The 243,793-nt window shown below is 41.5% G+C and overlaps 1 protein-coding gene across 5 annotated transcripts; it reads right to left on the bottom strand.

Moving 5' to 3' along the window:
* Nucleotides 1-2,080: 2,080 nt before the first annotated feature.
* mapk10 (mitogen-activated protein kinase 10) lies at nt 2,081-127,178 on the bottom strand. Of its 5 annotated transcripts, none has more exons than XM_060832071.1 (12): nt 127,095-127,178; nt 99,543-99,712; nt 86,145-86,274; nt 73,569-73,627; nt 69,154-69,292; nt 65,643-65,808; nt 63,785-63,856; nt 31,752-31,934; nt 29,739-29,863; nt 22,271-22,334; nt 16,370-16,447; nt 2,081-2,220 (listed from the first exon to the last, which is right to left on the bottom strand). In XM_060832071.1, the coding sequence occupies exons 1-12, from the start codon at nt 127,158-127,160 to the stop codon at nt 2,081-2,083; spliced, it is 1,392 nt and encodes a 463-aa protein (XP_060688054.1). In that variant the 5' UTR covers nt 127,161-127,178. The 5 variants fall into 5 exon arrangements, with proteins under 5 accessions (XP_060688054.1, XP_060688020.1, XP_060688027.1 ...); XM_060832037.1 differs by lacking the exon at nt 63,785-63,856 and adding an exon at nt 48,624-48,695 and having other exon boundaries at nt 127,095-127,160; XM_060832044.1 differs by lacking the exons at nt 63,785-63,856; nt 127,095-127,178 and adding an exon at nt 48,624-48,695 and having other exon boundaries at nt 2,081-2,214; nt 16,361-16,447; nt 99,543-99,664.
* Between the last annotated feature and the right edge of the window lie 116,615 nt (nt 127,179-243,793).

Here is a 243,793-nt window from a genome sequence, read left to right as displayed (position 1 = left end):
GTGCATTGCAGGGTTTAGGTTGGGAAACCTGGGGTGAAATTTGGAAAAGCCAATTATACTTAACTGAGGCTCAGAATTTTCTCAAAAGTTTGGGTGCAATACAATTCAATGTAAGAATCAGAGATTTGAGTTTTCTGACCTGCCCTGGCCACCAGCAGGATTTTACACCAATAAGACAGCTTCTAGAAAACTGAGCAATGATCTCAATGCAACAAGTCAGAGAATAAGGAGGCTCATCGTGTTAGAATTATTACTCTATCTGAATTCATGTCAACATTACACATATTCTCTCAAATACATTTATTGATGTACTGTTGTGTGCTTGTTTTTCAGTTATTCATAACTTTGATCTCAAAACAAACGGAGCTTTGCTCAAGCCTAATTGCTATTTTGAAAGTACCCTTCCATAATAGTTCATTGAAATGTTTTAAGGGTTTTAGATATCTAGCCAGCCAATCAAATCTGATATGCTTTTCAGTATCAATCATTTTATCCCCAGAAACTGCTTGTTCACAAATATGATTAAAATTGCATAAGTTCCTACTGTTTCATTTTATTTCAGATCTTAACCTAAATTTGAATCTTCTAATCTAAAATGAACTCACTGTGGTTATAAATCCTATGCTTTTCTTTATAGTTCATGTTAGTAATGTCTTGAATATGGATCTCTAATGTTCTAATTTAATGTTCCCATCAGTTCAAGCCTTATTTTAATTTCAAATGGACAGTTAATAAATATGATTCTAGTTAATGCAATTTATAACAGTTCAAAATACTCTATTTGCTGGGGAACAGAGTAAACACATTACAAGTCCATGCAGGTTCAGCATAAAGGAGTTTAAGAATGCAGCAATGTTGCTCAGGTCCTTGGTGGCATACATAATGTACCACATAACAGCCTACAGTACCTATTAGTATATTTTACCTTCCATTCTAAAGGAATATATTTGGAAGTTTGATCATGCACAACTGCAGGCAAGTGCAACTAAAGACTGCAGCCAACTATGTCAAGGTGTGCAATTGTTTTACATGTATATGTTTTTTACTTTACTGGCCAAAAGTTCCCGCCACCTCAATCACAGCATACAATTGCATGTGTGAGCAGGAATTCCAGGATTTTTCGATACAGATCACAGGTCTAGCTGAGTTTGCTTTTCTTAATCAAATGTATTTTTTTTAATTGATAATGTCAAAATATCATGTCCAAATATCATGTACTTCCTTGCATAATTTATGTAAGGGTTTTCAATTCAGTTTAGAGTAAATGACAAAAAAGTATAACAGAACATAGCTACCACTTTGCCATTTTAACCCAAAATCAATCTACAGACATTGGATCCTTTTATGAAAATTGTACACTAAGGATTTTAAAACATGAGGTGGATTGGAATATTTGGACTGCAACCTCATTTAAAAAGTTACGAAGAATACGGACTCTAACCATTCAAGGATACAGTCAGAATCAAAACAAAGTAGTTAACATTACAGTGGACAGTCTTTGCATGATCAGAAACGGTTTTGGTTTCTGAATGTCCCTTTAATTACACTCGCAGAAATTAATTTGGTGGTTTGAACTGCAATGAAATTAATTGCTCAAAGGAATAACATAATTGCGTTTTCTGTCATATTTATAGTTATTATCATGTAGCATAAATTTAAGAAGAGTTTGGTAGGTAATATACATGTGGCCATTTACAGGAATATATTTTGCCAAGATGTTTATAGTCAGCAAATACATAATAAGTGAAAGAAGGGACACATACTGCAACTTTGAGAAGACAAAAGTGCATTTAGTTTTAACTATAATGCTGTGCCTTTCCTGCTCACCTTGCATTGCGAAAGCAAGTACCACAGGGAGCCAGTTTATAATCACATATTTGCATGTGAAATGACGCTCCCTAATGCTCTTGATGAACGTCAGTTTCATTGGAATGAGATAAGCAAAGCATTTTGACATAATATTTTAGCATCAGTACTTCCACGTTCCTTTTTAAATAGCTCAGTTCCAGAAAGCTGTGCTGAGTATTTAGTACTTGCGTCATTTTCGAAAGAAGAAGGGGTCCCGCAGGCAGACGGTTAGTCACCTGCAACAAAGCGGTCCTGCTGAAGTTTCCAGGCTGCTGTCAGTGTCTGAAGCAAGGGTCTGATCGGTTGACATGGATGAGATGTCGTTTACTGATGAGGATGGAGGAAGACTTTCGCTGCTATTCACTGCTGCACCTGTGCTGAGAAATTAACAGTAGAGCCATAAAATCCGGGAACACAATTCAATAAGGACTACACGCTTTAATCAATTATTGAAGGGTACATTCATAGAGTCAACTTGGAAAAAAAAAGTTTCTGGATGCGTTCCCAGTAATAACATTATCTCTAACTATTAGGAAAGAAAGTTTATGCAGTTTCATCTCAACTTGACACCAACCCTTTGAGTTTAGACCATATTCCATAACGTAGCAATGTGAGACGCCCTTGTTTAGTTAGTTAAGGCCCATGTTCAGAAAAGAAAGGTAGGGACATTGCTCAATTTTTGCAAAATTTGCATTGTGCAGAGTGGATGGCTCTCACTTCAGGGGAATCTATGAAAAAAAACCCAGCATCAAACACCAATATGATCCACTTGTGTAGGAGCACACTTGACCTTGCGAAACTAACCAATTCCATTAACTCTCCTGTGTGATAATCTTCTGCTAACAGATGAGTACATGCTCAACTTCTCCACAGTTGAAGGCTCAATTGTCAGTAACTAGTGACAGCCCAGCTGACAAACATGATGTCCCTGCAAGAAAGCTGTTCATTCTCAGTATATGTCCTTTGTGCTCTCTCAATAGTTAAAAGAATGCCACTCCACCATCGTAAAGCTTACCTTCTGAGCTTTGCTAGAGGGTTCACAGCAGCAATTTTATTGTTTATCAACTTACAGGATATTGGGATTTGAACATTTATTTCTTATCTCTAATTGGCTGTGAGGTGACAGCTGCAGGCCTTGGGGGATAATAACCCATAGTGCTGTTAGATGGACAACTCCAATATATTGACATAGTGACTGCGAGAAAACCCATTATTTGCAAGTCAGGTTAGGGAGAAGTTGCAGGTACTGGTGATCCAATGCTGTTATCCTTGTCTTTCCAGATGTTGTATGTCTGAGATGAAAAATCCAACAATGTCAATTTGGAATTCTCAGAATTCCTTTATCTAATGTGAGCAGAATTTCCAAAATGTAAGCCAATTCAAAGGGATGGCTTAGTTTTTGAGTTTTACCGGCCAATTCATTTCTAATGCAAAAACTACTCACTACTTTAACAAAATCTCAATTGCGGTTTGACAGCTCAAGCAAATAAATTATACACAAGGCATACTAAACAAAATAAAAGCTCAGGAAATGTTTATCAGTTCCCCTCGAATGCAGCAGCTCAGAGTGGAAGACAATCAGCCCACACTCTGTAAGGAAAATATTCAGCACTGATGCAAATAGATGGTCTTGATGGAGTATTTATCATTAAAGTAACCTATTTAGATTCTATAGTAAACCTATTTAGATTCTTCGGCTAAAGGAACAAGAGCTGTAAAACTGCTTTCCTCCCAACTCACAAAACCACAGAATTATTACGCCTTAGAAGGAACCACTCAGTCCATCTGTACTGGTTCTATTACCTTGTGCCAATTTCTTGTCCTTTCCCTCTATATCTGCACACCATCTCTATCCAAATAATTATCCAATACTCTCTTGAATGCCTCCATTGAACCTCCCTCCGTCACATTTCCAGGCAGTACATTTCATATTGCTACTTACTCTAATTACTCACTATGTGAAAAAGGCTTTTCTCACATCATCTTTGCTTCATTTGCACATGACTTTAAATCACTGCTATCTTGTTCTTTCTTCTTTTATGATTATGAAGAGATTCGCCTCTACCTAGCCCATTCAGGATTTTGAAAACCTCCTCTCAGCCTTCTTCTCTCCAAGGAGTGTGAGTCTCAAACTCTTCAATCTATCCTCATGGCTGAGGTTTCCTGGAACCATTCTTGTAAATAGCTTCGGAACTCTCTCCATTACATTCACAACTGAGGATGACATACCTGTATTTCTGTCAGCTTCACTCTATAAGGGATTGTTTCTCCAGGAGGCAGTGATCAGAGATGTGTCACGTCCTGCAGGAAAGCATGTAGCCAACTGCTTCAATGAGATGGTTTGTTTTCTGAAGCAAAGACAAATGTTCCCATGGATTCACAGAAACTTTATCCTTCATTGATCACCATGTGAATTGGTTGATGAGGGGGCAGCTGGGGAATGATCATAGTGGATTGCCATGCAGATTCAAACCCACTTTCCTGGCAATTACCACGATGCTTTACCATTACATAAAGATCAGTTCATCCACCACACAGCAAGTGGAAGCCTGGCTGCTTAGAGACCAGAGCTTATGGCTGCACAATCAGCTCATTATATCTCTTAGGAAGCCATTCTCAGCAGCAAGGCTTTGCTGGGATCAGATTCATGGGTCAACTACAGCAGATCATTGGAGTCACCACAAAGAAATTTTGATGCCAGAGAATTAAAAGTGGCTTCCTTCAACATGGCCCAGAGCCAAACTCTCTTTTGATCAACTTGCTGCTTCGCAATATATAGACAACATGAAACCACCATTGGAGAAGGAGCTTTTGCATGGTGAGAAAGAAGGCAATGCTGGGATAGAGATTAAAAAGGAGCAGAAAGTGCCCATATAGTGATGCACCCAGGGTTGGATGTCAGCACGATGATGAAAATTATTCCCACTTTGCAATCATACCCCACAACTGTCTTAAAAAGCCTCATAGTGTCATGATGCAAATGTCAATGTTGCTTTTTCTGTTACCTAATAACGCAAGGTTACCTGCCACTGGAGGAACAGTTTCTGCACGTAAATATTACATGCAGCATTTCAATGTTGAAGCAGTTTGTTCAAACTCCCATACACAACATGGTACCCCAACCGGCAAAGTGTTCTTTCAAATATTTAAGATATTCCCCAGTGACCACACCATTTGAGGATGAGTTCTGCCAAGTTCTCCTAATGGCTTCTCACCTGCAACCTTTAGTAGTACAGGCCTGAAAAGGCCCAAGTGCAGCCAGCTGCTGCCTTTTCAGCCAAACTGTTCCATCTTATTGCAAACATCAGGGAGGGGGGGCATTTTATCAGAGGCTTGGAAAAGTACAGAAAATCAGTCATTATGAGAGACCTTTTTCCACTCCCACTGTAAAACCGACCCTAATTTACACTCAATATTCCTACTGGTGTACCGGGAAGCAAATTCTAGGAGATCTGCATGAGAAACCAATGCATTTGAATTCCAGTCTGCAAAAAAGACAAAATTAAAGGTTAAACCAGAACCTGTATGGCTTTGATATAAGCATCCCTCACATGTGGTATCACTGGCCTGTGTCACATGAGATGGGGGCCCGGCGTGGGGGGGTTGTTGTGGGTTGGTGTGCTCTGTTGCAGCAAGTACTCAGGTTAACTACGTGTTGGGTTGTTGACTGCAGAATGTTGAAGCACTACATGAGAACCATATGTCTGGATGTTTTGCTAAACCAAAACATATTTCGGAATTTTTCTGTTTTCAATGATTTCAACAACTGGTGGTACAGAGAAATGACATGTTGTTGGTCAGAATTTGGGGTCTTTGCTGTTATTGGCCTGTCCAAGACATGTAGTGGCCAATAATAAGCATTTTCTTGCTACTTGCAATTGCTCCTTATCCTTTGTGCTTGACATGGTGAATCCACCATTGCAGTACTCTCACACTCACAATAAGTCAACTCTGCTAACTTGACAGCTCCTTCTCTATTTAGGCTAACGGATCTGATAGCATTTTCTTTTTGTTTTAGATTTTTGGCATCTGTGGGATGCTGATTTACTCTCTAGATCACAAAGGATGTCAAACCCTAGTGCAGTGCTTGACATGGTAGTAGGACGTAGTGGTGCATTGTTCGCCAAGTGCCTCTATACATTCTGTTTGACACTTCTAGCAAAGTCTTCTGCTTTGATATATATTGACTTGCACATTGTCATTTAAACTAGAAAAAGTAAACATGCTGAAGCAATTACGCTTCTCCTCAAATTGCTATGCTGATTACCTTTTTGCAGAGATATTGCTAGAATCTGAAATAAATACAACTTTTATATTGCCGCAAGCTTGAAAATTAATTTGGACAAAACACAATTGTCCTAGAAATAGAAATGAGTAACAATGATTAGGTTCACTTCAATGGAGAGCAAACATGTCACAACAAGTTGAGCTCCAAAGATTGATGAGAGTGTAACTAAAACAGTTAAGTAGAAAAACAAGGGGAAAGGAAAGTACCAACAAATCCCAGTGTGACAATGTTTAGCCTTGTCATTTTCAAATGCCGATGGCTGTGCCTCTTTAAAGGTGAACTTGCAGCTGCTACTGTAAGAGGGTGTGCAGTCTCCTAGATTGCTGACTGTCTGTGCTTGTTGTGGGCCAGAAGGTTGGAATAAAATATGTGCTTGGGCAAGTGATTGAAATACTTGGCATGTCTCAGTCAGTTTAGAAAGCTTGATGACTGGAAGAAACAATAAACGTGGCCAAGAGGGAGAAGCAGTTTTTGAGGAGAAACTATGAAATATTCCTTGCGAACCTACAGGGCTACCATGGTGAATTAGTTCGGGAAGGATTGATTCTACAAAGACAGAAATAGCATTGGTAGTGGTTTTATTGAATGACATTCTTAGGAAAACATAGGGGCTTACTAATGACAGGCAGCATGGCTTTGTGTGGGGTAGGTTGCGTCTCACAGACTTGATTGAGTCTTTTTAGGAAATTACAGTGATGATTATTGAGGATAGGGTGGTCAATGTTAACTCCAGGAACTTTAGCAAGACCTTTAACAAGGTCCCTCATGGCAGGCTGATATACTAAAAGTGAAGTCATGTGGGATTTACTGTGAGTTGGTAAGATGGATACAGGACTGGCTTGGTCATAAAAGACAGAGATTAGTGCTGGAAGTGTGTTTTCGAACTGGAGATCTGTGTCCAGTAGGGTTCCATGGGGATCAGTACTGGGACCCCAGTTGTTGTGTATGTATATATATATATATACATATATATATATAAAAAAAAAGAAAAGAATGAACAAGGAATGTAATAAGGAGTTTTTTTTAATCCTTGATGATATAATTCCATTTCTCTCTGCACTGCAGTTGGATTCTGGAGATAAAACTGATCCCATTTACCTGGGCCTCACTTGCTTTTCCCCAACTCACCACATAAGAGAAAGAAGACCACCTTCCTGACCACCCCAAACCCTCTCCAAAAATATTGGCCTTGTCGTTGCATCAACATATTATTTCCTACCTCTAGCTATGAAAGAAGTTGAAGGCCCTTAAAGATAAGCAATCGCATCCTGTGAGGGGTCATTTTCTGTCAGAGTCTCTGAGAGGATGTTGCCTTTGCCTCACTTATTTCCATCTGGATTTCACATTGGAAAACTAAAACCAATCCCATCATGTTCAGTAATAACCATATTCATACACCTGGAAAATGACAATGTGAACCTGTTTTTCGAGGAACCATGTCATTTCCAGACTTATTTCAAAATAGCAGGCAGGACCCAATTCTGGGATTCCTGTTCACATTCCCAATGTTGGCAATTTCCCATGGTCTTTAATACCTTCCATGTCAATTCATGCTTCCCAATCACTTCAAAGTGGGGAAATAGGAATCAGAGCACACTGTATAATCTCCACAGGATCAGCATTTGATACAACTGTCTAAAAGTACCAGAGTGGAAGTGTTCATGATATAAATGCAGTAACAACTGAAAAACCTGTCATCATCCATTTCAAACACTGGAATGCTAAGTGGATTAAAATAATTGTCTTCTTTACTTTACCTTCTTTTCCAAACCTTTTCAACATTTCTGCAACTGGCCAGGTAGTGATGGTGATCTGAAGCACAATCCTAAAATTTCAACCCAGCTTTTTAGATTAATGATTATTAGATTTATATTTGATTGCTCGGCTTAAAATAAATTCCACTCAGGCATGTGGTCACCCTCTTGCCTCAGAGTTAGAAAACCACTCACTCAAGTATTTCCAACACTTAGGCACACAATACAGGCATAAACTCCACTGCAGTACTGAAGGGGTGCTATACTGTCTGACGTGATATCTTTCAGATGAGAAGCTGCCATTAATCTGTCCACTCTAACAACTTGTTAATGTCCTTTCACAGCTCCACTCTGTCCTTGAATTTATCCCTTGCATTCCAAATCCAAATCACTAACATAAATCAGGAAAAGTAAGGGCCTCGATACTGACCCCTGTGGAACACCAACACAACCCTCCCTCCGATCCAACAAAAATGACCATTAACCATTACTCTGTTTCCTATCACTCAGCAAATTTGGAACTGTGTTGGTATTGCCCCTTTTATTTCGCAGGCTGTAACTTTCCTCACAAGTCTGTTACATGACATTATATCAAATGCCTTCTAGAAATCCATCTATATAACATCAACAGTGTTACCCTCTTAAAGAATCTTTGTTACCTCTTCAAAAAAGATTTTATTTTTCTCAGTTAGGGAAACAATGTCATTTAGTATAACTAAGTGATTCAAAATCTGACTCTTGAGAACATTACAATCCTATTCTACGGTCGGGCACAAATTTATAATATTAACTAATACCAAAGATCGCCTTGCAAACTGGTAGTGAAGCTACAAATCATTATTAGAAAAAACAAAATATTAAAAATTCCCATCACTGCTGTTATTACCTGAGGGGAAACCAAAGCTATTATTCGAAAGACCAAGAGTATCTGAAAGTGGAGCTGGGGACTTACCTCCACAAGTAGAAACAAGCAATGAAATTCATCCATTTTTGAAATTATAAATCATCAATTTCTTGAAAAACAAAGAGAAAACAAGAAAGGTATATAGTCTCTCTCATAACTGCAGAACATCCCAAAATAATTTGTGGTCAGTGAATTATTCTTAAAGTAATGAAGAAAATAAAGCAGCTAATGCATACATAGCAAGCTGCCATCAGCAGGTAATGAACTGATTATTGGAGGTTTTTTTTCAGTAGGGATATATGTTGGCCAGGCTCAGGGAAGAGCTGTCCTGGTCTTCTTCAAATCATGGCATGGGATCTTTTGCCTCCAGTGAAGAGCAAATGGGACCAACAATGTAACACTCTCTCAATATTAAAGGGTCAACCTCAATTTCAACTTCGAGTCTCTGATGTGGTGGGAATTGAAGCCACAGTCTTCGGATTCAGAGGCAAGAGCGCAACCACTGGATCACAGCAGACAGAGTAACACTAGGAAATTTGTTCTAAATTGGACATCGCAATACACTGGAAATGCCTGATAGAAATTAAATACACACTGTTGAAAATATCAAATGTTGAATGGTTAAATCAGGTGTACAGTTATACATTTTATTTACGTCAGTCGGAGAGCCAATGTACAGCTAAGTGGACTGGAAATCTGATTAATCTGATTCTCAAGAACATAATCAACCTATATTACAGGTCAGGCCATAAATTTATAATATTAACTAACACCATAGGTCATCTCGCAAACTGTTAGTGGAGCTAGAAACAACTATTAGAAAAACTCCCATTACTGCAGTTCTTACCTGAGGGGAAACCAAATCAAGACCAACCAAAAATGGAGCTGGGGTATTCCCTCATAAACAATAGGCTCTTTCTTGCATCTCCTACTTTGGAACCTTGAGGATTATATTGACTTTGTGGGTGTAAGTGTAAAGCAGGCAACAGCAAATCAGCAATCTGCTCTTTCTTTATTTCTCCCGATTTGCATTTTCAGTGCAGTGACCTTAAACAAGTGGAACCACTGATAACAGTACCTCCTTGTTTCTGGAACAAACTGGTCTCCAGGGATCAGGACCAAACTACTTTCATCCTTAACTAGCATTGGTCCAAGCACAAGCTCAACCATCGTAAAAATAGTGGTGCATTGTCTTTGACCACAGGAGGGATAAAAATTTACAATCGCATCAGAAAATACATCTGTCAATTAATCCCTGTGGATACAATTAAAAAAAAGGATTATAAATTCAGACAACATTCCCCCTTCATTAATTATGCATTCACTTCATTTTAGAAAGTTAGTGTGCAATTTGCTTTCATCACCAGATTATCCAGATAATACACTGTAGTTTACAATAACCCAGAGTAAAAATATTTTCCCAACATTTTTTTTGCCATAACCTTAAATATATGTTGCTTGCTTAGTGAGTCTCTTATGAGTAGAAACAGTTTCTTTTTTAATTAGCTAGATTAAAAACCCAATAATTTTGCATATGGCTGAAAAAATACACAATTTGTCAAAATGTTCTTTCCTGCACCGTTTGCAAGAATTTAAAAGTTACACAAAGTCTGGCTGTTAATTGTCAATCAGCATTAATGGGTGCATTTTTCGTGGCAATATCTCAACCAAGCAGAGTCCATTTACCAATCAGCACTCCCCTTTCCTGGACTATAAATGTTGTTTTTCCCTTTGAAATTGTAATCTTGTGAAATATCCTGATGAGTGTGAAAGATGACAAAATATGTCTTTTTTTCAGCAAGGTTCAAGTTCATATAATTTTCATCAATTTTACTAGATTACTCTTTAACCAATAAATCAATTTTAAAATCTTGACATCATTCCTAAAGTGCGATGCCCAGATTGCATACAGTACTGTAGCTGGCATCTAATCAGTGATTCATAAAGATTTAACACAACCTTTCCTTGCTTTTATGTCCTATATGTCTGTTTATAAAATCCACGATCACTTATAATTTTAATAATTTATCAATTTGTCCCCGTGACCTTCAAAGATTTATCCAGAATCCTTATTAATATAAATTAAATGGTATAACTTTGACTCATCATTTTTTCTGAAAAAATGCATCATCTCACAATTCTCTTCATTCAATTGCACCTGGTATACATGTGCCCATTTTAGCAGTCAATGTTATTCAAAAAGAGAGTGAAAATCTTCAAGGGGTATAGTCGTTCAACACTCCACCATGCAAGGTTCTGGTAGAGAGGGAAAAAAATCTCCTTATTGACCACCTGATCTCAACATCACCACTGCGAAATATGGCAAACTGAGCTCAGAAAGGATTCATCAGGACAAAAGCAGCAAACATGGTGACTAGGTCAATTCCTGGGCTGGGAGCACTGGTCTAAGAGAAGTGACCAAGTAGTATGAGCTTGAACTTCTGAATAAGAGGTAAGCTCATTGAAAACTATCACTTTTCATTGCAATTATACATTTGCAGTATAGAAATGTAACATGCTTTTACTGCAATAACATTAAATAAAAAATACAAAAAAAAAGCCTCCTAAGTCCCTTTATATTGCAGCTTTTCTCCATTAAATTAGATTAGATTCCCTACAGTGTGGAAACAGGCCCTTTGACCTAACCAATCCACACCGACCCTCCGAAGAGTAACAGACCCACTTCCCCGCTGACAAATGCACCTAACACTATGGGCAATTTAGCATGGCCAATTCACCTGACCTGCACATCTTTGGACTGTGGGAGGAAACCAGAGCACCCAGAGGAAGCCCATGCAGAGAATGTGCAAACTCCACACAGACAGTCGCCCGAAGCTGGAATCGAACCTGGGGCTATGAGGTAGCAGTGCTAACCACTGAGCCACCGTGCTACCCCAATTAATATCCTGTTCTATTGCTCTCCCATCCAAAATGAATAACTTCATGTTTTCCCAAATTGTACTCCATTTGCCAACTTCTTACCCACTTACCTATCACTATTTCACTGTAAACCATTTGTGTCCCTCTGAATACCTGCCTTTCTACCTTTTTTTTCATTCATTTGTGTTTTATTTTATTCGTTCAGATTTCAGCAGCCACAGAGCTTGAGCATTTCCATTCAATACATGGCAAATTCAATGACATATTCCATTCAATACCAAAGAGCAAACTCGTCCAGATTTAATTTCCATTGACTTCAATGTAAATAAAGGTCATACGCAATATAATCTGCTAGTTCAATAGCATCTATTAAATATTATCTCAGAGTCAAAGCCTACCCCATTCTTCACATAAGGAGTTTCTGTCAACTGTTACAATAGAGGTAGAACTGGAGAGTCACTACCAGCAACACTCAAACTTCTGCTGTCAACTGAGGGCAGGGCATTTGCACGTGTAGAATAGGCTCCTTGAATATTGGAAATGATAAAAACACATAGTTTATACCGTGGGGTGGCATGGTGGCTCAGTCGTTAGCACTGTTGCCTCAGTACCAGGGACACAGTATTGATTCCAGCCTCAGGCTTCTGTCTGTGTGGAGTTTGCACATTGCCCCTGTGTCTGCGTGGGTTTCCTCCGGGTGCTCCGGTTTCCTCCCACAGTCCAAAGACATGCAGGTTAGGTGGATTGGCCATGCTAAATTGCCCACAGTGTTCAGGGATGTGTAGGCTCAGTGGAATTAGCCATGGGAAATGCAGGGTTACAGGGACAGGGTGGGTGTGGATGGGATGCTCTTTGGAGGATTGGTGTAGACTCAATGGGCAGAATGGCCTGCTCCCACACTGTAGGGATTATGTGCTATTAAATTCAGTCACCCCACCTTCTCAGGCATGAATCAAAAAAAAATTAATAGGGCAATAGAGTTTTAGATCTGACGGTGTTAGTAAAATGTTTGAGCAAAGAGCATCTTAAGAAGATAGCTCAATAATTAATCTTCATATAAACTGTAATCAATTTTAAAGTAAGTTTTTAAAGGCAAGGTAAAAATGTATTCCATATCAAATATGATTGTGTAAAGTATATTTGTAGAATGTTTTGAAAGGCAAGAAGGCATTTCAGAGCAAAGGGCTGAAAATATTCCTCACGTGACAAAGTCCCAAATCAGAAAAGCCATTAGGAATGATATTTTCCTTCATCCTGTAACTTTAGACAAAAAGCCGATAGGAATGTGTCAATATATTCTCAAAGATTAGTGACTAACTCCATCTCTAAAGTATAATTGGCCAGCATTCCAAATGATGCCCAAACAGGAAGAAAGTCAAAATGTTGATGAGGAAGCAGTCACCACGTTAGTGACAACAACCAGAAAATGCCACTTCTCTAAAAATGTTTAGAACACATTGGCAAAAGCATATTGTCAGGAATCAGTCACACCGGATTATCCTGCTCTCTGTCCCAATTTCAATCCTTCAAATTCACTTCATTTTATATTATTTACTGCCCCCTAGTGACCAGGAAAGGAAGAGCAAAACTTAAAGAACCATGATCCAGAGAGGAGACTTTTACCAAAGTAAAAGAGAGGTGTATTTTTAACAATCTCACCTCATCAACTTGTCCCTGTGGTGTCCTTCTTGTCCAATTCTAGCCTTATCTTACCATCAGCCATTCCCAGAACAATTCACCACTTACCAGATATCCTGAAATTGACCGCATCCCTGGTGCATTGCCCGTTGGGCACCTGGAAAAGCTGTTGGTTCTTAGCAGTCCTGTGCAGTTCATGACATTTACCCCAGATGTGGCAGACAAGGGGAAATTGACATTCCTCTTTGTGGGCTGAAACTGGATGCCCTACTGGATGGGGTGGTGCCAATGCAGGGTGTCTGCTTACCCCAGGACCAACACCCAATACACCACACCATACCAGCCTGTTTCCAGATTACTCAGTCTGGTCCGAGATTGATGACCGGATCACTGCTTCTAGCCGTCTGGAGGAATCCACAATGATGAAGGAAGAAGGTCAAATAACTTTGCTCACTCTGCCGGGGTAAGTGATACCTAATACTCACTCTAACTCTGCTACTGTACCCAGCTGCCACCAAGGCTCACTATTGCCTATGACATTTTCCTTCATTCATTGTCATCCACAACCCTCGACAGCACTAACGTCAGCTCTGATGAAGAATCATCCAGACTCAAAATGTTTGCTTGCTGTCTCGCCATGGATGCTGCCTGACCTGCTGTGATCTCCAGCATTTTTTGTTTTTAGTACAGTTTCTAGCATCTGCTGTAATTTGCTCCTTGACAGCACTAACCCTGCATGCCCTCTGTGCTGCCCAGTCACTTGCTTAGGGCACCTCACTACCTGCACCAACAACAACAGCACATGCCACCCACTTTTGACTCCCTTATTTCATGCCTCCTCCCCCCCCCCCCACCCCACCGCCAACCATTCCAGGATGAAAACAGCCCACAATGGGCCAGAAAATGTCACAATGAGTGGTGAGCTGCCTGACATTCAGCTCCTCGCCATCACGTGGAGGGACTGCTGACTCTGGCCATGCCCAAGGGGCTGACTGACCATGGACAACCCCCTGGACTCGTTTCAGAGAATGCTCCTGACTTACTATGCTCACACCTGAAGGCTATCTCCCTCGATTTGACAGAGATCTGCTCACAACCATGAGAAGCTTTCAGCCTGTATCTGTGCTGAACAGAAAGGCAATACAGCCTGGTATCCATGGCTGAGGGGGCAAAAGGCAAAGCAAGCCAAGACAAGTGATGCTCTGAGTAGACTCAGAGTGAGTGTACACTGTGACAGGAAATGGCCAGACTGGAGAGAGAGCCTGGTCCAGTCCATGAACTGGATGTGCATCCCTGAGTGCACAGTGTCCCTGCTACACCGTTACAATGAGAGTTGCTAGTAAAACCCGAGGTGTAGTGTTAAAGTGCAGAAATATCCTGTAAGTGGGCGGCATGGTGGCTCAGTGGTTAGCACTGCTGTCTCACAGCACCACTGTCACAAGTTCGATTCCAGCCTCAGGCGACTGTCTGTGTGGAGTTTGCACATTCTCCTTGTGTCTGCGTGGATTTCCTCTGGGTCCTCTGGTTTCCTCCCACAGTCCAAAGATGTGCAGATCAGGTGAATTGGCCCTGCTAAATTGCTCATGGTGTTAGGTGCATTAACCAGAGAGAAATGGGTCTGGGTGGGATACTCTTTGGAGGGTCATTGTGGATTTGTTGGGCCGAATGGCCTGTTTCCACACTGTAGGGAGTCTATTCTAAAAAAAAGTCTAATCAGACATATGCCACAAGGATTCCCAGAAGGTTATACATGTCAGATACCAATATCTGTGAATATGGGGCTCATGTAGCCAGTATCCTGAGATGTTGATGCCCAGTGTCTAATATGGAGGTCCTTTAGTGCTGAATTCTTCAGGTGCCCATTCTGAAGTCCATGATGACACTACTCCACATCAAGATTGTTCTGCACATTTGGCAAAACAGAAAAGTGAATATTAATGAGACAAACGGCAGTATTACCTTAAGTGTTTAGCAAACAATAATCCTCTGAATTGGCAACTCCCCATTGCCGAATGAGAAACCTTGTCTTGCTGCCCAGCAAACAGATAAAAGATAGAGCAAGGTGACATTGGAACATGCCTGCCCAGACATCTCATGTAGTTCTGCCTTAAATCTCAGCATAGCATACATCATTCAGGCTTCTGCACAACCCTACTCAATAAATCCAATACTGTTTTCTGTTAATGTATTGACCAACAAAACGATTTAGACTTTTCGGAACACTTACAATAAAATATATAAACTTTCAGCTGGAGAATATATTCAAATGATGGGTTAAACACATTTCTGGAATGGATTAGGAATAACGGAATAAAACTGAACAAGATAAAATAAGATTGATTGTCAGACGTTGTTATTATCTCTGTACAGGGTTACTGGATTCACCTGAGGGAGAGGGTTGTGATTATCACTGTACAGGGTTACTGGATTTACCTGAGGGAGAATGTTGTGATTCTGTCTGTACAGGGTTACTGGATTTACCTGAGGGAGAGGGTTGTGAATATCTCTGTGCAGGGTTACTGGATTTACCTGACGGAGAAGGTTGTGATTATCTCTGTACAGGGTTACTGGATTTACCTGAGGGAGAGGGTTGTGATTATCTCTGTACAGGGTTACTGGATTTACCTGAGGGAGAAGGTTGTGATTATCTCTGTACAGGGTTACTGGATTTACCTGAGGGAGAATGTTGTGATTCTGTCTGTACAGGGTTACTGGATTTACCTGAGGGAGAGGGTTGTGAATATCTCTGTGCAGGGTTACTGGATTTACCTGACGGAGAAGGTTGTGATTATCTCTGTACAGGGTTACTGGATTTACCTGAGGGAGAGGGTTGTGACAATCTCTGTACAGGTTTACTGGATTTACCTGAGGGAGAAGGTTGTGACAATCTCTGTACAGGGTTACTGGATTTACCTGAGGGAGAAGGTTGTGACAATCTCTGTACAGGGTTACTGGATTTACCTGAGGGAGAGGGTTGTGATTATCTCTGTACAGGGTTACTGGATTTACCTGAGGGAGAGGGTTGTGACAATCTCTGTACAGGGTTACTGGATTTACCTGAGGGAGAGGGTTGTCCCTTCACAACACCGTTTTTAGTTTTCTCTTCAAAATCCATTACCTCCTTGTAGATTAATTCTGTAACATGAAAGCAAAAATCAAGTCAATGTCTATTCCATGTTTGTAAGTTCATTCTCACAGTGATGGCTCTTGCAGTATTCACAGAAACAAAATTACCAGAAAAGTATCTGCACGGACTGTATCTACATTGAACAGCAGCATCTTCGTGGTACACATTGGCACCAACGACATAGGTAGGAAGAGGGGTGGGGAGGTCATTCAAGAGCTCAGGGAGTTAGGCTGGAAAGTAAAAGCTAGGACAGACAGAGTCGTCATCTCTGGGTTGTTGCCGGTGCCACGTGACAGTGAGGCAAGGAATAGGGAGAGAGTGCAGTTGAACACGTGGCTGCAAGGATGGTGTAGGAGGGAGGGCTTCAGGTATTTGGACAATTGGACTGCATTCTGGGGAAGGTGGGACCTGTACAAACAGGACGGGTTGCACCTGAACCAGAAGGGCACCAATATCCTGGGGGGTAGGTTTGCTAGCACTCTTCGGGTGGCGGTTTAAACTAATTTGGTAGGGAGATGGGATCCGGACTTGTAGTCCAGCAAGTAAGCTAGCTGTTTGTCAGGATGTCCAAGAATGTAGGGAGGCTGTGGAGAAGGTAGCACTGACAGGGAATACTTGCGGACACAGAGATAGGCTCAAGTGCGTATACTTCAACGCAAGGAGTATCAGAAATAAGGTGGGTGAACTTAAGGCGTGGATCGGTACCTGGGACTACGATGTTGTGGCCATCACGGAAACGTGGATAGATGAGGAACAGGAATGGTTGTTGGAGGTTCCTGGTTACAGATGTTTCAGTAAGATTAGGGAGGGTGGTAAAAAAGGAGGGGGGGTGGCATTGCTAATTAGAAATGGTATAACGGCTGCAGAAAGGAAGTTTGAGGGGGATCTGCCTTTGGAGGTAGTATGGGCTGAAGTCAGAAATAGGAAAGGTGCAGTCACCTTGTTGGGTGCTTACTATAGGCTCCCCAATAGCAGCAGAGATGTGGAGAAACAGATTGGGAAACAGATTTTGGAAAGGTGCAGAAGCCACAGGGTCGTAATCATGGGCGACTTCAATTCCCAAATATTGATTGGAAGCTCTTTAGATCAAGTAGATTGGATGGGGCGGTGTTTGTGCAGTGTGTCCAGGAAGCTTATCTAACTCAGTATGTAGATTGTCCAACCAGAGGGGATGCCATATTGGATTTGGTACTCGGTAATGAACTGGGACAAGTGATGGGCTTGTTACTGGGTGAACATTTTGGTGATGGTGACCACAATTCTGTGACTTTCACCTTGGTTATGGAGAGAGATAGGTGCGCACAACAGGGTAGATTTTACAATTGGGGGAAGGGAAATTACGATGCTGTAAGACAGGATTTGAGGAGCATAAGTTGGGAGCATAGGCTGTCAGGGATGGATGTGGTGGAAATGTGGAACTTTTTCAAGGAGCATTTACGACGTGTCCTTGATATGTATGTACCTATCAGGCAGGAAAGAAATGGTCGTGTGAGGGAGCCTTGGTTGACAAGGGAGGTTGAACGTCTAGTAAAGAGGAAGAAGGAGGCTTACATAAGGTTGAGGAAACAGGGTTCAGACAGAGCAGTAGAGGGATACAGGATAGCCAGAAGGGACCTGAAGTAAGGGATTAGGAGAGCTAAGAGATGGCATGAAAAATCCTTGGCGGATAGGATCAAGGATAACCCCAAGGCATTTTATGCGTATGTGAGAAACATGAGAATGACGAGAACGAGGGTAGGTCCGATCAAGGACAGTAGTGGGAGATTGTGTATTGAGTCGGAAGAGATAGGAGAGGTCTTGAATGAGTACTTTTCTTCAGTATTTACGAACGAGAGGGACCGTATTGTTGAAGAGGAGAGTGTGAAACGGACTGGTAAGCTAGAAGAGATACTTGTTAGGAAGGAAGATGTGTTGAACATTTTGAACAACTTGAGGATAGACAAGTCCCCCCGGGCCTGACGGGATATATCCTAGGATTATGTGGGAAGCAAGAGAGGAAATTGCAGTACCGTTGGCAATGATCTTTTCGTCTTCACTGTCAACGGGGGTGGTACCAGGGGACTGGAGAGTAGCGAATGTTGTGCCCCTGTTCAAAAAAGGGAATAGGGATAACCCCGGGAATTACAGGCCAGTTAGTCTTACTTCTGTGGTAGGCAAAGTAATGGAAAGGGTACTGAGGGATAGGATTTATGAGTATCTGGAAAGACACTGCTTGGTTAGGGACAGCCAGCACGGATTTGTGATGGGTAGGTCTTGCCTTACAAGTCTTATTGAATTCTTTGAGGAGGTGACCAAGCATGTGGATGAGGGTAGAGCAGTGGATGTAGTGTACATGGATTTTAGTAAGGCATTTGGTAAGGTTCCCCATGGTAGGCTTATGCGGAAAGTCAGGAGGCATGGGATAGAGGGAAATTTGGCCAATTGGATTGAAAACTGGCTAACCGGTCGAAGTCAGAGAGTGGTGGTAGATGGTAAATATTCAGCCGGGAGCCCAGTTGCAGGTGGAGTTCCGCAGGGATCAGTTCTGGGTCCTCTGCTGTTTGTAATTTTTATTAATGACTTGGATGAGGGAGTCGAAGGGTGGGTCAGTAAATTTGCAGATGATACGAAGATTGGTGGAGTTGTGGACAGTGAGGAGGGCTGTTGTCGGCTGCAAAGGGACTTAGATATGATGCAGACCTGGACTGAGGAGTGGCAGATGGAGTTCAACCCTGCCAAATGTGAGGTTGTCCATTTTGGAAGAACAAATAAGAATGCGGAATACAGGGTTAACGGTAGGGTTCTTAGTCAGGTGGAGGAACAGAGGGATCTTGGGGTCCATGTACATAGATCTTTGAAAGTTGCCACTCAGGTGGATAGAGCTTGTAAGAAGGCCTATGGTGTATTAGCGTTCATTAGCAGAGGGATTGAATTCAAGAGTCGTGAAGTGATGTTGCAGCTGTACAGGACTTTGGTTAGGCCACATTTGGAGTACTGTGTGCAGTTCTGGTCGCCTCACTATAGGAAAGATGTGGAAGCTTTGGAGAGGTTGCAGAGAAGATTTACCAGGATGTTGTCTGGAATGGAGAATAGGTTGTACGAGGATAGGTTGAGAGTTCTCGGCCTTTTCTCATTGGAACGGCAAAGGATGAGGGGTGACTTGATAGAGGTTTATAAGATGATCAGAGGAATAGATAGAGTAGACAGTCATAAACTTTTACCCTGGGTACAACAGAGTGTTACAAGAGGACATAAATTTAAGGTGAAGGGTGGAAGGTATGGGGAAACGTCAGGGGTGGGTTCTTTACCCAGAGAGTGGTGGGGGCATGGAATGCGCTGCCCGTGGGAGTGGTAGAATCAGAATCATTGGCGACCTTTAAGCGGCAATTGGATAGGTACATGGATGGGTGCTTAACCTAGATTAGATGTTCGGCATAACATCGTAGGCCGAAGGGCCTGTTCTGTGCTGTATTGTTCTATGTTCTATGTTCTATCTATCTTTTTCCCTGCAGTGTCGTTGGCTAAGAGGTGACCTTATCGACGTTTATAGAATCATGACTGGCATGGATAGGATGATTAGCCAAGGTCTTTTTCCTAGGGTTGGTGAATCCAAAACTAATGAGCTTTGGTATGGGGTGAGAGGGGAAATAATTAAAAGGAACCTGAGGGGAAATGTTATCACACAGAGAGTGGTATGTGTATGGAATGAACTGCCAGAGGATGTGGTGGAGGCTGGCACAATTACAACATTTAAAAGGAATCTGGATGGGTATATGAATATGAAGGGTTTGGAGGGATATGGGCCAAATGCTGGCAAATGGGACTAGGTCAGATTGGGATGCCTGGTTGGCAGGGACAAGTCAGACCAAAGGGTCCACTTTCATGCTGTAAGATACTATGACTCTATCAACTAAGTCTCAGACCTGCTCAATCATATACACTTTGATGTGGAGGTGCCGGTGTTGGTCTAGGATGGACGGAGTCAGAAGTCACACAACACCAGGTTATAGGCCAACACATCTTTCATCAGGTGAAACAGCGCTCTAAAAGCTTGCGATTTCAAATAAAACGGTTGAACTATAACTTCGTGTCATGTGACATGTATCTTTGAGCAGGCACTCTGTACTCACTGAAGTCACATTTACTGGTATCCAAGACACTCAATCTCTTTGACATATATATTTCTCTTGGCAGGTTGTAACACATTATCTCTGGAATGTGGATTGCCTTATTATGAATCAGGTCATTTGATGCTGCTTTAAGGTTTAACAGTAACTCACTGCTGTTTAGGGCAAAGTTACTCTGGAGACAAAAGGGTTTTAATTCCATTTGGTTCAGTACAGGGAACTGACTTGTTACAAGGAAAATCTGATGAGAAACGGTGGGTGCTATATATCAGGAGACACAATTTCAGCAAGAGGCCTGCTGTTTGGGATGGGAAGATCAGCCAAGTTTAGACCCCATTGCATTAAATGTTTTGAAGCAAATGAACTCCAAGTGTGAGCAAATCTGGGATTGCAGCTTGGATTCTTTCCAGTTAATCCCAGGAAGTTCAGCTGGCACAGGGTCTGTACAGAGGCAGCATCGACTCAGTAGTCAGTCTATTAAAGGTCCCATTAATGCAGAATGCAAATTACTTACTCTTGAAGAAAATTGCTCCTTTCTTCCTTGAGGACAAAATTCTATCCAACATACTTTGTCCAATCTGGCCCTTAGCCATCACCTCTCAGAATGATCTGGTATTTATCTCCTCCCTGAGATAGCTGATACTATTGTGCCAGATACAAGAGTACTTGGGTTTGAGATTGGAATTACAGTGAGAAGGCTTAGAATGGCAGGCATAACCCATGTGACCCATCATAATGGGACTACTTCTCTCACTATTTCTGTAGAATTTCAATTCCATCTTTGTCCCCAGATGTTTATGCCTTGTTCCCCATCTATAATTGTGTTTGAATGGAGGGTAGGGCTTTAGTTGTCTAAAGATGTAGGTGCATTTATTTTAAATTGATTTGAATAAGCATTCTGATATTAAAAATCTGAAATCATGGGATTCTTCAGTAATCTTAACAACTTATTCATATTTACTCTAATGTGCTCCTTTAAGAGAAATTCAATGTAGGCAATTGTAAAGTTGTTTCAATTATTAGTGGCTGCTATCACTAACTGGAATATTGGGTACTGACAGAAATATCCTTTATTTCTTGCTTTATGTTTACAAATATTGATTTTTAAGTTTGGATGGAATCAGTTTTGAGATGAAATGTTAATTGTTTCTCTCTCTTACATGCTGACAGAGCTGCTGGGTTTCTCCAGTAATAAAAGTTAAAGTGCTGCAGTGTCATTTCTGAAAAACGTCACGTTGAACACAAAACATTAACTCTGTTTCTCTCTCCCCAAGGATGCTGCCACACCTGATGTGTTTCTCCAGCACATTCTGTTTTTATTTCAGATTTCCAGCATTTGCAGTATTTTGCTTTGATTTGAAATTCTTCAGCTCTATTCATTGTTTAAATACAGCAGGGTAGATTTTCAATGTTCTGCTCAGGAGTTACAGATCACTTGACTACTCTAGAATCTGCTGACCGAGGCCTCTTGTGGTTCAGTGGTAGTGCCTCTACTTCGGAGCCAGGAGGTCCAAGTTCAAGGCGAGTAATAACATCTCAAAAGTATCTAGAATTGATTTATATTCAATTCAATCAATTTATATGCTGAACGCCATTTGAAGATCTGTCTGTCATTTCTCACAATTTAGTGAATATGGCAATAACCATCATACTTGGAAAAATGTTATGTAAGATTATCAAACTTATATGATCATAATTGAAACCCGACTGCTTGATTTGCATTACCTTTCCATTCATCTATACTGTGTTCTCTCTCATCAAGCTGCTTGTCATAGATTTGGGGAGGAGGCTATAAAACAAAGGTCATATATATTACATAGAATGGCATGGAAATTTACATTTCAGCCCATCTCTCTATTCCTCATTTAAAGTTAGAATCATATACTTTTCACAATTATCCCACTATTGCATTATTAATTAACATACGTCCAAACTCACTGATTCAGTATTATCAATGATTTAACTGTGAGTTACTACATGTCAACAAACTTGGAAAATGTGACAAATAACTCCAAAAGTGTCTGTGTGGCTCCAGAGAAATTCAGCCAGTTCAAAAGGCAATATACAACTGAAAATGTTTGATTTGCACCTCGGTTTTATTTTTTTCCCATCAATGATATTCTCTCCTGTACTATATGCATTGAGTTCAGAGTAGTGTCCTCTGCATGATTTTTTCGATAAGGCGAATTGGTTTCCTGTCCCTGATCTATAACAAGTCACTAAGATCTACAAACTGGTTGTTGGGTGCAGCGATACGCAGTCAGCTATTGGTGGAAGACAATGGTGTAACTCAGGAATTCCACTCTAACATGGAAGTCTCTGCGACCCTTGTTGCAGGAGTGCCCAGAGAATGTGGCCAGTTTGCTGGCCTCTCTATTGTCTGGGCTGCCTTTTTCGACAGCTGAACGTTTAATTTCAGCTCACCCTTCAATTCCTTTCCAAATGGTCAGCCTCCAATTGTCACAGTTATCAGGGACTGTCACCCAGTTGTTCTTATCAATGTATGGCATCTTGATATGTCACTTGCTGGTGTACCTGTCGTTGAGGTATGGACTGCTAGGAGGTTGGGACCCAATGCCCAGTTTTCCATACAGAAGGTCATTGGGAATATGGGCACCATCGTTCTGATGAATGTGTCGGAGTCAGCAGAGGAATTGTTAGCTTAGCAGTCAATAAGCATGCCCTAGGACCTCAGAGACAATGACCCTTGTTCTGCTAAGATATGTTGAGAATGCGTCTAAGACATTGAAATGGAAATAATTCATTTTTTTCTCCTGCTTGTGCAGTGATCAGCTCTCAGTGAGTCTGCACTGCTGTGGGGAAGTTGTACCAGTGTTCAGCAGATCAAGTTTCATGTCAATCACAGCTGTCTTCATACACTATCAATCAGTTACAAGTTATCTACTAATCCCATGAACAACTTGTCAATTGAAGAGTTAGCATCTTCTTCCTTTTAATTTATTTTATTCCTGGTGATACTTAGAGAAAGGTCACATTGAGACATCTGAGATCAGTATTTACATTTGAGATCAGTGTTATTGGAAACAGCAAACAAGTTCAATGGTAAGTTGCAAGAATAAAGTGAGTGAATTATCTTTCTTGTACAACTTCAGAAGTGCTACAAAATAGTAAAGCTGTGACATTTTTTATAAAGGGAGTGAAATGTATAGCCAATGCATCATTCCTCCTTGCTACATTGGTGGTAACATTGTTAAAGTTTTAGTCATTTTATTAAGACTTTGTCATTCTGATCATCAAGCTCTGTAAGAACATAACAAATAGAAGGGGGTGTAGACCATATCGTCCCCTGAACCTGCTCTGCTGTTCGACAGAGCTGAGTTGATCTTTTGCCTCAACTCCGCTTACTCATCTAATTTCCATATGCGTCAATTCCCCGAGACCTGATCCAGCCATAAATAGAGTTAATGATGGAGAATCCACAAACCCCAGGAGAAACGAACTACAAAGATTCACAACTCGTTAGAGAAGGAAGTTCTCAACTCAGTACAAAATGACCAACTTTGTATAAGGAAGGTATGCCCGTGTCTAGATTCTCCAGACATGGGAAAACACTCCTCAGGGCCAACCTGGTTAAGTTCCTTCAGAATCCTTTTTGTTTCAATCAGATTTACAAGCCAACTCTTTTATCAAAGGAACCAATCTAGCGAACCTTAAATTATACTATCGCCAATACATATATATCCTTCTATAAAAGGGTGACACTGTGGCACAGTGAGGACAGCATACTGGCACAATAAAGCATTGCTGCTTCACAGTGCCAGGGACCTAGGTTCGATTGCAGCCTTGGCTGACTGTCTGCGTGGAGTTTGCACAATCATCCTGTGCTTATGTGGGTTTCCTCTGAGTGTTCTAGTTTCATCTCACAGTCCAAAGATGTGCAGATTAGATGGATTGACCATGCTCAATTGACCTGTAGCATATAGGGAAGTGTTGGCTAGGTGGATTAGCCATGGAAAATGTGGGGTTACAAGGAGAGGTGGGATGCCCTTCAGAGGGTTGGGACAAAAGGCCTCTTTCTGCACTGTGTGGTTTCTGTATAGACAAAACTATGCACTGTACTCCAGCTGTGGTCTCACCAAAGCCAACTGTAGTAAGGATTCCTTCTGCTTCCATGCACTTGCCAGAAAGTGCAACACACCACTTGCTTTCACTGTTGTACCTGCCCTGATTAATTAATTCCTTATCACAGCATATCAAAGTCTCTCTGCATATCAATGTTTACAAGATTCACGCCTTTCAAAAGTGACGCTGTTTTCTTATGAATGTCAAAGTTAATGACCCATTAATTTTCCACATTATAGGCTCAGTTAGGGTGAGAAACATTGTGGTCAAGCCTACATAATTGTGGAGGCTCTCACATCAGCTGCTTTATTAAATGACCACACATTGAGCTTCCAGACCATGATCCCATTTTAGGGATCCAGGAATACTCTTCGGCAGACTGCTCTTCGCTGGATGTGCTGATTGCTAATGCTATCCTTATCTGGTCCTAAGTCACAACACCAAATCCCCTGATGTAGGACTCTGCGTGCCCTCTCTGGCAGTGACCCTTATTGGAACTGACAAAGGACTCGAGAGCTCCTGGAAAGCAATTTCCAGATTGACTTATGAATCACACTTGCTGTTCCAGTTTTTTGAGTTGAGATTGAAGTGCATGGGAAAGTATGTGTATTTTTAGATACCTGCACACACTCCCCCACAAGTCTGAGTGGTACAGTCGCTCAGTGGTTAACACTGCTGTCTCATATGCACCAGGGATTTTGGTTCAATTCCAGCTTTGGGAGACTGTTGCTGTGGGGTTTGCACATTGTCTGTGTGGGTTTCCACCAGGTGTTCCAGTTTTTCTCCCAGACTCCAAAGATGTACAGGCTAGGTGGATTAGCCATGGTAAATGCAAGGGTTATAGGGATAGGATGGGATGCTCTTCAGAGAATCGATGCAGCCTCTTTCTGCACTGTAGGGATTCTATGATTCTGTTATTAATCTTGAAACAACCTAATGTATGAAAATTGAGGCCACATCAACAGTTAAATGTCATTGACATGCTATTCATTATGCAGTAATCTTTCTGAAAGAGATTGAAGCCTTCTTTGAAATACATCTGCTGTCATTACCAGGCTGTGTGCCCTCATGTAGTGGAGCAGCAGGGTTTGAGATTATGTGTATGCCACTTGACCCCACTGCCAGCCCATTTCCAATTTCGATGAGTCTCCCATGCCACGACCAGTACTAGAGTTTCGCTGACTGTAATTCTAATCATGTCAAACGATGTGCAAGAAAATAAGAAACAACTGATCTGTCAATGACAATGGCAGCTTAGTTACTGCAACCACTCTCTCAGAGCCATGTGAACCCATGACATTATCAACAGCAGCAAAAGTGACTACATCTTTCTCAACTGCTTGGTTTTGACAGTTTTATTGCAGAAACACACAGAATCAGAACAGTAATGCTGACAGAATTTTAATAATGTTGAGAAACGCAGCAGGTATTGGATATTGAAATGCGTCATTGTTATTCAGTAGGAAAGATGATGAAAGTGAATAATGCTTCAGTCACTCATCTTATATGTTAAAATATACCAAATTGATTGGGACGGTAGGTGATCCATATTTACTGTGCAAGGATACAGAGGCTTAATTGAAGGTTTACTCATGGGCTCTTGTAGCACAATGACAGTGCTCCTACTTCTGGGGTCAAGTCCCATCTGCCAAGGACATTTGCCATAATATATTTGAATGTCTTGATTAAAAATATCTAAGAGGCATAATATGTGAGAAAGAAGATGCCTTTGCCTGCTGTTAGCACTATACTGTGTATAACAGTCATAAATAACTGGTGCATTGTCCACAGTAACACCTCTATCAATCAGAGTTCATTTGCCAATCAATCAGCACAGTCTCCTCACATTCTACTGATGTTGTTTTCCCTTTACTTCGGTATTTCTTGGGAATTGTTCTGATGAGTACAAGATGAAAAGCTTGGACAAAATATGTGTTTTTTCAACAATATTCCACTTGACCTTGTGCCCTGACAAAAGTAGCCATTAACACTTTAAATGAACAGACCGAACCTACACAAGAATCTTGAAAACTTTCTGATATTCCCTCATGTCACTTAAGAGCAATTTAGATGAACACCTGAAATGCAACAGCATAGGCCAAGAACTGGAAAATGGAATTAGAATACATGGATGTTTGGTGACAGGCACCAACATTCTGTGCTGTGAAAACTCTATGACTATATGAAAGAAGTTCACTCTCATTCTTCTCTTGAGAAGGGATTGCCTTCTTTTGGGACATGGTTTCTAAGCAACACTTTGTCCAAATGACCAAACGTTTGGACGTGTAAGCATCAGTGCTCCAAATGAGGCAACAATTCCCAGGCTGAATCGTATCCTCACTTGACTTGCTGAAATATGACTGACTGGAGACAGAGAGAGAGAGAGAGAGAGAACAGGTGCACATCCTTGAGTGCTGCAATGACTAACTTTCACACAAGTGCATTGTGTAGCAGGTTCCACAGGAGAAGCAACTGAGCACAAACAGTGGAGAGTCCAAGGGGCTCTGTGGCTACATGAGAGTATCCCAACTGCAGCGAAGATTGGCTAACTCAATCTGAAATTGACTCAGCTCCATTTGACTCTCAGCTACCTGCTTGATTTATAAGATTGAACTTTATGCCATTGTTTTTAAGGATTTCTTGAAAAACTGCATTTTGATAAGGCAAACCAGGTCAGGACAGTTAATGATAGGGCCCTGGGGAGTGCTCCCACACAAAGAAACCTAGTGTTGGTTCATAGTTACTAGAAAGTGGAGTCACAGGAAGACAGGATAGTGAAGAAGGTGTTTGGCATGCTTGCCTTCATTGATCAATGCATTGAGTATAAGAGTTGGGAGGTCATGTTGCACCTGTATGGGACATGGGTGAGGCTACTTTTAGAGTACTGTGTACAATTCTGGTCGCCCTGCGATAGGAAGGATGCTATTAACTTTGAAGGGGTTCAAAAAAAGGTTTTCAAGATTGTTGCCGGGATTGGAGGTTGAGCTATTGGGAGAGGCTGAACAGGCTGGGGCTGGAGAGTCAGAGGCTGAGGGGGTGACCTTATAGAGATTTATAAAATCATGAGGGGCATGGATATGGTGAAAGCCAAGGTCTTTATCCCAGGGTATGGGAGTCTGAAACTAGACGGCGTATGTTTAAGATGCCATGGTAAAGATTTAAAAGGGATCCGAGTGGTAACGCTTGCATGCATGGGTTGATTCGTGTATGACATGAGCTACCAGAGGAAGTGGTGGAGGCTGGTACAATTACAAAATTTAAAAAGGCATCTGGATGGGTAAATGAATAGGAAGGATTTAAAGGGATATGGGCTAAATGCTGGTGAATGGGACTAGATTAATATAGGATACCTGGTCAGAGCAGATGAGTAGTTCTGAAGGGTCTGTTTCTGTGCTGTATCCCTATGACTGATTTTACTTTAAAGCCTCACTTAACAAAACGTCTTCCATTTTCTTAAAATCTCTACTACTGCTCTGAAAGCTAAGCAATGATAAAAGGAAGAAATTGACAGTTTGCAAGTTCTGATACACAGTGAATGGGGAGAATAATTCATCTGAAAGTTCCTTGAACATTTATTTAATGTCCACACAATGTCTAGGTTATCAAAGGCAAATTTAGCAATCAAACTTAGTCCCCAGGGAAAAGAAAAAATGCTGGATTTAGGTTTGTCGTATGAGACTAGGAAAGTGTTAGGAAGCCGAAGAATGAAGCTCAATGAGTATATGAAGCCACTTGGATTGTCATTTCATTCTGGCTCTATAATAGATTATCTTCATTCATTTTTTACAGTATACCCAACTTTTCTGTATTGTAACTGTATTCTTCCTGATGTGATTCTGTTTTGTGAGCAAGGTGAGTTTTTACTAATGCTACCAATGTGTTCCCACTATTAAGTTTTATATTTCCCATTGTTACCACAGGTTGGGCCTATCTTGAGAGCTGATTGCCCAGTCTCTCACTGGTAGGCCAATTCTAATCAGCGAAACTGGCTCTCCCAAATCTGATTTGGCCCCCTTTATTTGGCATCATTTGACTTATGATTTGGAGGTGCCATTGTTGGACTGTGGTGTACAAAGTCAGGTTATAGTCCAACATGTTTACTTGGAAGCACTAGCTTTCAGAACACTGCTCCTTCATCAGGTGGTTGTGGAGTATAAGATTGTAAGACATGCAAATTTATAGCAAAAGTTTGCAGTGTGATGTAATTAAAATTATATATTGAAAAAGCCTTGGATTTTTTGTTAAGTCTCTCATCTTTAAGAATGGGCAATTTGGTCTCAGTTCTTTCATATGTAAATTCCAGAACTTTCTTAAAGTTGCATTCTCAAGTGAACTTTGACAATAGGCACTCCCAAAGCTAGTGCTTCCAAATAAATCTGTTGGGCTATAACCTGGTGTTGTGTGATTTTTCATTTGACATAAAAAGTCATGTTGACAAACCTACTCAAAATGGGTACCATTTCTTGGTGCAGCTGGGGCTTTCATTGTGAGTTCCTGGATGACAATCATAAAATGATTAGTTGATGTTAGGAAACAGATAGCAGCCCATTTGATCAGCTATATGAAAATGCTTGCTTCTGACTGTCCCTACCCCTCCTCCATTCATCAACCCCATGGAGGAGAGAAAATCCAAGATTTCCCCAACCTATAAAGGACAAAGTGATGTGTTTGTTCAACACCAAGCTGCTATCCCTTTGCTGATTTTATCTGAGGTTGACTGTACTGTACCAGGAAGGTAACTTTGTCTACCTCATCTTCCCTACTATTTCATGTAGGAAAGATTCACGGGGCACATGCAGGGCTGGGCTCACAGCTGAGTGCACAAATAGTAGCATTGAAGAGAGATTGAGTGGGATTTGGGAGGGGGTGAGGAGTGGAAAAGCTTTCCCATCTGTTTTCCCTTCTCTTCTACCACAATACTCCCATATTATGCTCAGGAGGGCTGAGGAAAATCAAGCCCATGGTGTCAGTGAACAGACAACTGGAGTTTATCTCTCAGCATGTTTAGGATATGATGAGTTAAGTTCCTTGGTTGCATTTATTATGATCTTCACTGTCACTTTACTGTGAATATAATGTCAAGTATTGAAGAAAAACAAGCAGGACTTACCGCCTCAACTTCAGCTGGATCATACCAGACATTTATGTATGGGTGCTGTAAGGCTTCATCCACAGATATTCGTTTGGCAGGGTCAATAACCAACATTTTGGATAGAAGATCTCTGGCTTGGCTGGCTGCAAAACACATTCATGTTTTTTTACCAAAACCTGGATCAATTTCCATTGTGTGCACAATTTGTTTCAAGTGCTGTTTGCCTTCCTATGATTTGGAATGTAAGTTCCAGTGTGAAACCCCCGGAACCGAAAATCCTTTCATGCTTCATTTATTGCTGGCTGCCTCTGCAATGGCCTCAATGCCTCAAGCGTCTGGTAGTTTCAGCAGATATAACAGCTGGAAATCCTCCATCCCAATGAAATGCAAGGGAACGGCTCAGGGAGCGTGAACTCTGCCCCTGACTCTGCTGGAGTCACCCAACTACCACACTAGTGTTGACCCCAACTTAACCCATTCCTTTTAGGGTGCATCTTGGGGACCTGAAAGGGAAGGTGTGGTGGTAAGGAGATATTGTCAAAAAAAAGGTATTAAATGGTTTGAGATTCTATAATTGGTGCCATTGGCTATGACTGTTTTTAAACATTGGCCCCATGGCCCCTTTTGTCGGGGGAGGCTCCAATGGGCAGACATTTGGCTGGAGTCTAGCTCATGACTCAGGCCTCAGAGGTGAGTGCCAAATTTACCAAACAATAATAGAGGGCTGAACTCTGGCTAGGTTTTCCCACTGGTAACAATCTTATAAACAGAGGCTTCAGTGGTCCCTGTAATTCACCATCATGAAGTTGAAATACCCTTTCATCTGTCCTCACTCATGGCTGCTGCAGCATCACAGACCACTTTTAGAGTGACCAGAACATCCATCCAAATGAGACCCCAGCGAAACTTATGGTTTGGGGGAAAAATGTTGTATCTGGGTTGGGTCTGCTTGCTCCAATGGCCAGGCCACACTGCTGTCGGACTTTCAACAGATTTGCAACTTTAGCCCCCTGGAAATTAGGACTTCCCTGACACAAAACCACATTGCTGCACTTTAATGCTACTGCCCCTATTTTCAGCATTTTCTATATAGTTTTAGTTTTCACATCAATAATAAATGTAACAGTATGTAGTCTGTGTAGAGCTTGCACATTCTCCCTGTGTCTGTGTGGGTTTCCTCCGGGTGCTCCAGTTTCCTCCCACAGTCCAAAGATGTGCAGGTTAGGTGAATTGGCCATGCTAAATTGCCCATAGTGTTAGGTGCATCATTCAGAGAGAAATGGGTCTGGGTGGGTTACTCTTCGGAGGGTCGGTGTGGACTGGTTGGGCTGAAGGGCCTGTTTCCACACTGTAGGGAATCTAATCTAATCTAATGTAAACTTATCAAACAATTTTATAAACAAATATTTAAAAAGTAGTGCATCACAAAAAGTGACGGGAAAGGCACCGGTTTAGCTCAGTAGTTTCTTCGATTTTTCCTTGAAATTCGTCTGGTTGCATGTTCACGTCCAGTTAACTATGGGCACTGCCCGGTGCTTCATTCCTTCAGTTACTTTGGAGTGGCATGGTGGCTCAGTGGTTAGCACTACTGCCTCACAGCACCAGGGTCCCAGGCTCGATTCCAGCCTTGGGTGACTGTCTGTGTGGAGTTTGCACATTCTCCCCGTGTCTGCGTGGGTTACCTCCGGGTGTTCTGGTTTCCTCCCACAGTCCAAAGATGTGCAGGTTAGGTGAATTGGCCATGCTAAATTGCCTGTAGTGTTAGGTACATTAGTCAGCAGGTAAATGTTGGGGTGGGTTGCTTTTCAGAGGGTCGGTGTGGAATTGTTGGGCCAAAGGGCCTGTTTCCATGCTGTAGGGAATCTAATCTAAAACTAGTGACTACAGGAGACCAAATTTTAAAAGATGCTGGTTGCATTTCAAAATTTTAATTCTGCAATATATATAGCTTTCATTCAAGTATTTCTATGGTTTATAAACAAAATTGTTCTTACAAATGAATGAAGCCTGAACCTGAGTCTGGTTCCTTACCTTTTAGTTTATTGTGCTCCGAGTCTGCTGGGAAGAGACAGTCTGGGAAGAGCTTGGGGAAAGTGTGTCCTGTGTACTTAGGCCTATTCTCCACATAGTTACGAACAGTGGGCTGCAACTTCTTCATGAACTCTGGGGAAGGCGTTCCCAACTGCTCAATGACTTTATTCCATTGATCAATATCTGAATTGAAGTTGAGGAAAATCTGCCACCATTACCAGAGGACAAACTACATTTACAGTTGAAGGACATGACCAAAGAAAAATTAAAGCACACAAAATGTATTAAAGTAACAACATTCATGTCATGTTTCTGTTTTACAATTCCCTTTAAAGCAAATGTCTTTACCCTTTAAGTCAATAAAACATGGAGCTTATGTTTAGGAATTTCATTTTGTTTCCATAAAAAAACTTGGCAGTTATTGTAATAAAGTGTATATATAAACATTGGCCAGGATTGTTTCGGTGGGGTTGTCTCCTTCATTATCTGAAGTGGTGAACACATCTCCTTCGGGGAGACATATTTGTAAGGTTCAATATAACTCCCTTCCCCCCAACAAGAGCTGGTCTTGATATTTTCTCTAGGACAAGAGGACCATATGATGTTGGAACAGAAGTAGGCCATTCAGCCCATCGCTCCTGTTCTGCCATTCAATATGAAAATGACCGATTTAATAATCCTCAACTCTACTTTGATGCCTTTTCAACATAACCTTTGATTGCCTTACTCATTAAAAATCTGTCTATCTCAGCCTTCAGTATAGTTAATGACCCAGCCTTGAAAGCCCTCTGTGGAAAAGAATTCCAAATATTCATTACTGTCTGAAAGAAGAAATTCTTCCTCATCTCTGTTTTAAATAGGTGACTCCTTACTCTGAGATTATGTCCTCGGGTCCAAGACCCTCCCACAAGGGAAGCAACCTCATAGCATCTACCATACTGAGCTCTACCCCAAACATTATAAATGCATCAGTAAGTTCTCCTCTCATTCTACTAAACTCCAATGAGTACAAGCTCAACCTACACAACCTCTCTCCATCAGAAAATCTCCACAAACCCAGGATAAAAGAGCCAATGGCAGCATATATGTCCTTAGATAAGAGGACAAAACTGTTCACAGTATTCTAGCTATGGTCTACCTATTGCCTTGTACACTTTTAGTAAGAACTATCTATTTTTATACTCCATTCCCTTTGACATAAGGCCAAAAGTGCCTTTGTCTTCTCTATTACGCAGTGAAGTTGGATGCTGACCTTTTGTCATTCTTGCATGAGGATCCCCAAATCCCCATGATGTTACTTTCTGCAGTCTTATATCATTTAAATAATATCCTCTATTCCTTCTGCCAAAGTGCAACTTCACAGATTTTCCCACATTATATCCCATCTGTCGAGTTTTTGTCCACTCGTTTAAACTGTCTATACTCTCTGTAAACTCTTCATGTCAGCATTGTTATTTGCCTTCCAACCTATTTTTGGAACATCTCTAAGCTTGCTGACAGTACATTCACTTCTGTCATCCAAGTCACTACTATGTATTGTAAATAATTGTGGCCCTTGCACTGATCTCTATAGCACTCCATTCATAACAGATTGTCATCCTAAGAATGTCCCTTTTATCCTAGTTTTATGTTTGATACCTTATCAAATGTCTTTTGGAAAATTGCATGTTTGTCTCCAAAACAGTCACTGCACATCAAGTAATTCTTAGCATGTGAGATACTTTTGATGTGATAACACATAAATTCAAATTTCTGTTTAATAAAACTCATCAGTATTAAGTTATTGAATACAGCGTGATTATTGTAGTAGTATCCACTACTTTATTTCCACATTTGTTCCCAAAACTCGCTAGCCTTAAGCTAGAGACTCCACATTCATTTTCAATTTTTCTGATTCCCACTTACATACAAACAAGGAGATCATTCTGCTCCATGCACCTGCTCCACCATTTGATCAGATCATGGGTTATCTGATTGCAAACTCAAATCCACATTCCCATCTATTCTAATAGCTTTTCACACCTTTACTTTCCGATAATTTATCCCCCTCAACCTTGAGAATACTCAAATGCTCTGTTTCCACCTTTTTTGAGGAAGACAGTTCCAAAAGCTCAGGACTTTGAAAAAAAATTGTCTCATCTGTTTGAAATGGGTGTCTTTACTTTTAAACAGTGACCATTAGTTCTAGATTCCCCCATAAGAGGAAACATTCTCACCACGTCAACTCTGTCAAGATCCCTCAGGTTCTCATGCTTCAATGAATTCACCTTTTGCTTTGCTAAACTGTTACAAGCCCAGCTTCTCTAACCTCCCCATGCAAGACAATCCATCAACTTAACATAAATGAGTATTCCTTTGTTGAAACATTTAAACCTCCTCAGAGAGAGATTAGATTACTTACAGTTTGGAAACAAGCCCTTCGGCCCAACAAGTCCACACCGACCCGACGAAGCGCAACCCACCCATACCCCTACATTTACCCCTTACCTAACACTACGGGCAATTTAGCATGGCCAATTCACCTAACCCACACATCTTTGGACTGTGGGAGGAAACCGGAGCACCCGGAGGAAACCCACGCAGACACGGGGAGAACGTGCAAACTCCACACAGTCGCCTGAGTCAGGAATTGAACCCGGGTCTCAGGCGCTGTGAGACAGCAGTGCTAACCACTGACCCCTTTGTACACACATTATCCCTCTTACAGACCCTCTTCCATCCCCTGCCTTTTCAGTTTCTCTTTCATAATCCCAATTCCGAATTGCAGATCCTATCCCTCACAATTTCATCCCCACCAGCTTTGATTCTCCAGTGTGGCTTCAATTCGTGTTCCCTGCCCTCCACCACCTTCAGTTGACTGGTAGCATCATCTTCTCACTGTTGCCCCAATCATAGGCTGCTTCTTTCCCATGGTTTCTGCTGACATATGCCTATCAGCAACAAATCTGACAGAAAACTGGCCTGTAATCAGAGGAGCAGCTATTCTCAGATTCTGACAGCTCAACTTGTGGAAACAACGTCCCATCAGCAAATGTTCCTGCAGGATTTTGGGGTGAATTTGCTTGCTATCCCAGTCCATTTTGAGTGTTTGTTAACTGGCTAGAGAGGGGACTTCAGTACCTCGCTCAGAGAGGTGAGGTCATAGAAATCGCCCTTACATCAAGGCAGCATTCAAGTGAGTGTAGCATCAAGGAGCCCTAGCACAACTGGAGTCAATTAGTGGGCAAATTCTCCATTTTTGGAGTCACATAGCTAGCTTTCATCATCCTAGATTACCTATGGATATACAGAGCTTTTAACTACAATGTTTTCCTTTATTGGTCAGAGTATTGAGTACAGGAGTTGGGAGGTCATGTTGTGGCTGTACAGGACATTGATTAGACCACTGTTGGAAAATTGCATGCAATTCTGGTCTCCTTCCTATTGGAAAGATGTTGTGAAACTTGAAAGGGTTCAGAAAAGATTTATATGATATTGCCAGGGTTGGAGGATTTGAGCTATAGGGAGAGGCTGAACAGGCTGGGGCTGTTTTCGTTGGAGCATCGGAGGCTGAGGGGTGACCTTATAAAGATTTACAAAATTATGAGGGACATGGATAGGATAAATAGACAAAGTCTTTTCCCTGGGGTCAGGGAGTCCAGAACCAGAGGGCATAGGTTTAGGGTGAGAGTGGAAAGATATAAAAGAGACCTAAGGGGTGACTTTTTCACACAGAGGGTGGTACATGTATGGAATGAGCTGCCAGAGGAAGTGGTGGAGGCTGGTACAATTGCAACATTTAAGAGGCATTTGGATGGGTATATGAATAGGAAGGGTTTGGAGGGATATGGGCTGGGTGCTGACAGGTGGGACTAGATTGGTTGGGATATCTGGTCGGCATGGAGGGGTTGGACGGAAGGGTCTGTTTCCGTGCTGTACATTTCTATGACTCTATGACTCTAACTTTGTTTCCTTTTAATAATGGAGATACAACCAAAAAAATGACTGTGGATGTAAATCCAGCAGCACTCTGTAGAGGAATTCTCGAAAACTATACTTGACGGTGTCAAAGAAGCTTCAAAGGGGGGAATGTGTTTCAACCTAATCTGTACTCTCCTGCTGTTATTGAGACCATGAACACAATGGGAGAAAAAACAACAGTCTGGGTGAGAGGTCATTGTATTTTCACTCTTAAAGAGTGTTCAGACACGGGAAATAAAAACAAGATTTGACCCTAATCTGTGTGTGCTAGTGGACTGATGTACTCGAGGCTGCTGGTGAGTTGAGGAATTCATGTTTTCATGTGAGCACTAGTGTGCTGTGAAAGGCACTATTGAAGATTCTGCATGCAAGAAAATGGCTATTTTTCTAACTAGCTTCTAGCAATCTGAGCAAATCCAAATCCAATCAGGGCAGAATGTTGAGCTGAAAAGTGGCAAGTAACATTCATGTCGACACATATGACAGGCAATGCTCATCTCCAACAAGACAAAATCTAACCATTGTCCCTTGACATTCAGTGAGAGTAACATCTCTGAATCCCCAACTGTCAACATCTGAGATCCATGAGAGACCGGAACTAATAGACCAGGACTATCCATAAATACTGTGGCTAGGCATTCTGCAGTGAGTAACTTACTTCTTGTCTACTCAATGCTTTTCTATCATCTACAATGTGTAAGTCAAGGATGTAATGGAATACTGACCATTTGTTTGGATGAAAATATCTCTTATACTACTCCAGATATTTGACACAATCCAGGAGAAAGCAACCCCCTTGTACGGCACCACATCCGCCATCTTCAACATTCGATACCTTCACCATTGGCACAGTATCAGCAATGAGTACCATCTACAAGATACACCACAGTAACTCACTCAATCTTCTTTGACAACACTTTCTAAACCTATGACCGCTAGAAAGATGAGTACAGCAGGTATATGGGAGTCTAGATGACTCTCCCTCAGGTCTGATTACTGTGCCTCTGTGGATACCATGTGATCTGCTGTGATCTCCAGCATTGGTTGTCTTCAGTACAGATGTACAGATTCAGCATCTGCAGTAACTTGCTCCTATAGAACCTCCAGCAATCAGATTGGCTGGCAGCTGTCCAGTCTAGCAGTGCCAGACGCTGCAGCGAACAGGAATGGGACTAAGTCTACAGGCAGTTGCAGGTGGTAGGTTCTGGATTCTATGGCCAAGTAAGTGTAGGAGGGAGGTCTTGCAGATAGAAGGGGAGGTGAGGCGTGAGGAATGTACTGAGGGGGTGAAATCCAGCAATACACTCATCCCAAGAAAAAAATAAAGAAAATATGTAAGGGCCTCAATCTAGCAAGTACAGCTGGAGAAGGATTCACTCCTTCCTCTGCAATACCACAGAGTGGTCAGGGCAGACCTCTCCATCCTGCCAGCAAGCCCACTGGTTAGGGAAAGGAAAATTCTGTCCCTTCAGTAACAGCAAGAGAGAATTTTCACTACACTGTATTTGACATGTACGGCTACAGCATAGGCCACTGGACATCGGACATAATTGCCTAACTCCTGCAGAAAGGCCGAGCTTTCTATTATCATTGAATCTTCTTGCTGTTATGCTAGGGCAGAACATTTCCCAGAATTAAATATTAAGAAGGTATAATATTTGAATTTTTCTGATGTGTTTTATGGGACTGTTTGTATGATTAAAAGAATCCTTTCTAAAACTGAAAGAGATAAACAATACAATGCCGGCTGTCATGTTAGATGTTAGAACAGAAGTCAATACATGAGGAAAATGTCCAAATCTCACGGACCTACTTTGCAGTTATCTGCATAATACTGCCTGAAGTACAGTGGGTTCAAAAATGTAAGCATCACTTTCATGAAAAGGTGAATCTAATTGAAACTTCCAGAATCCTGAATGGCCTGGACAGAGTGGACGTTGGGAAGATGTTTCCCTTGTTGGGAGAGACCAGGACCCAAGGACACAGCTTTAGAGTGAAGGGAAGACCTTTTAGAATAGAGATAAGGAGAAACTTCTTCAGCCAGAGAGCAGTGAATCTTTGGAATTCACTGCAACAGAAGGCTGTGGAGGCCAGGTCACTGAGTATATTGAAGATTGAGATAGGTTCTTGAGTATCAAGGGTGACGGGGAAAAAGCAAGAGAATTAGGTTGTGGACCTTATCAGCCATGAATGAATGGCAGAGCAAACTCAATGGGCCTCACCATTTGGAACAAAGCAAAGGATAAAGCCAGCAATTTACAAAGGCTAAAATTACAACACCATATTAATAGAACAGAGTACATACCTACTATCTGAGGGAAAAGCCCGCTTGGCTCTGTGAATATGTACTACCTCTGCAGTATCAGAAATTCAGTGGGTGCTGGAAACTTGTGTCATGTGTATTGTATCTTACAGACTCAACCAATAAAACCTCCCCCTTGCTTTTAACAAATACAGCCTGGCTGTAAGAGATCAGCCAGCTAGAAGCCCCAGGCTCCCCAATGTGGGCTACAATCGGTTCTGCTACAATGTGTGTTTCTTCAATGTGAATTGGCTTTAATGCGATTGAAGAATTCAGACCGTTATTTGTAGAACATGAACTTTCCTTCCCTGTATTGACTGTGACATGATTCTGACCCCATTAGTTTAAATGGTGCAGCTATTACATGATTTTCTTATCACATGAGATGACCTGAGGATGGAACTATCGCGTTCTATCAGAACTGACTGTATTTATAAATGCTGCAATTATCGCTGATGGTTCATACTCACCATCAATATTGATTGAGCCTCATATCAACATCATTGGGCAGACAGAGCAGGCAGCTTTCTCAATGTCCAAATGACAAAAGCATAAATGATCTATCTCCATGGTGTCAGACAGGTGAAAAGAATTGAGTGCCTGGGTCTGTGAAGTCACAAGCAGGCACAGGTCTCTGTAAACCCAGTACATCCACTTCTTATTTTCAGGTTGCTAGTTAGCAAGGATGGTCAGGGTAATCCACAATGCAGGGAAGCAAGCAATGTTGTAGATTCAAGGCTTTAAACATTGAGGTGGAGTGTGGAAGTTGCAAAATGCATGGGAATTAGAGTAAATCAGATTAATGGTCATTAAACGATTGGGGTTAGCTGACGGTGTTCAGTCTCAGCAGTGAGTGAGTTCAAAAGCTCTTCACTCAAGTTTTATCTTGATTAGCTGTCTCATCTTTAAGCTTATCCTCATTAGCTTTGCCAACTGGGAAATTGAAAATAGTCACTAGTTAGAGTTCAGAAATTACATGAGACTATAGGAAGGACCCCTAGCGCTCCATGATTCTCTAAGTGAAAAAGTTCCAAATCGTGTGGTACCCGTTGAGGACTGACTTCCCTGTGATTCTTCTCCACATTTACCCACTGTCATTTAATGTACCGATAGCAAGTTACATCTTGTGCTAGCAAACATCGCTGATGTGCATCTTTTTAATTTACAAATATCACAACTCACATACTACTGGCATGGGTGTGATATCAAGGTGCAAGATGTGAAAGCAATATTTAAACCCAAATGGTTTGGTAAAATCTTGAAATCTAATTTAGGAAATATGCGCATAACTTACAAAAGGAGAACTAATGAAAAAAGGAAATCAATAGCAACCAGTCGATTTTTGTCGAGTTGAAATTCAGTGCATCAGTGAAATTCAATGCTATCTCAGAAATAAATAATTACTACAGTAAAAAAACTTTTTGTGCATGTAGATGAACAAATTGTCGTTTTTAGCTCTTGAGTTCCAAATGCAGCATTTAGTTGTCATACGGTATTAGGTGACACTGAATAGTTGTCTCATTTCTCATTCGCATCTCTAATCAGTGAAATAACTAGGTGATAAGTGGTAGCACATTCTGCACAACAGCTAAACACTGCATTTGGAACAATTTACACAGACTAAAATGACAACATTAAAACCAAATTCAAACTGTTTCTATTCAGGATTTAAGAACAACCATGATATTAAGACCCGCAGTAAACTGGCAGATGGCTGAAACAACTGAAGAACAGTGGAGGATGGTTACGGTAACATTTAGTGCGATACTAAACCAAATTATACCCCTGAGACGGAAAAGCTGCACTACACAGAAAAACTATCTATGGACAATTAAAGAGTTAAGGGGCAGCATAAAACTAAAAAGCTTTTAACAATGCAAAGAAAAAGGACAGATTCTGCTGAATGGGAAATATACAAAGGCTACCTAAGGACCATTAAACGACCACAGAGCAATTTATAAGAGCTCCTGAAAGTGATTATGAAAGGAAACTGGCCAGGGACATCAAAAAGAATAAAAAGGAATTTCATACAGTAAGAGAAAGCAGCTTGTCAACACTGGGAAGATGATGGCCTGGTGGCATTATCGCTGGACTGCTGTACCAGAGACACAAGTAATGACCTGGGCACTTGGGTTTAAATCCTGCCATGGCAGATAATGGAACGTGAATTGGAAAACAAAACCTAGAATTAGGAGTCTAATGATGACCATGAATCCATTGTTGAGTGTTGGAAAAACTCATCTGGTTCACTATTGTCCTTCAGGAAAGGAAACTGGTCTCCTTACATGTGACTCCTGAACAGAATATTGTTGGCCTAGCCAGTGACACCCTTGGCCCGATAAAGGGCTGAAAGTGATGACATCGGGAAATGGTACACACGTTGTATAATTACTTTGTCTCAGTATTTACAAAGGAAAAGGATAACTTGCTGGAAGTCCCAGGAAATTAATAGTGGATCAGGAATAGGGGTTGTTTTAAATAAATGTTAGTCATAGAGTCATAGTGATGTACAGCACGGAAACAGCCCCTTTGGTCCAACTCATCCACGTCGACCAGATATGCTAAATTAATATAGCCCCATTTGCCAGCACTTGGCCCACATTCCTCTAAACCCTTCCTATTCATATACCCATCCAGATGCCTTTTAAGTACTGTAATTGTACCAGCCTCCACCACTTCCTCTGGCAGCTCATTCCATACACTCACCACTCTCTGCGTGAACAGGTTGCCCTTTGGGTCCCTTTGTATCTTTCCCCTCTCACCCTAAACCTATACCCTCTAGTTCTGGACTTCCCCACCCCACGGAAGATGCTTTGTCCCTATCAAAGCTCCTCATGATTTTATAAACCTCTACAAGGTCACCCCTCACACCAGAGAAAACAGCCCCAGCCTGTTCAGCCTCTCCCTATAGCTCAAATCCTCCAACCTTGCAACATCCTTTTCTGAACCCTTTCAAGTTCCACACCATCTTTCCGATAGAAAGGAGACCAGAATTGCACGCAATATTCTAACAGTGGCCTACCCAAAGTCCTGTACAGCCACAACATGACCTCCCAACTCCTGTACTCAATGCTATGACCAATAAAGAAAAGCATACCAAATGGCTTCTTCACTATCCTACCTACCTATGACTCTACTTGCAAGGAGCTATGAACATGCACTCTTTGCTCAGCAACACCCCCCAGGACCTTTTTATTAAGTGTATAAGTCCTGCTTTGATTTGCTTTTCGAAAATGCAGCATCTTGTATTTATCTAATTTATCTAAATCCATTTGCTACTCCTCAGCCCAAAGACAAGGACTGATCAGGGATAGTTAGCATGGCTTTGTGCATGGGAAATCATGTCTCACAAACTTGATTGAGTTTTTTGAAGAAACAACAAAGAGGATTGATGAGGGAAGAGCAGTGGACGTGATCAAACAGGACTTCAGTAAGGCATTCGACAAGGTTCCTAATGGGAGACTGGTTAGCAAGGTTAGATCTATGGAAAACAGGGACAACTAGCCATCTGGATGCAGCACTGGCTCTATGGTAGCAGAAAGAGGGTGGTCATGGAGGGTTGCTTTTCAGACTGGAGGCCCGTGACAAATGGGGTGCCACAAGGATCGGTGCTGGGTCCACTACTTTTCATCATTTATATAAATGATTTGGATGTGAACGTAGGAGGTATAGTTAATAAGTTTGCAGATGACATCTAATTAAAACATCAGTAATGTGGAAATTAATGGAATTAAAGAATGACAAATTCCCAAGACATGATGCTTTCCATCCGAGAGTGTTAAAGGAAGTAGAGGAGCACACCGTAAATGCCCTAACTGTAATCTTTCAGAGTTCCCTAAATACATGAATCATTTCCTTGGACTGGAAAATTACATGTCACTCTGCTTTTTAAGAAGAGCAAAAGAGGAAAGCCAGGGAATTATAGACTAGTTAGCCTAACATTTATGGTGTGGAACTTGTTGGAATCTAGTCAAGGATGATGTAATGGAACACATTGAATATTTCCAGCCAATTAAGGAGACTCAGCATGAATTCATAACAGGTCAGTCATGCCTGACAAATCTCATTGAATGTTTTGAAGAGGTAACTAACGTCAATGGATGTTGTTTCTGTGGATTTCCAGAGGTACTTAATAAAGTCCCACACGAGAGAATCTTAACAAAGGTAGATGCCCACAGAATTGAGGCTAATTTACTGACATGGCTAGGAACTTAGTTGTGTGGCAGGGCACAGAAAGTTGGAATAATGGGTAGGTACTCAAATTGGCAGATATGAACAATGGTGTCCCACAAGAATCGGTGTTAGGGCCTCAATTATTCACATTATTTATGAACAACTTAGCACTGAAAGTTATATTTGCTGATGCCACAAAGTTAGAGGGCATTGAAGACCATGTAGATGGTAGCATATAGCTACAAAGGGAAATTAATAGACAAAGTGAATGGAGAAAACTCTGGCAGATGGAGTTCAATGTAAGCAAGTGAGAGGTTATGGATTTTGGAACAAAACAACAAGGTACATTCTAAAGGTATGAAGGGAAATACAGTGGATGGCCAAAGAGACTTAGGCATTTAGGTGCACAGACCTTTACAATACTTAGGTAGGAGCAGGTACTGCAGATGCTGGAGATTAGAATCAAGATTAGTGTGGTGCTGGAAAAGCACAGCAGGTCAGGCAGCATCTGAACACCAGGAAAATCAACGTTTCGGGCAAAAGCCCTTCTCAGGAATGAAGCCTTTAAAATACCAAGTATGGTGACGGAACGTCTGAAAACAAACCTTCCAGCTCAGTGAGCAAACTTACATCCAGAACCTCAACCTGAGCTATAAATCTTCTCAAAACTTGCTAAGGCCTTTAAAATATCACAAACAGGTGCAGAAAACAGTCAAGAAAGCTAATGGAATATTGGCCTTTACATCCAGAAATCTGGAGTACAAGGATGCAGAAGTTCTGCTGCTGTTATACAAAACACTGTTTAGACCCCATTTGGAGTACAGTGAGTAGATGTGGGCACTACATCTTTGGAAGTTTATATTGGCTCTGGAGGGAGTACAATGTAGGTTTACAAAGAAGATTTCGGAGATTAGTCATGAGGAGAAATTATGAAAATTGTATATTTTCACTAGAATGTAGAAAGTTAAGGGGTGATTTTATTAAAATCTTCAACAAAGTAACAGAAAATGAGAAGCTATTTCCACTGATTTGGGGTTCTGGATATAGGGGTCATAGTCTGAGAATTAGGGTAAGATAACTGAGGAGAGATGTTAAGAAGTACTTCTATACACAAAGAGTGGTAGATATTTGGGACTCTCTTCTAGAAAAAGCAGTGGATGCAGAATCAGTTGTTAATTTTATGAAAAGGTTTTAAGGGTTAGGGACCAAAGACAGATATATGGAGTCAGGTTACAGATCAACAGGATCTCATTGAATGGTGGAGCAGGCCCGAGGGGCTGAATGGCCTATTCCTATTCCTAATTTCATATTATCGGGCAAAGATGTGCAGGTTAGGTGGATTGGCCATGATAAATTGACCCATAGTGTCCAGGGATGTGCAGGCTGGGTGGATTAGCCATGGGCGAATAAGGGTAACAGGAACAGGGTAGGGGGTTGGTAGAGAATGGGATGTTCTTCAGAGGGTCAGATTAGAATTGATGGGCCGAATGCCCTGCTTCCACACTGGGGGGATTCTACAATGATCATGTGTACCAAACCTCAGAAAAACTTGCAACAAATTTTCCTTGAGGAGTTACAGAATTCTAGAGTTGAAAGTAAAACTCAATGGCTGACAAAGTTATTATGATAAGAATAGGAAAGCTGAAAAGTTAAAAGTTCTTCTTAGCTGTCAAATTATTCTGCAATTAAATTCTCCAATGACTGTTGTGAGGTTTGTAATGAATGCAACAAAAAGAGCTTGCAAAGAAGACCAAAAACCGAGTTGAGGCACTGCATAGCAGCATTATCAGACAAAAATGCAACTAAAACTCATCAGGGGACATAGCAGGTGACCAGAAGCTTGCTCAAAGGTATGTTTTAAGGAATGTATTCAAAGAGGAAAGAGAGACTGATTTGGAGATTAAGGGTTGAAATGTGGAATTCAGGGTATAAATAACTGGACGCATAGCTAATAACTTGTGAAAGGAATGGATCCAGAGTTGGAGTAATGTAGAGCATTGTGGTATTGAAAGACGATACCAAGATAATGAGGGGCAAGGATATGGAGGGATTTGAACAACTTTGAAATTCGAAACGCTTCTGGAGCCGATATAGATTGGTAGTGGTGGTAAGATAGATCTGGGTAAGGGCAGCATAAAGGCAAGAAATTGTAGTGGCCAAAGTCAGATTGTTGGGTCACAACAGAGGTAGTGGTGTGATAATGATGAAAAAAGCAATTGCAGGTGGTTCTCTGATTATGACTGGATCAGTTAGTATGTATCTGAAATAAATTATAATTAAAACTTCAAATTTTTGTGGCTTACTTTACTCAGATTGAAATAAACATTGCAAAGAATAAACTTGAGGTTTTGGATATGATGTGTGCATGAATTGTGCACAGGAGCAAGAAAACATGTGATGAAGCACAAAGTTTATGCCAGTCTGACAAAGGAATCTGGTCAGCCTGGGAGGAAATGCTTGATAACTGAGTCTAGAGTTTCAAGTCAGCAGTATTTTATTTTAATATATATCATCAAAAGTGTATTGAAAACTATGAGCACAGATGGCTGTCTGAATGCCGACACAATAATCCATAAATTGAATTGGGCAAACAATCTCCTTGCACTGTATTTGTTCCAGCATCTATGTTTTGATAAATCATTCCATTCTGAGAACAGAATTCAAAGCATTCACACCCAGCACCTACTATATCCTACAAAGATTGACCATAAGCTTATATATACTTCTGAGCTACATCTAAAGTAAAATTTCTGGAAGCCACATGTTCTCCAATTCCTGATGTTTAAAAAAAAACAAACTCTATAGCTGTATATTTGTTTGGAAAGTAGGAACTGATGGAGGTCATACAGGTTCTCCATCTTTCAAGTATTCTCAAATATTCTCTTAAATATTCTCAATCAACCTGATGATATCATACGACCTGGGACTTGAAAAAGGTTGCCTGGGACCACAGATAGGGACACTTTCACTACACTACAACATTGTTGATTAGCTTAGGTATTTTCCAACAAGATTAGATTCATCAGGATGAAGGGCTTTTGCCCGAAACATCGATTTTCCTGCTCCTCGGATGCTGCCTGACCTGTTGTGCGTTTCCAGCACCACTCTAACCTTGACTCTAATCTCCAGCATCTGCAGTACCCACTTTTGCCTTAGGTATTTTCTAGTCAACCTGTGATAACACACCTCTGGAGCAGGTGGAACTTGAATCCAGCACCCATAGCCTGGGTAGGAACAGTACACTGAGCCACAACAGCCTGATTGATTAGCATATGGCGGAACGCTGCATTAATTACTGCTATTTGAATCCCATGTTTAGGTATCATATGACTCGACATGGACATTCTAAGCAGATAGCTTTCCTATCATCTTTATAGGATATCATGTCCCTTTTAAATCTCCACACTTCTGACCCATTTACATTTACAGCCAAAAAGCAGTAGAAAACTGAGCAAATATGGTTTATTTCTTATTCAATGTATTTATTTTGTTGCAGTCATGCTACTGTGTTTCAGACCAGTTCTGACTTGAGTTGATGGCTACAAGGATAATACAAATGATTTCAGTTGAGAAAGCAAGCTCAGGTCCTCTAGTTCATCTGTCTAGAAAGACTCTAAAGTTTTCCATCCCAACAATAACTGATTTTGAAATGATTTGTAGTTTTTGCCTCCACTATTCTATCTAAGGGTTTGTCTAATTTTTTCTGATAATAATCCTACATTTGTTCTTCAGTCATTTGAGTGTGGCCCCATGCTCTACTCTCACATTTTGGAGGGGGTCAGTTAGATTAGTTAGCTGGATGGGTGGGTTGTGATAGAGACTGACACCAATAGCACAGATTCAACTCCTGTACGACAAGGAATTCTCCTTCTCAAACTTTCTCCTCATCTGAGGCAGTGGGGACCCTCAGATTAAACTACTACCTATTCCTGATGAAGGGCTTTTGCCCGAAACACGATTTTCCTGCTCCTTGGATGCTGCCTGAACTGCTGTGCTTTTCCAGCACCACTCTAATCTAGAATCTGGTTTCCAGCATCTGCAGCCTTTGTTTTTACCTAGTTGATTTAAACTACTATCAGTCATCTCTCTCTAACAATAAATGAAATGATTCTCTCAATGTACCATTTCTGCAGCATTTACTGTTTAAAAACCGCTAAGATTACCATTAGTTGTCACTTTTCAAGCTAAAATTGCCAAACTTTTGCAAGTATCATTTCTAACTTCAACCTCTATCATTAAGAACCATCTTTGTAACTCTTCCCTACACATTCCTGATGAAGGGTTTATGCCCAAAATATTGACTCTCCTGCTCCTCAGATGCTGCCCGACCTGCTGTGCTTTTCCAGCTCCACACTTTTTGATTCTGATCTCCTGCATCTGCAGTCCTCACTTTCTCTAAGTCTTACTGTTTGAACATCTACATGCAACTGGATGTGGTGCTCAGTAATGCGAGCTGGCGAGCATGCCAAACAGTTTGGCCAAATTATTTTTGCTTGTTCTCTATTGTTTAGGCCATATATTTCAGTTGTCTATTTGTTCTGTTGATTGCTGTTGAATGTCAACTCTTAATTTGATTACAGCTTTAACTATTTGAGTTGCCATCCTGAAGCATACAAGGCAGCAAGTTTCCCTTACTGTTGTCTTTCATTGACACATGCTTGTATTAGCACGCATTAAGCGTTGCTCTACTGCCTTGGATCTTTTGTCTAATGCATGTTGTAGTTTTGGAGTTGCCTATTTCTGTCCCATCACGTAGTTTAATATCAATTGCAAAGTTTGACTTGGAACAGGAGTGGTCCTAACAAGCATTTGCTGGGCACGGCACCCACCTCTTTTCCCACTCTGACGTGACTGCTGTAACAATATGTTGGAGGTTAGACACCACTCTGTCAGTAGCAAGGACCATGCCACGCAGCAAGCCTGGGAGCTTTAGCTATGCTGATTAGTGTCAGACAATGGACGCTCTCAGGTGCTACCTGCCATGTCACTACCCACTTTATTCCTTCCCTTGGCCTCTTGCACATGGACCCAAACCCCTCACCAAGACTCCAGACTGGACCAGATCTTCCATTTGGCATGATTGTTTGTAATTGGTAGCTACTACACCCCTTTGGCAGCACTGGTACTGCACAGCTGCCAGATATTTGATGGGGCTGTCACTTTCTAAGGTAGAGCGGAGGGAGGAGGGAATGGGGCTTGGGGAGGGTAAGTAAAGGGAGAACAAAGAAGTCTCACCTTAAGGCAGTTAATATTGCTCTCATCTTTAAATCACTGTAATCATGGCCACGCTCACTCACTTACTGTTTTACAGGGTCAGGGGGACAATGGCACCTCATAAAATTCAAACTAAAGATGCACTATGTTCAAGCAATTTATTTTCAATATGGTCTCAAAATGTACTTTAAATCTCTACTTTTTAACAAAACAAGTATCTCTCTTTGCTTGGGAACTTTGCGAAAATGTTTTTTTAATGGAAGTCCAGTGATTACAATTGGCCTTGGATGATAATACAAAGCATTTAATAGAGAATCAACTGCCTGTCTTACAACAGTCTCTTTTAAACTGAAAAGCAAACAGAGAGTAAAGTGTTTTCTGATTTATTAACACTTATTTTGTGCTGTTGCCCAGACAAATGTTAAGTTGTACTCTTAACAATTTACAGGACTTCCTAGTTTTCCACAGACACTTTGCTATCACTTCCTTAAAAAAAGCCTAAGCGGGTTAAACTTGCAGAATCTGTTCTTCCTGAATTTGCATTGGCACCCGTTGACTGGATTATTATTTTACAAACTATCCTCAACTTTTTGGCTGAGAATTAGTTTCATTATTTTACCTGAAGTAAGATGTGCCTGTCTGTGGTATGGCCGTTTCTGCTTTGTTGCCCTTTATAACAGATGGCATTGTTTCTGTTCCTGATCAATTGGCACTACAATAACAGTGTATCACGATGCCTGAGTGAAAATTCATCAAATAACCAAAGAATGAACATTTTATAAGTATTTAGTTGAGCAATAATTATTATTGTTGAAAATGTGTTGCTGGTTAAAGCACAGCCGGTCAGGCAACATCCAAGGAATAGGAAATTCGACGTTTCGGGCATAAGCCCTTCATCAGTGCTTATGCCCGAAATGTCGAATTTCCTATTCCTTGGATGCTGCCTGACTGGCTGTGCTTTAACCAGCAACACATTTTCAACTGTGGTCTCCAGCATCTGCAGACCTCATTTTTTACCCAATAATTATTATTGGTGATTTAATTTTAAACAAGTGTGGCTTCCACTAATACACTTGTAAAGTAAATACACAACAAGAGGGCAGATTCTCGGAAAATGCAAGGAGTTGAAAATAATTGCATTTTAAAGTACCATTCTTGTGGAACATTCAACTGTTACTGTCAGGAAACTATGGCTTGAGGTCAAAGGTTGCTAGGAAGGATACGATCAGTGCCAGGGAACAACACAGCGCCTCTGATCATTTCTCCCATGATGCACCCCACTGACCAGTTATCAACTGAAAATAAAATGGAAGGAAGGATAATTAACCAAAGCAGATCAACCAACAAACATGGTGACTACAGCTACCACAATACAGAAAACCAATGAAAACTATCACTTTTTTTTAAGAAGCTCTGCATATTTATGACATATCTTAAGAACTCACAGTGGAAACAGAAATGAATGATCATTTCCCCTGAAATAAAACCACTTTGCAGTTTCAATGTATTATGAACAACCAGTGGAGTTAGTCATTCTTCAGGAGGGAGTTTGAGGTAATTCAACTAATTGCTTTTGTGGTATCCTACAAATATTCTGTGAAACAAATAACCATTTGAAAAGAGGATTCCAAAGGTCTTCACAGGCAATCAATTATTTTGTTTACTGACCAGACACATGCTGCATGCAGTGCTCTCTAGAGAGTGCACATTTGGATTGAAGTGAAGGTCTTGGTCCAATCAGCCAGAAAATCTCTGCTGCTAGTGCATTTAGTTCATCAATTATTCCTGCTTTTCACACCAAGTATACAAAGATTGAAAGTGTTCCATTTGAATATAGCCCAGTGTCAGAAATTTGTAGCTTTCAAGTCCAGATCATCTAATTTATGATAATTTCTAATCGAGAAATTGGTGCCTGAATCTGATTTTATGACTTTTGCATTTACAGTCCATTGTTTAATAAAGGTTTTAAAATGGCTAGACTTCAGTTTGGAGCTTTTATTTAAATGCCATCCTGCCTTTGTATGTTTTTGTTAATAATATTATATATCCCAATTGTGATCGTAGGCAGATCAGAAAATAGGAAGAGGCCCCTTGAATTTGTTGCTTAATTGATCACTGTTGAGCAATACCTTAATTCCATCCAATCACTTTGGCTTGTTACTTGACAGAGAAAAAAACAGTTTTGAAGTTGGCAATTGAACTGACCAGCATTTTGCAGGTTAGAATTCTAAACTATCATTACCATTTGTATGGAGACAAGCTTCCTGCCAGCATCTCTGAATGATCTAGCTCAAATTTTAATATATGCCCATTTCCTTGTCTCTGCTGCAAAATGAATAGTTTACTTACACCATTTTAGCTTTTCATCTATTGAAACAGTTCATCTGAATCACCCCTTCATCTTCTACATTTCAGTGATTACAATATAACCCTTATGGCCAATATCATTTGGTGAATCTTTACTGCACTCCCTCAAACCTAATTTATCCTATCAGAAATGGGGCAACCAGAACTGAACACAATACTCCAGATGGTGCTTTAACCAGAATTCTGTGCAGCTGTAACATGATTTTCACTCCACTGTATTCCAATCCCTTTGAAATAAAGGTCAACTTTTCATTAGCCTTTGAAATTATTTTTGTTTGTTCGCTAGCTTTTAAGGATTTCTATACTTGAACTCCTTATTCTTTCTGCTTATTTACAATTCAAATGTTTAGAAAATATGACCATCTGTCTTGCTTAGGTCCAAAGTAAATGAACTCTCTCTGAGTGAACAGTTCTGGATTGAACACATTTGCCACAATATTTTCCAACTTATTTACTCCAAAAGTGGATCTTTACATAAGGCTGTACCTGTCTACACTATTTACTGTATCATCCAAATTAGTGTTGTCACCAAAGTTAGAAATATGGCTTTTTTCCCTCAGCTGAGTGATTTGTATGTGTAGGGAACAGGAGTGGACATATCACTGAGGAAAACCACCCCTCCCACACATCCTACCTTTTTCAGTAAATATCCATAACCCCATCTCTTCATATCAATGTAATCAGCAACAATGCCATAGAGGAGAAATTCCTGGGGTGTGTTCAAGATGGTTTTCTGGCTCAATACACTGAAGAACTAACAAGACTGGGTACTGTGTAATGAGAAAGGAATAATTGCAATCTAGCTGTGCATACCCCATGAGAGACCACGTTATCATAGAAAGATGGAGAGTAGCAACATTAATTCTGAGATTCAGGTTCTGAATCTAAATAAAGGAAACTACAATGGTATGGGGCACCATTTGGCTATGATAAATTGGGAAATTAATCTTACAGATATGATAGTGAATAAGTAATCACAAACATTTAAAGAACACATAGAACAACTACAACAATTGTTCATTCCTGTCAAGCATAAAAGTAAAATAGGAAAGGTGACCTGACCATGGCTATCAAAGGAAATTAAGAACAGTATTAGATCAAAGGAAGGCCCATACAAATCAGCCAAAAATACCCAGCAGACCTGAAAACTGGGAACAGTTTAGATTTCAACAAAGGGATTGATTAAGATGGGAAAATAGAACATGAGAGCAAGTTTGTGAGGAACATAAAAACTGATTGTAAAAGCTTCTATACATATGTGAAGGGGAAAAGATTAGAGAAGACAAAGGTAGCTCCCTTATAATCAGAAGCCCAGAAGTTATAATGAGGAACAAAGAGATGGCAGCTATCACCTTAAGTCTTGATAAATAATTAAAGCTGTTACAAGGTTCAACCACATTTCATTTTAATTAATCGAATTACGTAATTCTAGAAAAAAATCGAAAGCATGTTTCTCTCACAAATTTTAAACTCTGTTTTAATCTTTGGCCAAATTCTTAAAAACAACTTTTTCACTTCAAATGTTTACAAACGTTTTTGCCAAATTGGTCCCAAATAGTCAACTACATGGAACCAAAAGGTGTACCTTAATTTATGTTTAGTGACATTAAAGTATCTCAGGCGTGCGAAGCAGAGTTGAAAGTATATAATGAAACTTTATGATTAGGAGCAGATAGCAAGAACTCACAGGGGCAGCCCCATGATTTTCCGTTCACTGACCCAGCAATGGTTATGTTTTTAATGAGCCTTTACAATAGAGACTTTGGTCCTGCATAAAAAATTCAATTCAACTTTTCATTTCTTTGTCAATTTTCCAAATGCTACGACAAATAGAATGATATGTTAATTTGGATTAGAATGTATTCACCTACAATATTCGAACTTTCAGAATCTAAAATGGAACAAACAGCAAGCAGCAACAACCTACTTTGTCCCTGAGCTTTCAGGGTCTGCAGACTAGTTTGGGGACCCATGCATTAATAGAAAGAAAATCATGGGTAGTGCACATCCAAATATCTAAATATCTGGGTTCTGATAAAAAGATATCAACCTGAAATATTAATTCTGTTTCTCTTTCCACAGATGCTGCTCAGCTTGCTAAGTGTTTCCAGCAATTACAATTTTCACTTTAAGTTTATATTGGTTTGTCCCAATATACACTACTGGCAGACATGTGTCCTGTGTTGGGACAACAAAAATGACCCCATGCGATTCTAAAATTAATAACATATGTGACTTTAGGCACTTGAGTTCTGCATCTTTGAGAAGACATCACTATAGAATGTGACTTGTTGTGATCAGCTTTTAACAACTTTATTCCCAGTAATTCACAGGCAGAACTAAGATATAGAAGAAAGGCAGAGCAGTGTCTAAATTGAAATGCTACAAATTTACAGAATATTTGCTTCACAGACCAGAGGTTATTACAGCTTTTAACCACTTCTAACTTTTCCATGCTCTTTCAAATGCGTAATAGTGATATTTGAAGTTAAATGCTGAGATTATATACAGTATTCACTTTCATAATGAATCATCAAATTAAATCATTTTCAATAACAAAAATGATTATAATGTACAGTTTAACTTTTGAGGATTAATTATCTTTATCTTGTTTTTATTTCAGTTAATGCACAAGCTTGAGCAACAAAACCTGACATTGCAAACACTGAACAATAATTGAAATGTTACATTACAGTTTTAATATCTAAAAAGATGAAAGATTGCTCTGCTGCAGAAAAGTGGGGGTAATGGCTCTTGCAGCTAACCATACATCTGATGCCGTATTTTCTAAAACATCATTCTAGAATAGTTTAAATTAGTTTTACTGGAAATAGTAGGCATGTCTGCAAATTGCTGTAATAATGGGATCATATTGAGAATCAGTTTGAATACTTCAACTATATTGCCTTTTAACTGAAGCAATCTTTTATTTGTCTCCATGAGCAAGTTCAAGAACTGTTCCCATGAGCAAGGATGTATGTTATACAGAAACAGTTTGCTAGTCACTCCACTGTTCAGAGAATTAGCTAGACATGTTAGCAATCAAAATTAAGTTGATGAAAGAAACCTCTCATTCACCTGCTGCTGTAATGCACTTTGCCAACTGAAGGTTTCAAATGATATCGGTGAGAAGTGAGGAATGCAGTAAGGGAAGGACCAGAATTATTCATTTTAAAAACAAACACCTTTTGTGTCTTAAACTTTAACGTATTTTAAAAGGTGAAAGGTAATCCAGGTTATAGACTTCCATAAACAACTAAAGATGGATAGATCGATAAATAGACAGATATTGAAGAACACTATTGTATAATCTCGACCAATTCTACAAACACCTGACACACAAGACAAAATTGTTAGAATTAATTTGTAGCCACATTGTTCAAGCAGTCTTTCCCACTGAAATATTGACAGAAATTATGGACAGTGAACATTAACCGTTTGTGAATAAAATCTGAGCAGAGACAGAGACTGTATATTCCTTGACTGGCTGCAGCTGCCCTCTGCTGTTCAAAAAAGGTAAGTTAAAAGATTTACTTGTGTGATTGTACAAAAAAGGGTCAGAAATTAATTTGTTTTCTCTATTGAATAACTCAAGATTTTTAACAGCCAAAATGTTATTTTAAGGCATATGCAATAATGAAATTATGTTACCAGTGGAAATACTTAAACCTTTACAGTAGAAAAGGTTAATAATTGTTATGAAAGAAATATGGCAATAAATATACATTTTGCAATAACACATTTTTATTTTCATGTGTTAACTATAAATGCATAGATGAATCTTCATTTGCTTGAAAACTACTTTGGTTAATTAATGTAACTCAAATGGCTACAGATGCTATCCAGATCTCACTATTCTATTTAACACATTATATTTATATGTGTATTTGATGGTTCTACTGTTAATGCAAGCAATCGTTGAAGAGGACGTGCTGAGGTTGTCATCTGTTATATTGCTTTACTAGGTCCTTTGCAGTTTATCATAATTACAGTAACTATAAATCATCAGTTATGATAAATATCCAGGCAGCAATATTTTTTTCAGGCTATAACATAGCTGGAGTGGTCAAACTTGAACAATTGGTATGCAAGGTTACCAATAATTTCTGAAGGACTGTTCAGAAAGGAGGATGGGAGTACAGCTGATGTAATAAATGACAGATATTACTTATGGAAGAGACATCTCAGTTAAAAAATAATTCCAGACCCTTTTTGGAGTAAACTTTCTTTGTCACTTGCCTAATCTGACAGAGCAGTTCTGTGCTAGAACACAGCAGATTTTCATTGCATTGCAAGCAGTGAAATCAGGATCAGATGGGTTTTGTAATAAGTGGAAGCTTCACACTGTGAGATTATTGCCCAGGTGCTAAAAACAAAGTGGTAGATCTAATTTGTCAAATCGAATCACGTGGTGAGGTCTTTCTGAGAAAGCTTCTTCTAAACTAAACAAACTCCTCTTAATATTGTCAATAGAGTTTGTTTTACAAGTATCAATCTCTAAAATATTTCTGAAATAAAAAAAATCCACCTTTTTGGTTGATATATATTTCAAACAAAACATAACACAGTGTCTGCAGAACTATTGACATCCAAAAACACTCAAGCAAGTAATTTTGAACTACAGCCACTGTTTTAATGTAGGAAATGCAACTGCTAATTTATTCATGACAAATTCCCCTCAAAGAACAATATTACAATCTGTTTTTAGTGATGTTGATTGAATGACAAATATGAGCAAGACCACTGAGAATAACTTCTTTGAAAAAAGGTGTCAGAAATCTCTCACAAACCACTTAAGAGGAGAGGTGAGGCCTCATATTTAACATTTCATCTAAGATACAACACAACGCCCCTCAGTAATGCAATGGTTTGCTAATCTAAATTGCATGCTTCAATCCCAGGTGGCCAACTTGAACCTATCATCTTTTAACTACAAAGCAAAAGTGCTATCAACTGAATCATAGCTGAGATGGCCTCCTAACTTGAAAGGGGAAAAAAAAACAGAAAAGAGAAATCAATGTTACTGACCATTACACCCCATTGTCTAGTAAAGCAAGTAAAACAATGACTGAGTTGATAGATTAAGGTGTTAGCTTTGCTTCTGTGCTAGTACTCTCACCTCTTAAGAGGATTGAGGGTTCGTATCCCACTGAATACGCTTAACATAATGCTAACTGACATTTCACTTCAACCCCACAAGAGAACATGGAATATCTGAAGACAGAGTTAAAAATCACACAACACCAGGTTATAGTCCAACACGTTTACTTGGAAACACTATCTTTTGGAGCACTGCTCCTTCATCAGGTTCAACAGGTCAGCCACCTGATAAAGGAGCAGCGTTCCGAAAGCTAATGCTTCCAATTAAACCTCTTCGGCTATAACCTGGTGTTGTGTGATCTTTTACTTTGTTCACCCCAGTCCAACACCAGCATCCCCAAATCATATCTGAAGACAAATGGGAAAGCTCTCCTTAGAATCCTGGTCAATATTTATCTCTTAACCAGCATCATTAAGATGGATTATCTGGTCACTATTGTTTGTGGCATGGTGCTACGTGATGATTGGCTGTTTCCAATGTTGCAGCAGTGATGACACTTTGAAATGATTAATGGGCTTTAAAGCACTTTGTGTATATTTAGTTAAAAATCACACAACACCAGGTGTGTATATCTAGGTTTATGAAAGATCACACATAAATGCAAGTTCCATGTTTTAAGAAAGAGTTGTGCTCAAATCCATGCTCAGTTGATATTTGGCATGTATTCATGAATGCTTGCAAATTGATAGTGTACACAAATTGTGGAACAAGCAGAAAGATAAAAATGCCCAGAAATGCTATCAAGCATGCAAGTTCACAATTTGTTAGATAAGCAATAGTTTCTTTTCTCATCACTGCATTAATGAAATGGCAAAATATTCAGGAGATTCCAGGCCATTATAACATAGTGCAAGCTGCTATACCACACTCAAATCTGGGATATCCAAGTAGCAATGTTGATACATGGCTTTTGTAGCCATTTCTATCATTGACACATTGGTGCACAACATGGTCTAAAATTTTATAGCGGGTTCCAGAAAACTGTGAAGGTGAAGTTTTCACAAACCAACCCAACCAATGAGTATTTCCTGCTTCTTAACAAAACAGCCACAAAATCCTTGGCAAAGTAACAAATGAAAGGCTTAAAGCAGTGCTGACTGAAAGTAAAGGATGGGAATGTAGGAACGAATGTATAACAGACGGGTAGCAGGTACTAAGTAAGAGAATTATGGCACAGTAAAAGACAAGACAGTTCCGCTGATCTATGCCACACAATATCCATAGAACAGTACAGCCCAGGAATGGGCCCTTTTGCCCAAGGTGTTGTGCCAAACATGATGCCAAATGAAGTTAATCCCTTCTGCCTGCCCTTGAACTATATCCCTTTATTCTTTCCATAATCACGTGCTTATCTAAAATTCCCTTAAATACCTCGATCACCACCGCCTCAACAGTGTGATTCAGACTCCTACTACTCTCTGTGTAAAATACCCACCCCTCATGTCTCCTTTGAACTTTCCCCCTCTCACCTTTAATGCATACCCCTAGTATTAGACATCTCAACTCTGGGAAAAAGATTCAATTGACAATAATACCATGGCTCAGTGAAACTGTCAAATTCATAAAATTGCCTAATTACAGGCCGGCGAAAGCAGATTGTCATACTTGAAAATGTTATTTGAGGGTCTCCAGAATGAATTAGATAACATACTTGCTAGGGAAAGCATTTTCTGAATAAACTAGATGTGGTCAACAGTAAAACATTGCAGACAAGTAAAAGGAATTGAGTGACATAACCTCCAAGAATAGTAATGAAATTTACAGGTGATTTTCAACAAAACCCAGGAATAGTACTGAGCTCTGTATTCAACACGTTCACAATCAACAAGGAACAAATCAAATAGGGAAGGTGAAGACCACCTGGACTTTTTGGTCTCCAAAGAAGAAACTTGACAGGAGACTCCACACAGCAGGATAAAATGATGAACTATACAGAACAGCTCAATTCAAGACATTCACTTTGAAGATAAATCATGAAAATAGGATGAAGACAGCAATGAATGGGTTCCAGCTCATAAAAGCTGAATCACTGACTGATATTAGCCATTCTCTTACATAAGAAGGGTATGGAAAAAATAAAACATTTTGTCTAAGATTTAACATTTTTTAAAAAATTGTCATTCAATATGAGTTACTGAAAACTAAAGGCCCTGTTATAATTTGATACAATAATTTTAATCACAAATAATTCACTCAACCAGGAGTAACTGAAGTGGGGGAGGACAGGGGCAGGCCATTTAATTCCAATACAAACACCTTATAGTTAGAAATACACTCAACAGCAGGGAATTTAGTATAACAAAATTATTCAAACTTTCTTTCTGGTTTTTTCTAGGAATATTTGTTTGGTTATTGATTGTTCAAGTTATAAAAAATAGTGAACCACATTAGGGTTAGTGTTTTGAGTTGAGAATCAAGATTGACAATTTTCTGGTGCCTTTTCACCTTAAGGCAGACAACAGTCTAATGATTCGCTGCCTCCTCATATTCATGATGTCTGACTGCAGCCCAGCATGACCCATGGTGGTTGTATACACAACAGGGGACCCAACAGCTTGAGACCTTAGCTTCTAACTATCTTCCTGCTCTTAAAGGCAGTATGTTCCTCTTAAAGGGAATCTATGCTGAATCACAGGAGGCAGCTACTTGGTACCAACATTGCAAATGGAGAGAAAAAGCATTGTGGCACTAAAAGCCTTAGCAATCAAAGTCCACAGGGAAAAATACACCATTTGTCCATGGAACCAGGACATAAGGACACACTAAAAGGAAGTGGAAGTAAATAATCACAGAATTCAATAACTGGAGTCTGGTCTCAAGGTCTTAACAGGGCTCATGCCCGAAACATCGATTCTCCTGCTCCTTGGATGCTGCCTGACCTGCTGCACTTTTCCAGCAACACATTTTCAGCTCAAGGTCTTAATAGTCATGCCAGAAGTAATTGAATGATCTTCCAGAGATCATCAGTGAATGAATCTTCAAAGGACCCACTAAATTGTCATGCTGCTCAATGCACCAACCTCTGCCACTCACCCAGGGGCGCTCCCTAGCATTCAGAACTTGTGCCTAATATTCACATCCTTAGTCTCCCAAGGGTGTCAGCTTTTGCAGCCTCCAATTGCATCCAGCTGCTCATTCATGGCACACATATCACTCAACCCAACAGAACAGAATGATGGAGGGTCCTCACTTTCTCCTGCAGGACTAGATGGCATGAAATGCATGGAAGCAGCAGGCAATTGGCAAGGTCTTGGCACACCTTTAACCCCTGAGCCCAAATGACGTCATGCTGCTCCACATCATGGAACTAGTTTGAACAGAAGCCATACAAATGCATCAGTGAGACTTCAACATCACAGCTTGCTCCTGCCTCACACCCCAATTCAACACACCTCATCCTATTCATACCATATGGAATGAGCATGGGGAATGAATATTGTTCATGGTATCAACATGGTGACATGGCATCAGCATATATTCTTGACTTCCACCCCATGCCCCTAACCATCCAACCTCATATATCTGATATTGTACTTTCAGACTTCCAAGGGCAGATGTATGATTAGTCACAGCCACACTAGGAGGAAGAAATTTTCACTAAGCCTCCGAGGAAGAAGGACTCAGACACTGACTCTGTGCAAATGTTAGACATTCCTATAGAGTCAGCACTGGCTGTCATGGGTCATACAGTCATAGTCATAGAGATATACAGCACAGAAACAGACCCTTTACTCCAACTTATCCAAGTCGACCAGCTATCATATATAAATTTAGTCCCATTTGGCCCATTTCCCTCTAAACCCTTCTTATCCATATACCCGTCCAGATGCCTTCTAAATGTTGCAATTGTACCAGCCTCCATCACTTTCTCTGGCAGTTCATTCCATTCATACACCACCCTCTGCATGAAAAAGTTGCCCCGTAGGTCTCTTTTAAAACTTTCCCCTCTCACCCTAAACCTATACCCTCCAGTTCTGGACTCTCCCCACCCTGGGGAAAAGACCTTGCCTATTTACCCTGTCCATGCCCCTCATGGTTTTATCCACTGGGTACAAGTGGACTATAGCCAGGTCAGTGGTAAGGTCAGTTCACCTACCAGCTCCTGTGAGGGTCAGGTCACAGATGAGTTTGATGAGGACTTCAGTGAGGCGACCCACTGAATAATGTGGTTAAACAGACTCAGTAAGTTGTTTGATACATTGGCAAGCCTACTAGACACCATCCTGTTACTGTCAAAAATCACGGAGAGGTCCAACTCTAACATGGCACAGGGCATCACTCTGAATTTCCAGCCCATCCTTTCCACGGTGGCAATGGTGCCTAACTCCATGCCAGCAGCAGACCTGCTTGGTTGCCTACTGTTTCATCTTTCCATTACAGTAAAAACTAAAGCCACACATACATCAGAGTGCAGCAATGCAGCTCAGGGTCTATCCAATCCAAGCTGGTTCCCATGCAGGTTTAGTCTCCTCCTCTCAAGGCTGTGAAATTCAATACTCAAGGCTGTTTGCTGGCACTCCTGCCTGTGCACTTTTTATCTTGCAATAGATTATTGTGGTTGCTAAGAGACACTGCCCTGGGGAAGAGACAGTGGCTCCTTGGAGTATGAAACAATCTGTCTTCACTCAAAATAGCAGCCTTATGCTACCATCACAACAACTCTGCCAGAGCCTGTGGTGTTGACTCTCAGCCTGCCAACTCCGACTGCTGCTAAACATAGACGTGCAGTCCAATGCCAATGCCAGAGTTGCTTAAAGTCATCCTACAAGACTATCTGCAGTGTCCCCCAGTGGAAGTCTTCCCCCCACCCCCCTAGTAATGCTCTAATCAATGAAGGCACCATTGCGGAGGAGCACTGGGACAGGCAAAGACATCCACACGATTGTGGTTGGCAGAAACCACAACGGCCAGCATTCTATCAATGTGCAGGCAGTGTGTGAAAATGCACAATATTCCATATTGAGGAATGTCTATTATCTCGGCAGCAGCCACTGCATCCCCATTGTTGGGGCAGACAACATACAAAGGGTTGCTAGAAGTGTTGCCCAGTCCTACCTGGAAAGATCCAAACATGCAGTAAATTAGTGCCACTATGACCTTTACAGTCACTGGCTGTGCCATCCTTGACTTGATGCCAGGGTGAAAGAAGTGGCACAGTTCTGTAACAGCTTCCTTAGTTGCCTCAGACATTGAACTTTGGTGAAATGTTGGTAGGACATGTGCTCTCTAAAATCCCTTAGATAGCAGGACTTCGTGTAATTTATTAATTTGGTCTAATGCTAATCATGTAAGTGCTATTGATTGGTATTTGGTTCACTAAGGTCTCTTCTGGAGGGAAAACCACCATCCTTACCTGGACTGGCTTTCCAGAACACCTCTGACCAGACCACAAGCATGACCCAGAGCCATGATCTGTCATTCTAACTTGCTGCTTCACTCCCAGTCTGACTTCCAATATTGTTCCAATGAAATTTGAGGAATAGAATCTCATCTTTCCATGATACACTTTCAGCCTTTTCGATTCAGTACAAAGTTCAACAACGTCAGGCCATAATCTCTGTCCCATTTTGTTTCCTTTCTTCTTCCAGTTTATCTTTTCCATTTGTTTGTTTCCAGTTGAAAGCTGTTTCTGATTTTGTCACTCACACCTCCAACCCATATTCTATCTCTTTCCTTGTCCCACCACTCTGCTGCGCCTCGTCTCTTCTGCCATTTAATCCCTTTTGTCTCCCACCCTGCACAGATCTTTTGTTTTCTTTCCCTCCTTCACCTACTTAGCTGACTCCACACTTGCTCAAAACCTGTTACATCCTTAACCTTTCCCAATTTTGATAATTTCCCAGTGAAGTTGGGAATCCTGCCTGAACGGTCCAATGGAAGCCAGTAGCTCACACAGTTATGTGGTTATGGTTTTCCCCAAATTAATGAATTTGTGGCAAGAAGGAATCCACATTGTCCAAATAAAGGCAGCTCACAAGCTGGAGGATCAATGCAAAATCCTCAAGCATCAAAATAGACTACATGCCGCCTTTTTAGTCAAATAGAGGCGCTGTCCTGCCAATGTTCCTTATATATAAATGCAGCAAATGGCTTCAGCAACTGGACCAAAAATGTAATGGTGGAACCTCTCAGTAGGATAACCTATGGCTGCTATCAGAGGGGAAAAGTCGCACAACCTGGAAATGACCGGATGCAGTAAAAATGTCAGAACTATTCTTGTCTGCCTGCAAAAGGAACTCCAGAGAAAGCGGTCCTGGCTAGCAGTACTGCTTTTGAACTCTTTTTGTTCCCTCTGCCTGTCCAAAGTGTAGGCCCCACCCAGGTCTGCTGCTGGGAAGCAGCCTCCATGGCACTGACCCCCAGGGACCCAGAGGCTAACTGCAGAATTTACAGCACTAGGCCAAAGTCGGCCTTTGATGAGGTTAATTGGCTACCTCTTGCTAGAGAGAGTCTAATCCAACCACTCCTCCATTCCATTTCCAGGAATATGGGATTCCTTACTATTGCACAAATGCCTGGCTTCACACAGAAGCTTTGAAGTCTTTCAGCATCTGCTATATCATTCTTTTGCATCTTGGAACATCCTAGATAGAACCAAGTAAAAGCAAAATATTGCAAATGCTGGAAATCTGAAATAACAGAAAGTGCCGGAGAAACCCTGGATCTGACAACATCTGTGGAGAGAGAAACAGAGTTAATACTTCGAGGATGACTTTTCTTTAGAATACTGATTCCTCAGTCCTAAGGAAGATCATATTGAACTCAAAATAACTCTCTCCACAGATGCTATTATGTCTGTTGAGTTTCTCCAGCACTTCCTATTTTCATTATAGATAGTAGCAAACCAGGAATCATAGCAACAATCAGATCGCAGATGGTGGTGGATTGTTTGGAGGGGAGGGCAGGTGGGGTAGTGTGTGTAGTCCTTCATACTGCTGCAAATGAGTGAAGCAGCGTTGTGCCCAAAATTGCTATTCATTGGGGTAGCACTGCATTGGAAAACTAGGACAAGGCAGACCGTCATTAAGGAAAGGTACTTCTGCATGCAATTGCATACGGATGGACACCATAAGCTGTCACCTTGGTTTACCTCTGTGTACATTCACACTGTGTATGCTAACATCTGAATTGGCATGGCGTTTAGTGCAATTCATCTCAAAAGCATGCGCTATGGATGCCATTTTGGTCAAGGGCACTTATCATACACCAGTGCTAAAGGGCTACTATCTCACTTGATAGAAGCCTAGTTTTCTTAAAAGTTTCATAACTTCTAGTTCCAAAATGTAATTTTTGAAAGAGGCCTGATACAGCCAAAAATGGCTACAGATGTAAGTTAAGTGGCTAAAGGGAGAGACCCACGTCATTCCTATGGATACAAAGAGAGCTTCAAATAGCAGCCCTTCAAAGAGGGAAGAGGCAAGTCAAAACAGATTAGATGGTGATCACTTGTGACTACAAAGATAACATGGAGCTGATGACTCCATGCTCAACAGCAAGCCTGTAGCGTATGTCCCAAACTGGAGACACACTCTGTGATTTTCCCTTTGAAGGAAAGACATGGACAGAGCCAGCTTTAATCTAGAATGGTTCTTTGGGTGTGACTTTCACAGCACATGAATATTTGAAGTCACAGCCAAAGAACCATTCTCAAGTGACCCCTGTGTTGCAGGTAAAGACTGTCTTCCACTCTGAGTATTAAAAGTCAGCTACCTGGCAGCTAGACAAATGGGAAGAGGTCGACAAATGAGTTCTCTCTAAATGTGAGTGCTGCAACTTAATAATGTTTCAAAGGCATCTGAACGACAGAACCTCAATCAATCTGCTAAACAAAAGATTGTGAAAAACTGTTCAACTATCAATATCAGTGTGAACAGTATTCTCTAATGTATTGGCTGCAATGTTCAACTACCTGATCTTTGCAAACAATTCAGAGATTGTTTTTGTCTTTTGTCTTTGTGGAGTCATTTCTTTGTTTATAATATGTATGTATATGTGTAATGTTCCTAACTCTTCTTGCATTGAGTAATGATTAACATTTTTCTTTGTCAACTCACGAAACATGAACAACCTGAAATAGATGGATTTTCAATCAGTAAGGGTATCAGGAGTTAAAGGGAAAAGGTGGGAAAGTATTGAGAATTATCAGATAGATCAGGATCTCACTGATTGTCTGGACAGACTTGATGGGCAAATGGCTTGTTTCTGCTCCTTTGCATTATGGTCTTGCAACTCCTTTTCAACATAAGTCTTTCTGGATCTGGGAGAAAGGTGTCCAAAGTTAAATTAATGTGTTGCAATCAACCAAGAGGCGGTTGCATGATAAAAGGGAGCTTAATAAGGAACCAAGTGGTTTACGTGTAACAAGTTAAACAGCCATTTTGTTTTTTAAAAAGCCTTTGTTAGAAACTCTCCAAAAGCATTTCAACTCAAATGGTGTAGAATGGCAGAAATTGCCTAAACTTTCCTAACCGGGAGTATTTGGTGGTTATGAATATCAGACAATATAAAAAATAACTGAACTTAGATGAAAGTCAAAGACTGCAATACAGAACTATCAATATCTTGTGAGAATTCTAAGATGCTTTCTCTACTGGGACGCTAGTGAGTAGCTTAAAGTTTACAGGGCAGCATTCGTTCACATTTTCAGAGTGTTAGCAATTCTGAAGGTAGAATAATTAAACATATGTTAAGAACAAGCATGTAATATATCTTGCCACATTTCTGCACCAAATGCTAAGTGTTTTTGTGAAAGAAACGTTTCTGATATCAATTTGTCACATGACAAATGGACTACAAGGTGGCTGTGCAATTAAAAAAAAAGAACCACAGTTGCTTACAATTTATTTTTCATTCATCTGACCTTAAAGATAGGCATCAAAAAGCAATGATTAGCTGCTGCAAGCAGCGCAAGGATACAGTCCCTTCCTGGAAAGAGGATTTTGTGGCGGACCATTTCTCCCATAATGCATCCCACAGACCAAATATCCACTATACGGGTTTAGAGAATGGGTGATAACAAGAAGTTATAATTAGAATCATGAATATCATATTTGAAGTGAACATTATTATGGAAGAAAAAATATATAACAATTGAAGGCCACAGGAAGTATCTACCCAAAATCCTGAAAGTTAAACAAACTTACAAGAGGATTAATCAAGATAATGCACCAATACTAGATGTTTTTTTCATGTCTTGATTTAAAATAAGAATAAACAAGTTTAGAGTAAATATTTCAAATCACTAGCTGGCCATTCTAAGCTAAGTGCCAACAAGGTCTGGGGAAGTTGTAGTCTAAATTCTGCACTAAAATTAATATTCATCCATATTTGTTTATGACAATGCAGCCAAAAACACAAAATGAACAAGTAAATTATAACTTCTGCAGAACATAATATAATAAAACATTGGTTGGTAACAGGAAATAGGAGTACGCAGCACCATTGGTGGTTTATTAGCAGAGAATGCCCTGTGTATTGCAATGTAAATACATCTCATATCTGAAATAATTGCTTTCACTCTGACAACAGAGGGTAAAGAAGATAGTCAATTATCATTTATCTCCACTTTACCATGTCAGAATCTGTCAAATATTATTCTAAAGTGTTATGAATCATTTATTAATATTTTATGTGTATTTTCAATCATAGTGCAAGTTTTAACTGAGTCAAAATGCTGACATAGTCAGTCTCCCATAATGTTAGAGAAATTGCTTATTTTTCTTTCGATCCCAAATTCAGTGTATACTGAATATATCTTTATTTATTTGTAAGGATTTTATTTCTAAAAATGTTTTCTAGATTTAGGCTGAGAAAACAACATTTACTGACCCATCCTCATTTCTCTTTGAAGGTGGTGGTAGGTCTTCTGTTTGAATTTTTGCTGTCTTTTGTGGTGATGGTGTTAACTCATAATAACCACACAACCTCCAACTAATGCAGTTAAGTGGGCTGCTTTTCTAACTGCTGCACTTACCAACATCTGCTCTTTGACAGGTAATTTCTTCCATTACTCAATACTCTACAGTACCATGCAGTCACCAGACAGAGTTGACTGAAGATTCTGATGAAAGGTCACAGAGCAGAAATGTTCTCTCTCTGCACAGTTGCTTCTTAACCCGTTGAGTGTTTTTATTTCCAGCATCTTCAGTTTTTTATTTGAAAGTTGGTAAGTTCATCTCACCAAGCCAAGACTTTATGGCCACCAATTGCAGTATTTAGCTGGGATGTCCAGTCTTTTGAATCAGAGCCCTCCTCTCTGACCTATCAGCTCCCCCCCCAAACCATTCACCTATTGTACTCTTTGTTACCTTCTCCCCAGCCCCAAACTGCATCCTCTCCCCCCTCCCCGTCCAATTTATCTCTCCACCCTGGAGGCTTCCTGCCTCTATTCCTGATGAAGGACTTTTGCCCGAAGCATCAATTTTCCTGCTCCTTGGATGCTGCCTGACCTGCTGTGCTTTGCCAGCACCACTCTGATCTAAACTTGGGTTTCCAGCATCTGCAGTCCTCACTTTTGCCTTGCTTAATTGCCAAAAACCTTTTTGTCAGTTCTCAGGCAGGTGGCTAGATGGTACTGCAGATCATTACCTTGAATTAAGCTACCACATTTGGATAAAGCAATTACTTTATATCAAATCATTTGGTAAGAAAAAGGTTTAAAATACCTATTTTTTTAAAGTCAATGGAATGTTCAAAGTATGTATGACATGATGGTATGTTCTGTGCATTACAAAACTGAACAATGTAAAATATGATTGTTCAGTAAAGATCTCACCATTTTCTTTGTACCCCATCCCCAGAATTACTTCTGGTGCTCTATAATAACGGGTTACTACATAGGGAGTCATCATGAAGCTTGTTCCGGCAGTCCTTGCCAGGCCAAAGTCAAGGATTTTCAGTGTGCAGTCTGACTTTACCACAATGTTGCTGGGTTTTAGATCCTGTGAATATAGAATAATAAATCAAAGTACAAAATAATTTATCAGCTTTCTGACACTTATATCACTAGCAGTTATTTATTTCCAAAGTACTAAAACTGAATTCCAGTTCTCGGACTACCTGAAAGAGATTTGTGTTCACATTCTCTGGATTGTCATTCCAGCCCTATTACTGCTCCAGTTACTAGTCCAGTAACATAACCATGACCAGAGAAGCATTGGGGCTGAAACTTAAGGGCCCTGTTGTGGTACAGTCGTGAATTCCTATCCATGAACCGGGAGGTCTGGGTTCAAGCGCCCCTGCTCCAGAGGTGTGTGTACTAACATCTCTGAACAGGTTGATGAGAAAAATAGGTTAGTGCTGAAATTTAACTTACCAGTTGGTGGGGACAGGGGAGAGATGTATGCAGGACTGTATGCTCCATTTCATAGTCTAAAAGGAACAAGGGGCTATGTAGGGTATTATCATTAGCCTAGTAATCCAAAGATACAGGCCAATGCTTTGGGGGGCAGATCCAGGACAGATGGTGAAATCCTATTCTAAATCCTTTTCAATGAAAGTCAATGTACCATTTGCCTTGCTAATTTCTTGCTGCATCTGCCTGTCTATTTTCAATGACTGGTGTACAAGGTCACAGAGATCTCTTTGTATACCTACATTATCCACTATATCACTACTTAAATAACACTCTTCCTTTCTCTGTTTCACACCAAAGTGTATAACTTTACATTTGGCCATGTTTTATTGTATATGCCAAGTGTTTGCCCACTCTCTCTCCACTAGTCTGAATCGCCTCAAAGCCTCCTTGCATCCTCCTCACAACTCACAATCACACGCAGTTTTATGTTATCAGCAAACTTCAAAATGTTGCATTTGGTTTCTTCATCCAAGCCAATTATATATATCGTCAATAGCTGGAGCCCAAGCACTGCTCCTTGCAGTACCTCATTAGTCACTGCCTGCCACTCAGGAAAAGATTCATTTAGTCCTCCACTCAGTTTCCTGTCTGTCAATCAATTCTAAATCCATGCCAACATATTAACCCCTATCTCACGTGCTTTCATTTTGCGTACTAACTTCCCATTAGTGACCTTGTCAAAAGACTTCTGAAAGTCCAAACACACCACATCCACTGATTATCCCTGATCTATTCCAAAAGTTGCATCATCAAAAACCTCCAGTAGCATTGTCAAGCATGATTTGCCTTTCACAAACCCACGCTATCTTTGTATAATTCCATTGATGCTTTCCAAATGCACATTCTCATGGCTTTTATAACAGACTCTTGCGCTTTATAATGATGTTAGGCTAAATGATCTATAATTATGTTTTGTTCTTTCCCTCCCGTTTTAAATAATGCAGCTACATTTTCAACCCTTTAATTTATAGGAACTGCTCCAGAGCCCATAGAACTTTTACCACCAATAATTGCAGGCCACTTCCTTTAGTGCTCTGAGCTGCAGATTTTAAGGCCTGAGTAATTTGTCAGCCTTTGACACCATTAATTTCCCTAGCACCATCTTCTTACTATTACTCATTTCCTTCAATTATGCTCTCATACTAGGCCCTTGGTTTCCCCAACATTTCTGGAAAATTACGTGTACCTTATTTTTTGAAGACAGAACTAAAATATGTGTTCATTTCTTCTGACATTTCTTTGTTCCCCATTATAATGTCCCTGGCTTCTGACTGACGGATTTGGCTTGATATTATTATAGAAGATTTTATAGTCAGTTTATATGCTGTCTTGAATTTTATTCTCATATTCTATTTTCTCTCTCTTGATCCATGTTTTTGTCCTCTTTTGTTGAATTCTAAAATGCTCCGAATCATCAAGCTTGCTGCTTTTTCTAACGATTTTATACATATCATCTTTGGATCTAATACCATTTCTAACTTCTTTTGTAAGCCACGGATAAGCTACCCTTGGGATCTAACGTTTAAAATTTACTTCTAACTCCTTGTATTGTGCTTGGAGGACATCACCGTTCCTTTTCCATAGATCATCGGCACCGATATGTATGACGACCACTCTCTGTTCATTCACCCCCTTCAGAAGTCCTGCAGCCAATCCGAGACATCCTGGATCCTGCCATCAGGGAGGCAATATACTAGCCTAGAGTCTGTTTGTGACCACAGAAATGTCTGAAGTGTTCCCCTTGCTACTGAGTAGTTTAGCCCTGTCATTCTTCTTCACCCATCTTGTGTGTCAGAGCCAACCATGAACTTGGCTTCTGCATTCACTTCCTTAGATGTGGAAGGAGTTCATGTCCAAATGCAGCAAGATCTGGACAACAACCTCAAAGCCTATCCCCCATTTACAAGGCTCGTGTCAGAAGTGTGATGGAATGTTCTTCACTTGCCTGCAGAAGTGCAGCTCTAACAGCACTCAAGAAGCTTGACAAAACAGCTCCCTTGATTGGTATTCCATTTGACACCTTCAATATTTACTCTCTACCACTGAAACATATTGGCCACAGTTTATGTACCAATTCCAAAATACACTGCAACAACCCATCAAGGCTTCTTAGGCAGCACCTTCCAAATTATGAGTCGAGTTACAGCGTAAAGACTGCAGTGGTTCAAGAAGGCAGGTCATCACCATCTTTTCAAGGGCCAGAATGGATGGGCAATACATGCTGGCCAAGTCAGCGATATCCTGTGAATGATTTTTTAAAAATGGTGTTGCATTTTCTTGGCTCCATGATAAATACCATAACTTGCTGTTGGTCCTTCTACAGCCTTACCCTTTGATTGCATTCCATTCATATTATTAGGACATTTCTTTCAGTTTTACCTTTACAGGGAACTACTAGACTTTCAGTTTCTTTCCCCCTTGCTGTCAGCTCACTGTGATTATTCAAATTAAACCTGGAAATGAGATTGTTCGTGGTCATGTGGCAATTCTATTGGATGTTAGGCAGCTCAAACTAGCCTGATGGAATGGAAGCCATGAAAATCTGCTCGATAGAGTGTCAATATGTCCCAAGCCATACACGTGATAGAGTAAATTTACACTCAATACTTACTCTGAAACTACAGGCATGAAATCATAGGGCACAGCAGTTTTAAAGACTACTCTTATGAACAATGGTCCTTCATTTTACTGCAGCCCTCTCTAAAATAAAACCTGAAATTGCTAACTGGAGCAGTTATATTGTAATAAATCAATAATAACGTGTTCTCATGTCCCTAAAGATGTTTTTATTGACCAGAAACTTTCTAAGAATTAATGTCCTGTACAAAACCAGCTTTAAAGCATGGTCTTGCAAGTTTTCTCTCGTGTGAAGCTCTCCCACTCAAGTAAATTAAAAGCCTGAGATTGTGTGCTTTTGCAGAATACCTACCCTGTGAATAATGCCAGCAGAATGGAGGTGTTTGATGCCACACAGCATCTGGTACAGTAGGTAGGACATTCGCTCATGATCCAGTTCCATTTGGATTACCTGGCATAGGTTGGCATCCATCAGTTCCATAACCAAATAGCTATTATCATATGAAGGGAGAAAGAAAGCTGTTAGAATGATCATTGTCATTAATTACCAATTAACAAAAACCTCAATGCTTATTCCAACTGTGAGCAAAAGCTTTTTACTCCTATCTTCAATGTCCCTTCACGAAATGTTTGCTACTCAGCACCTACCCCGAAGCTGGAAGAACAAAATGGAATAGGTCATAAACTTTCATCAACTGAGATGAATGTGCAACTTGATCACCTCGATACAGATGGAGCATGAGCTGTTATCTTAAGGCTGTGCCCCTCAGTAAGAAAGAATGTCACTGTAACCACATCAGTTCACTTTACAGCAGGAAATGGTAAGACATTTATGGAACTGAAGGAAATGATCGTTAGCTTTTGCATTTTAGGCAAAAGCACTCTCTTGGAGCAAGTTCTAACCTGAGCCAAGAGGGATTTTCCAGATAAGTGCAACATTAGGACAATTGCAAACTGGACTTCTGAAACACCCAGGTGTTAGGGTGTAAGGATTTATAAATCTAACTGCAGTTAATTCAACTGCTGGGAAAATCTAGGTACTTCTATCCGTGTCCACAAAGCTCTCTCAGTCAGATTTCTAGCCATGCAGTACAAATTGGAAAGTGCCAAATGGGCTGGAAATCAAACTATAGCATTTGGTAGCTGCAGTGAAAATATGGTATCAGTGTTATTTTGTTAATTTTTAACTGAGCAATGGCACATTTCACCGATAATGCGCATACACACACACACACACACACACACACACACACACACACACAGTTACTGTAGTCTAATGTGGCACTGCAGACATTACATTATTTCCAGATAAGCAATTATTTCTAATTGCAAATAGGAACTGTTGTTTGCAGTGATATCATTTGTACATAATGAACCACCAATCAGGTGCTGTTGCTACTGGAAACAACATTTAAAAAGTTGCAAACAATGGATTGAACAGATGCTGTTAGACTACTATCTCTTTTGTTATCCAATAACTGCATTTCTGTCTAATGCCCTACAAAGGATTAGAATTACATTTCATGGGGATGTTTTGCAAATGACTCATTAACAATCATTGATCAAGTCTAACTAACTTCACAGTAAGCTGTATTCAGCACAGTGATGCAAATATGTTTCTATTATGTTTAGTCCTTTCTAACTCTTCAATCTCTTTGCCTGATAATATACTTGTTTCGTTCCTAAACACAGATCTCAGATAATCTCAATTGGAGACAATTCTCAAAGCTGTGGTTGTCTAAATTCAAGTATATTATTCAAAATGTTCATATTCTCCAGCAACCATAGTCCTTTACTATGGAAATGAGAATGCCTTGGCATGACATAAACATGACCTAAATTAAAATTTCAGAGGATAAGCCAGTAGATGAGTAAAGTACCAGCTGTGGCAGAATGAAGCATGTAAATGGCCCTTAATTGGCCATTTATATGCTTCAATTAGCCAATCGGTAGGCTCCGCCTACTTTACCACTGGTAAAATGTGTCTGCCATCCCACTGGAAGTTTAATTTACAATTCCCAACCTCCCCCTTGTCATCCCAGTCTCATAAAATCATGGATAGGAATGTGAGGCAAATGGATTGCCATTTTGACACCAAAACTGTGTTGAGGTTGATGCAGAGTATGTAAAGAGAATAGGTACAGTGGGATTAATATTTGATTTCTCCAGAAAGAACTAGCACATATTCAACCAGGCGAAAGACCCCCTTCGCAGCTGCAGGCATTCTGGTTCTGTTTAATTCATAGAATTGCCACAATGTAGGAACAGGCCTTTCAGCCCAACACATCCACACTAACACTCCAAACAGCATGCCACCCAGACCCACCCCTGTAACCCTGCATTTCCCATGCTGATGCACCTAAGCTACACATTCCTGAATACTATGGGTAATCTAGCATAGACAATCTACCTAACCTGCACGTATTTGGACTGTGGGAGGAAACTGGAGCGCCCAGAGAAAACCCACACAGAGACAGGGGGAATGTGCAAACTCCACACAGACAGTCACTCCATGGTGGAATTGAACCTGGCTTCCTGGTGCTGTGAGGCAACAGTGCTAACCACTGAGCCACCATGCTATTTCCTTCTACCCTTTAGCCAATTTTCTATTAATCCTGAATTCACTTCCTATTGCCTTAGACAATAAATAATAACCATTAAGTTTAAGATTTTGCCAAAAGTTTTTGGAAGTCAAGCCACATTCCATCACTCAAACGGGGATGTCAACTTTCTTTAAACAACACACATAAATGTTGGTCAGGAAGGTTCTTCTCCAGTAATCTTGTCTTCTAGCTTGTTTTATTTTGTAATCTGGACTGTTGAAAAGGGCTCAATTCATTTCCAAAATAACAAGTGGGATTATTAAGACTTGGGGACCTATAAAAAGAAAAAAGTCAGTGATAATAAGTACAGGGTCTAAAAATTGGCAATCATGGGACTAGACTCAGGCCAGAGTTTGGACCTTTCTGTGTTGGGTCAGACAGTTGAGACTGGCACAATAAAGTCAAAGGTTTCTCAGACCATCGAATAATGTTAATTATTTAGATATTTAGTCCACACAGTGCATCATCTAGCCAAGCAAATCAATAAGTTGTTTTACTTATTTAATAAGAATTAAGATTTATTCAGTGTAGCTTATAGAAGTCCACAGTTTTCAGGCATCTCTGGCTTCTGATGGCCAGTGATGTAATTGTACAACCTTACTGCATTAATAAGTTTTCATCCAATCTTCAAATAAAGTTGCCTTTCACTCGAGTGGGAAAATCAATAGTAGCAGATGGTCATATCCCTGTTATTGTGGAGCTCTCTGGTGTCCACAAACACATTTGTGTCAAACCTAAAGCACAGAAACAGTCCAACTGGTCCAGCGAATGTTTATGCTCCACAACAGCCTTTGTCCACACTATTTATCTCTCCCCTAGCAGCACAGTCCTTTCTCCCTCATGTACTTATTTCACTTTTCCTTACATCATATTTATAGCACAGAGACAGGCTATTTCTCTCAGGAGGATGAAGATGGTATTTATTTATTTTTATGCGTTCATACATGTGAGCATCACTGGAAAGTCTAGCATTTATTGCCCCTCCCCAGTTGCTCTGGAAAATGCAGTGGTGAGCCATTTCATGTCCCACATGAGTGTGTTCATTGTTTGTGAAAAACATTGGGATGTCTCAATGAATGAGATACGGTGCAACATTCTCCTTTGATCGTTTCTGCACTCCTCCCTATTTCAAATCTAGGATTCTCATACACAATTTTACTTTCCAGGTCAGTTTTGTGGCTTATAAATAACAGGTTCAACCAGTCAGACCCTCCATTCAATCTCTTGCCTTCACTTATTTTATAATCAACATATCAAATCACATTTTTACTAGGAATTTCCATCACCCTCAGTTTAATGTATCTTTCATTGATATAGCCCTGTATGTACAATCTATTGCCTGACTAGTCAGTGGGATAAGCCTTCCTAATTATGTACAAATAGTTATGAAGAAGATTTGAAAGACATTGATTGGGCTGAGCTTACTTGTATGGTGATTGCCAGTGTCTGTCTGATTTCATAGACAAGCATATTAAATAGTTGAAGGAGTGATAAAGATGAATCTAGATATGACTTGAATTCAATTATGAATATAGAACAATGGAACATGGAAACAAGCAAGATAAGTTCAGGGGTTTAAATGGATCCATTGTGAAACAACATGATTCTGTCCTTAGCAGCACTCTGCTGTGTGTTATTGTTTATGTTTATTAACAACAGAAAATCTTCAACACTGGGAAGATTGGGAGAGAAGGAGAGGGGCACAGGGGAACAGAGATGAATGAAAGAGTGAGATACAGACTAACTATACAACAACAATGGGCAAGCAACCTGGCTACAATGGCACAAAGCTGACTTTGTTATAACTCTAATTGTCAATATTACTGTGGTAAATGAAACAAAATTCAAGTCACGTGCAAGAGGACTTTGGGCAGACACTGAACATCAGAGGTTCGGCAGAGATGAGAGGTTAGGGTTGGAATTTCCCAGCATCCTCCTATCTCTGGTCTATTTTTAAAGAGACACATGAACTGATGGACTGGTCGTCCACCACAACTTCTGTATATTTGTTCACATAATTAGGAGGCCTATTAAAGCCAATGATCAGAGGCCAACTGGATATATTCCTGGCAGAGTCCTGGTAGCACATCATAGAGCAGGAAAACAGTTCCCAGTCGAATAAATACATAAAATACTGAGGAGGGGAACATGTTTGATTACTTACACATCCTGGAATTCTTCTAGTGATTTTTGAGGTGTAAACACATTTAATAAACTGATGATCTGTGGAACAAAACATATATTACTGTTATAACTTGCTTTGTGACTGCATCTAATCACAAATCAAATGATTATGTCATAAATGTTACCATTGAATCAAATCTAAGGGTTAGCTATTAGCCATATTTAGACCTTTCTTCTGTATGTACATGGGCAGTACTTCTAAGTAATCATAAACATTTATTGCAATTCTCCAGATGATGAGCTTGATTAGCTATTATCTTTATTACATAAAATATTGATAATTAATTTCAAATATATACTTTATTACAGTGGTGAATTTTATTCCATCATACCCTCTGGTCATAAAAAGAAAACACCTAAAAAATGTAGAGTTGTGTGCATGTTTGCTTAAGTTTCAACTAATTATGGCTGAGCTGAATGTAATTTTCATTTGATAAGAATTAATTTTGCAGTTCAACTTCAATTAGGCTATGAGAATCAGAAATAGCAAAATTGAATTATTATTCCTGTACATTTACAATTGCATGTTGGTTATTAGTTCACAGATTTTACAATATTGACAGTATAAAATAACAATAGTTTGATAAATCCCAATTACATGATGGAAGATGTAACCCTGCACATCATAGAACCTGCCTACATGCTGCAAGATGTAACTTTGTACATCAAGGAACTCAAAATTGCTTGGCAATTTATTGTTCTGCATAGAGCAATACAACTGATTCCTGAAAAACAAAGAATGAGTCTGCCTTGAAGACTTACACAAACATAGACATCTCTTTAAAATATACAGATCGAAAGCTGAAAATATGACAGTATGACCACATAACTAAATATTCCATCATGAGTCAAGATTACAATAGAAACCCCATCATGATTATGAATATAAATTAGTTCTTAGCCATTCACAAGAACGGATAATACACTGAACGTGGGAGTCTTGGATGAGAGGAAACAGGTAAATCATTTGGTGTATTAAACTTCTCTATTTGATCAAGATTATATTTCATGAAAATGTAAAATGAAGGCCATTTCAATTCATCTGATTTAATCCTTGCAGTATGTCAAAGCTGCAATCTTCCCTGTGAGCATACCGAAAATGTGCTCAGCATTCTGGCAAGATTCTAATAGCTTTAATCTATGGATACAATTACATTTAGCAAAAACTATATAGTTGTATTGGGAGATTTTAATTAGAAGTGGTGGAATAGCTCAAAAAGCAAAGACAATAAATCCCAAGCATGTACTCAGGGATTTCTTTCCTTAACATTTCAAACTAACATGGTCGTTGAATGTTAGTTATTGAATGATCATTCCCATGTATATTTTCATATTGTTTATCATGTCAGACTATTGAATCCATTAGTGACTTACAAAAAGAAACTCATTCAAAATTCAATTACATTTTTTAAAACAGCATTTGATTTATGCACCAGAAAATTTCATTCGCATTCTGCATACTTAGAGTCATAGAGTCATAGAGATGTACAGTACGGAAACAGACCCTTCGGTCCAACCTGTCTGTGCCGACCAGATATCCCAACCCAATCTAGTCCAACCTACCAGCACCCAGCCCACATCCCTCCAAACCCTTCCTATTCATATACCCATCCAAATGCCTCTTAAATGTTGCAATTGTACAAGCCTCCACCACTTCCTCTGGCAGCTCATTCCATACACATACCACCTTCAGCGTGAAAAAGTTGCCCCTTAGATCTCTTTTATATCTTTCCCCTCTCACCATAAACCTATGCCCTCTTGTTCTGGACTCCTCCACCCCAGGGAAAAGACTTTGTCTATTTATCCTATCCACGCCCCTCATAATTTTGTAAACCTCTATAAGGTCACCCCTCAGCCTCCGACAGCTCCAGGGAAAACAGCCCCAGCCTGTTCAGCCTCTCCCCACAGCTCAAATCCTCCAACCCTGGCAACATCCTTGTAAATCTTTTCTGAATCCTTTCAAGTTTCACAACATCTTTCTGATAGGAATGAGACCAGAACTGCATGCAATATTCCAACAGTGGCCTAACCAATGTCCTGTACAGATGCAAAATGACCTCCCAACTCCGGTACTCAATACTCTGACCAATAAAGGAAAGCATACCGAATGCCTTCTTCACTATCCTATCTACCTGCGACTCCACTTTCAGGGAGCTATGAACCTGCACTCCAAGGTCTCTTTGTTCAGCAACACTCCCTAGGACCTTACCATTAACTGTATTAGTCCTGCTAAGATTTGATTTCCCAAAATGCAGCACCTCACATTTATCTGAATTAAACTCTATCTGCCACTTCTCAGCCCATTGGCCCAACTGGTCCAGATCCTGTTGTAATCTGAGGTAACTCTCATCGCTGTCCACTACACCTCTAATTTTGGTATCATCTGCAAACTTATTAACTGTACCTCTTATGCTCGCATCCAAATGAGTTATGTAAGTGACAAAAAGTAGAGGACCCAGCACCGATCCTTGTGGCACTCCACTGGTCACAAACCTCCAGCCTGAAAAACAACCCTCCACCACCACCCTCTGTCTTCTATCTTTGAGCCAGTTCTGTATCCAAATGGCTAGTTCTCCCTGTATTCCATGAGATCTAACCTTGCTAATCAGTCTCCTGTGGAAAACCTTGTTGAACGCCTTACTGAAGTCCATATAGATCACATCTATCGCTCTGCCCTCATCAATCTTCTTTGTTACTTCTTCAAAAAACTCAATCAAGTTTGTGAGACATGATTTCCACAAAGCCATGTTGACTATCCCGAATCAGTCCTTGCCTTTCCAAATACATGGATATCCTGTCCCTCAGGATTCCCTCCAACAACTTGGCCACCACCGAGGTCAGGCTCACCGATCTACAGTTCCCTGGCTTGTCTTTACTGCCCTTCTTAAACAGTGGCACCACGTTTGCCAACCTCCAGTCTTCCGGCACCTCACCTGTGACTATCGATGATACAAATATCTCAGCAAGAGGCCCAGCAATCACTTCTCTAGCTTCCCACAGAGTTCTCGGGTACACCTGGTCAGGTCCTGGGGATTTATCTGCCTTTAAGCATTTCAAGACATCCAGCACTTCCTCCTCTGTAATCTGGACATTTTGCAAGATGTCACCATCTATTTCCCTATATCTATATCTTCCATATCCTTTTCCACAGTAAATACTGATGCAATATATTCATTTAGTATCTCCCCCATTTTCTGCGGCTTCACACAAAGGCCACCTTGCAGATCTTTGAGGGGCCCTATTCTCTCCCTCGTTACCCTTTTGTCCTTAATATATTTGTAAAAACCTTTTGGATTCTCCTTAATTCTATTTGCCAAAACTATCTCATGTCCTCTTTTTGCCCTTCTGATTTCCCTCTTCAGTATACTCCTACTTCCTTTATACTCTTCTAAGGATTCACTCAATCTATCCTGTCTATACCTGACATATGATTCCTTCTTTTTCTTAACCAAACCCTCAATTTCTTTAGTCATAACTGGAAATTCAGGAGGCAGAGTGGAACATATTATATCTATACATCACACATACTGGCTTCCTAATCTCGAGTGTGATGCTGGAAAAGCACAGCAGGTCAGGCAACATCCGAGGAGCAGGGGAATCGACATTTCAGGAAGGGCTTAAGGCCGAAATGTCGATTCTTCTGCTCCTCGGATGCTGTCTGAACTGCTGTGCTTTTCCAGCACCAAACTCTCGACTCTGACCTCCAGCATTTGCAGTCCTCACTTTCTGCTGGCTTTATAATCTGTCAAGATGACAGGAAATGATATGAATAATTTTTAAAAAAATCTTAATATTCTCTTGCTCTGGGAAAATCACGGGGTTTAACTCAAGTTATCACAAAAAAGGTTGCACAACAGCAATTTTATATACCAAGAGAAATTTGGTAAAACGAAGGCCATTTGAGGGTGGCACATTGGCTCAGTGGCACACTGCTGCCTTACAGTGTCAGAGACCAAGGTTTAATTCCAGCCTCAGGTGACAGTGTGGAGTTTGCACATTTTCTCTGTATCTGCATGGGTTTCCTCCAGGTGCTCTGGTTTCCTCCCACAATCCAAAGATGCGCAGGTTAGGCAAATTGGCCATGCTAAATTGCCCATAGTGTTCAGGGATGTGTGGGCTAGGTGCATTAGTCAGAGCTAAATGTAGAGCAATAGGTTCACAAAGTGGGTCTGGGTGGGTTACTCTTCAGAAGGTCGGTGTGGACTTGTTGGGTTGAAGGGCCTGTTTCCACACTGTAGAGATTCTATTGAAAAAAATAAAGGTGACTTGATAGTTAACACTCTGCAACCAACAATCTTTCTTCAAGAAAATGTGAAGTAAGCAGCATGGATTGTAAAGACTGAAATGATAATGTAAGAGTATGCAGGTCAACAAAGTCTCTGAGTTGCTCCTGTTTTGGTGAAAATGCTTCACTGGAAGTGTGGTGAAAACCAAGTTTCTATGTATAAATGGAGTCCCTGCTGTACATCCAGCTGCTTGGCCTTAGAATTTATAACCAATTACCAATTCGGAAAATAATAGATTGCCATCAGTGAAATTAAGTTGTGCACTATCAGCACTTTCTCAAAGCACATGATTTGATTGCAGAAGACTGTTGATCGGATTATGAGATCACTGTTAGTGAGAATAGTAAATTAATACTTTTTAAATCACAAATTTATCAGATTTGCAACTTCTCCACCAGATAATACTTCACTGGAGGTTCAAAAAAATGGATGTTTACATGTGTATACTACATTTCTGCCTCAGTTCTGACGTACTACCACTAGCAGAGGAGGAACTTCCCTGCTTAAAGTTTAATATATGAATGGATTTGTGCATTTTTCAAAACAGCACCATGGCGACTTTCTGTGGTTGACAACTCTAGTTGAAGGTAATCCTAGAGGATTAATTCTGATCACACGGCTTCTGACCACAGAAAGCTTTACCATCTCATGTCCAGTTGCAAAATATCTGATCACATGCCATTTGATCTTCAGTTTCAAAACGTGTTTTCACTTTGTAAATGTTGGACCCTAGGAATTACAAAAAGACATTGAAAATAGGAGCAGCCATTTGGCCTTTTCAGCTTGCTTGGCCATTCAACATAATCATCGCTGATCATCGAGCTCAATATCTCATTGCTACTTTCTCCCTGTACCCTTTGATGCATTTAGCCCTTTTTATCCCTTAGAATGATATCTAACTCCTTCTTGAAAACATGGAATCTTTTGGCATTGATCATTTTCTGTGGCAGTGAATTCGACAAACTCACACTCTCTGGGTGAAGAAATATCTCCTTATTTCAGTCCTAAATCACTGACCCAGTATCCTTAGAATCATAAGATTCTGGACTCCGAGATCATCAGAAACATCATTCCTGTGTTTACTCTGTCTAGTTCTTTTAGAGTTTTATAAGTTTCGATGAGATTGCCCCCCCCCCCACCATTCTACTAAACTACAGTGAATATATCCTAATTAATCATGTATCTCTTCATATGTCAGTCCTAATATACCAGGATTCAATCTGATAAACCTTTGCTGCACTCCAGCCATAGCCAGAACATTCTTCCTCAGAAAAAGAAATCAAAATGGCACACAATACTCCAAGTTTCACCAGGTCCTATATAATTGCAGCAAGACTGCTCCGGTACCCAAATCCTCTTGCTATGAACGCCAACATGCCATTTGCTTTCTTCACCACCTGCTCCACCAGCAACTTACCTTCAGTGACTGGTGTACAAGGACGCCCAGGTCTCATTGCACTTCCCCCTTTCCCATTTGATCACCTTTCAGATAATAATCACAGAATCCCTACAGTGTGGAAAAAGGCCCTTCAGCCCAACGGACCCACACTGACCCCCTGAAGAGTAACCCACTCAGACCCTTTTCCTTACCCCATTATCCTATATTTACCCCTGACTAATGCACCTAACCTACACATTCGTGAATATTATGGGCAATTTAGTATGGCCAATTCACCTAACCTGCACATCTTTGGATTATAGTAGGAAACCGGAGCACCCGGAGGAAACGCAGACATGGGGAGAATGTGTAAAGTCCACACAGACAGTCGTTTGAGGCTGGAATTGAACCCAGGTCCCTGGCGCTGTGAGGCAGCAGTGCTAACCATTGAGTCACCACGCCACCCTGATCAATTTTCCTGTTTTTGCTACCAAACTGGTTAACCTCACATATATCCACATTTTAATGTATCTGCCATGACTTTGCTCAATCAACTTGTCCAAATCACACCAAAGCAGCTCTGCATCCTCCTCACATTTCATCCACCTAGCTTTGTGTTATCTGCAAGCTTAGAGATATTACATTTCATTCCCTCACCTAAATCCTTAATATATATTGTGAATAGTTGGGTCCAAGCACTGACCCTGCGGTACACTACTTGTCACTGCCTAACACTCAGAGATGCTGGAATTGAATATTCTTGCTCAATTTGCCTCCAGCAGCTTTGATGTGTCAAGTTCCAATAGCTAGGAGGCCACTTATGAGCAGGTAAAGAGCTGGAGAAATAAAGGATGGAGACAGAGAAGAGAAATGAAGGACAGAGCAAGAGGAAAAGCAAACGCACCCCTACATTTCAGATCTCTGCATTTCAGACTACCCTGTCCCAGAAATTATTCTCATTTGAGAGACTTTCCATTTGTTCCTGATTCTCTAGACCCCTCATGACCATGATCTGTGAATGGTATTAGTCAGCTGGAGATTTCTCCTGTGATATCGCAAGGTGCTTGCTGGTGTGGGGCATTCAAAACTTCTGGATTGTTGGAAGCAATGTTTGTGGGGGCAAGTCTCTGATTTTGGAAAACTTGTGATCACCCCAGAAGGTGGAGGAATCCTATGAACTGTTGTGTACTTTATGCTGTCAACAGAAATTAGACTTGTAGATTATGAGCTCATATATAAAGAAAAGAACTTAATCCTAAATATTTCTTCCACTAAAGTGGTGATTCCACGGCCATACACTCCTTTGAAATTAATAAACTTGGTGGCACAGTGGCTCAGTGGTTAGCACTGCTGCCTCACAGAAGCCAGGGACCCAGGTTCAGTTCCAGCCTCGGGTGACTGTCTGTGTGGAGTTTACACATTCTCCCCGTGTCTGCCTGGGTTTCCTCCCACACTCTAAAGATGTGCACGCTAGGAGGATTGGCCATGATAAATTGCCCTGTACCATCCAAGGATGTGCAGGTTAAGTGAATTAACCATGACAAATGTGGGAATATTAGGGATGTGGTGGTGATGGAGGGCGGGAGTTGAGTCTGAATGAGATGCTTTTCGGAGGGTAGGTGCAGATCCAATGGGCTGAATGGCTTCATGCCACACTGTAGGGATTCTATACTTCTATCCTACAATCACTGGCTACAATTTCCTAACTGGAGTCTTATGCAAGAGCTGCTCCTCTAGGGAACAACCCCCCCAGAAAGATCTCATAAGCGTGCTTAATGTGAAGTAGTCTGGAAGTGTATCTTGTTAATTAAATAATGTCTCAGCAGATTGTTGCTGACATTATCTCTGTGACATGGCATACAGTGGGTTTTCAGCTTTGGTTGGGTTGTCAGCGAGATATCAACTTGATTTCCCATACAAAGGAAGAGGCAGAATAAAGATCAATTGAGTCCACTCCTAGTTACATTTGTTCATTGTTAGATCAAATCAGCACTGACAGATTCAGTAGAAGCTATCAATATATCATCAGCCTCTCATCACTTTTGGAGAATGACATATGGTAAAATGAGAACTGATCGAGGCTAAGTAAAGTTTTGGCAAGGAAAATACATCAACAAAGTAAAGTTGTCACAAGCATGTAAGTTTTGAGCATGGTTTTCAAGTTTAGTAGCATCCCACCACTTTCCAGGAATTAAAGTTAATTCTCCATGTAAAACAGCACGTCACAGAAGACCATCCTGAGTCTGTGCTGGATATTTTGAAGAAGATACTAGCTACTGCCACTCTGCTGCTCTTTCTCTATATTCCTGCATCTCTTTCTCCCCAGGCATTCATCAATCCCCTTTTCAAAATTATAATATAACCTATATCCATCATCTGATCAGACATTGTATTCAAGGGAAAGAAGATGTTTTATGTAATAGTGAGAGAGTAGAGAATGAACCTTCTTGAGAGGTGGGCGCAGTAAAAGAAAAAGACTGAGAGTGGGATAGCCTGGGAATGGAGAAGGCTATTGACCTTCTTCCTATGGACAGCAGAAACTGCACTTCCTCATGGGCCAACCTTGGACCAGATGGCATTGTCTGGTGTTGTGGCCTCCAATGTCAGGCCTGGGCAGTATATGATAATATTCAATTCAACATTCCAAATCAACTTGTCTGCAGAATGTGTGATCATGAAGTTTCAAAGTTAAGATTTTCTCTCTACACTTTAATCTTTCCTGCATTTCTGTTTCTGTGCAGAGTAGTTGAGTCCTGGCCTAGTTCTGTAACATACTGTCATATTCTCAGCAAATTTACAATGATAATATTATGTTATCCTGTTGCTGGTTCTTTTCAGAGATGAGAACAAAGTTGGAAGTTAAGTATTCAGTGGGCATGTGACTTTGAAAGGGCACGTAGAAAGGAAATACTAGTGAGGTAGCATTGTTAGTATAAGACTGAATAACTATGCTGGAAAGAAATTATCTTGGATTGGAAGATGTAGAAACCATATTGCTGGAGGTAAGAATAGAAAGGGGAAGCAGACACTGTTCCAAGTAATGTATGGGCCCTCAACAGAAGCTATATAGTGTGACAGAGAACTAGAGAATGAGGCCACGTGACATAACAGTCCAATCATCATGGGTAACTTCAATCTTCATGTAGATTGAAGAGTCAGATTAGCAGGAAAAGCCATGAGGTACAATTTATAGAATGTATTCAGGTCAGTTACCTCGAACAATATGCTGTGAATCCACCAGGAATTAAACTATTTTGGATCTGGTGATGTGCAAATGAGACAGGTTTAATAGATGGTGTCAGAATATAAGATTCCCTTGGGAACAGTGACCATAACATGATAGAAATTAGCATTCAGATTGAGAGGAAGGAACTTGTGTCAGAAGCAACAGTGCTCAGCTTCAATCTGGGTGGTTAACAGGAATGAGGGCAAAGCCATCTGGAATGGACTGGGAAAGGAGTTTAGCAATGATGATGATTGGGAAACAATGGTACATGTGTCATAGAGTAAGTACAAACTTACAATAAAAACTTAGCAGTAACAACATAATTTCACCTAATTTTCTTTCATTCTGCTTTACTATGTTGTTTTGAGTTGATTTAACTTTCCTTCCTTTGAGGTGATGTTCCTTCATGAAATCCAAGTAGCTATTAATTCCTTAAAATAATACCTTTTGAAGTTTTAAACTAATTAAGCTAGTTTTCCAGGGCCTTCTAACAGCACCTTCTCACTAACCAATGTACTACAGTTTACTATTATGTTACACTTGGATTTTTCATCACATTCACCCTGGCTACTGAGTAGCCCAAGTCCAGTTATCTCTGCTGAGTAGCCCCAGGTGGACCCTCACAGGTCTAACTGTTTCCTCTACTGGGTGGTTCCCAGTCTCTGGATCCTTCTCCCTGCTGTGCATTTCCAATTGTTTTCATATTGCTTTCTTCTCACATAATCAATTTTCTCACTCTTAACCAATTTCACAGTCATTCTTTGTTGACTTCTAACATCCTCTGTACCCCCACACCTCCACCAAACATTTGGTCCATTATTCTAATTGGAAATCTTATGAGTTTAATCTTATCCTCAATTTGTTTAGTCAGCCATAACAGTCTCACTTTTACAGTGCGGTTTATATTTCTCAAGGAAATACAGATTAAATTAGATTTTCAATTTTAAAAGAATGCTTGCAATTGTTTACTTACACTTATCTGTATAAATTCCTTTCTATATCAACCTCAGTCAATTTGCCTCTCACATGCCCGCAATTGGCTTCATTTATTTAAGGTTGTCACATTGGACTTAAGCACATTTCAAGTTTAATATAAAATTCAAGTACTTTGGAATATTTAGTTTCCAACTTTTGTAACTCTATTAAATCAAACCTATTCACCTCTACTTGAACAACCAATTAATCTGTCTTGTTATGAAATGCAGAAGTGGGAAGTAAGAAAGTGGGGGGGGGGGGGGCGGGGGTGGAATGGCCCCTGACAATGCTAGGAACATAAAGCACCACCAGCCATGCATTCATTGCTGACTGGCAGAGGGGCACTGTGACAACACACCTGGGCTGCTATTGAGAAAATGACCTTCAATCTGGTAGGGTGGTTGTGGACAAAGCCTGCTCTCTCTCCAGGACCGTGGATGTAACTATGGAAGAGAAGCAGGCAGTCAGGTCTGACGGTCTCCTCCATAGCCCACTGCCTGGTCCTATTCATGGCCATCTTGGCCAGGTAGGGACATAACTTCTACCAAACAGGAGTGGGTGAAGTTAACAGGATGGAACAAACATGCCAGAGATTGGAGTAAATTTTGCCACTCTGTTTTTGCACTGCTTGGGGATGGCTGCAATGATGCAAGTGGGAGCCAGTGGTGTCTGGGTCTGAATGCTGAACTGCATGCCCTGGAAAATGGTGCCTCCATTGGTCATACCAACCTCAGAAATGGAACAGGCTCAATGATATAGAAAAGGTTTCTTAGCAAGCAGCTGCTGGTTCTCCTCCACTGACTCAACCCAGTTGGCAGGTAGCCATTGTAACTGGAGCACCTGCTGGTTGGATTTAGATTAGATTAGATTACTTACAGTGTGGAAACAGGCCCTTCGGCCCAACAAGTCCACACCGACCCGCCAAAGTGCTACCCACCCATTCCCCTACATTTACCTCTTCACCTAACACTACGGGCAATTTAGCATGGCCAATTCACCTGACCTGCACATCTTTGGACTGTGGGAGGAAACCAGAGCATCTGGAGAAAACCCACGCAGACACGGGGAGAATGTGCAAACTCCACACAGTCAGTCGCCAGAGTCCGGAAGATACTAGATACTAGATACCTTTTCAGCTTGACATGGAAGAGGATACCAGTGGGCTCAAAACATTTCAGCCCCATTGCTGAGAAAGGGCACAGGAATGTTTTATCATCTGACCTCCAACATGTTTAACTTAGCAGTTCTTGATGCTGCCATTGTGTATGTTAAGTGCAAAAGGACATAGATCCTTTAGCTGGGTGAACTCAAAAACCCAAAATTATTTAAGACCGGATATAAAACAATTTACATAAAAGTTAATGGGAGACTGTAACTTGACTGTTAAGAGTGTAGACGAAAAGGGAGACCAAGTTTAAATTCTTACTCAGCCGGAGCAAGAATTGGAAAGGGCGTATACATCAGTATGTCAGTTCACCTCACTTGGTTTGCAAATGAACACAGTTACTAGACCATGAATAGACTGACTCCATGCCCAATTCTCCATTTTATGTTGCCTTTAAGTGAGTTTCATCCTGGGTGTAGAACCTTGCAAGATTTAATGTGAAACACATATTTCATCATTTGAACAGACTGTAGACTAATAGGAATAGAATATTTCAGTCCAGTTCAATCTTTGTAATCTTGGATGAACATCCCTCTATGTAAAATATAACAAATTAACTTAGGAAGGAAGGGAGTTCATTGTCATAATTTGGGAAATATTCTGACACACTATTTTGTTTGGCTGTTTTGATTGGTGGATTTATTGTTGGGACATGTACTGAGATACAGTGAGAAGTGTTGTTTTGTGTGCTATACAGACAGATTGTGCCAAGCAAAATGTTTCAGGGTAGCAGAGCAGAGTGCAGAATACAGTGTTACAGCAGCAATGAAGGTACAGAGAGCGAGATCAGAATTAACCTTTCAAAGGTCCATCGAAAAATCTGATAACAGTGGGCAAGAAGCTGTTCCTGAATCTATTTGTACATCTAATCAAATTTTTATACCTCCTGCCTGATGGAAGAGAGTGGAAGAGAATATAAGCGGGGTGGGAGGGGCTTTTGATTATGTTGGTTGCTTTCCCGAGGCAGTGGGAAGTATAGATGCAGTGAATGGATGGAAGGCTGGTTTATGTGATAGACTCGATTTTATTCTGTACTCTATAGTTTCTTGCTGTCTTGGGAGGAGCAGTTGCCAAACCATGCTGTGACGCATCCAGCTTGATGCTTTCTAACTGACCAGATTCTACAACAGACAGGCAAACCAGCCTGTCAAATTACTATCCAGGTGGTGACGTAAAGATTTACTCTAAGGAACCTACAATCTGCTAAAATCTTTAATCCAGGATCCAATATAACTGCTGCTGAGGCATGATTTAACTGAGCAAAGTATTTTCTGAAAGGCAAGAATCAATCATGTTATTCCCAGTGTCCTATGCCTGGGACAAATGATACTTAGGAATCTGATTGTGCTAAATGGTACAAACATTCTTTCCAACAAGAGAGAAGATCAGCTCAATAGAATAGACATGTACTTCGGTAACTGTCAAGTACATTAACAGTTTCTCAAATAATGAATGCCACCTTTATGTCATTCCTGCCAGTGCATTGTCTAGGATTAGTCAGAATATATTAAAAATGATAAACTTACGTTTTTGTGGTTGACACATTTCATGAGTACGAGTTCTCGATAAGCCCGTTTGGCATGCGTCTGGTTCTGAAATGGTCTGCTGAGTTTCTTAATGGCCACATTTCTATCAAGTACAGCATCATATGAAGCACTACATCAAGGAATATAATTATAAGCAAAGTTAGTCAAACTACTTGTGATTGTGGTGTGAATATAGTTATCAACACTTGCTCCAAAATCATTCTGTCCAACATTAGAGTGGAAATGCTGAGCAACTCCTCCTGAAATCCTTCTGTATTATTTTTGTACAGGATTTCATCCATTCAATCTAAAAAGGTTAATGTCTCTACGTAAATGGTAGCAGTAGAAACAATACATGAACCATTTCTGTTCGTGGTCCTCAGATTAATTTCAGAGTTAGTATGGTATGTTAATAGTATGTGAGGGCGATAGGCAAAGGGTTACACTTTGAGATTCTAGTAGGGTGCAGAATGCAGAGCTAAGGGCTCCATAATCTTCTAAACGCAGTTTCCCTTCTCTGTAGCTACAGGTAGAGGTCATAGTCTGTGCTGCACTTTTCTTGTGAAAACCAAATGATTTGAATAAAATATCACATTGCAAATACTAAAGTGATTCCACAGAACTTCAGGATGGACTCATGGTAAACTCAGTCCACATTTAGGTAACTCGATAAATGCGTTCAATGATTACATTACAATCATTAAAAATGACACCAGAATAAATCACCTAAAATTTACTCCTTTCCTTTTATTTTCTTTCCACGTTGTGAATTGCTTTTCAGCATTTCTCTGTAAAGTAGCATAGCAGGCAAACTTCATGAAACCTTTCCCAATGGTGCTCCACAACCACTGAACATAAAATTTTGTGTGACTATGTGTCGAAATTCTCACAGTTTCTAAATATCCCCAGCCCAACTGACCTTGCCTGTGGAATAGTGCTGAGTTTTGACACATTGGTTCTGTCCAAGGATCCAACAGAGAAGATAAGCCTTTGAGGAATAATGCACTTTACTCAACGCATTCTATTATTTTGGGAGGTAAAACATTTGCCGTGAAATATTCATCTTACTGTCCTAACTTCATAGGCACTGCCACCTGAGGAGACTGCGAGAACCCAGAGCATCCCACCCATCCACTTCATCAAACACCACCCACCCCTCCCGTGGTATTGCCTGCAGCTCCAGGATTGAAATGTTCAGGCACACCAGAACCCTCTACCCAGAGCGAGGACACTGAGGGACTGCCAAGGAAGAAGGAGAAAGGTTAGCATGAATGCTAACAGCACAGACACTTCTTCCACAGACACAGTCCCTTATCAAGAGGTAAGAGATCTGATTTTGGAGATAATTTACATTGATGAAAAATTTACCACCCTAATGAAATATTACCTTTGTAACCTGCGACCATATTAGGTTACCTTCATAAAACAGCACTGTCTGTCATCATTTCTGTAATTGCTATTATCAACAAACTCGATGCTCCAGAACTTTATGTTTGGAATCGGCTGATAATTTTCAAGGAAACTGTGCTGCAAAGTTTGCCAGTCACTGTTTTCCACATTTACATTCCTTACTCATATTATTATGGGTAGAATGAGGAAGAGTTTCAGGTCTGCGTAATGAGGCAAAATGTGGTCAATTTTTACAAATTGATACAATGCATCTCTCTTCGCTTGATAGAAACTGGCAGGCAATTTGTTGTTCTGCTATATTGAAATAAAATGTTTGAAACTATGGATAAGTAGGACACCTAGATCAGAAGATACTAAGTTTTTCATTAAATTGCTCTGAAATAACTGATTAGAATCCCTTGTAGTGTGGAAACAGGTCCTTCGGCCCAACAAGTCCACATTGACCCTCCAAAGAGTAACCCACCCAGACCCCCCTACCTATATTTACCCCTGACTAATAACCTACACAATGGGCAATTTAGCATGACCAGTTCACCTAACCTGCATATCTTTGGACTGCGGGAGGAAACACACGCAGACACAGGGAGAATGTGCAAACTCCACACAGACAGTCACCCTAGGCTAGTATCGAAGCTGGGTCCCTGGCACTGTGAGGTAGCAGTGCTAACCACTGTGCCACCCATCCAATGGATACAAAGGTGCTATAACTCTGCTTTGGTGACCCTAATTTGGAAAGAGAAATGTTTAACTTTTAGCAAGATTGCAAATGCCTACATAATACACAAAGTTAAGATTAAGAAAGTGTTTTCTCCTGTAGTTGTGGGTTTTGACCACCTAGTGTCACTAAAGAGCAAACTGGTTCTCAGAATCTATTGCCTGCAGGTCATATTGTTTCATCTATCGAGAAATAAGCAGGTTTACATGTAATTATTGGACATTAATAGGTTTTCCTAACTTTCTTGCCTTCAATTCCATTGTTTCTTGTTTAATTTATTCTTTCACAGGATGTGGGTACCACTGGCTATACCAGAATCTATCCCCAAAAAGCCTGGAGAATGTGGCCCTTTCCTGAGTCTCTGCAGTTCTAACCATTAATAAGAAGGGTCTAGGATCTTGACTGATGGACAGTGGAGGAACAGTAAGACCATTTCACATCTGGATAGGGTGTTAGGACTTAGAGGCAATTTGCAAATGGTCTGCTTTCATGATCTGTTGCTCTTGTCCTGTTTAGTGGCAGAGGTTGTGCGTTTGGAGAGAGTTTTAAAGGAGTCTTGGTCAGTTGCTACAGTGCATCGTATGAATGGTATATACTGATGCACAATGGCGGAGAGAGTGAATATTGAGACGGTGGCTGAGGTGGCAAACAAGTGGGCTGCTCTGTCATGAATGGTGTCAAAGTTTCTTGATTGCAGATGAAGTTGACCTCCTGCAGGCAAGTGGAGAGTATTTCATCAAAGTCTTAACTAGTGCTGAGTAGATGGGGTCTCTGCTCCCCATCTCTGCAGAACTCTCACGCTCTGACTTTGTTCATATCTACAGTATTTATATGACTGGTCCAGTTCAGTTTCTAGCTGATGGTGGCCCTCAGGGTTCAGTGACAGAAATACCATTAAACATTAAGGGGATATAGTTCAATTCTTTTTCCTTGGAGAGCTTTCATGCCTAGCACTTCTATGGTGTGAATGTTATTTGTTACAATGGTTAAATATGGTATCAGGTTAAACACGAGTAAAAAGTGAGGTCTGCAGATGCTGGAGATCAGAGCTGAAAATGTGTTGATGGTTAAAGCACAGCAGGTCAGGCAGCATCCAAGGAACAGGAAATTCGACATTTCGGGCCAGAGCCTGATGAAGGGCTCTGGCCCGAAACATTGAATTTCCTGTTCCTTGGATGCTGCCTGACCTGCTGTGCTTTAACCAGCAACACATTTTCAGATCAGGTTAAACATGGGCAAGGAAACTTCCTGCTGATTACTATGTACCAGCCTCCCTTGGATGATGAATTAAAGCGGTTCCATGTTGAACAACAATTGGAACATATACTAGTGTAGCACAAAACAAACTCTGGGTTGGCGATTTCAATGGGGATTCACCGCGAGTGGCTTGGGTAGCAGCATTACTGATTGAGCTGATTGGGTCTTAAAGAACACAGTTGCCAGACTGGGTCTGGAAGAGATGATGAGGGAACCAACAAGGGGAAAGAACATAATGGACCTCATCCTCACCCATCCACCTGCCACAGATGCGCCTGTCAATGATACATTTGGTAAGAGTGACTATTACACTTGTTCTTGTGGAGACCAAATCTGTCTTCACATTAAGAATATCACACACCAAGTAGCATTATTACTGAGCGAAATGGTAAAGACTTTAAACAGATCTAGTAAACCAACATTGGGCATCCATGAGGTGCTGTGGCCCATCAGTATTGTGTTCTATACGATTTGCAAACTCATGGCCCAGCATATCCCCGAATCTACCATTCCAGTCAAGCCAAGGGACCAACCCTGGTTCAATGGCAAGTGAAGCTGGAAGGAATGCCAGGAGCAAAAAAGGTACAACTAAAAATGAGGTGTCAGTCTGGTGAAACTACCAAACAGCATAAATGACAAGTAATAGATATGACTTAGAGATCCCACAATCAATGGATCAGACCTAAGCTCTGCATATCTAGCCGCATCCAGCTGTTGAAGATGATAGACAATTAAACAACTCACTGGAGGAGCAGTATTCACAACAGGCTCCAGTCAGATGTGCTAAGTGAACGACCTGTCTCAGCCTCCTCCAGTAGTCCCCCAGCATCACAGATTCCAGGTGTCAGTAAATTCGATACTGGATACTTAGTAGCCACACACGCAGATGACAAGCAACAGGAGTTCGACTGGGACAACACTACTATTATAGGACAAGCCAAACAGAGAACAGCCAGGGAATTCCTAGAGGCATGGCATTCATCCACAGATTCAATCAATAAGCACATCGACCTGGACCCAATATACCGACCACTGCAACAGACAGCTGGAACTGACAACCGAAGTGGCAGAGACAAACCACTATAAATGCCGGAGGAGATATCACAGAAGTGCTTCACAGGAGGCTCCCAAGCACTGAGGATGTCACCACGACAGGGGACAAAACGTCTGCAACACAAATTCCCAGCTCAACGAACAGAACCACAACTGGATACTGTAGAGGCTATGGGACCTGACAACGTTCCGACAATAGTACTGAACACTAGTACTTCAGAACTTGCCGTACCCTAGCCAAGCTGTTCTGAAAGCTTGTGATTTCAGATAAACCTGTTGGACTATAACCTGGTGTTGTGTGACTCCTGACTTTGTCCACTGCACCCAACACTGGCACCTCCACATCCAGCTGCTCCCATACTGCTGAAACACTGTCATCTACCAGACAATGTGGAAAAGTGCCCAGACTGTCCTGTACATAAAAAGCAGGAGAAATCCAACACAGCCAATCTATTCTTGATCATTAGTAAAGTGATGGAAGGTGTCATTAACAACACTGTTAAGCAGAACCTGCTCAGCAATAACCTGTTCAGTGATGTCCAGTTTGGGTTCCACCAGGGCCACTCAGATCCTGACCTCATTACAGCCTTGATCCAAACATTGACAAGAGAGCTGAATTCCACAGGTGTAGAGAGATTGACAGCACCTGACATCTTTATTCCTGATGAAGGGCTTTTGCCCGAAACGTCGATTTCGCTGCTCGTTGGATGCTGCCTGAACTGCTGTTCTCTTCCAGCACCACTGATCCAGAATCAATGTCACATTTGACTAATTAACTCCAGCAAAACCGGTATCAATGGGGACAAACTCTCCATTTTTGGAGTCAGACCTGGCCTACTGGAAGAGGTCAGTCATCTCAGTTTCAGGACATCTCTGCATGAGTTCCTCAGGATAGTATCCCAGGCTCAACCATCCTCAGCTGCTTCATCAATGACCTGCCCTTCATCATGAAGTCAGAAGGGGGGATGTTTACTGATGATTGCACAATGTTTAGCACCATTTGTAATTCCTCAGATACTGAAGCAGTCCATGTCCAAATATAACAAGATCTGAACAATATCCAGGCTTGGGCTGACAAGTGGCAGGTAACATTCATGCCACACAAATGCCAGGCTATAATTATCTCCAATATGAGACCATCCCTTGATATTCCACTGTGTTACCTTTACAGAATTCCCCAATATCAACATCTTGCAGCTACCATTGACTAGAAACTCAATTGGACTCATCACATAAACACAGTGACTACAAGAGCAAGTCAGAGACTAGGAACACTGTGGCAAGTAACTCACCTCCTGACTCCCCTCAGCCTGTCCATCATCTACAGATCACAAGTCAGGAGAGTGATGGAATACTGCCCATTACCAAGATGAGTGCAGCTTCCACAACACTCAAGACGCAAGACAAAGTCAAAACATAGCATTGCCCTTGCCTGGCACCACATACATGAGCATCCATTCCCCCCAACACTGATGCTCCGTAGCAGCACTGAGTACCACCTACTAGATATGCTGCAGAAATTCACCAAAGATTGTTCGACAGCACCTTCCAAACCCACAATCACTTCCATCTAGATATCAAAAGCAACAGATACTTGGGAACACTACCACCTGCAAGTTCTCCTCCAAGCCACTCACCTTCCTGAGGTGGAAACATATCACCGTTCCTTCACTGTTGCTGAATCAAAATCATTGCATTGTGGGTATTGTGGGTCAACCCACAGCACGTGGACTGCTGTGGCTCAAGATGACAGTTCTCAACATATTCTCAAGGGCAACTAGGGACAGGCAATAAATGTTGACCCAGCCAGTGATACCCTTGTCCAACGAATGAATAAAAAAACAGAAGTCCTACCATCCTTTTGTCTACTATTTATGATGCCATTGTTATCTACCAGCCGACTTGTTGCTCCCTGGGGCCTATCTTCCAACTGAATTGCCACCTACCAGAAGTGAAAAGTGAATATTGGGATTCACAGAAAGAGAGACTGTGGGGAAAGATAATGACATTTAAGGAGCAGAGAGACAAACGGAACAGATGTAGAATAAGAAGTGGAGAATTTAAACATAATGTCACATAACAGTTTGTCAATAGCTAACCACTGGGAAGTCCAAATCTGTTCCAGTTGTTGGCATCATTAAAACTTGCTCAATGTGCACTAACAGCCTGCCTGCCAACCTTGACATGGGAAATCCAGCAAAGTGAGCTGGACGTCAGACTAAAAGTGATAGAGATTGGGTTGTCACTTCAAACCAGCTGCTAGCCAAATTTCTTTTACAGCCAGAGAGGGGTCTGATAGGATTCTTCTCCCTGAGTATTACAGTGTCCCATCCAGGTCTCTGCTTGAATTCCTAACACTGGGAGATCCCAGGCTGGCGTGGCTATCCAAATAAGTGGACGCTGGAGGTTCTGTCTCTCATCAGTTCCCACAGGAGCTCAGGAAAATAGCAGAGGTCTGGCCAAGCCTCTGTTGTATTTCAGGGTATACTGGCCTCTCAGCAGAATCACTGTAGAGTTAAGTAATCAGACAGCACTAAGGGGGAGATCTTAGAGCTCATTGTAGCAAAGATATCTTTCTGAGCCAGAAGCTACCACAAGACCTGACAGCCAAGGCAACTGCATTCATCGTGCAGCCACAGAGGGTGAGTATCAACCTGCAAGCCCTTGCAACTCTGCCAATGTCAGATGGTAAGCCATGTGATGAAAGAATATTGGAATATTATTATTGTCCGAAGCTCCAGACCACAATGTGAATGTAAAAATACACTTTTCCATCTCAACTCAGACTCTCTGAATAAAATGTCACACACCATCATCACGACCACACTAAAAGACATTTTTCGTCCCAGATAATCCCACGCTCTTAATGGTTTTTCCCTTTTGCTCTGCAAAAAATAAGTGCATTTCCCATTTGAAAGTAACGATTGAATGAACTTCAACCCCTTTTCCAGATCTTAATAATACATGTTACTAAAAGCATTCTCGTTTCTCCTTTGATTATTTTGTTGATTACTGTAAATCTGCATACTCTGGTACTGATCCTCTTGCCTTTGGAAGTAATTATTTCCTTATTTTCACAATTTAGAAACATTCATCATTTTGAACTTAGATTTCTCCTGACCATCACTGTTTTAAAGAATACAACTCTCCACATTGCTGAATCGTTTCATATCTGCTCCCAATCGATTACATCTCCTCCACACCCTCTTTAACACCTTGATATCCATTTAATGTCCCATCCCCTGAAGTGGACACAATACTCCAGCTGAGCTACCTTCAGTGATCTATTACTTTTTCAGAATTATGGCACTGAACAGGTAGGAATTAAAGCCACAAAACTGGTGTCACCCTCAGCACACTTTGCCAAACATTTCAATGACATTAAATTATCTTTAGTCCTAAAAATGCTGCTGGGTTCAGAAGAAATCTTTAACGTGGCCTGATATTCTGTAACTCTGAAATAAAACAACAAATGAAACACTTCAAACACAATTTAACTTTAAACTATAAATACTGAATCACCTGACCTTGCCCACCAGGCCTGTTGTCCTTTTGCTCACTTATCTTTCTCAATGACCTTGTATCTGAACTTCAATTCTCGTTTTGCACCTCATGTACCCATATTGAAATGTTTAACCACCTTTACTTTTCTGCTTTCACACATTTGCTATGTGTCCTATCAATGAGATTATTTTTTAAAAAAACATTGCTATTGACTGGGAAGAAACTTTTCAAGGGAGAAAGTGAGAACGGCAGATGCTGGAGTACCAGAGTTGAAAAATGTGGTGCTGGAAAAACACAGCAGGAATTCCTGAAGAAGGGCTCATGCCCGAAACGTCAATTCTCCTGCTCCTCGGATGCTGCCTGGCCTGCTGTGTTTTTCCAGCACCACATTTTCCAACTCAGAAACTTTTAAAGGTCAATTTTCAAATCAAAGACAAATCCAGTTTCTGATGATTAGCATATTCATGTCACTAACAGACTCACTACTCATTCTAACTGTTATATGTTCTGATAGTATGGGTTAGTTGATTTAATGCCAAGTTCAACTTGTTACGAAGAAGCTCCATGGATTCAAGAAGCTACATGTTGTGGCAGAATGGGACTAATAGAATCAGAATCCTTCCTTCAGGGTCAATCCTTTTAAAGCAGTTAAGGAAAGACTTCCCTAAGGCGATTGATAGAAGGCTGGATTGTATGCTTTTTAACAGGATGAGACAGTTGGAGTAGTCAATGCATTCCACGCACTCCTGTGCTTATGTGATCAAGTGATGGAGGGCCACATAGAGACTGGTTGGAAAGAAGGAAGCTAAGGAGGGTTGTGATGGAGGTGTTTTGTGACCAATCAGGATTATTAGCCAAGGTATCTATAATTGACCTGGATGACTTCATTGACCAAGTGGTTCTTGACTGGAGTTGTTAACATGGACCATTCAGAAAAGCCTTGGCTGATCAATATAACCAGGAGATTAGAGTCTCTTCAGTTGAGGACTGACCCACAGCCAGTGTAGTGTGCACTAGGAAATAAAGGGTGAAGAGAGCCGGCCTCTGTGCAGTTATTTCAGTGGCTACGGGAGAGAACAGGGCATACCTGAATAACATTCGCTTGCAATTGTCATCTTGGAGTTGGGGTAAGCATTTCTGGTGTGAGTGTGGTGCTGGAAAAGCACAGTAGGTCAGGCAACATCCAAGGAGCAAACAAATCGACGTTTCGGGCAAAAGCCCTTTATAGGATTGCATTTTTGGCATCATGCCAATATTTTGGAAGCTTGACTCACTCGATCCTGCTGTCGATGAGTGGGCCCACTTTGTGGAAAGAATGAGATATTTTTTTCCAGGCAAATGGCATTGGGGCAGACGAAAAGCAACGAGTAATCCTTCTGACCGCATGCGGACCTGCAGAGTTCTCAGTTATGAGGGGCTTAACTTTCCCAGAGGCACTAAACACTAAAACCTTCCAAGAGTTGACAGAGTTCTTTCATTATGACCCCGAACTTTCACGCACCTTAGAATGCTATCAGTTTTACTCAATTGTTACAGAACCGGAGAATTCTGTATTGGGATTTTTCATGAGGTGATGATGACTGGTAGAGGCATGTGATTTGGGTTAACCCTGAATGAGATGCTGAGAGACTGCTTAATATGTGTGATTAATGATATACCATGCAGTAGTGCCTACTAGCTGAAGCCCAAATGGACTTCAAAGAGCTACTGCAGCTGGCCTAGTCATTAGAAAATGTGGCAAGTGGAGCTTGGAAACTACAGGGCATCCCAATGAAAGTGGATACCCTCACCTGTCTTACTGTGCTTGGGGAACAGCATATGAGAGTAGACAATCACAGAGCCTCACATAGGGCATGTCCTGAGCACAGTGACCCTAAGCCAGTCCACAGCCAAACTCCAGAAAAAAGTCAAGCCTCAGCCAAGTGATCAAACAGTTCTTCAGGGTCTGGCCCATACCAGTTGCAGCCAGTACATAGGCTCAAGACATCAAATGAGTTCCACAAGGCCTGACTAGAATAAGAAAATTCAGAGACTGGTACCTAGGAGAGTGCACACCCTGGAATGTCCCACTACACATGGTTTGGAACAATTAAATTCCTTAGTAACACCCAAATTGGAGCCAATTAAAATTAATATTTGGATAAATTGTCTCCCAGTTTCCATGGAAGTCGATACCTGTATCTGTGGTTGCAGAATCTGTCTTTAATAAGCTTCAATCGGAATTGCAAGGTTTAAGTTTGCACAAAACCTCAGCCAGATTGAGAACATACACTGGGAAACAATTCCAAATTAAGGCTCTGGCTTTGGTTCTGCTCTCCTATGAGAAGGAGTTGGTGGAGTTACCACTGATATTTTTCCCTTTTCAGCTGTGCTCAGGTGCACAGGCAGTCACCATCTCTGCTGTTGCTGCTGCCTGGACCCTGCCTACACCTGGACCTGTAGCAACTACTGCCTGGGCCCTACCCACACCTGGGCCTGTTGCTGCTGCAAAAAAAAAATAACCAAGAGACAGGAAATCAGAATTCAAAGTTTGGGAGAAGATTTGTAGCTCGGGTGCTCATTGTGATTCTGTTCGCTCATCCACTGATTCTATCAACAAACACATCGACCTGGACCGAATATACCAGCCACTGCAGCGGACAGCAACTGACAACCGGAAGCGGCAGAGATAAGCCACTATAAATGCTGGAGGAAACATCACAGAAGCGCTCCACAGGAGGCTCCCAAGCACTGAGGATGTCACCTAGAAAGGGGACGAAACGTTTGCAACAAAAACTCCCAGCTCGGCGAACAGAACCACAACAAAGAGATCAGAATCTCCCCAGTTGCAAAGTGACTCTGAGCTGGCCTGCCACAGCCAGTGTGCAGTTCATTAGTCAATAATGGGTGCTTTGGTGATGGGAGCCACCCCCTGTGCAGTTATTTCAGCATCATATGACAGAGAGAACACCACAAGCAGGAAATCTGTCATGGATATAAGTTTAAAGTTTGTCTGTTTTTCTGAATGATTTGTTATTTATTGAAAATGCAAAAAGCTCAAAATGTCACCTTTCCCTACAGAACCTGCTGCTGCATTCAACCATGGTCCCAGTGACAGACCTTTTCATCTGCCCTTGTGCCATCTCATCATAACTACCAGCAAACATGAACTCATGGTCAACAGCTGGAGAATGCAGGGGTTCAAGCAAATTCAGGCAATTGGGTCATTAATAAGCTTAATGGCTTGTTAACAATCCCAAATGGCAGGAGGACTGTGCCTATTTCTGTGGCAGGTCAGTTTGGGCCATTTTGGAGATAGGTGTGCTGATGTTATATTGCCAAACCCATGCCATTATACTCCATTTCATATTTGTGTTCTGCCAATCTGACATCCAGTACTGGATGAGCAGAAATGTCCCCTTGTTATATACAGAACAACCTTGGTTAGCTGAACATCAATTATCCGAATTTCGGATTATCCGAACAAGATCTCAAGTTCTCGTAAATACGTTACATCAAAGAGGTGATACCGACACTTCCTCCAGTCCCCATTAACGAAGCTATCGATGGTTTGTGACTTTTCATGGAGTGGTATGAGGCAGGCGGTAAGAGCAGTTTGGGGCTGAGAGGAGGGACAGGTATGTAATATTACTAATCATATTCACCTCGGTTGCTGTTGTTCTGAGCACTTGTTGGTGGGTAACAGTGGCCAGGACTTCGGAGCTTTATTCATAATAAGGCAACAGTTGCTATAACTGAAGACACCACTGCTGTTGCCCTCCTGCACATGCACACCCTCCCTCCTGCACTCTGTCCATGAGATCTCCAATCAGCTTTTGATCCTTGTACGATTTAAGGAGGCCTTGTGTGTGAATCCTGCCTGGTGCCTGCTTTTTGTTTTGTTCCTGGCATTAATTATCCTGATCTGTGTGCAGCATGGACCTCTCTCTTCTCAACCTTTCTCTGTCCTCTATCTCTACCCTTGCAGCACAATCAGTTATCCAAACAAAATACTCCCATCCTGTCTAATTCAGAAAATCGAGTTTGTTCTGTACTGTGAAGACTGAAGCCATTGTTTTCAGTTCCCTCTACAAACACTGTCCCCTAGCTACTGACTCTATCCTTTTCCCTGACAACTGTTTGAAGTTAAAGCAGTATGATCACAAGCTTGGTGTCACATTCACTTGAGATGAACTTCTGACCTCACTTTTGCATTATCATCAACTCTGCTTATTTCTACCTTGGGATATGGTCCTGCCTTAGAGCAGGTGTTGCTGAAATCCCATTCATGCCTTCATTACCTCCAGACCTGCCGAACCCAATGCTCACCTGGCTGTGCTCCACATTGTACCTGCCATAAGATTGAGATCATCCAATAATCTGCTGTCAATGTCTTAACTTGTGCCAAATCCAATTGTCCTATCACCCATTCTCCCTGATTTACATTGGCTACCAGTGAAGCAACATCCTGATTTTAAAATCTTCTTGTTCCTCACTGTTTCAGAAAGTTTCTCCAGCCTCACAATTGTGGCCTCTTGTGCATCCCTAATTTTAATCATTCTACCAGTGATAACGAAACTGTCACGCTGAAACTATCGACTTCCTCTGTTGTCCTTCTCTACTTGTTTTCCTCCTTTAAGACAATCCCCAAGCTCTACTTTCTTGACCAAAAATGTGATTATTTGACCCAAAATCACCTTATATGGCAAGGTGTCAAATTTTGTTCTTTAATGGTCCCGTAAACCACCTTAGTACATTGTTTTATGTTAAAGGATCTGTATAAATACATTGTTGTTTTTGTTGAATCTCAAATTCATAATTGCACTCCATTGTTAACTGAGCAATTTATATATTCCACAGCCTTTCATGAGGTATCTTCCATGTACTACAAGAATATTTTTGTAAAAGAATTGGAATATTTACATATTGCTCGTTCAGAAAACTTCAGGATATGATCCTCCATTTAGATACTAGTTCTAACTGTCTTAAAATACAAATGCAAATCTAAACATTCCTTAGTTTTTTTCTTATAGGTTTGTCATACATGTTGCAAATTTAGAAAGTATTTCTAGTTTATAATTAGTTAATAACTGAAGAGGATCAGGGTATTTTGTGGTCTGTACAGTATTGAAAAACAATATTACTCAAATAGTTTGATTTTAATTTCTAGTTTACATTTATAAGTGGGATTTGCCAAGCATACACATCAAAAAAGCTTGTAGATAGATAGTAATTAGATAGGTACAGACAGTTGCTTGGAGGGGAGGAGATTTCACAAGCAGATTCCTAACTTCCTTTACTTTAATGCTGACTCAAGCAAGGAGTAATTTTCTGCGACCAGAGAAATTATTACATTGAATAATGCCAGCCAGGAAAGAGTTACAACATATGAATGTTTACTGTCCATTTTCTGTGCATGCTTCTTAGCTCAAGACAGAAGGGTGATATTCATCTTTGAAGCAATTATAATATATACTCACCATACAATTCCCTGAGCCCCAGATCCAATGGGCTTTAGATTCTGGTAGCGTTTGAGAACTGTGAAGGTAGAATCACCTACTTCTACGCTGTAGAACTGGTTGTCCACTTTGCTTTTACTCATGTTGTAGTGTTTAGCAATATATGAAACATCCACTTGTTTGCCAAATCCCTGAAATTAAAGAGGAGTTATTAAATTATTGTATTTCTGAGATTAGGACAGCACGGTACAATTAGCAAAGTAGTCCTGAAATAACCTATTATCGATTCATTATCAGAGTATCCCCTTAGAATTGTGAAAATGTATTCTCTTAAATAATTGGCAATAATTAAATAAAATTATCTCCAAGCATGCATCTTCCAAGTCCACTATATATTTTTATCTTGACAATTCTGAATTGTCCAAAAATATATAATAGTCCCAACACTCACTGGTTAACATGCAGTGAATTATACATTTTACAAAACGGACATGTATTGTTAAAGACAGTGACTGGATTAATGGCAAAGCAAAAGTTGAACTTAATCATGGGGGTGGATGTGAGGCCAGTTAATTTGTTATACAGCAAGGCAAAACATGGATTAGAGCTTTCTTTACCATTCAAATGCCTTCTCTAATTATTTATGTTATAAAATTGGATGATGGTATTACTTAAAAATGTGTTGCTGGAAAAGCACAGCAGGTCAGGCAGCATCCAAGGAGCAGGAGAATCGACGTTTCGGGCATAAGCCCTTCTTCAGGAATAAGGAGGGTGTGACAAGCAGGTTAAGATAAAAGGTCGGAGGAGGGACTTAGGGGAGGGGCGTTGGGAATACGATAGGTGGAAGGAGGTTAAGGTGAGTGTGATAGGCCGGAGAGGGGGTGGGGGCGAAGAGGTCGGGAAGAAGATTGGAGGTCAAGAAGGCGGTGTTGAGTCTGAGGGTTGGTACTGAGAAAGGGTGGGGGGAGGGGAAATGAGAAAGCTGGAGAAATCTGCATTCATCCCTTGTGGTTGGAGGGTTCCTAGGCGGAAGATGAGGCGCTCTTCCTCCAGGCGTCGTGTTGCTATGGTCTGGCGATGGAGGAGGCCAAGGACCTGCATGTCCTTGACGGATTGGTGGGGTGGGGGAGTTAAAGTGTTCAGCCACAGGGCGGTTGGGTTGGTTGGTGCAGGTGTCCCAGAGGTGTTCTCTGAAACATTCCGCAAGTAGGCGGCCTGTCTCCCCAATATATATAAGAGGCCACATCGGGTGCAGCGGATGCAGTAAATGATGTGTGTGGAGGTGCAGGTGAATTTCTGACGGATGTGGAAGGGTCCCTTGGGGCCTTGGAGGGAAGTGAGGGGGGAGGTGTGGGCACAAGTTTTGCATTTCTTGCGGTTGCAGGGGAAGGTGCCGGGAGTGGAGGTTGGGTTGGTGGGGGGTGTGGATCTGACGAGGGAGTCGCAGAGGGAGTGGTCTTTCTGGAACACTGATGGGGGAGGGGAGGGAAATATATCCTTGGTGGTGGGGTCCGTTTGGAGGTGGCGGAAATGACGAAGGATGATACGATGTATCTGGAGGTTGGTGGGGTGGTATGTGAGGACCAGTAGGGTTCTGTCCTGGTGGCAATTTGAGGGACGGGGTTCAAAGGCAGATGAGCAGGAAGTGGAGGAGATGCGGTAGAGAGCATCGTCAACTGAGGGGAAATTGTGGTCTTTGAAGAAGGCGGCCATCTGGGTTGTTCGGTATTGGAATTGGTCCTCCTGGGAGTAGATGCAGTGGAGGCGAAGGAATTGGGAATATAGGATGGCGTTTTTACAGGGGGCAGGGTGGGAGGAGGTGTAGTCTAGGTAGCTATGGGAGTCAGTCGGTTTATAGTAAACGTCCGTGTTGAGTCGGTCGGCCGAGATAGAAATGGAGAGGTCTAGGAAGGGGAGGAGTCTGAGACGGTCCAGGTAAATTTGAGGTTGGAGTGGAAGGTGTTAGTAAAGTGGATGAACTGTTCAACCTCCTCGTGGGAGCACGAGGTAGCGCAGATACAGTCATCGATGTAGTGGAAGAAAAGGTGGGGGGTGGTGCCAGTGTAGCTGCGGAAGATGGACTGTTCCACAGGTACTACTGGGCACATTAGATCTTCAGATATAATCTGGCTTGATTGATCATATGTTTATTTATTTTTGTATCCTTAATTAACATGGTGCTTAGTCACTGAGACATATTAACATAAGGCCGCAGATTTTCTTTAACAACAAAGCAGAAGTTTCTTACAGAAGAGAAGAAATAATAAAAGAGCTATGTAAATACTGAAGATAATTAAAATGATCTGTAACACATGACAAAACAAAAGTTCAACCTGTTTTCTGTTATTATCCATTGCAGAGGCTTAAGTCCAGTGAAATCATACCCTTCAATGTCTTAACTTTAAGTGTTAGCTTAATTGCCACGTTTCAGCTTCTTTGTCATGGATGAGGGAGTCAATTTGTTATGTCCTCTCCAGATCTATGACATGAACATTTCACGAATCTGATAGCTTAAGCTTTCTCGGTTCTAGTAGCTTTCAGATTTCTAACCAAACTTTCCTGATTTGCAAATTTTACAAGCTAAACCATTCGGCGATGGTAATTAGTTCTCTGAACTGCCCTGAATTAATTTTATGAGAGAAACTAAATTTTCCTCATGTCAATTCTGGGGTGTCTCTTCTGAACTAAACTAAAACCTTGCTCAAACTAAGATTCTTCTGAACTGAAAGCATTGTTAATGGTCATCAATGTTTATACTACTTATCATAAAAACAACAGCATAAACATGTTTCTATTAATACTTAAGAGTCTGTAGCCATCTGCTTTCTGTTTGGATGAATTCTTAACCTTTGGTTTTTGTTAAAACAAAATATCCTTCACAGAAGTAACCAACATCCACCTGTCTCTACTTTGAAATCAAAATTCCAAAAATTATATAAATATATGTAAATTACACACTTTTCATCACATGTCTATTGTACCTCTCAAAGTGAAAATAAAAATGTTGCTCTATTGGTATCAGTAGGAATTCATTTTATATGCAGTTACCATTTGTCATAGCATAAATATTTAAGAATTATCTGAGGTTAATGTAATTTGAGTGACAGCTGGCTTATATGTTAACTGTGAGTAGTTAGGGTTAACTGTGAGTAGTTAGTTGTGAATTAGTTGAATGTAACCAACTAGCTGATTTAGTTAAAAATTACACAGATATAACATTTAAATAATTACAACATAAAAATGGCATATCAAATGCTTTCATTACAATGTACTCAGTGGAGGTTAGTCAAAACTATTATCAAACTCTGTCAGAAGCTTTAGCTTGAGAACTAAATAGCACTTTACGTTGCCATTAAAAAGAAGAGCATGAGGGATTCGTAATTTTAAATAGCATTTTCTCAATGCACCTTAATTTTATTAGTACTTCAGAATTTGATGATTTTGTTGATGATGAGGGTCAAGGTTAGAATCACAACCACCTTTATTGTTCTCCACGGTGCCACCAAGTCTTCCCATTTCAAAAATATCCACTATTTTCTTTGTTTGTCCTTTAACCAGAAACTCTGAAAATGTGGGGGCCTTAATGTGAACCGTACGTGCCTTAAAGAAAACTATTCACCAGTTCATACATGTTTGTAATCATTTTTTTTGGAAAACTGTTTTGAAAAGCATTATATAAATGATAATACATTATTGTTTAAAGTCTATGACATGATGGATCTGAAAATCTATGGCCCTTCTAGCACTGCCCCACTGTAAGTCTGTCAAATGTGCCGTGGAAGGTTTGAAATGTACAAGTGCCAAGCTTTGCCAGATCCTGAGCTGCTTAGTTTAGACAGGAGCCAATATCAGGGAGGAGTGGCAGTACAAGAGGCACCTGCCAGGGTGGAAAGGCACTTTTCCCTAGACTGGCAGAAGAGTAACATGGTGGAACACTGGGGGATGGGAGATACCCTGGGCTCCTGCCTTGTGCAGGTGATGGCCTGTGCTCTACACAAGAGACTGTTAAAACATAAAAATGGCACATCGAAAGCCTGGGTTCCAATGTGCTCAGATGGAGATTCTTTGAAACCATTACCAAAGTCTATCTATCGAAAACCTAAACCAATTGAAACCAAATAACACCTTATATCTGAAAAAAAAAGAAATTGCTGGAAAAACTCAACAGACTGAATAGACTGGGACTGTTTTCACTGGAGTGTCAGAGGCTGAGGGGTGAATCTTTCATGGTTTATAAGATCATGAGGGGGTGAACAGACAATGTCTTTTTCACCAGGGCGAGGGAGTGCAAAACTAGAGGACATAGATTTAAGGTGAGAGGGAAAAGAGTTAAAAGGGACCTGAGGGGCAACTCTCTCATGCAGAGGGTGGTGCGTGCATGGAATGAGCTGCCAGAGAAACTGGTGGAGGATGGTACATTTGCAGCATTTAAAAGGCATCTGAATGGTTACATGATTAGGAAGGATTTAGAGGGATATGGGCCAAATACTGGCAAATGAGACTAGATTAATTTAGGATATCTGGTCGGCATGGACACGTGGACCGAAGGGTCTGTTTCCATGCTGTGCATCTGTATGATGCTCTATGATGCAAGGTCTGGCAGCATCTGTGGAGAGAGACCAGAGTAAATGTTTTGGGTTGAGTAAGCCTTCCTCAGAATTCCCTTCTGAGGAATGGTCACTCGACCTGAAATGTGAACTTGGATTCCTCTCCACAGATGCTGCCAGACCTGCTGAGCTTTTTCAGCAATTTCTGTTTTGGTTTCTGAATTACAGCATCTGCCTGAGTCTTCCTCTGTGATTGGGATGATTTCTAAATACTTTTGGATATCTACCTCAAAATAAGCAGACCCTTCCAGCAGAGGCAGCATTCCCTCATTTATTGGGCATCTGCCACACAGTAAACATGTGGAAATGCAAGAAAGCACAATCACTTAGACCTTGAGCTGGACTTGACACTCCCCCACTGGCTGCTTCCAACATGATTTCAAAACCACATGATATTAAGACTGCCTTTCACATCGTCTTCCTACCTGTCCCTTAGCTGTCTGAAATTTTACAGGGAGTACTGAAGGCATCAGGCAGCCTGTCTATTCTTGGGTTTATTGAGGTCCTTGAGTAGCCAATTAATGACCACATAAGTACCTCACGCTGTCCTGCTATTTCACTCATGGCAAAGTGAGGCCCATTCCAAGGGTGACCTGGCATCTTTACCTGAGGGGGCTGGTGTCTTCCTTTTTGGTTCACTAGGTCCTTCGTCCTTAGTACCCTGCCTCAAGTCATCCCTTTTCCCCCCCACCCCCATCCCAAAGTTCTCTTAAACTCAGACTGCCAACTTTCATATTCCCCACACAGTGATTGGCAGGAAGATCCTGGCAATATCTGGATCAAACCTCTGCGACCAGCCTCCAATTCTTTGGGGCTGGCTGTTGTCTCTGTATTGACCATCCTTCCCACTTCGTGGTCCTGGGACCTCAGGGCTGCCAGCCATCCAACTGCAGAATGGACCTCTTCATGAAATAGGGATGGAAGTCTAGCCTTAAAGAATCCACACTGCTCCAAGAGGTCATTTGCTGCTGGACAGCCACACTGTGGTGTGTGGACTTGTTACTGGCTTGTTTAAGCATGGCTCTTGTGACATCCTGCTTGTATCAGAACATCCCTTCTTCATTTGATTTCAGATAAACTGGACTTTCTGCATGGACTATGTTTACAACATGCCTCCATCTCTGTCCTTTGTAAAGAATAGCCTTCACACCCAACAGGATCTTACTTTGTGAAACTTACTGCATCAGGACCTCCAATTCTTCAGTATTGAGAAGCGGTTATCCATTTTCTATGCTGTTCCATTTTGAAGGATTAGTCATTCCCCTCCTATAACTTGTCTTTTTAAAGGAATTTATTAGAACTTTGAAAGCTGACAATTTGGAGCATCTGATCTCTCGTTAAGTATACAACAAGCCAAGCTCTTCCTTTATCTGTATCCTATTCCGCTTAGCAGGCAGGTTTTATGTCTCAGAGATTTTATGTGCTATAGGTCCAAGTTTATACACTCCAAGTTCAATTTTGCTGGTTGAGGGCCATAGAATATCTGGTACAGATCTGCTGAGACCATCGTTAAGGATTGATTTTCATTTGAGGACTGGTGTTGATGAATCTATGATAGTAACAGGTTCCCATTCCATCTCCTCTTCAGCCTGTGTTCAGGCTGTACGACGCTACTCTGCCAAAGATTTACAAAAGGTGACAGAGTTGGTACCGATGTGGAGAGATGGTGGCCTCATAGGTCATCTCAAGTTTCCAAAACCTCCAGGACATTTTCAAATTGTGAAAGGATCAGTCAGGATGAGGCAGCGGGGAGTACTGTCCCCACCAATTAATGGTCCTTTAAGCTCCTTTAAAAGCTTATTAAGTGGTCTGTGCAGCACAGTACAGCACTGGCACAGTGGCTCAGTGGTTAGCACTGCTGCCTTGCAGCGCCAGGGACACAGGTTTGATTCCAGCCTCGGGTTACCATCTGTGTCTGCGTGGGTTTCCTACTACAGTCCAAGGATGTGCAGGTTAGGTGAATTAACCATTCAAAATTGCCCACAATGTTCAGGGATGTGTAGGTCAGTTGCATTAGTCAGAGGTTAAATGTAGAGTAGGGGAATGGGTTTGGGTGGTGTGGTGGGTTGGCGTGGATGTGTTGGTCCAAATGGCCTGTTTCCACACTGTAGGGGTTCTATGATTTTCAAATTGTTTTAATAATGAGTCATTGAGCCCGACCAGTCTTAGCTGGTCGTATTCATTGTAAGCCCAAATAAGATTCTTTGAAGATATTTCTGAGAGGTACCTGCGGAGCCAACTACAAGCAGAATGAATGCTGGCCCCTACCTAGCCATGCGAGGCCATGCCCACCTTGTTTGACTGCCTGGGTTTCGGAGGAGCTACCTTGAGATTTGTAAAAGAGCAGCAGCAGCAGCACCTCATGGTTGGACATGGCTGCTGTCTGTCTTTACCACAGCTGGGAGGCAGGCAGTTTCTGATACCAGGCAGCACTCAGAACATTCTTTATTCCCCATATTATCTATTGGTCCAAGAGGCCCAATTACTCGTCCGCATCCATTCAATTTCTTAGCATTATGATATTTCAGGAAATAAACTCATTGAGTCCTTGAGCCTGTCGAGTGATGTTACAATCCTCATGCTGTACAGAATACAGCATAGGAGGTTCAACTCTCGCTACTTGCACATATGCCATAGCTTACAAACTTCACTTCCAGTCTGCGTGAAATCTCGGGTTGGAAATTCCAAATCTAAGATCCTAATTTATTTAAATGGTCATGCTAATCTCCACACTTTAAAGACATGAGTAGAACTTTCCTTTAATGCGTGCATAATTGCATTCTGACTCAATAGGGTACAATTTAATTTTCTATGGTAGACGGATCAATGGAAATAAAAGTCCGGAGAGCTATAAAGCAGGCATAATGGCTTGATAGCACTCATTTTGCACTACTGCACTAAGTTAAGATTTAACTTGTGTTAGGAATCCCAAAAGAGATAATGCACAAACAAAAAGAGAAGCTGCTGGAAAAACTCAGCAGGTCTGGCAGCATCTGTGGAGAGAAAGCAGAGGTAATGTTTTAGGTCCAGTAACGCTTCTTTAGAACTGTATTCTCTCCACAGATGCTGCTAGACCTGCTGAGTTTTTCCAGTAGTTTCTGTTTTTGCTTCTGATTTCAAGTATCCGCAGTTCTTCTAGTTTTGTGCTTAGAGATCATTCACACTTTGACTCAGTAATGAGGCGTCCCAAGATAACAGACCTAGAAACAACTGTTACATCTGAGAAACATTAATAGTGACTCAGATTTTGATGTCAGCGACAAAATGATGATGCTTGTCACTGATGTTGAAGATGGCTGCCTCAGTCATCTCTGTGCCATGGATGGTCCTTTTTCCAGTTAAGTTGATTCTGTCGCCAAGCCAAAGCCATCTCCAGGGATCCTGTTATTGTCATGTGATCAAACAGAGAGAGCACACTGACTCATTCTCATAGACAGGAAATCAGGAAACTCGATGCACTGATTGTCCATTAGAAAATGAAATAAATGGTTGGGACATACACATGGGATGAAAGTTAAAGTTGAAAGATCAATGACAATCTTCAAAAGGTAGTTTAGCATTGTGCACTTTGAAGAAATAATTTGATTTTGACATTCCACAAGTGAAAAATTAGTTTATCGTGGCCAGATGAGTTTTTCAACCGAAACTATGAATTTAATATGTTGTTCAAAGTCCAGTTACACCGAACTAAATTAGGTATAACGCTTTCAAGGATTTTACAGTGAGACTAACAATATAAAAGGTTCTCATCAGTTAACTGATCTCTACATGAGGGATTTCAACAGTGCCTATAGAGAGAAGCATAAAAACACTGACAGCAACTTCTAGATTTCCACATTTAACAAACAATATTTCACTCACAAAGTTGCTGTCAACTTCAAAGGAGTACTGATGGTAAACGTTACTATTTCTCCATCATGAAGAGTACAAAATCCAGAAAAATCAAGCAATTATATCTTGTATTGGGGAGAATAAACTCAAATACAAATTAAAGATTGAATTTCAAATGATCGAATCAATAGGTGAGGTTATAGTACTTAAACAAATCTTTAAGGATATTCCAGCATTTGTTTTGTTCCACAGTTTCAAAACTCATGACCTCCAAGACCCAGAAGGAACAGGACAGCAGACACATGGGAATATCACCATCTATATGTTCCCCTCTACACCACATACAACTCAAGCATGGAAGTATACCCCTGTACTTTCACAGTCAGGGGGTTAAACTCTGAACTCCTTTCCAAACAGCACTTTGGATGTAGCTGGGTCACATATTCTGCAGTAGTTCAAGAAGGTGGATCACCACCACTTTTTCAAGGACAATTAGGGATGTGAAAGAAACTTTGGACTTGCTGACTATCCTACAACCTACCAGTGAATTTTAAAAAAAATGTGGGGAGGTTAAAGGCATACCAAGGTGTGGAGGTGCTGGTGATGGAACGGGGTAGGCAGGGTCAGAAATCATACCACATCAGGTTATAGTTCAACAGATTTATTTAAAATCATAAGCTTTCAGAGCGCTGCTCCATCATCAGGTGAAGTCATGCAAAGGGCTAATAAGTGCACAGTTAACAATGTGATGCAAAATGGAATGAGACAGTACCAAGTTAAACAAGTAATGAAAACAAATTCCACAATGCCAAAATAAGATGTTATTACTAAAACCTTCAAAAAGTAGGAAGTTATCGAAAGACCAAGGATATAAGCATAGGATTTTAGTTGTCAATCGTTCCAATCATTCCCCTCTGATACAGAATAAATATTGGTTTCCCTTGATTTCTGCATTTCTTGTGATTTTTCCTGATAAGCGCAAGGCAAAAAGCTTTGACAAGATGTGTCCTTTTTAGAAATACTGAGGTTTCATGCTACACAACCACACTTAAGGATTTCTTTCAGCATTGTAGCAGCAAGGGGATTAACAAAGAAAAGCTGAAATCCCATAAGCATACCAAAGGGTGGCAACTGCTGATGAATCAGAAATAGGTAATGCTTTAAATGGTTACTTCCTAGAGGTTTTCACGAGGGAAGTTGCCGGGAATGTAGCAATCATCATAGGAGCTTCTGTAACTAAATTGATTAACATCACTTGCAAGAAAATTGCTAATAGGCTCAAATGAATCCCTGCAGATACAGATTATGATGCTAAATTAGGCAATATACATAACAGTGATAATCACCATGAATGACTCAGTGAGTACAGGGTAGTTTCCTAAGGAAAAGACTTGAAACATTAACTTTTTCTCATTCTATAGAGGCTCCCAGACTTATGAGTTCCTCCAGGTTTTCTGTTTTTTGTATCAGCTTTCCAACATGCACCATATTTTGCTTTTCTTAGTAGTTTCCATGAGATGGGAAGTAAGCAAATAAATCATGGAATCCCTGCAGTGTTGGCAGCAGACCATTCAGCCCACACAGACCCTCTGAAGAGTATCCCAGCCAGACCCTCACCCTAACCTATCCCTGTATTCTCCATAGCCAATCAACTCAACCTGCACATATTTGACTGTAGGAGGAAGCCCACACAGACATAGGGAGAACATGCAAACTCCACACAGACAGTTTCTTGAGGGTGGAAGTGTACCGAGGTCCCTGGTGCTGTGAGTTTGCAGTGCTAACCGCTGAGCCACAGTGTCACCCTTTAAAAACCTTAAATATTTGATTTTTCTTAAAATAGTGTATTTCTTTGGCACATCATTCGTATCTTTAATGCATGTTTCTACTTCTATCCTGAGATGATATGTGACACTATCTAGCATTGATTGGCTTTATTATCTGTTGTGTTATATTTATTCCACCCTTCCTTAATCTGATCCTAATATACCCTTCTGAACCTTGTAATTCTTCAATTATAAATCAGGCTTTGCACCAAAAATATTGACTTCCTGCTCTGTCCATCGATTTGATTTCTTATTTGCTCATACATGGCATATGGATGTCAGTGGCTAGGCCAACTTTAATGCCTATCCCTATTTTCCCTTGAACAGGAGGTGGCGAGTTGCCTTCTTAACTTGCTACAGTCTGCAATACATTCCCAAGTCAGCACAGTGTGTAGTTCAGAGGAAACCCTTGGAGATGGCCACCTTCCCAAGTACTCGATGCTTTTCCTTATAAAGCCTGCAAGTTTGAACATTTCTATGAAAGACGTCTTTGTGAACTGCTGTACTACATCTTGAATATGGTGCACACTACTGCTATTGGTGGAGGCAGTGAACGTTTAAGGTGAAGACTAGGGTGACAATCAAGTACTTTGGGAGATCCAAGATGGCGGCAATCCTGTAGGTCACCCTGCTGAGCTCTGCACCAGAACCCAGACAAAGTGGTGCATCCACTCTCCCTTTCTTCCTCATTGTGGTAAAAATTGGTAGTTTTTGATCCCCAGAGTTGCTGTATGTCAGTTTAACTGAGTAACGAAAATGACTAAGGGAAAATGACTACGAGGATCGCAACCAGCAGGGCATACCCTGCAGCAACGGACATGCCCCGGAGGACTTAGCTGTGGAGCAGAGCTTAGTCTCGGAGCTCGTGAAACTCCGAGAGAAGATTGATTCAGCAGTGGAGGAAACCCTGACCAGGCTGAAACTGATCTTGGCCATACTGCAGAAGCATGACCAGGAGATCCAGCGTCTCGGACAGTACATCATGGAGGTGGAGCAACAGGCTATGGCTTCCGAAACCGCGGCCGAACCCTCGGTGGGTCAGGTCCAGACCCTGGAACGGCAGTTATGAGTCTTGATATTGTAGGTCAATGACCTTGAAAATCGAGGCCATTGGAAGAACATCTGCCTGGTCGGGCTGCTGGAACAGGAAGAGGGAGGCCAGCTCGTCAGCTTCTTGGAGCAATGGCTCCTGCAGTTTTTGAAGCTGGAAGTCAGGGCAGGTTGGGTGTGGGTTGAGCAGGCCCACCAGGTCGCAGTGCACAGGCTGGGTCGGACCAGCACCCACCCACCCCCCCTCCCCCCCAGTCCTAGTGAGACTCCAGCACTATAGAGATAAGCAAATGGTGCTGGAAGCTTCTAGAATACTGAGGAAGGGTCCACAGGCTCTGATATACAAAAGATCACAAATTATGTTTTTCTAAGACTTTTCTGCCGTCATGATCTGCAAGAGGAAGGCCTTTTATGAGGTAAAAAGGAGGCTGAGGGATTTGAATATTCAATACTCCACAAGATATCCAGCAATATTACATTTCAACTACGGAGTGTCCATGTTTAATTTTGATTCATTGGAACAGGCAAAGGACTTTCTGGACATCTTAAAATAGACTGACTGGCTTAAATAATATGGACAATAGTGTTCACTTTGTTTTCAAGGTAGTTGACCTGGTTTACCTGGTTTTGAGGTTTTTTTTAGGTATGTGGAGGCTCCTTTTTTTTCTCTTTCTTTCTCTTCTCCCTTCTTCCTTCCCTCCCATTATATTGTGTTTTTCTATCATTTCCTCTTCATTTCTCTCTCTTAGTACAGAGTAGGGGGGAGGGGGTTGGGGAGGTGAAGGAGGGAGGTTTTTTTTTTAACCAGGATTGCCTAGTGTCAAAGTATGGTTGGGATGGGTTAAATGTTGTAAGATGTGTGTAACTTTTTCTTTGTTTTGCCTGGGTTTGGGGCACGGCTTCAGCTGGAAGGAGCCATGGAGGAGTCTGCGGGTAAAATGAGCGCCCCCTGTGGGCAAGGGGGAAGGTCTCTTCTTATTTTTGTTATATGTTGGTTTATTGTAGAAGTAGTTGTTAGAAGTTTTGATTTGGTGGCTGTATTTTCATCTTTATACGAACTGTGTACTGTTTTCACTCGGCACGCTATGAGTGGGATTCTTCCTCCAAGGGTGTGGGGGGCGAGGGGGGTGGGGGTGGGGGGGATGGTTATGGACTGTTTTGGACGGCTATAGCCAACTCTTCGTTTATATGGTGCACCTGGCATGTTAAGGGGAGTCATTCACTGCTTAAGAGAAGAAAGATACTTTCAAGCCTTAAAAAAGAAAGGGTCAATGCAGCCTGGCTACAAGAAACACATCTAACTGGTAAGGAGCACTTAAAATTACAGCAGGGAGGGTTTGAACAGGGCTTTTCCTCATCCTTTAATTCAAAAAGTAGAGGAGTTGCTCTACTCATCCAGAAGAATCTCCCATTTCAACTGTTAGTCCAAATTAAGGACGAGTATGGATGGTTTATGATCTTAAAGCTTTAATATATGGAGAGGAGTATAGGATCTTGAATGAATATTACCCCCGGTACACCCCCTCAAATCTTTAATGGACGCACTTTCCAGGTTGATGGTCCTTGGGGAGCGTCATACATTTACAGGGGGAGACTTTAATATTAGAAGAATACTAAATATGGTTCAAGCGTGCCTGCAAGGTTCGATTCCAGGCTTGGTAGTCCCCCTGGATGCAGAGAAAGCATTTGACTAGGTAGAGTGGCTATACTTCTTTTATGTTCTGGAATGGTTTGGTCTTGGTTGGGTCTTTGCCAGGTGGGTGCCAGTATTACATAGTGACCCAAAAGCCCCAGTTCTCACTAATGGTGTAAGGTCTGACAATTTAAGCATCTGCAGAGGCAGCCACAAAGGTGGCCCCTTTCAGCCCTTTACCATTTAGATTAGTGATTGAGCCATTAGCAGAGGCCACCCAGAGGGACCCCAATATAACTGCCCCAGAGGTAGGATCAGGAGGGCATAAGATCACCCTTTATGCGGATGATGTTCTTCTCTTTTTAACTGATCCGATGATATCTGTGCCCCGTTTAATACAAGTGATTAATCTATTTGGTTCTTTCTCAGAGTATAAAATCAATTTTATGAAGTTGGAGGCCATGCCTGTGGGGGGGTCTAATTAGAGTACCCGATCTTGGGGGTTCCCATTCAGGTAGCCACAGGGAGGTTTCCTGTATTTGGGCATTTTTATCACCATGACCTTATATAAAGCTAACTGTGCAATTGCTAGGGAAGGCAGGACCTTCAGCATTGGGAGGATCTTCCAATATCCTGGTTGGGTAGCATAGCTCTGGTCAAAATGAATGTTCTTCCTTGTTTATTATATCCCATGGGAATGCTCCCATTGATGCCGCCTAGGCAAGCACCGCGGAGGCTTTACAGGTAGCTCGGATCTTTCATCTGGTATCATAGGCAGCCTCTTATTAAGCTTGCTAAATTGCAGCTTCCGCAGGGGATGGGAGGTGTGGATTTCCCAGACTTTAAGAAATATCAATTAAGTTCCCTATTATCCTATATGGCTGATTGGGCTTACCAGGACCCACGGTCAATCTGGCTGGACATTGAAGCCTCCCTCATTAATTTGTTATTTATGGACAAGATGCTGTTATGGACCATTTCAGAAATCGGATTGTCCTTAACATGGTTAAAGCATGGAGAATGATGTGACAAGGTGAGGGCAACTTACAAAAAAAACTTCCCCTTTAACTCCCATAATAGGAATGTTCGAGTTCTGGCTGGGATTGGTGGATTCTGACTTTCGGCTCTGGGAGTCTACAGGAGTCTCCTGTTTGGGAGATTTATTTGATAGAGAAGTCATGATGTCTTTCAAGCAGCTGAGCCAGAAATATGAACTATCAAGGAGGGACCTCTTTTGTTACTTTCAGGTCACAGAGAGTGGGAACTCGGCCCAGACAATCACAAAAGCCAACCTCCCATCTGCCAGGCTACCAGCATTCTCAAAGATCCATCCCACCCTGGCAATGTTTATCTACAATCTCTACCATCGAGAAGAAGGCATAGAAGCCTGAACACATGCACCAGCCGGTTGTTAGAATACAGAATGGACTCACAAACTCTCAATATTCACCTGTACCTATGTTTTTGTTTTTGCTGCTGTTTACCTGTCATTTACTTATCTATGCTACTTAACTCCGTGATCGACCTTTATTACTCACAAGACAAAGCTTTTCACTGTGCCTTGGTACATGTGGCAACAAATTCAATTCAATTAAGGACTTTATACAGAAAAAGACTACATTGATGGTTAGTCTCTATAAGTCGGATGTGGAGATCAGAGTACTTCGGTCCACGCATACTATCTCGGTCAACACCCCCTATCACTTGTTAGGGGATTGTGTCTCAAAGGATATTGAGCAGCTGTGCAGAATCTGGACTCAAGCATTGGGAGTGGAAATCTCGTCAAAGGTGTGGGGGAATATTTGAGAGAATTTAAGGAAAATTTCAATTTGTAACAGGACGCATGCTATGCAGCTGAAGGTACTCCACAGGGCTTAATTGGCACCGAAGCGGCTTGCGAAATTTAAGACAGGAGCGTCCCCTGTATGCCCCAAATGTAAAACTGATGTTGATACTCTTCCTCTTTGTTTGCGGTCATGCCACAAGCTTTGTAGGTATTGGGGCGCTATAGCGAGTGTTTTAGAAGGGGTCTTGGGATCAGAGGTCGAGGTGGATCCAGTGTCCCTCCTCTTGGGTTTGTGAATCTCCCCTCTTTGGATGTACATGGGAAGAAACTGTTTAATATTCTTTCATTTTGTGCGAGGAAGAGCCTTCTGATGAGCTGGGGACTGTCAGAGAATCCCCCCAGGACTCTTGTGGTGGCATAGGTTAGTTATGGAGCACATCCCCCTGGACTTCCTCACGAGTGTGATGCACCAGAAAGTGGAACTCTTTTATAGGATGTGGAGGCCCTTTTTGAAGTATATAGATGCAGACCTAATGGCTATGTTGGTTAGGGCCTTTGTGTAGCTGGCAGGGCGGGGGCCACTGGGAGGAAGAATATTGAACAAATACAGGTTTGCTTACTATATGCTTCCTGTGATGGGGAGCTTTGGTAGAATTGCGCTGAGTGTAGCAGCTTAACTTGGTTCAACTCGATTCAATTTAATTTTTTTTAATTTAGTTATTTATTGAATTGTAGTTTGCATGAGTATTATTTTCTCTTTGTTCTTTTTTTCTTATCAGTTGTTTGTGCAGTGGAGTAGTATTTGCTTACTGTTATTGCTGTTGGATTATAAGATTGCTATATTATTTTGTCATTATGCCATAATTTTGTAAAAATTTCAAAATAATTTCTCAATAAAAATATTGACAAAGAAGAGTACATTGCTTTGCCCTAGGTTGTGCCAGAGAATTGTTGAGGATGTACTCATGCCAGTAAGTGGAGAGTATCCCATCATACTCCTGACTTTCATCCCAGCAGGATGAAGGTGGAATATGACTTCCTCCAATTTGGCACTTGGATGGAATGGCTACAGTGCCAATTGTTTGGTAAGAAGTGATTGCCGGCATCTATTGGTAGCTCTGTTGATGCACTGTGCGTCCTTTCCTGGGCAAAACCATCTGTGGAACATCCTTTGCTGTGGAATCCTTTGGTCAAGTTGGGGCTGCTTCTGTCACACTCTCTGGTGTTTGCTGTCAGGATCTTCTGCTCACTGTGAGAGTGTTTCTGCCTCAATCTCCTGAGGGAGCAAGTCATCTGAATCAGCTGAGGCTTGATCTCTTGGGTAGTCCATTTGAAGTCTACCCCTGAAGAAGGTTGTGGGGAGCTTCCATCCTTGTAGTCTGTTGGCAGCTGCAGGAGCTCTGCAGAAATCCCTATCTTTTGTCAGTCTCTTCCCTTGCAGTGTCTGAGTTGAGGCTGGGGCAGTCTGCCATTCTGCAATGCCTCTGAGGTGCCTTTTCAGGCTTTCTGCTTGCATGTGGTGCTCGAGGCTGCATTTTGCATTTGGTATATTTTTCAAGGCTTCAGTCAAACTCGTTCTGTTCTCTAAAAGCAGTTTCTCTTGGGCCTCTGCTTCAGGCTCATCATCCACTTTGTTCCTTGCTTCCTGTGAGCCCTGGAATTCCCAGGACCTCTGCCACTACCTGGAGTGGAATTGGATGCATCCCCTGGCAGTTTGTCATTACTGTATGGGCAGATTTGTTCCACCAGGGAGTATTCTCAATGTTGGCCTGTATCAGGTCGTGCCACACCTATGGCAATTTTTCATCACCATCCATTTGTTTGAGTGTTATTCTTTATGACATGCAGACATTTCTGCTGCTCTTTGTCTCCACTACAGGACACAAATTCTCAGATTTAGACCTTCACCTATGTGGGAAATATTTTTGAGCCCATATTACCCGTAACGTCAGCATCGTACACGCTCTCATTGTGTCTTAACTTTCCACAAGCAAAACCATGGACAATCCACGTGGACAATAGCTTCTGGCCTGAAGTAAATGGAAGTAAACATTTGGAAAGATGTAAAACAGCCTGGAGATTCATAATCACCCAGACTACATGACCACACAAAGCCCAAATGATCCCAATCGTTGTTTTTTTCACGTAAAGATCTAGTAACTGCATTGAAATGTCACACCAGCACACACAGTGGAATCTCACTTGAATGTGGTCTTTATTATATCATACCTTACCATTAGTATCTAGTTAGAGATTTGCTCAGTAATCCATAATGGCTTATCACATTTTCAGTTGACACAAAGCTCTATTACTCTTCCCCAGTCAAGAACTTGGCCTTATTAATGTTCAGTAAATTTGAATTAGCACTGTAAAATGACACCTTGATCCATAAGCTAACTACTTATTACGTGAACTATTTTTAATCAGATTGTCGTCAAGACCATTCTGAAGATTGATTATTCCATTTAAATTAGAATGGGTTTTTAGCAAAATAAAGTTAAGTTAAACACATCTCAGTTAAAGTTAATAGGCATTAACTAATGAAGCAATAAGGAGCACCTTATATTTTCTTATGGATTCTTTCAGTCTCCTGCTGTAACTCTGTGGGTGACTGGTACAGCCCTCAGGGAAACACTATGATTCACTTGCACTGGATCTTCGTTATTTGAGTTTCCTTGTGCTTCATAAAGTGTGAAATCTCTGTTCAACAACAACACCCACAACTTGCATTTGTATAGTGTCTTTGACATAGTAAAATATCCTGAGGTGCTTCAAAGGAGTGTTATACAAAGGAAAATTGACACTGCACCACTCTCTCTGAGGAGATATTGGGACAGAGGGCAACAAGCTTGCTCAAAGAGTTAAGAAGGACCTTTAATGGAAAGAGACAAATGGAAAGGTGGGAAGGCTTAGGAAGGGAATTCCAGCAGTTAAGGAAAGCAGATTACCAGAGGTAAAGCAGATACAATAGGGGATGCACAAGAGATGAGAATTAGAAGAATACAGAGATCTCAAAGGATTGGAAGGGCTGCAGGAAGCTTCAGAGACAAGAAGGGGTGAGGCAATAGAAAGATTTAAAAACCAGAATTTTTAAATCGGGAAACACTGACCTGGAAGTCAATGTCAGAGAGCAACTGTTTTCAAAAAGCAAATGTTTACCAAGGTGCAATTTCATGTGCAAGAATTCCCGATGCTAGGGATGGCTAAATGTTTTGACTCATTTAAGAGTCAAATAACCTCGGGACAATGAAATGGCCAATGAGGTCAGATGCACCAACAGGCTCTGGATTGCACCTGAGGTGGACAGGGCAGTAAAACAGCCAGAACCCTCAAAGAACTCTGAAATCAATAGATTTTTTTTAGATTAGACTTACAGTGTGGAAACAGGCCCTTCGGCCCAACAAGTCCACACCGACCCGCCGAAGCGCAACCCACCCATACCCCTACATTTACCCTTTACCTAACACTACGGGCAATTTAGCTTGGCCAATTCACCTGACCCGCACATCTTTGTGACTGTGGGAGGAAACCGGAGCACCCGGAGGAAACCCACGCAGACACGGGGAGAACGTGCAAACTCCACACAGTCAGTCACCTGAGTCGGGAATTGAACCCGGGTCTACAGGCGCTGTGAGGCAGCAGTGCTAACAAGTGATTCTTGATCTGCCCATCAATGACCTGGGAAAACTATTCCCAGAATTGCTGTCAAAAGTTTTCTTGGTATCTCCTGCCAGGCTATGCAAAGCACCACAATGTCCTACAGTCATGCACAGGTAGGTGCTAGAGTTCTGTTTGCACTTACTGCACTCAATTATCACCCTCATGAGATATCTTCCTTACAACCTTATAAACTCCAACAGGGTGATTAGGAGGGCACCGGTGTGCACAAACATGGTGTTATTTTTAGCATCATAACTAAGGAAGTTTGGTGCCTGTATCTGACTCATTTGTCAGTCTTAATAAACTGCAAGAGGATCCATGTGGCTGTTGCATCATGTTCTAGAAAAATGACAAACTTTAGTTTCATGTCCAAGTAAAGATTTAATCACTGTGTAACTATTGCAATATCTTTCAAAGTTAAATCACTGAATATTACATTTTATTTTGTGTGATTCTTAAGTGATTTTCCCCTTCATATAGGCTTCATTTTTTAAACAGATATTTTAAAGCATGAGAGGAGATAAACTGCCTTCTCTGAAGCGTGTGCCAAAACTGCTTTTTTCCATTTTTCTGTTTGCTTTAAATGGTGCTGAAGCAGATTTTTCTTGGATACCTTTGGAGATAAGGAGCCTGGATGGTAGCTAAGGTAGGGTATTGTGCTCAAATTCGTATTTGGAGCACGCCACCCTTTTAATTAAAGCAGTTGCAAATCATAATGGCATTGATTTGTTTTTAATTCACTCATGGGACATGGGCATCACTGATGTATTGTCTATCCCTAGTTGCCCTTGAGAAGGAGCTAGTAAGCTGCCTTCTTGAGCCACTGCCTTAGGGAGACCCACAATGCTGTTAGGGAGGGAAATCCAGGAATGGTGAGCCAACAACAGTGAAGGACTGATGATGTATGTCCAAGTCAGGGTAGTGAATGTTTTGGAGGGGAACTTGCAGGTGGTGGTGCTTCCATGTATCTGTTACCCTTGCCCTTCCAGATGGGAGTGGTTGTGGGTTTGGAATGTGCTGCCTAAGAACACTTGATGAATTTCTGCAAGGCATCTTGATTGCTATGTAAATTCCTGCTTGCATTCATTGACGATGTCCACTGTATTTTAAGATTAGCTCTTTATATAATTGTCTGCTCTAACAGTGTCCAGCTGGCTGACAGCAAAAAAAGAGTCATTTCAATTTCAAAACTTTAGAGATATATCTGATGTCATCATAGTCATGAAAATGGATAATAAATATTTGATTTTCACCATGTGACGTTAACCAGAGATTGACAGGGATTGCAAACTGGTTTTAAGGAGGATGCTGAAGACCCTAACTGGCTGCTGTGATCACCTGACGAGCCCAGACAACCCACATGGAGTTTGTCACTGCACCTCCTCAATATATCATTTCAGTTACATCACACTGTAAACTTTTGCTATATATTCTGTGACTTACAATCTGATACTCCATAACCTGATGAAGGAGCGACGCTCCAAAAGCTAGTGCTTCCAATTAAACTTGTTGGACTATAGCCTGGTGTTGTGTGATTTTTAACTTTGTCCACCCCAGTCCAACACCGGCATCTCCAAATCATTTACAAAAACCAGCAGGTACAGGGCCACAACTTTTATAAAAAAAGAATTGAAAGCGAGGTGTCAAGAAATTCACATCACTTGTTTTACTGACACTTGCATGATAACTTCACATCTTGAAGATGAATGGTTATCCGTTTACTTCAGTTTGGGAGAAAAACGATTGAGCTAGACCAGGAATATGCAAAGGAATCACCTCCTTAAGTAACTGGCAGGAAGAAAGCGGGATGGACTGGAAACAGCAAGGAGGTGGAAAGCTATAATTTTCTCTCTGTCTCAACCTCATGGGAAAAACAAATCACTCGTGTGAGAAATCAAGGGTAACTACAGGCCTTGCCACTCCCGAGGAAGCAAGAAAGTAGTCATGCAGTTAGGGCTCACATTTCGCACTCACAAAAAGACTGCACACTGCATTGTCTTTATCTTCCTGTCTGTAGTAGAAACCCAGTTCCCCTATGTGTTTTTAAAGTGTGATTTTGCGCAAAATGAGGAACCTTGATTATCTGAACAAGATGGGCTGGCACTATTTCATTCTGATAATTGATTATTCGGTTAATTCATTCATGCCGCTCCTCTGGGACTTGGAGTTTTCTATTAAGTCTGCTCCCTGTTCAGGAGACAAGCAACAGCTCAGTGCGCACGAGCTCTCGCTCACCCCCAACACTGTCCCCAAACCCCACCCCCAACCCCATCCAACATCTCCCACCACCCCACTCCCAGCCCCGTCCAACCCTGCACCTCGCCCACACCCCAACCCTGTCCAACGACTCCCACCATCCGCCCCGCAACCCCATCCAACACTGTACCCCGCCCACACTCCAACCCCGTCCGACACTGCACCCCGCCCACACCACAACCCCGTCCGACTCTGCACCGCACCCACACCCCAACCCCGTCCAACACTGCACCCCGCCCACACCACAACCCCGTCCAACACTGCACCCCGCCCACACCCCAACCCCGTCCGACTCTGCACCGCACCCACACCCCAACCCCGTCCAACACTGCACCCCGCCCACACCACAACCCCGTCCAACACTGCACCCGGCCCACACCCCAACCCCGTCCGACACTGCACCCCACCCACACCCCAACCCCGTCCGACACTGCACCGCACCCACACCCCAACCCCGTCCGACTCTGCACCGCACCCACACTCCAACCCCGTCCGACACTGTACCCCGCCCACACTCCAACCCCGTCCGACTCTGCACCGCACCCACACTCCAACCCCGTCCGACACTGTACCCCGCCCACACCCCAACCCCGTCCGACTCTGCACCCCGCCCACACCCCAACCCCGTCCGACACTGTACCCCGCCCACACTCCAACCCCGTCCAACACTGCACCCCGCCCACACCCCAACCCCGTCCGACACTGCACCCCGCCCACACTCCAACCCCGTCCGACTCTGCACCGCACCCACACTCCAACCCCGTCCGACACTGCACCCCGCCCACACCCCAACCCCGTCCGACTCTGCACCCCGCCCACACCCCAACCCCGTCCGACTCTGCACCCCGCCCACACCCCAACCCCGTCCGACACTGCACCCCGCCCACACCCCAACCCCGTCCGACACTGCACCCCGCCCACACTCCAACCCCGTCCGACTCTGCACCGCACCCACACTCCAACCCCGTCCGACACTGCACCCCGCCCACACCCCAACCCCGTCCGACTCTGCACCCCGCCCACACCCCAACCCCGTCCGACTCTGCACCCCGCCCACACCCCAACCCCGTCCGACACTGCGCCCCGCCCACACCCCAACCCCGTCCGACACTGCACCCCACCCACACCCCAACCCCGTCCAACACTGCACCCCGCCCACACCCCAACCCTGTCCAACACTGCACCCCGCCCACACCCCAACCCCGTCCGACACTGCACCCCACCCACACCCCAACCCCGTCCAACACTGCACCCCGCCCACACCCCAACCCCGTCCGACACTGCACCCCGCCCACACTCCAACCCCGTCCGACACTGTACCCCGCCCACACTCCAACCCCGTCCGACACTGTACCCCGCCCACACTCCAACCCCGTCCAACACTGTACCCCGCCCACACTCCAACCCCGTCCGACACTTCACCCCGCCCACACCCCAACCCCGTCCGACACTGCGCCCCGCCCACACCACAACCCCGTACAACACTGCACCCCGCCCACACCCCAACCCTGTCCAACACTGTACCCCGCCCACACTCCAACCCCGTCCGACACTGCACCCCGCCCACACCCCAACCCCATCCAACACTGCACCCCGCCCACACCCCAACACCGTCCGACACTGCACCCCACCCACACCCCAACCCCGTCCGACACTGCACCCCGCCCACACCACAACCCTGTCCGACACTGCACCCCGCCCACACCACAACCCCATCCAACACTGCACCCCGCCCACACCCCAACACCGTCCGACACTGCACCCCACCCACACCCCAACCCCGTCCGACACTGCACCCCGCCCACACCCCAACCCCGTCCGACACTGCACCCCGCCCACACCCCAACCCCGTCCGACACTGCACCCCGCCCACACTCCAACCCCGTCCGACACTGCACCCCACCCACACCCCAACCCCGTCCGACACTGCACCCCGCCCACACTCCAACCCCGTCCGACACTGCACCCCACCCACACCCCAACCCCGTCCGACACTGCACCCCACCCACACCCCAACCCCGTCCGACACTGCACCCCGCCCACACCACAACCCCGTCCGACACTGCACCCCGCCCACACTCCAACCCTGTCTGACACTGCGCCCCGCCCACACCCCAACCCCGTCCGACACTGCACCCCGCCCACACCCCAACCCCGTCTGACACTGCACCCCGCCCACACCCCAACCCCGTCCGACACTGTACCCCGCCCACACTCCAACCCCGTCCGACACTGCACCCCGCCCACACCCCAACCCCGTCCGACACTGCACCCCGCCCACACTCCAACCCCGTCCGACACTGCACCCCACCCACACCCCAACCCCGTCCGACACTGCACCCCGCCCACACTCCAACCCCGTCCGACACTGCACCCCACCCACACCCCAACCCCGTCCGACACTGCACCCCACCCACACCCCAACCCCGTCCGACACTGCACCCCGCCCACACCACAACCCCGTCCGACACTGCACCCCGCCCACACTCCAACCCTGTCTGACACTGCGCCCCGCCCACACCCCAACCCCGTCCGACACTGCACCCCGCCCACACCCCAACCCCGTCTGACACTGCACCCCACCCACACTCCAACCCCGTCCAACACTGCGCCCCGCCCACACTCCAACCCCGTCCGACACTGCACCCCGCCCACACCCCAACCCCGTCCGACACTGCACCCCGCCCACACTCCAACCCCGTCCGACTCTGCACCCCGCCCACACCCCAACCCTGTCTGACACTGCACATCACCCACACCCCAACCCTGTCCGACACTGCGCCCCACCCACACACCAACCCCGTCCAACACTGCACCCCGCCCACACCCCAACCCTGTCCAACACTGCACCCCGCCCACACCCCAACCCCGTTCAACACTGCACCCCGCCCACACTCCAACCCCGTCCGACACTGCACCCCACCCACACCCCAACTCCGTCTAACACTGTACCCCGCCCACACCACAACCCCGTCCAACACTGCACCTCACCCACACCCCAACCCCACCCAACACTGCACACTGCCCACACCCCAACCCTGTCCAACACTGCACCCCGCCCACACCTCAACCCTGTCCAACGGCTCCCACCACTCGCCTCCAACCCTGTCCAACACTGCACCCCGCCCGCATCCCAATCTCGTCCAACACCACCCCCACCCGATCCAAACTCCATTCAAACCTGCCCCCAGCCTGACCCTAAAACTCCATCCAACCCCACCCCTTCCCGACCTCAAACCCTATCCAACCCCGCCCCCAGCCTGACCCTAAACCCTCGTCCAACCCCACCCCCAGCCTGACCCCAAACCCCATTCAAACCTGCCCCCAGCCTGACCCCAAACCCCATCCACACCTGCCCCCAGCCTAACCCTAAACTGTCCAACACCACCACACCACCCGCTCCTCAAAGCCTATCCAACACTGCCCCCCACCTGATCCCAAACCCTCATCCAATACTGCACACCCCCGCCCCCAACACCGCCCCCATCTGCCCCCCAGGCCCTGTCCAACTCCTTCCCTGCTAGACTCTCCTTCAGCCCCCAACACGCCCCCCCATCTACCTCCAACACCACCCCCATTCCCATCCCTCAAACTCTATCCAACACTGCTCCCTGCCTGCCCCCATCCGCCGGCAATAATGCTCCCGCCCATGCCCAACATTGCCTCCCGCCTGCCCAAACTTCCCTGATCTGCACCCAACCTTCCTCTGTCCACCCCCAACACCTCACACCACCCACTCCCCAAGCCCCATCCAACACCACCACCTGCCTGCCCCCCCATCTGCCTCCCCGCCTGCACCCCATCTGCCCCCAGCACCGCCCCCGCCCGCCCCCCCCAAACCCTGTCCAACATCACCCCCCACTCACACCATCCCTCTGTGAGGGGTGGTGAGTCTCCAAATAGCGCGGCACGCACACACATACACACAAACATACACACACACACACACACACACACACACACTCACACACACTCACACACACACACTCACACACACACACATATACACACTCACACACACACACGCACAACCTTTTTGTGTAACTTTTTGACAGGTTCCACTTTTGCCCTGCACAGGACAATGTTAGAGAGATTATCTGGGAAAGGCGGGTTTAGGGTACCCGCCTGTGTAGAACTCCAGGGAAACTATAGGAAGAGAGAGAGAGAAAGTGAGAGAGAGAGAGAGGGGGGTGGGGTGGGAGGTCCGTCATATAGAGACAGTGCCTGTGCTCTAGTCAGTCCAGGACTGTTCTTGGCAGCACGTTTAATCACTGTCAACAAAAGACGCAATCAGTGTTGGACACACCTCGTTGATGTAATGTTTCTGTTGAGACCTCGAGATCTCCTTCGGGTAATCCAATTTTCAGATAATTGTTATTTGGATAATCGAGGTTCCCCTGTATAAAGTGTGTGTGTGTGTGTGTGTGTGTGTGTGTGTTTGGAGTGGGAGTGTGTTTGTGTGTATCTATGTCAGTGTGTGTTTGTGCATATATATGTATATGTTTGTGAGATTGTGTGTGTGTGTATATATGTGTGTGTGAGAGAGAGGGAGTATGCGTGTGTTTGTGTACGTGTGTGTATGTAAAGTTGTGTGTATGAGAGAGTGTGTGCATGTGTGTGAGAGAGAGAGAGTGTGTGTTCTTTTCTTGAATCAAAAAACTCCATTCTTTTTCACAGAATGAAACCTTGGAATTGGCACTCCTTCATTTTTGACCTCATTATCTCAGTTTAATGTGATAGCTACATGTTAAAATGGAAAGGTTAAAAAAGACATTTGTTGCCCTGAGGCTGGACATGGAAACTGAGAGCCCTTTGCAAAGTTAAGACCTGCTATGACTGGGCTTACATTTCACTGAGAGGTGGGTGCAGGAGGGTACACAGAGCATCAGTGCTGAGTCGTGTATCCACTACATGGATGGGAATCTCTGATGCATGTCTTAAGCCAGTAACGCAGGTGACTGCTAAATGTCAATGTCCCTGGTGTCAAGTTGAAGAGACCTCCATTGAGATATCGAAAGAGCCAGTCTGGGTATGGCTATAGAGTTCACAACAGTGATCAGGTGACAGAGACCCAGTGCTGGGAAAGGTTCAAAAGCATGATAAGGTCTGGAAGCAAGGGTAACAAGCGACACTGAGACACACTCTGGCTGCCAGATGGAGTGCCTGTAGTTCTCCCTCACAATGTCAAAATCAGTGATCTGTTGAATCTCTGTGAGGTCAGCTCTCCTCTCACATTTGAGCAAGGGTCATCCCTGAGCAATGCACTGGCTCATACTGGAATGGGGGAGGGAAGCCAGACATCTGATAGATCTTAACAAGAGCTAAACACTGCTTATGCTGGAGACCTGAAATAAAACAACCTGTGCTAGAGAAATTCACCAAGTCTGGCAAGATCTGTGGGGAGAAAAACTGAGTTAACGTTTTGAGTCCAATGTTACACTTGCTCAGTCAGAATATATGCAGTCCCCTGCCTTCTGGAATAGGACAGCTACAGCTTGCGCAGTGACATGATGAGTAGCCAGATGAATAGAGTAAGCTGCAGCTGGGTAACTGCTATGGCAGCAATGATCAATCAGGTCATTATGGTCCAGAATACAAACATCCGAGACCATCGCTTTGAGATGCACTATTTCCTGCATCATTGGCCCTCTGCTACTTGAGGTAGTTGGCTCTTAGGCTGTATATCCAATGTCCAATGCCCTCTTTCCCATTCTGTTGTCCTCTTGCAGAGGAGGTTGCCTCTTTTTAAGTAAAGCTTCTGGAGCCCACAACTCTTTGTTTTGAGCTCTGAACCTGAAGACAGGTCTGACCCACAGCACCACGATCTCCACCACAGGTAAGGCAAGGAGGCAGGTTGATCACAGCCATGTTGTTGGTGTGAGCCACACCAATTATGGCAACCGAGCCAACTTGCCTCCCAAAGCTGAAAGCATGGTCTTTATATTTCCTCACTCTTACTTACCTGCTTTATGTTGGAAAGATATGGAAGGTGATACCCAGCCTACTATATTACAAGCACACCTTCTTTGACCAGCAAGTGCTGGTGTGGGACTTGAACTCAGATCTTCTGGCTCAAAGGGAGGGATCCCACTGCATCACAAAACCTCCTTCCCAACAGTTACTGTTCACAAATCCAAGGGTCTCAACACTCGTGATAGTAACTCTGTGCCATTGAATGGAGTAGCTAAGCTTTATTCCCGAAATTTTAACCACATCGACCAGTGCATCCATTGACCCTCATATCTCCCCACTGTATTCAGGACTGCTTCACCCTGACATATCCCAGCCAGAGAGTTTCCTGGTTCTCCTGAATGAACATCTAAAACTGTTCCTAGGAATGCTTTCGAAGGACTCAACAATGAATTCACCTAGCAGGTAATTGGAAATAGCAAGTTCTTGACTCCACCTTTCTACCCACTTCACATCATCTCTGGAGCATAGGGATTTGACAAAATCACGTTCTTCACTGTGTGCTCACACCCATTCCCACCCCATTTCTCACCTCCCAAATAAATGTTCAGTAGCTTTGTCATTTTCTCATTTCCCATGATAATTTTTCTTATCTCTGTCTCTCTCATCTATGCCATTATTGTTACTATCCTTAGTTGTATATTTATAAAAGCTTTTACAATCAGCATCATATTTCTGGCCAGTTTCACCTCCTATTTTCTTTCCCCTGTCTATCAGATTTTTTTGTTGCTCTTTATCGCTTTCTAAGACACTTTCAAGCTCAAGATTACCAGGTTTCTTTGCAACCTTTTAAGTTTCTTCTGCCTAGAGATGGTAAAACAGAAGAACAAAACTATGCTTGATCTTTGAGATGGCACCAGACATCTGTCTGAATCATGCATTGCACAAGAGACATAAATGAAATGGAAAAATGATACAAAGACTGTACCTTGTTTACCTGTAAGGAACACACACCTGACAAAACGCTATTTTCACATCCAAGATAGGTTCACTGCAGTAATACAAGAAATGTCGGCTCATAAATACCTGCAGGGAAATCAAAATGCAAATTTTTTTTAAGTTCAATTTTCATTTTCAATCGTCATCTTTGAATTAAACAACGTAATTTACATCTGAAGCGCATAAAAAATTAGATACTGGTTTATGCAACATTTGACATTTGAAATATTTGTTTTGAACTTTTAAGATACTCATCATTCTAGATTCTTTCCAATTCATTACAGTGCAGTCAGTTCTACTTAAGTCAAAACCCAACAAGGGAGTAGTGTTCCTAATTGGAAAAATATTGAAAAACCCAAAACAATTTATTTTACACCTACCACAATCATTCTGCTAAATGTGCAGTATCCATTTTCTTATACTCATCCATCAATTTCAGGTTAGCTTTCCAATTTAATGAAAACCAGCCAGCAATTTCTGTTGATTGAGTCCAGTTTAGAAAAAAATCAGTTTATCGCATGGAAATGTTTACAAGGATAGAGTTTTACATATCAGTTGGTGACCTGGGTGATGCTGTCACATGAACATTTGCTCGATAAATTGGGACCTGAGCTTTAGCCATCATATAATCCTGACTTTCTCGTTTGTGGGTTGACAATAAGCCCTATTTTCATGGACTTTGGCAGCATCAGAAAGACTTAAACAAATATGGGTTTTAAGTACATATTTAAAAGCATATGATATAACGAAAGCAGTTACCTTTCTCTGGTAAAGAGGCAGACAGAGTGCTAAAATGGACTTCTGTCTATGCTGAATATTTATTCTACCTTGTGTTCTTGTGATGTTCAACTCAGTTTATAACTTGCTATCTCAGGACTGAACACAGTCTTTCTAATAGAAAGCAATTTGTATTATCACCATGTAAGTTTCTTCAGGCACATTCTCTAATGGTTTCAAGTGATTAGTTATTTGAAATCCTAATAAATCTCAAGATTCTGCGAAAGATGGTTCAATTGTGAAGTTTGTCTGGATTCTCTAAAATGTTGTTCAACAGTATTTGGAAGAGAGAGGGGGCATGTAGACCAAGTTTCCAACGGGCACTTCAAAAAGTATACTCAATCAAAGGGCGAGGCCTTTGACAGAAATGTGAGCTATTTTTAAAAGAGGAACACGTCTCAAATAATTTGAAACCTCAGTGATTGGTAATAATATTGAACAGTTTTTTTCATCTTACAACACGAAGTCGTAGTTTTGGAAGAGATACACAGAGCGATAAAGCAGACCATATGCTGATATGGCACACTAAACAGCTGTGAAACTAAATGGTTTTAAGTTGTCTTTCAATCTGACAAAAGGATAGGTTTGAGGTAATAACATTGTTAGAGGATTGAATATTGGGTTGAATTGTGAGGAACTCAGTTTGTTCCATTTGGGGAGGAAGATGCTTGTTGATTTCATTTATTGAGAGGCTGTAGGGAAAAAAGATTGCTGTGTTAAATGGACACTGCTCATTCATATTTCTAATGTTCTTAATTCACCTACTGATTCAAAGCCAGTGTCAGTACTCAATAGGCTGTTTATTCAGGTAGGTAAAAACAATGACTGCAGATGCTGGAAATCAGATTCTGGATTAGTGGTGCTGGAAGAGCACAGCAGTTCAGGCAGCATCCGAGGAGCAGCAAAATTGACGTTTCGGGCAAAAGTCCTTCATCCTCGGATGCTGCCTGAACTGCTGTGCTCTTCCAGCACCAGTAATCCAGGCTGTTTATTCAGCCTGATATCAGAGACAAAATTTCTGTGTCATCATGGAATACCCTGCAGTAACCAGAGTACAGGGTAAAGGTACTCTGCTACAATCACTGGAGCATGTCCTCACTTGTCCAGATATTGGGCAGCAGTGGGTCTGGCCCAATTATAGGGGTTGCAAGAACTGTGAGTGGGAGTGGATAGAATACCAAGACTGTAAAAATATCCAGCTTAAAAACTCAAAATATGAGATTAAAATTTTTTCCCAATGATGGAAAGAAACAAAATCCTTTTGGGATTGAGACTTGAATTCTATGATGCAACTGATTTTAGTTACAAATGAACAAACGAGGAGAAAGAGCAGGTCACTCATCCCTATCAGCATGCTCCATCATTCAATAAGATCATGGATGGTCTGTTTCTAACCTTGACTCAACATTACTGAATATTCCCACTAAACCTTTATCCCCTCAGTCATCAACAATCTACCCAGCTCTGCCTTAAAAATATTAAAGGATTTTGCATCCACTGTCTTTTAATGAAGGGAATTCCAAAGACTCATAACCCTGAGAGAAAGAATGTTTCCTTATCTCGGTTTGGAATGGGTGCTTCCTTCTTCTTAAACTACGAACACTACTTTTAGATTCTCCTGTAGGAGGAAACATTCTTTCAACATCCAACCAGTCAACTTTCCTCAAGATCTGAGATGCTTCAATTAAGTCACCACCAACTCTTCTGAACTCCAGAGGAATGAGGCCTAGCCTCTCTAGCCTTTCCTTATAAGGCAAGCTGTTTAATCCAGGTATTAGTTGAGTAAATAAAACAGTTTCCAACAAATTAATATGCTTCTATAAATATAATGACCAGTACTAAACACAGTAATCCAGATGTGGTCTCATCAATGCCTTGTCTAACTGAAGCATAACCTCCTTACTCCTGCATTCAATTCCTCTCGCAGTGACCTCTTATCTCTCTGGGTGGTATTTTGGTGTTTTTTTTCTCTAGTGCATCATACCCCCTAGCCTGTGCTGTCAAGATACATAAAATGTCAGCAATAACTCACACAATTGTGTGCAAACTCATACAAGCTAAGTATGGATTTCTTGGAGCTGGGTGAAAGTTAGGGAATCTCCAACCTGAGACAGCATCCAGCAATGTGGCTCCCACTGGAATGATTGCTCATATGATTAGGTGCAAAAATGTAATGCTCTATCTTGAAATGAGCAGCTTACAAGCAGGATAGGAGGTGTGCTTGATTACTGCTAGATCACTGTGAGAATGAGTTCATCACAGAGCTCACCATTTTACACATTAACCACCCACTGCCTGCTGTGTACAAGCCTGAATCCAAGGCAGCAATCTTGATCAGTATTTGCTTATTCCTTTAAACAAACCCAGAAATCCACCGAGTTTAGCAGTGATTAAAATAAAATACTGCAGATGCTGAAAATCTAAAATAAGAGCAGTAAGTAATGGAGGCAATTAGCTGGTTGGTTAGCATCTGGGGTGAAAAAGACAGCGTTAATGAAAGCACAACCTGAAACAAGGTCACAGACCAGAAACTAGGGACCAGATTTTCCCAGCCCCTAGATGACATGGACAATAGTGAGTCAGTTCAGAAAATATCTGGGTTTAGAATGAATTCTCAACATTGAGAGAAAAAAAGTTCAATTTCACAAACACGCTTTGAAAGATGGGATAAGAATCTTGCTGGTGAGCAGCAAGAGGCCTATTTACATGTACCTGTTTCTCACCATATCACCTAACTTATATACAGCCTCCTATTCTCCCACACACCACATAGAAACGAAACGGTGACGATCTCACACATCAATGTCAGAGTGGGAAATATCGTCGTAATCGATCCAGTTTCTCTTCATATGTCAGTCCTGCCATTACATATAAAGGTGGGAGATGGTAGAGGGTGGGTAGGTAAGGAGTATTGTGGGAGGGGTATTGCTGATGGTCACCACCAGCCTGGTTTCAATGGAGGCACAGTGCGCGACTATGTTGAACATGATTAAACTGTGTGCCTGGACTGAGGAGGTAAAACAGGGATATGAGTAATTAAATACAAGAATTGAATCAGAACATAAGGAGCAACAAACTTGCTGCTGGAGTGAGGGGAAAGAAGAAAGGAACGTGAAGGTTGACCTGGGCTACATGGCTGAAGCTGCAGCTCAAACTGCCAAGTGCAACCTGCGTTGCCTTCCACCTTCCACTAAAGTGCACGTGTGCAATGGAAATGAAAGGGCTTCCAGTACACCCGACCTGGGTGGAGGAAGTCTTCTTTTCTTTGAAGGATGGGGGCATCCACCCTTGAATATTGTAAAGCCCATCAATGCACAATTGCACTAAACAGATACCCAAACAATACAGGGGAGGAATATTTGTTGTCACAAAATTCTGTATGTACACCTTAGACATTAATCTTGTGTTGACTAACAATCCTGCCCTGAAGCACTCTTGACACATCATTCCACTTTACAAGTGAATCCTACTAATGGCCATGAGGCACAAATAGTGTCTTGCTGCCTGGAAAGATTCACTCTGGTCGCCAAAGTTGCAATCACCTTCCAAGATTCCCTATGCAAAGTACAGGAGCTGTTCATTTCACACTCTGGATCATTAAACATTCACACCATCATCCTTTATGAAGCACTGTCTTTCTTGGGTGCTATGGGAGTTGTGGATCAGAAGAAGTCTTCGTTATAGCTGCCACACATATATTCTCCAACCATCTGTGAGCCAAGGGATTCATGGGGGACCCCTAGTGTTTGGAAGACATTGTTCAAATGGCCCTTTTTCAAAACTGGCTTATTAATAATACATTCACAGTGATGTTAACAGGAAAGCAGTGCTGCTGGGAGGACACCATGTGAGCAGTCATGGTACACTTAAACCAGGGTAAGAATTCTCTCTCTGAGAGGTTGAGAAGATAGATGCACCACAGGTCTTCTCTCTCTCTCTCTGCTGTATTGTGAGATATTTCCTCTTGGGAATGAGACAAAGAGAAGGATTGAGTGAGATGAAAAAGTCTGACAAAACAGTTAGAGCAGTTGAAGGAGAGAAGAGATGTCCCAAGTGAGTGTAGGTATCACAGAGGGAATGCAGAGTTGGTTGGGGGTCTGGGGGTTCAGGAAGGGTGGTGAGAGTGATTAAGGGAATTTGCTGAGCTGTGTGCAATAGTGAGACTGATTGACTATGGGGTGTGTTCTCGAAGCAGCCAATATATGGAGTCATGAAGCCATAGAGTCATACAGCATGCAAACAGACCATTCAGTCCAACTTGTCTGACCAATGTTTCCGAACCTAAACTAGTCCCACCTGCCTGCATTTGGCCATATATCTCTAAGCCTTTCCTATTCGTGAACTTATCCAAATGTCTTTTAAATGTTGTAACCATACCTGTATCTACCATTTCCTCTGGCAGTTGAATCACCCTCAGTGTGGAAATGTTGCCCGTCAGGTCCTTTTAAATCTTTCTCCTCTCACCCTAAAAATATTGCCCCTAGTTTTTAAGTCACCCGCGCTAGGTAAAAGACCTTTGCTATTTACCTTATCGACGCTTCTCATGATTTTATAAACCTCTATAGGTCACCCCTTAACATCCTGTGCTGCAGTGATAAAAGTCCCAGTGTATCTAGCCTATCATTATAAGGCAAATCCTCCAGTCCTAGTAAATCCTGATAAATCTTTCCTGAACCCTCTCCAATTTATTAATATCTTTCCTACAATAGATCAGCCAGAACTATACACAGTACTCCAAAAATGCCTCACCAACATCCTGTACAACCTCAGCGTAATGTCCCAACTCCTATACTAAATGGTCTGAGAAATGAAGATGAACTTATTAAATGCCTTCTCTACCACCCTATCTACCTGTGATGCAACTTTCAAAGAACAATGCACCTGAGCCCTCTAGGTGTCTCTGTTTGATAACACTATCCAGGACCCTACCATTAACTGTATAACTCCTATTTTCATTTGTTTCAGCAAAATGTGAGGTTTTACTGCATTTATCCAAATAAAACTCCATTTGTCACTCTTCAGAGCATTGGCCAAATTAATCAAGATCCCTTTCTAATATTAAATAACCTTCTTTAACTATCTACTCTACAACTAATTTTGGTGTCATCCACAAACATACTAATCATGCCTCCTAAATTCTCATCAAAATCGTTTGTATAAATGACAACAAAAGTGGACCAAGTACTGATCCCTGTGGATCACTGCTGGTCACAGGCCTCCAGCCTGAAAAACAACCCTCCACCCTCACCCTTTATCTCCTACCATGAAGCCAATTTTGTATCCAATTGGCAAGTTCTCCCTGAATCACATGCGATCCAACTTTACTAATCAGTCCACTGTGCAGAACCTTGTCGAAGGCTTTCAGGAGTTATTACAAGATTATTACATAATGTTATATCTTTGTTTGCACCAGAAACAGCACTTACACACTAACTCGAAGATTAGATTTGATTCCCTACAGTGAGGAAACAAGCCTTTCGGCCCAACAAGTCCACACCGACCCTCCGAAGAGTAACCCACCCAGACCCATCTCCCTCTGACTAATGAACCTAACACTACGGGCAATTTAACGTAGCCAATTCACCTGACCTGCACACCTTTGTGACTGTGGGAGGAAACCGGAGCACCCGGAGGAAACCCACACAGACACGGGGAGAATTTGCAAACTCCACACAGACAGTCACCTGAGGCTGGAATCAAACCTGGGATCCTGGTGCTGTGAGGCAGCAGTGCTAACCACTGAGCCACCATGCCGCCCAAAACAAAGATAACTTCATTAAAAAAGTTGGAACACATTTAAAACTGGAAACAACTAGCATACAAGAGTTACATGAAAAAAGTAGTTGAGGATAGATAATGTCAAAAGTTACTTGTCATGCATGCTGTTCAAGTCGGGCTGGTTTAAGGTTTAAATCATCAAGCCAGGACAGTGGAACTTTATTATCAGATGATTCTACCTGATTTGAGAATAAGTGAGGCCGTTCACTTTCGTGTACAAAGGATAAAATCGAAGCGACAAAATGAGGTCATTGCCTCCAAATATTATTTATTCTACAAAGGTCCTTCTCCTTCCTTATTTCAATTCACATTTTTGAGTTCACATATATGAAAGAAGCCCTGATACAAAGTGACAGCGCCAATGGATGAGACGTCAACTATTCTGTTTCATTTCTCCCAAGGCTAAAATGAATATTTCAAAAGCAAGTTAGATGCAGTGAAATAAGTTGTGCTTTTGTGATATTTTATGTATTTCATGTATAATCTAAGTAAAAGCTAAATCAGACAGTAAAATTAAAAGGTAAAGGCACCATCATCTTACCAGTCCATAGGCTACTCTCTAATTGGAGAGACATATCTGATTGTGGTTTAACCTGAGGGGCACCACACCTCAGGAGCAGGAAAAGGTTGAGAAGGAGAATTTTTCAATTATCATCAGATAATATTATTTAAAGGGAGTGATTTAAAGCACAGCCTACACACTTTGCTTCTTTTCATCATGTAATCTGAACTAAAGCAATCCCACATTGCACCATACATAACCTACCAAGTAACAGTTGCCTAACTGGTGAGACTGGGCCCACGTTCAGGATATGAAGCTGCAATTCTCAGCATTATTTAATTACCAGCTTTGCTGAGTTAGGCTTTAAAGATTGCACTTCTAACCTAATTCACGAGTGATTCAGCTCAAACATAGCTTCTTTTTTGTGTTTGATATTAGAAATAACCTTGATACTTTTCTCATTGCTACCACCTGAAACAAATCTAAAATGATACAGGAAATTCCAAAGTTATTGGTAATAAATTCTCTCTCAAAAACCGAAGCTGGTTAATAAAGTTTTGTTGTCAGAGGATTGCAAAAAAACATCTTGGAGTTCTATTTTTAAAGATTTTGACAGAAATATATATTGCCTTAGGTCATAAAACTTGTACTGCATTAAATTTTCCTTGATAAAAGATTTGCTACACAACATTCTTCATAAATGCTTTTTTATTGTTTTTTTGTTTTTGTAGAGAAACTATTTACTCCTTTTTCCAGACTCTCAGTTGCAAATGCCATTTCATAGCAGATGGCAGCATGTTGTAACTAACCATTATAAACAGCTCAGGAATGGGAATTAAAAATGGGAAACAAAGAAATGGCAGAGACTTTGAAAAAATATTTGTATCTATCGGCATAGTAGCTTTAGAAAGGGTTCCAAGAACAAAAGAAAAGAACAAGAAGCTAAAGGGATGAACTTGAAACCAGCACAATCACTAAAGAAGGAAGTATTCAGAAAACTAATGGGACGAAAGGCTGATAAGTCTCCTGGGTGTGATGGCCTGTACTGACTGCAGAGAGGGTAAATGCATTGAGCTTAATCTTCCAAAATTCCCTCTGACTCAGAGGTTTGGAAAGCTTCAAATGTAACATTCCTGTTCAACAAAGGAAAGAGGTTTGGAAAGCTAATTAATCTATCATTTATCAATTGAAAAATGCCAAAACCCATTAATTGGAAGTAATAACAGGACATTTTGAAAATAAGTCATAATCATTTTATGAATGGGAAATCATGCTTGACAAATGGATTAGAATTATTGGAAGATGTAACAAATAGGATGGATAAAGGGGAACTCGTAGTTGTAATGTACAGGGATTTTCAAGAGACATATGATAAGGGTCTACAAAAAGGCTTATTGAAGAAAATAAACGCTCATGGTGAAAGTGCTAAAATATTAATATGGATAGGCGATTAGTTAATGAACAGGAAACAGAGACTTTGAATAATTGGCTCACTTTCAAGTTGGCAAACTGTAACTAGTGAAATGATGCAGGGATTAATGCTGGGACTGAGCTGAAAATGCGTTGCTGGAAAAGCGCAGCGGGTCAGGCAGCATCCAAGGAGCAGGAGATTTCGACGTTTCGGGCATGAGCCCTTCTTCAGGAAGGCTGGGACCACAACTAATTATAATCTATATTAGTGACTCAAAAGGGGCAGACTGAATGGTAGCCAGATTTGCTGATGATACATAGGAAGGCAGGAAAGCAAGTTGCAGAGATGATACAAAGAATCTGTAATGGAACATGTTTTGAGTGGGCAAAACATTAGCAGAAAATGTTTGATATGAAGATGTTAGGTTGTCTAATTTGGCGGGAAGAATCAAAAATGATAATATTATTTCAGTGCAGAAGGAGCCTGAGTATTCTTCACTCCAGAGGATCTTGCTGTCCCTTGTACATGAATCACAACAAGTCAGGTACACCAAGAATAAAAGTAGGGAAGTCTTATTACAATGATACTGGGCATTCATAACCACCTGCAGTACTCTGTATAGTTTTGATCTCCTTACACTAAGAGGGATATGCTTGTATTTTTGAAGCAGTTCAAAAATGTTTGACCATGCTGGTTCCTGGGGTGAGATGTGGTCTCATAAGGAAAAGTTGATCTTTAAGACTCAATCATCAGGCTATTGGTAAAAGAGCATTTTTGATTGAAGGATCGATATAGAATTCGTTTGGGTAGAGCTAAGAAGCAGGAAGGAGAAGCAAATATTGGTAGGAATTGTTAACAGAAAGCGCAATATGAATGCAAGTGAGCAATGAACATCATGGTAGAATGTAAAAGATTCTACCCACATGTGAAGAGAATCACTAGCAAAGATAAATGTGGGCCCACTACAGGTCAGGATAGAGGAATGAGAAAATGGCCAAGAAACAAAGCAATTAATTTGTGCCAGTCTTCACAGAAATAGCAAGTGACTAAGTGACATGTAACTGAGCAGTTAAAAGAAATTAGTACTAGAAAAGAGATAGTACTTGAAAATTAATTGAACTAATAGTTGATATATCTCCTGGGCCAGCAGAGTTTCATCCCAGAGTTTAAAGAAGTACTAATATACAGTCATAGTCATAGAGACGTACAGCATCAACCCATCCTTGCCAACCAGGTATCCCAACCCAATCTAATCCCACCTGCCAGCACCCAGCCCATATCCCTCCAAACCCTTTCTATTCATATCCCTCCAAACCCTTTCTATTCATATATCCATCCAAATGCCTTGTTAAATGTTGCAATTGTACCAGCCTTCACCACTTCCTTTGGCAGATCATTCCATATACGTACCACCCTCTATGTGAAAACGTTGCCTCTTAAGACTCTTTTATATATTTCCCCTCTCACCCTAAACCTATGCCCTCTTGTTCTGGACTCCCCCACCCCAGTGAAAAGGCTTTGTCTATTTATCCTATCCATGCCCCTCAAGATTTTGTAAACCTCTATAAGGTCACCCCTCAGCCTCCGACACTCCAGGGGAAAGAGCCTCAGCCTGTTCAGTCTCTCCCTATAGCTCAGATCCTCCAACCCTGGCAACATCCTTGTGAATCTTTTCTGAACCCTTTCAAGTTTCACAACATCTTTCTGATAGGAAGGAGACCAGAATTGCACACAATATTCCAACGATGGCCTAACCAATGTCCTGTACAGCTGCAAAATGACGTCCCAACTCCTGTACTCAATACTCTTACCAATGAGTATTGGAGCTATGAACCTGCACTCCAAGGTCTCTTTGCTCAGCAACACTCCCTAGGACCTTACCATTAAGTGTATAAGTCCTGCTAAGATTTGCTTTCCCAAAATGCATTTATCTCACATTTATCTGAATTAAACTCCATCTGCCACTTCTCAGCCCATTGGCCCATCCGTCCAGATCCTGTTGTAATCTGAGGTAACCCTCTTCGCTGTCCACTACATCTCCAATTTTGGTGTTATCTGTAAACTTCCTAATTGTACCTCTTATGCTCGCATCCAAATCATTTATGTAAGTGACAAAAAGTAGAGGACCCAGCACCGATCCTTGTGGCACCCCACTGGTCACAGGCCTCCAGTCTGAAAAACAACCCTCCACCACCACCCTCTGTCTTCCATCGTTGAGCCAGTTCTGTATCCAAATGGCTAGTTCTCCCTATATTCCATGAGATCTAACCTTGCTAATCAGTCTCCCATGGGGAACCTTGTCAAACGCCTTACTGAAGTCCATATATATCACATCTACTGCTCTGCCCTCATCAATCTTCTTAGTTACTTCTTCAAAAAGCTCAATCAAGTTTGTGAGACATGATTTCCCATGCACAAAGCCATGTTGACTATCCCGAATCAGTCCTTGCCTTTCCAAATACATGTACATCCTGTCCCTCAGGATTCCCTTCAACAACATGCCCACCACTGAGGTCAGGCTCACCAGTCTATAGTTCCCTGGCTTGTCTTTACTGCCCTTCTTAAACGTTTGCCAACCTCCAGTCTTCCGGCACCTCACCTGTGACTATCGATGATACAAATACCTCAGCAAGAGGCCCAGCAATCACTTCTCTAGCTTCCCACAGAGTTATCGGGTACACCTGATCAGGTCCTGGGGATTTATCTGCCTTTAACCGTTTCAAGACATCCAGTGCTTCCTCCTCTGTAATCTGGACATTTTGCAAGATGTCACCATCTATTTCCCTACATTCTATATCTTCCATATCCTTTTCCACAGTAAATACTGATGCAAAATATTCATTTATTATCTCCCCCATTTTCTGTGGCTCCACATAAAGGCCGCCTTGCTGATCTTTGAGGGGCCCTATTCTCTCCCTAGTTACCCTTTTGTCCCTAATATATTTGTAAAATCCCTTTGGATTCTCCTTAACTTTATTTGCCAAAGCTATCTCATGTCCCTGTTTTACCCTCCTGATTTCTCTCTTAAGTATACTCCTACTGCCTTTATACTCTTGATTTATACCTTGATTTATACTCTTCCTTTATACCTATACTCTTGATTTAGCAACATAACATGGGAGCAGGAACGAAAAAGTTAATTTGACTATGGTAACAGTTTTGTGATGAGAGGCACAAAGAATCAATTTTGCACTCATGACAAGATACTGCCACCAAATTGGGGATTAAATTAACTGCAAATGGTGCTGTGAAGTCTGCTGAGGTTCTTAAAAGTGAAGTGCTCGAGCAAAATAAATACAGAAACAAAAGGAGAAGTCACAAGTGACTGGTAAACAAACAGAACTGTGCAGTTCAATGGTTGGCCTTAGTTTTACTGAGGAAGACAATGATAATGCGGATTTAGATGAGTGGTGCTTTTTTTTATATTATTATTTTTTTTTTGCAGATCCCATTTCAGACTCTTCCTTACAGGCTGATCGGTCTTTGGAATGTACAGCTGTTTCACTTAATTCCCAATAATTTTCCTGATGTAGTGCAGGAACAACATTGACAAGATAATAATCTCGCTGATGTATCTGCTGTATTGTTGTTGTTGTACCTGTTGTATCTGTTCAGCTTGGCTTGTCTTGCTTTGCTGCTTTTTTGTTCGTTTTGGTTATTGTTCTTTGTTTATGGGATATGGAGGGAGGACGTTGTTCTTTCTTGATGTGTTAAAAGATAAGGCTGGCCAGCAGTAACAATTCTTCCACACTTAGTTAAGCAATAGCCAGGATCTATCAGACTAAACTCCCAAGCTAAAAACTGAGATATGGTGTGTGTGTGTGTGTGTGTGTGTGTGAGAGAGAGAGAAAAAAAAGAGCTGTACAGCTAATAGAAGGTTTAACCCTTTGTGATTTGGTTTGAATGTTGGTTGGTGATTGAATGTTTGTGCTTTGTTCCCTGGAGCTTGAGATCTGGGACTGTTTGGATTATAGTGGACAGCAAAGGTTACCTCAGATTCATTGTTAGGGACACCTAATGATATGGATAGAATTCATCTTGGATTTTTGAAGAGAGCACTGAGTGGAGTGGTACCAAGCGTACTTTATGCCGATTCAGTATTATGATTATGAAATAAAATATTAACTCCTGTTCTTTTTACAGGCCATGACTGCCTTACTATCAGTTTCTAACTAATCTCTTTTATCCTTACATAAAAGCCAACCTTATTCAATTTCAAATCTGCTTAATAAGGAGGAAAACAACATTATAACCTTTTTATTGTGGTTCAGATTCATTTGTTTGCACTTAATTTTAAGACTGATGTGTTTTATTGGTGATTATGATGAGCCAGCCATAGCTTTATTCAGAAAGACCCCTCCCTCAATTACAGTTGAAGTTTCAGTTCAACGTTAGATTGTAATAAATCATCAAAAAAAAATCTTATGGTTAATATCTGTGTCCTTGGATTCGGCCATTATTCATGCACTAGTAGTTTTTTTTAAAAACTTGAATAGACAAATCCTTTTAAGGCAGCTCTGGTTAATTGACCTATAGCATTGTAATTGACTGGTCAGGACTACTTAAGAAAACTAATTTTGGATTTAAATTAAGGGACTAAAACTGGGCAACTATAGTGGATTTCAAAGTTGGGAACTGTATGCATTTTACATTTTAAATATTAAATACTGAATAAATGAATTTCCAATTTATATATAACACATCAATATATATTTATAAATTATATAAGAAATGACCATTGATATATTACCACAGAGGAGATCCGCTCTCAAAAACAAGACATTGAGAACTAAGCTCTGTTAATCCTCCAATGTCCACAAAAATAATTGAAAACTTACTGATTCTCCATAATCTTCTTCAGATGTATCCACATTCAGTAAGGCATAAAGTACGCTTGGTACCACTCCACTCAGTGCTCGCTCCAAAAATTCAAGCTGAATTCTATCCATATCATTAGGTGTCCCTAAACTGAATCTGAGGTAACCCTCTTCGCTGTCCACTATACCTCCAATTTTGGTGTCATCTGCAAACTTACTAACTGTACCTCTTATGCTCACATCCAAATCGTTTATATAAATGACAAAAAGTAGTGGACCCAGCGCCTATCCTTGTGGCACTCCACTGGTCACAGGCCTCCAGTCTGAAAAACAACCCTCCACCACCACCCTCTGTCTTCTACCTTTCAGCTAGTTCTGTATCCAAATGGCTACTTCTCCCTGTATTCCATGAGATCTAACCTGCTAACAGTCTCCCATGGGGAACCTTGTCGAATGCCTTACTGAAGTCCATGTAGATAACATCTGGATGCAGTAGTGGTAATATTCTGTAATTCTATAGATTCTAGAAAGGCTCCTGCTCACTGGAAGATAGGAAATGGAATCTACTATTCAAGAAGGGGTGAAGAAATAGAGGAGAGAACTTCAGACCTGTTACATTCATGTAAAGATGCTAGAATCTATTGGAAAGCATGTGATAGCTGATCACCTCTTTTAAGCGGCCAAATTACACAGAGGAGTCATGAAATTATGAAAGATAAATCACTTTGACAAGGTTTTTTGAGGGTATTACTTGTAGCATTAATAAAGGAGAACTAGTGGATGTGCTGTTTTTCGATTTTCAGAAGGCTTTTGATAAACTCCCATACAGGAGGTTGGTAAATAATATTACAGCACATGGGATTGGAGGGAATATATTAGTATAGACAGAAAATTTGTTAAGAGACAGAAATCAGAAAGTAAGAGAAACGGGATCATTCTAATGTTGGCAGGCAGTTACTAATAGTGTATCACAAGAGTCAGTACTCAGTCCACAACTATTCACAATCTGTATAAATAATTTAGCTGTGGGGACAAATTGTTAATGTTTCAAATTTGTTAATGACACTGAATTGGGTGAGAATACAAGTCATGAGGAGGATGCAACGAAGCTTCAAGAGACTTGGACAAGTTAAGAGAATTTTATTCCTGATGAAGGGCTTTTGCCCGAAACGTTGATTTCGCTGCTCGTTGGATGCTGCCTGAACTGCTGTGCTCTTCCAGCACCACTGATCCAGAATCTGGTTTCCAGCATCTGCAGTCATTGTTTTTACCAAGTTAAGAGAATGGGCTAGCATATGGCAGTTGGAATATAATGTATCCAGTATTCACTTTGATAGAATACATCAAAAGACAGAATATTTCTTAAATGGTGACATGTTGGAACTCAGGGTGTCCAACGAGTTCCGAATGCTCCAGTCTCCTTACCCATTACTCCTTTACTGGTGCCCATTCCTTAATTTAGAAATCTGTCCTACATCTCTGGCCTGTCCACCTCCCCTCTCCTTTAAGACCATCTTTAAAACATACATCAATGACTAGGCTTTCGATCACTTATCCAGCATCCAGTAATTTGTAAAATGTTAGCTCTGTGCAGAACATTGGAATGAGTTATTCTGTTAATAATACTCTATGTGAGATTATCATACTGCCACATGTAGAAGAAAGACATTTGCTTACATCAAAATGCCTTCCCTTATTCTGTGCTTTCCTGCGTTGTCATGCGAATGAAAGAAACAGATATACTGACAAGCTGATGGTGAGAGTGGTGCTTTGTGTATAAAAGGCTGTGTGAGGAAATAGATGAAGTCTCAGAAGGTGGCCATGGTCCTCTGAATGAAACCTTCTCAGTTTGTTTCACCATGTTCTGTCATTACTCTGAAAGCCTGATATTCACAGTACTTTATAAACCTTTGTGAGAACATTGCTACCACAGTCATACTGAGTTAAAGCTCCTATAGTGTCACATCTTTTGAAATATTCTGGGGCAGATTTTCAACATGGCGCTCAGATTATATAGCTTTCCGATTACCCAGGCATTATACTGAGTGTTTAATTATTTCCATCGAAATGAACAGAAATTAAGTTTGTTTAGATTCTGTAATAGGTGGCCATTTGGCAACAGCAGTTTTACAGCTGGGTAACAAATGAAAAATCTGCACCATCTGTTTCATTTGTGTAAAAAGTCAATGAACATCTGAGAGGTTGTGGTACGTAAGTAGATAAGTAAACCATATCAAGGTTGTCTCTGTATAACTACACGAAAACTAATAAACTGATTTTCACAACTACTCAGTGTAACTCGCGGACTTCGCAAATTGTTACTAAATTGCCCACTCTCTCACAAATGAGGCCATTCTTTTCTGAGCCCTGTAGCAGGGGACTTGGACGCAGGGAAAACCAGGAAAATAGGGGTTCCATGCAGGCCTACATCTCTGCAACACATTCCCATCACTGTGGAAATTTAGCAGGGACAGAAACAATGGAAACAGCTAGCCAATTTGCATGACTACAGAAGACTCCAGCTATGTGAGGCTCCTCCCCTTACCCCCACCACACGCAGGTCAGTGATGGGGGGAGGGGTCATGCAGCTCAGCAAGAAGCTCCACGCCCCAAAGACCTAAACATAGGAAAGGCCTTCTTTTACTTCCTGCTGAACTTGCGCTTTTACAGGAAGAGTGGATTGTTGACTCAGATGACTTGAAATTTGTAATCAGTGCTTATCATTTATTTCATTATAATATCTCAGACCTTTTGTACTTACTGACAACACAGAGTAAACATACTGCAAGGGCCAAAGGCAAGTACATGGAGTTAGACCACAGATCAGCCATGATCTCGTTGAATGGTAGAACAGGCTGGAGGGGCTGAATGGCTTACTCCTGTTCCTATGTCTCTCAGTGTTCTTCCATTCAGAATTAATCAGGTCACTGAGGTGAGGGTGACAGCTATAGAGATCAAGGCCATATTTGACTGAGTGTGGCATCAAAGAACCCTAGCAAACCTGGAGTCAATGGTTATCAGGGGGCAAAGTCTCCGCTGGTTGGAGTCATACCTGACACACAGGAAGATGGTTGTGGTTGTTGAAGATCAGTCATCTCAGCTCCAGGACATCTCTGCAGCAGTTCCTCAGGATAGTGTCCTAGGCCCAACCATCTTCAGCTGCTTCATCAATGGCCTTCCCTCTTTCTTGAGGTATGAAGTGGGGATGTTCGCTGTTAATTGCACAATGTTCAGCACATTCACAATTGCCTAGATATTGAAGCAGTCCATGTGCAAATTCAACATGATTTGGACAATCTCAAGGCTTGAGTTCCAATGACCATCTCCAATACGAGATCATGTAAACACCCACCCTTGATTTTCCATGGTATTACCATTACTAAATCCCCCAATATCAACATCTTGGAGGTTACCATTGACCAGAAACTCATTAGACTCACATTGGCTACGAAAGCAGCTCAGAGACTGGGAATACTGTGGTGAGTAACTCACCTCCTGACTCCACAGAGCCTGTCCATCACCTAAAAGGCACAAGTCATAAGTGTGATGGAATACACCCCGCTTGCTTGGATGACTGCAACTCCAAAAACACACAAGAAGTTTGACACAATTGTGGACAGAGCAGCCCTCTTGATTAGTAACACATCCACAAGCATCCACCAACAATGCTCAGTAGCTGCAGTATGTATTGCCTACAAGAAGGGCTGCAAAAATTCACCAAAGGTTCTTAGACAGTACCTTCCAAGTCCTCAACAGCCTGCACCTAGAAGGACAAGGGCAGCTTGTTTAATACCACTACCTTCAAGTTCCCCTCCAAGTCACTCACTATCTTGTCATGGAAATGCATCACAGCTGGCAATGTCCATGTCCAATGAGTGAATAAAGCAAACATTTCTCCAGTTTGAACGTGACTTGCCACTTGGCTGCCCATTCTACCAAACTGTCCATCAACCATTATGCTAATCAACATTTATTATTTTAAAATAATGTCAAAAAATGTACCAGAATATTTTGCATTGAACCTTGTTCTGTCTGTGGCAGAATAGAATGACTTTTGATGAATCGATTAAACTCATTAAGTTGCAATAGGCAATTAGGCTGGCAGTCCAGTTGTATAAACTTTGGATACACATTGCTGTCTTGTTTCAGAATGTTCCACACAAAGGAAGTTGCAAAGATATAACGGGCACCTTGTGTTGCATAAATTGTATAATATCTCTATTCCTTCTTTCTATCTGCCAGCTACCTTGCTGGCTGTCTCAATGGAAGCACTCTTACCTCAGATTTAGTTTTGGCTTCATTTCCAGGACATGCACACACAATCTAATCTGATTATTTGATGCCATACTGTGGGGCATTGCCAAATTGCAGGTATGAAGGAGAGGGTAGAAATTAATCTATATCCATTTTTGGCTCCATGACTTGGGACTAGAGTTATTAATGGAAGCCCGAGGTCAGCCAGGAGTTGGGTCGCAGGTCTCGTCTACATATTCAGCATGAGATTCCATGCCAGTTGTGCCTTCACAGGCAGCTTATCCTATGACAGTGAAATTTGGATCCCTTCAGCAACTGAGACACATTCCCAGGGGAGAGCTAAACCAGTAACAAAGCTCACTGGCAATCTGTGGGGTCAGAGATAGTACCCCTGCCCCTACTGGATCTGCAGAAAATATTTTCGAAACAAGTTCCTGACAATGTCTGTTATGGCCGCACGGACCACTGAAGAATCGTGTACGGAGCATAATCTGTTAATGGTGGACTAATTTCAAGCTCTTCTAAGAGGCCTTATGCCATGACTTCACACAAAGGATCTAACATCTGGTATAGGTCTTTGTCTTATAAGAACTATAAAATAAATGCCATAAATTTGGTAGTGAGACTTAAAAATTGGAGGCAGGCCAATCCATGGCTAAGAAGTTGTATTTTACATTTAAAATTTTATTTTTAACTTGTATCTCATGTTGTTCATTGAAGAGATTCTAGCAACATATGTTTTAGCCAACATAAACAAAAATAGATTGATGTACTGTTAGTCCTCATTTAAAGTTGCAACATTTAATATTGTTTTGATTTAATTTTGATAAAGTAATGAGGCCTATAATGGCTGGAGAGCTACATGATTCATTTTAAGGTCGTTCCCCACATGACTTACAGCACCTCCTTGTGCCCAACCCTCTGATTTGCAGCACCGCATTTTTAAATTTATTTCACTTTATATATAATTTCATTTACCAATGTAAGAATTGAGCAATGTAACATATCTCAACTTTATAGGAGACAAAATGTTAATGTGTTTAGTCTGCTAAAGAAGACACTACAGAACCTAATTCCATTTTTAATATTGATTCCAATGGGAACTTTAGTTTCACTTAAAGTTGTGATTTTCAGGAGCGTGACAATAACTTTAAGTGAGGATTTGCTGTAATGCGTTCCATACCGTTTTTGTTTGTGGGGCCTTGTCATAGTAAAATTGCCTACCCATTAATAATGAAGTAATTCATTAAATATGATTATTTTATAAGGTTTTCGAAGGATACTGTAACATACTACTGAAATACAAACTTTTTCTCTTGACAAAATGGGAAATAGCGTTTTCACAATTCTCAATTGTAACTGTAATTAGCCAGAAACTATCATTAAGTGCAGCTTTATCCATGCTAATTTACTGCACATTTCAGCTCAACATGAGTAATTTTGATCATTTTCAGATTAGCTCTGTCAGCACTGATTAAACCATATTAAATAGTAATTAAAGTATTTTCTACAAGCACAATAAACCTTTTGCTTTATACAACAACAATTAGTCTGAAGCACAGAGTACTAAACTGGGTCATAAAGTGTGAAATGCTGACAGGGCTCTAAAACTGCTAATATGGGCAGTGCCTTCTCCATGATAGGTGGTAATTACAAACACAGAAGCTATTTCTCCCTCAAACCTGCTCATTAGGACAGCAGCTACATTTGCAAATCTTTAGAGTTTGCTTTTCATTATCTTTCTCTACGTCCAATTTATTTGTTCCTGAAATAAAACAAAGAACAGAAGATGCTGGAAATCTGAGACAAACAAACCCAGAAGTCGCTGAAAACCTCAGCAGGTTGAGCACCATCTGTGGAGAAAAAACAGGGTTGACATTGCAGGTCTAGTGATTAGATTAGATTAGATTCCCTACAGTGTGGAAACAGGCCCTTCGGCCTAACAGGTCCACACCGACCCTCCAAATTGTAACCCACCCAGACCAATTTCTCTCTGACTAATGCACCTAACACTATGGGCAGTTTAGCATGGCCAATTCAGTTGACCTGCACATCTTTGGACTGTGGGAGGATCTTTCTTCAGAACTGAAATAAGGTCACTTGATTTGAAACATTAACTCTGCTTTCTCTCGACAGATGCTGCCTGACTTGCTGAGTTCTTCAATGATTTCTGTTTTATTTGTTCCTTACCTATTTTTATCCTTTGTAAAGGCTTCTTTCTGTCGTTCCTTATTGAGAATTCAACTACTTTTAATTGGTGTGTGCTCGTGCACTGGTCCGAAGAATGGGCCAAAAGTTCCCACAATGCCAGGGCAGAATGAATCATAGCTTGGGTATAACATTACAATATTTACATATAGCAGGTTTGATAAGTTGGTTCCGGAGTCAACCAATTGGTTTGAGCTCAATCAGACTCCAGCATGACCTGGAAAGATCTGTCATAGATCATGAAAACAGAATCCTAATATTAACTTCATTTACTCATTCTCAAAAGTGGGTGTCATTGACTAAACCAGCATTTATTGTCTATCTTTCATTGCCAGAGGGCAGTTAAGAGACAACCACATTGTGGATCTGGAATCACATGTACGCCAAATCTAGTAAGGGCAGCCATTGCTTTCCCGAAAGGATATTAGTGAACCAGGTGGGCTTTTCCACCAATCAACAACAATTTCATGGTCATCGTTAAAACTCTTAATTCCAGATTCTTATTGAATTCAAGTTCCACTACTTGCCATGGTGGGATTTGAAACCAGATTCCCATACCATTACCGTAGGTGTCCGGAATAATAGCTAAGCGACAATACCACTAGGCCATCATCTTCCCAAACAGGCCATTAATTGGAGTTGAATGGGCTTCTTGTCTCCCCACTCCCAACTGTGCTCCCAAATGATGCTGTGCTCTAATGGTGGCAAGATGCAGAGCTACCTTCCAGGAATGTGAATCTCAAATTACCCCACAGCCTAGATCATGCTGTCAGAGGATCAGGTTAGGGGGATAGAGAGAACAACATGAGTTTTCAGTTAAAGATTATACGGGAGAATATGAAATACTTTGCAGTTTGGAAAGAGTAAATGTTGAAAGTTATCTACAGATCCAATTCTAAGTGAGTAACAAAGGCAATCATTTATGAACCAAGCTTATATATCAATAGGTTGATTGGTGAATACATCTTGATGACTGAACCAAGATAGAAATTGTTTATGCTACCTTTTTATTGCATAGACTTGATAAATAAAATTATCTTTTGCTTTGCGAACATATTCTTCCTCACTTCAAGTGATTTAGTGTTAATATTCAAAAATCTTTAAGATTCTCAAAACTATTTCCAGAGTTAGTTTAAAAAGTATTAGTTAAATTATAAAAAGTTATTAACAAAATAACTAGGCAAAGACTAAAGTAGAACAAATAATTTGCATGGCAATGTAAAATATGTGTACCTTCATCAAAGGAGGCAGTACCCACATGTGGGAATTGACACAACTCTACATAAAATGAATCATTCCCCCATTTCTTTTTGTCAACAGTCAATGACAAAAATCATTGTCAAAATAATCACCAAAAGAGTTGTGCCACAGCTTTTGTGCCACTCCTTGAAGAAAACAACGTTGAAATTCAGTTAAGTGGGAATGCTTTGCCACTGAGAATAGATGAGACAGGAAGTTGTAGCTCCCAGAAACCATCTCTCTGACCTATTCACCATCCCTGTGCTCCTCTCTCTCCCCTCCCTCATTTGGTATCACTGTTCAGTAGTGACTGCCTGTGTCAGTCAGGCAAGGTTAGTGTCAACAGCGTGGCGCTGGAAAAGCACAGCAGGTCATGCAGCCTCTGAGAAGCTGGGGAATCAATGTTTTGGGCATCTGAAACGTCGATTCTCCTGCTCCTCGGATGTTGCCTGACCTGCTGTGCTTTTCCAACACCGCGCTCTCAACTCTGATCTCCAGCATCTGCAGTCCTCACTTTTCTCCGAGGCAAGGTTAGTGCTCATAGACTCAGAAATTTCTGTCTTCTAATTTATATGATCATAGGTAGTTACAATAAATCCTAATCAATAGTAGTTTTGTACTCAGCTATGCCCCTGCAATGTCCATATTCTGCCACATGTAGACAGATTGTCAGTATATTTTATAAAATCCTTGCCTAATTAATTTGATCTTTGTTTTCAGGAGTCACGATCAACTCAAATATTTTCATGTTTCCTGTAATGTTTCTTCTTCCAGTGAGAGAGGTGAGAGGTATAAAAGAATGGACCTTGCTGAGAACAGAAGACACCTTATTCAAAATGAACAGATTGCACATGTACAGGACTGGGACCAATGTCTTATGGGCAGCTGCACAATAGCACTGGATAGGGTTCAAATTAAATTGTCAGAGGGATGAGCACCAGCATATAGAAGTGGAAAAGAGGAGCAAGGTGCATCAGGCGAGGGTGTTGGACTTTATACTAGAGAAGGGAGTAGCTCTATGTAGCTTGGAGTGAACTAAGAATGAGGAATGAAGACTACGAGGAATGCAAAAACAGGATTACCATACATTTACATCATCACTCCAGGTGTAATGGATAAGGTTGGTGACCCGAAAGCATAGCTAAAAGTGTAGGGATATGACGATTAGTTTTAACAGAAATGTGCCTTAAAAACAGTGCAGACTGGATCATTCATATTCAAGAATGCAAAAATTCAAATTCTTCAGGGAGTCTCAAGAAAATGTGACTTGTGCACTTTTATGGCTCATAGACTGTACATTTGACCTATGAATGCAATGATAGCCTTGTCAATTTGGGTCAGTTTATCAAAGCAGTTTGTGCCCAATGCTGGAGTGCTTGAGGAGCTTGGCGAAAGTCAGAACAGCTCCCTTCTTTTGCAGTTTTGCTTTTAGATCCCCAAAATATCTTGCGTGGATGGCGAGTACCACCTCAGAGTGAAGGGTAACAATAAGAGTTTTCGGATGAAAAAGGACTCATATTTAATCCAACACATGACAGAATCCAGCCTTAAATTTGGCACAGAGTTTTATACAGAGCCTGGAGCTGTGGAAATACTTGACCTACCCATGTTGTAGCGTCTTTTAGTTTGTATTGCAGCTTCCACTGCAGCACAGGTTGAATGCACCCACCAATGGAGTACAGCAGCAGATGGTCAGACTATTGCAATTCAATTTGAGCTGGTTGCCCTCTTGTGGCACAGTGGTAGTATCCCTGCCTCCTGGATGAGAGGAAATCTGATTCAAATCCCACCTGTTTCACAATGTGTATAATAACATCTCCAAACAGGTTGATTTGAAAAAAATACATCAATGTTGGTTACTGTGCTACTGCCATTGTGGATGTTAATATGATGTAATCCAAAATGCTCTACTTCACTGAGGTGTCATCCCAGGAAAGCAGGCACCTGCTGCTTCTTCTTGCACAAATATGTTGTACTCTCTCAGGAGGATAGTATTTGTGATTCCACAATAGCTCAACAAAGTTACCCCTGTCATCACCAACACTGTCCATCCCACCTCTGAGAAAGTGAGGTAGGTGATGGCTCAGTGTTTAGCACTACTGCCTCACAGCTCCAGGGGCCAGGGTTCAATCAGGCAACAGTCTGTGTGGTGTTTGCACATTCTCTCAGTGTCTGCGTGGGTTTCCTCCCACAGTCCAGAGATGTACAGGTTAGGTGGACGGGCTATGCTAAATTGTCCATAGTGCCCAGGGATGTGTAGACTAGGTGGATTAACCTTGGGAAATGCAGGGCTACAGGGATGGCATAGGGAGTGGGTCTGGATGGAATGCTCTTTGTCGGGTCGGTGTGGACTCGATGGGCCAAATGGCCTACGTTCACACTGTAGGGATATTGTGATAATAATTGGAGAACTGGCACACCAGCCAGGCAGAGCTATTTACAACTCCAGCCTGGCATTTCAGTGTTACATTGCATGCAGATCTGTTCTGATAAAAATAGTTTAACCTGAAGCCAGTGAAAAGGGAAGCTGTCACTCAAATCAAAGTTAAACTTTAACAATGTATATCCATTGTGACAGCTCTCTGCTCAAATCATTATTTTGGATCAAAACTTAATCCCCTTTTTTTGTAAATTCCCTTGCCCCCTCATAGGTTGGAATGACAATCTGAGGCAGGATGGACAGATGGAGAATAAAGGATGGCAGTTGCTAAGAATGTGAGCAAACTCCTACAGGAAGCTTTTGTTGTGATCACAGACTATTTGTTCATTGAAGGAGTGGAAACCATTCCTGTTGATGGGGACACGATTGCATTGATGATGCCTTGTATCTCAGGAAATCGACTGATGGAGCTGAAACTCACTTTTTTCTGTTATGAGGTAGCACAGTGGCTCAGTGGTTAGTACTGTTGCCTCACAGTGCCAGGCACCCAGGTTCAATTCCAGCCTCAGGTCACTGCCTGTATAAAGTTTGCACATTCTCCCCTTGTCTGCGTGGGTTCCCTCCGGGTGCCCCAGTTTCCTCCCACAGTCCAAAGATGTGCAGGTTAGATGGACTGGCCATGCTAAATTAGCCATTGTGTCTAGGGATGTGCAGGCTAGGTGGATTAGGTATGGGGAATGCAGGGATAGGGTGGGGATGAGCTGGATCTTCAGAGGTCAGAGTAAACTTGATGGGCTGAATGGCCTCTATCTACATTGAAGGGATTCCATGACCTGTCCCCATGTTAGATTCACTGTCCAGTTTTGGCAAAAAGATCATTTGTGCCCTGTAGGATGCAGTAGAGATACAACTGTTTGCAAGATGATACTAAAATCTGGAGCTCCGCATGAGGCAGAAGCTGAAACCACAGTGACTGACAGCCTCCAGCAGAGTGCAGCAGTGAGGAGAGTGAGGAGAGGGATACAGATGACAGTGACAATCTGCCTGGAGACTCACAGTCTCCTGCAACTCTGCTTTCTCTGTTATCTCCTGGAAGATCCAATATCTGGAATCAATCCTACTTTGAGGATTTGCTTCTGTTGTCTTCTTGTAGTTCCCTCTTCTCTCGTGCCATCCTGATGTCCAGATTTCTAACCTTCCTGTGAGGCTGTTGCTCCCCATCACCACTGGGCTCAAAACTTTGACAATCATACCCTCTTAGACAATGGAGCTTTCCTTGCAGGTTGGCAGTCACCCAACTATCTTGCCAGCCTTGCCACTGCTGTTCGGTCCCTGCAATGTCAGAAGGGTGCCAATCTCATTCAAAGCATGGGTGTTGAGTACTCACTTTCCCAGGCACCTCCTCAGTGTCTTGAACACTTCAGGGATAATGCACTGAAAATTTGACCCTGCAAATCCCAAAGTGGTCACAAATGCTAACGATTTATAAAAATATGCCAAATTCCCCAATTCATCTGTCTTCTAGACCCTAGTTTGAGAGAACAGAGGTTTCTGTACTTAACAAGAATGACTATTTATGACAAATAAATAGATTCTAATACAGATCAAGAATTGTAAACTACTGGCATATAACTGCGCATGTTAAAATCGTTAGCTCTCTTATAAACTCCTCTTCTAGATACATATACAGACAGCCGCAGATGTGGGGGAAAGATTGTGAAGGCAGTTTGTTTAGATTAGATTACTTACAGTGTGGAAACAGGCCCTTCGGCCCAACAAGTCCACACCGACCCGCCGAAGCGCAACCCACCCATACCCCTACATTTACCCCTTACCTAACACTACGGACAATTTAGCATGGCCAATTCACCTGACCCGCACATCTTTGGACTGTGGGAGGAAACCGGAGCACCCAGAGAAAACCCACGCAGACACGGGGAGAACGTGCAAACTCCACACAGTCAGTCGCCTGAGGCGGGAATTGAACCCAGGTCCCTGGCGCTGTGAGGCAGCAGTGCTAACCACTGTGCCACCGTGCGGTCCTTAGTTTAGAGGTCCCTGATTGAGATTATTTTTGTGCCACCTCTTGTGTCAATTTTACTTGCTTGTAGAAGTTACAGGGTGACTAGTTCACACTTATAAAGGCATTTGAGTTGTCAAAATAAAAGTCACAGTATGCAGCACTTGGACAAGGGGAATAAACTGGCTATCTTCAGTCTTGAGATGCTTCTCAGTGCAGAGCAAAACATAGTTCCTTCTCCTCCAAAGGTCCAATGGTTTCTGCCAAAACATTCACACTCCCAACCTGTGGAGCCTGGGAGCCAATCACATAGTTGTTGGCAGGCAGAAGGCCTTTGTCATCAATAATAGATAACTAGTCCACAAATCAATCAGCTACTTGTTGCCAGCCAAAACTCCATTCATGCATAACCCCATGATTCCACCTCATCTGCAAACCAGTCTCCCACTCCTGTCTAACAAGCAGCTGCACAAACAATCCTTCCAATGAATGTCATGTTCCTCGCTTTTAAAAACTGCAGCAATCTTTATTTGTTCAAATTTTTTTTTCTCTCCTTTCAGTTCACATTCCAAACAACAAAAAAAACAGCCTTTACATAGATGAGCCATGTTGTGTAAATATGGTACAAGATTGTAAGTGCTGTATGATTACTGTATCTTGTTAATCTGTCCCCACATCATCCAAGAAAGGCAGCATTCTACAGAAGGGGAAATCAGCTCCTTGCCCCTAAGACGTCTGTGAGATCCTAGATTCTGTTTGTGATCTGTGGCCTTCAGGCACCTCTTTCAAAGTCATCTGTGATTACTTCTGTTTCACAGAGATGTCTAGGATCAATTGACAACGGCCAATGGCATGGTTAAGATTGTGTGTGACAAGGATTTGTATCCTACATATCTGGACACTGTTTACATTTCACATGAAGGGTATTATATTTTCGGACGACTACAAGCTGTACTGTGAAAGTGCCTGATTACTGTAACTGCCCTTTGAACAGCCTCACATCACTCACAAGTACTGCCTATATGCACAGGCAGAAAAGAAAGATTCACCTGCCCACTCCAGGAGTGGCCACAGCCATTTTCCATTTCCTGTACACATTTTGCAGTCATATGAATAAGCACATTCCAAGGTCCAGCACTCCGTGCTGAGGGACACTGCTGAAGTGCAGTGGGGATAGAGTAATATCTGAGGTCTTCCTGCTGAAGGGAATTGGGGGTCCGTTCAATTATCTGACTCTCCTCGACCTCAATGCAAGTAAATACAGTCTGGTTCAAGTCAGAGATGCCTTTTGTTTGTTTAGATACAGTCAAATTCCAATGGTTATTTCCTTGATGTGCCACTTTACAGAACTGAACTGCATTTGTGATTATGAATATACATAAAGTTATTTTTTATGAATAAAATATATTTTGAAATTTAAAAAATATGAATATGGAAGACAACAAAGACCACACTTGGTAGACTTGGTGGAGTGATTCATAGGCTGAAAGCACCGTCAGACATACCTAAAAAGGAGCTGTTGACCAGGTGAAAAAGCAACAACACAAGGCGAATTACATACCAAACAGCAGAAGCAACATGCAATAGACGGGGCTATGTGATTTCACAAACAAAAGATCAGATTTCAGCTCTGCGATCCTGCCACATCAAGGTCTGAATAACGGTGGACAATGAAACAAGTCACAGAAATAACACAAATGTCCCCAGCCATAGTGATGGGGGTGGGGGGGCGGGCAGCAGCACAGGCATCAGTGCAAATAACAAGGCTGAAACATTTGCAAGCATCCAAGTGGATTACTCGTTTCCGCCTCCTTTTGAGATCATCAACATCACAGATGCCAGCCTTCAATTAATTCAATTCACTTCACTTTATAATTAAGAAATGGTCAAGGACACAGCAAACTGTGAAGACTATAACAATTCCAACAGCAGTATTGAAGGATTATGTATCAGAGCTAGCCAGGCCCCTTGCCAAGCTGTTTAACAACACTGACATTCATTTGACCATGTGAAAAATTTCCCACACGTGTCCTGTGTACAAAAAGCAAGAAAATCGACCTTGACCAATTACTGTCCAGACTACTTTTGATCGTCAGGAAAAGAATGTAATAGATCATTGACTGTGCAACTATGTGGCGTTTACCAAGGAACAACCTGCTCACTGATGCTCAGTTTGGCTTCCAGCAGGATCACTCATCTCCTAACTTTACTATAGCCATAGTCCCAACAAGGCAGCAGTTGACTGAGTATAGTATCAATCAGCCAATGTAAAACTGGAAACCAGAAGGAAAATTCTCTGCTGATTACAGTCATGCCGAGCACAAATGAAGATAGTTGTGGTTGTTAGAGGTCAGTCACCTCAGATACAGGGCATCTCTGTAGGAGTTCCTCAGGGTAGTGTGCTAGATCTAGCCATCTTCAGCTGCTTTGTCAGTGACCTTCCCTGCATTGTAAGGTCAGAAGTCATTGATGATTGCTCAATGTTTTACACCATTTGAAACTCTTCAGATAATGAAGCAGGCCATGCCCATATGCAGCAAGATCTGGAAATGTCCGGGCTTGGGCTGAGAAGTGAAATGTAACATATGTGCCACACAGGTGCTAGGCAATGATCATCTCTGACAGAATCTAACCATCATCTATCAACATTTGATGGCATTATCATTACTGAATCTCCTACTATTGATATCTTGGATTTAGCATTGACCAGAAATAAACAGGAACAGTTATATAAATACTAATGTTGCTCGGGTATGAAATGCTAGAAATTCTATGGTGAGTAACTTTCTCCACAGTCTGTCCACTATTTAAAATGTACAAAAGTATGATGGAAAATTCTCCACTTAGCTAGATGACTGCAGCTCCAATACCACTCAAGATTCTCGACACCATCTGGGCAAAGCAGCCTGTTTGTTTGGCAGCCAATATACTGTTTTCAAATTCCTCTTCAAGCCAGGAATCATGCTGTCTTGGAACTATACCACCATTCCTGGGTCAAAATCCTGGAGCTCCCTTCTAACAGTGTTGTGGGTGTCTCTATGCCCCAAGGACAGCTGTTGTTCAAGAATGCAGCTCACATCCTCCTGGCAATGAGGGATGGGCAATAAGTACTACCCTGGCCAGATACACCCCAAGGCCCATTAAGAAAATTGGACAAGAAGATAACAAAAATAATTACTTTTTTAATAAATGTATTATAAATTCCACCTGTTAACCCTACATTAATCTACTAGTTAATTCCTAGCCGTCAATCTACATGTCGGGAAAGATGTACTGTGTATCTTTTGTGGAATTCATTGTCGCGGAGTATAGTGGAGGCTGGGACGCTAAATGTCTTCAAGCCAGAGATTGACAAATTCTTGATGTCACAAGGAATTAGGGGCTACAGGGAGAATGCGGGTAAGTGGAGTTGAAATGCCCATCAGCCATGATTAAATGGCGGAGTGGACTCGATGGGCCGAATGGCCTTACTTCCACTCCTATGTCTTATGGTCTTATAATAGGAAGCATGGCTAGAAGTTATAAGCCCTGATATCAATATCTTTTATTGAGAAAAGATGAGTGGAGCTGACTGAGAGGTTGCTTTGTGTCAGAACAAGTTCAGCCAAGCAGAGAAGGGTTTGGGTGAATGGGGTCTGATTGGGCTCCTGTTCCACTGAACCAATTTCTTCTCATCTTGACTTTCTTTTGTTCTCCTCTTGTCCAGTTTTGCCCAAACTACATCAGTGACAGCTCTGGAACTGGCTGAAGCAATGGGTTCACCAGGGAATCCTGTTTGGGCATTCCCTGTTTGGGAAGGAAGTAGAAGCAGACTATTCAGGGTGAAGGAAGTTTGACATTGATGGCAGCCAAGGGAAGATCTCCAGTAGAAATGATATCAAGGACAGTCACATGCAATAGTTTGGTGATTAATAATGAATTTGTAGTCTGGGGGCAGAAGCTCAACTCAAAGCTTTTGTTCAATTGGTCTTCAATTAGTTTTCCTAATACTACCATCAAGATAGCAGAATCTTTTTTTTAATATATGGCCATTGCTTCTAACCATGAAGTGATTTTTGCCTCCACCTGATGCAGCAATGCTTATGTTGTTTGTGATTATGCCGCCCCTTTAATGAGGTTATTTTGCCTTGGATTTTTTCAGGTGGGGTTGTTAAGGCAGAGATGCCAATATGCCTGAACTGGCTACTTTAATAATGGCTAACAGATACTGCCTAAGTCAACTATCAAAGGCCTTCAGGATTTGTTTTAACAGTTGTACAATGCAAGGGGATGGGGCTAGTTGTCCCAGCTCAGGTTTTTTTTTCTAGTTCCATTCAATTTGAAACTGCTGGTCACAGAAAGTTGCAGTAGAAGAGGTTATGTGCTTCAGAAAATGGTCTCTGGCTGACCATATCTCTCTCTTAAGATCTCTCTTGTAAGAACTTGGGTTTGCATTTACCTTTTTAACCAAGGGACGTGTAAATGGGATGTTGCAGGAAATTGGAACAGCTCTTTGTTAAGCTAGATTGTGTCGGTCGGGCTTTCAAGTAGTTGTTATTCTAAATTCTGTTTTCATTTGCTTGCATTTCATTAGGCAGTGTGTACATTAATTCTATTTTGCTTAAAATCGGTTTGATCAGCTGCATCATTCCTGGAATATCCACCTTATACCTGCTTAAAACAACTAGAAAAGTTAGCGTCTGGGCTACCTTCTTGAAATGTTTTGAGGGGCTCTGTCCATAACATGTTCCCCATAATGTAAACAATTGGACGTGTATATTGCTGTATTGAAGAATTTAATAGACAGCTATTACCACTAACTACTATACTTAATCACTATGTAACAATTGATTAGCATACTTCGAGTAGAGTATCATGCATCATTTGGTCCCCAGGGTTAGAGGAAGTATGAGACCTTTATGCCCTCCGGTCACAAGCGATGATACAGTGACAATATTATGCACGTCACTTAAAGGAATACTGATCATGGGAGGTAACATAGATTCTAAAAGTCGATGGGAAAAATATGACTTCGGTTCTGTACCAAACAGCCTGAAAGCCTCCTAGCAACTATTCAAAGTGCACTCCCACTGAGTGAAGTACTGCACTGCGAAGCAATGTGAAGCTATTGCCATTGCGCTGATTAACATTAGTTTACACATTTTTAGTGGGTCCAATGAGACCTCTGCAGCTGCAGGGTATAACGTCAGTCAAAGTGTTCCTCTTTCATGAATTTAGGATCTAAGGGTAATTACAGTTAAAGTCAAAAGCTCAATTGCTTTGTGAGGGGAGCACATCATTAGAAAATATACTCATGTAAATTATTTTTACTGATGCTGATAACCTTTCTTTTGCTTTACATCCGTGATAACCATCTTTATTATTTTGCTTCCCCCCACCAGCAAAAATATCTTCTTACTAAAAGTGATGTGTAGTGTCACACTTGTAAAAAGTGGAATTATGAAGCAAAATTTTGAAATCAACACTTCAAACATATTGGATGTAAGAGGTCAGGTGACTTTATTTCTGTTCACCAATACACTCAGAACTACAATGCACCTTAGTGGATCTTCATTCATTTGGGTTGTATTTGGAGGTCTCATATTGATAATATTGATGATCTACATTAAATTACACTTCAACTATATCCAGGAACTTTGCATTGAGTTTTATTGGGTGGAGGGGAAAGATATATTGCTCTTGCCCCACAAGATGAAATGCCCAGATTTCCAACCGACTCAATGCTCTGCAAAAAAAAATGATGCAAACGGCCTTAAGAAGGCAAGAATTAGAGGGCCACCCCTCAGTGAGAAGAAGCATTTTCCTAGAGAGCTGCTGACCAATTAAATCGACTGTGTACCGCAGCACCGTCAACCATCTATTTCAGTGGTTACATAAACTGCATTAGATCATTGTCAAAAAGTGTGGCGCTGGAAAAGCAAAGCCGGTCAGGCAGCATCTGAGGAGCAGGAGAGTCAACGTTTCGAGCATAAGCTCTTCATCAAAAATGTGAGGGTGGCCCTAAGGGGGCTGAGAGATAAATGACAGGGTGCTGGGACTGGTGGGAGGCTAGCTAGGAAGGCAATAGGTAGATGAAGGTGGAGGGTGATAGTAATAGTTCAGAGAGGATGGTGGAAGGTGGGAAGGAAGATGGACAGGTTGGACAGTTCAAGACGGCGATGATGCATTGGGCGGTTGGATCTGTGATAAGGTGTGGGGGAGGGATGATGAGGAAACTGGTGAAATTGACACTGATTCCATGTGGTTGGAAGGTCTCAAGGGGGAAGGCAAGGTTTTCTTCCTCCAGTTGTCGGGTGGCTTGGATTTGGCAGAGGAAGAGGCCAAGGACTTGCATGTCATTGGTGGCAACTGCTGCCGCGATGTTGACCACCTCAACCTGCCCACCCCTCTCACCTTTACAATACGCAGCCCTCCACTCCCTCCACTCCAACCCTCACCACTAAACACAAAGACAAGAAGGGGGCGCAGTAGTAGTTCAGTGCACCAACCTGTACACCACTGAAACCAGGCGCCAACTGACAGACACCTCCTAATACCACCCCCTCAACCATGACCTCACCTCCCATCACCAAACCATCATCTCCCAGACCATCCACAATGTCAACTCCCATGCACAGCCTCCAACTTCAGTTCAAGAACCCTACACCACCTGAGTCTATTTCTTACCCAAAATTCACAAACCTGATTACCCCAGTCAAGCCATCATCTCCATCTGCTCCTGCCCCACTGAACTTATCTCCTCATACCTTGACACAGTCCTGTCTCCTTCGTCCAGGAATACCTCCTCTCACTACCCCCTCCTGTAAAAACACTATCCCTTATTCCCAAATCCTCTGCCTTCACTGCATCTGCTCCCAGGAGGAGCAATTCCACTCCAGAACATCCCAGATGGCCTCCTACTTCAAGGACCGCAATTTCCCTTCCCACGTGATCAAGAAGGCTTTTCCAGCGCATCTCTTCCACTTCCCGCAGCTCTGCCCTCAAACTCCACCCCTCCAACAACAACAAGGACAGAACCCCCCCCCAGTCCTTACCTTCCACCCCACCTACCTCCAAATATAGCACATCATCCTCTGCCATTTCCATCATGTACAGTCAGACTCCACCACTAGAGATATATTTCCCTCCCCACACCATTCTGCAGAGACCATTCCCTCCGTGCCTCCCTTGTTAGGTCCATGTCCCCACCAAACCACCCTCCACTCCCAACATCTTCCCTTGCTGCTGCAAGAGGTACAAATCCTGCGCCCACACCTCTCCCCTCACCTCCATCCAAGGATCCAAAGGATCCTTCCACATCCAACAGAGATTTACCTGTACTTCCACACACACTATCTACTGTGTCCATTGCTCTCGATGTGGTCTCCTTACCTTGGGGAGACAGGATGCCAACTTGCAGAACAATTCAGAGAACATCTCTGAGGCACATGCACCAACTAATCCCACTGCCCTGTGGCCGAATACTTCAACTAGCTCTCCCACTCCACCAAGGACATGCAAGACCTGGGTGTCCTCCACCGCCAAATCCTGGCCACCCAACCCTTGGAGAAAGAGCACCTCATCTTCCGCCTTGGGACCCTCCAACCACACAGCATCAACATCAACTTCACCACTTTCCTCATCTCCCATCCCCCACCTCATCCCAGATCCAACCCTCCAACTCAGCACCGCCCTCTGGAACTGCCCTACCTCTCCAACTTCCTTCCCATTTATCCACTCCACCCTCCTCTCCAACCTATCATCATTACATCCCACCTTCATCTACTTATTGCATTCCCAGCTACCGTCCCCCAAGCCACAACCCACTCCTATTTATCTCGCAGCCCCTTTGGGATCTCCCCCCCACCCCTCTCACATTCCTGATGAATAGTTTGTGCTCAAGATATCATCTCTCCTGCTCCTCGGATGCTGCCTGACCACTGCACTTTTCCAGAGCTACCCTTTTTGGCTCTGATCTCCAGCATCTGCAGTCCTCACTTTCTCCTGCACCATGTCACTGGCAGTGTAATAATTGGGTCAGTTAGCTTGTTAACAAGCTCAATTCCCCACTCATTACTTTTTTTGAGGAATGGCGGCCAGGTTGCTAATTGGCACTGCCTGCCAACTGTGTTAATGAGAATGACTGGAGGTTACAGGTACCAAGTTTGTAGGCTTGCAACCTGTTATATTTTATGTGCACTCCCTACCTCCCTGAAAGCACTCTCAGCAGGGAATTCCTGATGAAGGGCTTATGCAGATTCCTCAGATGCTGCCTGAGCTGATGTGCTTTTCCAGCACCACACTCTCGACTCAGATCTCCAGCATTTTCAGTCTTCATTTTCTCCCAACTGTGAAATCCCACCTGTGGGATCTGAAAGTGTTGAAAGCGTCAACATCCATGGAAATCATGCTTTAACATGAAGCAGCAGAAGGTCCAGCCCAACACAGCTGTGAAACTTCAACTTTTGACCAGGACCCAGATACTCCAGTTTCGTGTATGATTTGTGGCTTTTCAGTGGTTATCTCATCAGATGACATGAGTTAACTAGCAGTACCGGAGAATGTTCACCTCACAAATTACTTTTTGAAAACTGCAGTTCGAGTTTCACTTTGAGATTTTCAAATCAACAATTGAATGAAGCAAAAATCCATTGACTTCTATCTCGCTCAGACGTAATGGAGTTATCAATTTAGAAGCTCAAACAAGAACAATTAAAATCCCATAAAAGAATTCAAGTAATAAATCTGGTTTCTACAGAGATTCAAACTGTCATTGTTGTGCAGTGGAAAGGTCATTTCTTCGTGTTATTACATCGTTAATCACAATGCCTATTGTCTAGTCTCCTGACAATGGACAGATATGGAGCCCTTCATCAGCTTAGATTCATTAATATTACTGTCTCTCTATTTATAGGTGAAAATCACTAAAGGAACATTAGTTTCAATAAACCATTTGTTAGAATTTTGCTACTTCAGTGTTTGATGCCTCACATTAATATTTAACAGAAACAGCTATAGAGAGAGCTACAGTTTGCTCCATATGATTGTTTCATTTGCTTGCAAAGGATTAATTATATTCTTTGGATCTTGAATTTTGCCTTTTCAAAAGCTGAGGAAATAACACTCCAGGCTGTCACATAAGTTAATGGTTCTTAAAGGTTAATGTTGGAGACTGAAGTAATTCCGCTCCAATCTGTAAATGTCATAAGACAGAGGGCAGAATCTTTTAGGGGTGTGAATGGTATTGGCTATGCCAAGATTTGTGGTGGAATCAGGCTAGATGTCTGACGCCTATCTTGAACATCTCGTTTCATCTTTTAGAGTTTGGACAACCAGTGCAGCAAGTTGCTCATCAGGCAGCAGCATGTTAGCAATTATTACTTGTTAAATGTTGTTAACTGCCCCTCATTAATATAGACTTCTCTATCTTACACAATATGTAAGACAAACCAGGCATCAAGCAAACTTGACATGGAAGTCACAGAGTTGTGTACCTCATGAATTCAGCTCATCATTTTCCAAAGGACCTCCATGTTGGACACTGCGCACCAACATCTCAGGACATGCTCCATGGGTACAGGCCACATGCACCTCGTTTCCATTGGCATCTGACACGTGCCAGCCTCGAAGATCCCTCACATCACATCTTTAATCCACTTAAATCCACTTTCCATGCTGCACCACAGGCTGCATTGGCAACCATCAATTCAAGGCTGCAGCAAGGACATGGTGTGCTCAGGGGTATGCACCCAGAACATAGACTGGACCAGGCTGCATCTCCAGCCTTTTTGTTTGTTGTCATAGTGCACTCACTTTGAACCTACCTGGGTACTCACAGCTTCTCTGCCTTGCCTTGTACACTTTGTCCACTCAACAAGAGCCCTGGGTTCATATCCCTTCCATCTTGCTATGCCATTTAACACAGAGACAAAGGAAGGAAGCTTATCAAGTCAGCAGTACTCAACCATATCAATATTGATAGCTTCGCTGTAGGTGCCTATACAATAAGTTAAGGGTAGCCTCCATTATTAATCTAGGGGTTTGGATACGGTCTGTCATTCATTCAGGGTGGTTAGTGTAAGGATTCTGTCCACATTAGGAGTGAGGAGATGAATGCCAGACAGCACACCATCCGTCTCGAGTGTTTCTATTCTATTGTGGATTGTTTTCAGCTCATGAGAAAGAGGGGAAGCATTAAAGGAGATGAATGTGGGTGACACAACTGTTAGTCTTGGTAAAAAGGGGAAAGTGGCCTGATGGAGTGAGTCATCAGCAAAGAGGCTATGCAGAGACAATGTGAAACATCGAAGAGAAGATGGTGGCACTTAGGCCAGTAGATTGGACTTTAACCAGAAGGGAAACTTGGACCAGTTTGGTATAATCTGATGTTGAAGACTCTCCTGCTGGTCCTGGGGGAGAAGGATGTCCTGCCTCCCTTCCACACCTTCCAGCAGGATGCATAGCTCCACGTTTACCCCATGCACCGTGACTGGGTTAGATGTCAGGACCTATGCAGGGCAGATCCCAACTGTCAGTGCTTGTCCAGGTACAAAGCAAGATTTTAAAGGTGGGATGTGGGTGCAAGGGATGCTGCGTAATTCTTGCTGAGTGGCAAGTTGCTCTGGGAATGGAATGTAGTAAGATGGGATGAGAACCAGAAGTGAAGAAGATCATAAGAGTGGCGTAGGTAGTTAGTGAGGTGAATTTGGTAGGATGAGGTGAAAACCCCTCCAACAAACATGACACAACTTGAACTTGGCCAGAAATAGTATGGTTTGATCCAAGAAAATCTTCAGACCTTGTAGGGTAAAGATTAATATCCACGTTCCTTCTGATAACCGTTAAAAATAAGGTAGTGTAACTTAACGGAACTTGTTCCTGAATGCTATAATGCACTAAACCACATCTTGATTAAGATAAGATGCTCTTCTGATTAAGACTCACTAAAGGCTTTCCACTTTTGCTGTAAATCCACTTGGTCCTTAGATCAGGAAGGAGGATGATTGGAGTAACCTACCCCAACCACAAGCTGGTAGTGATTGACATCATAGCCCATGTAACATAGCATAGTGCCAAGTCAAGAAAACAATACTTCTCAACAGAAAAGCTTACAAGCTATTCTGAATTAAAAACATAATATACCAAGAAACTGAATAAACCTTTATTGTCTCCTGAGACATTTGTCTTGAAACGTTTGGCCAGAGTTGGTGAAAATATCAAAACTGCAAGAATCCCTTTTTAACTTCTTCATATGAGTTTTTTTTAACTTTACTCTACATATTATGAAATTATGCCCTAAACATTGTACTGATTCATACTGTGGTTTACAAATTGATTTATAACTGTTTGTCCAGTGTTTCTTTGAGACACTACAAAGTACATCGACAGTCTGCCAAAATTTCAACAGTGAATTTTGAAAGTTTATGCATTGAAGATCATGGAACGATAAAACAGCTCATCAAGCCAGTTCGCTTTACATAATATGTAAACTGTCATTTATTCCACATTGTAGCTGCTTCAATTAATCTCCTGATGAAAAGTTGGCATTAATGTAACCATGTGACAAAAATAACCAAACTAAATTCCAGACGACTTACTGTATCAATATGTTCACGATTCATCTCTTGTCTGTGTCTTTTCAAATATAAAAATTGCTGTCCCTATCATACCCATCGAGTACAAGATTAAATTATTCTACATGTCTATACATTCATTTCCTAGCAGATATATAACTACTCAATGTTAGTAGATAATGCTGCTGATGAAAATACATTTTATTTTTAGGCAAGTTTTAAAAAGCCATGATGTGGAGGTGCTGGTATCGGACTGGGGTGGACAAGGTCAGAAGTCACACAGCTCCAGGTTATAGTCCAGCAGGTTTATTTGAAATTACAAGTTGCTCCTTCATCAGGTGAAGTGAAAAAGAAACAGCCTGGGGAATGCAGCAAAATGCATCAAGAAGTAGATAAACATTTAAAATGAAACAGCAAGCCAGCTATTAAAAATAAAACTTTGAAATATTTGAGCAGGAAGAATAATTGAATACATTTTATGGTAAGTCAAACCGTAACTAAGCCAAGGAATGTTTACTTCTGGTCTCTGCATTGGTGGTAATTTTAACCTGATTAGCCCAGCAGGGACATAAGTTCCACACCGCAAGGTTGCTCCTTAATGGAGTGTAAAATTGAAGCATAAAAAATGTCATGGCTCCCAAGCACCAGTGCATACTCAGTGAATTACTGCAATGTATTATTTTTCTACTTTTAGTAAACAGTACTAATATAAGTCTGTTTGCAAATTCATTACCATTGGTATGATTAGTATTTTATACAAACAACATCATACATTATTATTTATAAGCAGAGTTTAAGTTGAATCTAAATGGTTATTAATAATGAGAAACTTCGATAAAAACCATTGCTTGGAGTCTATTAAAACTTTAAACACAAGTTTAATATGAGTGCACAATTAAGTACGTTTGGAAGGTTTATCTTGAAAGTAATTGTCAATGTGGAGATTGGGATAATTTCTTGGAAGGCTGGAGGTGGATTTTTTTTAAGGCTTGGAGATAAAAAGTCTGGATACCTGTGGCAAAGTGTCGTTTTTAACTAATTATGACATTCAAAAAAATGCAAGCTAAAAAAATTAACCTGTAAAATATATAGAGTCATAGAATCATAGAGATGTACAACACAGAAACAGACCCTTCGGTCCAACTCTTCCATGCCGACCAGATATCCCAACCCAATCTAGTTCCACCTGCCAGCACCCGGCCCATATCCCTCCAAACCCTTCCTATTTATATACCCATCTAGATGCCTTTTAAATGTTGCAATTGTACCAGCCTCCACCACTTCCTCTGACAGCTCATTTCATACACGTACCACCCTCTGTGTGAAAAGGTTGTCCTGTAGGTCTGTTTTATATATTTTCCCTCTCACCCTAAGCCTATGCCCTCTAGTACTGGACTCCCCCACCCTCTCCATGCCCCTCATGATTTTATAAACCTCTACAAGGTCACACCTCAGCCTCCAACTCTCCAGGGAAAACAGTCCCAGCCTATTCAACCTATTCGCATTGCTCAAATCCTCCAACCCTGGCAACATCCTTGTAAATCTTTTCTGAACCCTTTCAAGTTTCACAACATCCTTCCGATAGGAAGGAGACTAGAATTGCATGCAATATTCCAAAAGTGGCCTAGCCAATGTCCTATACAGCCGCGCAACATGACCTCACAACTCCTATATTCAATGCTCTGACCAATAAGGGAAGGCATACCCCCAAATACCTTTTTCACTATCCTATCTACCACTTTCAAGGAGCTATGAACCTGCACTCCAAGGTCTCTTTATTCAGCAACACTCCCAAGGACCTTGCCATTCAGTGTATAAGTCCTGCTAAGATTTCTTTCCCAAAATGCAGCACCTTGCATTTATCTAAATTAAACTCTATCTGCCACTTCTCAGTCTGAGTTCCTGTTGTAATCTGAGTAGCCTTCTTCGCTGTCCACTACACCTCCAATTTTGGTGTAATCTGCAAACTTACTAACTGTACCTCTGATGCTTTCATCCAAATCATTTATATAAATGATGAAAAGTAGTGGACCCAGCACCAATTCTTGTGGCACTTCACTGGTCACAGGCCTCCAGTCTGAAAAACAACCCTCCACCACTACCCTCTGTCTTCTACCCTTGAGCCAATTCTGTATCCAAATGGCTAGTTCTCCCTGTATTCCATGAGATCTAACCTTGCTAATCAGTCTCCCATGGGGAACCTTGTTGAACGCCTTACTGAAATCCATATAGATCAAGTCCACCACTCTGCCCTCATCAATTCTCTTTGTTACTTCTTCAAAAAATTCAATCAAGTTTGTGAGACATGATTTCCCACGCACAAAGCCATGTTGACTATCCCGAATCGGTCCTTACCTTTCCAAATACATGTAAGTCCTGTCTCTCAGGATTCCCTCCAACAACTTGCCCACCACCGAGGTCAGGCTCACCGGTCTATAGTTCCCTGGCTTGTCCTTATCACCTTTCTTAAACAGTGGCACTACGTTAGCCAACCTCCAGTCTTCCAACATTTCACCTGTGACTATTGACGATACAGAGATATACAAAGAATGCAATGATTATGTTCTTCAGTTTAAAATCTGGGATTCTTATTCCCCCTTGTTGTGTAGACTAAACATAAAGGAGACCTTTTTTTGCCTGGCATTCACTTTCTTTTTGTTGCTGATGTATTTCCAGGGGAGTGGGGCACTTTGGCCTATAATGGGATCACATTGATTTACAATGAGCTAAAGCAACACTGTTCTGACTTTTGTTTCAATTTCAGTGAATTGGTTGATGTATTTATATGACAGTGGGTTGACATTATCCATTTTTCCACACTCACGTGGAGTCAAAACCACAACTAACGTTGTAATCTTGATGCACAGCAGCAGCTTACCAAGCCTTCTTCCATAGCGACTTCCAAGCCGCTGGATCTGGCAACACTTATATGGCAATGCTGCCAACTGCGTGTTCCCCTCCAAGCCACGCACTATCCTAATGTGAAAATATGTTGTCATTCCATGACTGTTGCTGGGTCAAAATCTTGGAACTCCTTCACGGCACTGTGGGTTTTTTCTTCATCCTTCACGGCATGCAGGCATCAATGTTAGGTCAGCATTTATTCCCCATTTCTAATTGCCCTTGAAATGGTGGTAAGCCGCTGCCTTAAATTGCTGTGGCCCACAGAGCTGTTAGGAAGGGAGATAGACTGCAGTAGGACAGTAAGCTGCTATTATCACCACCATCATATCAAGATGAGCACCAAATGCTCATCTTGCTAATGATGCTTGCATCACATGGAAGAATTTAAAAATCTAAATTATACGAACATGAATAGGTCCTCAGTTGCATTCTGGCCAATGTGAACCTCAACTCCATGTATTTGTCTTTTCTCCATATTCATGGGTACCATTACCTAGTGACTAAAAACCGAACAATTGTGGTATTGCAGTGAAGAAAACTGGTTTGACCATCCAGCACCAAACCTGACTGGACCCATGTCAAACACTCTTTCATTTTTCTTTTGTTAGCTAAACCTCCCATCTGTTTCCGTGCCACCCTGGGATAAAAGTTAATCCATTTACTCAATTAACCCCCCATCCCATTCTCTCCACTTTCACCTCTTATTGCAACAATATGACAGTCTCATAGACTTCTCCCTGACCAGACCAACCCACAGCTAGGTCCTGTCACTGGCTTCTGTTATTCTCAATCAAAACTATGGGAGGCACAGTGGCTTAGTGGTTAGCACTGCTACTTCAGAGCATAAGAGACTCAGGTTTGATCCCACCCTTGGGTCACTGTCTGTGTGGGGTTTACATATTCTCAACATGGGTTTCCTCCCACAGTCAAAGATGTCCAGGCCAAGTAGATTGGCCGTGCTAAATTGCCCATAGTGTCTAGGGATGTGTAGGTTAGGTGGATCAGCCATGGGATGTGCAGGGTTCTGGGAGTGGGGGAGGTATCCTTCAGAGGGTTGGTGTGGACTTGATGGGTCAAATGTCCTGGTTCCATTGTGTAGGGATGTAATGCTAATTGGACAGGAATTAAGGCTTATGTCTTCAAAGGCTTTCTGTTGGAAGGTTCAGCTGCAGCTCTCGAAGGACTGTAATGCTGAACTTTTATCTTTGTTTCTTTATTTTTCTAATTTATACCTAAGATTTTGTGCCTAGATATCTTTTTACCCACTAGAAATGGCGACTTTGTACACTTTTCGCTGTACTCAGGTATTCCTGTACTTAAGTACATGTGACAATAGACCATATTCTAATTCTATGTTGCAGTGCTCAGATCACTGTCATCAAATAACCTGAGAAGAACAGGCCTACAAAAGATAAGCGCATATACTTAACAGAGCCCACAAGCCAGTCACTGGAGTTGGTTCTTTCTGACCTTTTATCTTAGCCTGCTTGGCACAACTTCCTCATTCCTAAAGAAGGGCTTATGCCCAAAACGTCGATTCTCCTGCTCCTTGGATGCTGCCTGACCTGCTGCGCTTTCCCAGCAACACATTTTTCAGCTCTGATCTCCAGCATCAGCAGTCCTCACTTTCTCCTAGTTGGTTCGTTCTGACGCCCATTTCAGAATTGCAGCCACAAGACTCTGAACCCAGTGGTTATTCCTGTTGCTGTAAACAACTCACATTTGCAGCAGCAGTTAACTTTGCCCATCCATTTCCAGGTACAAGCCCCAAAAAGGAATGGCTTGTGCTAGAAGTTCCAACTGTGTAAAGTACCTCAACCTGAAAGTGAAGAATGCATTGGATCAGATCAGTGAAACAGGATGGGAGGAGGAGGAGGATAATCAACCTGAGATATCAAATTGCAAGCTGAGCAGAGATTATTGTGCAGATACAATATGGCAATAAGACCACTTTATAGCTCAAATCTGAAAACACTATGTGATAAAGCTGATGACAACCAATATGGGCAGAGTGATGCATCCTTAGAATACACAATTTTATTTCATCTAAATACAGATTATATAGATTATAGCTGCTCCTCACTGGGGCAGTGTGCTGAAAATCAAGCAAAGCGAAAGATTTTACGAAATACAAAATTCCCCAATTTGCCTGACTTTTAGACACAGGTCAATAAAAAACACAGATCAGGTTTCTGTACTAAACAATAATTATTATTTATTACAAATAAATAGATTCTACAGATAAATGATTATAAATGGTTAATACATAAAACTTTACTAGAGAGGACTCTTGAGGTGCAGTGGTAATGTCTCTATCTCTATACCAGGAGTCTGGGTTCAAATCACAACTGCTCCAGAGGTGCATAATAACATCTCTAAACAGGGTGATTAGAAAATGTATAACCTTATTAGTTAAAACTGTAACCCACTTACAAAGCTCCCCCAATACATACCCACTGACAGGCACAAAGGAAATGGGTGTAATGTGCAGAAGGAAACACTGGGAAGGCAATTAAATTGTTTTTGTCCGCAGAGTTCACTGAGATTATACTTTTGCTAATCACAATGTTGTTTCTCAACTTACCTTTTCCAGATGCTTTCACTTGTGGCAGGAGGTAAAGGGTAAATGGTGCATACAGTAAAAGTTTCTGACTTATTAATTAAAAGTCACAGCTTACAGAAACTGATGAATGAAATAAACTGATTTTATTTTCAGACTTGAGATACTTTTACTGAAGAGCAAAATCAGCTTGTTCCCTTCTAGAGGTCTGATGGCTTCTGACCTGAGCATTTACACCCTAAGCTGTTCAGTTACCTGGGAGACAATCACATTGCTGAGACCTTTCTCATCAAATAACTGGTCACTAGTGCACAGACCAATCAGCTACAGCAAACTGATTTTTAAACAGCACCTTATCAACCGACACTTCCGATCAACTGGCAAAAATTATATACCTGAAATACCAGAAGTTTACTGCATTATCACGATCTCTGCAATGTCTTGATGTGAAGGAGCAGGTGTTGGACCGAGGTGGACAAAGTTAAAAATCACACAACACCAGGTCATAGTCCAAAGATTTATTTGGAAGCACTAACTTCAGAGGATTGCTCTTTCATCAGGTGGTTGCAGATAATTGGATCATAAGATACAGAATTTGTAGCAAAAGATTACAGTGTCATGCAACTGCAGTGTTATATTCAACAATCCAGGTTTGTTCAGTATATAATTTCAGTTGCATCACACTGTAAACTTTTGCTATAAATTCTGTGCCTTATGATCTTACACTGCACAACCACCCAATGAAGGAACAGTCCTCTGAAAGCTAGTGGCTCCAAATAAAGCTTTTGGACTATAACCTGGTATTGTGTGATTTTTAACTCTGCAATGTCTGAGTAGTCATTTCAGGGTGCGAGTCAGAAGGCTCTCTGCTGGTAAGTAGTGGGCGGCACGGTGGCACAGTGGTTAGCACTGCTGTCTCACAGTGCCTGAGACCTGGGTTCAATTCCCAACTCAGGCGACTGACTGTGTGGAGTTTGCATGTTCTCCCCGTGTCTGCGTGGGTTTCCTCCAGGTGCTCTGGTTTCCTCCCACAGTCCAAAGATGTGCGGGTTAGGTGAATTGGCCATGCTAAATTGCCCGTAGTGTTAGGAAAGGGGTAAATGTAGGGGTATGGGTGGGTTGCGCTTCGGCGGGTCGGTGTGGACTTGTTGGGCCGAAGGGCCTATTTCCACACTGTAAGTAATCTAATCTAATCTTTTACTTAAAGCAAAGTTGCATTATTATTTAAGTGACTTATGCTGTAAATAAAGTATAACAGTTATGTGTATATCCTTGCATTACTTTTAAATTATTTACTGTTTTTACATAGATTATGTGGACCACTTGACCAACTGGATTATATGATTAACTAGCATACTTCTGGTCCCATAGATACTGGCTCACAAAATGTTTGCTGCAATTAGTGATTTTTGAGAAGATTTGTAGCGTTGGTTGATGATAAGTACGTAAATTAGTTTGCTGAGCTGGAAGGTTTGTTTTCAGACATTTCATCACCTTACTAGGTAAGGTGAGAGTCTCTGGTGAAGCGTTGGTGCTATGTCTATATTTACAGGTCTTGGGTTTTTTTTAAGGTGGGTGATGTCAGTTCCAGTTCCTTTTTTCAAAAGAAGTTATTTTTGTTGATGGAGTTCTGGTTAGAATGCCATGTCTCTAAGAATTCTCATGCGTGTCTTTGTTTCACCTATCCTAGGATGTGTGTGTGTGTCCCAGTCGAAGTGGTGTCCTTCTTTGTCTGTATGTATGGAAACTAGTGATGGTGGGTCGTGTCTTTTGCTGACTAGTTGGTGTTCATATATCCTGGTGGCAAGTTTTCTGCTTGCTTGTCCGATGTAGTGTTTTTCACAGTTCTTGCATGGTTTCTTGTAAATGACATTAGTAGTACCTAATAGATCCGGCCACAAGCTACCTGTTTTCTAGCTCCTCTGTAAGTAGGCTTTCCCCACTACTTGAACTAACTGGAGTGGCACACAGTATTAACCAGTGGTTAATACTGCACCTCCACCCCGCCCCCCCGCCACCCCACCTCCACTCCCCCTTCCCTCCCGTTCCAGAGACATGGAATCGATTCCAGCCTTGGGTAATTGTCTGTGTGGAGTTTGTACATTCTCCCTGTATTCGTGTCGGTTTCCACCAGGTAGTTCAGTTTCCTCCCGGAGTCCAAAGGTGTGTCGTTTAGGCGGATTGGCCATACTAAATTGCCCATCATGTGTAAGCTAGATGAATTAGCCTTGGGAAACACAGAATAGTAGGGCAGGGGATGGGTCTGGGTGAGATGCTCTTTGGAGTATTGATGCGAACTTGATGGGCCAAATGGCCTGCTTCCAAACTGTAGTGAATCTATAACAGCTCTGTAAACAGCACTTACAATAAGTATCAGGTTTGTTGTTCTTTAAAAAATGCAACAATTCTTCAAAACACCTGAGCTTTTAAAAACAGTTATATTCTCATTTCAGTTCACAATCAAAAACAGAAAAATAACACGATTAAAACTAAAGTTCTGTAATAATATTTAATTTCTGTAGTCTGCTACCCCATTTATCTGTGATGCTAATTTCAGTTGCTACTCCTATGGTGCTCACAATATTATGAAAATAATTTGTACTTACAATTAAAATGAAAGCTGCTGAGTCATATTTTGTGCAGATTGCTTTATATACCTATGATTATTAAGTATTGGAGACCAACCAGAGTTAATAGTCACAACAACGTTTAAATCAACATCAATCAGATTATTAGCACAGTAGTAACAGAGGTGAGGGGAAAATTCAGCTCCATCAGAACACCTAGATTGAAAGATCTGCATTATCTGTTGATTCATGGAGAGATGCCAATACTTCTTTCACCGTTTATTGACAGCATGATAATTTACAGAGCAACATTTAAGCCATCTAACAAGCAATACTCTTTAAAAAGGAGGTGGGTATTGGCTGCTGTTTTTGAAATTATAAATCAACATTGGAAATGGCTGCAGACCCAGCCTCCAAGCTCTGCTGTGTAGACATTACTTTGCAGTGTTGCTTCAGAAAGTGATTTGGATGAGCAAAGCACTATTCCCAGCTAACAAAAGGATTCCCAGACAAACTGCACTGCACCAGTGGGCAGTGGAGGTGAATGTGAGGAACAAAGAACTGGGGTCTGGCTGCTAAGGTATCTTCTCTCTTAAATCGAGCATCAGTGGAATCCTGGTGAAGGGCTTTTGCTCGAAACGTCGATTTTCCTGCTCCTCAGATGCTGCCTGACCTGCTGTGCTTTTCCAGCACCACTCTAATCTAGAATCAGATAGCAGCCTGGCTATCTAATGTTTATCTATCTATGTTTACTATGTACAGTTGTATTTTGTGTTAATATGCAGATACTCTGTTCTGTGTAAGCAAAAGGACAACTACTTCCAACAGAAGACCAAGGGCAGCAGATACATGGGAACATCACCACCTGAAAGTTCCACTCCAAGCTACTCACCATCCTGACTTGGAAATATATCACCGTTCCTTCATAGTCTCTGGGTCAAAATCCTGAAATTCACTTCCAAACAGCATTCTGCATATAGACTGCAACATTCAAGAAGACAGTTCACCACGATCTTCTCAAGGGCTATTAGGAATGGGAAAGAAATGCTGGCCAGTCAGCATCAAATGAGTGAATAAATTAGAGAGTTCTACAGTAAGTTAAGCCCGAAGATAGTTCATAACTTTGCCACGACCTTGACCAATCTGTCTTGAATCAGGGGTCTAAACAACACATGACAAAAGAGTATACATTCATTCCCTCCACACTGACTCCCAGTGGCAGCAGTGGATACTATACACAAGATGCATAGTTGCAACTTACTAATGCTCCTTTGATACCACTTTCCAAACAAGCGAACTGTACAACCAAGGGCACTGCATGGGAATACTACTACTTGCACACTCCCTTCCCAAGATCATCTTGAATTGGAACTATATTGCCTTTCCATCTCTGTCACTGAAACAAACTCCTGGAACTTAACCTTCCGAACAGCACCGCTGGCTTATCTGGTCCACATGGTCTGTAGCATGTCAAGAGGATGGCTCACCACCAACATTTCAAGGACAGTTAGGGATGGGCTACAAATTCTGGTGAAAGAGCAAAATCAACTGCCAGGTAAAAGGAGAAATGATGTCATCTCACTGTACATGATCTTTCCTACTTGTGTTACTCATTAAATTTTGAAATATCATTGTACATAAATAAGGTAAAGTCACCATAGTCCCAGATGACCTCTTGTGCTGGTTAAACCTGAAGGCCACTATGCTTCGGGCAAGAGGTGAGATTGAGAAGGTTGTTCCTTCGTGGTAATCTCAGCTAATGTGGGAATTGAACCTAAGTGCTGCCACTTGGCAATGCAACCCAGCTATCCAGCCAACTGAACTAACCGACCCACGCTATTGTATATTCACTTTCACAGAAATAACGAATACTGTAAACAGGAGTAGCCCATTCAGCCTCTTAAGATTGTTCAAAAATTCAGTTAGATCACAGCTGATCTGTACCTCAACTTCACATACTCTTACTGGTACAGAACAAAATTAAAATTACCAGAAGATGTGACTGTTGTCAGCTAAAAAAAATTCAGGTGGCTTAATTTTTAAAGATAAAAAATAAAATTTTTTATTGATCTGTTTCATCAATGGGGAGAGGTGAGACCTAACAGGAACTTGAACACAAAGATGAAATGTTGAAGCATTTATGAAACAGGAGCCATATGAATCACTAACAGTGGCTGTAATGTACTAAAGGCAAAAGATTGAGTTTATGCTGATGGACTTTAGGTTGTTATTTACTCCATATTTAATTAATCCTTGAGTGTGTAGGACTATCACTCAGATTGCATGCTGAAAAATGGGTAGTTTGATGCATTTTTATTATAGAACAGTGATGTATATCTTCTCTCCATTTATTTTTATCTGTGGACAGCTTCAATTAGACCATTATTTTTATTAAAAATGCTACTTCTTTTAATGGCTTTTGTCCTTTTATGTTAAGAACCCAATTGAAACATTAAAAATGAATTAAATGATAATATCATTTGACTTTGAAAATTAGATACTTTTAACAAAATAGTGATTGTGGCATTGAGTGATTACTTTTAGCTTTAAGCTGAAATTGAAATGGACAAATCAACACTTTTCACCAGATCCTAGCACATACATAATACTATTATGACATGTTACATTTTGGTTGTAAGCACTCACTAATAAATTGGTAGCTAAGAGACTAAGCATGCAGTTATCAAATAAAGGATCTAGATATAGGGTCATATTGTTCACTGCAGTATCTTTTTCAAAAAAATACTTTGAATTTCTTGGGAAAAGCAGCGACACAATGATATTATCACTGAATTAGCCATCCCTGAGGTTAATGCTCTATGGTCATGGGTTCACATTTCATCACAACATGGTAGTGAAATTTTTATTAAATTAATAAATTTGTAATTAAAACTGGTAGTCTGTGGCAGTCCTTTGAACCCATTTAGCCATTCAACCAAGAGTTCCAATAAATTGTGATTTCTTATGCTGACTCTTCCCAATTACGTTGGCTTTTTCTAAGTGTACATGTATAATTTCTTTAATGATCAATTCTAACACATTCTCCACATTATGCTAATTGGCCTATGGTTTCCTGTATTCTGCCTGTCTCCCTTCAGGAATAGAGGGGTTAAATTTGCTACTTCCCAGACTGATGGAACCTTTCCTGAATCAAGGGAGTTTTGTAAAATCAATACCAATGACTCCAGTATCTCATTAGCTACTTCCTTTAAGACCCTAGGATGAAATCTATCAGGACCCAGAGACTTGTCAGTGTCAGCGCCAATGGTTCGTTCGGTACTGCTTCCCTTGTGATTGTCATTTCAATTCTCCTCTCTTTCAGTTACTGATTTAAGCTTTTTTTTATATCCTCTGTAGTGAAGAGAGAAACAAAATAGTTTTCATCAGCCATTTCCTTTTGATCTAAGATGAACTCTGCATTCTCGCTCTTTAAATGACCAATATTCACTTTATTTATTCTTTTCCTTTTAAAAGGCCTTCAGAAGCTCTTGCTATCCATTTTTACATTTTTAGATCACATATATTCCTAGCTAGCTCTCACCCTGTAATTCTTTAATCTCTTCCACTTGATTTGCCTTTTGGTTCTTCTGTTTTTTATAATCTGACCAACCATCTGTCTGCTACTCATCTCTGATCAGTTATATACTTTATCCTTACATTTGATGTTTCCCTAAATTTCTTTAGATAACCACGGGTGGTGGATCCTCCCCTTAGAGTTTCTCTTTAAAGCGGAAATATAGTTATTCTGAATAGTCTGAAATATCCATTTGAGCCATTGTAACTCAACTGATCTATGCACTAGTTTAGAATGCCAGTAAAAAGTATTTGATATAAAACAGACATGGCAGGAACATCAACTGATTCACTTTTAGAATAAATATAACATGGGAATAAGTCACATTATTGATGGGAAAGCCTTCATAGTTAATATATGCAACTGTAAGAGCTACATTTTCTATCAACATTATTTTGAAAGCAGAAAGCAGTTACTTCAGACAGATTAATATCACTGTTAAAATAACACCAAGTAGGCAACTGCTAAACTCACATCCAGATGAAATATATGGGATGGCAGAAAAATAATGGTGTTTAACACTGATCAGGCACAAGTACAAAGTGGACCTGCTGCACTTCCATTGTTTGATCAAATATGAGAAACTATGAGGAAAAGGACAACATATTCACAATATATGTCAATGATTTAATAATAGGTTTAGCAGAACAAGATTAGCACTGACAAAGGATGTATATTTACCTAGGAATTCAAAGATTATTTTCTAATACACAATGTACATCTGCAGATCAGGGTAGATTCATGATCAGATTATATGGCTAAAGTGAATCAGAAATGAGAAATTTATGGAGGTTATTAAGATACAAGAGATAAAAACATGAGCAATTTTGGCACTGTAATGAAAAGTTGCACCAAGTATTGTGCCTTACATCAGTCTTGGTGGGCTGCAATGATATAAAGGGTGGATTAATTGGGAAATGGTAGTAATTAATTAATCATACAGTTCCAAAAAACTGGCCTTTGGGGACAATCTCTACCCTATTCGCTTCATGTAAAGAATTAAAAGAAAGGAGTTATTACTTAGAGCTTGGACCTCAAATTCATAAAATCAGGAGTAATATAAAGTATGGTAATTAGACAGTTCCACATTTGGATATAGCTTGCAATGCCATCTTCAGCACTAATACCTAATTAATAGTTGTCTCACTGATAGTTTCAAGGCAAGACAAATAACCTATAACCAGCATTGGATGATTATTTGGATCAAAATATTATGCAGGAATATGAGGGAAAGGCAGAAGATTGGCATTAGATAATGGAACTGGTACAGGGACAAAGGGCTGAATGGCCTCCTCGTGTGTTATAACACTTGCGTAATGCAATGATTTAGCAATGAGATCTGTCACAGCCTTTGCGGAGATAACCCCTGTGGTATTTAATGCAGTATATGTAACAAGAGTGAATTAAGTAAATAATTAAAGGAATTAAATGATTTCATATGCACAAATGTGGAATAATACAAACTGTTATGCAAAATAAAAGTATATTGCCAAGGTGTATTATCAGTTATTTCCTCAAAGTACATGATTTATGTAAGACAGGTAGTAGCAAAGGTAATCAAATACCAGGATCAAAAGACCATAATCCTAATACAACAGTCATCAGTCCACTGAGCCTGCTACACCACTCAGTGAAACCAATGTCAATCCAACAACCTTTAACTCCACCCTCCTACCTTTACTGATTTAAAATCTGTCTGCCTTCTCCTAGAATATAATTAACAACCCAGCCTCAACAGCTCTCTGTGCTAAAGAATTTCACAGGTTTATTATCATCTGAAAGAAGAATTTCTTCCTCATCTCTGTCTTAAAAGTATGGCCCCAACTCTGAGATTATACCCTCTGGTCCTAGACTTTGCCACATGGAGAAACAACCTTTTCTCTGTTAAAATAACACCAAGTAGGCAATTTTCCAATCCTCTGGAATATTTTTAGAATCTAAGGATTCTTGGAAGATTACAAGCAGATTCACTATCTTCGTAGCTACTTGATCTAATATTCTAACATGCATGCCATCTGGTCCAGAGGCATTATCAGCCTTTAGCTCCATTAGGTTCCACATGTGCATTTTCTCTAGTGATAGTAGTTATTTTATTTCTTCTTCTCCTTTTTCATCATGATTATTTCATCATTTTGGAACTTTATTAGAGTTTTCTACAGCAAAGATGATGCAAGTATTTATTCAACTCCTCTGCCATTATTATTCCCATCATGATTTCCAAAGCCTCATTCTCTAAGTTGTCTATATTCACTTTGGCTTCCCTCTTCCTTTTTATATACTTAAAATAACTTTTGCTGTTCACCTTGATATTATGTGCAAGTTTACCCTCGACATTTATCTTTTTGCTTGCCTTTGCTGGTTTTCAAAACATTTTTAATCCTCTGGTTTACTACTAATCTTTGCCAGATTGTATGTTTTTCTCTTAATCTGATGCTCTCATTAACTGTCGCCAGTTAACAACAATTGGCTTATCCCCTTCTTAAAATCCTTCTTCCTCATTGAGATATATTGTTGCTGTCATGAATACAATAATATTCAAGTACACAATATAGGAACATCCACCATTATAACTCACATTAGTAATAACAGCCTGAGGCCTAACTGATGTAGCATATGCTTTTATGGCTGGCCAGGACTACAGCATCCTCAATAGTGTGAAAAGGGTCATTAAGGCCCAATATTTTATTTCAATCAGAGATGCTCAGGTAACTAGAGATCCTGAACAATGTCCTAATTAACATATGGAATGGCACCGACGAGAAAACCCTATTGAAAATATAAATTAATTCTGCTTGCAAGCATTATCAGAGAAGCATCATCTCAATTGCACACAGATGATGCCTGGGTTGCAGAAGGTAGAGTGGACAGATGAACAATTAGATATATAGGTTGGCAAGGAATATGGGGAAGGTCAGTGATTGTGGGTTTAACTGGGGAGGGTTACCAAGAACGGAATGTATGCATTTTGAGGTTCATTAAAGAGAGTGAACCTGAGACTCACTGTAGAAAGGGTGGGCCACACGTAAGGCAAACCCTCCCATTGAGTGGCTATATTCTGCAGCAGGTGTCCCTGTGGCCATGAGAGGGTAATTCTCTCAGGACTGATGTGGTGGGTTTGCACCATTCCTTCTGAGTTCCCTTATAACCTCTAGCATTCAGGTCCAGAGTGGGAACACATGGACCTTGTGGGGTTCTCCGTATGGTCCTGGGGTGGGTTTTTCATACCTTCGTTTGCACTCCCTACCCAGATGGTGGCTTCCTTTGTATCCAGCTTTCCACTCCTGCCTTCCCATTGATGTTGGCTCTGGTTCTGAAAGAATAAATGCAAAGCTGTTGGGAACCATGGGCGGCTCGGTGGTGTCGTGGTTAGCACTGTTGCCTCACACCGCCAGAGACCTGGGTTCAATTCCTGCCTCAGGTGACTGACTGTGTGGAATTTGCACATTCTCCCCGTGTCTGTGTGGGTTTCCTCTGGCTCCGATTTCCTCCCACAATCCAAAAATGTGCAGGTTAGGTGAATTGGCCATGCTAAAATGTCTGTAGTGTTAGGTGTAGGAGAATGGGTCTGGGTGGGTTGTGGGTCGGTATGGACTTGTTGGGCCAAAGGGCCTATTTCCACACTGTAAGTAATCTAATCTCTCAGCAACAGAACTTCTCTAACTGTGAAACCTTTCTACTCCTATAAGTTCTTTCGCAGGTTGGGGGATTGCTTTAGCAAACTTTAAGTTCCTCCACCTATATTAGCTCACATCGATGTGAATTAATTAGTTAAATTTAAATCTGAAACAAATTTTTAGTGAGCAAGGGTATCTCACTGAATAGTGGAACAGTCTCAAGGGGTTAAATTGCTACTCCTGCTCCTATGTTCTTATAATTCATCACTGGTAGGCAGTATTTTTTTTACAGAGCAGATCCATTGGTAGAAATTAATGTAATTTTGCCCAGATTTCTCAAATGAGTTTCTTTCAAGCAATCCTGAATTCCTGTCAAACCTCTGGAAATAATTCATGTGCACTGAGTCTGGCAGCGTTGGTCTGTCCATCACCAGCAGTTCAGCATGGAATAGACCCCTTGCACCCACCCTCTCCACCTCCCTTGTACCATAAGAGTCCATTGTAACTATTCATCTACCTTCTCAAAAGTAGTGAAGACAGTCTCTATGCACCCTCTTCTTCTTTGGGAACAACCCTAACACATTAACAAGCTTCCAAACTTGTTTTTTTTTTGTAGGTGAGACTGGATGGAGAGGAGTTTTCACTAACAACATCCACCTGTCTACTTTCTCTCTTAGCCTGTAACACTATTTCCAACTTTCCAAGCTGGGGGAAAGTCCTCTCCTTCTTGCTCTCTCTTTCTTCCTTATATCTTGCTGCATTCTGAATTTTCTTAAGAGTTCAACACAAAGTCAATGGGGGAATAGGTCATTTTAATTTCACGTCTGCCTCCTCTGAAACAGGAACGTGGTGCAATGCCCTTTAGGGATTTCAATGTGATTTACCCTTGCTGAACAGTTTGATTTGTAAGGTGAAAATGAGGACTGCAGATTCTGGACATCAGAGACAAGGTTAGAGTGGTGCTGGAAAAGCACAGCAGGTCAGGCAGCATCCGAGGAGCAGGAAAATCGATGTTTCGGGCAGGAGCCCTTCATGAGGAAAAGCTTGATTTCTAATTCCTCAGTCACAGCCTCGAATTAGTCTTGCTAAAATTTCAGCAATTAAACTATCCTGTTCTATGAAGGAAATCCAAATATGCCACTTTGTAATGCTAGGTTAAAGGTACTTGCTGTGATAGCTCATTTGCTAGCCCTTGTGATGGATTGGCCAGATTGTTCACACAAAATCAGTGCAATATTCCAACAGGTGATATGTTAAGACATGCCTCTATGACCATTACATCCTGAGGTTGGTCTTAAACCCAGATCTTCTTGCCCAAAGGTAGGGACATTACGACTGCGTTACGAGACTCTTTACTTACTTTATTCTAATCAATGGCTCATGCATGTTATGAGACACATCTTTGAACTCAGGTCTTCTGGTCCAGAGATGGAGAACTACTTTTGTGCCTCAAGATTTCCTATTCCTGGAGGTGATGAATTTGCTGGTAATAGCTGGAAATTTCTGGAAGCAGTTAACTTGCTCATTCTGTGTTCAATAGCAACATTTTAAAATCAAGCATCAGCCCATTTTAAAACAAAATTAAAATAAGATAATGTCGGATTTGTTTTAAAGAGGGTCTCTTTCTTCTGGGCATTACAATTATAAAGCTAAATGTAAATGAAAATGATCAAATCCTTCAGGAAAGTGCTGTCTCCTGTGATGCAAAGACACAGAAATAAGGCCGGAGGAACACAATAGATCAGATTTGAAGGTTACATTAAACGGATATCCAGTTTTTTTTAATGTAACCTTGAGAATACAAGGAAAAAAGATTACAGATCTTTAGGCTTTTCACAGTTATGAGCTGTATAAACCGGTCTCTGTACATTAAATAGGCAGGGTACAGTCTGCGAAATGAAATGAGTGAATAGTTTTCAGAGCTAAAACAAGAAAATTAATAAGTGTTAAAGAAACATTGAGGATGAAGTTCATGGTCAATACGAGAGGTTAGACGTTACATTTCAGGAACAAGGGATTATGACAGTGGCGTCCTATGTCATTTGTCTTGCACTTTCCTCATAGTACACAGCCCAAACAGCTGAGACAATCCCAGGATGCCTCATTTACACCATATGCCTCCAAGCAACAAACTTACTTGTGATTCATCAACCAACAAGCCTGAAGTTGCAAGGTAGGCCCTGTGTTAGCTTTTCATAAGCAGCCAACCTCCACTTGTAGGTGAGCTTACATTAAGAACTTCTGATATATACAAATGCATGGAACTCCACTGGAGTGTTATTAGAGATACAATAGTGATTAACTGGATTTGCAAAAAGTGCTGTGCATCTTCAGAGATTACAGAAGAGTAAGTCGGTTCCAACAGGCAGCGGAGCAGCTGTGGCAGTGACTCTGAGTCAGTGGCAGGACAGGTAGATGATGCCGTGGGTGCAAAGAATGCAAACTCTCTGCCGTACTTTCTGTCTGAATGACAGGAAGTTCAAAGCTTGTGAGAAGATTTGTAGCTTGGGTGCTCGTTGTTGTGGTTCTGTTCGCTGAGCTAGGAATTTGTGTTGCAGACTTTTCGTCCCCTGTCTAGGTGACATCCTCAGTGCTTGGGAGCCTCCTGTGAAGCGCTTCTGTGATGTTTCCTCCAGCAGTTATAGTGATTTGTACCTGCCGCTTCTGGTTGTCAGTTCCAGCTGTCCGCTGCAGTGGCCAGTATATTGGGTCCAGGTCGATGTGCTTATTGATTGAATCTGTGGATGAGTGCCGTGCCTCTAGGAATTCCCCGGCTGTTCTCTGTTTGGCATGTCCTATAATAGTAGTGTTGTCCCAGTCGAACTCATGTTGCTTGTCATCTGTGTGTGTCGCTACTAAGGACAGCTGGTCATGTCATTTCGTGGCTAATTGGTGTTCATGGATGCGGGTCATTAGCTGTCTTCCTGTTTGTCCTATGTAGTGTTTTGTGCAGTCCTTGCATGGGATTTTGTACACTACATTGGTTTTGCTCATGCTGGGTATCGGGTCCTTCGTTCTGGTGAGTTGTTGCCTGAGAGTGGCTGTTGGTTTGTGTGCTGTTATGAGTCCTAGTGGTCGCAGCAGTCTGGCTGTCAGTTCGGAATTCTCTTGATGTATGGTAGTGTGGCTAGTCCTTTGGGTTGCGGCATGTCCTCGTTCCGTTGTCTTTCCCTTAGGCATCTATTGATGAAATTGCGTGGGTATCCGTTTTTGGCGAATACATTGTATAGCTGTTCTTCTTCCTCTTTTGCAGTTCTGGTGTGCTGCAGTATGTTGTGGCCCTTTTGAACATTCTCTTGATGCAACTTCGTTTGTGTGTGTTGGGGTGGTTGCTTTCGTAGTTTAGGACTTGGTCTGTGTGTATGTGGCTTTCCTGTATACCTTTATGGTGAATTCTCCGTTCGGTATTCTCTGTACCATCACATCTAAGAATGGGAGTTGGTTGTCCTTTTCTTCCTCTCTAGTGATTCGGATTCCTGTGAGTGTGGCGTTAATGATCCGTTCTGTGTTCTCTATTTCTGTGTTTTTAATGATTACCAAGGTGTCATCCACATATCTGACCCAGAGTTTGGGTTGAATTTGCGGTAAAACTGTTTGTTCTAATCTTTGCATTATCGCTTCTGCTATGAGTCCAGAGATGGGTGAGCCCATAGTTGTGCCGTTGATTTGTTCATATATTTGGTTGTTGAATGTGAAGTGTGTTGTGAGGCACAGGTCCAGTAGTTTGAGTATGCCGTCTTTGTTGATAGGTTCACCGTCCTGTTCTCTGTTCTGTGTGTCCAGCAGGTTGGCTATTATTTCTCTGGCTACTATTATAGGACAAGCCAAACAGAGAACAGCCAGGAAATTCCTGGAGGCATGGCACTCATCCACAGATTCAATCAATAAGCACATCGACCTGGACCCAATATACCGACCACTGCAGCAGACAGCTGGAACTGACAACCAGAAGCGGCAGAGACAAACCACTATAAATGCCGGACGAAACATCACAAAAGCGCTTCACAGGAGGCTCCCAAGCACTGAGGATGTCACCTAGACAGGGGATGAAACGTCTGCAACGCAAATTCCTAGCTCGGCGAACAGAACCACAATAATGACAGGAAGTTATTGGACAGGACAGACGATATCCTCAGCATCTTCACGTGCATGATATCAGTATTTTCCTGTGTGCCATTCAGTCAAGGCTGAAGTTACCTGTAATTGTACAGATTGGTGATCTCACTCTATGATGAACTTGCCCACAAGCTAGTCACGCAAACATCTGAACTATGTAGAGGATTAGGCCCATTGTAAATTCAAGTTTACTCCACCATTCAAAAAGATAATGGCTGACCTTATATTCTTGCCTGCCCTGATAACTTTTCACCCATTGCTGACAAGAACATATCTACCTCTGCCTTAAAAATATTCAGTACTCTGCTTCCACCCTCTTTTCAGGAGGAGAATTAAAAAGACCCATTATCCATTGAAAGAACATATTTCTCCTCATCTGTCTTACATGCTGATTCACATTCTTAAAGTATGACACCTAGTTCTAGATCTTCCCACAAGAGGACACTACCTTTTTACATCCACCTTGTCAAGACCCCTCAGGATATTACTTGTTTTAATCAAGTTGCCTCTTATTTTTCTAAACCAAGGTAGACATAAGCCGAGTTTATCCAACCTTTCCTTATAAGACATTCCTAATAATAGTCTAGTAAACTTTCTCTGAACGACTTCCAAAGCATTTATGTTCTTCGTTGAACAGGAAGACCAATGCTCTGTACAGTGCTCCAGATGTGGTCCCACCAGTGCCCTGTATAACTGAAACATAACCTTTGTAGTTTTGTATTCAATTACCAATTGTTCAATAAACAATAACATTCTATAAGACTTTCTAATTACTGTGCCTTATATTAACCTTTTGCAATTCATGCACTGGAACACCCAGATCCATTTGCATCTCAGCACTCTGCAATCTCTCACCATAGTCGGATTTCTTTTTTCTTCATCCCACCAAATTAGACAATTTTACATTTTCCCACAACATATTCCACTTGCCAGATCTTTCCCCATTCATTCAAGCTACCCATTACTCTTTGTCTTACCTATGTTCTCTTCACAATTTACTTTCCTACAGATTGCTGAAAGACACATTTTGTCAAAACCTCTCATTTTGCACACAACAAGACAGTTAGTAAGAAATACCAATACAAGGGAAAAGCAACATCACTGATTTTAAGGCAGCTAACTGTCAGTCATCATCAATGCTCCCTCGAAATATTCTTGTTGCTATGCGGACCCCTGATTTCCGCATGTGCTGCAGCTTCAGAAAGCAGACACTGTGTGTCAACTTGCTGAGCTGCATTCACAGAGCGAATGCACAGCTACATACCTACCAAGCTGAGAAGGAATGTCGGTCATTGGGTAATTGGAGAGTTCACTTGCCAATTAATCAGCATTTCCCTTTTATGCTGTAGAAATGTTATATTCCTTTTATATTGGTATTTCTTGTGAATTGTCCTGATAAATGCAAGGCAAAAAAAAACTCCAGCAAACTATGTACTTTTTTCAGCAACATTTAAGTCTATATTGGAAACAACTATCTGCCATCACCAAAATTAACAACCGCACCTCTGGTAGCTTCATTCCAGTCATTTATATAAATTGTAAGTAGTTGAGGCCCTAGCACTGATACCTGTGGCCCACCATTCATTACATCTGCCAACCAGACAAGGACCCATTGATGCTTCCTGCCTGCTTCCTGTTAGCCAGCCACTCTTCTCTCCTGGGCTCCAGCCCGAAACGTCGATTTTCCTGCTCCTCGGATGATGCCTGACCTGCTGTGCTTTTCCAGCAACATGCTTTCAACTCTTCTCTCCTTGCCAATCTGATCCACCCTACACCTTGAGCTTCCATGTTCCACAACAACCTTTGATGTGGTATCTTACCAAATACCTTTTGGATATAAAATATTACCATTAATCCATCTGCTCTCAATTCATGCAAGGACGGCACAACTAAAATCAACTGTACAATGAACCTCCAATGTACATACATTGCCTGAATCTGAGTTGGTGGCTGCAACAGGACACTGACGTGTTTTTCAGGGCTGCAGGAAAAGAGGTTGCGCTGGATCAGGACTGGGGTCTTCCTGCCCTTTGGCATGCATGGGACCAGAGGAAATAAGTCTAAGTAAGTAACAAATGGGTGATAAATGTAGCTCCTGTGAAAATATGATGAAAGCTACTTTCTTAACATTTCTGCATATGCAAATCAAGTGTTAAAAATGTAATGGCAAGCAATTATATAAAGAAAAACATCCATTTTGTGTTTGAGAATAAAAATGAGTGAACAGTATGTCGAGGTGGCTGTGTGGCGGGCATGACAGAGAGAGAGAATTTCAGCAGCTGCCTCTACTTGATCACCATCTTTTTAGTCTTGCCTTAATATACAAATTCTGCCAAGTCATGCAGTGGGATTTTGGCAATGCAAGATGACATTATCACAATAATCTTTCAAGCTCCTGAAATAGATCTAATGTAATTCATGCATTACAGGCAGTTTACCTTGCTATTTGACCATGTATGGAAGGTTACAACAGTACCAAGATAAGGACAAAGATATGTTTGATTATACAATGATCTTTGTTTCACAGATGATCAGCATAAAGGGACAATCACTCATAGTCAAATTATCAGCAATGGTTGCTACAGATCAAACCATGCAACCTAATAAGTATAATATCACCCAGAATAATAAATCCACTGTCTGTTTTACATTTACTTTCAATTTTCTTTTCATTGTAATCATTATTGAACTAAGGTATATATTATTAAAATTATTACTCATTTGGGTATGTCTCTAATATTTGAAGCTCTTTTTGTGAGAGATTTCTATGCTAATTTAAGTTTCAGGAACAAAGTGTAAATCTCATATTAAATTACAATACATGTTTCATCATTTTCAATTTGAACCTTTTTGATTTCATCTGGGTTTGTCCAGGGTACTGGGCAAGCTGCAGGAAAGGGAGGTACTATCTCTCAAAGACTTGCTAGGGAAAAGCCAAAGAAGTTGAAAAGATGTTTTTCACAAACAAAGTTCACACTTTCTGGGATACTGTCATGGCATTACAAGAGGGCAGACATATTCAAGAGGATGACAAGAATTGGACCATTAAGGAAACATCAAAAAATAAAACTACATATATATACTTGTAAAAACATTAAAGCTTAAAGTTTCTGTTTTCTTTTGAGTCATAATAGAAACTCTTGAGCTCAATTCTCACCCACCCTGTCAGCGGAGGTAGATAAGAAGAAACAGAATTCCAAAATTATGCCTTGAAAAGTAGCGCTAAAACAAAATTTATCTTTCACTTATTCCTGATTTAATTGCTCTGTTTTATTCTTAGGCTTACTTCTGTTCCAATATTACAGAGAAAAGTATGCCCACTTATGTCCTGCCATTGAAGGTAGTTTACAACTTAGCCTGCTAAAAATTGACTTCCTCCAATCGTGATGACCAATGGACATATTTATAGTCAGTCATAGTGTCATACAGCATGGAAACAAACCCTTTGATCCAACCAGTCCATGCCAAACATAATCCCAAACTAAACTAGTCCCACCTGCCTGCTCTTGGTCCATATCCCTCCAAACCTTCCCAATCCATGTACTTAGCATTGGGTCTTTTAAATGTTGTACCTGTTCCCATATCCAACATTTCCTCAGGAAGTTCATTCCATAGGCAAACCACCCTTGTGTGAAAAGAATTGCCCCCTCATATCTTTTTAAAAATCTCTCTTCCTCTCACCTTAAAAATGTCATCTAGTCTTGAAATCTCCTATCCTAGACAAAGGACAGCTACCATTAACCCTGATCCACACCCCTCATGATTTTATAAACGTCAAGAAGATTTCACCTCTTAACCCCCTACGCTCTAGTGAAAAATGTCCCAGCCTATCCAGCTTTTATTACAATTCACACCTTCCATACTTGCCAACATCCTGGTAAATCTCTTCTGAACCCTCACGAACATAATAATATCCTTCCCGCAACAGGTTTCCCATTCTTTTAAGCTTAATGATTAGTCTCATTGCTCTCGTTGTCTTTGATCTCTTTGCAACTCTGGTCACTAGCCTTATTACTGCCCCCTCCCTCTGGCCTTAATATGGTCACTCCTTTTACCTGCTGACCTGACTATTGTCTTCCTCATGGATACTTGTCTTTGATCCATTGCTGTGCCTTCATTCCTGACTCTGCTTTTAACCTCAGACACTTTGCTATACCTGGTTTGATCCCTTTCACTCAGCTTTCACTGGACAAATGTCTGGTGGTTTTACCTTCTGAAAATCATGAATGGGATCAACCCAGTGTTTGTCCCACTTCTTCATAAATATTTTTCTAAAAGATTCCATTAGGCCCCTCCATTAATGTGTCAAAGAGTTAACTTGATTCTCACAAGTGCCTTTGATGCCTAAAAAAAATGGGTCTAAGAATTCAGCATTGGGACCTACATTTACTTACATTCGACAAAAGACATGCTTCTGCTAACTTAGTATGTTTTGCTCCTATTTTATGGGAACAAATATTGGCACAATATATCAATTTCTACCTCAAGATACCAAACTGCCAAGCTGACAAATATAGTATGCCAAATCATCAAAATGCAGCATAAAATAGCGCCCAGACAAGAATATCGTAAAAGAGTCTGATGTGGTTTGCAAAACTACCATTCAACCACAAAATAAAAGTTGAACATTTTATTAAATATGTCATGCAGATTTTTTTTTGGATCCCTGACACTTAGTTAATTACATCACAGCACCAAGGAAAAAGATTGAAAATCCATGCTGGTTCGCAGGATTTTGTTTTGTCCAGTATTAAGCACCCCTGAATTTCTGTTCCAATAATTTTCACAGAACAAAATTGGAACCCAGGAGTGTGCTGGGAGATCTTTAAGAAATGCAAATATCCTGAGAGCAGAGGTCATTAAAACACTCAAAAGTGAATATCTGAAGTGAATTACTAAAGGAGGCAGTAAGGTTCTTATTGCATCAGAAAACTTGGTTGGACAAGTGGCAAACAGCAGACAGCTATGTAAACAATATCAAAAGGATTGTGGGTGGAAACTCAAGGAATCTCACAGCTAATGCAGAAATAAATGACAGAATCAGAGAAGGTTATGGGCTTTATTCAGAAGGTTTAGTCAGTGAGCCTCAGGGAAACTGGAGGCCAGGACCAGGGAGGCAGAAAGATCACATGTTGCGACCACAGCCTGGATGCCAGGGGATTTCATGGGAGCAACGTATAATCAGAGGTGAGGGCTCAAAGTGTCCATACAGAAACAGCAAGGACCAAAACAGTGGTTTACAGTAGGTTGCAGAGCTATCTTAAGTTAAATTATCACACATTTTGCAGGGTGCTGACAGTTGTACATAGCAAACTGTCGGCACAAACCATCATTACTATTCTGAAAATATCTGCAGTCATAAGGCACCTAAATATGCAGATTAGCACAGAAGATCTAACAATGTAGTCTGCTTCCAGCCCCAGAGCTGACTATCACTGAAGTCAGCAAGAACATCAATGTAGCCCACATCACACCTGAAATCCCTTCAGAAGGAACACCTTTTTCTCATTCAGATTTAACTGGGCTTTTTAAAGTGATTAATTATTAAAATTTGATGAAAAACACACTGGATTTGAAAAAATAATTTGTAATCATGGAGTGTTGTTAAATGAAAATTAGTAGATTATTTCAATTAATTTAAAAAAAAATTGCTCATAATGTTTCACAGGATATTTTAGCTTCCACCTTTCCCATTTTATATGTATATGCCCCAAACTTAACATTGAGTAAATTTTTTATAAATGATATGATTTTACTGCTTTTTGTTTCTGCTTAGCTGCCTGTGAAAATCCTTTGGTATTATCGACCACTTGGCAACAGAACACCACAATCATTTGCAGTACCATGAAATACTCATCAGAAATTGCCATGTCTCTCAGCAAAACTTACTTAGTCATGAACAAACCTTTTTGTTTCATTCCTGATCTCAAGCTCCAGAGCTGAAAAATGTGTTGCTGGAAAAGCACAGCAGGTCAGGCAGCATCCGAGGAACAGGAGAATCGACGTTTCAGGCACAAGCCTTTCTTCAGGAATTCCTGAAGAAGGGCTTGTGCCTGAAACGTCAATTCTCCTGTTCCTCGGATGCTGCCTGACCTGCTGCGCTTTTCCAGCAACACATTTTTCAGCTCTGATCTCTAGCTTCTGCCGTCCTCACTTTCTCAAGCTCCAGGCCAATATTGCAGAGGTGGCCTCAATCAAGTTAGACCTCTCACTTACGTATGCAAAGAGACGGCTACCCTTTTTGAAAAGTGGGTGAAGGAAACCACTAGCTTGCATGTATCCAATATGACATCTAGAAGCTTCCTCTCAGCAGTGTGTGCATTTCCTGCCGGCCACACTGGAAACTATACAGCAACTAAACAATGGGCATAAAATGGCCCAGTTTCTCCAACGTGAGGTACACCTCTTCCCACCCTACCCCTTGCAAAAATGCCATCCCATATTCCCAATTCCTCCGCCTCCGCAGTATCTGCTCCCAGAAGGATCAGTTCCACCACAGAACACACCAGATGGCCTCCTTCTTTAGAGACCGCAATTTCCCTTCCCAAGTGGTTAAAGATGCCCTCCAACGCATCTCGTCCACATCCCGCACCTCCGCCCTCAGACCCCACCCCTCCAACTGTAACAAGGACAGAACACCCCTGGTGCTTACCTTCCACCCTACCAACCTTCGCATGAACCAAATCATCTGCCGATATTTCCGCCACCTCCAAACGGACCCCACCACCAGGGATATATTTCCCTCCCCACCCCTTTCCGCCTTCCGCAAAGACCGTTCCCTCCGTGACTACCTGGTCAGGTCCACACCCCACTACAACCCACCCTCCCCTCCTGGCACCTTCCCTGCCACCACAGGAACTGCAAAACCTGCACCCACACTTCCTCCCTCACCTCCATCCAAGGCTCTAAAGGAGCCTTTCACATCCATCAAAGTTTTACCTGCACACCCATTAATATCATTTATTGTATCCGTTGCTCCCGATGCAGTCTCCTCTACATTGGGGAGACTGGGCGCCTCCTAGCAGAGCGCTTTAGGGAACATCTCTGAGACACCCGCACCAATCAACCACACCAACCTGTGGCCCAACATTTCAGCTCCCCCTCCCACTCTGCTGAGGACATGGAGGTCCTGGGCCTCCTTCACCGCCGCTCCCTCACCACCAGACGCCTGGAGGAAGAACGCCTCATATTCCGCCTCGGAACACTTCAACCCAAGGGCATCAATGTGGACTTCAACAGTTTCCTCATTTCCCCTTCCCCCACCTCACCCTAGTTCCAAACTTCCAGCTCCGTACTGTCCCGATGACCTGTCCTACCTGCCTATCTTCTTTTCCACCTATCCGCTCCACCCTCCCCCCGTCCCCAACCTATTACCTTCATCCCCTCCCCCACTCACCCATTGTACTCTATGCTGCTTTCTCCCCACCCCCACCCTCCTCTAGTTTATCTCTCCACGCTTCAGGCTCTCTGCCTTTATTCCTGATGAAGGGCTTTTGCCCGAATCGTCGATTTTACTGCTCCTTGGATGCTGCCTGAACTGCTGTGCTCTTCCAGCACCACTGATCCAGAATCTGGTTTCCAGCATCTGCAGTCATTGTTTTTACCTGCGTGGATACCAGAACCAGCTACGCGATCAGCTGTGATTTTTCCCTCTCCTATACATTTACAGCTCTCCTTACTGGTCTTACATCCAGCTTGTGACACTTGACATTGTTCGTCTTCTAATCAATGCATGGGTAACATTCCTGTGTTGTATCATGACCCATTTAGATTGGCAGAGGAAAAAGACCAACAGAGTAGACATTATATTATATGTGGGAAAATATGCGTATTTCATTGAAATTTTTCAAAACAAAATTCCACAAAATATTGTAATATTAGATTAGATTACTTACAGTGTGGAAACAGGCCCTTCGGCCCAACAAGTCCACACCGACCCGCTGAAGCGCAACCCACCCATACCCCTACACTATTGTAACTTCATATTTATAACAGATTATACAGCTTTTTGATATGGGCCAGGATAGGGTGGTTACGCATTCACAGAAGAGTTTTAAAATTAATCAGAAGGATACTCTCCTCTGATCCTCAGACCTCTCGGACCTGGTCAGCTCAGGATAGCTGTGTCATCCTCCCTACTAAAATGGCAGAAAGAATATTGTGTTAAAGTACAAACCATGCTCCTCTAGCTCCACTCACACCTCCACCTCCACCAAGTGAGTTTCAGGGTATTGGCTGCAATTCTAAAAATGCAAAAGTTGTTTATCAACACATGTTTGGCATGAAGTGCATCCACCATATTGGACTGTTTCCTGCCTTTAAATCTGGAACAGCAGCAACAGATCTCTCGGCCTTTATTTCTCTCTCTGGCTCATAAAGAACGTCAGGGAAATAGCAGTGAAATAATGAAGTGCTTTAGTATTTCATTTTGTTACTGTGAACATTTATGTCTCACAAAATGGCATCCTGTTACTCTGTCAAATCAATAAAGAATTTCGATTGCAGCAACTGAGCTTAGGAGACCAAACTGTGATAAAAGAGCTGGTGAAAATAAATCACAATGCCAGAACTTCCAGAATAAGCGTTTTCAATGCAGAAGTTCATTCCATAAAAAAAAGCCTTTGTCAACCTGAAGGTTCCTCATTCTGAAACATGTTGAAATTAAGTGAGAGGAATATTTACATTTTTCTCAAAAGATAATTTCCAATTCCAGACCCTAGCTTTTCTCGCCAACCGTATGGTTATAGTGACTTACTTCAAAGCAATTATATATTCTGCCAATAAAGGAGGCCATTTTCCCAACCCATTTCTGTTCCAGCACTGGACATACACTGCACGCCCAAAACATGTCCAAGACTACCTAGTATTTCCTGTTCTGGGGCAATAGCATTAATCACTTTCTAAAGTACCGATTGGACAAGCTCATTCTTCCCTCCACTGAGCTCCAACTGGCACAAGCTTTGTACTATCATTTATTCTGTCTATGGTCCTTTGTAACTCCCTGTTCCCATCTGTAGGCCTCGTTATTTAGTGCCATTTACAAGGTATATCACTATAAAATTCCTTATGTCTTCACTATCTATCATTAATATTTGTTGGACACTTCCCACATCCTACTATTTAGAACATATTTCCTTTTTCCTGTATCTGTATCCCATCTCCCAATCAATCAACAACATATATCTTCAGGCTTCCTTCAATTCAGTGTGTTTTTATTTTTGCAACTAATCGCTTGTATAAACCCTATTAAATTCTTTGTGGAAATCCATAAAAGTAACATCTATAGATACTCCCCTCTCCACAATGTTAGTAAACTCACTCAAAAGTACAAGGAATTAGACAATAGACAGAAATTTGCCAAAGATCCTTTGAAAGCATCTTCCAAACCAATGACCACTCCCATCTAGAAGGGCAAGGAAAGTAGACAAATAGGAACAACACCACCTGCAAGTTCCCCTCCAAGCCATTCACCATCATGGCTTGGAAATATATCACTGTTTCTTCAGTGTCACTGAGTTCAGAACCATGAATTCCTTTCCTGGTGGCACTGTGGTTGTACCTACAGCACATGGATTCCAGCAGGTCAAAGCAGCTCACCACCACCTTCTCAAGAGCAACAAATGAACGATAAATGATAGACAGCTGGCAATGCTGACATCCATCAAGTGAATTAAAAAAAAGGAATATCCCTTGCAAATGCACTCTGGCTCCCTTGGAGCAACTCATGCTATTCAGGGGCTCATTTTCTCTTCATTTATTCTTGAATGAATGAAACAATGATTTTATTATCCCGTGTATTTTACAGTGAGAGAAACAACATACAGTAAAACTTTTTCCCAATGTCACCATGATCCAGTACCATTTTGAATTGTTTAAGAAAAACGTAGAAAGATATTGCTTAAAGAGAGTCCATCAGTCCTGAGCCAGCTCATCATCAACGACACCTGCATCATTACCCCTCCTCCATCGTCTTGTTACCGTCAACACCAGAACTCATTTCATCAATGGCACCATGATGCCCTCTCCACCATCGCTTCACCATTGCCAGCACCAGACCTAACCAATGACAAAGTTGCCAATCCTCAGGCACCATCTTTCCCACTGGGCCTACTTTGCCAGCATGGCCTCAGCAATATAGCAGCTGTTGATTCTGATGCCAGGTCCCTTGCTTGCCCAGGAAATGTAAGTAAGGGTTTACTCGAATCTGCTCTGGGCTCCCTCACTGCCTCTACAAGGTCTGTGCTGGGATCACTCAAGTACGCTCTGGGCTCCCTCACCACCACTACAAGGTCTGTGCTGGGATCACTCGAGTACACTCTGGGCTCCCTCACCACCGCTACAAGGTCTGTGCTGGGATCACTCGAGTACACTCTGGGCTCCCTCACCACCGCTACAAGGTCTGTGCTGGGATCACTCGTGTACACTCTGGGCTCCCTCACCGCCGCCAATGCAGTCCAAGCTCAGGACAAGTGATAAGTAAAGGAAAGGAGAAGAAAAAAGAGAAACAAGAAAAGAATAAAGTGGAAAAGAAAAGTGGCTGAAGCAGAGGAACCCCAGTCAGGAGCCTATTCCACCGCCATATTGATGACTAGTGCTATCCTCATAAATGTGTTCCCATAACTTCATTGCAACTCTATCACTTCCTGAAAATCATCCAGTGTGTTGGCAGACAATACAGACCTGTTTCTTGTCTGTAATTCTGGCATAGCCCCATTTAGTCCAGGAAGTCTCTCAGAGCTCTGCCAGTATATCACAGGTCAACAGCTTTTCCACTACATTTCCAATGAATCTGTAACAGGAAAGAAAGGGCAGCACCATGCAATTCACTCACCTTAATCTCTGTTCTTTCTATGCTTTGCAAACATTTCAAGCACAATTTATATATCACTGTTATTACTTTTGTTTTATCTTGTCTTCTCTTTCAACCAATGAAGTGTCCTTGTAATTTGGTTCTTCATCTTGGTTTTATTGTTTTAATTGATGATAGAATATAGCTATCAAAATGCCCTAGACACGACAGTGCTAGCAAAGAGGCCAAAGTGATACTGCATGACCCATGTGATAAAGGGTTCATTTTCAATTCATGATTCAGCAATAGTGCCCAAACTGATTGTTGTCACCAAGTCAAAATTATCCTCAGATATTTTCTTAACACGACAAATATGTGCTGAACCGCCAATAGTAATGGTCACTAACAATGGTAGAAATTAAACAGATAATTAATTCATGCAATTTGAAATACCATCTTTAAAATAATTGAAAAAAATAACACAAATACCTTTCAAAATATCTAGCCAATCAGACCCTGTACATTTTTAATCAATAGAAGATAGCATCATTGTCACCAGCCTCCTGTCGAGTTGGATTAATTATAACATTAATCCAAAGCAGCAGCAATCTGCAAAGGGGCTGACACCAACTCAAACCCCCGAGTAAACATTTGCTTTTGGGTTATCCTTCTCTCATACTGCAGCATAAAACTGCAATATTCATCACTACGGAACGATATTCTTGAATTACAGACCACTGAAGGGGACAATTCAACTCATTGCTTATGGCCATATGTTGTAAGAGCAGAAGTAGGCCATTCAGCCTACTGTTCCACTATTCCATGAGATCATGACTTTCTGATAATCCTCAACTTCCTGCCTTTTCCTCATAACCCTGGAATCTACTATTTATTAAAATCTGTCTACGTCAGCCTTGAATGTGCCTAACTATCCAGGTTGTCTAGCCCTTTGTGGTAAAAAATTCCACAGATTGACCACCTACTGAGAGAAAGTAGCCCATCTCATCTCAGTTTGAAATGGATGACACCTTACTCTGGGAGTATGCCCTCTGGTTGTAGACTCTCTCACAAAGTTAAATAACTTTTCCATTTCTACCTCATCAAGCTCTCTTACATACTTCAATAATTTCTTCGAAATGCCTATGAGTACAAGTCAAACTCTCTTCATAAGAAAGAAAATAAGATAAGAAAACTCCCTCCGTATCCAAATCCCACTTAGTCACCTCCCTCTGGACTGATTCCAATACTATGTATCTTTCTTTCGATTAGGAGATCGAAACTGTTCACGATATTCCACGTGCCTTGTATAATCTTAGCAAGGCCTCCCTATTTTTATGCTCCATGCCTTTGAAACAAGGACCAACATTTCATTTGACTTCCTTATTACCTGCTGAACGTGGATGCTACCTTTTTGTGATTCATGCTGGACTGTTCAGAGAGAAGGGTAAGGCTAGTAATAGGAGGAAACAATGGATGAATAAAGATGTTGAGGTTCTAGTCAGCAATAAGAAGGAATCATGTATTAGTCATAGACTACTGGGATCAAATGAGTCTCTTCAAGATTATAAAGAATGTAACACCATTCTTAAGAGGAAGTCAGGAGGACAAAGAGGATATTTGAGATAGTGTTGGTAAATAAGGTTAAAGATAATCCAAAGAGATTCTACAAGTACCTTAGCAGCAAGAGAGCAACTAGAGAGAGAACAGGGCCCCTTAAAGATCAACAATGTTGCATATGTGTTGAACCTCAGGAGATGGAAGAAATACTAAATGAATATTTCACGTCAGTTTTTAATGTTGAGAAAGAAATGGAGGCTTGAGAACTCAGGGAAATAAATATTGATGTTTTAAAAACAGCTCACAGTACAGAAGAGGAAGTGCTCGTGGGCTCAGGAAACATAAAGGTGGATAAATCTTTGATTATATAAATTGGGATGTCATGTTGAAATTGTACAGGGCATTCGTGAGGCCTCTTCTGTGTGCAGTTCTGATTGTCCTGCTAGAGGAAGAATACTATTAAACTGGAGAGGATTCAGAAAAGATTTAGCAGGATGTTGCCAGAAATGAAGAGTTTGAGATAAAAGCAAACTGGAAAGACTGGGACTTCTTTCATAGGAACGTAGGAGGTTGAGAGGTGACCTTATTGTGGTGTATAACATCATGAGTGGTATAGATAAGGTTAATAGCAATGTTTGTTTTCCCTAGGGTGAGGGTGTTCAAAACCAGGGGGCATATTTTTCAGGTGAGGGGAGAAGAAACCACATTTTTTACATGTGTAGAATGAACTGTCAGAGGAAGTGGCGGATGCAGGTACAACATTGAAAAAATATTTGGATAAGCATACGAATAAGAATGGTTTGGAGGGTTATGGCCAAATGCAGGTAGATGGGACTAGTTTAGTTTGGGAACATGGTCAGCATGGACTTGTTGGACTGAAGGGTATGTATCTGTGCTGGATGACTCTATGACTCCCAATCCCTCTGTGTTGTAGCTTTCTGCAGTCTTTTGCCACTTGAATAATATATAGCTCCTCTCTTCTTACTGCCAAAGTGCATAACTTCACATTTTCTCACATTGTATTCCATCTACCAAATTTTTTGCCCACTCACATCAGCTGCCTATATTCCTCTGTCAATTCTTTGTTTCATCTTCACCATTTGGCTTCCCACCCAAGCCGTTCCTCACCCAAACCACAACTATATTTCATAAATAATGGTGACCCCAATACTCCACTAGATACTGGGTTTTCAAGATAATTTATTTTCAAATTAAATGCTTTGGACCTCCAGGACACTCAGTGAAGAGCATCAAGGGACACTGAGTGGCAGGGGCTGGGACAGACAGTAACTCACCTCAGGGCAGACCACTGCTCAGAATTCTAACTAGAAACTTTTTAATTCCAGCAGCTTTAATACACACTAGTGAAGCTGGAGCTTTCACGGAGGCTCACGTCAGACCTGCTCTCCAATAGATTCTCCTTAAAGAACTTAAAGTGTATTCACTCCAATTACAGGGCCTCGAAAGAGTCCTGTATTGTTATTTTTGTCACTACTTCCCCGACTCAGAAACTGGGCATTTGTGTGCCTGCTGCCTTTCATGAATGAGGTAGCCGTTTCTCTGGAGTCAATCCCTGATTCCCCATTACTCATGGCCATCTAGAGTTACCAAAGCAGCCGGATGGTTTTGCTCTCATGAATCTATGCACCTTTCTATGGGTCAGGGCTCATTTGCATGCATTAGCTCTAGAATTACCACAGTTATCCAAGAAACATTTGGATATGCAGGTAGGTTGACTATAGAAAAATGTAGAGTTATGGGGATAGGATGGGATGCTCTTTGGAGAGTTGGTGCTGACCTGATAAATCCAATGACCTCTATCTGCATTGTACATCCTGAAAATCTCCCTTTATCGTAGGCCTTTCTCTTCTATTAGTTAGCCCACCCTCTATGTTCATATACTACCCTTCCCCCACCCCGAACTCTTATGTGTGTGGTCCCTTCTCAAATGTTTTGGAAATTAGTTATTACATTTTCCATATCTATCTTTGCTTGTTACCTTGTCAGACATCATAACTCTATTCTGTATTATGTACTTCTACATGCTCAGAATTAGGCACTAGCATTTTCCCAACAACAAATATTATGCCAACTTGTTATCCATTTTTTTGTCTCCCTGAATAAGTGCATTATATTGGCAGTTTTCAAGTCTCTGGGTTATTTCTTGAGTTTGAGTTTGAGAAGTCTACATCTCCGTAGGCACAGTCAATTCTGCTATAATGTGTATTTCTTCACTGCAAATTGGCTTTAATGTGATTGAAAGATTTAGACAGTTATTTGTAAAACATGAACTTTCCTCACCTGTATTGTCTATAATACGACTCCAGCCCCATTAGTTTAAATGACATGGCTATTGCACGATTTTCTTATAACGCATACACACATAATGATCACATGAGAATGGTTCTATCTTGTTATATCAGAACTGACAGTACACCTTTAAAATCTAAGGATACAACCGATCAGGTTCAGAGACATATCAGGCTTTAGCCCCGTTAAGTTCCCTAGTACCTTTTCTCTAGCGATGGTTATGTTTATTTACTCCCTTGAACCTCTTGATTGTTTAGTAGTTTTGGACTCCTATTGATACTGTTATGAAGATGTGGGTGTACTATAACTTTAAGAGAGTTAAAAGCAACAAAACTACCTGACAGCACCAAGTGTTCTGAAAAAAGATATAATGTAACCTTTTGGTCCAGCAGTTAGTGGAGCTGGTTGCCTGGAGACAAAAACAAACAGATTCGAATTAGGCTAATCAGTTTAAATAATACCCAAAAAAAGGACCAAATTCCAATCAAGTTCGAATTATATATATTGACAATCTTAAAAGCCAATGATACAATCCGATACTTTGGGGGTACAAAACTGGAGAAAATTGAGAGGAGAACGGTCAAGCCAGCATGTCGAGACTGCACAAATCTTACAGGTACTTTATCGATCAGTAACCTGGGAAGCAGAATCCCCAAGAAGAAGAGAATACAGAGAAAACTGAAAGTTGCCTGGTTTTGAGTTAAGAAGTTTTGTGTTATAAATCTTAATCAGGGATTTTATCGGACTAGTATTGTAGAGGGGAAGGTAAAAGATAGGTTAAAGGAAGGAGTTGTAAATAGTTAATTAATTATTCTCTGTTATACTTTAAGAAATAAAGTTGTTAATTTTTACTTTAAATAGTTCTTGGCCTCTCAGATTTTCACAAATTGCTGCACTGGATAAATCTTCTCTGTGTTGCTGGTTTAAATTAAGCAGGAGAGTTTAATACAATATAAACTATTAATTCAAATCCTCTGTCATTTCCTTGCTCGCCATTATTATTTCCACAACTTCTTTTTCTAAGGGCCCTATATTTACTTTGGCCTCTCTTGTTCTTTATAAACAATTTAAGAAGTTCTTACTGTACATTTTTATATTTCTTGCATAGTTTATCTTTTCCCTTTTTTTCTGTTCACCATTTGTTGATTTTTCAAACTTCCACAATCCTCTGATTAACCGTTAATTTTTTCTATGTTGTGTGTTTTGTTTTCTTTCAATTTGATATTTTCATTGATTTCCTTGGTTAGCCATGGTCGATTTATTCCATTTCTAAAACCCATCTTTCCCACTGGTGTACCTTTTTGTTGTGAGTTGTGAAGTATTTTCTTAAAAGTCTGCTACTGTTTCTCAACCAGCCATTCTGTTAAACTCATTTCCCAGTTCACCTCAGCAAACTCATTTCTCATCCCTATCTAATTATCCTGTTTTAAGTTTAGTACAGTTGGTTCTGACCTAAGTTTTTCACTCTCAAACTGAATGCTAAATTCTACCGTGTTACAGTTACTGTTCCTGGAGGATCTCTTACTCTGAGATAGTTTGTTAAAACTGCCTTATTATACTTTGTCAAATTCAAAATAGCCTAATCCCTGGTTGGATTTGTAATAAATTGGTTTAGGAAACTGTTCCAAATACATTCTATGGATTCTCCATCGCACATCTGTGATAAACCTAACCATTCCCCTTCTCTTATCACCCCAGCTCTGCAGTTTCCTCCTTTTCAAGCATATATCAAATTTACTTTTAAAAGTTCCTAGCAAATCTGCTTCCATCATGCTTTCAAACAGTACATTCTAAATCATATTTACACATGATATGAATACATTTCTCCTCATACCCAGCTGGGCTTTTGTCAATTACCCTAAATCTGTGTTCTCTGATTACCTGGCAGTGGAAACGATTTATCCTCATTTATTCCTGAAATCCCTCAGAATGTGAACTTTTTCCAATAAATCTATTCTTAACTGTCTGCCCTAAGGCAAAAAAGACAGTCTGTCCGATTAACTGAATTTCATTCCCTGATATTGTTCTAATAAATCAGCTTTGCACCTCTCCAAGGTCTTGAGATCCTTCCTCATGGGTTATGGAACCTAAAATTGGACCACAAAATCTAGCCAAGGTCTGACCAGTGATCTATAAAAGTTAACAATAATTAAATGAGGTGCAATATTTTTGCATAAGATCACAGACAATTGTTCTATTTCAGTTTGCTGTTAAATATGACTTTGGAGCATACAAGGATATGAATGTGTAATAGTCCTGCTGAAACCAGGAAGAAACCTTGTTACATTGTTCACGATGAGATCCTATGCAAACCCTGTTGACCCAATCACAATTCAAAACCACCTAACCATTGCTCCTTAATGAAGCCACTGGGACTCACTCCTAAAATCATTCCAGGGAAGTTTCTTTGGTTTGCAAGGGGTGAAGATAAGTCTCCCACGACAACTAAACTGTGTACCATAACATAATAGAACTAAGGTAACTAGAAATAAGAAGAAGAAATAAGCCATTCAGCCCCTCAAGTCTTGCCTTTTCAAAAAAAACCCAAAATAACTGTGGATTAACGAGTTTTGAGAAGATTTGTAGCTCAGGTTGAGGTTTTGGATGTAGATTTGCTCGCTGAGCTGAAAGGTTCATTTCCAGACATTTTGTTACACTACTAGGTAACATCATCAGGTGAAGCAATACTGAAAATTCCTGCTTTCTATTTATATGTGTGGGTTTCTTTGGGTTGGTGATGTCATTTCCTGTGGTGATGTTATTTCCTGTGGTGAAGTCACTTCCTGTTCCTTTTCGCAGGGGCTGGTAGATGGGGTCTAACTCGATGTGTTTGTTGATAGAGTTCCTGTTGGAATGCCATGCTTCTAGGAATTCTTGTGCGTGTCTTTGTTTGGCTTGTCCTAGGATGGATGTATTATCCCAGTCAAAGTGGTGACCTTCCTCATCTGTATGTGAGGTTACAAGTGAGAGAGGGTCATGTCATTTTGTGACTAGTTGGTGTTCATGTATCCTGGTGGCTAGTTTTCTGCCTGTTTGTCCAATGTAATTTTTGTTACAGTCCTTGCACGGTATTTTGTAAATGACGTTAGTTTTGCTCATTGTCTCTATAGGGCCTTTCAAGTTCATTAGCTGCTGTTTTAGTGTGTTGGTGGGTTTGTGGGCTATCATGATGCCAAGGGGTCAGAGTAGTCTGGCAGTCATTTCCGAGATGTTTTTGATATAGGGAAGAGTGGCTAGAGGTACCCAATGAACACAGTCCACCGATTTCTCAGCAACAAACCCAAACAAGCAGACAAAACACATACAGAAATCCTAGCAGAACTTGAAAGACCCTATAGAGACAATGAGCAAAACTAACGTCATTTACAAAATACCATGCAAGGAGTGTAACAAAAATTACATTGGACAAACAGGCAGAAAACTAGCCACCAGGATACATGAACACCAACTAGCCACAAAAAGACATGACCCTCTCTCACTAGTATCGTCACATACGGATGAGGAAGGACACCACTTTGACTAGGACAACACATCCATCCTAGGACAAGCCAAACAAAGACACACACGAGAATTCCTAGAAGCATGGCATTCCAACCTGAATTCTATCAACAAACACATCGAGTTAGACCCCATCTACCACCCCCTGAGAAAAGGAACAGGAAGTGACTTCACCGCAGGAAATAATATCACCACAGGAAATTACATCACCAACCCAAAGAAACCCAAACATATAAATAGAAAGCAGGAATTTTCAGCATTGCTTCGCTTGAGGTTCACTGAAGATGTTACCTAGTAAGGTAACAAAACATCTAGAAATGAACCTTCCAGCTCAGCGAGCAAACCTACATCCAGAACTGCAGATGCTGTAAACCAGAAACAAAAACACAAGTTGCTAGAAAAGCTCAGCAGGTCTGGCAGCATCTGTGAAGAGAAATCAGAGTTAATGTTTTGGGTCCAGTGACCCAGTTCTGAGGAAGGACCACCGAATCTAAAATGTCAATTCTGATTTTTCTTCATAGATGCTGTCAGACCTGCTGATCTTTTCTAGTGATTTGTGTTTTTGTTATCACCATTTCATAAGATCATAGTTACTTTTCCCCAGGCCTCAGATCCTCTTTTGCAGGTTTCAGCTCCTATAGGATCACAGAAGTCCCACAGTGAAGAAAGAGACTATTTGGCCCATTGAGTCTGCACTGACCTTCCAGAGAACATCCCTTCCAGACCCATCCCATTCCTGTAACCCCACATCAGGTTTTTGCCATGGCAAATCCACCAAACATGCACATTTTTGGACTGTGGGAAAAAAACCCATGTAGACACTGGGAGAACATGCAGATTTCATATAGACAGTCAATTGAGGCTGGAATTGAACCTGGAACCTGGTGCTGGGAGGCAGAAGTGCTCACCATGGTGCCACAGTACTGTCCTCATAGTCCTCAAATCCCAGATAATTCAAAAATCTATCTATCTCCAGTTAAAACACTTGCCGTAATCTAGCCCCCACAGCCTGAGTACAGAATTATGCTGGCTCTGTTCAGATTTCTTTAATGAGGCCTGAGTACGAAAATGATTCAGACCTCTAACAAATCCATTGTGCAAGTGTGTGGTTGCTGTGCGCAATGTCCACCCAGTGAACAGGATCACACAACAAGTCCTCATTAAATGCTATTTTTTTTTATTGGTAGATGCTAACAACATGTGGTGATACTATAAACTGTCAAGTGATTGCCTGGAGTAAATTCAATGCCTTTTACATTAGTCCAGAAACAATACCAATTATACCAGAGCTCAGGGATGTACACAGCATTACAATAAAATAGCTATTGAATAAATGCTAGTTTTATCATAGAATATCCTCATTCTATATGTGAAGACAGGATTTCATGTGAATTTTTTAAAGGCGCTGATCTTGATATATTCCACCTCATCTGGTGTAGCCTTGGTATTAATAATCAAATAATTACTCCTTGGTACTTAGCTGTAATTAGAAGAGTCAAACAAAGACGTTAGCAAAAATGTGAAAGCTGTTTTTCATTGCTATCTCCATTGCCTCAGAGATACCATATATCTCTGTTGATGTACATCACTTCAGTGCACAGGTCAGTGACCCCATTGTTGTCTGGAATGGTGCAGAGGTAAATTTACTTTCAGAAGCTGTCTCTTGCCCTGCATCCATTATATCTTCAACCATAGCCAATATATCTCTGCCTCAGTAAGGTAACATTTTTATTACTGCACATCATCATTCTGGAAGTATGGCTGTTTGTCTATTTTTTTAAAACTTTAATGAAAGAATTGTATGGTGACAGATTGCTTTTCAGGATTTGGGAAATTCCAGACTCCTTTCCAATCTGCACTCACAATCCAGCAGGATCTAGTTGGAGACAGGGTCCTAACTGGCTGCTTCCATGCCAGCCAGCCAATTAAGGACGGTGCTCAGGGTATAGACCCAATCAGAGCACTGGGAGAGCTGGGTGCTGCTGAGGTAGAAAAAAGACTGTGTGGGCACCTCAATGGGGGCCGCCCTCTGAAAGCACCAGTGCAATTCCAAAACAAAGGTGCTCAAAGCCTCTAGGATCACTGGAGTGGGTGACCCTTCAAAGGATTCATTTCAGACTGCATTGGGAGTCTGTTCTGAAGTATGTCTTCAATGTGTATATCCCCATCCCCCTCAAACTCCTGTAATTGCTCATTACTGAATACATGCCACTGCTGGGCAAGGAACTGTTGCCAATGTTCACAAGCCTCCAATTGCTGGAGGCATGGGAAATCAGGGCATTGACCTGATGGCCTGAATTCTGACCTTGTTACCAGTCTTGCCTTTGGATCTGCCTCCACACTACTGGGAAGATTCAGACATGTAAGAAGCGGGCACAAATGCTTGTTTGTTTATGCCACCCTTCAGATGAGCTATTATATTGATCTGACGTGAATTTAATATTGTGCATCCTTGTGGCACATCCTACCTATCCTTGTGGCATCCTTTACATCAGATTCTAGCCCCATTGTAACACAACATGCTTTGTGTCAGCACCATCTTTAAAAGCCCACTGTGCATCCAGACAAGCACCATCAGTGCTGAGCTGCCCTCCAGACATTTGCCATGGACATACCAAACAGGGAAAATTGGTACCCCACTTTGAGGGCAAGGACCTGGAGGTAGTCATGGAAAATCCCTGTTTACCTGGTAAAGTCTGCACCAGCACTAACAAGTGTGCCGCCCACTTGCACACAATGCCTTCTTTTAATTTCTGGAGAAGACAATCCATAGCAGGGCAGAGGGAGCCCCTACAGGTGGAGGGGGACCCGATGTTAGGCTCCTATCCTGGCCCTCACTGCAGAATACCATGACTGCTCCTGTGGAGATATCCTGCTGAGTAAGTCTCACAATAGCTCCGCTGGCCTCGTCAAACTGTGAGTGATGCAGTACCTGTTCACCACTTTCCCAAAATGCTTTATGAATCAACCTTTGCCAGACAACAAGTTTCATACCTGTCAGAAATCCAACATGCAGGCAGCACACCTGAGCAGTATGACCAGGTACATACTTAAACAACATTGCTCTTTCTTAGGAAGAACTAAAAACTTTCAGAAGCAAGATATGCTAGCACATATCCCAAACATGCTTCTGTCGAATGCTAAGCTTCTTGTTTAATATCTAAGCCAGGCAAGCTTCAGATCAGAAAAATCGCATCCATTTATTTATTTATGAGTTGTACATGTTTGGCTAGAATTTCATTCTCTGCTACCTGTTACTTCTTTTTCTGTAAATTAGAAGATATTCCTCCTTCATATCCAATAGGAGTCCTTCATTGTATTGGTTTGAAACTACACTGTACAATATTAGTAGTGTCTCAATATTTAAAATAAATGATTTAACATTGACAGTAAAATAATGATTAAAGGAAGATAATTAAAAATGTAATAAATATCACATTATGTATCCTGACCTTCCTAATAAGAGCAAATAAAACATAAGTCTTTCTGTACCAACAAGGAAAAGACATTGAAAATGATAGGAATTAGTGAAGATGTTGAGCGTCCTACTCAGGAGTGCCCACCTTTGCTGGTGCAGTGAGGAACAAGTTGTAAATGCCAGTGTGGCAGGTGGGTCCCTCTGGTCAAAGCTTAGAAGGCAAGAACCATAGCAGCCCTCAGGTAAGGTTGGAGGGTAGGATTAGAAATGTAGTTCAGGCCATGAATAGGAACATTTATGGTGTCCAATGCTCCAGGATGGTTCTGAAGTCCCAGAAAATTAAGAATTAATCTCAAGGACAATGTTGCTGGCAATTTAGGATGAAAAGGATAGGAATGTTTTTTACAGAAAGAAGTGTTTATTTCACAAATTTTAAAGTTATTATTTATTACTTACCAAATATTGAAGATGAGGGAAGTAAAACTGGCTGTCAAAAATCACTCAATTACCATTTTAAAAAATTAATTCATGAATTGTGGGTGTTGTTGGCTTGGCCAGCACTTCTATTGATCCCTAGTTGTCCTTGAGAAGGTAGTGACAAGCTGCCATCTTGAACTGCCACAGTCCATTTGCTGTTAAGTAGACCCGTAATGCTGTACGGAAGGGATTTCCAGGATTTTGACTCAGCAACACTGAAGCAATGGTGATTTATTTCTGAGTCAGGGTGGCCAGTGGCTTGGCGGGCAATTTGCAGTTGCTGGTTCACTCATTTATTTTCTGTCTTTCTTCGTCTCAATGGAAGTGGTTGCAGGTTAGAAAGGTACTGTCTAAGGAATGTGGTAAATTTCTGCAGTGCTTATTGTAGATGGTACACAATGTTGCTTCTGACCTTCAGTGGTGAAGGAGTAGATGTTCGTGGATCTGGTACAAATCAAGAAAATCACTTTATTCCGCATGATGTCAAGCATCTTATGTGTTGTTGGAGCTGCATTCATCCAGGCAAGTACAGAGTATTCCGTTACACTTTTGACTTGTGTCTTGTAGGTGTTGGATAGGCTTTGGGTAGTCAGGAGGACAGTTACTCGCTGCAGAATTCCCAGGCTCTGATGGGGTCTTGGAGCCACACTATTTAAATGACAGGTTCAGTTCCATTTCTGGTCAATGGTAACCCCCAGCATTTGACAATGGGGAATTCAGTGATGGTCATGATTTTGAATATCAAGCAGTGATGATAAGATTGTCTCTTGTTGGAGGTGATCATTGCCTGCTACTTGTCATTCCAAATCTGGATATTGTCAAGTATTTCTGCATTTGGAAATGAACAACTTCAGTATTGGAGAAATTGAAAATGTTGTTGAATATTATGCAATCATCAGCAAAAATACCCACCAATGACTAAGGGGGAAGGTCATTGATGAAGATGATTGGACCTCAGACGCTCCCTGAGGAACTCCTGCAGGGATATCCTGGAACTGAGATGACTGATCTCCAATAAGCACCAACCATTTTTCTTTGTGTCAAGTATGACTCCAGCCCAGGGAGACTTTTCCCCTGATGCCTTTCACTTGAGTAGTGCTAATGCTCCTTGATGCCACATTCAGTCAAAAGCAGTCTTAAAGTCAAACACATTTCATCTGTGACGGATATGCCAGATGATTAATGGTGGGAAGGTGGGAATGAGACTATTTTAGAAATTAATCTGAACAGCATTGGTCACTTAATCCCTACATTCAGGTAAATTTAGGAGTTAACCTATCAATTAGCACTGCAAAATATTGCACCAGGTCAGCACATTGTAAGCTGCGTGCGGAGGGTATTGTGAACCATAATTTGATCCAACAAGCAGTGAAGGCCCAAGTTTATAGAAAGCATTCTATAGTTAAAGCATTCTCATCCACCACCAACATGTCTACCTTCCAAACAGTTATCTGAGTACCCTCTGCCCACATCTGGAACTGTGTGTAGCAAGGAGCAGCATTTAGAATTGAAAATGGTACCGCATAACTTGACTTCTGCACCATTGTATTTTGAGTAATTAACAGAATTCGTCAATGGCACCTCCAGCTATTGGCAAAAACGTGTCTTCTGCGGAAAAGCAAGCTGTGGTCTTTATATTTAACATTATCGGTTCCTAACTCCCCATTACTTAACATCTGTCTATTCAAACATGTGAGATGGTTTAGAAAAAAGGCAATAAGCCGAAATTTCTCCAAAGGCTGAATTTCTGACAGAACAGACTGTAAACAAAAATGTCACCTTTTATTAAAATACATCAGTGACAATGAAGAGTATGCGACATCTGTTCCAGCATCATTGAAACAGGCAAAACCACAATCATTACAGTCATGGTTCTCTTTAAGAATGATATCATACTATGACAATGTGATTGTAGAAATTGATCATGTGCAACTGATTTTTCTTTGGCAACCTTTAATTTCTATATTACTTATCAATCTTGTCCGAGCATAGCTTTGTCTGAAAGGTGGTATTGCATCCTCAGTACGAAAAACCCACTGCAGACAATTCAAAAGAGCTGAAACCGAAGCTCCAACTCCAATAGCATTCAGGGGGATAATTTTAAATAATGAAGACAGATGGTCACCCACCCCCTTTCCCATCTTTAACTCATCATATAGTTGGGAGCCTAGAAAATCATCCAATCAGCTGGTATGAAGAGAGTATTGGCATAAAATGTCAATAAAGTGCCATAATCTATGGTCTATTAATCAGCCACTGAATTGTTTTCCGAAATTCACACTATCCTCCATAGGATGAGCATGATAATAAGGTTAAGGAGCTGTTTAACGTTGCTGTAAAACAAGGATTCTGGATTTGGCTGCAGTATTTAAAGTAAAATACACCACAGTATTACACTCATATCAAATTACACCATTAACGTTGCAGCATCTTAATTTTTTGTTACATAAAATAGGGCAGAAAAATATCTTCAAGATCCATTTAGATACATATGTTTCTGATTTAGGTTTTTAAAGTTTTTGTTTTCTGATTTTCATGAATCATACTAAAGAGGAATAATGCTCACCTGCAATTATATCTGAAAATTTACCGCTTTCCATGTATATGCTGAAACTAAATCATATCAAAGTCATCTAAAAATGGCTAAGTGTTCTTAACTTTAGATTATAGCAGATATTCAATGTATATGCTACGTCATTTGTATATACCAGAACATGACCACTCCCCCCTTTAACCACAATTATTTCATTTAAAGAAGAGAAGAAATGATTAGATTTCTAAGTGCTATCCTCCAACTCTGAATCATCAAATATCCAAGAATTGAATAGGTTACATTTTAAAACTGAGTACAAAGACTTCTGTTGTATCTGTTTAAAAAGACGCCATCACATTTGCTAAACAAGCTAGGTGTATATCCATATTTGGTCACAATCATTTGCAATATTTGCATGTACCTTTCTCTCCAGAGATTCTCACACAGAGAAATCACCAACACCCTCACTGAATAAGATGCCTTCCTCTGCAACAATCAAGAATGCAGCCCAGGTAATTTGTGCCTATCAGTCTATCACTGACAATCTCAAAGCGAAATTGGCAAGTAACAACAGTATTCTGAAATAATATGATAAAGAAAATGATCAGGATATTCATTTTGTCAAACGGATTCTCCAAAATAAAATGTTCAGTGGCACTATGCAGATCCTTGTAATGTTAGCAAGCAGAGAGTACTGAAGTATATCCAGAACAAAACACTTCCAACCCTCCTTTCAGCTTCTGCTGAAATCTCTTCACAAGCTTAATTAAAAACGTGAATCAAAGCAGAAATCATGACCCAAGATTTCCATCACTTCGAAGAAGCTGAAAGACAATCAATTAGCCCCAACGATCTGAATCTGATTCACTGATACAAAAACTTGCTAATTCATCACCAAATTTATTTTAAACAATTGGTTGATTATATGTACGAGACCATCTATTTAGCTAGAAAGGTGTAAAATGTTTCTTTCCGACTATTTGCAAAATATTAATTCCACTTTTATCAAATCCTGCAAGTTTTCTCCTTCAAACATTAACTACACAGTAATTTGCATGCACTGTATCAAGTCTTCGGCATTATTTTGCTCTTATATATTTCTACATTCTCTAATGACAGTAAGTTACCAGATGGATGCATATCAATGAGAGGGATAAGGCTACATCCAGCTGCCACTTGCTTGGATGCTTTCCTCATGCAATTCCAACGGTCTACTTCATTAACCTTTGCTGCAATCAATATTCATCACCCCACCCTTAACAGGTTAGCACACTGCATCAGTATCAACCACCTACCATTCCGTGCCAAGTGAAGAGAATCCTGGTATGGCAACAGCCCCCCCACTGCAATCCGGATTCAAATCATTTTGCTTTTCACCAGAGAAAAACGAAACAAAAAAGATGCACAGTGGTACGGAGAGGATGCCCGGGAAGCAAGAGGAGGAGGAGGAGAGAGAGGAGAGAGCTGCTGGAGAGGAGGGAGACTTTGCTGAATCACCGCCATCACCCGCGTTAAACCATTGTGCAGTCAATGCTGCCTGTACCACTGTGGAACCGACCAGATGAGACAGACAGAGAGCCTGGGGAATAAGTTTCTATGGCAACTGAAAGGAGCACACATGACGTCAAAGCTCACAGAAGGCTTAGGGTGGGGAAAGGGGAGAGACTTTTACATCTGACAGTATCTCCATATGCTTCCGTAATGACTTATTTAGAAACCAATATAAAACAGTTTATCCCATAGACCTTCACTTAATACACAAATGATATAGCCGTAACAAGAAATTAATATAGACAGTGCATCTCAGGCCAAACATTGCTCACTCTACTAGTTTTTCAAACGTGCAGAATAATAATTTTGGTACCGAAGTACAGTTAGAGAATAAAGTAGCATTTTCTTTGGTTCACAATAATTACTCATATAGTGCCCTATGGTACAATGGTTTCCAATGCAGAATGTTTAATATAGTGTCGTTCAAACAAAATGTTGCTTTCTAGTCATTCAGTATAATCATTATACAATTTTCTTGTACCACAAGGAGGAAGTGGTTTCTCCCTACCTGTACATGTACACACATATTCACAAACACTTTTATCATTCTCACACAATCATCTTTAACTCTTTGAGGTCTCTCCTGCTCCCTTACAATTCCATTTGCATTGTATTTACGTTGAGAACATTAGGTCGATTTAGTGATTGTCGCTATCAGTTTATACCGAATTAAAACTAGGGATCGCTGGAATGCTCATCACCAATCATATAGTTACAACTCCGAGGTTTATAAGATTATTATATCTTGAGACTGTGGCTTTAAGGCAAAAATGAATGGGATCATGTGACCCGTTCCAAAACCTGCCTGATAGCACGCCTAGTACGTGGCTTGTTAAAAATTAAAAGAAACTGGTTATTTTACAGGAGACAAGGCACAGGGTGTAAGTAGCTTAGAAGCAATGGCAGCGAGATGTGTGCTAACGGTGGGAAGACTGTGAGTCTCCAAAGTTCTAGAAAAGTGTTGAGCATGTTGCTTCTAAACTGTGTGAGTATCGGTCACTCATTGACCAGGGGAACTCTCAATTTATTCATTGAGTGAGTCTGAGACATCCAGTTGAGATCCAGTCCATTATAGCTTGAAAGCTGGAATGGAAGAGAAGAGTGGGAAAGTGGGGTGCAAAATGGAGCCGGCCTTCCATTGTGCTGGGTGCATTCAACATAGATTCCAGGTCCCTGGGAATCTCATGGCTTCAGATTCCTTGGGTATATTTCAGGCTCAGATAGATCTTTGATCAATGGGGAATCAAGGCTTATGGGAAGAGGGCAGGAAAATGGATGTAGGGAGTGTCATATCAACCATGATGCTATTGAATAGTTTTGCAGGTTCGGAGCTCTGAACAGCCTACTCCTGTTCCTATTTATTATGGTGTTCGAGTCTTCAATGAAGCATGGGCAAGGAAACCTCCTGCTGATTATCACATACTGCTCAGATTCAGCTGATAAATCAGTATTCCTTCTTGTTGAAAACCATTTTGAAGATGCACTAAGCATGGTAAAGACACAAAATGGAGTTCATTACCCATCACCAAGAATGGCTCAGTAACATCACCACTGACTGAGCTTTTTTTACGTTCACTTGTGGGATGTAGGTGTCACTGGTTGGGCCAGTATTTACTGTCTGTCTCTAGTTGCCCTTGAGAAGGTGGCGTTGAGTTGCCTTCTTGAACCGCTGCTGCAGTCCATGTGGTGTAAGTGCAACCACAATGCTGTTAGGGAGGAAATTTCAGGATTTTGAGCTGGTAACCCTGAAGGAATGGAAATACGTGTCCACAAGTCAGGATGGTGAGTGGCTTGCAGGAGATCCTGCAGGTGGTGGTGTTTCCATGTATCTGCTGTCCTTGTCCCTCGAAAGGGAAATTGTCATTTGTATGGAATGTGCTGTTGAAGGACCCTTGGTAAATTTCTACAGTGCATCTTGTAGATAGTGCACAATGCTGCTACTGAGTGGATGTCTGTGGCTGATGTGCCATAGCCAGTTGAACCATAAAGGACATAACTGCTCAACTGGTTCTGAGGCAGGTGATGAAGGAACCAACAAGAGAAAAAGATTTACTTGACATCATCTTCACCAAATTACCTGTTGTAGATGCATCCATCCATGATAGAGTTTGTATTTGAATCACACAGTCATAGAGTCATAGAGATGTACAGCACGGAAACAGACCCTTCAGTCCAACCCGTCCATGCCGAACAGGTATCCCAATCCAATCTAGTCCCACCTGCCAGCACCCTTTTCCCTCCAAACCCTTCCTATTCATATACCTATACAAATTTTCATATTGAAGTTATTAAACGTCATGTTGTGTAGCACTACCACTGTGCTGAAGGGGATAATAGATTTCAAGTAGATCTAGCAACACAAAACGTGGTATCCATGAGGTACTTCAGCCAGCAGCAACAAAGTTTTATTCAACCACAATTTATAACCTCATGGCCCAGCATATATCTCACTCTCCCGTTACCATTAGGCAGGGAGATCAACCCTTGCTTAATAAAGAGTGCAGCAGGGCATGTCAGAAGCAGCATGAGGCATCAATCTGGTGAAGTTACAACTTTGGCCAATTTGCATACCAACAAAGAAACAACATGTGGTAAACAGAGCTAAGAAATCCTACAACCAATGTGTCAGATGTAAGCTCTGCAGTCTCACCACATCCAGTCATAAATAGTGATTGAAAATTAAAAAATAAACATGAGGAGGATGCTGTTTAAATGTACCCATCCTCAAAGATGGAGGAGCCCAGCACATCAGTGCAAACAACAAGATTGGAGTATCTTCAGTCAGAAATGCTGAATGTATCATCCATCTCAGCATCTTCCCAAGGTCTCCAGCATTACAGTTGCCAGCATTCAGCCCAATTTATTTATTCCACATGATATCAAGTAATGGCTGAATCCACTGGATACTTTCAAAGATACAGGCCTTGACAGCATTCTGGAATACAAACATATCGATAGCACTTAGCCACTTCCCAAGTATACTTTGTCATTCAGAATGGTCATGAATCATCCTATTTTAACTTCAATACAACATTCCTGCCTACCTTCCATAATCTTTCACAACCTTGCTTACCAAGAATTTATCTACCTCTGACTTAAAAATATTCACATTATGTACTTCCACAACCTTTTAGAGTCATACAGCATGAAAAGCGGCACGGTGGCACAGTGGTTAGCACTGCTGCCTCACAGCGCCAGGGACCTGGGTTCAATTCCCGCCTCAGGCGACTGACTGTGTGGAGTTTGCACGTTCTCCCCGTGTCTGCGTGGGTTTCCTCCGGGTGCTCCGGTTTCCTCCCACAGTCCAAAGATGTGTGGGTCAGGTGAATTGGCCATGCTAAATTGCCCGTAGTGTTAGGTAAGGGGTATATGTAGGGGTATGGGTGGGTTGTCGCTTCGGCGGGTCGGTGTGGACTTGTTGGACCGAAGGGCCTGTTTCCACACTGTAAGTAATCTAAAAAAAAAGACCCTTTGGCTGACCAAGTTTCCCAAACTAAACTAGTCCCAATTGCCTGCCTTTGACCCTTATCCCTCTAAACCTTTCCTATTCATGTACCTGTCCATATGTCTTTTAAATATTGTAACTGGATCAGTGTCTGCCACTTCCTCTGGCAGTTCATTCCACATACGAACCACCCTCTGTATGAAAAAGTTGTCCCTCAGATCCCTTTTAAACTTTTCTCCTCTCATTTTAAAAATATGCCCTCTAGTTTTGAACTCCCCTACCCTAGAAAAAAGACTTTTGTTACTCACCTTATCTATGCCCCTCATGATTTTATAAACCTCTATAAATCCACCTCTCAACCTCATATGCTGTCAGGAAAAATGTCCGAGCCTACCCAGCTCCTCCTTATAACTGAAACCCTCTATCCTGGCAACATCCTAATAAATCTTTTCTGAACTCTCTCCAATTTAATAATAAATTGCAGCAAGCCCAGAACTGTACACAGTACTCCAAAAGTGGCCTCACTGACATCCTGTACAACGTCAACACGGCATCCCAATTCCTGTACGAAAAGGTCTGAGCAATAAGGTAAGCATGCTATATGCCTTCTTAACCACCCTGTCTACCTGTGACACAACTTTCAAAGAATTATGCCTCTGGACTACTAGGTCTCTTTGTTTGATAAAACTACCCAAGGTCCGGCCATTGACTGTACAAATCCTGCCCTTGTTTATTTTATCAAAATGCGGCACCTCACATTTTCCTCAATTAAACACCATCTGCCACAACTCAGCCCTTGGCCCAATAGATCATGATCCCTTTGTAATCTTAAATAATTTCTTCAATGCCGACTATACTGCCAATTTTGGTGACATCCGCAATCCTAACCATGCCTCCTGTATTATTATCTAGATTGTTTATATGAATAGCAAACAACAGTCATCCCAGCACCCATCCCTGTGAAATACCACTGGTCACAGGCCTCCAGTCCAAAGAACAACCTCCACCACCACCCTCTGCCTCCTATTGTCAACCCAATTTTGTATCCAATTTGCAAGCTTTCCCTGAATTCTGTGTGATCTATTTTATTAATTGTTTACGATGCAGAACCTTGCAAAAGGTTTTACTCAAGTCCATATAAACAATGTCTACTGCTCTGCCCTCATTGCAATTATTTCATGGCCATTATTAGATTTCTCATTCCAGATTTTATTGAATTCAAATTTCACCCTGGCCATGGGATTTGAACCTAGATCCTCAGAACATTACCTTAACAGCTCAGTGATAATACCACTAGGCCCACCTTCTGATGTTGCTAGGCTCGGTGACAAAGTTGTAATTGTTGTCTTCTTCGACGCTGTCATCTCAAGGTCATCAATGCCACATGGTGTCCTCCAAGCTGGGGTTCCATCTCAAATGATTGATCAGATAATCTGTGGGAAGGTCAGAAACACAACAGCAAGTCAATAATAGTAATCTTTCACATAAACACAACACACTATGACCGCACACATTGTCGTATGGAAGCTTCATCTTCATAAGGAGGCTGATAAGGAACTCCAAGATGAAGATGAATGCCGCAAAGCCAAAGTCCAAATGTTACATTGAGTGTGTTAGATGCAGGCACTTCTCCAAGATGATAACACCCCTATAGCAAAAGTTTCAACCTTGAATATGATAGAACATGGCATCACAATCTTACAGTTAGGTACGTCTGTTAGAATATGTCAGCAGCAAAGTGTTGTCTTCCAGTGTCAGGTATGAAAAGTGATGCAGAAATGACCAAGCCAGGTGAGACTTTTAAGCAGGCAAGTGCATAGTTTTGCATGTCTGAGATCACATTAGGCCAATTAATGCAAAGTATGTAGCAGTCAAGAGTGTTTGAGGTTATAATTTATAATCAGATCATAAGAACTTAAGAAGTAGGACCAGGAGTAGGCCATTCAGCCCCTTGAACCTGCTCCACCATTCATTAGGATCATGGCTGATCCAACATTATTCACATGCACTTTCCCACCCTTTCCCTGTAACTCTTGATTCCCTACTATTCAAGAAAATATCTATCTCAGCCTTACATATACACAAGGAGTGCTGCCACCACCACTATCTGTGGCACGGAGTTCCAAAGAAACACAACCCTCTGAGAGAAGAAGTTCCTCCTCCTTTAAGTCTTAAATTGGGGCCCTTTATTCTGAGACTCTGCCCTCTGGCCCTGTACTCTTCAACGAGGAGAAACAGCTTCTCAGCATTTGTTCAATGAGATCATCGCTCATTCTTCTAAACCCCAGGGGGTGGGGGGCCCAACCTGTTTAATCTTTGCTCATAAAACAATCCCTCCAAACCAGGGATCATCCCAGTGAACTTTCACTGAATTGCCATCCAATGAACTGATACATTTGCTTAAATAAGGGCATTAAACTGCTCACAGTTCGTCCAGATGTGTTCTCACCAATACCTTCTACATTCGCAGTAAGACTTCCCTACTCTTATACTCCAACCCAATTGAAATAAGTCCCAACATTCCATTCATCTTTCTGATTATCTGCTGCAGCTGTTTGCCAGCTCTCTGAGTTTCATGTGTGAGCACTCCCAAGTCCCTTTCTGCAGTTTCTCTCAAATTAAATAATATTCTACTGTTTTATTTACTCTGCCAAAATGAACAGCTTTATATTTTGCCGCATTACATTCCATTTACCAACATGTTGCCCACTTACTTAATCTTAATCTGTAAATAGTTTGTATCCCTCTCATCATCTAGCTTTCCACCTAGTCTTGTCTCCTCTGCAAATTTAGCTACAGTACATTTACTTCCTTCCTCCAACATATGAATACATATTGAATACAGTTGCTGACCCAACAATGATCCCACTGGTTGCAGGTCACCAGTGAAAAACAGCCCCTTATCCCCACTTGTTTTCTGCCCATTAGCCAATTCACTATCCACATGAATATAGTAGCTCCAACACCGTGGGCTCTTACCTTCATGAGGTACCTTGTTGAACACCTTCTGGAAGTTCAAATACAACACATCTACAGGTTCCTTTCTATTGATTCTTGTTGAGACTTGCTCAAAAAATTCTAATAAGTTTGTCAGACATGATTTCCCTTTCCTGAAGCCATGCTGACTCTGCCTGATAGGATATGATTTTCCAAATGTTCTGCCCTTCCTTCCTTTATAATTGATTCCAATACTTCTCCGACAATAAATGTTAGGCTAATTAACCTATAGTTACCAACTTTCGGCCTCCCTCCCTTTTGAATAGAGGTGTCACATTAGCAGCTTTTCAAACCTCTGGTACTTCTCCAAAATCCAATGTTTTTTGGGAAGTTACAACAAATGCATCAATTATCTCCATAGCTACCCCTTTTCGGATCTAGAGGTACAAGCCATGAGGGCCAGGGGACATATTTGCCTTTACCGTTGCCTTTAATTTCTCTAATACTACTTCTTTAGTAATGGTGATGGTATTTAATCCCTCCCCCTGTATTCTTTAGTGTTAATGAAATGTCTATCGTATCTTCCGCTGCAAAGATTGATGCAAAATATCTGTTTCATTCCTCTGCCATATCTTTGTTTCCCAAAGCTGTCTCCCCAGATTCATTTTCTAAGGAGCCTAAGTTGACCATTCTCTTCCTCTATTGTATATTTATTTCGCCACTCAGCTCCTGACCGCATTACAGCCTTGGTTCAAACATGAACAAAATAGTAAATTATAGAGATGAGGTGAGAGTGACACCTCTTGACATCAAAGCTGCCTTTCATCAAGTGTTGCATCAAGGAGACCTAGCAAGACAGGAATCAATGGGTATTAGGAGGCAAACTGGTTGGAGTCATAGCTGAAAATGTGTTGCTGGAAAAGTGCAGCAGGTCAGGCAGCATCCAAGGAACAGGAAATTCGACGTTTCGGGCATAAGCCCTTCATCAGGAATGGTTGGAGTCATACCTGACACATAGGAAGATGGTTGTGATTGTTAAAGGCCAGTCATCTCAGCTCTAGGACACCTCTGCAGGAGTTCCTCAGGGTAGTGTCCTAAGCCCAACTATCTTCAGCTGCTTCTTCAATGACCTTCCCTCCATCATAACGTCAGAAGTTGAGATGTTCACTGATGATAGCACAATGTTCAGCACCATTTATGACTACTCAGAAACTTAAGTAATCCATGTTCAAGTGCAACAAGATCAGGACAATAACCAGACTTGGGCTGGCAACTGGCAAGTAACATTCATGCCAGGCCAGGCAATAGCCACCTCCAATGAGAGGTAATCTAACCACACCTTCCTTGATATTCAATGGTGTTACCATCACTCAATTCCTTCCATCAATAACCTTGGGTCACCATTGACCAGGAACTCAAATGGATTTGCCACATAAATGTAGTGGCTACAGGAATGAGTCAGAGGCTAGGAACACTGAGGTGAATAACTCACCTCCCTAATCCCCAAAGCCTATCCATTATCTACATGGTACAAGTCAGGAGTGTTATGTAATTCTTCCAGCTTGCCTGAATGAGTACAACTCCATAACACTCAAAGAAGTTTGGCACCATCCAGGACAAAGGAGCTGGCTTGATTGGCACTGCATACCCAAACAGCCATCCTTTCCACCACCAACACTCAGTAGCAGCAGTGTGCATTATCTATATGATTCACTGCAGGAATTCACAAAAGCTGTTTAAATAGTTCCTTCCAAACTCACACTATTTCCATCAAGAAGAAGGGCAGTAGATACATGAGAACACCACCACTTTGCAAGTTCCCCTCCAAGCTACTCTCCTCCTGAATTGAAAATATATCACCGATACTTCGCTTTCATTGGATCAAAATTCCTGGAATTGCCTTCCAAAGGAAATTGCATTTCAATCTGCGAGTATAAGAGGTACAGTTACTAAGCTTGCAGATAACACCAAAATCGGAGGTATGGTGGACAAGGAAGAAGGTTACCTTAGATTACAACAGGATTTGGACCAGATGAGCCAATGGGCTGAGAAGTGGCAGATGGGGTTTAATTCAGATAAATGTGAGATGCCGCATTTTGGGAAAGCAAATCTAAGCAGGACTTATACACTTAATGGTAAGGTCCTAGGGAGTGTTGCTGAACAAAGAAACCTTGGAGTGCAGGTTTGTAGCACCTTGAAAGTGGAGTTGCAGGTGGAGAGGATAGTGAAGAAGGCATTTGGTATGCTTTCCTTTATTGGTCAGAGTATTGAGTACGGGAATTGGGAGGTCATGTTGCAGCCGTACAGGACATTAGTTAGGCCTCTGTCCTATTCATATACCCATCCAAATGCCTCTTAAATGTTGTAATTGTACCACCCTCCACCACATCCTCTCGCAGCTCATTCCATACACGTACCACCCTCTGCGTGAAAAAGTTGTCCCTTAGGTCTCTTTTATATCTTTCCCTTCTCAATCTAAACCTATGCCCTCTAGTTCTGGACTCCCTGATCCCAGGGAAAAGACTTAGTCTATTTTTCATGGATAGGAAGAGTCAAAGGAATGAGCTTTTAATAAATTATGAGATGATAGCAGATGGACGGCATTACAAAATCAACGGGTACATGATTAGTACAATTGTTTTAGCAGGCCCTTTTTGGAAATAATTGAACTCTGCCCTCAAAGTAAATTCCTCCACCCACTTTGCATACAATCCCCATATTGCAAAGATGGTTTGATGTAAAGATGGCAAGGTTTCAACTTTGTCCTCATGAATGAGTTGCTGGCTCTGTTCAAGGTGAATAAAGATGTCCCCACCCTTCTTGTTCCCTTTTGTGAGACCATCCCTGTATCCCCAACGACATCCCCCCCCAACCCCCACCCCCCCAACCCCCCACCAACTGCCATTTCACTTTAACCCCTTTATCCTACTGTTAGTGTTTTCCATTTTTACCCCTGAGCCATGGCATTGTGAATTGACATGTTCTTGTTAGCCATTCACTTTCCTCATATTGAGTCCAGGGTGATGGCAGCCTGTAAACTGTACAATCCCCTTTCTGCAGCTCTCCATCCTGTCCTCTGCTGTATGAAATCTCACCCCTCTTTCTGGAATTGCACCCTTTCACATCATCATTCCATCAGGGACCCCGCCCAATTAATCGCAACCCCAGATTTGAGCATCCCATTTCCCCCAGTACAGCACAGGCTGTCCCCAGATAAACTCCTTCACCATTATTATCCGAATCTCCATGGCTGACAATGACCTACCCCCTGGACTGATTGGAGAGGAAAGCCCAGACTGAGCACATTCCAGCCTCCGGATGTGTGTCTTAACAGTACCCTGACAGATGAACTTGTGATCTCTGGATTAGTTCCAGTTAACCTGAATTAAGCTCTGAATCTAATTGAACCAAGCACCTGACCGACGGTGGTCAACGCCCTGGACTGAGAATTGACAATCCTCTTGACTAACTAGCTACAGTTTCCTTCACTCCTCTAAGGGCTATTACAATTTGACTTTCAGCTTTGTGTGTTAACATATGTGTTTACCACATCAGCCGCTGGTACATGCAGCAAGCGTTACATTGACAGAGCCCAGCGTTATCCATAAGCATGTCCACCCCCTTGACTATTCAATGCTGTGACAAAGACAAACAGCATGCCTCTCACTTTACAGTAAAAAGCAATACAAACAACTGAGGCTGGAAGCTGAAATCTCAAAATTATAACAGAAAGTGCTGGAGAAACTTAGCAGGTCTGGCCGCAGGTCTGTGGAAAGAGAAACAGAGTTGACATTTCAAGTCCAATATGTTTCTTCTTTGGAACAGAAGGGTGCTGGAAAATGGTGGCTTTATGTTCTTGACAGAGGGCAGGAGAAGCAAGTGGAACAGATGCTGAAGATGCCCAGAGCAAAAGACAAGGGCAGTGATAATATAAAACATTTCTATAAATCTAAGGAGTTATGTTTTATATTTCTATAATATGAAAAATGTAAATGTTAACTGGGAAAAGGAGAAAATCAGTCCACTCTGCTGAGAGCAAAGCCAACAAGACAATAACAGTACAGCAAATCTTAGCAGGACTTAATTGTAAGGTCTTAGGGAGTGTTGCTGAACAAAGAGAACTTAGAGTACAGGTTCAGTTCATAGCTTGAAAGTGTAGTCGCAGGTAGATAGGATAGTGAAGAAGGTTTTTGGTATGCTTTCCTTTATTGGTCAGACCATTGAATACAGGAGTTGGGAGGTCATGTTGCGGCTGTACAGGACATTGTTTAGGCCACTGTTGGAATATTGCATGCAATTCTGGTCTCATTCCTATCAGAAAGATGTTGTGAAACTTGAAAGGGTTCAGAAAAGATTTACAAGGATGTTGCCAGGGTTGGAGGATTTGAGCTACAGGGAGAGGCTGAACAGGCTGGGGCTGTTTTCCCTGGAGCATCGGAAGCTGAGGGGTGACCTTATAGAGGTTTACAAAATTATGAGGGGCATGGATAGGACAAATAGACAAGTCTTTTCCCTGGGGTTGGGGTGTCCAGAACTAGAGGGCATAGGTTTAGGGTGAGAGGGGAAAGATATAAAAGAGACCTAAGGGGCAACCTTTTCACACAGAGGGTGGTGCGTGTATGGAATGAGCTGCCAGAGGAAGTGATGGAGGCTGGTACAATTGCAACATTTGAAAGGCATTTGGATGGGTATATGAATAGGAAGGGTTTGGAGGGATATGGGCCAGGTGCTGGCAAGTGGGACTAGATTGGGTTGGGATATCTGGTCGGCATGGACGGGTTGGACCGAAGGGTCTGTTTCCATGCTGTATATCTCTATGACTCTATACGTTTCTGCTGCCTTTTGTAGGTTTCTTTTAATTGTTTGATTTTTGTTTGTCACAGTGTCTACAGAGCGGTGCATAACCATTTTTAACGGATTTTTCTTACAAAAGTAGAAACAGAGAATCCTATTGACTGCATAAAAATATGGCTATTCGTCAAAGCTAAATATGATGCATTCCCCTTGTGTTTAGCTTTTATCACTTGAAGGGAGATTGGACTAAACATGGTAAGTTTTGCTCGTGTTTCATCACCTCGTTGTTTTATAAAAAGTATTAACTCTTATTGCCAATATTTTCAGAAAGTGGAATGGACTCCTGCCTCTCTCAAAAAAAATTTTATTTTCAAATTGCAAATATTTGTGCTGTTAATTTAGTTTTACATGTTTGATACATATCACAGATGCCCGAGGGAGGGTAGGAGGTGATATATTTATAATGATGCATACGTTGGCAGCAAATGTTCCTGTGCACTTTGAACCATTGGCTTCCTAGACAGGGGTACTCAAACAAATAAATATAATTTCAACTTAATATTTTGTTGAAAAATCTTCATTTACACCAGCAACGTTGTTAACTAAATCTCTGCATCCTTGGCACATGAGGTCAGCCTTTCACCCAAAAAAGCAGTTACTCTCAGAGGCATTCCCTAGACTGTGTGCTCAAAACCACTCGAGTGGGCTTGAACTCATAAGCTTCCAATTCTAAATATGTCACTATGCCACTGAACCAGGGCTACCATCTTTAAATCATTACACCTTGAATTTGCAATGGCCTTGCTTTATATTTACTGTTAATAAAAAGATCTTCTTACATTTGAATAAATGGATTGAAAGTAGCAATAAAACTTCATGAGAAGCATTCATTTTCCACAACAGACATTGAAAAAAGTAAAAGAGTAACTCGGCACAGCTTTCAAACCTATATACAATGACTATTTTCATTTCCTGTTGGGCTCCATATATGTGAGTCGTCAGATGGATGCAAGTTTTCTTAAACAAACACTGACTGATGCCTAGTGATATAATATGCTTTAGAAGTCTACTGCTGCAGCTTCCCAGTCTACCCACCCAGCCCTGCCCCCTGACATTTTGGTTTAACTACATTCGGCATTCATTTCTTTGGAGCAGTTCTTTTAAAACCAGAGGCTGAGGCAACCATTATTACTTTGATTAATAAAACATGGTTATTTATTTCAACAAAGCACTCAATTAAGTTATCAACATGAAAAATTGCAAGCTGCAACATTTTGATAAGGGATTTAACTGTGTAATTTAAAAAATAAAGTTGAGACTGAGCCTTGCGTCAGGATCTCCTACATTTCAATTCTCCTCACTGTTTCACTGCAAAGTCATCGTCTTTTAATAAATTGGAAATGCTATGTTGCCACAGCATCAATGTGATTACTACAATTAAGACAAAGCCTCCATTCCAGAAGAAAATTGTTTGAACAAAGCATCAGTTAGAGTAACACAAATACAGATTACTGGAGAAACTCAGCAGGTCTGGCAGCATTTGTGGAGAGAAAACAGTTCGAGAGAAAACATTTTGGGTCAAGTAACCATTCTTCAGAACTCAGCTCAGAACTTCAGAGCATTAGATTAGATTAGATTAGATTAGATTCCCTACAGTGTGGAAACAGGCCCTTCGGCCCAACCAGTCCACACCAACCCTCCGAAGAGTCACCTACCCAGATCCATTTCCCTCTGACTAATGCATCTAACACTATTGGCAATTTAGCATGGCCAATTCACCTGACTTGTACATCTTTGGACTGTGGGAGGAAACTGGAGAACCCGGAGGAAACTCACGTAGACACGGGGAGATTAGTTGGTGCAAGTTTGATTGAGCTTCCATCTAAGATTGGAAAAGTACAAAACAATTTGACCCCAATCCTGGATCCACTCACAACATAAGAACATCATTCATATTAAGTAAAGAGCAGGCTAACATTAGAAAAGGATTATATTACAACCTCATCTGTTCAATATACAAAATCTAGTAATCCAATCCAATGTTGAGGTAAAATAGCCATTGTTTTACAGATGCATAAGTGTGATAGTGTCCAATATCAACGCCCAATATTCTATGCCCAAAGGACAACTCAAAAATATCTGACTGGGCATTACTTAAATGCCTGATTAGACTCAATCAGCTAAGAAAAGACATTAGGGTATCTTGAACTTGCAAATGGTCAATTCAGAATGGAAGTGGTCACCTCTGTGAAGCAAAACGTATCTCAGGGGTCTTTGAAAATGGGACCCGTGGGGCAAAATCCACAAAGACAATGGAAGGTCCCATTGGCTGCACAATGGCATAGAGGTGATTTCTGCTCATTTTGAACTGTAAGTATTTGACAAAATACTCTTGAATGCATTGCTGCCTTTCCTGGACGATGTGGGGGTGGGAGGACAGAGTCAGTCATCAAATATTTACTAAAACCTCCTATGGAATTGGCATGGCTTGTGCTGCATACATTGGAATAAGCTCTCCTATAACAAAGATCCATCTCAAAGCATGGCCCTCCTTGTCAGAATCCTCCACACACACACACTGTACTGGGGTTACATGCCCACATCCACAGAGGACTGATTGATGTGAATGTTGACTACTCAAATTACTAGGACCTACTGTCTTGTTGATATTCCCCACATAGACTCAATAAAATGTGACCAATATATGCAGCCACATTGGTGGTTATTGTGGCTGTTGTTAGGATGCAAAGAAGGTATTATTGGTAGCTTTTACTTATCATTTCTACCATAAGCAACTGAGACAGTAAAAACAAGACAGCAATCCTCAAGGACCAAGGGTGCTACATGGGCAGCACAAACTACACAATCATATACGGCATAAAGCGCATACGAAGTCAGAACACACAAGTTACACCGTAATAGAAGAATGATAAATAATAGACATTGTTCTAGCAACAATTCGAAGTTGTGCAAAGGACTTCAGATGGGAAAAAGTCCGATCATGCAGCGTTAAGGAGCTTGGTAGCTTGGGGAAAGAAACTGTTGCACAGTCTGTTCGTGACAGATCGAATGCTCCGGTGTCTTCTGCCAAATGGCAGGAGAGAGAAGAGTTTGAGTGAAGGGTGTGTGGAGTTGTCCACAATGCTCATGGCCTTTCGGATGCAGGGTGTGGTGTTGATATCTGCAATGGAGGGAAGAGAGAACCCGATGATTTTCTCAGCTACAGGTGAAGGTGCAGAGAAATAGAAGAGGACCAGATATACCAGCAATATCCAACAACTGAGTACCCCATTCTGACTTTCAACCCTTTGATCCTTTTCAGCCCTAAGTACTAAAAATATAAATAGGTATAATGATGGGGTTGTACAAACAAAAAGTCCATTTTACAGTCTTCTTGTCTTGTATTATACATTCGACTAGGCTACTTGGATTAGAAATACCCCTCCTATTTCATTACCTGTGATATAATCTCTGTCTGTGTGTCATTTTGTCTATATATGAGCTGATTAGGAATGTCTAGTCTTAATTTGTATTATTTCCATTGTGTACTTGACTTAAAAGGAGTCATTGGGACATTTGATGGCTCAATGTGCCAGATTGCTGCTGGGATTTAAAATTAAATAATGGGCTCAGGTTGCTTAGGCTTTGCTTGTATTTCCTCATGTAGAATTGTTGAAGAGTGTGGTGCTGGAAAAGCACAGCTGCTCAGGCAGCAGGAGAATTGATGTTTCGGGCATAAGTTCTTCATCAGGAATGAGGCTTATAGCCCAAGGGGCCTGAAAGATAAATGGGAGGGGGGGAGGCTGGGAGGAAAGTAGGTGGGAATGCGATAGGTAGATGAAGATGAGGGTGAAGGTGATAGGTTGGAGAGGAGGGTGGAGTGCAGAGTTGGGAAGGAAGATGGACAGTTGGACAGTTCAAGAGGGCGGTGCCAAGTTGGAGGGTTGGATCTGGGATAAGGTGGGAGGAGGGGAAATGAGGAAACTGGTGAAATCCACACTTATCCCATGTGGTTGGCGGGTTCTAAGGAGGAAGATGAGGCATTTTGCTCCTGGCATTGGGTAGTTAGGGTTTGGCTAAGCTCTTGCATGTCTTGGTGGAGCAGGAGGGGGAGTTAGAGTGTTCAGCCACAGGGTGGTGGGGTAGTTTAGTGCATGTCCCGGATGTGTTCCCTGAAACATTCCGCAAGTTGACATTCTTTCTCCCCAATGTAGAGGCGATCACATCAAGTGCAATAGACACAGTAAATGACGTGCATGGAAGTATAGGTAAATCTCCATCAGATATCCATCTTCCTTCTCACCTATCCGCTCCACCCTCCTCTCCAACCTATCTCCATCACCCCCCCCACCTTCATCTACCTATTGCATTCCTAGCGACCATCCCCCCCAGCCCCAACCCCCTTTCCATTTTTCTCTCAGCCCCCTTGGGCCACAAGCCTCATTCCTGATAAAGAGCTTATGCTCCGAAACATCAATTCTCCAGCTCCTCAGATGCTGCCTGACCTGCTGTGCTTTTCCAGCACCACACTCTTTCACTGATCTCCAGCATCTGCAGTCCTCACTTTCTCCTTGCATGGAATTGTGCAAGGATCTAATTAATATGCTTGCAGTGTTAAAAAGATTGGTTTGATTACAGCAAAATTAAAATCTTCTGGTCAGGGATTCAAGAACAGGGACCAGAATGTTGGGTGCCTTCCAAGAGTAGCTGGTAGACAGAAAGGCTGGCAAAACTAGTCATTCTTGGGTGATATATTTGTGCCTTTCTAGCGCCAGGCCATTTGCCAGTAGCAGGCCCAATTGAACCCCCTGTGTGGCCAATAGGGGGAAGCTGCTTACCTTCACTGGCTGCTGCTGGAGACCGAAGAACATTTCTTTACTTCCAGTACACTGCTGTGTAAGGGAGGATACTGACACCTCTCTCTACATGGTGAAACAGCTTCACCTCTCTCCACCTTGGCAGAGATAGGTTGGCACTGTGAGCTGGAAGAGACTCCATTCATTTAGGGCATCCTATAGGTGATTGATCATTATCCTGGCCACAGTCATGACTTTGTGTCACTCCTCTGTACTACCTGTATGTGATCCACCAAGGCAAGTAGCGACTGGAGAAGTAAAGGCACATTGAAGACAGACACTATGGGAATACAAAAAAAGATTGCTTTAATTTTATACATATTGCATAGTGATTGAACTTTTAAAATTGGATTGGAATATACATTTTCTAGTAACTTTTATTTTCTTTTTGGAAAGAGATGGTTAGATTAATTACTGTTAAGAAATTAAGGTGTGTGGTACTTTACAGTATTTTAGTTTTGCTGTATGTAGTGACTGGGACGAGGTCAGCCTTGTTGACTATGAGGTTCTTGATTGGGGTTGTTAACCTGACCAATCAGGAATGTCTTGGCTGACCAATATAACCAAAAGACAAGATGTACAAACTTGTTGTTTTCCACTGTGTTCGAGACCTGCACACACACGACATGGGTGCTGGAGAAAAATAAGCACTAAAGCTATTAGGTGGTAGTGTGGGGAATAAAAAAAAGAAAAAAAATAAGAAAAAAGAAAAACAAAAAAGAAAGAAAAATAAAGAAAAAAGAAAAAATGAAAAAATAATCAAAAGACTTGGGTATTTTCCTTTCTTCCTGGTGATGGAATATGAATAAAGATTTGTGTACCTGTTATCTTTCACTGTGTCCTACACATGCACACACACAATATGGGTGCTGGGGAAAATATAAGCCCGACCGTTAGGTGGTAGTGTGGGGGTAAGGAGGAAAAAAAAATATATAACCAAAAGACTTTAGTGTTTTCCTTTCTTTCTGGTGGTGAAATATGAATAAAGGTTTATGCTCTCGTTCATTCACTGTGCCTTACGCCTACATACATATGACATGGATGCTGGGGAACCTATAAGTACTACCGCTGTTTGGTGGCAGTGTGGGGATTATAAAAAAAGAGACAGGGGATTCAGAATCTCCAAATAAAAAGAATATACATAAAAAACCAAAAGACATTGTGTCCTACACCTGCCTACATCTTCCATGGGTGCTAGGGATAATAAGCATTACAGTTGTTAGACAGTAATGTGGAGGTTAAAGGGAAAGAAATATATAACCAGGAGATGAGAATCTCCTCAGTTCGGGTGACTGACTCCAATCTGGCTGGCTGCAGCCAGTGTAATGTGGAGAACAGTTAGTTCTCTAGACTAGAAGACATTGCAAAAAAAAAAGAAAAATAACCAAGAATTTAAATCTCCTCAGTTGAGTTCTGACTCTGAGTTGAAGGCCATAGCCAGTGTACTGTGCACTAGGAAATAAAGGGTGAGGGGGCACAGCTTCTGTGCAGTTATTTTAGTGGCTACAGGAGAAAACAGGATGTGCCTGAATTCACTTGCAACTGTCATCTTGGAGTTGGGGTAAACATTTCTGGCAATATGCCTCTATTTGAGAAGCTTGACTCACTTGACCTTGCTGTTGAAGACTGGGCCCAGTATGTGGAAAGAATACAATCTTTCTTCTGAGCAAATGACGTTGGGGCAGATGAGAAGCAATGAGTAATCCTTCTGACTTCGTGCTGACCTGTAGCATTTTCGGTTATAAAGGGCTTAACTTCCCTAGAGGCACCAGACACTAAAGCCTTCCAAGAGTTGACAGGGCTGGTTAAGGAATATTGCGACCCCAAACCTCCTAGGAGATCTAAGGGGCAACTTTTTCACGCAGAGGGTGGTACATGTTGGAAAGAACTGCCAGATGAAGTGGTGGAGGCTGGTACAATTGCAACATTTAAAAAGCATTTGGATAGGTATATGAATAGGAAGAGTTTGGAGGGATATGGGCCGGGTGCTGGCAGGTGGGACTAGATTGGGTTGGGATATATGGTCGGCATAGATGGGTTGGACTGAAGGGTATGTTTCCATGCTGTACATCTCTATGACTTTATGACTCTAAATTCAGCCAAACTAGCACAAAAGCGTTTGGAAGTACAAACCGCAAGCAGCACAAATCAAATTCCCATGAGCTTTTGCACTGCAAGTTTCATCTTGCGAGATAGGCCCCCAACCATAAACTTGACACACATCTATTAAACTGCTCACCATGGATTGTTTATTAATTGCATTGACACAAATATATAGTTGTATACTTTGCAAAGAAAACTAATCTGTGTTTAGAATGAAAATAAGGAGTCTTATACAATGGCTTCTGAAAGTTAAATGACTTCTCTTATAGAAGTGCAGAAGAGTATCCAACTATGTCATCAATCAGAGAAGGTTATTCGATAACTCAAAGATTCTAGGGCTGGCCATTTCATCCTCAAAATGTCTGAAGTTTTAAAGCTTCTATATTAGCCACAAGGTGATGAGAGATATTGCAAGGTATTCCAGCATAATTAACTTCTCAGAGCAATGATAAAAGTTTCAAACACAGAACAGTACAGCCCAGGAACTGGCCCTTTTGCCCATCATGTCTGTGCTGGCCATTATGCTGTTCTAAACTAATCCCATCTGCTTCAGTTTGTCCGTAACCCTCTACTCCCATCCTCTTCCCATGTTTGTCTGAAGGTCTCTTAATATTTCTAGCCTTTTATTTAATTGTGATAAATGCTGCCTGAGGACAGTCATTTAGAGGATAAACTGTTCACCAGCAGAGAGCCAACTTAAGGTAATACCCTTTCTCAGAAAGGGTAACAGGTCAATAAAAGGCTGAAGGACTACTGGACTGAACAAGGCTAACAAGAGGCGCTGCAGTTCTGTGAAAATGCAACAAGGGATCTGTGTCACTCCAGGATATATTTTGATTTGTACACTATGGCAGCAACCTCCAACTAATGTACATTGTAACTGCCGAATCTGACTTCAGGTTTCAACTCCTTCTCTTCAGAAGGAGAAAATCTTCAAGTAAGCCAAAATAGTGCATTACAATGATTTTGACGCTTCTGTTCAATGCAATGTAAAGAAAATTGCATTTTTCAAACTCAAATTCAGAAAAGGCCACAACTAAAATAATTGTGAGGAAAAAGTAATTTCAGTCTTCTGAAAGAGCAGCTGTAACCAGTCAAACCTTCCTCAAAAGTTCAATTTGAATAACGATAATGGCCAGCAGCATAAACAATAGTAGAGATTGATCTTATTTTTATCTTTATGCATAATGTACATCTTTAATTACTTAAAAAACCTTGCTTCTGGAGTTTTGCTAATAACTTTACCATATTTCTACTCAACTAACTTTTAGCAACAGTGATAAACTAACTTATTGATCTTGTTTCAAGTTTGAAAAAAGCTACAGCTGGTTATTTTTTTAATTGGAACTCTTCAAAATTAAAAGCGGCCTACATTTGAGCTGACATACGTTTCTAGTTCATGTAACAATCTGAGTAAATATCTGTTGTGTGGTTATGGGTGGACTTTTTCACAATGCTTCAAGACATTTCTTAAAATGGCTTCTTGACATACAAATCACTAATACTTTTGAACATTCTTCTGAATTTGCTATAAAACTGACTATTTGGTATTGATTTAACAGGCAAATGGTTATTTCTCTTTTTTTAAGTCATTTTCATTTCTTTAAGGTCAAGTTATTCTTAGGTGCCAATTAATTCATGGGGTGGTGCAGTGGTTAGCATTACTACCTCACAGCCAAGGGACCTGGGTTCAATTCCCACCTTGGGCAATTGTCTGTGTGGAGTTTGCACATTCTCCCCAAGTCTGTGTGGGTTTCCTCCCACAGTCCAAAGATGTGCAGGTTAGGTGAATTAGCCTGTACTGTTAGGAGAATGGACTTGTTGGGCCAAAGGACCTGTAAGTAATCTAATCTGAATAGTCAAATTGGGAGTTTTTAGCATTTATGATAAACTCATTGCCATTGTCATAATCAAACTGCAGCAAGTTGTCTCTTTTTAAATTGATTACAGCGTATTTTTAAAGTTTTAAAAAGAACTCAGATTCTAAAACATTGTCCAAGGTTTAACGAAAGGTTTTTCATTCAGTGATATGTAAATGAGTTTGATGAAAAATTTAAGTAAAAATAGCATTTGTCAAAATTTGTACTACTCAGAGCTCGATTTATGTCTGATCACATTTACATTCAAAGTGCAAACTCTTGGCCAATTATGTTTAGCCTGGAAAATGTGGAATATGTATTGGAGAGGGAGACTGTTTCCTGGGAATCCACCTCATTTCCGATGTATGGCACCTGACAAATCCCTGGGCATAAGGCTCAGAAATATTAGCTCCACAATTGATATACAATTGATGTATGCAGATTTCCACACAACTTCAAATGGAGAAAGTGCTGACTACTAAAAATATTCCCACAGGTTAAAAATATTTTCTCCTTAGAAAATATCTACGTTCTTACAGTATTAACATTTTGGTAAACAATAGGATGACAGTAGAGAGTTGTGACCTTTCCCAGGGGGATTCCCAGTTACCACATAATACATTATAACCATTGAGAATTATGTGAGTTCATCCTGCCAAACCAGGGCATGCTCATAAAATAATCCAACTGTAGACTCCTTGGCATGTTAATCGTCTCAATTTTCAAACATTAGAGCATTGGCAGGCAGTCCACCTTGCAATAATCAAGGGAACATAATCTAATTACACCCCAAAATGGTGGATGTCACTCCGAGACCCAGAACAATGCTGTTGTTTTCAGATTAGATTACTTACAGTGTGGAAACCGGCCCTTCGGCCCAACAAGTCCACACCACCCCGCCGAAGCGCGACCCACCCATACCCCTAACCTAACACTACGGGCAATTTAGCATGGCCAATTCACCTGACCCGCACATCTTTGGACTGTGGGAGGAAACCAGAGCACCCAGAGGAAACCCACGCAGACACGGGGAGAACGTGCAAACTCCACACAGTCAGTCGCCTGAGTCAGGAATTGAACCTGTGTCTCAGGCACTGTGAGGCAGCAGTGCTAACCACTGTGCCACGTGCTGCCCACAAGTGAGGCTGCATGAGAGTGTGGAAGGTTGGGATGGGGAAAGAGGTTGCTGAGCTGAGTAAATGGACCAGGACCTGCAGAATACTTCAGTATTTATTTAAAAGGATATATTCTATCTTTATTATATTTCTAGGAAGTGATAGTATTGCTATATTTATTGTTGAGACAATTTTAGCAAGAAATGAATTCAGAGGTTAAAAATGAAATAAAGATGTTAGTAGATATACTTTTGTTTATATAATGGTCAAAATTTATGCAGCATCTCAAATGATTTAAGTGAACCTTAATTTTTTGTGTAAGCATTTCTGTTTTACTTTCAATGTAAACATGCAGTTTGATGTTGAAAGGTTGAAGGTTTCATGGAAGTAGTGGGAGGAAATAGAATGTCATAGGTGGAAAAAGTTAGGATCTGGAGAGAATTGTAATGAATAGGAGATTATGGCTAGCAAAGGTATTTTAAAGGCTGTGCAATTATACATTTTGCCGGGGCCACTCAACTCCTGAGTGCATCAGCAAGGAGCTTGAGTAAAATTTTAAGTTAACAAGAACCAGGGAGAAAACGTTTCACTTGTTGAAAGTATACCTGGCCTAAAGAGAAAAGGCCAATTATCTCAGGCTGAGACATCTCTGCAGGAGTGCCCCAGGGTAGTGCCCTTGGCCCAATAATCTTCAGTTACTTCATCAATGACCTACCCTCCATCTTAAGGTCAGAAGTGAGGATCTTTTCGAAGATTAGCTCTATGTTCAGCATATTCGCAACAGATCAGATGTTGAATCAGTGTATGCCCATATGCAGCAAGATTGGGCAGCATTCATGCTTGAAGTGGAAAGTAGCAAGTGCCAGGCAATGACTATCTCCAACAATCCCATAAGAGAAGGTCTAACCATGTGTCTCTTACACTCAACAGAATTACCTTCACTGAATCTTCTACATCAACATCCTGGGTTACCATTGATCAGAATTTTAACTGGACAGCTATATAAATAGTGTGACTACAAGAGAAGGCCAGAGGAATTCTGCAGTGAGTGACTCACTTCCTGATTTGCCAAAGCTTGACCATCATACACTTAGTATAAGTCAGGAGAGTAATGGAACACTTCTCATTTGTCTGAATGTGCATGGCTTCAGAAACACCGAAAATCCTTAACACCTTCCAGGACAAAGCAGCCCGCCTGAATGGCATTCCAACTACCATCTTCAACTTTTACTTCCTGACCGCTGGCATACTATGACAGCAGTGTGTACCATCTACAAGATGCACTGCAGTGACTCATCAAACCTCCTTCAACAACATCTTCCAAAACTGCAGACTCTACCACTTAGAAGGACAAGGGCAGCAAATGTATGGGATTACCATTATATCCAAGTCCCCTCCAAGTCAGACACCATTTTTGACTTCTTCCTTAACCAACACTCTGTGTACTACAACAAAGGGATTGCAAGGGGTCAAGAAACTGGATCACCATCTCCAACTCAAGTGTAATTTGGAGCTGACAGTTTCTACCTCTAAGTGGCAACTTTCCTGTCCTGCCTGAAAGTTGACCCATAGCCATTAAATTTAAATTGTCAAATTCTGATGCACACAACTGAATTTAATAACACATAAATACTGACCCAGCTCTGCACAGTGGGTTATTTGTTCAACCTCAAAGCCATACATAGTAAATCAGATTTTAGTTCTGGTTGAATGTCCCAAATTTAAGCCTCCTTTACCTTCTCCCATCTATTGTTGGATGGGGTTACAATGACTTCACTGGTGGATGTCCGAAAACTAAAACAACAAGACATCCTCCTTCCTTCTCAGATGATTGGGTTTACACACCAGCTTCTCATTCCAAGTTCCTGACTTAGTCTTTGTCATCAAAGTAGAAAAATATCTTAATCCAGGAGTTGGGAAGGAAAGTTAAAGTGAATATCGAATCACCTTGCATATCCCTTAGATAAAAAGCAGTATTGTCATAGATGGATTGCTAGCAAAGACCAATTTAATACCTTATTCTTTCAGATTATGGATTTACAATTATTTTGCACATTTTTTTAGCTCATCTCAGTAATTGACCTCAGTAATAGATTAATAAATTCTATCATTTCAACATTATGGTGCTTGGGTAGACCATTACTGCCATATATTAGATCATAATATTTGACTGCAATCTATACTGAAAAATGTATTGGGGACATTTTTCAACTTCATGGCTTTCCCATACTAAGATATGCAGTCCCGGGCCATTGTTATATCAACGTTTGAAGAATCATAGTATTCTGTTCCACTATCTCTAAGTGAGTGCAGGTTTTATTTCCCACAGAAAGTAATCTTTCCTGATACAAGTTACTTGGCATATTTAAAATTTTACAAAATCTCAGGAACTTGTTTCTCATCTGTTTCAAATGGAGGATTGGTGATCTTAGTAAAACAATTTCTACTTCTAACATTCTAACAATCTTTGAAATTCAATTAAAATGTTCTTTTAAATCTTCAATCTTGTCTAACTTCTATTTCCATTTTTGTAAAAGTTACCTTGAGATGGGCAAAAAGATAAATCTTTCTGGAAAATCTATCAATAAATGAAAATAATTGCTGAAGGATTGTAAAGAGTCAGGTCTCCATGTTCCTATAGAATGGGAGGTGGGCATGGGAAGGGTGGTATTCCAGTTAATTCCTGTCACAACTTTGGAGGGAGACACGATACCAGATAATAGTCTTGATACTTTAAATTATAAAAACATAAAAACTGAGAGCAGGAGTAGGCTATTCAGCCCACCAGCCTGCTCCACCATTTAAAATGTTCAAGCTGATCACATCTCAGCCTAAACTCCCATTTCCTGCTCTCTTTCCATAACCCTTGGACCCAGTGTTAATGAAAAATCTCTCACCTCTTCATTAAAATTACTCAATGGCCCAACACCCACATTACTCTGAGATAGTGAATTCCACAGATGCATGACCCTTTGAGAGAATTAAGTTCTCTTGATCTCTGTTTTTAATCTGCTACCCTTTATCTAAAAGCTATGACCTCTCGCTCTAGATTGCCCCACATGAGAAAACAACAAATCTCATCATCTACTTTGTCAATCCCCTTTAGTAGCTTCCATATTTCAGTTAGATCTTTCATCATCCTTATAAATTCCAGGGAATAACAGCCTCTCCAAACTCACCCTGACACATTCAGTGAATGTGGATATTGAACCCAGGCCTTTTGGGGCTACGCAAAGCAGTTCTGATTCCAGAGTATGTTGAGCTGGTGACAAGGCCAAAATGTGGTCCTCCCTAATGTGGGTATTCCCACTTCAGATAACCAGAAAGAACATGGTGCTGTCATGGGGTGACTGAGTGGAGGAGGGATGGTGGAGTATGGATTTACAGAAGGGAGGTTGTAATGGAAGGTGTTCAGATTCTTACTATTATTTAACTTGATATTGAGTCCTGAAGGCTGCATTGTCCTCAAGTAAAAACTGTGATGCTGTCCTTCCAGCTTGCACTAAACCTCACTGGTGCACCACAACAAGCCTGAGGCAGATGTTAGCCAGGGAACACAGTAGTGTGTTGACGTGGCAAGCAATTGGAAGCTGGGGGTCAATTTTTGCAGACAGAATATAGATGTTCTACAAAGCAGTCACCCAGCCTGCATTACATCTCCCTAATGTAGAGGAGATCAAATTGTGAGGAACCAATATGGTAGACTGGATTGAGTGACAAGGAGGTAAATCTCTGCTTCATCTGGAAACTGTGTCTGGAGGGTTGGATAGTGAGGAGGGAGGAAGCAAACGGGCAAGTGTTGTGTCTTCTGCGATTGCATGGGATGGCGCTGTGGGGTTTAGGGGAGGTATTGGGAGTGGAGCATAAGGGGACCAGAGCGTTCCTGCAAAATGCTGGCAGAGGAGTAGAAAGAAAGGGAATATGTAACCGGCAATGGCATCCTGTTGGAGGTGATGAAAATAGCAGCTTATGATCCTATAGATGATGAAGCTGGTGGGGTGGAAAATGAAGATTGACTGATCCAATCGGTGTTGTGGCTGGGAAGAGAAGGGGTAGGGGCAGAAATGTGGGAAATGGATCAGGCACAGCTAAGGGTCTTGTCAACCTCAATGATGGAGAGTACACAGTTGAGGAAAAAGGCAAACATTTCTGAGGACCTGGACAGAAGTTGGCATATCAGATGGAATATTGAAGGTATTGTCAATAAATCTGCAGATGACACCAAAATTGATGGTGTAATGGATAGCAAAGAATGTTACTTCAGAGTACAACAGGATCTTGATCAGATGGGCCAATGGGCTGAGAATTGGCAGATGGAGTTGAATTTAAGTAAAACAAGGTGCCATATTACAGTAGCAAAAATCAGGGCAGGACTTCTACATTTAATGGTAAGGTCTTAGGGAGTGTTGCCGAACAAAAACACTTTGGAATGCAGGTTCATAGTTCCTTGGAAGTAGAGTCACAGGTGGATAGGATAGCGAAGAAGGTGTTTGGTATGCTTTCCAGTATTGGTCAGAGCATTGAGTACAGGATTGGGTGGTCATGATTAGGCTGTACCGGACATTGTTAAGGCAGCATTTAGAATATTGCATTTAATTCTGGTCTCCCTGCTATAGGAATGATGTTGTTAAACTTGAAAGGGTTTGGAAAAGACTTAAAAGGATATTGCCTGTGTTGGAGGATTTGAGCTATAGGGAGAAACTGGATAGACTGGAGCTGTTTTCCCTGGAGCATTGGAGGCTGAGGAGTGACCTTACAGACATTTATAAAATCAAGAGGGGTGTGGATTGGATAAATAGACAAGGTCTTTTCTCTGGGGTGGGGTGTGTCCAAAACCAGGGGGCATACATTTAGGGTGAGAGGGGAAAGATTAAAAAGAGGCAACTCTTTCATGTAGAGGATGGTGTATGTGTGGAATAAGCTGCAAGAGGAAGTGGTGGAGGCTGGTACAATTACAACAGTGAAAAGGCATTTGGATGGTGATATGAATAGGAAGACTTTAGAAGAATATGGGCCAAATGCTGGCAAATGGGACTGGATTTATCTAGACAAAGTTATAAATCTCACAACACCAGGTTGTAGCCCAACAGATTTATTTGAAGGTACGAGCTTTCAAAGCACTGCTTCTTCATCAGGAGGTTGTGGAACAGGACCATTAGAACAGAATTTATAGCAAAAGAATACAGTGATACAGTGATACTTTGAACAAACCTAGATTGTTAAGCCTTTCATCTTTTAGAATGGATTTGTTGGTTTCGGTTCATTAGTATGTAAATCCCAGAACGTCTTTTAAGTCACCTTCTCAAGATAACTTAAGGTTTTATAAGAAAAGGTCACATCTCAGCTCAGACAATGCATTAAAGGTACAAGTTTAGAAGCTGTCTGTATCACAGTCTTGAATCAGACTGATTATATTTCCAAAGTGAAATTTATAAACTTAAATGCAGGCCCACGTGCTGGACAGAGAGAGAGAGAGACAAAGAGTGTGTGTGTGTGTGTGTGTAGTGCAGTGGGGTCATCTGTAGTGTGACATAATGAAACCAATGTCCTGGTTGAGGCCATCCCCATGGTGGATACTGAACTTGGCTATCAGCCTCTGCTCAGCCACTTTGCCTTGTTACTTGTCTCGAAGTCCACCTTGGAGGATGATCATCCAAAAGTCCGAGACTATATGTCCCTGAGTGGTAACACGCGCGCGCGCACACACACACACACACACACACACACACACACGCACTCTCTTATATACTCACACACTCATGCAGCCGCTCTCTCATAGATGCGCTGTCTCTCATTCACTCACACACACCCCACCCCCCCACTCTAACCCATGCACGACCTTTTTCAGGCTTATACCCCATCACACTCACACACTTTACCAAGCTTGCACACATGCACTCACACTCACACACACACTCACTTTGTCCCACTCTCTTGCACGTGCACACACACAAAGATGAAAGATTTAACAATCTAAGTTTGTTCAATGTATCATTGTATCACTGTAATCCTTTGCTATAAATTCTGTGTCTTATGGTTCTGCTGCTCAACCACCTGATGAGGAAGCAGCACTCCAAAAGCTTGTGCTTCCAAACAAACCTGTTGGATTATAACCTGGTGTTATGCGATTTTTAACTTTGTACACCCCAGTCTAACACCGGCTCCTCCAAATCTTAGATTTATCTGATCAGCATGGATGAGTTGCAGCAAAGAGTCTGTTTCTGTCCTCTATGTCTCTATGACTCTATGTCTCTATGACCATCCTGATGGGGGATGGATGCGTAAAGGGATCGTGTATCCATGATGAAGAGGAGGCGGCTACTGCCCACGAACTGGAAATTCTGATACTGCCGTAAAATGTCAGAAGAATTGCAGATATAAAATCAAGTCAAAGAAGAGACGTTCCATGGGGCAGAAACAATTGGTCTTCCTGGATTGTCCTGCTTGTGGGTGTTGGGAAGAAGATAGAAGCAGGTTGTACATTGTCAGGGGACTATGAGCTGGTTGACTGTTGCGGGGAGTTCCCCAGATAAAATGAGATTAGTGACAGTTGTAGACACAGTAGCCTGATTTTTGATGGTGACGTCATGGTCCACGGGTAGACATGAGGTGGTGTCTGAGAGCTAGTGCTTAATCTCTGCAAAGTAAAGGTCAGTTTGTAAGACCACAGCACCATCTTTGTTGGCAAATCTGATGACAAAGTCAGGGGTCGATCTTAAAGCATGGAGTCAGTTCAGAGGGAGTTAGGTTTGAAGGGGTGGGGGTGGGCAGACAAGTTAAGGTGACCAATGTCACTCGATAGTTCTCAATGAACAGGACAAGTGCAGACAAATGGCCAGAGGGAGGGGTCCAGGTAGAGGGGAGTGTTGGAGGTGGCTGAGGGGATCTGTGGGATAGGGAAAGAACTTGTCCAAATAAATGGGCATGGAGGTGAAGGTGGTGGAAGAAGAGTTCAACATCATGATGTGTCTGAAATACAGTAAGGTGGGGACGCAGGGAGATAAAACTCAGACCTTTGCTGAGTACAGAACATTCAGCATAGGGAGAACGGAAGGTCAGGAGGGATACTGAATACTGGGCAGGAGGTAGGATCAGGAGAGGGGATGGAGACAGAGGGAAGTGGTGGGGGGAGAGGGAGGCTCCAGAGGTCTGTGGGTATCTGAGTTATTGTAGCTTGTTTTCCTTAATCCTGGAAGGAGAAGGAAATTTTTTTTTGCCTTTTCTTTATTCAACCCAGAAGTGTATTATGCACAACTGAGCGACCTTCCCACCATCAAAATCACCATCAGTTTTTTTTTTTTTAATCCAGTAACCCCAGTAAAACACCAACTGAGTACTAATCTGGGCAATGTAAACCAAAGGTTAGGGTTGGGGGGTGTTGGGAGAGTGGGAAAGGACTAAGTTGAAATGGAATTAGAGGGGGCAATAATATACCGTATCCCTGCAGTGGCAACCTCTCTCTCTCTCTCTCTCTCTTTCTCTCTCTTTCTCTCTCTCTCTGAAATCTGCGAAAGCTGATGGGCACTACATTCTCCTTCTCCAAAGGCACCCGGACATGAATATAACTGCAAAAGAAAGGCAGAGATGCCCCTCCCCTTCCACAACCCACTGCCTGGACCTTATTCAAATCAGCCTGGTCAGGCCCAGGAACAGACCCATGAAGAGCTCCTCGATCTGCCCACACCATTCCTGGATGTGATGGTAGGAAGAGCATAGAACGGTAAATGCACTACAAAAGTATACAGAGAAACAACACACACCAACCAGGTCCTAAACTACAACAACAACCCCCTGAACACACCCACGAGAAGCTGCATTAAGGCCCTGTTCAAAAGGGCTACAACACACTTGAGCACGCCCGACTCTAGGAAGGGAAGAAGAAGAACACCTCTACAGAGTATTTGCCAAGAGCAGATATCCCCACAACTTCATCCACAGATGCCTAACAGACGAACAACGCAAGAAAGACCTGCCACGACCTAACTCACTAACCACGTTACCTGACGTAAAATGCATCTCAGATCTGACAGCCAGTCTTCTCCAACCACTGGAATTCATCACAGCCCATAAACTGATAGACACGCTCAGACAATAACTCACCAGGACAAAAGACCCAACACCCATCATGTGCAAGACTAACGTAATTTACAAGATTCCATGCAAAGACTGCATGAAACACTGTATAGGATAAACAGGCAGACAACCAGCAATCTGCATCCATGAACACCAACTAGCCACCAAACCCCAAGACCAACTGTCCCTAGAAACCACACACACAGATGACAAGGACCACAAATTTGACCTGAACAATACATTGGTCATAGACAAGACAAACAGAGGGCAGCCAGTGAATTTCTAGAAGCATAGTACTCATACTCTAGAAGCATGGACTCCATTAACAAGGACATTGACCTGGACCCAATATACCGGCCACTACAACGAAAAACCGGAACTGGCATCCGGAAGCAGCAGGAATGGAACCAAATAAATTCCAGAAGAGACCGTACAACAGTTCTTCATGGGAGGCGCCAAAACACCGAAGATGTCACCTAGGCAGAGGACGAAACATTTGCAAATTGACTTCCCAACTCAACAAACATACCCACAAATACAACAGCTGGCACCCAAGCTACAAATCTTAACACAAACCTTGACCACACCACTCCATCTGGAAGTCCAATGATCTGGAGCATAGGACGGAAGAGCAACCAAAAACACAACAGATTCTTCAAATAACTTACAAGGGGGCGCAATTACCCACAACCACTCTACACATGGTCCATGGACTCCACAGTGCAGCAAAATACACAGTTGGGCTGGGAGTCTGTGAACAGCCACAATCTGGGGACTGCTGTTTGCAACACCCTCCACCTCAGGTCACCAATGGAAAGTGGGAAGATTCCAACGTAGAGGGCCCTTCACTGGGGATACCCACAGCCCGACAGCAAATAAGCATACCAAGGTGTGTCTGGGCAGCAAGACTTTGGAGTAGATGTGAATGGTGTGCAGCAGCAGCCTGTACAAAATACATCCATTCATGAGGCGACAAAACATAACTAAGAGGCAGCTCCAGTTGTGGATGTGGGCCCCTGAGGGAGGTTCAGGACTCTGGGGCCAATGTCAAATTCCATCCGAGCAGGGGTACACACAGACAGGATTCCACCGTACACCTGAGAAACCTCCAACTGGTACACGGCGCCAGGTCCAAGCCTACTGTTTTCAAGCCAGAAAGAAGAACATCAAACCATTTGATAATGAAATGGAATGGGGGGGTGCAGGATATCTCTGGGATAGAGTGAGGCAATGCAGATGGAGCAAAAGGTCAAGAGTATAAATGTTGGAGAAACCCATATCAGTCTGACCTTAGACAATCACAAATAGTGGAACATCTTCTCAATCCGGAACACACCGCAAGTTACCTGATGAGAGGTGCAAATATTATTCAAACTGGAGCCATTACACAAAACACCATGGCAACAGATATTGTTATTGCAGAATAACAATCTAATGACACTTCTTTGCCGTTAACAAAACCAAACAGGAGAGATCAGATGAAGGCCTTTTCAATCGAGGAATCAAAGACTTACTTTGGTGAGATGCACATTGAGAATCAGCACAAGCCAAGCAGTCACTGGTCATTCCACGACGACTTATAAATCCTAAATGTCCACAGAGTGGTAGATATTGGAAGTTGTGGAAAATGCCAAATCCCAAGGAGTTGATCAGTGTCATGTTTGGATGCCAAAGAGCAGGAGCACCATATCAGTTTGTTGTTGTATGCAGTAGGGTCCATTGTTGATGACATCCTCCCAAGACATTATAAGGGACCACCACAGATTTTGAGACCATCTTAAAAACATTGGATGTAGACTTTAATTCAAAAAAGAACTTTGTAAACAAGTGAGCTCCATTCAAAAAGTGATCCCAAAGGCTGGGGAATTGTTCCTTGCAGACTGTATAGGTTAGTTGCTGTTGCTAGTCTGGTGCACTGAAGACAAACCTCTTGACAACCACACAGTTGTCCAAGTCTGTGATGAAAACAGTCAGCTCCTTTGTGAATAAAGGACAGCCTAATAGTTGAACAAGTGGTTTAATAGGCCAAACAGACCAAAGCTCGGGGGCTAAATCAGGCCATAATTGGAGGAAAAAATGGAAACTTCAGATGAGTCCATTATTTGGGTATGCCTATAGTCCACTCAAAAGCCAAAATGGGCCAAAGAATTGGAAATGCTGCTACAGCTATTTTAAAGTGCTCACTCTGAGGAGTTCAGAGCAGGATAGAAGGAAAGATTATCCAACTGGAGGTGAGGGAGCTTCCAATGGGAGAGTGACAGGACAATTCAAACTGTTTTGCATGTCTAAATACGCAATTAAAGGAAGCAATGAAAGAAAGTCTCTGAAAGGCAAGCATTCCAGGAAATTCGGGAAAAAGGAAAGAAATGAGAATGCAGATTTCCGAGGAGAAGGAAAGGATCAAGAACAAACATTTAGGTCAGTTACTTTTGAAGTTCAATGCTTTAAAACTGCATTCAAACTTGGCACTGGTGCAGATGTCACAGCCCTGGCTAACCATTTGTAATTGCGCGAAGCAACGGATATCCAACCAACAGGAATTCAATGGCAAAGTGCAGAATGCACAGATCTCCAAATAAAAGATCAGATCACTACCACGTTTTGATACAAGAAGTGAGAGATTAACAAGGCCCTCTGCATCTTACAAATCATGAACATATTTACTGAGCAAGTGGACAAAGTCATAATGCAGAGTAATGGGACAGAATTCTATTAAAATTTCCACAGCTCATTCATGTGCTAGCAAAACTCAAATCACACAGACACCTTATCTAGAGCTATTGCAGAGACACCAGTGAAAATCATTACAATGCTAATGAGTAAGGATAGTATTTGGGATTTAGCCCTGCTGAATTATAGAGCAACAACCTTAAGTAATGGAAGTTTGCTGATAGAGCTGCTAATCTGCCAAAGGTCAAAAGCACAAATTCCATTCTGGAAGCAGAATCTAAAACCAAATATTACATCAGGCAACCATGAGAGACTAAGAATTATAGAGAAAGATCCATGATAAAAATAAAATACTTGGTGTAGCTCCAGGCATAGAGTGAAGAATTCAGTAATGCAAGTCAAAAGACTTTTGATCAGAGGCATAGTTATTAAACAAACTGAACAACCACATTCCTGTCTCTTTCAAACTCTGTTTCAGATGTTCATAAACAAAGTGTTCATGTTGTTAGACGCTGCAAGAACTAATGAGGTTGAAAATCACAAACTGTAGAATGATGTCTGGAACACGTCACCAACTACCTCACAAAATGGTGATCAAGTGAATCCTCCATCAATATTGACAAGACCCATGTGGGCTTCCCTAAAAGCTTACCTGTGAACTTTGAACTTGGAGATAAGATGGTGGCAATGTAAACAGTTTTAAGGGAATAGCTGAAGTATGCCTTTTACAAAAAAGTTAAGTATTTATTGAAGGGGAAGATGCAGAGTAAGGAAATAGTAATGTATGATGATGTAACAGTGACATCAGTCATGTGCAAGAGTTTGAAATGAGAGTTAAGATATTCTGTAAAAGAGAATGATGCACTTATCTAAAAATCTAGAATGTACCACTATGTAAATAACAGAATTTTGAAGACACCTATCTGAGTCTGACCTTAAAGGGAAGCTTTCATGATCCAGCACAAGTCACAAGTCACCCATAGAGATATCGAAATACCATTCTGACTTGAACCAACCACAAACCATGAGTATCAAGGTCCATCCGGGGTATGCTGTTATTTTCAAAGTGAGAGTTGGTGAAGCCAGGGGTTCAATCATCTTCCAATTACTGCTCTAATCTCTTTGAGGAGATTTTCCATGGCTGTAGACATCTAGAAGGCAATTGTCACATTGTAGATTGGCAAACCTGAAGAGTTTGGTGGAATTCATACACAGCTTAAGGTTGAGGAGGCAAGGATCAGACTTGGCTCTAGACGGTTACAAAGTAACCCAGAAAGAACTGAAGAATGGACTTAGGAGAGATAGAAGGGGGCATGAGAAAGCTTTAGTGGGTAGGATTAAGGAAAACCCTAAGGCATTCTACACTTATGTGAGGAACAAAAGGATGGCCAGAGTGAGGGTAGGGTTGATCAGGGATAGTGGAGGGAACTTGCTCCTGGAGTCAGAGGAAGGAGGAGAGGTTCTTAATGCATACTTTGCTTCAGTATTCACTACTGAGGGGAAACTTGTCGTTTGTGAGGACAGCATGAAACAGACTGATGTGCTCAAACTGGTTGATGTTAAGAATGAAGATGTGCTGAAAATTCTGAAAAAGGTAAGGATACGTTAGTCTCCTGAGCCAAATGGGATATACCTGAGGTAATAACAGGAAATGAGGGAAGAGATTGCTGAGCCTTCGCCAATAATCTTTGCATCCTCACTGTCCACTGGAGTAGAGCCAGATGATTGGAGTGTGGAAAATGTTATTCCTTTGTTCAAGAAAAGGAATAGGAATAATCCTGGGAATTACAGACCAGTCAGTCTTACATTTGTGGTGCTCAAAGTATTGGAGAGGATTCTGAGAGACAGGATTTATGATTACTTGGAAAACCATAGTTTGATTAGAGGTAGTCAGCAAGGCTTTGTGAGGGGTAGGTCATGCCTCACAAGCCTTAGTGAATTCTTTGAGGGTGTGAAAAAAGCATTGATGAAGATAGAGCAGTATATGTGGTGGACATGGATTTTAGCAAGGCATTTGATAAGGTTACTCCTGGTAGGCTTATTCAGAAAGTTAGGAAGCATGGGATACAGGGAGGTTTGGCTGTCTGGATACAGAATTGGCTGGCCCATGGAAATCAGAAGGTGATAGTAGATGGAAAGTATTCTGCCTGGAGCTCAGTGACCAGTGGTGTTCCACAGGGATCGGTTCTGGGAAATCTGCTTTTTGTGATATTTGTAAATGACTTGGATCAGGAAGTGGAAAGGTGGTTAGTAAGTTTTCCGATGACACGAAAATTGATGAGGTTGTAGATAGTGCGAAGGGCTATTGTAGGTTGAAACGGGACATTGACAGGATGCAGAACTGAGCTGATAAGTGGCAGATGGAATTCAACCTGGAAAAGTGTGAAGTGATTCATTTTAGAAGGTGGAATTTGAATGCAGAATACAGGGTTAAACACAGGATTTGTGGCAGTATG

Source organism: Hemiscyllium ocellatum, chromosome 1, assembly GCF_020745735.1.
Source record: "Hemiscyllium ocellatum isolate sHemOce1 chromosome 1, sHemOce1.pat.X.cur, whole genome shotgun sequence".
NCBI classification, from domain to species: Eukaryota; Metazoa; Chordata; class Chondrichthyes; order Orectolobiformes; family Hemiscylliidae; genus Hemiscyllium; species Hemiscyllium ocellatum.
The sequence above is the reverse complement of the archived record's forward strand: the minus strand, read 5'-3'. Positions and strand labels throughout refer to the sequence as shown.

Coding starts and splice junctions, on each gene's coding strand:
- mapk10 (XM_060832071.1), bottom strand. CDS start 127,160: ATGAGCCGACATTTCTTGTATTACTGCAGTGAACCTATCTTGGATGTG. Junction 69,293..73,568: donor CTAGAAGAATTCCAGGATGT/GTAAGTAATCAA, acceptor ATATGATAATAG/CTATTTGGTTATGGAACTGA. Junction 31,935..63,784: donor CCTCTTTCCAGGAAGGGACT/GTATCCTTGCGC, acceptor ACTTCAATTCAG/ATATTGATCAATGGAATAAA.